This window comes from Carassius auratus, chromosome 8 (assembly GCF_003368295.1).
Source record: "Carassius auratus strain Wakin chromosome 8, ASM336829v1, whole genome shotgun sequence".
Taxonomy (NCBI): Eukaryota; Metazoa; Chordata; class Actinopteri; order Cypriniformes; family Cyprinidae; genus Carassius; species Carassius auratus.
In genome coordinates, this window is record NC_039250.1 from 22,103,842 (window position 1) to 22,392,199 (window position 288,358).

Sequence of the window (288,358 nt, forward strand, 5' to 3'; positions counted from 1 at the left end):
TCCTAATGTCTCCATCCTTCCCTCCCTCCCTCCTTATACTTTGCCGTATGTGCATATATGCATGTGTGTGTTCCCACATTTCACTGTGTGTGCCTGGACATGAATGTGTGTCTTCATGCATGTAAGATTGTTTATACGGAAGCTGTTCGTATCACAATCTCTGCTTTACAAGACTGTCTCATTTAAAGTCCCATCAAGAGAAACACCAGTCTGCCGGAGTCAACCCCATTGGAAATCCCTGGACCAGAATTAAGCATGACATGTCTGTGTCTGTGTTCACATCGCCAATCTAACAGGCTTAAAATACTCTCTTCCTTCTGCTTTCTCTGTCTTTGTACGTGCAAACGCATTCGATTAACAGCAGCGGATCGGTTTGTTCCTTATAGTCCAGGTAATCTGCTATTAAAGTCTCTAAAAATTTTAAATTATTGACTTCTTCACTCCCATGAACACTCACAGAAGCTTTTCAGGTTCTTAATAGTGGAAAAGTTAGTTGTTTGGATTTTTTTAAATGTTCTTCACAACAAGAAATAAAAGGTTCTTTTAAGAGCTGTTCATTGAAAGTTTTTTTTTGGGAACCCAATGATGGTTCTCCTACTACAACATTGCTGCAATTCTCCCTTCTGAAACCTTTGTTTTTAAGAGTGGGTTTACACTTGACATGTTTGGTTTGGTAAATCTAACTCTGGTGCAATTGCTTTGTTAGTACATCAAACAAGTATACCAGGGCCCCATGAAAAGGTGGGTGTCAGCCTACCTCCAAACAAACTTTATTGTTTTTTTTAATGACTGAAATATGAATGCAAAATGGACCAAAAATAAGTAAAACCCAAAACACTCATCGGAGTGTCTCCTTGCAGAATGTTTTCGTTTTGTTAAAATGGATGTCTTCTTCGCGCTGTTTTGAGTCCTTTTTGTAACAAATTGTTTGTGAGTTATCTGCTAAAATACCATTATATGTGCACATACACATTCATGAGTTCAGTTGCAAAATATGTCATAAAAGCTGTCGAATTAGATTGCGATTTACATTATGCTCCATTTGTTTTGTTATCATGAGGTTTGCTGTTAAAAATTACAGTGTGAATGCTAAGCATACCAGTACTTAATATAATTTCCTTCTTTGGTCCAGACCAAGAAAACCAGAAGAACCAAGAGAACCGAACTACATGTGTGAACACATCCTAAGTCAAAACAAAGAGGTGAGATTTTTCCATTCTGATTTTCAAGTGCATATTTGTCCTCTTTCTAGAATCTTCTCACATCACCAGGTGTCTCTGCCCAGGTAATTAGATCCCAGCACTTGTTAAGCTTAAAAGAAAAAAAGAGATAAGGTTCCCTTTCTCTCGCCTCTCCCATTATGGTTTCTCTCTCCCCCAGAGCTATTTGACTACAGTATCTATCATGACTTGAAAGTTGAGGAAAGTCCTGAGCTGTCTGAAGGCATCAGAGAGAGCTGCGGTGAGATTGTCTTTCCGTGCTGCTAAGATGGAGGCCAGCGCCCTTTTATCCTCTCCTGCAGAAAGGCGCTCTTTCATTCTCTCAAAGGTAACATGTCTAACAACATCAAGGTGAAGGAGATTGCAGATGCTGTGCAGGAAATTCTGCTGTGCAACTGGGATGCTGGAAGGAACAAAGCGTGAAAATATCAAACACATGGGGGACTGGTGTATAGAATTTAGATAGTCTACTTAGATACTGACATCTGTGTTTGTGGAGAAAAGCCTGGCTTGTAGTTTCACAAACCTGAATGGATGACCAGGGCCTTTCCTGATGAGAAATTAATGAGGTCTAGCAGAGTGTATTAAAATGTGTCTCTCTGCTAAATATGATTTTCCTCTTTCAAGGTCGTACAAGTAGCAGCAATTTAGATAAGCGTGAACTCATGTAATTAAGCTTCGCACTGTGTAGACACAGCTCAAACCTCACAGACAACAGAGCAGTGACATCTTTAAACAAGAACAAAAGAGCCTATAACTGTATTAAATATGCACAAAGAAATTTAGCAGAGGGAAAACAGTAGGGATTTTGGTTACAGTAAATTGAATTGAATAAAATGGAAATGTTAGGATTGACTCCTTAGGCATTAAAATACCACTGGAAAAAACACTCTTGTGCTCTTGTTAGGGGTATGAAGCCACAGCAAAATTATCCTCACAAAAACTATGATAACCTAACTGGGTAAAATAAAGAGTAAAATAAAATAAAAAACTTAGAAAGCTGTAACTTTGTCAAATAATAAACATGCAATAATATTATGTGATTGTATTTAGTAGAAAATATGCTAACTGTTTGCCTTAGCAAGACAAAGGTTTCAGTTATTTTATTACCAAAATGCTTAAAATAACATTTCCGTCATATCATGCAAAATAGACTGAGACTGAGACTACGGAGAATATGAATGCTTGATGGCTGGTACGTCGGCACGTTGGGCACACACCAGTACAATCTCAGTCACACTTGAGAACAAAGGCACAGTAAATGGGATATTAACAAATATCTTTATATACATCTGTTTTTCTCAAAACCCGGAACATTTTACCATCTCTTTTAAATCACAAAGGAGTTTCGTTACTGAAGGAAATGTAAAGAATGAACATTTTTGAGATGCTTTTCAATGCAACCAGCAAACCCCAAAAATGAAGTTTTATAGTGCTGCTGCTTGCATCAGGTTGTACAGGTGCTGAGTGATTTATGGCTCTTCTCTGTGATGTGGTTTAGTTGAAGGAGTGTCATTTATGCTATTCCTTATCTCTGTCCCGGCCTGTCAAACATACCAGCCCGTTAGCTCCGTGTCGAGAGTTTGCACGTCTCTCAGAGATGGGAAGTTGTCAGGGAGTAACGAGACAGAGGTGAAACAAAATCTACAAGCCCAATTTTCTGTTGAGTCTGTCGTTCTTGTCAAAGAGTGATGGCTAATGAAGTGTGAGATATTCACCTTTGTGCTGTATGCCTAGATGAACAAGTTTCTCTCCTGTCCTGGGGGACAAATTGAAGAATCAGAATTTAAGCAGTGAGCTTTTAACTGTGGTTCTAAACCAGGTACATTTAAAGGTAAAGGTACATATCATTTGATTGGGGTATGGGTTTCTGATGTGTTAATCGGTGCCAATCGTGTAAAGTGCTTAGCAAGAGAAACCTAATCATGTGTCGCATGTCATTTCAGCCTTTGCAGGGAAATGGTCTAGTTGTGGTGACTGACATATCCATATAATCAATGTTGTTATATTTTCCTTGATTTGCATATCCACATTTATGATTGATTCATATGCCAATATCTACGAGTTTATGTTTTTTTATTTACGTTTATCTTTTATTTTTGTTTGGTTTAAATTCAAGATGTAATATCTGTAGTATTCTTCAAGAATATATATTGGACATTTTTCATCTACTGCCTGAGTAATAATGTTTCTCAGAATTAGTCATTAATTGTACTAGGTGTTCTTTTCCAGGAACTGTTTTTTTCGTCAAATGAAAGATATGATATTTGAAAGTGCTTGTTTCGCTGTATTTGTTCAAAAGGTGTGAAAACCACTGATCTGTTTTTCACTGCAACATCTGAATGGTCATGTTGACCTAGCCTGGCATGACCTATAACCGTTAAAACAACATATGACATAATGGATGAGTGACAGAATGGATATGTCTAAATTGACCCTTTCTTATTAGACATATAAGCACCAGTTTGGGAGGATGTCACTTACTCTTTACTCTTTCCTCCACAGATAATCTTACTTGTTTTGAGCTTTTCTTTTGACTTTCTCTACTTCATCTATTAGATACAATACTTTGGAACACTTTGCACTTGTTATAAATGATTGATTTAAATTAAGTTTAAACTTGTTTCCTTCTTCTAAAATTGATCTCTGACATAATCACTATTTGTCTGCCTGGATCTCACTGCGCCAGTGACTGAAAACGTGAACTGGAGTCAATAAGAGACCTTTATATTGTGCCTTTAAAGAGGTCACATGCTGCATTCGTCCAGTCAATGGCACTGACTAATATGCAAAGAAATATCCCTGGGTTCAGTTTACCAGGGGTTTAGTATAACCCAGGGGTTCATTTCAAGTGTAAAAAGCCCTCAAAATATGTTTAACCACAGAACACCATTTTCATCTGCTATGTATCTTCATTCATGTGTGTCTGTGATTTATATTAGGTATCTGTGCTGCAAAGCAATACTTTAAAACCAAAATTACAGAGCATTCTGCATTCATAACATCTGAACCTGTAAAAAATCTTAGAGATGACTAATTTTCCTACAAAAGACACGTTTGAGTGTATAGAAAAGAGCTATGATTTTGCTCAAATATCTTGTCTGGAAAAATGCTAAAAGGACACTGTCCATTAAACCTGAATTTTTTTTTCTGGCTGTAAAACTCTGAAGAAAGTCCATAGAGGACATACAGTACCATCTTCCTTTTACATGCCATATCTATGGTAGGTTCAGGTAATGAAAACACAGCGGTCGTATAACACACCAGACGCAGGGGCTGAGACACCTGTTTGGCGCTGGAAGTCAACACAAGAGGAAGAGCAGGTAATAAGCACCTGACACAGAGAGAGGCAGCTGTCAGAAACAGTGAAGCTGTCCAGAGGCCATTATAATGAGGTGTGTTCCGAATAAAAAATAATAACGATAATACAAAAAAAAAAACACTCAAAGTGTAATTAGGGTCCAGATAACTCTAGCCTACGGCTGTCAACTGCCTGTTTTTCATCATAATACATCTGAAGGCATCAAGGCCATGGAAACAAGAAAAGAAAAAAAATTGTGTTTGAAATATTTTGTCAGATCAGTGTTGAACCAATATCAGCCGGAAGGATGAGTCCAGGTGAGACAGATGGAAATTGTGAGCAATAATAAAACGAGTGGAATATTCTTGTCGCTAGTTTCGTAAAACACCCCAGTAGTGAATTTTAGAATATTAAATTATTCATATATTTGACAAGCCATTCATAAAATTAAGAAGTTATTTTAAGTTTGTTACTTGATTCTTCATTAAGACGTTTATACAGTCATGTGATTTTAGCAAACGAGGCTTCGTTTCGTCACAATGTTTCAAACCTCTTGTTTCGAAACGTTGTGGATTGCCTATGGGCTCGTGCTTTGAGGAGGGACCTCCATAACCATACAGCATCCCCTGTGCAAGTCCACCAGTCAAGACAGGCAGCAAATTCTAGCCTCATTGTTCGTTGGATAGGCTATAGTTTAACTGTCACTCATCTGCAGTTAAACCAACTAATGTTGCAGTTTCAAAGTATAGTATATAGTTCAACACATTAAACTGAAAATGTTTACATTTATTCACATTGGCTATATAGACTAAATATTATGTACTTTTTTTAGACATACATTACATACATACAATTACATAAAACAAGAGAGTAACTTCACATTTTAAGGAAGACTTTGCTTTTTTTCAGATAGAGATGCAAAAATGAAAACTATCCTATCCTAAAGGATCATATCTAAAACTCTACATTCTACACACATACAACTCACATTCTCCACATAGTCGAAGATCAATTTTCTGCATACTTCACTAAACACTTGGAAAATGGGTTACTGAAAATTTGTGGCTTTGATTGATAAATCTGAGGCTTCATGGGATGGGCAATGGGAGAAGGGTGTCATCCATTTGAAAGTGTAGTCCCTGTAAACCAAAATATGAGACGTCACGTGACTCGTGTTTCTCACGTGATTGTTTTTAAAAACAATGAGCATATTTTGTGAATTAAATTCATATTTGTATAATCTTGAACATCTCATTGTGTGTGTAATTGATCTAAAGATGAGGGAAGAACATGAGGACCTGTGGATTTTCTGCCCTTTTCTCTTCTGAAACTCTTCCTCGTCCACCGTCCACACCGCCCCTGTCCTTCCGTCCACCCGAACAAAGCATTTGTGGAGACTAAGATTGTGTCGCACAGCGTTCTGAGAAAAAGTTTGAAACAGTTGTACACAGAGAATATCATTTCTATTCATATGAAACAGGCCTAAGGCGTTCGGTGAGGTCACTCCGCATGATTTTATGCCAACAGCGGCACCATGTGGACATTAATATAATGTCCCAAAGTGTTTGCGCTTATGTCAAGTCAGTCTCAGGACCTCAGAAATAAACCTTGTTTTAATTACGCCATTTTATATGGCATTAAATCAGACACACAATCAAAGCTCTCAGTCTTAGACAATATGATTAAAAGTATTATTGATAACTGAGTATGAACTGAACAGAAATGGGGCTATCTGAGATCTCGAAATGATGGGTTAGTTGGCAGTGTCAGCATGTATACAGTACCTTCCATGTAGGAGAATTATGACGGAAATAGAAGAACATTCTTGTGAACCAGTTGTAAATTTCGTTTAGCGTCCGCTGTTTGTCCGGAGCTTCCAGAATTGACTGCAGAAATCAATGATACATTTTATATATATTTATAATTTATATATATATATTTTTATTTAATATAATATAAAAATTCATTTAAAATTCAGAGTGAGTGACTATTTATATAAAAATATTCGAATTAACAAATAAATAACGTTTATATATATGTGTGTGTGTGTGTGTGTGTGTGTGTGTGTGTGTGTAATTTGAATAAATATACAATAATGACAAATATAATTTATTTACTTACCCATCTGATTAAGAAAGCATATGTATATGGAGGCCGCAAGTTTGCATATTTGTAGTATTCAACACTGCTAACAAAATCTGTAATTGCCAGAAAGCCAAATTACTAAACAAAACATTGCACAATGATTCTTGTAAATTGACCGCACACACTCATATGTGCATAGTGCATTATGTGTTTTGCTGCAAGTGCAAAACATACGGCTGGGTAACGCCTATGAGTCAGTCATTTTCGAAAATATTCTTGCACAGTGCATCTAGCAAATGCAAAATCTAGGTTTTATAATAGACGGCTTATAAGCAAAACTCCAGCTGAGAGCGTCTGAACTACATTTGGTCCAGATCTCAGGCTTCCTTTGTGGTCTCCATGCCAAGAGTGGCAACAGGAAGCAAGCAATCTCACAACTTCAACTGTAGTCATAGTGGTAGACCACCAACTTTGAACTGTCTGACCAACAACATAAACACATGAAGGGAAAGGAAGTAAGCATACGATAAGTGTGACCTTCACACTGTAAACAGCGGTATAGATGGTAACCTTTATTCATCGGTTTATTTTTTTAATCTGCATTTCAGTTCCACTTGACTGGATTTTTGTAGTTTAATGACACTTCTCAGCTAGACTGTGTGTATTTAGAGGCACAGGAAGATGTGTATTTAGTATTTTAGCAGGTTTTACCTGGCAGCAGGTGTGGTGGGGGTGTGTGCCAGGGTTCCTGTCGTACCGGCGCTACACTAGCTCTCTCTGTCCTGCCATTTAGTGCCAGCGGCCTACACCAGCCTGTAGCAGCTCCCTGAATGGAAACACACAAGTCAGTCTTACATATGAGAGCACAGATATGATTTCCCGTAGACATCTTGACGAGATGTGAAGGCTTCATCTGCACTTTCTATAAATTTACTGACATTTTATGAAATCACAAAAAGGAAATGTCAAGTTCACTGTGAGAATCGTTATTTCTAAACGCTCTCACGAAACTTCTGGCAGTCTCAAAGAGTATCCTGAAGAGTCTTACGGTACGTGTCGAGACGCATTCAAACAGCTGAAGGTGAAGCTGCATGGCGTGAAGTTTCTGCTTCTCCTGAACGAGCTGAAATCATCACATAGAGCATGTTAGAGTCAGTGGGTTCTCAAACCACTTTTACCAAGACGTTTGATTCTTTTGGGTTCACACTGAATGACTCAAAACCAATGAAACCATGATTCACTTTCTTGTGCCTCATTCATGATAACTGATGGTGATCAATGATGCAAAGCGTGACTTGTGTGTGCTTTCTGTAAGAGATTGTATCGCTGTCGTACCTGATTCTCCATGTGGCACACCAGGTCTTGCTGAACTCGCCACTGTGCAATCGTTTTCTCATCTGTGCTGTGGTCTCGGTTTAGATGTCTAGACAGGTTGAGAATCAAAAGGCGTTTTCTATAGTTTGAAAATGATTGATTTCTACAAGGAAGGCTCGCTGATGTTACTTGAGATAGCGAAAAACTTACCTAAGAAAATGAGTATAGCCTTCAAAGACTCTGTCACAGCCTGGCCAGCGACATTGTCCGTTTACAAAAAGAGAGCTGGATCTCTGGATATCTGACTCCACTGGGCTGACGAGGACACATGAGGAACATCAAGATTCTCATTGATGAACTTTTTTATTTATTATTATTGATAATTACCTGTGAGAATGAAAGCTGGGAGATTGTTTCCTGTGCTGGCTTGATCCAGCAACAGCTTCACTGTGACCTGTGTCTTTTCTTCTGTTCATGGTTGCTTGGTGGCTCTCATTTGCTAAACAAAACAGTGCCCACTTGTGAGTACTACACTTACAATACACTATATAAATACATGTATAATATAGATAAGTATCTCAAATTAAATTGTATGTGTGTTTATTTTTATCTTTTGGAATATATAATCATAATATTAATTTGATAGTAAATATAGTATATGTCTAAACATATAATATACTATACAAAAGTACGGTAACACAATTTAAAACCTTTATATGTATAATGCATTATAAAACATATTTATTTTAGTGCATTATTTATGCCTTTTTGAAATACATCTTATAACGCATTGTACAATCTCGTGAATAATTGTAACCACAGTTATGCCTTTAAAATTCAGTTATAATTATTTTACGACAAGTTATAATCTATTACAATGCACATAATGAATAATTATAATGCATTATACCCTTTAAAATGCATCATACATAAAGGCTTTAAGTATAGTATATAGTATATAATTAAGTATATTATGAATATAAGACTGCAGTCAGCCCATTAAAATTAATATTGCTAGTAGTGGTCAAACATTTCCATACCCCCTGCAGAATCTGCACAATATTCAAAATGAATAATAATTAATAACCATTGTGTTTGTTTGCAGATTTATTTGTGTAGTCAGCATTATTCAGTAATAAATAAAAAAATACCCTGCAATTTTAATGATCACTCTTTTTAGAAAAAAAATACAAATTGTTAACATTTAGCAGATTGTATAAATAAACATATAACCACAACAGTATTATATACAATATATCTGCATTGTTAAACAGCACATTATTCAGACAGAGTTTATGTTTTGTTTTATTTCTTCTGAAGCCTTTTGGACTGAAACACTTAGATTGAATAATAGCAGTTTTTGTGTTTTAAAATGACTTCGCTCATCACAACGTGTAAATGTATGGAATATAATGAGATCTCTGAGGAATCCAGCACTTTGACCATGTCTAGGAAAAATGTGGAGTTTGAATAATTCATTGGAACACAAACCCTGAAGCAGGAGAGCTGTAGAGCGAAGTACAGACGGCCTGATCGGACCAGCCGGAGAATTCTGAAACACCAGCTGAAGAAACTGCATCCGTTCCTCATCAGCAGCTCTCTGCACACAGAAACAAGGCCATCACCACAGTTGTACTATAGCTTTTAAACATCAGGAGTTTATTAATGTACCTGGCACAGAGGAAGAGATGAAGGAATCTTCGAAAATGCATTCACAGTATATTTTATGCAAACAACTTCCAAAGGGATGTCATTTTTAAAGGCATCGTTAGAAAGTAGCACAGAATGAAGCTCACTTACAGAACGTACTCCAGAAGAAAGATGTTCCACGTGCTGGGGTGAAGAGGATTCATTCAACAGAGGGGGAGATGCGTCACGCTCTTCTTTTAGTGGTGGCTGTCGTTCATTTTCTCTCCCACTCACTCTTTTGTCACTCTCTCTCTCAGACTGAGGCATTCCTGAAGTCAAGAGTTTGAAAAAGACTACAAATTGATGTACAGAGTTACATATTTACACATTACATTGTCATTTTACATAATGCATACTGTAGGAGAGACAATGACACATTTACCTGAATGTTAGCTTTATCTTTAAGATTAACTTAGCATTGTATTTTCCTGTTTAGGAAATATGATCACTTAAAAAAATCTAATCTCAATGCTTTTGATGAATGTCCATGCTATTTTCAATTTCGTCAGAATTTGAGGTTTCATTTTGAGGTCAACTGATCTCCTTTTTTAGATCAAAAAACATTGGATTATATTGTAAAACATATATTTTTGTTTTTTGTTTGTAATGAGAGGTGGCCTGTGTTTTACTCACCCTCAGAGCATCCTAGGTGTATGTGACTTTCTCCTTTCAGACAAATCCAATTGGAGTTATATTAAAATTTGCCCTGGCCCTTCCAAGCTTTTCAATGGGTGTAAGCGGGTGTTGGTTGTCAACAGTCCAAAATATGTAAAATAAAGTGTGCGCATCCGTAATAAAATGTCATCAGAAATCATTCTAATATGTTGAGTTATTATCAGTGCTGGAAACTGTCATGTCATTAACTATGACTTTTGCCTCGATTAACTCCTTATTTACTGCTTATTAATAGTTTATAAGGTAGTTGTTAAGTTTAGGGTATTGGGTAGGATTATGGATGTCATGCATTATATATACTTTATAAGCACTAATAAAAAGCCAATATGTTAATAATAGACATGCTTATAAGCAACTAGATATTATTGGACCCTATACTAAAGTGTTACCTAAAAATCTTTTCTAACAATATACAATACCGTTTAAAAGTTGGGGGTCAGTAAATGTTTATTCTTTTTTTTTTTTTTTTTTTTTCTTTTTGAAAGAAATGAAAACTTTTATTCAGCAAGGATGTGTTAAATTGTTAAGAAGTGATAGCAAACATTTATATTGTTAGAAAAGATTTATATTTTAAATAAATACTGTTCTTTTTTAACTTTTCATTCATCAAAGAATCCTGAAAAAATGTATTGCAGTTTCCAAAAAAATATTTGACAGCACAACTGTTGCCAACATTGATAATCCTAATAATAAATCAGCATATTAGCATGATTTCTTTAAGGATCATCTGACACTTTAAGTAATGGCTGATGGAAAAATACAATTTTGCAAGATTACATTTTTCTGTATTTTTGATCAAATAAATGCAGGCTTTTGATTTATGTTCAGTCATTTCACTTTAATGCCAAAGAAAGAAACCTATTTCCTACACACAGGAGCCTGATAAAATGCTAATTTTAAAAGCAAATTTAATTTGCTTTTTCAAAAGCATTTAGATGCATTTAGAGTTCAGTTTATGTATATACACACACAATATAAGGTAAAACATATATATTTTAAGTAGAATATTTAAGTAAGTATTTTAAATTAATGCCCTGTTAAAGAAATTATATCAAATGTAATTTGTACATTCTGGAAAACTGATCCCTTCTTACCCCCAGTAGTAGGGTAAGATGCCCCTTTTGAATAATTGTACACTTTGTGTTAAAACAACTAAATTAGCAAATATTTATATTTATTTCCTATAATGCAACAATGGCATCATCCTGCACATGCTAAACTTATATCTATACATGTTACAAGTAAATACAGATTGCTTTTCCTACCTCTTACCCTATATTTTGACATGTATTTTTTCATTTAAAAAAATAGTTCTGTTATATATATCACATATACACAGACTCTTTCACTACCTTCATAAATGTACATACATAGTTACATTTGATGGAAATGTGTGCCAACATGGCAAACATTTATGTATACTATAGAAAGGGCTATTGGCAATCTCACAGAAGACCAAGAAGGAACCGAAGGATGGAGCTGGTATAATTACATGAAATTTGGCATGCATGTAAGAAATGCACATCGAGTTCAAAGAAAAGGGCAACATGAGTGTTGCTTGAATGCAAACCCAAAACATGCGTGACATCTATCTGTCATACGAGACACAAACCTTTCCCACCTCTCAGGAAACCACAGACACACACTTTGCATTTTGCAAAAACATGCACAAAAGAAGCAACCCAGGAACAGGATAAGGGATATAAGAGCGATAGAATGCGGTCTGTGATGTTATTGAGCCTCAGTTGAGATCAGAGCATTTACAGTATAACAATAAAAGGATGTTTTCATGCACTCTGCAGTTTAAACAAACATCAAATGCAAGCAAGCGTGAAAAGTTCAGTGAAAAGCTTCTCTAAAAGCGTTTTTAATTGGGCTTTTGTCTATTAAGAATAAAAACAAGAACAATTCCAGTGTCCTCATTAATATTCCATTCGCTTTTTCTTAGACAATGTATGGAGTGTCTGTCACTCCGTATGTAGTTTTGCTTTCAGGTTCACACCACTCAGTGATGGAATATTACTCACACTAGATTATTTTCCCTCTTTTCACATACATGCAGTTTTTACATGTCTCACAAGACATTAGAATCTAAGTGAAACTACATATAGGCATCAATATTTGTCAGCTACTTTCCATTCCATTTCTACCACATGAAAGTAGAAAAACTGAACTTTGTTAGTCTTTGTAAAATCAGGATGTTATCCACAAAGATTTGAGAAAAAACAAACAAAATGACTCACAGTGACCATAAATTTAACTCTTTTATCCTCCCACTCTTATATTTCCGAAGTTTGCGTATAGGCGTACATGCAATAAAGATAAACAGTAAGTAATTTCAGTAATAACACTCTCAAGTTTTAATATGCAACATACATTGTGTTGAAATTAATAATAATTTGCTTTCAAGCAAAGTTCAAATATTATTTAGCAATGTAAAATGTGTTTGAAATAAAAATAAAAATTGATTATAGTCCTATATTTTATGTTCCCTGGAAAATGCATTTTCATTTGCACCAAATAAACATTTTCAAAAGCGGAAAAGTCCCAGCATACATCTTTTGTGCATGCCGTTAAAGTGAATTCAGAGTTGAGTATCCGTACACATTTTTGATCATTTGGAAATATCATAATTCACAGCTGTCTCATCTAAGGCCTGCATGAAATTCTTTGCCATCAAAGTTGTCATTAAATGACAGACATCGAGCACATTTCAGAAACAAATACTTGTAAGTAAATATATACCGAGATGCAGCGTTCTGTACCTTGCGCCTTTGTAGTCAGTCGTTGTCTTCCTGTGCTGTTCTGGTTAAAAATGAGAGTGAAAGGATCTTTATAGGATAAAAATGACAATCTGAAAAAAAAGAGAGATAAAATCTCACATCAAAGGAATGAATTCAGTGTTAGATTATTCAATTTATATCAAAGGTCAAAGATCACATGCAGATGACATGCAGCAATATTATTCTTCCGTGAATGACAAAGGACATACTTAAAACAAAAGACCATCAAACGCGTCAGTCTACAGAGGTTGAGCGCAAGTTTTCTTGTGGAAGATGAAAGGCATGAGCCATTTTAAAAATTCTTTATGTCATGTTAGGTTATGTTTTTTTTTCCCCTTAAATGTTTCACTGGGATAAGTAGCACAATATTAACTGGATAAAAAATGTATGTTCTTTTTACATTTTAAAGTTATTGTGAGATTTGAATTATGAGTTTTATGAGAATTATGAGATTTATAGAAACTATTATTTACAGATTATTCATAGCTTTTTTTGACATATGAAAACAAATAATAAAAATAACTTAATAGAATGTTGTGCCACTTTATAGCCTGTGACATAATTGGTATGTCTTATTAGAATAGAAATAAAAGCACAATTCAAAGTTCAATGCACAATTATAATATAGGATCTGATAGCAAAAGCATTTGTAAAGATTTTCTATATAATATAATATAATATAATATAATATAATATAATATAATATAATATAATATAATATAATATAATATAATATAATATATAAAGTTATGTAATATACAGTACCGATCAAAAGTTTGGGACCAGAACGATTTTTTATGTTTTTTTTTTTTTTTTTTTTTTTACAGGAGTTTCATGCTCATCAAGGCTGCATTTATTTGATGAAAAATACTGGGAAAAAATGAAATATTGTGAAATATTATTATGATGTAAAATAACACTTTTCTATTTTAATATACATTCAAATGTAATTTATTCCTGTGATGCAAAGTTGAAGTTTCAGCATCATTACTCCAGTCTTCAGTGTCACATGATTCTTCAGAAATCATTCTAATATGCTGATTTATTATCAGTGCTGGAAACTGTTGTGCTGCTTGATATTTTTTTGGAATCTTTGATAATTTTTTCAGAATTATTTGATGAATAAAAATATAAGAAGAAGAGCATTTATTTAAAATAGAAATCTTTTATAACAATAAACACTACAGGTTTTTTTTTTTTTTTTTTTACAGCTTTTATTCAATCTTTTTTTCAAAGAAATGCAAACTTTTATTCAGCAAGGACGTGTTAAATTGTTATCAAGTGATAGCAAGTATTTATATTGTTAGAAAAGATTTATATTTTGAATAAATGCTGTTCTTTTAAACTTTTTATTCATCAAAAAATTTTCAATTTTCCAAAATTAAAAAAATAAATAAAAATAGATTGGCAGCCCGACTTTTGCCAACGTTGAAAATCCTAGCAATAAATCAGAATATTAGTACAATTTCTTAAAGATCATGTGACTTTGAGTAATGGCTGATGGAAATTCAGCTTTGCGTCACAGAAATAAATTATATTTTAAAGGATTTTAAAATAGAAACCATTATGTTATATTGTAATAACATTTTTCAAGATTACTGACTTTTTTCTTTATTTTTGATTAAATAAATGCAGCCTTGATGAGCAGAAGAGACTTCTTTTAAAAAAAAAACATTACAAGTCTTACTGATCCCAAACTTTTGTCCGGTAGTGTGTATATATATAAATATATAGATATATGTCTACATGATCTATGGTAATTTTTTCCTACTGAGACAAAAGAAAAAAAAAGGTTTTCCAAAAATATGAGCAATAATTTTATCACACAGAACATCAGTTAAGTTGAAGGACAGTTAATAGTTTCCGCAGTGCTGTAGTGCATTTTAGACTCACCTGAAGTTGCCACCTTCCCACATAGAATGTGTCATTGCCAGTAGTCAGTATCCAGCACTTATTTATACTCAGAAAATACTCTGTGACATCACAAAGGAAATAGAAAGAAATGTTCCATAAAACAACACAGTGAGGGTATTCATAAACAACACGCTCCAACGACCAGGTGCTTATATACGGCATCAAACCGTGAATATGTCAAAAGAATCATTTTTAAAGGAAAAAAAAGAGTCCCACACATAACTTCGTCAGTGACGTTTAAGAGACATTTATGTTTCCATTTAATTTTCCAGCATCTTTTGTGCATCGTTTGAAATATACAGTAAAATGATTTACATACATATGATTTACTCGTTCGGAGGCATTTGCATAAAACGTTTCTGTGTCATTACAAAAACAATTTTATCAATAATAATACCCATCATGGTCACACTTTATTTTAGGGTCCAATTCTCACTATTAACTAACCATTAACTATGACTTTTGCCTCAATTAACCCCTTATTTGCTGCTTATTAATAGTTTATAAGGTAGTTGTTAAGTTTAGGGTATTGGGTAGGATTATGGATGTCATGCATTATATGTACTTTATAAGCACTAATAAACAGCAAATATGTTAATAATAGACATGCTAATAAGCAACTAGTTATTATTGTGAATTGGACCCTATACTAAAGTGTTACCAACATCATCATCATAGAGTTTAATGATCTTCATCGTTTTGACCGTAAATCTCTTTCCCTCCAATTTTCTCTTCTGTATTCAAAAATGTAACCAGAATATAAATAGCAATTGCTCCCTGGAAATTACATAAATTATTACATAAAAACCAATGAATCATTCTTAAAAAATTATGCAGGTAATTCTATGTACATTACATGCAAAATCCACTGTAAAAGGAAAATAAGTGAGAACCGTGAAGGCAAAAACCTGTCATATGAAGAAAAGTGTGCATTAACAGTTTCCTGTACCGCTGTGCCATTCAAATGAAAGTTACTTTTTATTGTAATTTCTCTCCTGCAATATGTGGTATAAAAAGACGCAGAGTCACAACACAGAACAAAGGTTACAACAGGCAAAAGTATACAGTAACATCAGAATAGTAATGTAGCCAGTCAACTGCATAATGACATGGTCATGTAATGATTCAGCCCAGAAATGAAAATTCTGTCATCATTTACTCACCCTCATGTTGTTCCAAACTTGTATGACTTTCTTTCTTCTGTGGAACACACACATAAAGATATAAACTAACAACTCTTCAGCCCATTCAATGAAAATCAATTTAGCAATGTTGTCTGAAACCTCTTCACACAGAAAATCAGCAAGGTTTGGAGTTAGCAAGGAGAACATTTTTTAGTTTGGGTTGCACAACCACTTTAATATCATTGATGTGTATTTGTCAACAGATTTGAGATTTTACAGTGTAATATATCACAGTATAAAATATCCTCAGTGAGAATATTGTTGCACTTTCTCAGTGAATGAAACAAGCTGAAGAAAATCCCTGGGGAAGATCAACTAAACAAAGTGCATTGACAGACTTGGCAACCGTTAAAATCTTTAAGCTGCAATAGGCAGTACTGCAGCATGTTTGACCCTTTTGTTCTTCAGCAGTAAGGCTGCTATTTTTAAAGCATGACATTTTCTTGGCTAGCATCTGTATGTTTCTGGTTATCAGGATATCTGCCTCATGTAGATATTCATCTTTTTTTTAACTAATATGAGTCAATTGTGTTTTAAGTAGTATGACTCAGTATTTCTTATTGTAGGTGTTCTCTGATTCAGCTGATTCGGATCCGTTTGTAGGAGTAGAAGACTGATTCTACATTGTAGTGCTGCCACTGAAACAACATGACCCAATATTCATATGTGAGAATTATCACACAAAGTATCAACCAGAGCCTGACCAAGAACAAACGCTGAAGCTGAAATGTGAAACTGTCTGGAATTTTGAAAACTGGGTCTCACAGTGTTTTGTTTTCCATGTGAAACTTTGATCTTAATTTCTAACAGCGGGCACACATTCACCAACAAAACTGCTGTTTTCACGGCTGCCAAAAACTCTGCTTACAACAGCTTTCACTGTAATAAACTCCAGAAAGCGACCGTTAGCGAGTGACCTTTCTAGTAGAGGACATCTTCATAGGTAAGTTTTCTACTGTTATGAGGTGGGTTTTGCTTAAGACATGTTGAGTGCAGATATTTCAATCTCTTGCTGTTTCATAGCAGGATGTGATCCTTTCAGTATTAACTTTTTGGACCTATTTAATTCTAATAAGGCACACTGCAGTAAAACTGGATCAGCGCATCGAAATCATATGACTAAACTTAGCTGGCTTCATTTGAAGCAAACAATTATGAAAACGGCTGTTGCAATCACACAGACACTCACACACACAAGAAATAAAATTTACATAAATGGGACTGTCCTCACAAGAGCAAACGACAAGTTTGTTTTGATGAGAATTCTTATTTTTGTGGTTAGCAAATGTCACACATGACATGTTCTGATTTCTGATAAGCTGCATTCTGATTTCCGCTGAAAGCCCGTCACTCGACACTCACACGATTTTACACGCCATCAAATATGCACAGATAAACACTTTCACTGGAACGAGTGACAAACACTCTTTCTAATTACGGAAAGAAACTTATCGCAAATAAATCTCTTCAGAATCAGTGAAGAAATTCCATGTTGCACTACTATATTTGATTGACTTTTATCAGTCATTAAAGACTATTCTGTTATTTGCGCTAGGCCTTGCATTGAACAGGTGAACTGCATTATGGGTGAGGGATGGATGATGATCCAAATGAAGTGAAGGTTACTTCATCAACCTTTTGAAGCACTTCTATAGACTATGAAACACATCTAATACTGTTTTAAGCCAGTTTTTGCTCCAAACTGGCCTCAGGGTGAAGAAATTGATTTGCAAAGGAAATTAAATATTTAGGATTGATCTGTGTTAAAAGACAAAAGAGGAACCCGGCGTTGTGCAATTATTTAAAAATACAATCACAGAAGTTAATTAAATCGAGAAGTAGGCCTATGTCATGTGACAATATTCCATTTCAAAATGACAACATCTCAATAAAAATGAGCATTTTTAAATTGTGGTAATTTTTTTAATAGAAATTGATTATGTATAAAGCGAATGTATTACCATTTAAAATAATATTTTTAATGTCTTATTATATTTGTTTCATTCTTTTAAAATAGCACAAAACATTAATTCAGTAACTATTTTTTATTTATTCAGACATTAACACCACAAGTATCACCATACCATATCACACTCACACACACGCACGCACACAAAATCATGCCACATTGTCATCAGTGTCTTTACTGTGATTAAGAACACAATAGATGACAAACTGACTTCTTTCTCCAATTCTGCCTAAACCTTTCTCGGAAATTATGTTCATTTATTTATTTATTTATTGTGAAAAATTGTCTGTAAGGACCGATATAAACAGAACTGAATTGAATTGAACTATACAGTAGCATCTATCGTTCTGTCCACTAGAGGGCGAATGGTGGACACTATAATTTCAGTGTCCTTATTCATTTGAAGTAAATGAGCTTTCTCCACTTGAGGCTAATGCTTAGTGATTTAAGATGTTATGAATATTACGAAAAATACATCAGATTATTTTCATAATCATAATAAAAGATGGCTATAATCACATACAAGAATATTCAACAACGTTAAGGGAATATTTAGACTTGTGCCATGAGGTAACAATGTTTAACTTTATAGCCCAATAAATCATCTTAACATCTCAGACCATGATTGCATCACATAAAAATAGCAGAAAGGGAAAGCATTAGTCTGACTGATACAATATTGAAATTGTATAGGTCTATCTACATTTTTGTGCTGATTACATTTAAATAAATTTTACAAATATTAGCAGCAACGCTTGTTTTGTAAATTCATTCCTTTCAGACTGATTGTGTGTCCTCAGCTCGGGTTTTCCTTTGTCAGGTAAAGGCCATCTGTTCCTGAGGCTTCCAGCGGTTCAGGCAGCTGTTTGGCCAGACATGAGGGCACGCAGCGGATCGCTGTGTCACGCAGAGACAAAACACCTTTTACCAGGAAGTTACAGATAGATTAAATGCTCACACACCAAGGGCCTACTGAGCGAGCTGGCTTGCAACATTCCTCTCTTCAATCAAAAATGTGCCAAAGACCCAAAAGCCATTGAGGAGAGACGGGAGTGCTGTAAACACATTCTGTTTAAACTCTGATATAGTCCTATATTATTCAACTAAAATAATTAATAAATGCATTTATTTTCCACAATGTTGCATGAATTTATTACGACAAAGCTGTCACTGTGTCTGTACAAGACAACTATGAAAACGGTTAAAGGCTGTTCTTTTAATATAAATGTAACTTATTCTGATGGCAATCTCCATCACCCACCTAATTCAAAAGGGTAAAACTTAATTCAAAATTACAAAAAGAGAGACCTACTGATATAGCTAGGTTATATAAATACCATCTAGCCTATTTGTAAAAATCATTTTAAATTAAATATTTACACTGGCCATTTAAAAGTTGTGGTTGTCTATGTGACTTCAGTGCACCACTGTGACTATGTTGGAGAGAACAGCGTCATGAGGTTGCCGAATAATCCCGAGACGTTTCCGAAAGGATCCGATCCAGAGAAAACTGAGGTAGAGCGCAGGGACAGGAGCCGCTGTTTCCAATTCACCATCGCAGAAGAACCCATTTCATTTCGTTCATTTTTCGTTACCATTCTTAACTCAGCGATGGCACCGGGATACTGACAGTCATGACGAATTCCCGAGCAAAGAATCGGGTCTGAGTGCCATGTGTGATCCATCTTTTTTGCGCCTTGCATCACAGACCGTATCAGGCTAATGCATTTTAAATATATAGGACGCTTACATGTACTGTGTACATGTCTCCACATAGAATGACTACAGTATGTGAGAGGACAACGCTGATGCCAATGGATATAAAGCGGATTTATTCACGTCGAATATAAGATGTGTATCGGTTTGGCGTGGGAGAAAATGTCTTTGGCTCCAGCCAGAAAATGAAGATGGGAAGAAGCGCCCTGTCCTGTAGCCTGTAGAGAGAGCAAGTCGTTATTTACATATCTACATCTGCGCACAAGATAATGATACTGACGCCGTGTTCTCAGGATTAAACGGTACCACAAAACACAACAGAAATAGAGTAAATGTGCTATTAATCTCTGCTTGATTCAGTCGCCGTGTGATGGGAATATACTGCTAAGGCTTGGCCTAGCTTTATGGAGAACCCGAAGACATGACATGCACACGAAAAAAGAGGAAACGATATTTTTTGTTTTTTAAAACCCGTATGTGTGTGATATTCCAGCTTCTGGCATAATATTGTTTAAACTGTCCAGCAAAAGACTTTCCAGTGAAACAGATATTTTTTCTTCTGTTTTTCAGACGTGACCATTCCCTGTATTAATTAATTAATTCATTTTTTTTTATTCTCTGTTGTTCATAAAGGATGTCGTGGTTCATCTTGGATTACAATTTGGATTAATGTGCAATTCATTGAACGCGTTGTACCGGGTCGAAAAAACGCACCTTTGCACCTTTTTGTGTGTGTTTTGTTTTTTCATATATTTGCAACAAGCTCATGTTAAGGCCTACAATCGAGACAAGATCCATTGTCTGGGGGAACATCGATAATTATAGGTAAGAGCTCTATCACATTATGAACCTACTATTTGATGTTTAACATATAATTGACTATAAAATGGGGAATAGCCTACAAATGCTATAGCATTTAAATACTAACAAATAAATAATAGTAATAAAAATACATCAGTGACTCTCCTCATGACGCATACTATGTAGCCTACTGAAGTTTAATGCAGGCCTGTTTTTATGCATTTGTTATTTGTCCCTCATGCAAACACGCGCAAAGCGCGCGCGCGGAATAAGACACACAACAGAGAGGTAGAGACGCTGTAGTTGTTTATGATATCTAATGATAACCATGCAGGTAACAATACACAGCACATCCACGAATATGGGAATCACACCCAGGAGAGTTAGATAACTAAATATCAGTATAACACTGTCTGTGACTGTAGGCTATATGCGCTCTGACAGTGTCCATACGGGTCATTTCCACTTTTGCGTATTGGCTGTGCGGGTCACGTCATTAGTTCCAGGTAATTCATTATTTTTATGTTCTTTCGTGTGTTTGAAGTAAAACCATCGACATGCACACGCTGTAAAACAGGCTTCAGTTCAATAAACGTTTCATGTAGGTATGTAAGTCTGATGCATCACCAAAGCGCATCTATAGCCCAACGTAAATGAGGATGATGGAAGTACGAAAAGAAAAAAAACGTTTTATTAAAGCTAACCACGACCGACGGGATCACGTTGTTCTTTCTGTATCATATCAAAACGATAGGTGTGGGAGAGTCGAAATGATTCAGGCTTGTCTGGTTGGCGAATTCCGCGTCGCCTCCTCCCACCGAGACCACGGTAGCGATATTCTGCTGTTGCTATCCAGCCTTTTACCTCCAACCAACTCCCTTTACATCGGACTCCTCCCAACGACATCGAAGGCCTCCTTGCTATTAATGCGAGATAAGAGCACCCTAAACCTCTGGAGGGAAATATTAAAGGCTCAGAATAATTAATTGAACATAATGATAACCCAGGGGATGACAACTGTAATGGGATACAATGTAGCTAATGTTCGTGTGTGTCTGTGTGTGTGTTCATTCCTAAGTGTGTGAAAAAATATTTATTTTACTGAATATTAGTCTGGCAAAAAAAAGTATATTTTGATTTAAAATCTTGTAAGTATAAAATATTATTAAACCGTTATGCAAAATGCCATTAGGAGGGCTTTACATAGGGTCAACATGCATCACATACTTCCTTTTTATTCGTTTTCTTCGTGTCATTGCCTCTTTTATTTACTCTTATATGATTTTGTTTCTATAGAGTGACAGGTATCTTACAATATTAATACAGGTAAGCCTAAATTTAATCAGTAAATCTTTGTGATTTGGGCCCATTTGGCAATTTATCTTAACTGTATGGTATTATAAAAAAAATATTATAAAGTAATTAGCCTGAAAATCTATACAGTAGCAACAAATATGTAACATTTACAAAAAATCTATAATCTATAATCAAATCTAACCTTTTGGCATTGCAAATAATGCTTTCATGGGCTAGAATAATAGCGATGAATGGGTGATAAGGATATGCCATATACTGAAAAAACAACATTAAAAGGACCTTTGAATTCATTAGATCACATGAAGGCTTAGTGTTCAAATATATAGCTAGCTTACATTCCATACTGAATATCTGACTGTTAAGGACCTATCAAAGAATTGTGGAGGACAGGAGGGTAAATTCTCTTTTATTGACTAAAATGAAACTTTCATCCGCCCTCTTTGGAATGCGTACATGTCTCCCACGAGTCTATCTAGAGCTGAGAAAATAGAGAGGTGAACTTTCACTCATGTAGGTGACAAGAACGACAGGAGCAGTTCTGACACATCCAAATAAGCCACATTCTTGTTCAGCCTTTTATTTCACAGAACAAAGCACGATTACATTAGCATTTACTGTGGGAACAGTCCGTATGCAAATTGTCATCTTTGGACCATAAAAATGTTAATATTCCCCCTATACCAGGTCACTTAACCGCTGATTTTGAAGTGAGAAATGTGACATTAAGCACTTGGGAAACAGTTGTTCAAGTTTCATATTGCTTGAGCCTTTCATCTTTTATTTGCATAAAGGTAAGTTTAGGTGACACACATGTAGCACGTTACGTGACTTGATATTTATCATATTTATAATTACATTGTCATCATCGGTCTGTTTCCTAAGCGTTGCTACACTTGAAAACATCTTCTGAACAATAACAATACTTCAACTACCTTTCTGAAATTGAATCACAGTTCAGGTATTAACACCCGTTACTGATGTAAAGCGGTACAATTTGTACACCATACAACAGGATGTCACGGTAAGGTTGTAACATTTTATCTTCTCTCTGACAGAAACATTCACTTCAGACTCTGTTCTGGCTGATTATTCTTCATGAGTGACACTTTCCTTCTCAGCTCACCTCAACGCATACAGTTCTGAGTTACATTCAGGCTTACAAAGACACATACACCGCACAAGGCAGAAGGACCCTGTAGCCTAGCAACAAGCAGCTGTAATTTCTGTGACACAAGTGAATTAGTGTTTCTGCTCTAAAACAATGGGTCGGTGCAGTTCTATCTCCTGTTGGACTAAGGTATTCGGTGACTTTGTCATCAGTTGGCGTCTACTTTTAGCTTTCTCTCTATCAGAGGCTGTCAGCCGGAAAGGGTTAGCACAAATGGCTCTTTAAATGCTGCCAAAAGCACCACAGCAGGTGAAGGTATACACCTGAATTCATGGATCAATGCTCATTCCAAATGAGAGAGTGGGACAACGCTAGCTGGGCTGTTCTACACCACAGCGGGGGACGTGTCTGCTTGGCAAATATACATGCCCTCGTCTAAATACTATCAACCAGGGGCTGAGACTGGCTTTTCTGTACGTGGGTGCAAGTGAGAAAGTCTTCCATTTGGTAAAAAGTGGGCTGAAATTAATCACGCTATGTATCTACATAGTTCAAGCTGTTACTATCTCTATGTACACCAAAGCTTTTTCTTGAAGCTCGGCTGTCGCCTTCAGTGCAGATTGACAACGATTTCCCATCCCCTAACTCTTTCATTGGCCCCCCACCAATCTGGCCCCCACGCCTAGACTCAACATATAAAAAGTGATGTGTTGTAGCCTAGCAACAATGAGGTAATTGCCATGAAAGACTAGTTGCTGGCATGCCATGTAGCATGTGTTGGAAACAGCTGATCTGCTCGGCACTAAGGGGGAAGCAGAAGATGTTCCTCAGCATGTTACAGCAGATGCTTACAGGAGCGCTGCTTATCCCATTCAGCAGACTATTGATTAACCTGTTTAATGATGGTGGACACAATTAAAATATCTGCTGTGGTGCAAGGTATGCTTTATATCTAGTTTTTATTTAGCTCTTTCGTAGTATTTTACATTTGGTGTAAACACTCATGATTAGAAAGAAGATGCTATTTATTGTTTAAAGAACTGACTTATGTTATATAAGTAAGAGCATAATATTTTAGATGATGTAACATGATCTATTTGAAATAATAATAATTAAGAATGGAAACATGAAAATGTGCTTTCCTTGGTTTTTAATTATCAATGATATTAGAAAAAGTAATTCATATTGAATTTTTTTTAAAGTCATATGCAATCCAATTAGAGATGTGAATAATTAATAGAATCATTATTTATACAACATAAACTGTAGCTATTTCCTAGCAGATACTCCAAGAGGTGTCTTGAGAAATCATATCGGTCTCATCTGTCATTTACATGCAAAGTTAGAATCAAGCTACAGCAGATTTTTCCGTATCTGAGACACATTCTTTATCGTTCTGACACAATGCGAAACCAAATCATTGCGCTAACGCTCTTTAGTAGCGTACAGAGATTGTGCACAATGTCGAGGCCAAGCGCCAACCACATTATCTAGGTCGAATTTGGACTTGCCACCATTTCCGCTGAATCAGATCAATTTTTTCTCTCTGTTTTTTTTTTTAATCTAAACATGCACTACACAGAAGTCTTGTGACCGTTTCACTTCTTTTCCAGTGTCTCATGCATAATACACATTTTTATGTCACTGTGCAAAGTTAAAATATGTTTAAACATTTAAAAACTTCTCCAGACTCTGCTCTACTCAACATTCTCTCAGAATGTTAATGTGAATAAAAAAATGCAGAATTTTCCATTATTTTCCATATAGATTAAAGCAGCAGTATGTTTCCACATATGGTTAATAACTCCAGGTTATCTTTGATTGTTATGCTTTTTAAAATCTACTTTGCAGTTTTTGCTTAGTTATGAATTGCCATAGCAGTACTAGGGTTACTGTTTTTATTCCGCACCAGTAGTTCTGTCTTCTTGACCTAAAGATCTTTCTCTCAGGAATTACAAAAATGCTATACTTTCTCCCAAAATCAGTAGTGTTCGTGGCATTTAAAGACTAGCATTTGTTTGTGGTAGAAAACAAGGGTAACAAATGTTTTGTTCTCTATTCATAGGTGTGGAGGCCAGAAGAGGTGGCAAGTTTGAAGGGACTCTCCAAAGAGACCTGTACAAAAATGGGGCAATGCAGATCAAGCTTCTCTCCTTTCATTTGAGACAACAACGAAAGGCAACCACGAGGACGGACAACAGCTCAGCCGGAGGAGGTGGAGGTGGAGGAGGGAGTAGAGGAAGCGGGGGTAAAGGAGGAGCTGAAGGAGGAGGTGTGCAATTTGAGCAGCAAAAGGGATGGCAAACGGAAACGCAAGCAGCGATGGGCCTGGGAACCCCTTGGCGGCCGTGGTGTCCACGACAGGTGGCGTGATGGGTGGAGCACCTTCCTCGGCCGTATCTACCTATGTGAAACTTGTCCTTCTGGGCTTGATTATCTGCATCAGCCTGGTGGGTAACTTAGTGGTATCCCTGTTAGTGTTACGGGACAGAGCCCTACACAAGGCACCCTACTACTTTCTTCTGGACCTCTGCCTCGCCGACACCATACGCTCGGCAGTCTGCTTTCCCTTTGTCCTGGTGTCTATTAAGAACGGCTCAGCCTGGACTTACAGCGTGCTCAGCTGCAAGGTGGTGGCCTTCATGGCCGTCCTTTTTTGCTTCCATGCTGCCTTCATGCTGTTCTGCATTAGCGTCACACGCTACATGGCCATCGCCCACCACCGCTTTTACTCCAAGCGAATGACCTTCTGGACCTGCATTGCGGTGGTGTGCATGGTCTGGACGCTGTCAGTCGCCATGGCCTTCCCACCTGTCTTTGACGTTGGCACCTACAAGTTCATCCGCGAGGAGGACCAGTGCATCTTTGAGCATCGCTACTTCAAGGCCAATGACACGCTAGGCTTCATGCTGATGCTGGCTGTGCTAATCCTGGCTACTCACGTGGTCTACATGAAGCTCCTGCTGTTCGAATATAAGCACCGAAAGATGAAGCCAGTCCAGATGGTTCCAGCCATCAGCCAAAACTGGACCTTTCACGGACCTGGAGCCACAGGCCAGGCAGCCGCAAACTGGATAGCAGGGTTCGGCCGTGGCCCAATGCCCCCCACTTTATTGGGCATCAGGCAGAACTTGCACAACCAGAACAGACGCCTGCTAGGCATGGAGGAGTTTAAGGCCGAGAAGCAGCTTGGTAGGATGTTCTATGTCATCACCTTGTTTTTTCTGGTGCTCTGGTCCCCGTACATTGTGGCCTGTTACTGGCGGGTCTTTGTGAAGGCGTGCACCATCCCGCACCGGTATCTTTCCACCACCGTGTGGATGAGTTTTGCCCAAGCTGGCGTGAACCCCATCATCTGCTTTTTCCTCAACAAGGACCTGAAGAAGGGCCTGCTGACCCACCTGCCTCCCTGCTGTAGAACTCCACCTCAACTGCCCCGTGAGCCTTACTGTGTCATGTGAAGATGAGTGTTCATTCATAATGTTTTTTTTTTCTCTCTCTCTCTTCTGGATGGTCTGAGAGTGGACAGCCCGGGGGGAGGGAATAAAAAGTCTTTAAAGATGGAGACACGAACGAACTTTATGAGCTGTTGTGGCCTTTGATTCAGTTTAAGATGCTTTAAAAGGGTGGATGTCACGGAATAAGAATCTCCTGTCACCTAAATGATTTTAAGGGAGAAATGGGCTCTACGCTAATGTGTGGTTTGGTAAATCAACTCTAAACAGGTTTGGAGAACCGTATATTTTGCGCTAGGGTGGTACAATTCAACCAAACTGGTGGTCTATTTTATGGTGAATATATGAAGGCTATTTCAAATGGCTTCTCATGGTCGATCTCAGCAAACATTACCATTTGGTTTGGCTCAGTATCTGTATCCCTTTACCAGGATCCTTAGGGCCTTGAATTCAAAGATTTACAAAAATATTGTTCATGCCTTGTGAACAGCTGCACTCCTGGTAGAGTAATTTATATTATTTGAACTACCGATTCAAAAATACTCTTATGTGCATGTGTATTACCTTATCTTTAAGGGGAAACAAACTTGAGATTAAGCTATTTTTAAGAATGAGTGCCAAACTTAAGCCTCAAGGAATGAATGAGGCTGACAAACAAAAAAAAAAATAGAAAGTTCCTAAAATTTACGCTAATTGGTTTGGCTGAATCCTTCCTGTGGCTCCATCAGGGAGGAATTAAGATGCTCATGAAAACAGTGTGTATACAAAAGCAACTTCCAGAAAAAATAATGCTGATTCAAAGGGATTGTAAATGAAAGGAGCTGACTGAAAATATGAATCTATGTGAAATATGGCCTGTTCAGGTTTGTAGGTGCTTTTTCTCTGAGCAACATGTAATTTATTATTTTTTTGTTCGTCTTTTTCTCTCTCTTAACTCTATTTACTCATTAATTCTTAAAATATTTTCTAGCATTGCACAAAGGAACTCATACCCTTATAATTTCCATAATGAATCTGAACATGTGACCAGTCTTACGATATCCAGACCAAGAAAAGGTGAAGTATTTTACTGTAAGTGGTTTCATTTTGTGAAGAGACAGATCGGGATTGAGTGAAAATACTGATCTGTTAATGATGTATATCGTTTAAACAACTGATCGTTTATCCTTCCGAACGATTGCACAGAAGGTGTTGTAGAGGAGAAGTTACTTAGTCTTTTGCGTCTTGAATTACTTGAATGAAAGTTTGCTAGCCTAACGGAGCTATACAAAATCGAAGCGTTTTTATTATATGTGATTTTCATACATGTATCTTGGACGTTAATGAATTCAGCCTTTACATTTTCAATCATATGTAAGTGAAAAGTAGGTTGCATTAGAGGTATTTTAGTTTGCATTTACTGTGTGTTACATACTAACACATGATATGTGGATTCCTGAAAAGAAGTTGTTGGTCAGGTAGTAACAAGGAACCCAAAGTTGAATGTTTGTGCTGGATTGAAGTCTTACAGCATAATTCGGCCTCCTGTTAAGCAAAAATCTATAAAAATATGAATGTGTTTGAGATAAGGAAAATACAAGAGCTGTTAGTGGAATGTTTAGATTTATTTTTTAAAGTATTCCATTTCATTAGGAGCTAACAAGTGAGTGAACTAAATTCCGAAAACGCATTCAGTGTCAAATGAATTTCCCTTAATATTTTGCACACAACTCAAGAAATCACTGATCAGCCACATGATTTCTCTGGCATATTTTGACTTGAATCAGAATGCTGACCAATGCAGACAGGACAGATTGTAATATTTCTGTGAATGTTCAATGAGATCTTTCTGTCGGTAGGCATGGATTGGTAGGAGTGATCAGACTTTCTTTTTCTGAAACCTGTCATTGCGTGAATACAGAAAAACAGCAGAAAAAACATCTATGATGAACAGAAAAAGAGGAATAATTATTTCTGTTTATCTGCATTTTATGCCTTACTCCATTACCAAGATTTCATGTTACCAATGCAAGAATGATCTGAAAGCTGTATGCTTCTATAGATACCAATAAATCATACTAAAACATATGCTGGGGAAAACACAACACTGTGTATTTGTGGATTATCAGAGGACACGTCTCGCTGCCCTTCACAAGCCTACAGGTTGCGGGTTAAAAAACGGCTGCATTATTGAATTTGTGAACTGCGACACGTGGGAGTGTACAATTTCGCTCAGTTCTCTGGAGAGACTTGAATTTACGAAGAAAAAAAAACGTGACTCAAGAGACACACATTGATTTTCAGTGGAATTAAAAGGAACTTCTTGGATTCTTAAGGATTTCTTTAAGACTTTTTTTCTTGTCTTTGGGTGGGACTGGGATGGGGGACGATATGTGAATGACGGTTTGGGCTATTGTTGTATTCACTTGTGAATAGGAAATAGCTTGGGTCGGTGTTAGGGTTGGGTGAAATGGATGTGATTTTGTAACGAGCAAAAATGCCTGGTAGAACATTTTTAGTTGCTTCAGGCATCTTATCTTTTGTAAAATAACTGTGAACCTCTGTGTAATTTCATGTGTATTATATGGACAACGCACTAACTTCAAATGGGGGGCAGAGTGTAGGGTGGGGTTACGACCCTTGATCGTCATCTTTTTACCACGCATGTGTGTGTGCGTGTTTATGCTGAGTATGAGTGTGTGGATGGAACTGGGTACTCACGAGAAACAAAGCAAAGGTGAAAGGTCTGAGACAAAACATCTGATAGGAACCACTCCTGTAGTTGATCCACTAAAACTTCTGTTTTCATTGATACAACACAACTGTAAAGATTACAAAGAGCTGAGCCTTAAACAAGACATAATGTTGATTCAAATCAACAGGGAATTTGGATCATAACCAGCAATCAAAAATTAATGCATCTTGTTTACCACATCTTGACACCCACATGAAAACAGACATCAGTCATTGTTTGGAAATTCCAGACTTACAATGATTGCTGGATATAAATAAAATAAAATAAAAATTAGAAATATATGCAACTAATGAATGTTGATATTCAAGTTGTTCCTTGGATTTAATCAGCAATTGACCATTTTAGTGTTAAGTTAATAATTTTTTAGTTTATCTGCAATTCTGAGGTCAATTCTGCGTTTCACCCCAAAATTGATAAAACTTAACGGTTGTGCACAAAGAACTGCATACTTTTAGGTAAACAAATTAAATAAAAGAAAAGAACACTGCATGGATATGATGAGGTCAAACCATGACATCTATTTTGAAAAGCTGTATTAGACAATAATGGGTTTAATTATTCTAAACAATGCAGCTAATTTACAGGCAAAGCCTGTTGCATAAATGATTTGTGGTAAGTTTTACTTATACCTGTGTCTTAATTTTTTGCCTTTCATATTAATTATTGATAGTGCCTGACTTGATCATAAAATCATGAGTCTGATTAATCTCTTCTAATTGCCAAATGATATTATGTGAACATGAATGAGTATGTGATTTTATCATGCTGGCTCACTGAACTGCTGAAAGAATGAAAAAATCTGTATGAAAAACAGCTTCAATATGACAAGCCACTCCACTCATACAGCTAACTATTACAAGAGCAATAGACAGCACCCATCTATCATAGGAGGAAATTCATCAGACTGAACTTTTAGTTGAGCAACTCAGGAGTTGTTTATTTGTGAATGCATGATGAAAGGGGCAAAGGAAAAACTGGAGGGGGGGGGGGGCGTGAGTCAGCTTTCAGATATCTTGATCTGTAAATCAACAGGATTTTTTTTCCAACATGACAATAAAAATTTACTTTTGTTGCATTTTTGACTCCTTATGCTATGTGACCTTTTAACAGCACAGTAAGAAATAATTCTTGATTGAGTTTTAGAGTCTTGTTTTGATAACACTTTGTGTATCCTGAATTTTGCCATTTCACAGGCACAGAACTTGGATTATGAGTTGACCTTTGACCTTAATCTGCCTGATACTTATGGCTGATGTTCTGCACAGCAGAAGTACCAGAGTGAGTCAGCTAAAATGTGTCAAAAGTGACAGTGAACTAAACAGGACGGGCATTTCCCCTTGATAGATCAACAATTTAGATTTTCATGAGAAAACAAATCTGTTCATTCAGGTCTTCACAATGTTGCTCTGATCTTTCCAATTACAGAATATTTGCATGAGCACCTAATAAAGGTTCCAGTGAAGAGCAGCATGCAGTGGGTGAACATTGGCGTGAGATTGGCCATGGTTAGATGCTCAGACCATATGTGTGAGGTCAACTGATTAATGTTTGCCAATCTACGCTTAGTAAGGTTTGATCCACAGCAAATCCAATAAAGGCAACCACTCGCCCTCTGACTCATGATAGAAGGAAAGAGGAGAATATCCGGATGTTATACTGTATAACATATAAGCAGGTTCTACAGGGGAGAAGATAACTGTAAAAAGAGGTATGGATAGATAAATGAACAGAATGATAGCAGGAAGAAAGACCACAACAGCAGAGATAGACGGGGGTGGGGGGTGGATGGGGTAAGAAAAACGCTGGCCCAGAGGAATCTCACCTCCTCATGGGAGGTTAAAGCTGAGCTGAGCTGACTGTCTGTCTGGCCCAAGCTGGGGATTCAGGCCACAGATCAAGCGAGGACAGATGACTCTATCTGTAAGGTTCTGCTGCACCCTCTCCCATATTCACAGCACACATTATTTCTGTCTTGTAGCATTGTACATATACAATATCTATATATATTGTATATTACATGAATAGAGTCAGCTGTATGTGTTACATAAGGAACAATCATACAAAATCCCACTCACAAAATCCCTCTGTAACTTTAAAATAAATTGATATACATATGATTTCCACCTATAATAATCTGCAGCTCTGACATGGTTATCTTTGTCATTTTCACAAACTAGATCTTCTGAGGTCTAGATCTTTTGAGGTGTTTTTTTTTGTTGTTTTTTTGGTGTGTATATCTCCCTTGTTGCTATTTTATCTGTATAAATTTGCTTTACATTAAACATAAGGTGTTATGAATACAATAGCACCATCTGGTGGCAAATAACCATCTATAGAGGTAAGCAAAGGGTTATTTCAGCCAAAAATGAAAATTATGTCATTAATAACTCACCCTCATGTCGTTCCAAACCCATGAGACCTCTGTTCATCTTCGGAACACAGTTTAAGATATTTTAGATTTAGTCCGAGAGCTCTCAGTCCCTCCATCGAAACTGTGTGCATGGTATACTGTCCATGTCCAGAAAGGTAAGAAAAACATAAAGTAGTCCATTGTGACATCAGAGAGTCAGTTAGAATTTGTTGAATCGAAAATACATTTTGGTCCAAAAATAACAACTTTATTCAGCATTGTCTTCTCTTCTGGGTCAGTTGTGAGTAGGGCTGTCACTTTTAGTTCGAAAATCGATTGCACAATCGATCGGACCAACCAAAAAGAGTTTCGAAAATGAAAACAGAGAATCGATTTTAACCAAATATGTACACTATTAATTTTAGAATATTTAAACAATTAAAAAATATAGATATAACAAATCTCACAAACAAGCAGAAAAAGAAAAGCTAGACGGAAAGCTAGACAGAAGCTGTACCTGAGTGTCCCTGGGACATCAGTGGAGACGGAGAATGAGTGAAAACGGAGCGTCTTCTCAACAACTGGACATATAGTGAATAAAAAACGCTCTGCTCTGGAACCCGAAAATGTGGATCTGAAAATTTTATTCTGCACGAAACTTCATGCCAATAAATAAAAAATATTGCTGACTTGTGCGTTTCCAGCGCTCTCTTTACGTTCATCCGTTGTTTGATGTTGAAAAAGGAAACGTCTTTTTTTTTTTAGACATGGAAAATCTATTTTACAATCGATTCAATAAACACTTATGTCTTAAAAATCGAAAATGATTTTTTCACAAAAGTGACCGCCCTAGTTGTGAGCGCGTTCACAACACTGAAGTGGCGCTGCTGATGTATGACGCTTCTGACATGCTATCTTTGTTATTGGGTGAACCAGAAAACACGTCAGCAGCGTCATGAACACACTCACAACAGACCCGGAAGAGAAGACAATGCTGAATAAAATATCTTAATTTGTGTTCGGGAGATGAACAGAGGTCTTAAAAGGTTTGGAACGACATGAGGGTGAGTTATTAATGACATAATTTTCATTTTTGGCTGAACTAACCCTTTAAGCAACATTCCTCGATGTGAGAATCTGTATCACCTCATATACTGTAGTTTCAAAAGTTTTATTTTATAAACTTGATAAAAGGACATAAAACGGGCATAATAACTGTGGTAAAAAGTAATTTTATTAAAAAAAGTGCTGAAAATGGATTGAATTAATTAACTGAATTAATAAATGCCACCAAGCATCACACATAAAAAATTTAAAACTATATAAAGTGTGTGTGGTATTCACACACACACACATGTAAAGTAATAAATAAACTTATATGAAAAAAAATAATAATTTCATGAAATATGATCTTCACATGTGTTTTGATGCGTGTGATGGTACACATGATTGTGTGTGAGCTGAATTAAAACAGATATTTGCGGCAGTTCTTTACTCCACACTTGCACTCCACATGGATTCGTTTGATGGGTGATCCTTTAATTCCAGCCCAACTGAATTCTGTGTCCATTTTGGAACTCTCTTCATTTATTGGCTCAACTGCAGCAAAAATTAGGAGTACTCATTAGGCATTTACTCTAAATGTACTATAAATATAAAATAATATAATATATATATATATATATATATATATATATATATATATATATATATATATATTTTTTTTTTTTTTTTTTTTTTTTTTTTATTATTATTATAAATAGTCCCACACCTAAAAATGTATGAAAAACAAACAAACAAAAGATTAAAAACAATGTCCTACCAGTCATCTTGTAGTCAAAGGTGAGCTCTTCTCCTGATTTGATCCCTCGTTTGGCAAAGAATGCAATTCTGGGAAGGCGCTCATCCAAGTTGTCAATAAAAACATTATACACCTGCAGGTTTGGATCGCACTGGAAAAACAATGGAAAGACTAATTAATTTCATGCTTTGTGAAGTTTTAAGTTATAAATGTTAATATATTAATTTTATTTATACAAATATACAATATACAGGATAAGCAATTATTTTCTATTTAATAGATTTTAATTTATTCTTGTCACGGCAAAAATACATTTTCAGCAGACATTGGTCCAGTCTTCAGTGTCACATGAGACTGCAGAAATCATTATTTGGTGCTCAAGAAACATTTCTTATTATCATCATCAATGTTAATGTTTAATACCTGATGTATGCCAAATTCCAATGTGGTTATGTTTCTTTTATATTCCTTATGAGTTCTCCTTTATGATTCTTTTATTGTTATGTTATACTCATATGAAATATTCATATTATTCATATTACTGTTTCATATACTCAAATGATACATTATTTCTTCATTACTGTTATTTTCCTAAACATTGCAAGTACAGATTACTATAATGCCAGAATGCGTTAACAATTAACTTCAAGAAAACATATACCCATGCAACATACCTTCTATAAATAAAAATTCCTTTACAAAAATCTGTTCCAAATTATTGACAGAGAGCTCAGATGATGTGTACAGCTAGTTAGTGCTCACGCTGTGGTTGACGAAGTGAGAAATGTTTCCATAATGAGCCGCGTCGATGGTGTAGACGTCATCCACATAGTCCAGATCAAACAGGTAGGTGACGCCCAGCTTATCGTACACCACTCCTCTCCTCTCTGCTTCCTCTGTCGAGATGATCTGATGCAACACACAGCTGACAGCAGGTCAGGAAACAACATTCACAGAACAGGATTCATCGAAATTAAACATTTTATAGGGATAAAATAAATACAAATTCTAAATCTGCAATGATTTACTCAACCTCATGTCATTCCAAACCTGTATGACTTACTTTCTTCTGAGTAACAGAAAAGAGGGTATTCTGTGTAAAGATATCTGTACCATTTTTTGTCTGTTTTGGACCCCATATTAAATATAATATTTTTCGGTGTTTACACAGGTTTGGAATGGCGTTTATTTGGTGAACAATCCCTTTAACTTGCTTACCTCTCCAAGATACTCCATAACAAAGCTGTTTTTGTAAATCCTCTGCAGCGTCCGCACTCCCCAACCTCTGTTATTGGCCGTTTTGAAGATGCATAGATCATACTGAATACCTTTTTGCACAACCCTGTTCACACAGTCTGGCCCACATCTGCACTTTAAGTTACACTCGTAGATCGGCAAACCGGGCATCACTTTGACCTGTCTGCTGCCATTATATGCCCTCCGATGCTTCAGCAGCCCTGGACAGCAGCCATCAACCGGCTGAGAGAAGCAATCATCACACTCACAGCCCACTATCACTGGATTCACATTCACTCCTTTCCCTAACTTATTCTCATTAATGTAGGTGAAGTTCTTAGGAGGCCCGTCCAGGTCGACCTCATTGCAGACGAATATGTGGCCTTTCTGCTTGCAGGTCTGGTTCATGAGGTATTCCCAGTTCTGAAGCTTCTTACGTTGCTTGGCCCTTTGGAGAAGGAAGGAGACAATAGGGGCACTTAAAGACTCTGAATCAAGCGGTTCGTTGGCTTGAAGCAGAGCCGTCTTCATGTCTTTTCGGAATTGGTGTAAGAGTTTTGAGCATTTAAGATTTTTAAGAGGCTCCCATGTGTTTTCTGACTCCGTGTAGCCTTTCCACTTGACCAGGAAGAACTCTCGACCCTGAACAGGCATATTTTTAAAGGTTATGGTTATACGAATCATGCAAATTTGGAAAATTACATAAGGAGAAACAGCGGGAGCCACAAATAACTAGATCACAGTTGTACATACAATGCATAATTAATATCTTACCTTGTGTTTTTTGTAGTTACACAGATACTCCACTTCAAAGTCATTAAAGTTGTTCTTTGTCACACTCAGCTGTTTGCAAACAAGTCTTTTTCTGCGGCACAAAGACTGGAGGTCCTCCCATGAAAGTTTGCAAGACACCCTGCAATCTTAAACCATACGTATGGGGCTCTATAATGTTTATTCCTTAAGAAACTACTGTAACCTTAAACACGTTAGTGTCACTCGCTGGATCTACACGAGTAATGTTATTATTAACTATTTAAAAGCTCCCTAGTATAACAGTATTTAAAACCGCACGTTTGTTCCTTGCAGTGTCTTTGGAGAGTGCATCTTAATAGCACTGTTCGCTATTGGAAGAAAACAAAATAAAGCCTAACGTACCTTTCAAATCTTGCGCCATGGTCGCCTCGAGCAGGCTGGGTGGATTCAGGGTGGATTCCCAATGCCGGAAAAACGCTTTACGGCAATCGCGTTGATGATTGGTCGAGCTGTAGCTAGGAGAAGAATACCTAACGCTATTGGTCAATCCAATTGACCGCAGCACTGTTGAGTGTCACTTTAGGTATCACTAAAAATCACTATTTGTTTTTGTATTATTTAGTATTTATTTTATTTTTATTGTATTTTGGATGAACAAAAACATTACAATTTTAATCAACAAATCGTGAAGTGTCTGCAAAAAAATTAATCGGCCAAGAAATCGCCAGGATTGTGTCATATTTAATTTTTGACTTGAGTAAATTCAGTATTGAGTCTACCCTGGTTCGTCTTTAGGTTTTATAGTTTCAAATGTTAACTCGACAGCATCCACAATTTAACCACTTGTAAATAGCGGTATGTAGCTTTTTTTTTTTTTTTTTTTTTACCTATATATCATAAATCACTGTGTACTTTTTATAAAAATGTGCTAAACAGTACATGTAAATAGTGAATTTAACATTAAACTTAAGGTACTGAATTAGAGATTACAAAGAAAAACAATTGTTATGCTTGTTATGCTGGTGAGATTTACATTTCATTACACTTCACTTTTAAATACCTTAATTTAGTTTCCTGGCCCCAGTGGAGTATAAAATCATATAAAATCGCATAATGTCACATCTATACAAACATATACATTTTTTTCTCTCATTTTCTTCTATACAACAGTAACATCACCATTGTTAACATGGTTAATTTCAGCACTGACAGTAATTGTCGGCCGGTCCACACTCATGGCGTCTTCAGATGGTGTAGTACACACTTTCTCAGTGTTCGCCACAGTTTGCATTTTGTGCTGTAAGGGGAAGGGGAAGCGGTCCAGTGGTGCGTGTTCAATTTTACAGAGGCTGTCTTCACTGTCACTATTGTATCCGAGGTTAGAATAGCATGGATCGTCTTCTTGAGAGGAGAGCTGCACAGCGATTGGCAGCTCATCTTCTGTCTGAATTGCCTTTTCATTGAGAACTCTTAGGACATCAACTTCTATTTCTTCAGCCTCGTCATGACAGGGTTCAACTTTCCGGAATGTGTGATGTGCAAAGAGGCTGATGCAGAACATCTCCACAAGTACACAATAGTGGTAAATTACTTAAAGAGATCACAGGAAAGAGAGACCAAATGAAAGAATTAAATTGGATGTTTACCAGATTCCAGATCCAAAAACTTTTGGGAAATCAATAGTTATGTTTTATGAATCTTACATTGAGATCGAAACAGATCAGAGAAGGGAGGAGTGCAGGGGATGACATTCAGGGCACCCATGGTCTCCAAAATTCCACTCTGTAGTCCACAAAGGACCAGGATGACAATGATGCAAATAAACTTGGCTCGAAGACCATATCCAGGCAATGCTTTTTTTGTGGCTTTATAAAACAGCAAGTAGCCATAGAAAGACAGAAACGTGGATATGGCAATGATGGCATTGACATACATGTTGAGATTACCTGAATTCACCTAAGAGAAACAGATTATAAAGAGTCACATAAAGTAGTTCAGAAAATAAGCCACATCTACTTTGCAAAGTGTGTGATTTTTTTTTCCCCTAAACCGGTGAAAACCCTGCCACACGGCCAATTCTTAAAATATCACTGGTCATGTCAGTCACTAATTTTTTATGTAATATAATATATTTTAAAATGTAATTTATTTAACATTTTCTTGCAGCTTTTCAGTCTTCAGTGTCACGTAATCTTTCAGAAATAATTTAATACACTGAGTTGGCCTACAAGAAATATTTCTAATTATTATCAATGTAATTTTCAATGTAAAAAAAAACAAAACGTTTTTGTTTAATTATTTTGTACATCGTACATAAAATATATCACAGTTTCCACAAAATGTTGAGCAAAAAAACAGATGTTTTACTGTATTTAAAAAAACTTTAAAAGAAAACTTAATTCCAAACTTTTGACCTGTAGTATGCTTCAAATAAAAGATAATGCTTAAGCACCTTATGAATAGAACTATTCAAGAAACATTTTGTGAATTTGAAGAAGAGAGTTATAATTTTTTGATTGAATCAAATCTTCTAACTTTCTAGGTCTATCATAAAAATATTGCACTATAGTAAGCATAGAACAATAGTATTGTACTCACAACCCCATAATCATATTGCTCATCAGTCCAGAGGACAAGAGTGAGGAAGAACAGGACTGTTCTGACCACAGAGAGCTGAAGAACAGCAGCCATCATCCAGCCCACGCTGGTCCTTATGGAATACAAAAATATAGATTTCACTGTTTTAATGAAACACACCAATTATAATAACATTACTTCAAGTTAAAAATGTATTCAGGTGTATGTGAAGTACTCGTTGATGTTGAAGAGAGGAAGACAGCAGCAGCAACAGCAAGGGAAGGGGTTTGGAGACACCTGCTCCCCTGCTAACATTTCCAGCATCCGAGTCTTTCCACCGAAGAAGTCTTTGATAAGACCCATGAACTTCAAGAGTGTAATGGAGTGATAACTGCCAAGAAATACAAAACAATCCATAAAGACAGGACTGGCCATGTACAATGTGATTACAACAGTGGAAGTCAAAAGTCACTCACAGAGATGCAATGAAATTGCACAGAAATGAGGAGCGTGGAACATATAGTGCAATGATAGACGTCATCCCGAAGACCTGTCAAAGATGGAAAATGTCACCAAAGGACAACTAAAGGAATGAAATGAATGAATTGAATGATAAGATAATGCTTTACTGGATATATTCCCAGGATCCACAGGCTGAGACATCTACGCCGCTGAGAGGGGACATGACGCAGAAAAAAGCCAATCTCCTCCATGAAGAGAGCAAGAATAAGCACAGCAAACACAGCAGGAAGGAGGAACAGCCAGAGATCATTCTTGATCACTATAAGCAGAACAAACAAAACCGAACTCTTTAAAATAAAGCTTTGGGGCATTTTAACAGCAATGCAATAGAAGAACCATTTTGGTTCCCAGAATAATTTTTCAATGAACAGTTCTTACAAGAATCATTTTTAAAAGAGTACTTCAATAATCTAAAGAACTTATTTCCACCACAATAAAACTTTTAGTACAATGGAAAGGTTCCATGGATGTTAAAAGTTCTTCATGGAGCCATCAATGCCAATATAAAACCTTTGTTGATGTACCAAAAATGGCTCAAACAGACACCATTTCCAAAACTGGTCCCAATTCATATATCTACAATGAGACAGCTGGTCATTCTAGCCACATTTTAAACTACTTTTGGGGTAATAATCCAGAATACAAGTGAAAATCAAGGTAAAAGTTTGGAAATAATGCTAGCTGACTCAAATAGCTTGTGGATATTGTTGACTGATAAGCAGTTTAATCTGTGTTGTCAGATTTCACTGCATATACAAATTGTACAACATGTAATCATCCATGTCTTACATTGCAACATACTGTCATTCCTGTCATTATCCAGGGACAATTACTTTCAGTATTGTAACAGGCTCCATAAGCAGCAGACAGCAGACATCATTCGGCTCGATACATCTGCACCTTTCATCATGGTGTGTTAAATCTCTTACCTTTAAAGAACTCAGATGACAGAGGAATCCCACCTCCCATGAATGTGCAGTTGTTTGCTTTCCCCATCGTTCAGTACAATCACACAAAACACAAGAATTTCAATTAGGAGCCCTTAGATGTCAGGATCAAAATAATTGAATACCCACGTATCTGTTCTCAGTTTAGACACAAACCCCAGTTGCATAGATAAATAGGTAATTGTGTACAAAGAGTTATGACGAATCTATACCAAGGTGGCTTCCTAAGGACCGTCTTTCTGAGCTCGCTTATTAATGATTGACTTAAACACAGGTAGGGTGACAGGTAGAGGGCCAAGTCCATCCTCCCACAGTCTGTACTATCTCAGACAACCTCTTCTTTTATGCTTAGAAAACAATACATGGGAAATGTGTAAACATTTATAATACTTTTATAATAAAAAACTATTTGAAGGATTGATAAAATATGTAGGAAACCATTATCTGCCTATAAAAAGTTATTTTGCAATTGTAACTTTTTCCAATATTTTATTGTTAGATGTTACTTGGCAGGGCAGTTCAAGGGTGAGTGGATATCCGGGGCTTAGTCCAGAGACATTTATGTATGTGTCAGAATACACAGGATACACTTAACTAAATAAATATTACATTGGCTACGTGGCATAAGGTTTTTAAAGAGACATGTATAGTATAGTTTAATTCATTATCATTTGTAGGCCTACTTACAAACTGCATAAATAATATTATAAGATTAATGGTCTAGATAGAAAACTTAAAACACAGAAAAAAAGAAATGTCAGAAAACATAAAATGCTTTTAAAGTGAGACTACAATTGCCAGCAGGTGGCAGCAAGCTCCTGTTTTAATGTCTGATTTGTTGAGTCATTTATTCAATCGATTCATTGTCTAATTTGGTGAGCCAGGTCTCATGAAAATCTGCATTTGGCATACTATTTATGTGCACTTTTATGAGATCTGGTTACTTTTGGCACGGTCTCCCTGCCGCACTAATAGCAGTAAGGCTTTCCTCTGTGTATACATAGAAGTACAATTTTAGCTGTATTATTTGTCCCCTTCAAAAATCACTCTTTAGAAATGTTATGTTTATTTTCCCCCACAATTGTTAGACAAAATGTACGCCCCTGCCCCCATGACCCCCATCCATGCTAAAACTAATAAAAGTCCTGTGGATAGATTTTGTTAGAACACGAAATAAACACACTGGAGCGTTGGTGTCCCAGATTTCCCGAATCACCCTACAGGGAGAGGGTAACTCGCTGAATTTTTGAGCTAGAGTTCTCAAACGTTTATACAAAACACATTTGTTCACTTCAAAAGGCACCAACTCATACCTCAAGAATTTAAGAATATCACAACCCTTATTAATTGATTTATGCTTAATAAAAACACTAAAGTCGAGTGTAACGAGATAAAGAATATGCAAATATAATAAAAATAAATAAATAATAATAAAATAAAATTGTGTGTGAGATTTGTGTTTATGTATGATTTTTCTCAGTCAGATTCACAATGGTGTCAACCCAGTGTTTTTAACCTAGAGTGCAGGCTTGGTGGATAAAGAAACAGGATAGGGCACATTTTACCCACATTTCCTTTGGCTTTGAGCTGCCAGAAAAGCTCCATATAGTCAGGCAACATGAAAGTTCTCAGTTCTATGCAAGGAATGCTAAAATGTGTCACAACTTACCCCACCCTGTCATCTAATGTTCTGTTAGCTGTAGGCTATTAGCATAACCATTTGAAATTAGCAGTTTAAAAATGCATCACAATTTGCCCTGAGAATCTACAATGTATTTTAAAGTAAGTTACACGATTTAATCTGCAACAGTTTAATAGTTAATATATCTATTTACAGCTTTGACAACCATTTATATAAGATTGAGGAGGATGGGTTAATAATTAAATTATCCCTGATAGGTGGAAAATGTGCTGTTACAACTCTCCCCATGTTGCAACCATACCCGGTTTCCTCCTAATAAAATGATTAAAAATCTATCAGTATTTTTTGTCTATTAAAATCTATATCTGTATAAAAATCTAAGAATATCATCTAAAATCAAAGATTATTTGCCGGTAGTGCGTTTGACTGAGGGACTTTTGTATTAAAATCAGTGGAGGACGGGTTGGAGACGTATCCGGAAGTCGAGCGACAAAAGGCAGGATGCTTTATAACTGAGCATTTCCTAATAATATTAACTTATTTAGATCTAATAAATAAGCACGTGCTAGTTATTTAAATAAAATATGACGCTGCGTCAAAGAGCTTAAATCTTGCAATTTTGGAAGTGAAACTCTTTAGGCACAATACCCTGAACACTATTTAGGCTACTGAAAAGTTTCTTCAGTAACAGGTACATCACCTTTGATCACTAACTTAAATCTCCGAGGAGCGACGTGATTTAATTGCTTTAACTTTTAATGAATGGCTTTGAATTGTCTTCCACAGAGCTGTGGCGATGGAGCAGCAGAATGTAGTGGAGGCGGCTGGAGAGAGGGAGTCAGATGCGGCAGATGTGATCGCGGAGCAGCCGTCCCTCTCTTTTCCAGAGGTGTTCCGCATGATTCAAGCAGGAGAGGAGGTTCCTGGACTCCAAAAGCTGGACATCAAACCTTGTAATGTACAGCCCACGGTTTCTCAAATGCCCAGAAAGTCTAAACCATGGGAAAAATGATTGCTTCCTAATTCTAAATTGTGGACTGATTTACAACATATTTTGCTTTTATTCAAGTCACAAATTAAGTACTTTTTTTTTTTTCAAGTAAATTATTTTAATACATAGCAAAAGCGGGATGCTGAATGGAAAATAAAGCATGCCTAACTTTTTCTGATTTTGCATCAAAAGCTGCCTGAAGATGGTGGTATTTGCAGCTCAACAGCTTTGGCCAGTTAAGACAAACCCAAAGCCTCTCATGACTGTCAAGTGGTTCATCATGGTCTCATGTGCTTGTGAAAGGGAAATACAAAAGGTTGACACACATCCTGCTTCAGAGCTTATTAGAGGAAGTGAACTTCACTCACAACTGGTCAACTAGCAGTCAAATGTACAGATCAGAAACTAGATAACGCATACCCGACTGCTGTATTTTATTTTTTTTAACTACAGAATGAATGGATCAGAATAGTTTGCTTATGTTTTAATAAAAGTTTAGTCACTGGCAAGTCAGAACTCAGTGATCCGCTTTATATAAACAGCCTTTGATAAGTACTTTATTTGTCTTTCACAAAAATAATTTTGTTTTGATGGTCAATAAAAAGCTGAAATTTAAAGGCTTAGAATATCCCTGAATAAAAAGACGTTCAAAAGTCAAAGTCCAAAATGATGGACCAAAGGCAAGTGCAGCAAAACAGCAGGAATCAGCCAGAATGTACATTTGTGGGTCCAGCAGGGTCATTTTTTTAAAAAACAGTCACCCCTGGATTGGTCAAAACTCCTCTGGTTCTCCTGCCTCATCTTCTGGAATTACAAAACCTTCCTGTTGAAAGACGGAAAACCACAGAACTCAGCGGGCTGAAGACGGTTTAGTATGAGACTTTCGACACTGCGACGTACACTTACATCTGTGGCGTACAGGATATCCACAATCCTTTGCAGCGTAGGATCACCCTCCCCCTCTTTCTCTTGGCAGATGAGCTCGATGTTTCTCAGTTTGCCAAAGTAGAAATCCCTTTCCTTTTCCATGTCAGCAATAGTGGCCTTCAGGTCATTTATCTGAACAGATGAGCATAAAAAATATAATAATAATAATAATAAGGGGTGTTGTTAATAAGGGGTGCAGTGGATAAGACACATGCCTTTTGAATCCGGGTTCGAATCCACTGTGAGACACCAATGTGTCCCTGAGCAAGACACTTAACCCCTAGTTGCTCTAGAGGCGTGCGACCTCTGACATATATAGCAATTGTAAGTCGCTTTGGATAAAAGCGTCAGCTAAATGAATAATATAATGTAATGTAATAATGATAGCAACAACAACAACTTCTACTAACTTGGTCAGTATCACCATTAGAGTGCATTTCAACCCTCACAATACTCAAAAAATGTTGTTCCAATTTCCCAATCGCTTTATGTCATATCATAAATAGTAGACACTCAGTTACTATAGAAACATTAGCTGAGCTCCCACACATTTTTTTTAGATAATTATGGGCCATTATTCGAAGCATAAATCATAAGATATGTCCATCTGTTAAATATGTTTTTATTGCAAAATTAAGATGCAAATGATATTTTCTGAAAGGTATGTTGTCATTTTTTAAACAGGATTATTAAAAAAATTAATAATGAAATTTATATATATATATATATATATATATATATATATATATATATATATACACACACACACACACACACACACACACACAATTTTCATGGCAAATGAGTTATGTACAGGACACCAAAAGGCACCCTACAGTGATACTGACCCAACTATCATTACCAGTACTAACAACTATTATTATTATTAAAAACAACTACCAACTGTGACCTATTTTATGTAAGCTGATTTAATAAAGTTTAAAATTAAAGCATCTGAAAACAGTGAAAATGATGCTTAAGTAAATGCATGTATGCTTCTCATTTACTGTTTTTTGTAAAGTCATACCATCTGAGTGAGTGCTCCCTTCTCTTCATCCCCGCTGCCTGTTCCTGTGCCTCGCGTTGCAGCTGGAGCTGTTTTTGGTGCAGATTTAGGTGCTGTGGCTGAACGCTGTGGAGCTGAACATCAAGAACATCCATCACCTTGTTAAACATACTCATCAACCTGACTCCAGGATAAGGGTCAACTCTAGCCTCAAATTGACCAATTAAATAAATTATTAAATGATTTCATTTCATATATAGAAGCTAAAAAAGAAAAAAAAAAGAAACTTAAAGGAAAAATATACTTCTATAATAATTCCACCAACAAATGCCATTGACCCAAAAGAGAACTGCATGACTGTTCTTTTAAAATGTGCAGTACTTGGAAATGTAGGAATCACCATAATGTGAGGAAAAACACCCAGAGGTGAAGCAACCTTGTTGTCAATGTGCTTGTACTATAACTCACAGTTCTTAATATCTTACCAACAGGGGCCATTGGCTTGACTGCAGGTGTGATGCCTGTGTCTGAAGCGAACAGAAATCCATGCACAGGCATTGTAAGGCTCCAGTTATTCTCACACATGTTAAAGCAGCTAAAGCATGTAGGATTGGCTCACTGGTGCGTGACTGGGTCACACCCACATTTTTTGGCCTCATAATCCATAACAGCTGCAGCTGTCATGCACCTGTTAGCATTAGGACAGCTAGCTTCCGACAATAATGCTAGTCTCTATACGATCAAGGAATACATGAACCAAAAAAATAAATAATAAGTTGATATTTATTAAAATGATAAATCATTCCTTGAATATTAGTTGGACATTTATGTATGCTATTTTAACCACTAGGATAAGCCTAAATAAATGGAACTTCCTGTTTGGTCTTTCTGCTTACCTGAGCTGGGTTTCTTTGGTTTGTTGGCTGTAGCTGCTGCTGCTGCTGCTGGACTCTGATTGGTGGGCATTTCTTGTCCCTGTCGAGCTGCCGCCGGATCATATTCCTTCCCATCATAATTTGCATCGAAGAACTTCTTAAACCATTGCACAAACTCAAAGTTATCCTGGAACTTGCCCTTCACAAGCTTGTCAACAGGAATAATCTGCACAGAGGCGTAAAATGTTACAAAGCAGTTGCACTTCACATATTGCACATTATGAATATATTTTGTGTAGCAAAATGGAACGTAGCATCATTTGCATGCAAATGATTTTAACTGGTTGACATACTTTGCTAACTCCCATCTTTTTGAAGCTGCCTTGAAGGAGTTTGAAGTTATGGATGTATTCGTGCTCAAGTTTGGCCTGGAATTTGACTTTCTTCAGTGGAATACTTGACGGGAACAGCATGTCCATGAATTGACAGTAAGCAGCACCTTAAAACACATTATTAAAGACATAGACAGTAAATAATATAAAATATTTAAAAAAATGCCATACAGGTCCCAACCCAAACAAAAACCCCTTGCATCCCTCCCCTGCACTGTACTATCTTTGTCTGTTTCCTCACTAACTGCTGACTCAAGACAGCGACAAATTCAGTATGCAAATGGCTGTCAATCTATGACACATTATTATTATTATTATTATATTTAATCTTTCTGCTCAAAATGCAATCTAGGTTTTGTCAATCTCAAACTCTTTCAGTAATGATGTGAATGATGCTCAGGTTGTGTGTGTGAAATGAAAGGACCAGACAGCTGATCACTGACCTGAGCACAGTTGCTCGATCTTGGCATGGCTCATCTGTAAAGACTCGTTTATCCATGTGAGCATGTCATGGCGGCTGAGGTTTTCACTTGTCACTGAAGTCGAGAACACGTTCACAGCCATGGCTGGGACGAAACCGACGATCTGAAGCTGATGGAGACACTTTTCCGCTGAAGCTGCAGGACAGAGAGGTTGTGGGAAAAAGAGTTAAAGCCTCATTTCCTTAAACACACATTCACACCCTTCAGCCCAGCTACATCATCATCTTTACTTCCTACTTAATGTCACTTCACTGCGGCTGCATATTTACATATAAAGGTCTAAATCGAGTACATTTCTTACGGGATAAAAATCTGATCTTTATTTTAAAAAGTTTGTCTCTTGTTAACTTTTTAGGATTCACATTTAACGCTCCGCTTTAACGTCAGTCAAAGTATTCAACTGGTCTTAATCTGTCAGAATATTTTATAGGGGTAACGTTAACATTATTCATACAAATTTTATACTCCACCATATGTTTACGTTTCAACCGTTGTATTTTTAACTGCTGAACATTTAATTCGTAACATTAGATGACAAATATCGTCCAAATGAAAAAAACTATCAATAAAGTATTGATTTTCTGTAAAGTAAAGTCTTTCTGTTGTGTGTGTCACCGATCAAATCAACGCCTTTATCTTACATTTGCCTCTGGATGGGAGTGAAGAGGGCTGCAGTTTCACCGGCGCGTCGTTCGTAAAGTGCCGCTTCTGCAGCAGGCTGCCAACGGCCTAAAGCCCGAAACCACAGCAGACGCTTACTAACTATTCACAGATGTCAAAATAAAAGTCGCCATTCGAAAATATTAATTTGTCAAAGTAAAAGTAATAATCAACAAAATAAGAATCACTATTTAATGCATAACACAAAAACTAAAGTTGAAAGACTTTGGTAGATTTAATAATATAAAAATACAATGAAAAATAAATGTTTGGTGTGTACGCTTTAGAAATCAGAAATCAGAATCAGAAAGAGCTTTATTGCCAAGTATGCTTACGCATACAAGGAATTTGTTTTAGTGACATAAGCTTCCAGTACACAGAGACAACAACACACAGACAAAAAAAAAAAAAAAAAAAGAGATTTACAAATTGGCAAATAAATAAGTGTATAACAATTGTGCTATAAATGATAATGGAATAGGATTGAGTGAGATGCAGGAATGTTCTAGGATGGAGGGTTAACAAATAAATATAAGGATATTGCACGTTTATAAGCATAAGTAGGGAACATTTAACTGTTTATGAGGTAGATTGCCTGGGGGAAGAAACTGTTCCTGTGCCTTGCTGTTCTGGTATTTGCGGCTCTGAGGTGCCAGCCAGATGGCAAAAGTTCAAAGTAAGGGTGACTTGGATGTGAGGGATCCAGAGTGATTTTCTGAGCCCTTTTCCTTTTTATTTTACTAATCTAAAATCACTCTCACACATTGTACAGGTTATTTTCCATTTTCTATTTGTTGTTTTAAGTTACCTATTCTATTACCTTATCTCATATATTAAATATTATTTTTATTGAACTAAATTTGAATGTCTTTGAGTAATTCATCTCATGCTTCTTAGCACATTACTAAACTGCAATAAAAAAAATAAAATAAAAAAAATTGAGCCAAAGCAAGCAGAAATTTGACACATTGGTCTGAAAGACCAAATGTTTAGTTTGTTAAGTTGATAAAACAATTAATTGGCAAAAAAAAACAAAAAAAACAGACAGATCAAACAAGTTTGGTGCAGTTTATTTTTCTTCACTGATGTTAGTACAAGCATGGAATATTAAAGCTAGGTAAGCAGACTATATCAAAAGATTAAAATAAAACCAGTCTTGTCAATCATCAGTCCAGGGAAATCATTCTAGAACTACATACATCATTAGCATATCATTTAGCACCAAAACACATCAGGGTTTTGAATGACCCATTCAAAAGTAAAAAAGAAAAAGAGGTATTAAGGGCAATTTCAAGAGTACAAATATATTGTATATTCTGTTCACAAAGAATTGAAAAAAAAAATAATCAAGTGTGATGCTAAAGATCACAGTCCTTTGAGGCCTGCTGGTGTTGAAAAGACCTGAGGAAGATATTCTTTATAACCATACCGCACCTCCAAAATTACACATGGACCATCATTTTACAAAAATCACATGTAACACAGCACCAACACAGTTCCTACTGGGAATTTCTAAAGCTTTGCTACAAGACATAGATATCCAGAAGGCATCAAGACATGTAATCCAGTTAAATGATATTTCACCAAAAGCACACATAACCCCTCAGGCTGGCCCATGCCTCACTAAATCTGGTTTAATCAAGCTTAGTTTGAGTTGGCATACATTGTTAAAAAACTACAAAAATTTAAAGATAAGCTTGGATTCGTTTGACCATACGTCTTCTTTTCTCCCCAGACATGACCTAGATGGCATTTCTGGAGTGACCTAAAATGGATTTGCTTCCCTATTGTTTTTATATTTTAAGGTAATGATTGAAAATAAAGCTGACCGATAGCATGCAGGTATAGTATATAATCAATTCATAGAAATCCATGCCAGAAAATGTCAGGGAAACAGATGATGTATGGTCACACGCTTTGACCTGTGACAGTCCAAACCACAAATCCCCATGATCCACATAATGCTAAAAAAATACACATGCTAAACAACTACAAATAAAACAATGTATTTATACACACATTCTGAAGCACCTAATTTCACACTGACAGTGGACCACAATTAATAACGAAATGTATCAAGACATTTCAAAGGTAAGATATAATTTAGACACTTGCACTAGACAAAGTAGCCAAAATTATGCCATTTAAAGTAGTCTGAAGTCAAGCCAGTTACAATCAGTTCACTTTTTCTTTTTTCCTCATAAAAAAAAAATAGCCTATCAGTTTGTAGGCACTTATTCAGAGTTTAAGCCCTTGATCAAATTGTATCAATTTCGACAAAAAGGCTTCAGTAACTCTCACTTGGATATTGTAGTATTTGAAATGCTCACCAAAAATAACAAACGAATGCTGCAGTGACCACAGTTTCAGCCAACAGTTTTAAAATCGGAAGTGCATACAGGTAACAAATGGGGCAAAATGAAAAACAAAATACTTGAATGTTAAGGGTTGATGATCTGTTTCTTGTAAAATGATGATAGTGTGGACTACGAGGTTTTAAAAATGCTCAAAAATAGTCTTAAAACAGCAGTGTTGCTCTGCAGATTTATTATAAATGATAAAGATAACAATAAAAATAAAAATAAAGTAAAAAAGCTTTGGAAGGCTACTGTCAACTCAAATCTAACAGCCCAAGGTTTGAGTCAAATTGAATGGCACAGACAACATTTGTGCTTCTGAATACATGGAGCACTATAAGATTGCATGTATTCCTATAAATTAAGCGCAGTTTAATTGAAACCCAAGTCATCTACGCTGTATATTAACATTCATTTCATTTAAATAGATGCTCCTTAATAGGAAAACATTTAAATGTTGATTTAGTACGGTTGTCATGATGGCCAAACATCCTGTATTATAAAACTGCACAAATGGAATGATAACATTACTATAATTGTAAAAATTCTAAAATGCAATATTTAACAACAGGATGTTTATTAAAAACACGGAAACGATTTAATGTAAAAATGTGCTCTAAAAAGATGACATAAGTTTAAAACTGCTAAACCAAACCAAATTAATATTAACTTATTATAAATTAGGCATAAAGCGGCATTCCTCCAGACAATGAACAAATCACAGAACGGCACTGAGGTAGTGGGTGGAGTATCGTGTGGCTCTCTCCAGCATAAAAATCACTTTAAAATGTACAAGTTAAAAATGACAGTACTTAAGAGAATCCAATCCAAAAGTGGCTGTGCGTTCCAAGAATAAATCATCAGGATAACATGCTTTCTGAACTTGAGAACAAATGCAACATTAAAATTTGGCAATATTCTGAGGTCAGAATCTGCAGGGAGAAAAACTAAAATAAAAAGAAAATCGAATTCATTTATCTGAGAAACTTAATTTGGACCTCCAGTGCCAGTGCTGCCTGGACCAGATGGTGGTTTACTCGCAAGCAAAGTAATCCTTCAAAGGGGCAAAGAGGTGTCGGATCACGGGAACGCTCCAGGACCGCCCAAGCAGCTTCTGCCTATGTCCTCGCCCCATATTATTCACATCGGTGTAATGCTTTGGAAACCCAAATATTCTGAAAAAAAAAAAAAAAAATACAACTGTTTAGAGCCACATGAATGCCTTTTTAACCAAACCCATTGAATTACTATATGCAAATTGCAAACCTGATATTGCTAAACTCGGAGTAAAATTTAGTTCATATAAATATATCTGACCTCTCCATTTCAGTGCACCAAAGATAGTCTTCTTTTCCATTCATGGTGACCGGCAGAGGCCCCATCTTCCCTTGTTTGATGGAGTTGGACTTGGTGGTGATAGTGCGAACTTTGCTGAACTGATGAAATCGAAATAAGATGTAATTGTTTTTGACATTATACCATATAACCTAGTTAAACCTAGAGTCCTGACAGTCATGTATATTTTCTAGGACTGCTGTAAACTAAAACTACAAATGAAAATGTGTATTTGTGCAATTCTTTTATTTCATTCACAAAATATCAACTTTTCTGTCAGAAGGTACAATAAATTTACCATTGCGGTTCGTCCGACCTCCAGGCAGTCCTGCAGTTCTACTTTATCAGTGAGTGAAGTCGCAAGTGGTCTAAAAACAAAAATTCACATTAATCTGTGCAAACATCTATTACTGAACATGCATACATGTCCATGAAGTTACACTTCATGTTTACAGATATTGTGATTGTTTGTGTGCTGCTGCATTTATACCGGTTCATTCCAGGTAAATTTCCCCAGAAGTAGCGAGCCCTGTGGGCTGGGCTTACTTTCACAGCATCAATCATCACAGGATTACACTGGAAACAGATAAATGCATGATATTTCATAACAATCTACAACCACAACAACAATGATGGGATGGGAAGGGATGGGAACACCATTGGTAAATAGCACGTATAAAGGTGTTTTGTCCACTTTTGGCAAAAGATTTTCCTATACAAAGTTGGCATCAGGTTCAACATAATGTGTAATAATAATCGACTTCTGTTCTGTGTAAGATGTGTTTCTAATGTGACCACACCTCTAACCTGATGGGAAAAATAAAGAAAAAAAGTATTTTTACCTCCAGGAAACGACAGATATCAGCCTTGTCATGGGCACTCATGGCTACTACGTTCTCAAAGAGCCAGAAAAAGGGGCGATCATCATCCTCTCTCGGCCTCATCATAGTTAACATGCGGTAATATTCAAAGAAGAGCCGACCTGTGCCTTCTGAAAGAACATGAGAACTCACAAATATCCCTTTTTGAAACAGAGTTACACAAATCCATGCTCCTATTCAACTCAATTGAAAAGGTAACAAAGTACAAGAAAATGATAAACATCTTACCAAAAAGACCTTTTCTGGCTGGATTCACCATGGCCAGGTCATTACATGGACTTCCACCAATCAGGAGGTCAAATGGACCCCACTCGGCCAGCTACAAAATGGTATGACAAAAAGGAAGCTTAAAAATGTTCTTTACACATTGACTTGCCTTGGTTCCCCGTTGAAAAAAAACAGCATTTGCTGGTTAGGTATGTTTTGAAGCATAACCGCTCCTGCTCAGGACCATCTTAGACCAGCAGTCATGCTTCAAACCATACCCAACCAAGGATATTAGTTTTTTTTTTTTAACATGGTTCTTACAGATATGAGAAAGACTGTATATAAAATAGCCATGTTTAGCCATTAAATCTAGTTAACTGTTAAAACCTTTAACTACTTGAAGAATGTCTGTGAAATAATTTACTATATCTTGTGAAAAAGCTCAATACGTACATGTTTCCTTGTGATGGTGCGCACATCTTTCACATATTCAATCTGGCCCTCATGTTTGATCATCCCAACAGCAATGGAGTCTTCACAGATCTCAGAGGCAATGTAGCGCTCCACCTTAAAGCCCAAGTCTTTTAAGACCAGATAGCCTACAAAAAAAGAAGCGTGTATGAAGGTACGAAAAAAAAAAAAAAAAAAAAAATCACTGTGGTATAATTCACTGCTATTGCACAAATTTCAAGGTACATGAACACAAAAACATACCTGTTGCAATCCCATCAAACAGAGAGAGGACTCTGATTGGACGACGCTTATGAGCTGGAATAGAAGGATACACTCGGTGTGGCTCCTAAAATAAGGACAAAAACAGTGTTCTTCATATTAAAACATCATTCTGGTTTTCCATACTTGTGTAATAAGCATCTTATAATAATTTTTGAAGCATTATGTGACACAGATAACTGGAGTAATGGCTGATGAAAATACAGCTTTGACAAAGGAATTCAAACCGAATACATTCAATATTAAAACTGAAATATATTCAAACATAAAATGGTTATTTAAAAAATGCAACAGCATTATTAATCAAAATAATATAAGTAAATAAATGCAGACTTAATAATAAAAAATCCTACTAAACCTAAACTTTTAAATGGTAGTGTATAACAAAATAAATCTCATTATGACCAGGTAGATATCTAACAAGGAGTATAAGAATGATACTCACAAATTCGAAGGCACTGTTATTGGCGAAATACTCCTGGACACGAACACTCCAGTCAGGCCTGAGCTTGAGCACGCCGTAGCACTTAGAGGGCAGGCAAATGTAACAGCTCCATGGGTCAACCTCCTTCAGCTTATCAAACGTCCCAGCTCCCACCAGCATATTCAAACAGTCTTTACAGAAACATCTAAACGGGGAGAAAGAAAGTCTGTAAAACTACCTGTTATGATGATTAACATCACATTAAGGTTTACGTTTGCATAAGTTTGAGTTCAAACCTGCAGCAGCTGGCATTTCCACAGAGAATGACCTCTTGTCCGGCGCAGCACACGGTGCAGTATGACTGATAGCCATCATCATCATACCTGTATAGTGTTTCTGTAAAGTTCTCCTACACAAATACAAAACAAGCAAATTAAAAAAAAAAAATGACACTCTGGGCACCAAATATTAAGTAGCATATTAATTTTATGATTTTGCTCTAAACAGATTAAGACAAGAATCGATTCACACCTTGCACTTAAAACAAAGGCTTCCCTCAAAAAGTGGATGGAAAATTTCAGTGTTGGCAGTTCCACAGGACAGGCAGAAATCTGAGGAAAGAGAATAATTACCTTGTAATGAATTAAAATACACGATTGAGCAATGAGAATGCCCTTAAGGCAAAAATAAATAGCTAAAAATAATCAAATAAAAGGTGTGATTTCATGTGGTGACAACTGTGAAAATATTTAATATTTAATTTTAATATTTAATAATTTAATCTGAAGTGTGACCAATGAATCGACATGCCCTTTCCTATTTTTCTTTTCTACAATATCATTTTATTTTTTAATTATTTAAATATTTCAGAGCCAAGCATAACCATATTGCCACAATTCTACCATGACCTTTTAAAAATGTCCTTAATTTTTCCAGGCTGGGATATTCAGGGAACAATTTTAACAATTCCTAATATCTTCAGGTTTTCTGATTGGCCAAGCAGAAAAAACAACCAGGAATTTCAATTGTTGATAAACCCTAGAATAATTTCATTATTAAACTCAAATTATGAATCTTGAGTGACTTACCTTCAATGTTTCTGCCTTTAACGGTGACCTCATGGACCATTTGATCTGAAAAGAGGAACACAAAACATAGGGGTTTGTTTTCTTACAAAAAAAAATAAATTAATAAATTAAAAACCTAAAACATCAATAATCAGTGTTTTATGATCTTTACGGCAAAGCTCGGGCCTTTACACAGATTAATGTATCTCACCTCTGGTGTAATCTTGAGCTGACTGCCTGTTCTTGAAGACATACTTCCTCTTGGCTGGAGGCTGATAATCAGACACTGAAGAATCAGACTCTGTTTTACTGGCAGAGCTGTCTGTGAAATAGAACAGCAGAAGGCACTATGGTGAAGAGCTTTTGCTATTTTTGACATGTCTGTGTATAGACCTAATTTTAAGATCAATGTGGAGTCCCTCTGGTACTCTCTGTTCTTATGAACTTCAAAATTGTTGTCAATATCCAACTGTTTTTTAAAATTACAGATATTTTTCAGTTTTTTTTTTTTACATACCCACAGGAGGCAAAAATCCATCAGGACCCATGGGCTGGAAGCCTCCAAATGCCCAATCCAGCATGGCCTTCACCTCTTCCCCTTTCTTCTCAGAGGGGGGGAAATTCTTCCCACAGCGCTCTGCTGCCAACTACACAAAAAAATAATGCAATATTTAAATATGAATAGAATAAGAACTGGTCATTCATTCTCAACCCTAGTTTCCAAGTATCTTTCACTGTACCTCTAGGATTTGATAGATGGCATTTTTGTAGGTAGGCAGACCTTCATAGGACTTACTACAAAAGCACTTTGCAAACGCAGCGAAGGGCTGCAGTCCCTCTGTATGAATCTAAGATCAACAAGAGAAACATGCTGCAACATGAAACAGATCCTTTGAAGAATAAGGGGGAAAGTATCTCTCAGATGAGAATCAGGGAACAGAAAGCAAGTAAAAACTCCTAACCTCTGAAAACATGCCATCTCCAAACCACTCCACGCGCCTCATAGACACAGGAAGCACCCGGCCCTTCCACACCACCACCAGTCCAGGCCACCAAGAGAAGCCTTTTACTTTTCCCCACACAAGCTCTCCAATGGCATAACCTTTTCCGTCCTGCAGAGAGACATGCAGTCAATAATAAATGCTACATTCATAGCATGGATGTCTTGGATGTCTTAGATCAGTGAGAAACAGACAAACATACACAAGTGGTCAGGTTTGAAATGAGGAAAGAGAGGTTTAGAAACTTACGTGGTATGCTTGTTCTCTCTTTCCAGATCTGGGGCTTGGTGTCGAATTTGATGCAGATGAACGAGCATTGTTCTTAACCTACATTAGTGAGAAACAAACAGTCTAAAGTGAATGCTTTGGAACCCAATTTAAATGAAGTCTCCTGCTGAATTGTTTTTGCTAGCTTTCACAGTGCGAACTACTGAGAAAGTCTTGTTGAAGCTGAAAGTGATTCACTTTAAGCTTGTGTAAATATTACCACAAAAAGATGGGGTTTTTTTTTTTTGGTCACACAAACATTTTTATCATGTATGTTAGTGTATCAGTACAGCATGCACGACAACAAACTAAATCTTTATTTATTTGTAAAGCACTTTTTACAATACATATTCCTCTAAAGCAGCATAATAAAAAAAATAAAAACACCATGGACAAGCAGATATAGAACGTTAGCAATGCAATTACAGAGGAAAAACAGACATGGACACATAGCTACAGGTGGAACATCAGACGAGAATGAAGACTCTAAAGAGCAATCTACCATCTGGAAAGGAAACCACAGGACTCATGCACACATTCATAAAGTGGCATCCATGGCTTATGAAAACTGCTCAATGTAATACAGAGAGCGTGAAAGGGACAATACTGAGGTAGACCCTCAACACCTGCGATAAGCCAGACAGACCACTGAATCTTGACCTGGGCAGGTACATACCACCTCGGGTTTGCTGTCCTTGTCTGGGTTCACCGGTTTGCTCCAGGTGCCTGTACCAGCCTGAAAGACGGTACGTTCTTGCGGTTTCTGCCGTAAGCTGCTCTCCCAACCATAAATCCCCCTAACGGAGCCCTACAGACCCATACATATGCACACAAATTACACACATACGCAGTCACTCGGGTCACATGACTCCTACACTGAAGTAATCAGTATCTGGATGCCAAATCGCAGATATGTAGAAAAGGAAAGAAAGATGTTAAATCAGGAGAGGTTAGTGTGATGATATGGTTGGTTTGTCTCTGTGTGTGCGCGCGTGTGTGCCAGTGATTTTTTCCCCCTGTGATAACTAGTTGATCTAATCAGTCATAGTTTGCATTATCATCTCAGTACAATGCCACAGTTGTTTTCCAGCTTTTATTACCTCATGCATCGTGCCACTAGTCCAGATATCATCATCGGCTCCATTTTTCCTTAAATCCATTTCTGTCGAAAAATAACATGTTTTAAAATAGTTCAATGTAATAATCAAATATGAGTGTATCGATTTTGAGGTGTATAAAAGGAAAGCACAGATAGCGAACAATTAACATTACTCTGAGCCCAGACAAACAGTGCATATACATTTGCATTGTCAATCCAATTGATCAACTTTCTTTAGCATAGGGTGGAAGCAAAGGAAGAAAGTTCAGACCAACAGACATTTGCCACCAGAAGTGATTGAGATCATGAAGCATTACTCTGCAGCTGCTCTAGAACCTCTTAAACTCTTCTTAAGCATTTCATTCACACCTCTCTGACTGGTGATCTTCTCCAGTCGCACCACACACGGCTTCACTGTGACTGAGTGTTGAACCATCTCTGGAAAACAGCACATTGTTTACATCAATCTAACCAGCCTCTGCTGGATCTGACTGGTTAGAACTTGATCTGCACTATACAGCCATGCAAAAAATGTATATAAATTACAACTTACTATGTAATGTATATGACAGCACTAAATTAATCCGTGACAATTAATTAGGAGAGTAATAAAGTATTATGAGGGGAACCCTTTAGCACCCATGTTAATAACATGCAAGCTAGAAGACGTTTCTACATCTTCATGCGCTTTATTCCAGATATTAGTCTTGCAGAGCTAGACATCTGGCAGTCGGCATCACTTTACAGCTTTTCCCTCAAAGAACCGCCCACATAGGCATTTTACATAAGCAATATATCAAATCATCAATACACCCAGAAATTATGAAAAATATTGAAGCCTCTTATGGTCTCGGCAGTGACCAATGAGCTGCTTCTCACAATGAAAAAGGGAAAGCCATCGTCAGCCTGCTCTGACATGATCTGATCCAAACATTTTCCTCAGCAATGGAACTTGAAACTGAACGTAGTTAACCTTGCAAAGCCCAATAATTAGTCAAAGTTTTTAGTTCTTCCTCACAAGTGCTCATTGTAGAAGCCCTTTCCTTGAAAGCACAATTTGGTGTTCAGATAGACTAATCTATCTAAAAAAAAACCCTGTACATCCTAAATTCCCAAATAAAAAAAATAAAAAAAAAGAATAAATAAATAAATGATTTTGAGATCTGCGAGCCTTTTTCTGATGTGTAGGTTCATTTTTTTTTCAAGGTTGACATTTTTGGAGGCTGAGGATATTTGTCATTGTCAATGCGAATCGTTTTGGTGAAAATATTTTACCAGTGATTGCTGCTGCCATTTTTAATGTAAAAAAATAATTAAAATAAAATAAAAGCAAGCAGGCCTTTAGGATAACTTACCTGCTGTGCTACCTCTGTTTTTTTTCATTTGCCCATTTCTGATAGGTGATGTCTTGACTTCAGTGTGGTCTAGAGAAGAGTCATCATTGGAATCCAGCTCTTTTGTAAAGTCTGTGTCACTATCCTCTGAACTATCATCCCAATAAGCAACATCTCCATTTTCAACAGCCTGCGAGCAAGTAAACTCATTAAATCACATGAAAATATTAAATACGATAGACAGATAGATAGAACGCACTATATACCTGTGCAAAGATCTTTTCTGCTTCAAGAGATGGACAGGGCAAAATCAAAAAACAGAGGACAAGTCTCTTGAAGATGGATTCTGGTGGAAAAGTCTTGAGCACATTACACCAGTATTGCTCCAGAGGAAGGGTTGTGTCTTCTTCATCTTCTACAAGCTGGTACTCCAAGAACTCATCTGTGAGTTTAGCAGAATCCTCAGGTTTGGAGCAGATGCCAAATTGTACAGCAAGGTCAACTATACTCTTTCCTGTGACCTTCAATCTTCCAGCTGGGCTGAGGAGCTGTGAAATGCCCCTCAGGACACTATCGCTCAGAGGTATGCTGTCAGCGATGGAGGTTGTAAGAGTTTTGTAGAAAGCTAAACACTCATCATGAAACACATTAACGGAATCTGCTAGCTCTTCTTCTCTGGCAGAGATGAAGTCTTCTACCACACCTCCCAGACTAAGCTCAGTAGCAGGAAGGCAGAATGTGGAGTTCTCCAGGATGGCTGGGTCTCGTTCCTTCAGGTAGCGTATGACCGCTTGGGGGCGCAGAAAGCTGGAGGCATACGAACGCAGGAGTCCACTTGCTTCTCGAAGGATCTGGACAAGATCGGCACGAACAGAGCCTTTGCTTTGTTGCAGGTGCTGCTCGAAGGTACGGAGTGGTCCAAGAGCATGATCCAGAAACATCAAAGTGATCCTGATTTTAGGATCCTCCAACTGCGAACAAATTTGCTTAGCTTTATCATTATTTTCATCGCAGGAAGTGAAGTATGATACCAAATCACTCCACATTTCGAGCATTCTTTGAACGAGCACACAAAACTCCTCACAACTGTGTGAGAGGGGAGCGCTGGTGTCCCTTAGTCCTTCAATGCCCGCAAACAGCACCTTGATGTTGTCGTTGCTGGTGGAACAAGTTGAGAAGTGTTCATAGATGTTGGCAATAAGTTCCTGAACCTGACTGGAGTGAGCTCGTAGGCCAGCACTGCAGGCAGAGTCAGGTATGCTGTAAAGTCCTCCGAGATCAATTACCCGTGGGCTGAGCTCCTGGATGTGTGTCACAACACTTCCTGAGGTCTGTTCTTGGTCATTAACGTAGAAAGCAACCATGTTGCCAGAAGGAAGCTCAAATTTTTGAAGGACATTGTGTAAGCATCCAGATACAGAGCTACCATCTTCCGCCTGAAAGACATCAAGGAGTCGGATACAATACCTTGCTCGCTTTTCCTCAAAAAAGCCTACTAGCACCACATGGCAGGAGGTTCTTTCTCTGCTTTCTGCATCAAGCGGCACCTGACCATATATATAGATACAGTAGGGATTCATCTTACAAGCAGAAACAATATCATTTGGATAATTTAGGCCGAGGACGTAGCTTGCAGTACGCTGGGAGACCTTGTTGATCCTTGAGGGTAAACTGGAGAGGCAATGGTTTTGAATGAAAAGAAGCATGGTTTCACTAAAGGGAATAGAGTTTTCTATCTTTTTTCTGCCAGATGAATTTAATCCTCCCATCTCACGCTTCATATGCTTCTGAGTCTGCTGGTGACGCTTCAGATCAAAAAAACCTGCATGTAGAATGATATTGGAGTCACACAAAGAGCAATAAGCACAGTTGTCTCCCATGTGACTGGCTCTGATCCACTTGAAGGTTCTTTCCCATTTAGAATCGTAAGTCAAAGGTTCTCTCCTTCCATTCAGTTCCATGTCTTTGTCAGACTCGTCTCTTACTCTGCCTGTGTAAAATGGAAAACAAGTTACATTGGTGATGTGATGGAATATTAAATTTATTTCAATGATAAATGGATTTCCCAGTACTATTGGGGCGTATTTTAACATTTTCCCTGATTGTGGGGAAAATTAATCAAATAAAACAGTAAAAATCACCATTAAAAAAAAAAAAAAAAAAAAACTGAATAAACAACAATGTCTCACCAGATTCACATGGATTTTTCCAGGATCTTGGAGATTTAACAGGTTCATCTACCTGTACAATATCCTGACCGTTACGAGCTTCAACTGGGTTGTACTCTCTCCCTTGTCTCTCATTGGCAAAGAAAAATTTCCTGAACCATTTCAGAAAGGTGAAATTGGGTCTAAACTTTCCTGTGAGAAGCTGCTTCACAGGGACTTGCTGAAAGAGGCATCAAAAATTGAGAAAAAAATTGAGTGTGAGGAGTTGACAACCTTCTCAAATTATACAAGATTCACATTTAAATATCTAGAGTGTAGTACTACAAGTCTGTAGAATAACAGAACAACAACATCCTAAGAAATATAACCAAACTTACAAATATCAACTTAAACGTTTATATTTTTATACACAAGAGGATTCATGAGGTTAAAAGAATAGATTCAGGTTAACCTCACCTGTTTTATTCCATTTTTTTGGAAAGCCGCCTGCAGAAGACTGTAGTTCTGTTTAAAATCAGTCCTCTTTTGGGACTCAAACTTTACTTTGCTCATGTCTATGGACCCTGGGAAGAGCAAGTCCATAAGCTGGCAAAAACATGCACCTTTATAAAAACAGAAAAAAAGATTGTGTAAATTCAGTTTCAAGCTGTTGGCAATGTGTAGATAGTAACAAAATATAATTTAAGCAGTACCTGAACGACATTGCTCCACTTGAGTAAAATGAGTCTGTAATGTTTCATTGATCCAGGACAAAACCTCATAGCGACTGCACTTGTCATCAGGGTTATTGGGGTCCAGACTAACATTCATAGCCATCTTATGCTTTCATAAGCAAAATAACAATGTGAAACTGCAGTTAGAAGCAATAAATCATAAACACAGGTAAATAGCAATAGTAAACCAGTTACTAGGGAACTTTGTACACATACATATATTGATGTTACTTAGTTACTCTTTTAAATTCTTAAGTTTAAGTTACTCTTAGATAGGTGTATAATGTGAAGTTAATCTTAATGTAAAAATAATGAATTATATCATGTAAAGTTACATGTGAGATAAGTTTTGAGGTTAATCTAAAAGGCATAATGTTTAATACATATTTTGTAGTCTAATCTGGTTCATTTTGGACTTCCTCAAAACTGAAAAGACTACAGCCTCTCTCTTGCGTCAGTGTGCAGAGTTCAACAACTCCTCCCCAGTTCACGAAAATCTCGCGGGGCAATTTTTGCCGCGAATACTGCACGCTTAAATCTACCTTTCACTTCAACAGGTTTAGCCGGTGACAACAACTAGATACACCCAGAATCTCAAACAACAATGAGCTCAATTAATCTAATGAAAGCAACGAAATAAACACGTATAAGAAACATACCGGTGGATGCATTTAACGTTGGATATTTAGCGGTTGATTTATTGGTGGGGTGACATAGTTGTATTAGCATGCGGTTATTTTTTTTTTTACCTCGGCTGTGACCCTTATTGTCTTTTTTGGACCTTTTCAAAACAACTGGATTCGCGATAACGAAACTGACGTGTGGTTTTAAGTAAGTCCCTAACTCAGATGTAATCAGCTAACATGCAGTACAAATCATGTTTGCTAAAAACGACAATTGAGTAAACCCTTTTCATTTATAAACCTTAAGCGTGTTCTCCTTTTTTAAAGACCGGTTGCCTTTGTTAGTATGTCTTTGTGTAGCTGTAATGGTCGATCACATACAGATAAACTATGGGAACGTGAAACATAAGAATGGTTTCTGTTTCAGTATAATCGTAACTCGTCACAAAACATGACAAATCGAAACTTGCTTTTAAAAACATGAAAAATGTCCTACCTTATTTTGTACCTTGGTCCAGAGACCTCGCTACTCCCCAGTCTACAATGTAATCCCCAATCTAGCCAGTGCCTTCCCCCAACATATGCATTGTCCTACACGGATTGGCCTGTACAATCCAAAGTAGGAGGTCCTATACTGCATTAGCTAGCTAGCTAAGATTTCTCACGTACGAAATAGCGTGTCGTTCCTCGGTGACAACGGTATTTGCACGTCAAGACAGATACAGATGTGAAATATAAGTTTAAACTGACTTACCGTGTGTCAGTTGATTAATTCGTAAACGTTAGCGATGACCCCGATGCCAAGAACGGAAATCCCGGTTTTTTTTTTATCGCACAGTTTACAAATATCCTTATCAATTAAATACATCGTATTCTGTTAAAAACACATAAATCCTATTTTGGACATTACGATTATACTACGATTATACAATTTATATGTGAAATAATTAAAATAAATAAATAAATGCAACGAAGTTTTACAAGTACTTTTCTAACGCAGACATAATGATTCACTTTATACTTAATCTTATTAAATGAACTGTTGATACAATTAACACGGGAAGTGATTTATAGATTGATCACAAACGAAAGCCACGTGACAGTAACAAACGTTGTTGAACGGTATTTAATAATTGAATGTATCATAGCATCAGTGATCCAACATACTACATTAGAATTTTTTTTTTTTTTTTTTTTTTTTTTTTTTTTGTCAAACACACATAAAGCGTACGGTTAAAGTGTTTTCCAATAACGTCACTACTGGCTCCAATATCAAACAACGAGAGGTTAAGCCTCTGAAATGGCGGGCTGTCGTGAGTTGAACCCGTGTTGATATGGCGCCAGAAAAGGCTCGGGAAAGGGGCTTGTTTTTCACCGCCTAAAATGGCGGGGCAATTGGTTCTGCAGTCTACAGTAGCGAATGTGTGATTTCGTATATTTGTATAGCGCGATTTGGTTCCATATTTGCTAAACAAAAGCAACAGGCGACCCTTTACGTTTGTAATTCTCAATTTAGTCCACTGCGACCAAACTGTTCACATTCAGCCACACATAATTAGTGTTTTCCGTTGTTTTCTGAGATACATTTACTGCTTTTTAATAATAAAAATAGATATTGGCGCCTGAAGAGAAACAGCCTAAATGTATCAGAAGTAATAAAAGCAAAACCGCTTTTAACACAAAGTCTTTAGCATGTTAATGTTTACAATATGTCAATGTAAAAAGCAAGAAGTAAGAAAAGTAGTTAAGATTTATCCAGTTTGACAGAGTTTAGTTTGGTTTGGAGAAGATCCCTTTAAAACGCAATAGTATTTTTGTTTCAAGGTTGGTAATTTGTTTAAAGGCAAAGCAGCAGGACAGGTAAGCCTCCACCCATGAAAGACAAAACATTAATTGTTTTTCACTTACTCTCTTTCACTCACTCTTTACCATTTTTTTACTTGCTCTTTCACAAATACATTTTGATGCCGTTTTTTGCAAAGTCTCTTATTCTAACAGATCTAGGAAGACGTGCTGTTGTCCATTTTTCCAACTACGGTTTGTGCCAGTGTCACAACTCTAAGCATTACAACCAATATTAACACAATAAACACAGAGTTTGGGGCGAGGCTATCTGCCTTTTCTAACAAATGGAATTTGGGAAACCTGTTTGAAAACAACTGTTTTGCAGATGGTTTTACTTACCACTTCTATATTCTTTCTAAACAGCTTTAGCGATGAAGAGAAGCTGCAGCTTTAACCTTTGTGGTAAAACAACAGATTGGATATTAGTAAATTGAAAAAGCTTATTACAAGATGAAACAGGATCTATAGGGAACATGTGTTTTAATGTTTATGTTAAATTATTAATGTTGACTGTGGAATACGGAAACATAAACTGAATTGAGTTCCTTATCAGAAGTGAAAGAGGTAGTCAGCGATCCCTATCATGCTCGCTGCTCGACAAAACAACAGTGGTCTTTATCTTCTCGCCTTCCTGTCCCCTCCAGATGTGTGCTGTTTGAAACTGAAAATAACGGTTTCACTACGACATACCTTAAACCCACACATAAATCTCTCTAATGCATATTTCACAATGTCTCTTGGCATGCCTGAGAAAACGATGATTTAACGTATGTTTGAAGCATAATTTTTCTCTTGTAATTATTATTGTAAAATTACAGACTGAGTTGCTTTAAAAATAGCAGCAAAATGAAAAGGGCTATCTACCAGGAATGCTCCAATCTCACCCTCAGCTATAAATGAACCTCAGATCTCAGACATCTCATCACAACACTGACCTCGCTATTGAGATGACAAATCCTATCTTACTCGGTGCTAGTCAAGCCTGATCTAGACCACAGCAGGGTCAGAGGGGTCAAGGTAGGCTTTGTGTTATCAAGAAGCAACACACTGTGAGTGACAGGAAAGAGTGAGTCTGGTTCTAACCTCAGGAAAGAGCAATTTTGCTTGAAAAATAGCTGCTGACTGGCGTTTCTTGATTTCAGTCACATTAGTTAAATTTCACAAGCAAAATACTAAAATAATATTTGGGGATTCCCGTTTATTGTCATTAGTGTAGTGATGAATAAAGCACAGGTACACAGAAGTCACTGTCTAACCGAGCTTTCTATTGGTCAATTCTGCAAATATGCACGACCAACTGCATAAGCATGTTAAACTCTTCACAATGAGTCATGGGAGTTTTGAGCGGTTTTAGGTTTTGAAGCTTTCAAAATATCAGCTGAGAAAAAAAGTATATGTTCTTTAGGTAATTTTGTGTTTTTGAAGGGAGAGGATGGGGTAAAATCACTGCAAGAAAGACCAAGGAATATGAATGAGAGCGGTAAGCAACAGAGAGGGGGAAAAGACAGAAAACAATACTAGAGGTCAGGTCCTGACAGATGCGATCAAACTCATCACAAGCTCCCAGGATAAGGGAACTCACAGCCACAACAGGGGGTCACAGTGCACTTGTCACAGCCAATCAGACACAACCACAGCATGAGCGCTGCCTGGGTTTGTGTCTCCTCGCTGTTAGACTTTTCTAGCCAATCATCTTGATTGATTTTGGGTTTGACTGACAGGGGTGAGGGAAGGAATTGCAAAGCATGTAATTGAGCAAGTGTTGTAAACTGCTCTGGAGAGGTGACAAAATCACTTTGTGTGTATTTTTAATTTATTAATTTAACCATAACTTTTTTTTTATCCCAACATTCATGAATATGAGGGTGATGTGTCAGAAATGATCCAACTATCACCTCAAAAATGTTTCCAGGTAGCATAAATCAAGTTGATTTCTGACACCATGAGTGTTTGTACGTGTATTTTTCAGTACTACACTAGTGCAGCTTTTAGTTAAAGCAGACATGAATATTGTTAATGTGTGACTTAGTTTGTTCATCTGGAAGGTTGTAAACTGGGGCCAAGAGGGTCATAAACACACTTTGGCTTTGAGGTCATTGTGTTATTCTTCAGTAGGGTCACCATACGGTTTAGAGCAGGGGTGTCAAACTTAGTTCCTGGTGTCTGCAGCCCTGTTGTGTTTATTTCCAACACACAGATGTAGTTTTCGAAAAGCTTGATGGACTTGATTAGCCGGATCAGGTGCGTATAGGGTTGAATTTGAACCCTGCATGGCTGTGGCCCTCTAGGAACTAAGTTTGACAAAAACATTTAAATACAGGGCTACATTTCACAAGTGTTCTATTTATTATTATTATTTACCTTATGCTGTTTCATAATTTGAAATCCAAAGAGAGACATTTATTTTTCTCTAAAACCATGTGGCAAACACATGGCCACTGTGTAGCCAGTTACTTCCTCTCACAGAACAACTCCACCTGCGTGAAAAATGTGCTTCGAAAGCACAATGTATAGAATGCCCGGTTAAAATATACATAGAGCGACCTCTATTGGACATGTATTTTCATTACAACATCTGTTTTTAAAGCCTACTTCACATGCAGGCAGCCTTTCGTCTGTTTTCTCACGAAATGTTCAGTTGACTCTGAAAAATAAAGGTTCTTTTTTGGGTTTAAGCTTTTTTTTTTTTTTTAATAACCTTTAATATTCATGCAACCTTTCCACTGCACAAAAGGTTACTCAGTGGAAAAAGCTTTTTTTATGTTCTTCATACCAAGAGTGTATGAGTGTGTAGAGTCGAAATAACCATTTATTTAAAATAAATAATAATAGATTATTAAATATTAAATAACAATATATAACGACTAAAAAACAGCCTAACCCTTATAGGCTAATAATATCAATAGTAATAATAATTATCATATTATTATTAATAATAATAATTATAATTATTATTAATATTACTAATTATAATTAGCTATATTATTAATGTATTTGTCATTAATAATAATAATAATTATTGTTGTTGTTATCACAATAAATCATTACAAATAAAACATTTCAGCAGTAACTTTGATCACTTCCTCTGCAGGATCCCTATTGTGCTCCGGCCACGATACTCTGCTGCACCCCCAGTAGTCAAACACACACACACAAACACATACACACACACCACCACCACCACCACCAAGGCACTGACCTTGAGTAGCCATGGCAACCTCTTTGCTCCACATGAAGCATCAAGTACTAAAGTAAATAGGCATGCATACACATACTTACACCTTTGTATAAGTATATTTAACAGGCTACAATATGAACTCCAAATATAGTAAGTTGTGGCACAAAGAGAATAATATATATTTATGCAAGGTAGAAAACAGTGATTTGCAATAGCGAGGTAAATATCTTGAGATAGCAGATTTGAAATGAGTCTAGCTGATCATTTCATAAGGACCGCAGGATAACATTTCTGATGTATGTATCAATAATTCTGCTGCAAAGATTTTTAAGCTGCTGTAGTCTTAAAATGAGTAAAGTGATTCTGCTATTTGAGACAAAATGAAACGTTAGTCTGTTGCCTTTCAGTCTTTTATAGTTGGTTCTAGTTGTTCACATTTCAATAGATTACTGCCATGCTGTTTATGTGATATCTGGTGTGAGGAAAATGTGTTAGCTTGTTACTCTTGCAGAAGAAAAGAGTCCTTTTTATATGCGTCATTCTAATTAACAGAAGTCGGTCTTAATTAACAAAAGTCTTTGTATGATATGATTCATAAGCGAGTTGTTGTTTGCAACTATTTTTGCCTCTAAAACCCTTATAAGCATGTTGTCAAGACGACAAGGTTGATCCTTAAATAACTGTTTAAGTTAAGTGCACAATAATGAAAGTTTCAAAAAGCCCAGAATTAAAAAAGAAAAAAACATTATATTAAAAACATTGTTTTTATTACATTTTTTTTAAATCTTACTTTTTATACTACAAAATAAATATTTTTAATATAAAATACTGTTTTGACTATAGCCAATGGTTTTTAATACTTCACAAATACTGCTTACCATGACGGTGTAATTCCAAATGTAAAAAACAAAAATGCTCTAGCAAAAAACTGAGCCTTAGCAGAGAGTTTGAGTGACAGGCAGTATGACCAATCATAACGCCAAATTCAACATTTATGTCCTGCAAAAAAACACTAAAATAAAATTACTGTCGGTGAACCTGATGTTGAAAAATTATGTGTGTTGACGTCTTTCCACAGTTAAAACAAGATACCTTCTGTTGTTCATTTTTATTTCATGGTATAAATATTAAAGAGGAAGAGATGATCGGTTCACAAGCTCCTCGAACTGAAGCCCTACAATCACGACACATGATTAAAGAACCACAAAATGGTATATTGTTTGAATTTATCTATCTATCTATCTATCTATCTATCTATCTATCTATCTATCTATCTATCTATCTATCTATCTATCTATCTATCTATCTATCTATCTATCTATCTATCTATTCTCATTGCCTGTGGGATTTGCACCTTTCTCTGTTTCTGTGCTTCTAACCCCATGTGTCACAGTTGTCACAGTTGGTTATAATGGTGTCAGGAACTGTAGATACTGAAGTCCAGAGACTCTGTCAGTCAGCCAGTCTTCACATATGGTGCCCTCTACACACCCACACACAGGCGGGTCGAAGCTGCTGTGGCTTTAAAATGCACACAGATATGTAAACATACATACAGTATTTACCCAACTGCAAACATGTTGCTTTGTCAGTTAACATCACTGTCCATCAAGAGTTCAGACCTGTCCCATTAGTGAAGACCTCCCTCCTTCTCGATCTTCTGTCTCTGCTTCTCACCCTTTCACTGCTCATTTCCTGTTACTTGGTTACCGGTTGCCTCGAACTGCTTGGGCCAATTCCGTTGCCATGGTGACCATGCCCATTCTGTCGTTTCCCAACAGCCTCTTGGCTCTCCCGTCCTGACGTTCCCCACTGCCCCCCAGCCTGCGCGCTCAGGCCCTGGCCCACCCTGCGCTGATGTCCCACGAGGCTGTCTGTGTGTGTTTGTCTGTGTGTGTTCATGTGCTAGCTCCCTCCCCCTCACTTCTTCCTCAGTTTGGACGACAAACAGACCGACCACCTCCCTGTTCAGGCAATTTAACACCTGCTGAAGAATTCATGGCTTATCTGCATAAAGACATGGGAGGGAGACAAAGACTGAGTGAGATGCATAATGGGAACAACAATTCGTAGTTATTTAGGACAATCTATCCGAATTTTGATCCGGCACTGAATAAAAGGTACAATTCTGGGAATCTTCCATGACCTGAATTGAATAAATCCCTGATTTAAAGTCAAATTATGCTACTGAGTTTGATTTTGTTGTTGATGATGTTCTAAACTGTTCAGAATAGAGCACAGGAGAGTCCTGATGGACTGCTGTAGTACACATTTTAATAAATAAAAAATGGTCAGCTTGGTCATTTTTCTGAAAGTGTTTCCATTAAAAGTAAATGTACAGAATAAACTCTTTGTATCTATCTAGTTCAGCAGCTTTTAGACAAAAACACACAGCATTGTGAGTGAAGTTCCTTGGCCAAACTTAAGGTGGCAGCAGCGAATAGATCATCAGTCAACTTCTCATCAGCATCAAGTAAGAAATATTAATGTTCATCATCAGCATTTAAACTTCATCTGATTCAGCACTGCCCGCATATTTTCTCTTAATCTCTCTGCTTTCCTTTCTCAATCTTTAATTCTTTTAGGTCCCCTTAGATTGTTAAAATGTTCATTTTTATGCGAAAGAGCCAAACCAGCCCAGGCACGGTATATGATGACTGGAGCAAGGACTTCAAGTTATTTGAAAGGCACAGTTCACCCAAAACTACAATTCTATCATGCTGTTGCAAATCTTCTATCTTCTGCAGAGGACAAAGAAAAATATTTTGAAGAATGTATCTGCTGTTATTCAAGTCAGTGGGGTCCAATACAGCATCATCTTCATACAGGTATGTTCAGAATTGAGCGGCAGGCTGAATTAATGATGACAGAAGTCTTCAAGGCTTCTCTTTAATTTATACACAAAGTCAGAGTGCATCCCACTAAACATCTCAGAACCAGTTTGAGGCTACATCTGCTTGACACTAATCACCACAGTTAGAGAGCAAGGCTTGCTGTTGTAAGGCTGAGATGAGTCATGTGACCCTTTGAGGGACCTGAAAGAGGAGAGATTGCTTCTCCCAAGCCTCCTTCCCTCCTCCAGTTCTAAATGACAGGGTTATGGAGATGATCGCTGAAGGTTCATCATTGTCCTCCTGTGAAGGGGGAAGGGGAGAGTATTAAGGGGTGTTTAATTATGAACCAGGGGCTTATTACCAATGTGAAATGATAAATCCCCTTCCTACGCAAATACACACACACCCTCCTTCTTTTCATCCCACCAGCTGATCCTGATGTAATTTGGACCATGGGGTGTTCCGGCACCAATCTAAGGGGGCAAAGGTTAAGAAAGTCAAATGATCTTATAAGGGACAGAAGATAGATTTACACATGCTGTCAATATAATAGCCAATTGACACCCCACAAATCTCATATCTTATTTTATTGCTGTTTCCATAGCTAGTTTATTTAATACATAAATCTATATTCACGCAGATGTGACTGGATATATGTGGAGAATGTTGTGGATGTACAGAGAGAAAATTTAAGTGATCAACTGAAAGGAAGATAAGGATGAGAAGAAACTGAGGTAAAGGAGGACAAAAAAGATGGAAGAGAGAGAGGAATGAAGAGAAGAGAGGGAGAGATTAAAAGAAAAAGGGTGGCTGTTTTTTTTCTCCTAAGCTAAGTTCTAAGCTAATGCGCAGCTTTAGTTACACCCACCCTGAGCCGGCAAATATAAGCAGCAGTGCACACACACACACATCCATACAAAACGGCTGCCTCCTCTGCACTGGCACCGTAATCCCTTCTCTCCATTCACTTCTGCACACACACACTCTCAATGGGAGTGAGATACACCCTTTGTTGCTGTAAAAGAGACCTGGCATGCTGAAGCCATAGGCTGGTGATGCACACTGTGCGTGTGGCCAAAACGAGGAGAGAAACATAGAAAGGGAATGACACGGGAACATAAACTCATAGAAACACATGCAAAAGGACAAAAATAAGAGTGTTCACTCCAGTGCCAGTACGTGTAATCATAGCCAGAAGGCATGATGAATGTAGAAATGTTAGGGTAAGCTCTGCTTTTAACCTCCGTGCCTGTCAGCTATTAGTCATGTGAGCTTATCTGCTAACTCCAAAAGAATGCTCAGGCCTGAAACAGACCAATCACAGGCCGGACCTGGAATATGCACATCTCTGTCCAGAGTTCAGTCAAAATGATGAAACTAAGAGAAATGCACACCTGAATAGCATATTACAGCGAGAGTTTGTACAGAGGTGTACACCAGTGTGGTTACAGTTCTGTAAGCTTAATTATGGCTTATTTTAAAAGAAATAACAAAATTTAATTTCAAGTGGGAAATAACTGCCCATATTCAATACATCTGAATGATTTAATCTAATTAGTCTGTTTGTCTCATAAAAATACAATAAAATAAAAAATGATATGTTTTACACTGACTTCAAACTTAAACTGAAACTATGCTATAATGCCTGTCAAGAAATGAGATGGACCTTAATAAGTCTACCTGTGGAACAACCATATATGTGGGTCAGTATGTGTGCCTTTTTGGTGTCCTGTAACTCATTTGGCATGATAACTTAACATAAAAATGACTATGAAAGGTTGTGTTATATTAAGAAATTTGAATATTCATTAAATAGATTTTGTGTGTGTGTAAGAGGATGCATGTTATTTTGCGTGTCCCATGCACTGCTCATTAATCATAGTAGAATATTGTCAAATAATAAAATAAAAAAAATCTAGTAATATTTTGTTAAATAAGTGAATACTCAATTTGAGTGTACAAATCATTTTGTAATAAAAAATGATAGTTTTATTTAATAAAAAAGAAGAGTTTGTCCATGTCTTGAATGGTTGAATGGTTGTCCACGCTGACCTATTAGGCAGTCCGCCCTTTTAAGAAAAGGCAATCCCCTTTAGTGACATCAGAACAGCAGATTTATTTATTTAATTAATTAATTATTTTTTGTTTGTGTGGGGATTTCAACTTTTGGGATGAAGTTAGTAAGTTGGTAACTTTTCAACTGACAAATTTTCTTCATATGAGTATGATTACTTGCTTTTTACATATCCACCCGGTAGTCATAGCATATGCCAGAAGTGATACGATACAGGATTTTCAAAATATGTACAGTACGTATAAATATACCAAATTCTCTTCAAGGACCAGACTAAATATTTAGCTAGTCACAGTTTGTGGTAAACTAATATGCTAACTGAAGTTAAATCTGTCCACCCTGTCGGCCACTTTGACTCAATTTCTTTTCTTTTTTTTTTTTTTCTTTTTTTTACAATTGTATAGATTTATGTAAAATGTCTCTACTAATCTACACTAATTATTATAATTCATATAATCCCATACTATAAAAATATACCCTGAAGTATTTTTAGCAATTAAATACCTACTTTCAAGGGCCATTGTCTTACTAAATCACTCGAACTTAGCTATCTTGTTCATAATTGACTTGATGTAGTTACTAATTAGTCAACTTTAAATTATGTATCTTTTATGGCACTTCAAGGTGTTGGAAAGATCAAGTAATTAGTGTAATATGTGCCCACACGTTGCTATATTCTAACATTGTTTATCCTTTTACACAGGTTAATGCAATACAGTTGCAAGACCAATGAAAAAAGATTTTCTCAAACACCTCTGCACATTTTTCTCTATTATCGCCACAATACTGTATTTTCTGTATCATAGCCATTTAAAACACTAAAAATAATATTTCTTCTGAGAAATAAATTATTCAAAATAATGGGATAACTCTTACTAAGATTAAAAAAGAGATTGATTTTAATACATTGTCCAAAATCAATTTCATCTAAATATAGCATTCCTGTGTGATTGTAATTGGTTTGTTAATATATTTTCTAACTAAAGGAGTCACATCTGGGACATATTTGCAGGGCTGAGCCAAACAAAGAGGATTTAGAGCTGTCAGTCAAACATTTTATTGGAACTGACTAGCCAATAGCTGCTGGGCAAAATGAACATAGTATTTAAACAAGGTGCAATACCACTTTAAGAATCTGAGAACATCAAAGGGACACATTCCTGTCAGCTCCATCTATCGAATCCCAGACCTTTCGACATGATTCCAGGGCTCAGGGAGGTTTCCGAAATGCTGAAGTGATTCCAGGCCCAGGGAACCCTTTTAGAACTCAAAACAGGTTCTAGGACTGGAAGAAGATTCTGGAGTGAGGCAATGCAGTCTGGATGGGGCAGATACAGGCGGCCTGTTCTGCTTCTTCAGCTGCTGGAGCTGAGCTGCTGTCATAGCAACAGCAGCCGACATCACCAGCAGTCCCAGCATGGTCCTCGACACAGCCCCGGAGCACTCGCACTACACAGAGAAAGAGAGGATGCTCACATACCAGCACTCACATATGCGGAAACGGACTAACACAACACAGCTAATACATCACCAAACACGAGCACACTGTCACAGAGCATTTTCGAAATTAACACACCAAATACACACACAGAACCTGACATTCAGAGGACATTTTAAACACACACACTATATATATCACAACATAGCAATAACATAGGCATAATAAAGATATGCCATAAATGATCTGTTAGCTAACTTTACAAGTATACCCACACACATATATATATATTTATCAGAAAATTATCAGCTTGGAAATTAATAGTGACTATTTTCACTACTTATCTTATTGTTATTATAAACAATATATAATCTTTTTCTCAATATAAAATTTATTCACAAGTGGGCAGAGTGCTGCTAAGCTAATTACAATATTACTTTAACAACAGCGCTCAGGTCAATTTACTTGAACACTTAAGAGTTGGAACACCAGAATCCTTCATGTAAGTTAATAAACCGAAAAACAAATCATTTTAAAATAGTTTAGTTAACACATTTTTAAATATAAAGAAAAAATAAAAATCTTTTGTAAAGAATAGTGAAATGTTTTCTGTTCTGGTAATGTTTCACTACATTCAATGTATTAAAGTGCATGATTATAAATGGTATAAATTAGTGGCTTTTGTTTACTTGTATAAATATTGTTATGGCCTACATTGGTTTTATTTTAACCTTTTGTATATTATTGTGAAACTGTTTAAAACGGGGTAACCTACTTTAGCATTCCCCAAAATCAATATACTGCTAAAAAATAATGACTTAAATCCCATTGCTATTGTTGTTTTGTAATCATTGTCATTTTACATGAGCGTAAAAAAACATCTGAAACATGCTGATGACGTATATGCGGATTATTTCATTCAGTCTAGCCTGTTTCAGTATGTAGCCTACGCAATAGGAATATTTTCACTTTGTTGATTTATAGAAATATAAAGTCATTTTCCCCTTTTGTTTGTATCGGAAATTTTCTCTTTATTGCGACACCAGATACTGCCTACCCGCTTTGTAACCACTGCATCCACGCGCTGCACTGTCTAACGTTACTTCCTGAAAAATAAAGAGACTTGAGATACAAAGGAAAACACTACTTCGTTACGGCTGCTTTTTATTTCATTGTAAGCCACTGAAGTCGTTTCTGTATCAAAACTGACAGTAGCTACGAAATCTTGAGGATTCTAAACGAGAAATGTCAATTTGGGACGGTCTGTAGCGTGGTGGCGGCAGCATTGCACGCGCAGGTCCGATTCAAACAGGTGGAAATAGTGGGACGGTCCTATCGCGTGACGGCGGCTCGTGAAGGAGGTCTGTTTTAAACCGCACAGCGTTTTTTGTTTGAACCAATGCTATTAAAATAATTCGAGTCGTTTTTTGCTGAAAAGTCTCGCGCGCGAATGACATCAACAGGATTGTGCCACATCCCGTTTTAGAACGCTGTCTCGCGCCGGTCGTTTAAAAAGTGGGCCGTTAAAATCTGTTACACGCCGAGCTCTGTCACCCCTTCCTTGAGCCAGAAAGGTTGTGTGTGTTTTTTGTTTTTTACATTTACGGCATCGACCCTCGGGGTTTTTCCCACTTGCTCTGGTCCCCGAGCCGTTTACGCAAAGGTGGGAGATACCCGCTTGGTAGGACAGCCCCCTCTCTCAGTTCCTCAGCGGATGATGTGTGCAAGTGACATTTGCCGTTGCGGTTTGGGACAGTAGGCGAGGCGTCTCTGCAAACAGGTGTGCGACTGCCCAAAACAGACACGCTTAGTACGACTTTTTTCGCCTTGTTTAGTGGAGGTGGACCTCCAGCACCGGTGTCAAAGCGATCATCCTCGTAGCGGGACAGGGAGAGGAGGGGGAGTCTACTGTCGTTATCAGGCTTTGTAGTTGCATTTGATCGTTTCGAAAAGGGGCTTGCGGCTCACAAAGAGGAAGGGATGGCAACTAAGAAACCATGCGCGGATTTAACAAAAAGAAGCCGAAGTCCCGTCGTGCTGGAGGCTGAGATGTTCAGCGAATTTCAGGACTGGTGTCTCCGGACTTATGGAGACTCGGGTAAAACAAAGACAGTGACTCGCCGAAAATACAACAAAATCATGCAGACCCTGCTACAGAACGAGGAGTCGGACGGTGTCTATGTCGACAACAGCCACATCAACGCCAAATTCAAATTCTGGGTGAAGTCCAAAGGCTTTCAGGTCGGCAGCAACATCTTGGGCGAGCACAACAAGAAAGAGTCATCGGGGAAGCCCGTCCTGTACGTCCCTGTCAAGTCTACGGTAAAGTGCTTTTTTACAGTTGACTATTTGTGAGTGAATTGTGTGTGTGTGTGTGTGTGTGTGTGTGTGTGTGTGATTGTGGGACTTTAACTCTCAATATGGTTCAGCTGATGCTGGAGCCCTTTCTCAATATGTTTCGGGACAGCTCGTTTGATTCCACCTACGTGCAGCCCACATTGCTGTGCGCAACTTTTCAATCTTACACCTCGGGTTGACCGAGCTTATTCATCCCTCACCCCAACCGGGCAGAACAGTCTTACTCTGAGAGCTGGCTGCCATAGCAACGCCGGTCCCTCTTAGCAATAACGGCGGTGTAGTAATGGTATCTGACGAATTGGTATGACGTTGTCCTGCTGACGGGATCGGGATGTCACAGAAAATTACAACGTGGGCCGTTTTTTAATCCCAGCAAATCATGATAATACTGATTGAGAGAACGTTATTTTATTCACTTTGCCTTGTGTCACTGGACGTTTGAAGGCGGGGGCGCGTGTGTGTGGTGAGCCCGTGTACCCAATTTTTGGGGATATCGGCGCGCGCACCGAGAGTTTTCCTAAGGAGCTAACGATATGGTGGACGTCAAAATACAGCTATATAGCTCTAAACGAATAGGTATGTTCTGAGAAATGAGTGTTTGGGGGACTTCAGCTGCTCTCGTGGACCACTTGAGGGTCTGCTCCTCCTGTGGGCATCTCAGGCACTGACACTCGCGCGCTCGCCGATCAGTGTGTCATTTAACCAACATTCAAGCTGAATAAAAACAGCGTGCTTAGAGCAAGTGTTAATGCTCACCTATGTCAACATTGTGCCTCGTACGTTTTTATTCTGGAGAGGGAAAGCAAGCTCTTGCATTGTTCTGTACCGGATGAGGGAGGAGCGGACGGTTGGCACCCGTTGCTCTGGTAACCTACCTGTTCTGCTCTACAATGCTCGCGTTTTTTTGCACACATCCCAGGACTATGACAGAATCCATCATTAGAAAGACAGCCAAAGCAAGGGCTCATTTAGAATCAGTTTGATGAACAAGGAATGGACAAAAATTCTGTACTCCGAGGATGAGCGATGTTTAATTTGTTCGACGCATAAAGGCGTTTGGTCACGAAGCTTATTTAAAGATCCGGTCTGGACAGTAATAGTTTTTAATAATAGTTCATTAGACAGAAATAGTTGTCACGACCTGTCATTCTTTTTATTTTTTATTTAGCATGTAAAATGACCAGATTTTATGTACTATAAAGGCTGAGATATACATGCAAGTGACTGTTTTCTTGAACACTAGGAGGTCCTCGACTACCACCGGTGCATTATGCCGTTCAGGGTGTCATGAACAGACACCATTTTGAGTATTGCCCTCAAGGGGTCCCACCAACAGACCTTTGTCTGCCATTCAGGAGGGACCAACTCCCCTGAGACTGGCACACCTCAGCCTGAGAAAAATAAGCCCTCAAATTAGAAACAATGGTGACAAGACTGTTTTTTAATGAGTATTTTAATATCTGTTCATATCTATTTCACTATTGACATAAAATCCCAGGTGTTTGACTATGGATTTAAAAACACAACAAGGATCAGTAATCATGCCAACGGGAGCCACCAAGTAAGCACTTTGTACAAAAAAAGTATCATTTAACATTTTTTTTTAAATAACCAAAGCTAAATTAACATCAATTAATCCTCGTTAACAGATAATTGCTATGCAACCATTTGACAGCTCCTAACAGGCATCTCCCAGCGTGCTTTTCATTTAAAAGACTGTTAAGAAGAAATGAGGCAGAACTCTGAACATAGTAACGTCTCCAGCCAGTTAACCCTTCACACAGATGTATGGGTTAAACTACCCAAAGGACATCCAGTGAGCCTGTGGCAATTACAGATTCTCTATCCATAAATTACTCCTGTAATGGATTGAATGTGCAAGTCAAAGATGTGAAACTGAAGTTCATGATTACACATATGTATTACTCATTTAGAAATACGGCCCTCCCTTCAGCATACATGCACATTTCTCCACCCACCGCTTCCTCTCTCTTTCTGACGACGTCTTCATACACTGGGCATTCACTATCATTATTTAACAGCTCCCTAATGCCGTATTTGTCATTCTGTCCCTCTCTAGAGACTCTGTGGGACCTAATACACCCTCCTGTCACTGCATGACACATACACATAATACACTACATCACACAAACGATCTGTCAGTCACACGGATGACCAGTTCTGTCATATGGAAGAGGTTAAATGATCTGTAGCCATAGTGTACAGTGCTGTGAAAAGGTTTTTGCCCGCTTCTGGTTTTATTTACATTTTTTGTATTTGTCACTTAAAGGATTCAGATCAGCAAAAAAATATATATAATATTACACAAAGATAATGCAAATAAATACAAATGCAGTTTTTAAATGATGATTTCATATATTAATGAAGAAAAGCTGTCCAAAACTACCTGGCCCTTAGTGAAAAATTTATTCTGTTAAATCATGGGCTCACTTGCCTTAGTTTAGGTCAGTGTTCATGATTCAACAATAAGAATATTCTCAAGACTTTTGGCAAATATTATGTGGACTGCTGAGACAAAAGTTTTTCTGACTTTTTGGAGGGTGTGTGCCTTGTTACATCTGGTGTAAAAACCAACACAGCATTTCATAAAAAACATCATACCAACCATTAAACATGGTGATGGTGTAGTGATGGCCTAGGGCTGAACGACTTGCCATAATTGATGGAACCATGAATTCTGCACTCTGTCAGAAAATCCTGAAGAATTTCTGGCCATCAGTTTGTGACCTCAAGCATAAATGCAATTGGGTTATGTAGTAGGACAATGTCCCAAATACAACAGCAAGTTCACCTCTGAATGGCTCAAGAAAAAAATAAGGTATTGGAGTGGCCAAGTCAAAGTACAGACTTAAATGGAGATGGAGATGCTGTGGCATGACCGTAAACAGTCCCCAGTCATGCTCGAAAACCCTCCAAAGTGTCGCTGAATTAAAACAATTGTGCAAAGAAGAGTGGGCCAAAATTCCTCCACAGCGATGTGAAAGACTCATTGCCAGTTATCGCAAACGCTTGTTACTGTAAAGGGTGGAACAACAAGTTATTAGATTTAGGGGGCAATTACTTTTTCCATAGGGCCAGGCAGATTTGGACAGCTTTTTTCCCTTAACCCATTAAATCCCAAATTTTTCCCAGACGTGAAAATATCCAAATGATGTGTCATTAGTAACCCTTTGAAATAATCATTAATTATTATTTTTAATTATTTTGGAAAAGTGTGTGAAAAAATGTGTTTTATGTTCGGTGGGATAATGTGTGTACTGAAATAACATATTTCTGTAGTCATAAAAATGGTTAGATATCTAGAGCTATCTTTTGTTTCATCACATTCTAGGGTTACTAGTATGCATAAAAAACTTATGCAACATTGATAGGAACATTGAGATTAAAAAAAAGTTTACTTTTTTTATATATAACATAATTTTTTTTTGTATTACAACATCATTATTGTAATTTTTTTGTAACATTTACATTTTTAATTTAGCAACATTTTGTCACTGAAACATTTTATTGTCATTTTCACTAGCAACTGCAATTACATTTATATTGTATATCTAAGTTCACTGTTATTCCACTGATCACTATTATCACAGTCAATATGTTTACTCATTCTACGACCACACTCAACAAAACTAAATATATGTGAATGCACATATTTATACTAGACACCCTAAAGATCACGTGTACCAAACATCTTTACAAGCATTTAGTTTTGGAGCTTTGATGCAGCCATCATTTCTCAAGTGTAACCAGTGGCGGCTCCAGACAATTTTGATTGGGGGGGCAATGGGGGGGTCCTGGTCTTTTCAAGGGGGGTCTCATGAAAACCAACAAAAAATACAGTGGACATGGCTAATAATTGCATATTTCTGCTACTAAACAAAAAAAACACCTTTGCAATGTAAACAAATGACAGGCTACATTTGTTATTCATATCCTTCACACTGCACTTTCATGTCAGGTATATTATGCATTTTTATTGACATTGATATTTTTATATTTATTTCCAGATAGATATTATTGAGTTTACAGGCTAAAGTGGTCTTGCTGTTGTAAACACTGTTGCTTTTGTAGAAAAAATATTTGCATCACATTTAAAATATAATTATATTTTAATTCATTTCTGAATTGTTTTTATTTTTATAATGATAATTCAGAGAATGAGAAAATCTGAATAAGCCTTACCAGTGTTGTGATAATTATTTTTACGTGTTAAAAATAAATAAGTACTGTAATATAATAAAAGTTTATTCAAATAACATAAAAAAGACCAGACCCCTCGATGTCTGTGAAACTTTTCTCCCTCAAACAGCACGCTACACACAGCAATATAAACAACGTATCTGCATGTTCTCACATCACATCGTTCTTGTAAAATAATAATAAGTAAATAAACACCAAAATCACTTCACTGAGAATGAAACACCACTTACCAGCTGCCACGGTGTTGAAAATATCCTCTAGCAATTAAAAAATGCGCGTGCAGCATGAGGAATCTTCCCGGTTGGATGAGGTCGTAGTCAGGTGAACTGTCATCATGTTGGTCATTTTATTTACGGCTAAATTATTATTAATAAATTGTACTAATATTATGATTGGGCGTGGGCAGGCATTCACAAAAGTTTATGTTATTACAAAAAAAAAATTGAGGAAATTTTGCTTTGACAAAAGGGCACTTAAGGGGCAAAGGAGCAGGTGCTCAAGTGAACCGGTTCTTTCGGACAATTCGATCAAATAAACCAGCTGAAAAAAAATGGTTCACCGGTTCTTTTGCGCTCGATGTAATGCCGTCATTGGCGATGATTGCCCTTCATTCAAGCCTTTGGTTTACCCGCGCTTATAACATTAGCACAGAATCAGTTCAGAATCAATCACCAAAATAATCAGTTCGGTTCAGATGTGCTCTGTGTCAGTCTGCTTCGCGCTGAATCACGCATGCGCAGTTATCATCAGCTCATCGGTTCTCGAATCGGACGCATCCGACAGAAACGGTTCTCGGTTCAGTGTATGAATAAATGTCGAAATAATTATTATTTATTATTGTTCTGCGTAGTTTGAAGAGAAACATTTTGGGATCTTTATCCCGAATATATATATTTTTTAATCAGGAAGAGGCTGGGGGGTCAAATGGGGGGTCAAGGCATTTTTTGGCAGGGTCTTGAGACCCCCCAAGACCCCCCCTGGCGCCGCCGGTGAGTGTAACAAATATGCAATATATATATATATATATATATATATATATATATATATATATATATATATATATATTGCTTAATCATGGTTAAAGTTATTTAGTATCTGTTGTTAAAGTATAATTAGTACACTCTCCCCTCTGGTTGTGACTAAAATGAATCCAAGCGGCTGAGGTCACTTTCTTTCATACCCACCCTGCCATGTTCTTAACCAACCAGCATGCCACAAAGTGTCCAAGATCAAGGAAGTGCAACCATTCACAAACTCGAGTGAGATGTTCACATCAGCGTTATTATCTCATCAAAGACTGGAACAGTAGGGGATCCTTCCCAACCTGCTCTACGCAAATTAGACAACAAACAAAGAAAGAACAAACAAAACAGAGAATAAAAAGAGGAACAGAGGCAACTGGGGACCCAGTTTTTTTTTTTTTTTTTGCAGTAATAAGAAGAGAAATTGTGGCATAATGTATATGTACTTCCACTTAGCACAATTCTAATCATTTGAATCATGTAAAAGTTCATAAAAAAAGCAGGTTGGGAAGAGGATATTTAAACAAAAAACTGTCATGTTTATAGAGTCAGTGTTTTTTGTTTGTTTTTTTTAACACTTTTTTAACATGTTTAATTCGTACTTCTACTTTTATTTCCTGCTTCTTTTTTTGTGTCAGAAGACAGATAGTGTACACTGTCATTTTTTAGACACTCTCTCCATCTTTTCTCTTCATCATCAGCAATAAACACAAAATTGACTTCATCCAGGGAACTCCCTGCCAGCTCCTATCTGAACATTCTCCTCTCCATCTTCCTAGTCTGTAACCCAATGAGAACAGTGTCTTCCTTTTCACCTTCCCCTGGGTGGCAGGGCTGCAGGCTGCCATGGTGTGGGTCGGAGCCCCAGTGCAGTGTGGGATGCAGAAGAGTGGCTGTGGGCCTCTCTGGTGCAGCAACACCATGGGTGTGCCAAGTTTCAGTGTGTGTGGGTGAGAGGGAGGGGGTAGAGCAGGGACACTTTATCCTGTGTGGTTTTAAAAGTGTTACAATGTCATTGTGGAAGAAAGAGAGAGAAAGAAAAGCAAAAAAGCCACTAATAGCATATAAGTCGATCAGCCCATGCTATTCTGTCAGCGCTGACTGGGCTCACAGCGCACATATCATTCATAAAGCTATTAAATATGTATTTGTTGTGTCACAGGCCCACTGTAGACTTTGTTTCATGAGAGTGGTGCTCGATTCAGCTGCAGGGCATCACAAGCTCGCTCTGCTCTCTGTCTGTCAAATTCTTTCTTTATATAGCTTTAATATTCTCTCTCTCCCTGTCTCTTGATCTATTTCTGCTCTTTCTCTTTGTTGCTGTCTTTCTAGTGAGGTGGAGTAACTTCATTTATCACCTGTTATGTCCTGTGGCTAACACTTGGAGCAAAAACATACTCACATGCAGTCAAACATGAAATGTCATGTTTAGTTGTGACCACAAGTTCACAGGTGTTTAAAATGATAGAAAAATGATTTTTCTGTTGCCAAAATCGGGTCAGTCGTTCATGGTTTTACTCACCAGTTGTTCATTGTTTTAATCACACGATATTATCTATTTATTCTAAGCGCATTTTTGTCTGCCGCTTAAAATTTTTGAGCTCATTATAGCAGGATTGATTATTATTGGCTGTCAATGTTTTTATCGTTCATCAGCTGGAAAATATCATTCTGAAAGAGATTGTTTTTTTTTGTTTTTTTTTTTCTCTGTGCATTTGTTATTATAGCTGTGGTGTGGACCCTGCTATTCTTTAATATTGAGAATGATTTTTAGAACTATATCTTCATCATTATCTTTAAAATTATCGTTCTTGGTGGGAACAGGCCTTTGTACTGGCTCTATATCTCAAAAATTTATCAATTCTATTTTTAATAGCATATTTTATACACTATCATTTGAATGTTTGGTGTCAGTAAGATTTTCTTTTTTTAAGAAATTAATATTTCAGCAAGAACACATTCATATGTTGTTCTTTTGACCTTTCAGTTTATAAAATAATCATATAATCACCTATTTTCTTTGTTGGTGAAATTATGGGCTTGTATGACGTATCACGTTGTATGACGCTGAGAGGCGTGTGAAGGGCGGGTTTTAGTGAATCGCAGCGGGGCTTCTGGCGTTACGGTGGAAACGCAGTGCTATTTTGGCCTTGGTGCTACAGGTCCGAGGCTATTAGCGCTGCCCGGCCTGTTTTAAGCCCTGGCTCGCACTGGCCCGACAGTGAAAAAGTGGCTAATTAGAGACTTAAAAAGATTCAAACTGACTGAACCCAAACATTTGAGTGGTATGCTTATTCTCACCAAGTAATTAATGTTATTAAATATGCATATATGTTTAGAAAATGACTGATCACAATAGTGAGCTTAAAACCTAATATATTATTTATTTAATGTCACTCTGTTCAAGCAATAAATGCTTTTGAAAACAACGTCATAATGTACAAAACATTACTGATTTATGTTCATTGTAATTTTGATAAAGCCTCATATGGTCACCAATAACTCATAATAGCCCATCAACCATCCAGAAACTGTCTCACTTTAGCCCTGGTTTATTATTAAGTGTTTATTAAAGCATTCGTTTAAACACATACGACAGTCTACTGCATTTGCACCAAATGTAGACAATAACACACATACTACAGCTCACTGTAAGACTTCACAAGAGTTCACACTGCTCTCCTAACACACACACTCGTGTTTTCCCTTCATCTATATCTATTGATTTTCAAAAACTGATGAAGAGTCCAGCGAGATGGAGACTTTTGAAAGATTTTTCTTATTAAGGGGGGGAAAGGAGAAGAAAGGATGCTGCAAGATTTTAAGTGAGGGAAATGATTGCTTTCTGTTGCTATGCCAACGGAAACAGAAATATCCTCATTGCTGTGTATGTGTGTGTGGCAGAGGGAAGGTTTAGTCAGTGTTCTGCAGTATGGGCCTATAGCAAGACAACCGTGAGCATATTCTGAGTCTGAGCTGGGGGAAATCTCCTGGTCAAGCGTTTGAGACTCACTCATTCAATCATATCTACTGAGGAAAGAGAGAGGTTCTACAAAAGCTGGTGTTTCAGAAAACCCCTGGCATCTTACATCATATTTGTAACTTATGTGACTTATCTGTCCAGAAGAAGAGTGAATTTTAGGAGAAGTAAAAATGGAAAGAAAAAGAGAAAATTATAAATTTAGCCCTGCCAATATGAAATGTTTGAAGTTGATGATCTTGCACCCATGGCAATACGATAACTAGGTAATAATTGATGCAAAATATGTGTTTTAAGAAAAGCAAACGGGGAATTAACATTACAGATTTGTTGTAAAAACAAGCCGTCACAACCTATAAATACGCTTTTCTCTAATAATTCTTTTCATTGGAGACAGTGAGGGGGAAAACAGCTTAAGAACTGACCCTTTGTCCAATGCAACATTGCGGTCAGCTATTTTCATCATAGTGTGAGCATGTTTGTGTGTGTTTTTTACTGTCTACCCACTTTTGCTCAGAACTCCAGGTCAGCAGAAGGCTGATCTGTGCAGAGAAACACTCTCAAGAGACGCTGTTGTCTGGCCTGCAGGGATCAGGAGACACTGTCCTCTGTCCTGAAGGAGTTGCTTCTCCTGGCGACTGATCTCAAAAATACACACACATCCACCCAAATTGCTGTTGACAACAGAACACGTATCCACACTCAAACGCGTGAAGAAGAGACGGACTTAAACAGTAGCAAACCGCTTTTCGATTCCATTATTAGCATATCAGTGAAGAAAAAAATCAGGCAAAAATCTCATTATGATAAGTGATTAATTAGCGAGCGTATCTGCAGAGAGCCTTGGAGAAAAAGGGATCTAAACAGACCTTCCCTCGGCTCCCCTCCCCTCCCCACCCCATCAAACCCAAAGACACTCTGCCTCAACAGTGGCCTTTTATCTACCAGTCATTTGCATGAATGCTAACAGTTTTGCATGATGCATTTGCAATAGCAGGTTGCGACATGAAAAGCCCACAGAGCGCACTGTGTTGTCCACACGCAACATACATGACAACCACAATGTCCGCTGACACAATGACTCTCTTTATTGCATATACTTCATTAACACTGACCAAAATGTCCCTAAATCAGTTCTTTTTCAAGTTTATCTTGCAAAAACTGAGTAACTTAAAAGTCTCATGCTAACTAAGGCAACATTTATTAGATCAAAAATACAGTAAAAACAGTGAAATATTATTACATTTTAAAATAACTGTTTTCTATTTTTAAAGTAATTGTAACTTATTCCTGTGGTGGCAAAGTTGATTTTATTAGCAGCCATTACTCCAGTGATTCGCTGATTCAGTGTTTAAGAAACATTTCTTATTATTATCAATGTTGAAAACAGTTGTGCCGTTTAATTTTTTTGTGGAAAACATGACTTTTAAGGATTATTTGAATTAAAAATTATTTATTAAACCTCAAAAGAACAGTATTAATTCAAAACAGAAATAATTTGTAACATAAATTTATTTACTGTTACTTTTGAATAATCTGATGCATAGTTTCTGAATAAAATTATTAATAAAAAACTTATTGACCCCAGTAAATGAAGTGGTATTAAGTTAAAAGTTGCTTAATGAAGTCCATCTGTTGCATTTAAACAAACCAGTGTGACCTCTTTTTCATTTTGTTTAAAAGTTTGCATTGTAAGCTACAAGCTATCATATCACAGGATAAAAATGTTACCACGTTACTGTCTACATTTATTTAGAACTGTTCTGATTGTGCTACCACACACACATCCACACACACCACTTGATTGACCCACTTCAGTCTGTCTCTTAGAAGTGAGAAGCCTCCTACTTGAAATGGATTTTTGATTCAGAAGTAGGTGATCTGATCCAGTATTCTCTTTCCCGTCTTTTGCCCTATTGTCTTTTTGAGCTTTTTGTGTTTCACAAGCAGAATCAGTCCACATGAATGAACCCCTGCATCTGAATCTATAGGAATGTTGGAGGAATGTAAAAACACAGTATGCAAAGTTATGAACATCTATGTGTATGTATCATTGTCAGTGTGTGTATGTGTGTGTGTGCTTGTTTTTGTGTGTACAGCATGTGCTTGTGTGTGTGTGATGAGAAAGGGTCGTGGATGGTGCTGCTCTGGTGTTCCTCCACTCGGCTCCTTCTCTCTGTTGCCATGGAGAGACCGTTCTCCTCTCCCATAGGAGAAGAAATTAACACCATTTTTAACTGGCTCCAGGGCCTCCCCCTACCAAAGAGAAAAAGAGAGAGAGCTCCTAGAAACACACACTCGCACACCTACACAGATAACCACACACAGACATGGTCCTGGTACACGCTGCTTCCATGAACAGATCAGGGAGCATGTGTGCAAGTGAATAAAAGCTTTCTCCATCTCTATTCTGGGAGGATGCAGCTTTGGGACAAAAGAGTGTCTCACTCCATCTCCCCCTCCTCATATTCACCCTCCCTACCCTCTATGCCACTCTCTCTCTCACTCACTCTCTCTCTCCTTTGTAATTAACTGCTGCAGTCTCTCATTAGCGTTGTGATCCTGTCCGGTTGTCTCACTGTCTGCACCCCCCTCCCCACCACGCAATTACACCATGACACCAGGGTCACATGACCCAGCAGACACCTCAGAGCATGAACAGAGCACGTTTATACCCACATGCAAACAAGTGTTTTATTTCTTGTGATTTGGGCTTATGCAGGGCTGTAACCACCGTAGCTTGAGATCTTCAGATTAACGGTCGATTGATGTGGGTTTTGGAATGACTGATTGTTTATCTTTTATTTATATTATAAGATTTACTTCGGCATTCATGTCTAGTACAGAGAGCAGACAGGAAGTATAGTGGGAGAGAGGGAGGACGGGACAACAAGACAGGACTCGAACTTGCCATGTGATGAACGTTTTATTATGGATGGATGCACTTTATTTGACTTCTTTTGGACTGTTGAAAAAAAACACCTTCCCACTGCCGTTATAAAGCTTGGAAGAGTATGAACATTTTTTTTTTAATACAACTCTAATTGGATTTGTCTGAAAGAAGCCATGTACATCTAATTTAAAGTTTTTGGTGAACTAACCCTTTACATTAGAAAAAGGGATGGAAATCGATTGGATTGTGAAGAGCAAGAATGAATGCAAGTTCTAAAATAGTGCATACATTGTAGCTTGACATTATCTAGTAGCATGCATGGCCTGCAGTTACACAACAATATTGCGTGACAACCGACCATAAAAAACTGCATATCAGACATTCAAAAAATATTTTTAGGGGAGCACGATCGAGGCCAGAGCTTTATAGTGACAGACAAATGCAGATGACAGTTAATGATCAGTTGTGTCTGGGTAATGTGGGTGCAGGGAGTCCGATGGAGCTGCGCCCGTACTAGGAGCTGAAAGCGTCCGTCACACCCTGTCAGAGAGAGAGAGGGGAGAAAAAATGAGTGGCTGAATGAGAGGGAGGGTGAGGAATGAGGAAAGAGTGAAGGGAGAGACAGAAAAGTGAAATAAGGATTTAAAGGAAGAGCATCGTGAACTTAGTGGAAGAGTGGAGGTGGAGAGAGTGGGTCCGTGGATTGAAAAGAGAAGAGTAAAGGAAAGGAGGGATTACACTTCATCTTTCCTTGACCTTCATGCACAAAGATTCACACGCAGCTCCCCTGCCCCGTAACTCTCTTCAAAATCCTTCACATCCCGCTGAGAGAATGGGTCTCAATGATTTGTAGGTTCGTACCTTCGGCTGGCCTCAGAGGGTGGGGATGGTACTTTAAAAGGTGACCTGTTATCAGATTTGCAGCAGGCTGATCTGAATCGCCTGTATTGTTGAAACAGTTCCTCTCTAACACTCATGCACACACACACACACACACATTTCTGGCTCTTCCACTGTAATACAAATATTTCCCCCATTTTCCCTCAAGCACTATATCCCTGTAATGTGTTATGGCAGCTTTAACAAACAAAGCAATTCATAAATATACTGCTGTATATTAAGTGTCTAGGTGTCTGATACCAGACAACACTCAGTTTGTTCTCAATTTAATAAAATTAGCAATGTTTGCTAAGGCTAGCAGCACTGTCTCTCGTCAAATGGGTGGTTTAGAAATAACATTGAGCATGTAAGTCACCCTACACCGTTTGTGCTGTGGTCATGAATGATAACTCAAAATTTGTGGTTTTTGCAGAAGAGGTGCAATATTACTTTTTTAAGGAATCCTCAATTTTCCATGGCAGAGGATAAAAAGGGTGAGAAACAAATCCAGTAAACTTACACTGAAGGCAATTTCCTAGCAATAGCACTAAGAGCCACTCTAAAAGACTAAAAACTCTAAGAGCACCCTAGCAACCTCCTAGCAACACACTAAAAACCACTCAGAACAGGAAAAAGCAAGTACCACTCAATTTACTACAGAAAATATAATAAAAATTATTCTGTACCCCACGAGACACTGTGATGCAAAGACAGTAGCTGCGTTACAATTAACCTTCAAATTGCACAAATTAAAATCGCAAATTGAAAATAAGCCTACTGGAAACACATCAATTTAGTAAAAACTGCCATATATCGCAAAAAAGTTTTTTTGGCATTTACAGGTCACCTGACATATATAGAAATCACATTATCATTCTTTAATGTAACCTCAAAGAAACACCTCATATGTGGCCACTCTCAAATATAAGGAGCTTTCCTTGGCATTGATGTTTTGATGAATAATCCTTTATTTACACTGCACAGGTCTAACAGCACATTATGGCTCTGACACGGCCACTCTAGTCATACCAGCTGCGTAAGAATCCCAGAAGCAGCTCTCTGCGCTGCTTTGCTAAAGATACAGGAATACGTCTCCTTTGATTAAAAATAATGGCTAGTGCGGTGACTGCAATATATATAAACTTACCACCATCCATTCCCGTGACTTATTACGAGAGGAAAGAAACAAGTTTTAGTCACATAACATCGCAAAATGGAAATGCTATTATTTTACAATAGTTTTTTATCTACATTTATAAAATATGTCAAAAGTTTAGTGGAGACACATCTTGTGTTTGTTCATTCAGATTGTTTAAGTTCATCATTGTTTTAGTTTATCTAAATTCTGATAAAGCTTATGTGTTTGGCAGGAGTGAGGAAAAGTCTGGATCTATGTGGTCACATTACAGTAATGTTCCACTGATCATTCAAGTTATTGAGTGTTTTATTTTTTTAGGAAGCATCTTAGACATATGGTTATCTAACGTGCCCTGTTTGGTTCCATAATGCTTATGTTCAGTGACGTTGCTCTAGTTTATTAGGTCTTCTGTACCTTTTTCACTGTAAATATTTGCTGGGGCTTCTATTCTCCATCGGCCCATGCTTACGTGCGTGTGTGTGTGAGTGTGACCCAGCTGCCTCCATTCTCTTGCCCCCTCCCTTCACTGCCCCTGTGTGTGTATGACTGTTCAGAGACTCTCTGTCTGTGTGTGTGTGTGACTGCCAGAGGGGGTGGGGGGTCGGGTGGCCGCTTGCCGAATCAGCCCCTCCAGTCTCCTAGCAACAGAGCTGTTTGGAGCGGGACGGGTGAGAGAAAAATGGAGAGAAAGAGAATAGGAGGGATAGAGAAGAGGAGAAGGGGATTGAAAAAAATGCCACATCTGGAAAAAGCCAAGGCTTGCGGGGTCTCGAGAAAAGAGAGAGACAGATAGAGTTTTAGAAGGGGAAATGCTGATTGCTGCTGCTGACAATTCACAGCTCTTCTTTAAAATGATGAGAGGATGATGAAACCGTGCACTTTCAGGCCCAGAAATCAGCATCTCACACATGCCAGTTCAGCTCTACAGTGGTTTAATGATTAAACACACACGCTGTTGCTCCATGTCGGGAACAAACAGTCAGCTCTACCTGCGAATCTAAACACTGCGCTTTTGTGTTTTGAGGAAGAGTGAGAAAAGTGTGTTCACCTGATTAGGGTTAATAACTGAAGCTAAAACACTCACTGTGTGAGTCATACTTTCTGCTGTCACAATTGGTTACTGTTTATTGTATTAGTAATGTTCCACCTCTTTCAAATTATTATTATTATTATTAAATATTTTTAATACTTGATTCTGATTGGTCGATTGTTGCATTCTTTAAATATATTTAAAAACTATAAACTGTTATTCACCTTAGTCACAGTCAATTGATTTCCTAAATAGGAGAAAAAAAAATTACAATTGTGTCATCATTTTCAGACACTCATATTGGACTGTATGAATTTGTTTCCTCAGAGGAACCATTTTAGTGCAAAACATCCAGATATTTCAGTGATTTTACAGTAAAACCACAGCGGACATGCTGCTCTTCTGCACTTCACACTCCAAGCCACTAGGTAGAAGAAATCATCCTTTTTACGTTGTTGCATTAAAACAGTAGACAAATTGACAAATTCTATCTTCTCGGCTGCGTTCCAGTTCACTTTTAGACACTCACTCGCAAACTCCCCTAAGCACTTAACCTCTGGGGAATCCACGCCACCATTTTGAAGTGTGTTCTACTTTTTCAAGTAGACAATGGATTACATGGATATACCCTCGACCCCTCGATTTTGACCAAGGGAGTGAGTCTGCTTCATATGCACACTTCGGGCCACTCTATAGACCACAATGCAACACGCCTATGATGTCATTGCGGATAACATTTAATTCATCCCCACCCCAAACAACTCTATAATATATAAATGATTTTGTTTTACATTTATAACAGCCCAAGCATACCTATATATATATAGAATGCCTGCACCAAACAAATTTGTAAGCGGAAAAATGTAAACAATAAACCAACTCTATAGCGGATTCTAAGGGATCAAGGACATTCCACTTCAGCCCGTTCCAAGGGTTCTGCCAGTAGTGGGCACTCATGCAATGTAACCAATGACGTACAGCCGAGTAAACGAGACAGAGGGAAGTAAGCAAGTGAAGGGCATTAAAAAAGTGAACTGGAATGCAGCCCTAGTATTGTGTTGGAGTTATTTGGGTTGGAAATGGCATGAGGGTGAGTAAATAAACTTTTTGGGAAGGAACTGTTCCCGTTCACAGTAAATTAATAGTCAGCCATTTGTTTGTCTTTTTTCTCATATAATAAAATTAGATTAAACTTTATTGTTATTGTACTGAGTACAGAGTCAATGAAATACAATATTTCATATCCATTTATTAATTTTTTTGCAAAGTAACCATGTAATAAAACATCAAAACAAAGATGATATGCAGTACAGTTATTCAGTCATTATTGCAAGATAAACCACTTTAAGGTAATATCAGATTGTATTGGGAATTATTTTCCGATCCGATTTAAATGTTATATGTTGTTTCTATTGCACACACTGCAGTTCAGTGAACTTTACACTGAACTGGCCCATATTTGGATCTATGTGGGTGCAGTATGGCGTCACCGTGTGTCGGGTTTGGCCCAAGTTAGGCCTTGAGCAGAGCTGAACTGATCGCCCTGATCCTGCTGGCCTACTTTAGTCACCCACACACTTGTGTCCCAGACTGTGATGTGCCCTCAGATTGGGGAAAGGAGCGGGGGGGGGGGATATTTGTGTCTGTGAGCGCATGTGTGAAAGCTACCGGAATGTAGCAATCGAGCTGAGATGGAGATGTTTGTAGGACAGAGAGAGTCAAACACACACAGTCCTCCCCCCACTACTATAGCCGAGGCTTTCTTCTCAAAGGTATTGCTGGAGCCTGTGTCTGGTGTCTTAGAGTGACCATTTCTAGAATATTCTCTGGTAGACAAAGAGCAGGAGGGTTTCTGCATAGGTTTGGTGACTGAGATCATGAAAACCAGGTTGGTGTATGTTTGACTGATCGTGGCATAATAAGAGTGATAATTATGATGAGAGTAGGGGACGCATGCATGAGCCGGATGGCTGGAGAGGGCCGGATTAAAGCGAGCCCGCTCTATGTGCTGGTTTCAGTTGCCATGGCAACTTTCATTACCTGGCACTTGGGAAAGGGGGAGTGAGAGAAAGAGAGAAAGAGCGATGATGGAGCGGGACAGGAGAAAAAAGGAAAGGAGAGCAGCAGGAAGAGAGAAGAAATATCTTAGGGAAAAGGTGACAGAGAAAGCAAAACAAGTGGTGAAAAGAGTTAAAAAAAAAACATAAGGCCCTCTTAGAATCAAAGTAGAAACGTGTAGTTAAAGAATGAGGGAAAGAAATTAAGTGAAGAGGAAGGAGAGTGACTGCTACTTCCCTCTTTTACACCACACCTGCTGTTGTGTGTGTAAAAAAAAAAAAAAAAAAAAAAAAACAGGCAATAGAAGCATACTTAATTTGTGCCAGGTATATAATCTGTAACACAACGAAACAAAGCAATACTGAAGTAGAGAAAAGATGTTTGTGAAAGTGTTATTTTTAAATATTAAAATAAATAACCAAAATAAAATAAAATTTCATATTAAAATAACCAAGTTTATTATTTAGAGGTGAGCTATTAGTATGTATATGTAAAAAGAAACACATTCCCCCAGAAAAGTCTACTGTAGCTCTGTGGGACTTCATAAAGATTAGCCTGGCAAGGGCAGCTGAACCAATGGTGTGATTTTTGGGCGGGACTACTTGACCAGTGAAAGAGAAAAGGGGTGTTCTGGAAACCTGTTTGAAAACAGTACTTTTGCAATTATATTTTGTTGATGCTAGTGGCACAACAATTTCACATTTCACATTTAAAATAAGTGAAATAATAATAAGAGAAAAAGGTTAGAAAGCAAGAAGGAACAGGTAACTCTGGGCCTGTGTGGGACTGGGGGAATAAGAAGGATGTCTCAGCGAGCAGAGTTCCAGCAGGTGTCACATGACCTGCTGCCCTTAACACCTGCCTGAGTGCACTGCCTGTTGCCATAGCGACAGGGTCAGCTTTATAGAAAGCAGGGTTGAAGGTGGTGATGGTGGGAGGTAGGGTTGGTTGTGTGTGTGTCTGTGGTGAAGAAAGCAGTTATTTTTTAAATGCTGCAGGAAAGTGTTCAAAAAACACCATATTTCTCTCACACACAAATCTAAACAGTGGAGATATTCTGAAAGAAACCCCTTGAGCTGTGGAGGACTTAATATTAGATTCAGATCAACGGACGTCTGAATAATACACTGCACAAAAAGACTCTCTTAGCCTTATACATAGCCACCACAACCTCGGGGCGGTACTCATAAAGCCCTGTAGCACAGGCGCTGTTTAAGTGACTGAGATCAGCATAAATGTGGAGAATGCAACTCACAAATCCAAATAATGTATGAGCTGAAAACATTTATGCCCATAAAGATGCCAGTCTGTGGACTGGTGCAGGCAGAGTTCATCTGGTTGCTGTGTCATTACTGCTGTCAGAGGCCTTTGAGCCTGTCAGATTCATTCTTACTCCTTAAGTCTCATTCTGCCAAAGCAGACTACAGCTTACTGGTCTAAAACACCGGCAGAATTGCTTTGCAGCTGGAATGGTGTAATACGGATTTTTGTGGGGCAAATTTATAGTTTAGGATTGTAGGTTTTTACACTTATTGTCATTTTACATCAGGGCTAATATTGCGAGCTGCTTCACAAGAGACAAACAATCATAAACTAAAAAGCACTTACCTCATTAAATATTCATGAGCTTTGTACAGTCGCAGAAACTTCACATGCTGTTTAGTGGCTTTGTTTGAGAGAAAAATGAAAATGTCGAACAAATGCAACGGGAGGAAAGATGAGAATATGTTATTTGAACAATCAGTGTTTCTGAACTCATGAATATGCAAATAGGAACATTAACCCAGGGTCTATAAATGTACAGTGTGAAATCTAGAAACCTGAATTGAAACCCAGTAATACCCATTTGCGGTGGTTGTGAAAAGCCTAATAAAGTATGAGTGATAGGTCATGTTCATACTGCAAGCCTTAGGGGCCATTCACACAGAATGCGTTTTTCCATTCCTCTGCACTTCTTTTCCATTGTGTGTCTATGTAAACACATTAGACTGATGTTTCACTATTGCACTTAACATCATGGTGCTTAAGTCTTAAACTTTTATAAAATGCATCTTGAATATATTTCCCCATACCACTGCCTGCTGCTTCACTCTTCAAAAGGCCACTTTTGCCTACATTTTAAGGCCCCGTTTACACTAATGCGTTTAAAAATGCGTAACTTATGCTAGATTTATACCTATCGTTTACATTACTCTGGTGTTTTCAACCCTTGAAAATGGAGATTTAAGAAAACACTGCAGACCCCGTTTTAGTTTGAAAACTCTGGGGTTATGTTTCAGTGTAAACAAAGCAAAACAGAGACTTTTGAAAACGATGGCATGGCTGCCCACATTCGCTCTGCGTATCCTTGATGACCGTACTATCATAAACAGTAACATCATGCTCATTGCTGTTCCCATTGATATGTATGAGTATATTCCCCATTCATCCACTCCAAGCAGGTAGAAAGGAATCTATCTATACGTATCTATGGTTGTACCTGCATGTTTAGTGTAGACAGACACAGTTTCTGAAATGCAGCGGAAATGCCAGTGTAGATTAATTCTAAAACAAAAACGCACTAGTGTAAACAGGGCCTAATCGAACCGTATTTTTGAAATGGTGACCTTTCTTCTCTTTTTCATAATCACATTTTCTCTCTGTCTCTCTGCAGTGTTCAGATGGAGGGGCGGCCCAGGACAGCTCTTTGAAGCGGGTTGCTGTGGTGGAGGATTTTTTTGATATCATCTATGCCATGCATGTCGAGATGGGGGCAGATCCCGGACGAGCACCAAAACATGCCGGCCAGAAAAAGACCTATAAGGCGGTGAGCAATTATTCAGTGCATAAAAAAGAGTTGAGACAAACTTAAGCGAAACGCTTTACACTTGGTATAAAAGTACAAGCAGCATAGGCTTCGTGTGCAGCAATGTGCAAAACTGCCCTCTATTTATTCTTACGACCACACAAGCAACTCAAATATAGAACAACTGAATAGCTATAATGAGTGAAGGCTGTTGCTGGGGAAACAGCAGCCTTTTTGAAACACCTGTTGAGCCATTATAGACTATACAGTAATGTCTAAACTTTAGATAAAATAACAGATTTCGTGGATTTACTCTTTGGGTTTTTTTAATGCAGTAATGCACTAATGTATGCTAGCTATGCTGGCCAGTTTTTTCTGACTCGCACCCACCCACCTATGTGAAAAACAAACTAATGCAATCTAAAATCTTTTTAAACCTGAACTTGTCTGACCCAGCAATGTAAGTCAACAGCACTACCTCTCAAACTGTCAAACTTGACAAGACCCAAGTGACAAGTATTGAATAATGGGACTTAGATAAAAAGGCCTGGCCCACCAAGCCCAGAGGAAAACTGTATTGCTGAGATTCTGGCCTTTTGTGAATCAGGACTTTTTCTGTTGCCAAAATCACAGTTTTTATCAGGAAAAATTAATATTGAGGTATTGAATCCTCTTCATACTGAAATCTTTGATAGCAGACTTGGGAAATCTGTGCACAGTCTCTGGCTTTGAGATATTTTCTGAAACTTTATCTTTTTTTTTCAGGAGAGGCAGAAGATCCTTAATTTACTGTACAGGAAAAGCTATTTATTTAATATTGCAGAGATCTAATGTTTTTTCTTGGCTATGCTAGGACTAAAAATGATCATAGCCAGATGATTTCACAATGGATTTAATTTTGGACTGATATCCAGTTGTGTTTTAAGCTGCCCAAACTGCAGGTATGAGTCAACCTGTGCATCACCTTGGCAGACCTTTTGTCTCCAGTGTACCTCTTTATTTTCCGTCATATACTTTCTTTCTCTGACTGTCTGAGAAGTCTGAGAGGTCTCGAATGCTTAAGTGTCAGACAGAGCTTTTGTAAGATATTTAGTGGAGAAAAAGCACTGACCATTTTTGGTTTACTTCAAAACAACTCCGTCCAATTTCATTTCTACTGGTGCCCATAATAACGAGTGCTTTCTCAACCACTATTCTTAGCTGTAAAGAGAATTGTGTGTGTGTGTGTGTGTGTGTGTGTGAGACTCACCTCCTCTTTATCTGAGACACTGGTGAATGAAGTAGGATGAACAAACATAAATGAGTTAACGACTGAATCTGGGGGGACCACCAAATACACTCTCACTGAACTGTCATGCAGCGCTGTGAGAGGGATTTCATATCACATGCCTTCATTCTTGTGCAGTGTAATTTCTCTGTGAGGTTTCACTGGAGTGTTTTGTGTAGCGTGTAATTATAAACAGGCTATTATATTTCTTAGCACATACATTCAGCATGTGTTATTGAGTTATTATGGTGTTTATTATTTGATAATGGGGGAAGGAGGAAGTTGATATGAGGTACAACCTAATGCAGAATTTTGAATCTGATACAATTAAATCAGAACACACAGACTAGACTTAACATATATTCTTCAAAAGTAGGTATGGGTGTAAGTGTGATTATGCTCCCCTGTGCTGTGATTCCTTGGTGTGTGAAAGCAGGTGTCGGGTTCCAGCCTCCACTAAGCTCTGTGCTAATCACCTAATTAAAGCAATTAACTGTCTGATAGCCATGTTTTTGTCATTTGGCACACATCTAACCTCTCCAAAACTGCTGGACTGTCAGACAAGTAAAGATCAGTGCACTCTAAGTTCTAATCCGATTGGCTGTGACCTTCAGAAATCAGCTGTGATTGGCTTGATTTGCTCTGGTTGAACTGGATTTCATTGGCTGTATCCAGCTGCGACTGACTCTGATTGGTGCTGTACAGAATCTTTTTACAGTTTTACATCCGTGGCCCTGTCCCAAATGCCTTATATGCAAGATTGTCCAAAATTATTACAGATTAATATTTTTTATTAATTATTTTGATTAAATAAAATATGATACAACCTAAATCAATTATACAAATTATGTTTTATATTTATTACAATAATTATTTTAGGGGTATTCTACTACTACTATTGATAATAATAAAGAGCAATTCTTTAAATTAAATTAAATATAAATTAATTAATTTATATTAATTATTTTGATTATATATTCCCATATAATCGAAATTAATAACAAATGTTATTAACTATTAATTAATAATATTTAATAAATGTATTGTAATATTTTAAAAGGAAAATTACTGGAATTACTGAAAAATTAAATAGTTTGATTCTATATTGTAATATAATCTAAAACCATAGTACAGATTATTGTTGTTGTTATTAAAATCAACAACAACAGTAATAATAATAATAATATTTAATTTTATGTAGGTAAACCTTTATGCACTTTCAGATATCCATATAAATCAGCTTCAGATAATTATTGTGACTACAGAAAATACCAAAAATAAATAATGATAATAAAAAAATCAAGATCACCCTTCCTGTTCTGACCCGCCACTGTTTCATACTGCATCTGTCTGCATGCTGTCCTCTAGTGGTGCCGTCACAGGACTGCCATGATGTTGTGTTGATATTGAGACCACTACCTCAAATGTTATGCATTACAAATTCAATAATACACTATGCATTATTACTTTTTTGTCTTTTTATGATAAAATTAAATGCATTTCTGTGGCTTTGAAGTATTCCTTTTTGTGTATTAACAGTGTTTTCATACTGGACCTCTGCTTGGGGGGAGGGGGTATTCACTGGTTTGGACACACACAAAAAAGTACTTCCATTACTAAAGATGCAAAAGATGTTTGTGTAATGTATGTGTGTTTTGGGTGTGTGCGGGGGTGGCAGGGGCTGCACAATGTCCTTGGGGCAATGTTCACCTCCTCTCCTCAGCCAGTGCCCCGGAGAGCCCTGCTGTCAGGTCTCATAGCACAAGCAGCCCACAGAGACCAGCCCTGCCAGCCTGGGAGGAGGGGGCAGTCTGGGAGCATGGCATTCTGGGAGGTGCGGTTTTCCCTATGTGGCCTTTTCCCTCTAAGGGGGGGAGGGTGGTGGTCCTGCCATTCCTACTGCTCCATCACCCTCTCTGTGTGAAGGTCGCACACAGAAAGCCTGCAGGAGAAGAAAGCAAGAGCAAAAGAGAAATAAGACAGGGAAAGAAACAGACCAGAAAAGAAAGGGAAGGGAAAAGAAAATGGAGGCGTTGTAAAAAGAGACATGAATTTGTGTATTTTGTATAGCATTTATGTTGGCCCTAGTAGGGAAATGAAAACGAGTGTGCTGCCTTGCTCCCTACACTCCGTAAAAGCTGCTGTCTTCTAAGTGTACAGCCTTCATGTTGCAGGCACACTTATTATGTATTTAAATGTATCCTCAGTAGGCAGCTCAGGACACAATAAATTATTTTGGCATTATGCTCCCTCGTTTCAGCTTTTCAGTTTGTTTAATCTCCCCCAAAATATTTGCTGACTCCTTTCCACTCTCTCTTTTTGTTGTCAGATTGCAGAGACCTACGCATTTCTTCCGCGTGAGGCGGTGACCCGTTTCTTGATGAGCTGTGGAGAATGCCAGAAAAGGATGCACATCAACCCCAGCACAGCAGAGTTCAAAGGTCAGACACCATCCTTGCAATTTCATGTTTAAATTTGCTATTTTTAATGGTTTTGAACTGTGCACACGAATGTACCGCTTAGTAAATTGCTTGTTTTTGTTCATTTTATCATTAATTAAAGTTTTGGGAGTGCATTGCCCTTTAGCGGTAATTAGGAAGACAAGATTTCCAAAATCTTCATTAAAGTCAGACTCTTTTTGATGAGCCACAGAGGCAAGACTATAATTCTGCACTTCTACTGTCCCCTTATAATTAATGCATGGATAATCCGACCCACACGCTTCCTACAGTAAACATCAGATTAACAAAAAAAGAATGAAAAATAATGCTAAAGGAAAAACACAGGCAATCCTTCAAGACATGACATAGCAGACGCTCATGTGATGACCTTCAAATATGCCTTCTGTCTGGATATTTGCGTCATTATTTAATTCAGAGACAGTAGTGCTGTTACAAGTGAAACTGCTTTATTATTGTCAGTGTTTTATGACTTATTAAATCAACAGCGCAGCAATAAGCATCTTTACTTGAACATGAATCAGAAGGGATTTGTAGAGATTGGGTGATTTTCTTACAGCTGAGATATTGTGCTCTTTATGGTGTAAGTCAGCTATCTGCACAGACATGACATCGGTCTGCCATTAGTCACAGGCTGATGTGACTAATTCACACTGCCACAGATGAGCTTGATTTCTATGAACAAATATAACTGAAATGAGCGGGGGACAAATCATTCACAAATGTGTCCGCTAATTCACATTCACTAAAAAGTTTTCGTATTTGCAAACAGCAATTCACATACTTATAATGTAATTCATGTTTACAAAATATGATTTGCAAATGTAAAACTGAGCATTTGGAGAGAATGAATGTTAAACAAACTTTGAATAGGGAATTAGATGATCATCTCCTGCCTTCAGGGGTTTTGAAGGGTTGCGTCATCCCTGCTTTCCAAAGCAGTTTATAGAATAAAAATTTGCTATTGAGCTGTTCACGCTATATAGCGGCTGGAAACCCAGTAGAGTCAGTAGATGTGTGTCCAAACAAAAGCCTGTCTGCATTTATTGTGTTTGATTTTAACAAAGACCCGAGGGGGTTTCAGCGGGGTCTTTTGGAGCTTTGTCTCAAGAGCGCCTTCTAGAGGAACAAACTGAGTCATGCACACTACTGAAAATAGGATTGAGTGAAACTATACTGACTTTCGAATTAAACAATTACTTGTGGGACAAAGGACTTGAAAGGAGTCTTATGAATTAGACACAAATCTTCATAAGTAATATGATTTTTTTTTTACCATTCAATTTAAGAGTTTTTATGTATATATAAATGAATACTTGAATACTTAAATTGATCAGAAGTGACAATGAATATGTGTAGAATATTCTTTTAAACAAAATGTATCTCGGTTTCCACAAAAATATGAAGAACCATGAATTTGAAGAAATATGAAGAAATGTTACCTTAGCAATATATCAGCATGTTAGAATGATTTCTGTAGAATCATGTGACATTTCAGACTTGAGAGAGGGCTGCTGTAAATGCAGCGTTGTATCACTGGAAAAAAAATAATTTTAAAACAGAAACAGGTATTACAAATTGTCATAATATTTACAAATATTTCTGTTTTTATACGCACTTTTTTATCAAATAAAAGAAGCCTTGGTGAGCATAAGAGATGGCTTTCAAAAGCATAAAAAATCTTATGGTCCTCATTCTTTTGAAGAGTAGTGTAATCAGTAAATCAATCAATGTGAACTTTCATTTGTTGTTTTTCCCCCACAGAAAATGACCGGCCCACCTCTCTGGTCCCAGACCTCATCGATTACAACATGCCTCTCACTGCCACCTATCTAAAACAGATGAAACTACAGTGCATGAACACCAATGAGCAGGTAGGTTCAAGCCAAGCAAGTGATTGACAGGTACAAAAGCACAGAGATGCTTTGTTTTACAATCCTTAAAGAATTGTCAGTTTGGTTTTGTAATCACAAACATTGAAGTTAAAATAATTTTGTTTTGAAGTACTGTTTCCATTCTGTGAGTTTGCTGACAGCTCCTAAACCTGACTTTTAGAGACAATATATGATGCTTAATATGCCTCAGTATCTGGGCAAAGAATTTAATGTAAAAGTCACCCAGCTCAAAGGAACTGCGACAAGGCCTCATGGTGCAATGTGTGGTTGTCACGGTAAACTCTTATAGAAATGGTTGCCTCAGCAACAGTATATGTGATGCCTGGAATAGCAATTGCTGGATGTGTCTGTGGGTCACTGTGCTATATAAATGGGGTGATGGTAAATACACAACTCCCATCCTTGTGAAAGACAGTCCCTTATAGCACTCAAATACACTGATGTACATGGATGTAATTGTAAGCTGAAAATAAAAAGCATGTATGTAGAGTATCTTTAGAATAGCTAAAGATATACCAGTGCACATCACTGGGTCAAATGAATTTACAGCTCCCTGTCAAGATTTTTCTCTTCCAGGATCACTTTAACTTTAATGTCTGCATCTCATAACACAACATAGTATAAATTATAGTGCAGTTAAAAAAGCTTGCTAAGATTGCATGCAAAGCGTGAAATGTACAGAGATGAATCTGTAGGGCATTTATTTTAGAAGTATGTACCTGTGACATGCTACTGTACATTAACCTTGTCCAGCTTCACCGAATCTGACCTCAGGTTAGAGACATCAGCCGTGCTGGAGAAACAGTTTTATTATTATTTATTATTATTATTTTAAAATTTAGGAATATTTTAATTTAATATAACATGTTCGAATAGAACAGACATTCCTATACAAGTAGGAATATACAGTATATACTAGTAGGTATCCTACAGGCCTGTGGGTAGGGGGCGCCATTGTACCAATCTCTATGAAATAAAAATAATCTGTACAATTTGTTGCTTGGAGTTGGATGATTTTCCACTGCAGAAAAAGACAAAATACATTTCTGGGAGGTTCACTGAACAACATATTTTATCTAGAATTGTTATATTTGTTGAAAACTATCAGTCCCCCATATATAAAAAAAAGACAATATTTGATGTAAATAAGTAAAATAAGTATACATAAAAATAAGATGTAAAAACTGACGGCACTGTTTTTTCTCTTCATGTCGTATGGCAATCAATCAGATAGCACAGATTGAAGATAGTTTAGAGTGTGTTATTCTATTTTATTGCATCTTTATTTTTATGTAATTCACCAATCTATAGGATGTGTTCTGGGATCAACATTCCTATCAACCAATCAGATTTCAGGGCTAAAGTTAGGATTAGGGCTGCAGTATGGGCTCAAACAACATTCTTATAAACAAATCATTTCTCTCAGATTATTAGGTTAAAGTCTTACCTTCTGACAGCACACCAACAGGCCGTCTGTTGTTCAGTGACTGGCTGATGCATATTGCACTTTCTCCATCTGGCATGCTCAGTTTTATTTGGCTGGATTTACACAATTTCTGGAGTGGGGGCACAGGATTTTATTTTATTTTATTTATTTTTTGTTAGTCCTTCATTAGACAAAGGTGCTGTGCTGATACAATGAATCCTGTTGAGGATGCAGTAATCACTGGATTTGTCGAAGTATGCCAGGTTAATTACATAAAAGTTGTGACCCTGGCCCACAAAACCAAACTTAAGTCGCTGAGGTATATTTTTGGCAATAGCCAAAAAAAAAATCACTGAATGGGTCAAAATTATCGATTTTCCTTTAATGCCAAAAATCATTAGGATATTAAGTAAAAATTATGTTCCATGAAGATATTTAGTAAATTTCCTACTGTTACTATATCAAAGCATAATTTTTGTTTAGTAATATGCATTGCTAAGAATTCATTTGGACAGCTTCAAAGCAATTTTTTAAAGAATTTCAAAATTTTTTTTTTGCACCTTCAGATTTCAGATTTTAAAATAGTTGTATCTCGGCCAAATATCCTATCCTAATAAACCATACATCAATGAAAGTTTATTTATGTATAAAACTCTGAATCTACCTTAAGACTTAAGGTTTTTTGGTCCAGGGTCACATTTGCAAAATAGATATCCACTTAGAGGACAACTGTATGTTATTGTATTATTTATTTTCTGAGCTACACTACCATTCCATTCCATGCCATACCATTTGTGGTTGGTAAGATTTATTTATGTTTTTGAAAGAAGATATGATCCCCAACGCTGCATTTATCAGATTTTTTTATTTTGTAAAATGTTATTACAATTTAAAATAACTGTTTTCTATTTTGATACTATGTTTAAAATGTTATTTATTCCTATGATGCAAAGTTGAATTTTCACCAGCCCTAACATTCTTCACTATTAACCTTCGGAAATAATTCTGTTGTGCTGCCATGACAATTGTTCTTCAAGATTCTTTGTTGAATAGAAATTTCAAAAGAACAGCATTTATTTGAGATAAAAAAAATTGTAACAATGTAAAAATATTTCTATTAGGCCTGCTTTTGATCAATTGAATGCGTCCTTGCTAAATATAAGTATTAATTGATGATTTAAAAAAGGAAATACTGATCCCAAAAGATTGAATGGTAGTTTATGCCTTTCTCTTTTGTGTCTTTATACCTGCGTCTGCATTGATCTTTTCTTGTCCCTGTCTTTTCCCCCCTCTCTTTCTCATTGCTCGTGTTACTGATGCTCCACTTGGTACCTAATGGAGTCAGCAGCGCACACATCAGCCCTCTAAACAAACCTCAGAGGAATCAAATTTCTCACAAGACTAATCTATGAATCACATGTATCCATGTTTACAGTATGTGCATGTGTGTATGTTTGCACATGCTAGTGTTTTGATTCACAGCTGCACAGGAGAGCATTAAATCACATTTACGAATGAACACCTGACATGCTCGATGAATCTGTTGTGTTAAATCAGTTCATTTGTGACCATTAGCTCCTCCGTGGGGTCCCAGGATGTTTTGTGTCAGACCTCTTTCCTGTTAGCAGTGCATTGCTGAAAACGGGAAGTGACAGTTTGGAGATGAAATCTTCTCTCTCACACACGTCTCCATCTGCACACCTGCATTTCTCACCTTCTCTAGAGCACCACTGATGATTACATTCTTCCAGCCTGCTCTACTCTTCAGGATACCATGGAAACAATAAACACGGAATCAGGGACACATCCTGTAGTGTGGAGTCCGGATTTGTTTGTTTGTGTGTGTGTGTGGGGAGAGAAAGATTCTCGGTAATGGGATGCTAAATAAATTGAGCTTGTTGGGAATTACTTTTAATTGTCAGGGCAAGCTGAAGTATGTTAATAAATACAGCTGAGAATGGAGTAATTTAATGCCCAGGTGCTTGAGGGTCTTTTGGATAAACAAGGAAATGTTCTAGTTTAGGGTGTATTAGTGCAGAGGGGGATGGTTGGATAATGAAAAGAGGGGTTTGTTTGTGCTAAAAATGAGGAAGTGGCACACATGGGTGGGGGTGGATGCTAGTCTTTAACACAGCGGCTAGAAGATTAGCATTTGTATTTTGTAAGGTTTTGATCTGAGCAGATGGGTGGCACAGGGTGTATTATGGGTTTTTCTGGACTGGTTGGGGAGGGGAGGCGATGAAGAAAATGTTGATGCTAACTTTACCAGAAGCACTAAAACCTGCTGCAAATCATGGTGAACTTTCTCTCAGCTTCATTGTCATGACAACAGCGGAGGTAGAGAGGTGTGTTCACGCCTATAGCGTAGGTGAAGGCAAGGGTCACGACGTAATTTGCTATGCCTTCAGTCTGCTAAACATGGAAAGCGCTTATTCTGACATACACACTGTGTCAGCATGAATAGATGATGGAAAGTATATTTAAAATAAATTCATGCCGAAAAAATATTTGGTCTTTGATGATAATTAGTTTGGATTAGAACACACTGATGAGAAATATTTGCACAAGCAATGCAGAAGCAATATTATTAGAAGAAAAAAACAACATCCAGGAAGGAGTTAAGCTGTAAGAGCTGAATACTTGTAAAACTGACAGTTTTTCCTTAGCTTTCAGAATTTGAACTTGAAGTAAGTAGCTTGATATAGTCAGAATACGTTGTGCTGTAACATCATGTCATAATGAAATTAGTTTCTAAAAAACAGTCAGTACTTCAATATACTTTTACTATGCAGGTTTTGCATGCTATTTTATATTAATAAATACTACAACCTGTTATGGTTTGACATTATTTGTGTTTTCTGTATATTATTGTTAAAATAAATACTTTTGACATTTTATTTAATTTGCTTTTTAGTAGTTATATATATTGATTTAAATACTTTAGTTTTAGTCATTTAGTACTTGAACTACAAATTTCAGTTCAGTTACTTTTTATTTTACATTTTTCATTTTATTTTTAAGCTTTCTTTGAATCACCAAAAATTTTTTAATAGTTGGTAGTTTTAGTTAACACCGGCAAATGAACACTGCTGTGAAAGCATAAATACACTATGTGGATTTTTACACAGTTCCGAACTCTAAAGACAAAAATGTGCATGCAGTGAACTGTTTGTACTACAAGTTGTTCTGTAATTCCCAACCATAATGTGTGATTCCTGGTGAAGCAATACATATCTTATGCTCTCCTCATGGTGTGTGTGCATCTTTTGGGTTTTGGTTCCAACAGGGTTAAAAATAGCTCCCTTCATAGTCACTAATTATTTAAGAGTCTCCTCCTTCTGTCCATTTCCACCCCCATCCCAGAATGTGGAGTTTCCTCAAGAAAGGACACACTGGGATGATAATGGACTGATGTAAAACAGAAAACTGTTTGTTAAGTGAGGTGTTGCTTAATTTACATCTTATATATAGCAGTATGGATGAACCAAACAGGAAGTGCAGGAAAGAGAATGTTTATTTTGACTCAAGTTTGAGGACTCTGGCTGTCTAGATGCTGTGGAGGAGATGTGGGAGAATCTAGTGATGTCTAGGTGATAGTGGGGTGGGTAAGCTTCATTTTGTGCACAGAATATCCTGAGCTCTCTGACTCCCCCCCCCCCCCTCTCACACACACATACAGGATGAGAGTTCGGTAAGCAGTGAGGATTTGGACATGGCTGAGCCCGCGTGGGTCTCTACTGAGCGTGCTCCAGCCGCAGAGCCCAGCAGCCCCACCGCCCCGTACACAGAGAGGATGCCTACACCGCCACAGCCCAGCATTAAAGAGGAAGAAGGTATGATATCTCTCTCTCTCTTTCTCATTCACACTGTGTTTACGTAGCTGTACATTTCATTGAAATAACAGCCACCTTTTACGGATGTTTGTCAGCATTTATCAGTGAAGACTTTGTGCTTGTGAGAGTCTGATAAGTGTCTTGTAAAGCTGATGTTGAAGAGGTGCCTGAAGGCCCATTATAGCCCTTTTCCCGGCACTCCAGCCTCTCTCGCTCTCTTCCATTATGCTCTGGACAGATGCCGGTTAAATGGATGTCTGGGGTATGCGGAGCCATGCCAACACAGCCTTATTTTTTCATGTTGGTCTGTATGTGAAATCTTCAGTGTGAAGTTCTATAAGGTATGCCGTCCACAATTGTCTGGGCTTCTGTGATAGATAGATAGATAGATAGATAGATAGATAGATAGATAGATAGATAGATAGATAGATAGATAGATAGATAGATAGATAGATAGATAGATAGATAGATAGATAGATAGATAGATAGATAGAAAGACAGAAAGACAGAAAGACAGATAGACACAGATAGATAGACAACAGTAGACAACAGTATACTCAGTATATATATATATATATATATATATATATATATATATATATATATATATATATATATATATATATATATATATATATATATATATATATATATATATGTGTGTGTGTGTGTGTGTGTGTGTGTGTGTGTGTGTATACAAACAATTAGAAAGTGCAAACATTATAGGCAAAAGTACATATTACATGACAAAGTTAAGGACATACTGTATTCTATATGTAATCTGACTCAAATCTACATATCTTCTGTATCACCTGTGTTATTGTTATTACTATGTAAGCAAAATTTTACAAATTCTAATCGATATCTATAGATAATATAAAAATTGTCATAAATAATATAATAATCTCTAAAGCAGAATTTATGGCATAATATTTGGCCAAGGCTCCCATATTTGCAGATGAGGGTAAACAACTGCAAGGCTTCAGGGTTGTTGACCCTGCCCCCATTTTGAATTGAACACACTTCCTTCTTTTCACCAGCACTCGCTCCCTCTGTCTTGTCTATAATTCAGCTGAGTGCAGGGGGCTGTGACGGTGTATGAATGGGGCAGGAGAGAAGAATATGAGGGCAGGGGGAGGGGGACGTGGAAATGTTTTTTTTAAAATGGCTGCTAGGACAGTTAAGGGTCTTATTGGGTGGTAGAAAGGGAGGAAGCAGCCTGGGTTACTTCTTTGTGGGCTAATCCCATGTAATCTTGCTCTAAGGGGGCTGCAGGGAATGGTATGGCCACACACACTGACGCGTGTCCACTTACTTCATCATAAAGAGAGAGAAAGTGACTATAGGGCTGTGCACATGCTCAGTGCACCTTACCCTTGACGGACAGCTTTAGAGGCTCCTCTGGGAATTATCCTATAGAGGGACGATAGTATTTTAGGAATGGTGGTCAGATCTGTGATCTTGTAAGCTTGTCTGGGTTAACTTGTTTGACTTATCGCTGTCTCAGAACCAAAGTAGGAATACTGTTTATGATTGCACTTATAAAATTGTTAAAGGTGCCATAGAATGCATTGATAAAATATTTCTATGATGTCCCCAGAGTGTGTATGCAAAGTTTGATCTCAAAATACCCCACAGATAATTTTTCATAGCTTCTTGAAATTGCCACATTTAGGGTATGAGCCCAAAAGCTCTTGTTTATGTGTATGCCCCCTTTAAATGAAAATGAGCTTGTGCTCCCGCCTCCCTTACAGTTTTGCCAGGTTCACGGTTTTCCCATGGAATTGGGCTACTTTAACACTGTTGCCACTGGTTGCTTTTCATGTCCACTGGAGGGTTTTGTTGCCAAAACCAGGCTACCCTGTTCCCTCCTCAGAAGAGTACAGAGCTTCAAGAGCTCATGCTTGCAGGCAGACCAGTGTTACAGTGACATGTTACTGACCTCAAATTGCTTCGAAACGCAATTTTCAACTACCACATTCCTATTCACGATCATTCTGGTAGTATGTGAAGGCAGCATTAGTGAAAAAAAGGCAGAGACAATGATAGCTTTAGCAACATTAGCCTTACAGAGAGCCAAGAAGCTCTTCTGGAAAACAAAATATGATGTGTGATGCTTACTATGTCTGGACATTTGAGCACAAAGCACTGGTATCGATCCCTTTTTCAGAAGCAATCCTTGCACAACCCCAGCGCTTAACTGACCCAATGTTATGAGGCAGTCGAATCCGGTGTAAAATGTTAGCACAAAGTATAGGATTTTTCAGGTTTTTTTCCACTACATTTTCTTCGAATATAATTTAGAATGACTGAATCAACCTGACATGAAGTTAACAGTAAAAGTCTTTTAAGATTAAATCAGTTAGCAATAGTCAGGAAGGTTTTTTTCTTTTTTTTTCCGAAAGAAATGACTACTTATTCAGCAAGGATGGATCAAATTGATCAAAAGACATAGTCGATACATAAAAAATGCTGTTTTGAACTTTCTATGCATCAAACTATTAAACTAGAGACTTCTTTGAGAAACATTAAAAAATCTTACAGAGCCCAAAGGTTTTTTTGTGTGTGTGTGTGTGAATTTATAAATTATAAATATTAATAAAACACACTTTTATAAATATTAATAAAACACACTTTTAACAGGTATACACATTTGTAAGTTTCTCTTCCTGAAATAGGGACTAAAAATACTGCCAATTTATCCGTTACTACACAGATTTTTGTCGAATCAGATAATTACTAGTTTATCCAAGTCCTTTTTTTTCTTCTATTGTTGAGGGATACTGGAATACATTGAACTCAGATATAAACTTTTCACATACTGTTCTTCTTGTACTATATAGTAGAGAAGGGTGAATATATATATATATATATATATATTATACACAGTGATTATATATACAGTGATATGTCCCTTCCAAACTTATTGTTTCAATGGGAAATATCAAGAGGTGAAAAAAAAACCTTGACAACACTGTTTATGTGGAGCAAACACATCCAGACTGTCTGGGACTGGTTTAGATATAGCTTTTACTCTTGTTGTTATCAGACACACTTTTGTGGGCTACCAGTACTGCCCCTTGATTACTCAAATCTGCTTTGTAATTTCAATGTCTGCAGTGTCTAGTGTGGCTGTTATGGGATGTGTTTATGATCCGCTGCCTGTGTTTTGCAAAATAATAAGGCTTTTACCCCATGCTGTACTTTATATAAATGTGACCATGCACTAATGGATCCCTCCCTTGACTCACAGCAGACTAGTGTGCTGTTTAGAGCCATGCAGGGCAAGAGAATGATGATTTAACCCACACCCCATCATCAGAGAGGAGCCGTCCTTTTTGTTGTTTATGTCATTAGTTCCTGACGTACTGTATTGTTCATTTAGACCAATCTCTTTGTCCACGTAGAGGGCCTCAATGTCTCATTGGATTAGCTAATGAATAGCCGAAAATATGACTAATTTAAAATGATTACATTATTGAAAGTAATTTTAAAGGACATATATAAAGGACATATATTTCTTGCTTTAAACATCTTCAATATATATATTGAAGCAATTATTTATTTATTTACCTTTTTTGTAATGGTTAAAAAAAAATTAAGTTGTTATTATTAAAACCTTATTATTGTTTCTAAAGTAAATTAACCTTTTTTTTAGGAATTTTTATTCTACTGTTCAAAAGTTTAGAGTGAATACGATTTTTTATAAATTAATACTTATATTCAGGATGCAAAGTGACAGTAAAGGCTTTATAATGTTATAATCTTCTGTTCATCAAAAAATCCTGACAAGAAAGGTACCAGTTTTCTCAAAGATATGCAGAACAAGAGTTATTTTAAATTGTAATAGTATTTCTGGTTTACCTTATTTTTGATAAATAAATGCAGCCTTGGTGAGCATAAACGACTTGTTTCATAAACATAAAAAATCGTATCAATCCCAAACCACTGAACAGCAGTGTACATATTTTTACTGGAAACAAGACAATAAAATTGCATAACATCTCAGTTTTTTTTGTGTACAGTCAATAATCCACAGGGGTTTAGCATGTCACATCTGTTCTCACACTCTACAGAGCACTGACCACCACAACAGTCAGGCACAAGAACAGTTTTTTTTCCCGCTGGCTGTATTCAGCCTGAACAATTAAACTTTCATAATTATACATCACAATGGACATATTTATACAGAGAATCCAAAAATATGTACACTTGTAAACTGCACACTTTGCAAATATCTGCAGATTCTGCACACTTATAACACATCTGTACATTTATCTAAACATCATATATTAGTGTTATATTCCATCCCTAATGTGTTATTTCTATGTGTGTCTGCACTATCATGTACATGTATGTCTGCAGTATGTCTGCACTGGAAGCCCCTGTCGTCAAGTCAGATTCCTTGGTAATAAAGCTCTTCTGATTCTGATTCTAATCCTAAAAGAGTGGACAAAAAGGGTTCTTTCTTTTTCATCTTTTGCCTCTTGACCTGTAAGCTCTGTTTTTCCGAATGCTTCCTCCTGTCCAGTCAGAAGACTCTGGCAGAACCACACACCCATCTCATCCCAGCCGTCTCTCTCTTCACCTCTGCTGCCTTCCACTGCTTTGACAGTTGACCCCAATGTCCACACAAACACCTTCACACAGCACACTCTCCTTCCTCCATGAGACACACACTGACGCACATACAGCTAGACCCCACATCCACATGTGTGACTTTATGAACACGCATTCAAACATTTCTTTCTGTGTCTGTCTCTCAGATGATTCCTCTTCAGAGAATGGCAGCACAGCGAACGGTCTGCCTGCACTGACTCCGCCTGGCGGTGCTGCCATGGCGACAGGAGGAGTTCCTGCATCTGAGGGGGTGGTTCCATACGGAGAGGTGAACGGTAATGGTGCCGCAGCGCCACTGGACTTCAGCAACACTTCATCGTCCTCTTCATCGCAGGAGGGACAGCAGCCTGTCAACCTGAGCGACAGACTCACACTCGGATCCTACACATCTGACCCCAACAGAAAATTCCCCGTCAAAACTGAGTACGGTAACAAGGTATGAGACAACATTTTTCCGTATTATTCTTAAGAATTGTAATGTTCAAATGTAAGGTAATAGTATCCATAATGGTGTTCAGATTCTGACATACTGTTTGTTGTACAGTCCCCTCAGTACAGCTCAGGAAGCTATGACTCTGTCAAGACGGAACTGAGCACGTGCGGGGAGGACATGACCCCCGGCCGCTCACAGGTCATAGATGATGATGACGACGATCACGATGACCATGATGACAGTGACAAGATAAATGACGCCGAGGGCCTGGACCCTGAACGACTTAAAGCTTTTAATGTGAGACTGATTCCCTTAACTACTTTATCGCTCATATTTCTTATAGTGGACATCAGATTTGGTATTTTCTAGCTGTTAAGCTTCAGTTACCTACATAGCTTATTTTTGGAGGTACAGTGGAGTCCAAAAGTCTGAAAAACACATTTGACAGACTGGGATTCAAAAACAGTGTAATCTTTTTAAAATGTAAAGCAAAGAAATGCAATTTACGAAAAATGAATAAGAACAATTTATTTATTTTGAGCTGTTCTTAAATCATGGTGGTCTGGATTGGGACCAAAGCTAAATCTATTCAAAACATTTATGTTAATTGAAATACAGCAGAAATAAAATAGAAATATTTGGCGAAAACTCAAACTAAAAAGTTTTAAATGTTGCCTTGGTAACTAGGTTTGGGTTCTAAAATTAATTACTGGAAATAAGTAAAAACCAAAATAAGACTGAAAAACTAGTTTAAACCTAATGAAAAAAATGTAGCACTTAAATTATATTAGTCTAATTAATATGATCGTCAGGTTTTACACAGACTGGTGGAGTTCATGCAGCTTGAGAAAACAAGTATGAAGACATACAGAAATTCTTATATTGACTTTTTAATTTCCACCTTTCTCTCAAATTGTTATGCTGGTAATATAAATTACATTGAGGGAAAAAATCATTTGAATAAAAATAGAAACAACTCGGTGCCCTGCTGAACCCTAATGATTATTTTCTTCTCAAAGTTGAAGTAAAAGTTTCTCCAGTTACATTTCTCTTCCCTCTTCATGCTTACACCTTAATGACAAACATCAGATTAAATTAAATACAATTATTTTCCTGTTATATGCTCTATTCTTTTCTATTTCATTTGTTGGACTGCTCTTATATTTCTTTGTTTTCAGATGTTTGTGCGGTTGTTTGTGGATGAGAACTTAGACCGGATGGTTCCAATCTCAAAGCAGCCCAAAGAGAAAATCCAGGCCATCATCGAGTCCTGCAGCCGCCAGTTCCCAGAGTTCCAAGAACGTGCTCGCAAGCGTATCCGAACCTACCTCAAATCCTGTCGCCGCATGAAGAAGGGTGGCTTTGAGGTAGGGGAATTAGGAATCATGGGAATTTGCTGACAAACAAACACGCACATCTGCCGTAATTAACTGTGCTATGACAATACCACAGACAATCTAAAATGTATCAAATCAAATTCAAGCTTGATTATTTTTCTGCTACATATAGCAAACTACTGACCTCTAGTGGCTGATACGGTCACAGCCAGTCAATTTTTAACCCTGGTACTTGAGGACCACAGCACTGAACATTATTATTTACCAACTCTGATTCAACTTATTAGCTCCATGACCTTATTTTGGACTTATTTTCTGCATCTCATTTGAATTAAATGTTGTAAAACAGGCATTTCGGGAAACGATTGTACTAGTAGAGACAAAGAATTACTGAAATCAAATGTTTTTTTGTATTTTTTTACTTGAATGTATATGAGTAGTTGCAACAAGAAGGATGTATGTCTATACTGTTATTTTCCCTTTTAAATGATCTTTCGTTAACTTTTTAATAAAATATCCATTTGAATGAGTTCAGTTCCAGAGAAAGGCTAAAATAATACAGATTTTTACTACAGTTTAAATTATAATATGACTTAAAAACAACATCCTACAAGATTAGAACATTGTAAGAAATTCATAAGGTGGTGACCTTTGCTTTCTGCCCTCTCCGATGGCGTCAGACACGGCCCACACCCCCTCACCTCACCTCCGCCATGGCTGAGAACATCCTTGCAGCAGCATGTGAGAGCGAAACACGGAATGCTGCGAAGAGGATGCGCCTTGACATCTATCAGGCCCATGTGAGTGCATGTGGGCACTGATCTCTAGATATTAAATCAAATTGAATGCATTCCAAGAAAATGTTGATTGGTTTTTAGATTACTTGGTGAGATATCTGTGTCTTTCTTTGCCTTATCGCTTCTCTTTGTCCTTCCATTTTGTCCATACAGGATGAGTCATTTGCAGCAGACAAGCCTAACTCCAGAGATCCGGCTGCTCTGGCTAACTCAGGCTTCACACTGGCCGCCTCGGCCTACTCCCAGGACCAACTCTACACCAATGGTGGACTTAATTACAGTTTCCGTGGATACGGGACCATTGGCAACAGCCTCCAAAACAATGGCACAACACAAACCAATGGTGGGTGAAACACATATTGTAATAACCCTATTCCAGTATTTTCTATAGATCTACTGGATAACTATTTTATATATATGTCCCTTTGTTTTTTTTTAGGTCCCACTGATCTCAGTATGAAATCTTTGGCATCCAACAGCACGTCCTCCTCCAGTTCAAACAGTCATGGTCAGGGCGGAGGGGGCGGAGGGGCATCTGCCCAGCTCAGCCCGCCCGAGGTCACGGCTGTTCGGCAACTGATTGCGGGTTACCGTGAGTCTGCGGCCTTCCTGCTCCGCTCTGCTGATGAGCTTGAGAACCTCATACTGCAGCAGAACTGAGAACTGCACACAGGCTGGTGCTGCCCGTCTCTCTTTAACACACAAAAATGCACACTATGACAGGAAAGTTACATGTAGCTATGTGCACTTAAACACATATACACCTAAAGCCCATAGGCGGAGTTTGACACCACTTAGGGGGAGCAAAATGGGGGGATCAGAAGAAGCGGTGTCTGAAACGCACATACAGGGTAAAATATTAAGAACATGGTTCACTGGCCATGAACCTGTAATTTGCTAATTTTTTAAAAACATAACACAACATTTTATTTAAATGTAAATTACTTATTATTATTATTATTATATTATTGATTTCAGTAAAAAGCAAAGCACAGGTCATTGTTTCCAATATTTATATGAAACGCTACCTCTCATAAAAACTTTAAAGTAATTACGGGGTTGTTAGATAAAAACCTTGAGGTGTAACCATGAATAACTGGTAACTTTATCTGGAACGCCAACATAAAACATGGATTTAATTTTAACCTTTTATTGCACTGTAGTAAAATGTTAAAATAAAAACCATGTATTATGTTACCATTCTAAATAAAATGACCAGCCAAACTGAACTTGTATTTGGCACTTGGTAAGTATTATTTTTTGGCTGAAACTATATAAGGTGCTTTACACAGACTTGTTAATGCACATAGAAGAATAAACTGCAGTCACTAGAATCAGTGTTTAAGGCACTTGAAGTATCTTGTTGATTCTTGTGCACAGCAAACAAAATTTATTGACACAGAACAGAAAAAGGCGAATTTTGCCCACAACAATGTAATTAATAAAAATATCATATATTTATTAATATAATTTAGTAAATGATTTAATTTATTAATGTATTTATGAAGATAACTTTATTTCTAAGCTTTACAAAATCAAAAATAAAACAGTTTCAGACACTCGAATCCCCCCGATATCCCCCAAACTGCCTATGCTCTTTCTATAAACCTACCTATCACACATTGCTCATGACAGCTTTATGTCCATGATAGTGTCTTTATCAAATTTCCTTACCTTTGAGTCCAGCGAGGTTTAATCCTTTTCGGAGGGCTGAGATGTCTTGTTAAACGTGGTTTTATGATGAGATGATCAGAACACAAAGCAAGAGGTGTCTGTACTCACAGCAGCATTGCAAGTGTCTTGCACAGAGCACAATCACACAGTGAGAGCTATCAGTCCACCACAGAGAGTTCAGACTTTTCAGACACACACACGCACACAAAAAAAACAAAAAATAGCTGTAAATTTAGGAGTGATGCCCAAAACCTACACAGAATGATGTCATCTCCTGCCTAAAGTTTACGCTATGGCACAAAATACATAGATTAGGTTCCTATATGTCAATGGCATCTTGTTTTATAGAATTTGAAAAGTTCCTCAGATGTATTAGTTGTTCTTTTACCATAGACATATCCACACAGCATTTGCTCCAGATTTAGCCATTTTAGATATAGAACAGATCTAAGAGAAAAGGGTTTTTGTAAGATCTCTCTTCTTCTGTTCAATGCTAATGAGGTTTGGGGAGAAGGTGCAATGTAGATGATAATCGTTAATCGTCGTGTGTTTTCATTCAGAAACACATTAACAGATGTCTTTTGTACATATATATATATATATATATATATATATTCCTCATTCAAATTTAAGAAATTTCATCCTAGCTTACACATGCACACTTAAAAGACTGCGAAAATAAATGGTCATTAGTGGTTGCAAAAAAAAAAGAAGATGCTGAAATTCTATTGGTTGGGAATGTTGGACATTATGCAAATGAAGCTGTGCTGAGTTGAACACTTTGAACTTAAATGCTTGATTGCCTTGGCAAACCTCCATGCACTGTAGGAAAATTACTCACAGGAACACGAGCGACATTGACCTCCCAGACAAGAGGGCCGTAGATTGACTTGTTAAAAAAAAGGAAAAAAAGAACAAGGACTGCAGTCCCCATGCTGCACTGCATCGAAAACACATTCTGTTAAGTTGTGAATGCTGCTCTTTTTTTTCTAACCTCATGACTGAGACACTTTCATCTTCACAGGGACCAATCAAAACAGAGGGACTTAACATCTTATTGGCACAAATTGCTTTATATATATAGTGAGTTTGAGAGAAAGGACCTAATTATTAGCAGAAGGGAAACAACGGTGACATCCTTTGCTTTCAGTCAGCAACACCCAAGAGCTTAAAGAGGCATTGATTGGTGGACTAAGGTAGCATCATCCGCAGGAACCGAGTGTAGAACATTGACGATGCATTGCCCCTCAAACACCAGCCTCATTCTTCCTCCTGCCTGCATTTTCTCATGTTCACAAATGCCATTGTTAAAAACTGTATTAAAAAAAAAGCAAAAGACAATCCTGAACAATTGTGACTTGATCCCTCGGAAAACGGCATAGCGTTGTTGTGTTGGGTCTCACTCTGATTCTCTAGCCTTTAGTGGAGTGGTGACAATACAGGGCCTTCAAGTCTTGTAGCCATAGCTTGAACCGTGTCCTCACTCTGCAACATGATTATGCGGAACAGAGCATTTTCCTCTGTTTAGCTGCAAACATTCTTTTTTTATTATCTGGATATATTTATTTCTGTCTTGCCATTCCAGTTGTGCTTTATTTGTTGTTTTGTGTAACTTTTTTATTTAGTAAATTAAATATATTTTTTGTTGACTTTTTCTTTAAATACTCTGGTTGTAGAACACTGAAGGGAATAGATGTTGCGAGTCTCAATATTCCAAATGTAAAACATGCATCTCAGATTGGTCTCCAAATGACTGAATACGACATCCAAATGACACAATTTCTAAAGAGAAAAAAGTTCTTCAACAGCTTAGTTACAGTTGATATATGGCTCAAAGCCTGCTTATTACCTCTTACTTGTTACTCATTGAAATAGATTCATTGATAAACAAATGAAATTATATGTGCAGGATCATTAGTTAAGTTATATTCAGATGTTACACTTTATAAATGATTAAATTGGTTAACATAGTAGCACTTTACAATCCGCGAAGGAAAAATGTTTATGGGATGGAGCCTTGAAACCGACTAAATGATCCTAAATTATGAAATGCAGCTGATCATTCTCAAGCCATAATGTTCTGTCTTTATTTGCTTTATATTGTAATAATTTGTTCCCTTACACCATGCAGGAGAATGTGAACCCGTCAAACATTGGGCTTTGAGTTGAGGAAAGAAAAATGTGTCTGGGCTTATTCTAATTATTTGGTGATTGCAAGAAAGCGAGCATTTGAATTTACTCAGACCATAAATGTGTTGGTGTACTGAGAGTTCGAAAGTTGTACCAGGTCATTGATCTTTGTTTGCTCTGATTTTTTGCTCTTTGTTTTGTACATTTTGTTTCTAAATGACATTAGAAGTGTAAGCTGTCTGGACATCTGAGGTTGGTGAACACATGACACATGAAAAGAAAAAGGAAAAGGAAAGAAATTCTACAACTTTTTTTTTTAACCGTGCAGCTAAACTCTGCAATCAAATGTGGTAACAACCATTGCCTGTGATATATTTTAATTTTGTGGTGCTTTGTAATATTATTATGATTATGGTATTTGATTTGTTTTTAATCCTGTACTTATTAGAAACTGTAGGCTGAAGCTCAGTTTCTCTTTGTATACCAATGTGAAGCTTTGTATGATTTCTTTCTGGTTTTTTGACTCAGTGGAAGTGTGTGATGTTTACATGTACAGAATTTAAGATTTGTTTTGTTGTTGCTTTAATTTCTGTTGTTGTTGGTTTTGTTTGTCCTAGTAAAGCCCTGCCTATCGTCCTGTCGTGATCCCACAATGTGCTTTTTACTTTAAATCAAATATGAATGGAGGAGAACATGGACGTGCTTAACTTAAACCACAGTAAAGGCCTTTGCACACTTTTGTGCATCAATCTCTGCATATTTATTTTCTCAAGTTGCTTTAATCCATGCAAATGGTTTTTAAAGACAATTAAGAACATTGTGTAAATTGCTTTTGTTTTTTTCCTTTGTCAAACAACTTCAGTTTCACATCCAGTGCAAAACGTTGTCTGTGTAAGGGCCTTTAGACGTGTGGTTGTCACTACTGATGGTAGATGCCGAGGACGAGAGAGAGGAGGGACTTATCATCAGCTCAAAGGGCACCACTAATTTTCTTCTCCACAAATGTGGGAGTAAAATGCCCCCTTACAGTAGTCCCCTAGTTATTTATGCTTGTTCTAGAGAAAAATCTAAAGACAAAACTCTTGATGTCATGTCATTTTTTTATATTATTGGGAATATAGACTGGGGCATTGTGTTTCGGTTGGGGCAGATTCACCCAACTCATAAACCAGCTGATCTGTGCTCTTTGACCTCAGTCAGAAGCCTCCTAGTGAGTCAGAAAGCCATTCCCCTTGCACTGTTCTTATGTACGGGACACATGCAAACCTCAGGAACCCTTTGGATCTGTGTTACTTTTTTTAACCAGGTCTCTACGTCTTGGCTGACGAGTCCTCCCTCTCTCCAATATCAACCCGATTATATTGGATTTGCTATGTATGTGTTTTGTTTTTTTATATATATATTTATTGTGATTTCAAAGTGAATCCAGTACATGTGGCTGAATATTTGAGTTCTTTAGAAAAGTGTTGATAAACATAATTATATATATAAATATATGTGAACCGCCTAAAAGATGGAGAATATGGCAGGTGAAATTCAATTCTGTTTGTTTAATGTAAAAACAAAGAAAAGAAGAAAAATGAAAAAGCACAGGTGGGTGAATTTCCTGCCTTTTACATATCACTTTGCCGAGAGACTCATTCTAAGACATTTTAAAGTTTTCAGTGTGGTGTCATCGCTGTGGTCAGAGAAAGCACCTGCAACCCGAGTTGCTCTTTCCTCCAGAGCTGTCTGAATAAAATCTGTGAACTGAAGTCACATTGCAGTCTGCCTTTCTTTCAGTACCCATGATCTCTGTTTTCTTGTCCTATGTCACCAGAATGAAGAGCAGGTGTTTTTGTAGCTTTGTTGTTTTCCCAGAGCAGTATGCAATGTAAAAATTGAAGCACTGTTAAGAGTTCCTCAGCCCACAACACACAGTGCTACCATTTGGAGAAACTCTAGACTGCTTTAATTGGAGCCTAAAACGTTTTCCTTATGAAAGCATTACTGGAAGAACTGCGGACACTCTATTAGAGTTCTTGCAGAAACTTTTAACGGTTTTGAAAACTGCCATTTTTGAAAAGAGCCTAGAAATTCTGAGAGCCTAGAATGGTTCTGGCAGCGTCTGAAAACAGTGAAACTCCATATGGTGGCTCAAGTATCTTTTTTATGCAATACTGTATACAAGAGTACAAAATCTATGTTTTACATAATAGCAAAGATAATTTCATCTCAAAGGCAAATAGGAACAGTATCCCAATTTACATAAATTCATACTACATATTAGGCCTATAAAAAGTAAAATCGACAATCTCAAATCTCAAAGCAAATATGCAGCACGTCTCAAATCTGATTGTGCTGCATAATTAAATAGCTTTCTTGGGTACAGGGCTACAGGCGCTGTCAAAAATACTGTCCAGATTGACGGCGGTTGAGGCACACCTGTGTGTGCTCCTCCCAGCTCTTTCACTGTTTAGTCATTTGCCGGTAGAAGACTTAGCTTCCACGTACCATCAGTCCGGAACCTGTTACAGGCATCGATTCACATTCAAATGAAATGTCCAATGACGGGAGCCGCTCGTGCCTCAGTTTGGGGGCGCTTTGTGAGAGACTGTTCGGGTCATCTAAGACCGAAGTTGAAAAACCAGCGAATACCACCAAACTTGCTTCGAATCCGCCCTCTTCCGAGCCCGCCGGTGAAATCTACACGGCGCTGTGGCCCTTCCAGGCTCGCGCGGACGAGGAACTGTCCTTCCAGAAAGGAGAGCAGTTCCGAATCTGCGAGCGTCAGGGTGACTGGTGGACTGCCGTTAAACTGGACAGCAACGGAAGGGTGACAAACAAGGGCTTCGTTCCTCAAAACTACCTAGCGAGAAGGAAGACGGTGAAAGAGCAACCGTAAGTAGGCTACTTTTTTTTCTATTCTTTTTTTCTTAGACCATCTACTCTGTCAGTAAAAACAATCCACAGACACTCTAGGTTGGCTTTATAAATAATCTGATAAATAAGTATATGTAAAAATTTAAATAAACATTTTTTTCAGTACTTATCTAACAACAAAATTAACACCTTTATGACTAAAAGCAATGTCAATTCAGAGTTTTTTTTTTTCAATTGTCATATTTTTCCTGCCCCAACTCCTGTCCTGTCCCAATGTGGTTTGGGTTTGAGACCTGTGTGCAACATCTGAACAACTGTGTTCTTCTTTAGTTGGTATTTTGGGACGCTGAACCGCTTTGAGACCCAGAATTTGCTGCTGGCTCCAGGGAATGGAGTTGGTGCTTTTTTGTTGCGACACAGTGAAAAAGATCACATAGGGTGTGTATTATCAGGTATGTAATCGTTGTGTCTATTGAATTTGGTCTTACATCCAGTTCTGTCCATGCTATTAGCCTATAAAAGTAACACTGCATATCCAACATCATTGTTATGATGTAGTAAATTAATCTTTGAGGCATTCGCTTTTTGTTACACTGGAAATGTGGTCAATCAGGTTATAATTAGACCTGCTGTGCTTATAGTCCAAACATGTTCTTCTTTCCAACCCTATTCCTGTAGATTACACTGATTAAAGTGTGTTTTATTTGGAAAAGTTCAAAAATGTAAATTGTTGGTGTGCCTCAAGGAACAGGGTTGGGAAACACTGGGTTAATTCATGTTAGATGCAGTTCATCAGAACATCTGTTAACAGTGCTCCTCTACTATCTCTATCCCTTTGTGCATCATTCCATCAGTGTTAATTAGTGACAGGGTAGTGAAACACATTGTGGTCCATCGGAATCAGAATGCAAGTTTCTATTTGGATCAGAGTCTGATGTTTCAGAGCCTGGAGGATCTGGTGGAGCACTATAAGACAAACATAATGAGCTGTGGTATCTGTCTCACACAGCCATGTGCACGGGTGAGTGAAAGAAAAATCATTCAAGTAAAATTTGACATTGTTTACATACATCATGTTTTTTTTTTTTCAAACAATTTGCTTTCTTCTGTTAAACACAATAGGTACATTTTTGAAGAATACGCTGGCCACTCTTGTACAAAAGTTATAATAGGATTGATGCTGTTGTAGGGGAATTTACAGTTAAACCCAAAGGACCGGTTGATTAAATGACGACCAGGAGTCAGAGATGCAATCAATTGAAGTATAGTTTACTGAATTAAATAGTTTGTAGTTTCAGCTCAGCGTACATGTTCAAATCACCAGCAATTAAATTCTATCATGGGTTACTAATTACATCAAGGCACAGGTCCGGAGGATTCTGATTGGTTGAAACAGATAAACTTAAAAATCTCCACGCATGGATGTTAAACTCGACCTCTGTGACATGGCAGACATGGCAAAAGAGCTTACTGTTACAGAGTTCAACTCCTCAACTGCAAGGTGGAAAGATATGTAGATACATTTTGATGTCTTACTATTTATTAATATATAGTAACTAATTACTTCATTCAATATTAATAACTTGATGAATAACTTTGATTATACTCCTTTCTGATTATCACTCCTTCACTGTCAAACTTTAAAATAGCTAAAAAGTATAATAAAAGTGATCCACATGATCTCCGTAGAATATTTCAAGTCTTCCAAAGTCATCAAATACGTAGTTTATCCCCTACATTCTTGAAATTCACGGCAATCCTGTCTTTTGCAAGTTCATAAGAGCAGTTCTATACAATTCATGAACAAATCCCTCTTTTCATTCTAATCAATGAATCATCTGATTCAATGATTCCTTCACACTATGATGCTTTTGTATCCATTTTGAGGCTTGCAAAGACTAACGTCTCAAAACCAAAGAGATATTCTTTATCAAATTTAAGATTCTGCCATCCCCATTAAAACAGCTCGTTCTAACACGCCCCCACATGTCTATGTCACTATGTGGAAATATTTGCATAATGCCAACCAAATGATCACACAACGAAAGAAGCCGTGGTTTCAGTAACCACAGTTAGTTTTGATGCAGCCATGTCAGGGAGATGCTGTGTGTTTTTAGGCGAAAGCAAAAGCACTTTATTTGGCCTTCTGAAAGTAGATGCATTTAGGAATTTTTAAGATTACTTACAACAGAACAGCAATGCATTTTATGAACGACCGTTTCGTAAACCTAGGAGAGAAGGCAATTTTGACTTTGCTACGACAATCTGGTGCTTCTGAATCAGTGACTGTACAAGTATGTTTTGTTATTAGTTTAAGTATTTCCTATTTACTGTTTAAATGCATAGTTTTGCTCGTCCTGTGTGTGCGGGCGTGCATGTCTGTGTGCGTGTGTGAGAGAGAGAGAGGCGGTCACGCAGTGGAATCAGCTGCCTTAACTGTCCATGGCTTGTGTACTGCAAACACTGTGTCCGTCACACGACTCTGTATCCCTTACAGGCTTGAACTGATGGTTCAACTAAAGACATTATTAATCGTCTTTAGATTTATTTTGAAAGATGAAGCTCGCGGTTATGGAAAGGGGCAGTGTTTGCCCAATCACAATGCACTGGGTCAATTTGTCAATCAGAGCAGACTGCGCTTGTCAGACGGAGGGACTTTGTAGAAAACTACACCTTTGAGAGAGGCGGAGCATAGAGGACCTACAATAATGTACAGTGTTTGAAAAATAATGTGTTTTTTGAACATTAAAGCATGTCAACATATTCTGTTACACCAAATACACAAAATAATGATCTTTTAAAAAGCCTTACATGACCCCTTTAAATAACTAGTCATGTTGAATTTACTCGCAGGCCCAATATTTCATACATACAGGGGTTGGACAAAACAATGTGAACACCCACTATTATTATTGGGGTTAATCTAATTTGTGTAGACTACAGAAAAAACTGAGATTGTTTTATTTATCAACTGGCATTGATTATAGATACATACACCTGAAGACTAATCAAAAGTTGTATGAAGCTATTCTAAGAAGGTTTGATGCTGTTTTAAGGCCTGCATGGTCAAATTATTTAATCCAACCCCTACATATTCTGCCTATATATTATATATATATAGAGAGAGATTCCTGTATATCAGCAAACTGAATTATTACCACAACTGAATGTACAATATGTATATTTAACTGAATGCATTTGTCTGTATTACTGCACACTTCCATTACAGAGTTTATCTCTTTCTTCTTATACTAACAGCCAGAACCAAAACCTCAGGATCTTTCCCACCAAACAGTAGATGAATGGGAGTTACCTAAAGAGGAATTCACTCTGGAAGAGGAGCTTGGCAAAGGATACTTTGCTGATGTTTATCGTGGAAAATGGAAAGGCATGGTCAATGTGGCCATCAAGGTCCTCAAAAACAACGGTAGGGTTGATGCATGTAAATAGGAAAGAAGGCTAAATGAAGTCTTATGGATATTTCAAATAGAATGGGTTACTTTTTCTTTGCCAACTTGTTTTCTGTTCCTGATACTGTGTGAATGTGAGAAATGCTGTGTTTCTTGTTCTGTGACTGTGAGAGCTGGAGGAATGAGATCATAGTCTACTCCCCTCATAACCTATATCCAATAGAGCACGTAGCACAATGAAAACTCTTGAAGAATACATCTGAAGCCTATTAGTGAAAAATTCCCCTGAACGAGTACATGTTTTTGTATTTTGACAGATGTATTAATACACACTCTATTGCTCCAGCACACTATTGTTGTACTGATGCTTATCTGAGGTGCTCTATCTGTTTCCTACTCTTCCTCTAGAGTCTCTCGATCACAGGGAGTTCCTGTGGGAGACTCAAATACTGAAAAAGCTGAGGCACAGACATCTCATCACACTCTTTGCCGTCTGCACAAGCTCCACCCCCTTCTACATCATCACTGAGCTTATGGAAAAAGGCAACCTGCTCAGTTTCCTCCGAGGTCACAACCTCTTTATTATCTAACATCAGCCCAGTAAATATGAATGTTTTTTTTGACATCGGCTTTAAACGTTTACTGTAATATGTCAATAAGGGTAATTATATGTGTCCTTGTGCATCATTTTGACCTGTTTCGACCACAAACACTTTTTGAGTTTTATGCACTGAATGTGAAAGTATAAAATCTAAAGGCCCAGTCACACTAAAAACAATAACTATGAAGATAACCATAATTATAACTATATTAGTGTCCACACCAACGCATGATAATGCTCTGTTTATTGTGAGTGCGAACTGCTGTTCTGTGACCTGCTCTGTTAACTTGAATAGATTCTGACTGGCTGTTAATGCTTTTTTATAATATTCATCAGCTGAACATTTTTTTTGAAAGTGCTTCCAAGTTGTTTTGTAGTTGTTATTGTTATAGCTGTAAGGTGGACCTCCCTATTCTCATATAATTGAAATTCTTGTTTTAAGTCTTTGATACCAATCAATGATACCATTGTTTCTACTCCAAACAGTTGTTGAGATATAATAATTTAAATGTCATATGTCACAAAAAACTTGTTTCTGAGATAAGGGCCTCTAAAGATGCCAAACATTTTTTTTAGAATTATGAGATTTATTCAAACATAAATTTTTTTTATTGGGAAATCGGTATAAGGTAAAAAATGTAATGCTTTTATATAATATATTAGTGCACATATTTAATGTATATTTAAAATGTTGGCTCTTCTACAAAGTTCTACAAAATCTACAATGTATTTATAATGAGCTAAGTATATAAATGATTTTCCTGAGGTAAATGTTGCTTTAGACATCTTTACAAGCTGTTTTATAGATATATTTCGGTAATTATAAAAACAGATTAACTGAGCAACTGCATGAGAGATTTTTTTTTCCTCTCTGATGTTCGTTCATGTTTAATAATGATAACAATAATAATGATATCCTTAATAAATGTACATAAAAGACTAAGTAGTCCAAAAAAACAAGTTTTGTTTTTCGTTTTGTTTGTTATTTTTAGCTTAGAATCGCGTTTCTTCATAAACAAATTACTGGGACTCACATATACACATCTAATAGCTCTCCTCAGGTTGAGTCTTGTTTTTCTAAAGTCTTAAAGCAGACAGACATGATTCCTTCAGTTTTCCCTTCACAGGTGAGGAGGGGCAGAACCTGGAACCGCAGGAACTGATAGAAATGGCAAGCCAGGTGGCTGATGGGATGGCGTACCTTGAGGAGCAGAACAGCATCCACAGAGACCTGGCAGCCCGGAATGTTCTAGTGGGACTCAACTACATCTGTAAAGTGGCCGACTTTGGCCTAGCCCGCATCGTCAAGGTGAGGATTACCTTGTGGCTAATCAAAATAGTGTGTAAAATATTCACTCTTAAAATGAGCTTAAAATAAAATATGTGGGGCATTTGCTTCACAGGACCCATTTTACTCATCTGAAGATAAAACAATTCCATATAAGTGGTGTGCTCCTGAAGCCATCAGCCATGGAAGGTTCTCCAACAAATCTGATGTTTGGTCATTTGGGGTCCTCCTGTATGAAATGTTCACATATGGTGGAGTCCCGTATCCAGGTACAGTATATACATCATTTATGTCTCTTTTTTTCTTATGCAGGTTTGAGAAAGGTTAAAGTACATCTTTTTTATGTAAATTTTTGCAGCTTTCTCAAACCAAGATGTGTACAAGGTGATCACCTCGGGGTACAGAATGCCTTCGCCCACTAAGTGCCCATCGCACATCTATGACATAATGCTGATGTGTTGGAAAGACTCGGCTCACGAAAGGCCAGATTTCAATGAACTGAAAAGGCTCCTGGAGAACTCCAGTATGGAGAGGACCTCTGAGAGCTGCAATAACACATCCGATCCAGCAGAAGGCATCAGTTAACAGGGCCATGCGAAGACAAATGAGTGGAAATGTCCCAACAATAGTTGTTTGTAGATCTAAACACCTTTCCCCTCATTTGCACCCCTTTTTACAGTATTCACGCACTTTCACTTTTTTGTGTGCTTATTTTCTAATTTCATTTGTGAATTATTCACGTTTGATGTAATCAAACATTCCGCAAATCTACTTGGATGATACTGAAGATTATTTTTTTACTACCATTTTTAGACGAGATAAGTTTCCGAATTGATCACATGGACTTACAAATACAACCAGTTTTAGGTTCATTATTAACAGGTTTTACCTTCATACTACAAAATAACTTCCCTTCAGCAGATCTGCATTCTGAATGTTAATGTATATAATATAAATTATTATTATTGTTGTTGTTGTTTTTGCATTAGAAAATTTCAATAAATAAATAATAATTTCAATAATGATCCATTTAAATCTCTCTACTGCAAACGAGCTTTAAAACTTGAGTGTACACAAGATCCGGAACAGAACGAGTTTGGCCAGTTCCTGTGGACGCAGGTTATTACACAATCTCTAAAAACTTTCCACTGCGGTTTTCAGTTGGCACAATGCAGTCGGTTCACAAGTAGATGCTAACTGATCCTCTAAAGGATTTAAAACCACAGAAATATACTAGTCATTACACCAGAAAATGTGCATTTCATTAAAAAAAGTGATTGTGTGACATTCTGGATTAGATATGACTTTGGACTATTTATACTGCACGTAGAAACACACACACACATATGTATATATGCAACACACCCTGCTGATTGTTGCCACTGCGGAGACATTCAAACTCAGTAACACAAGTGTTGCCACAAAGTGTTCATGATGTGGGTGCATGGCAGGCAGAAATAGAATCGAGAACACTCTGGACTTGCCTGGCCAGACTAATCGGAAAACTGACTGGATGTTCAGGAAGGTGACATCTGCCTGATGACTGACATCTCTGGAGAATTTTGAACACCTCTTGTGCACTGCAATCAGACACCCAATCATTCAGACTTCAGCAGCGGGGCTACAAAATTTAAAAAAAGGAGTTAAAGAGGGTTATAACCTATAGGCCTTGTATAGTCTCATGCTGTCTGGTTTCTTTTAAATAATTCATCTGCTTTTCAGTTTTATCTCAGATTTAAATGTGTGTTACAACACCCTTACAGCCCTGTCAAACAAAGCAGTCACTCCCTGTTGAAGCCCAAAACCCCTATTTCTTCAAACAAGTGGTGTGTGTTGTGCCATTTAAATTTATAAAATTTATGCATTTAGCAGACGCTTTTATCCAAAGCGACTTACAGTGCATTCAGGCTATCAATTTTTACATATCATGTGTTCCCGGGGAATCTTATTTATTTTAATTAAAATTTTAATTGAATTTATTTTACTTTGATTCATAAATCTGTATTACAAATTACTGTTATTAAGCATGTTTCTCGATACAAAATAGTTGTAAAAACATGCCCATACACAAATACCAATTGATATATTAGCAAAGTTAACTGAAATTCACCTTTATTATCTTGAGCAAGATACACAATGATGTTTCGCTAGACATTAATCACAGCAAAGAGAAAACAAAGATTTACAGTGTAGCCATATGGTTTTATGTTTAGAGATTCTCAGGACTGGGTCAGTCTGACTAGAAGTATGCCCAATCATTCAGAGGCTGTTTAAAGCACAGGCTCTCCAAATATTTGCCTGGTGATATTTATCCACATGTGAGATGTGCGTTCATTCATGAAGGTATCAACAAGGGCAATAAGCAGTCATGTCAGCAGATAAAATAATAGAAAGGACAAAAGTCATAGCATGTTATCAGTATAAATACATAGGATATTTAACAAATAAACAGAACTGTAAAAAAAAAAAAAAAAAAAAAAGTTGAAATAATAAACAGGATGACGTATGGAAATACTAATAATGCCTGTCTTACCGTTCCCAATAATTGAATACCGAAACAAACAGAACAGCTTGAAACGCTTCCAGGAACGAGTCTTTACATACAAACTTGTTGTGTGTGTGTGTGTGTGTGTGTGTTCACCTTTGTGCAGAGTAACCTTGACGCGACCAGGACGCGACGCGGGGGTGAGTAGCGCTCGTGAAGCTCGCTGTAACGGCAGACTGATGAGACCGTGTGCTGTTTTTAGCGCGTCTCTTTTTAGAAACAAAGTAATTCTTATAGACGAAAGGCAATAATGCGAACCATAGTCTGTAAAACATGCATGCAAATAAGAACATTAAGCGAAAGGCAGCATGTGTGGGGTGGCAACCACGCACACGATACCTTAAGCGATATGTTTCAGTGAAAATCTTACCTTTTAATGTAGTTTTTTAATAGCTGTGCTTCCGCAACATAGCAAGACGAGTTGTGTAAAATTTAATGAAGTCACTTAAAAAAAAATACAGTAAAACTGGGAAATTTCCTAGTTCAGTGTTCAACATATTTTTAAATACTCTATTTTAATATCAATTAATGTCTGTGCTTTGGAAATTAATCTTAATATACCTATGGATAGATTTTTATTGCATTTCTGAGTGCAAAGTGCTTTCAACAAACGTTGAAAAAGTGGTGGATTTTAAAGGATACTGAAAAAAAAAACACCTTCCCTTGTTTATACAACCTCATGTCCTACCAGATATGTAAATGTCTTAGATGAAAATCTTTAGACAAATTCAGTCTCTGTCAGTCCACAATGCAAGTATATCCCATATATCCCCAGTGGATAAATCAATGTCTTCTAAAGGGAAATTATATGTAAAATGATTATATGAGAAATATGTTTTAAATGTGTCATATTTTGAATCAGAAACTGTCATATGTGGATTTCTGAATAAGCATCAGCATGTTGTGAAGTAGAGGCCTGGTCAATGTAACATTATATTAGATTCAGTCTTCAGAAGTAAGCCTAATACAGTGGTACAAAAATGTATCTACTTTAGGAAGCACAAACTGACCTTCAAAATGGTTTAAGATAATTGTTTCAATTGTGTTTAATATAGGTCACGGTTTCTAAAACTGTTTTATTTTGGCTAATTATCTGCTTTTAAATCTATTCCACATTTCTAGGATTAACAACAAAGATGGGGAATAAGCATTAGAAGTGTGAAAAAAATCCCCTTTACTTTCTTTCACTTGCCACCAACATCTTCAAGTTCTGTAGATGAACATGCTGCAGTTAGTTGGTTTCTAAAAATGAATTCAGCCAGATGGAAAAACAACAGCATCAGTTCTTGCTGCCACATGTAGAATAGATGCGTCCAGTGACAGCAGGTTATATAAACCGTATTAGCGTGTCCTGTTTTAGCACATGTTTTAATCACACCAAAGCCTGCTTAATTCCAAACGTCTTGCACACAGGCTGTTGTTTAGCAGCTCATTCTCTGTAAAACAGCAGAGTCACTGAACAGAGACTGTTTACTGCTAATCCCTGTATGAGAAAGTACATTGATAGCCTAATAGTGATTTGCCATAATATAATCCATGCTAATGGAACTGAATATGATCATTTCAAATAACATGACAGCATGCAGGAGGAATAGAAACGATCACACCATACTTTAGGCTGCAGTTATTCATTTATGTATAGCAAATATAACATACAGTGATTGCAAAGTGCACCCAGTGATACAGTGACTTTACACTAAAATAATTTATATGGAAAGCATATTTTTGCCATTTTGTTTAATAATGTTTATTTGGTCATTACGTCCGGTAGCATGACATAAAAAGCAGCCGGTTTTTACTAAAAATAAAAATGGAGCCTCCGTCGCCTGCTTCTGCCCACGGTGACTCCTGGATGAGGGGCGAAGGGTGTGGAATTGGGTCAGGGTGGTTACGATGGGACAGGGGATCCAGGCTCCTTCCCAGAGTCACTGCTCTCACTCATTTGTCTCTTCATCACAATCTCTCGAGCAACGCAGGTCACCTGACCGTTTGTCACTGTGTAGGTGCCAGCCCTGCCAATCAATATCAAGAACACCTTGCATGAAAACCAGAACTCAAGAGCCGAGTCAAACCAAATACAAAACGGTTCTTAAACTCACTTCTGCTGGGATTCAGATCCAGTGAGTGTCCCCATTTGATTCTGCTTCCCAAAAAAGAAACTGGACCACCAGTGGCCAGAGTCCTGACGTGCCAGACCTGCCATGGAATTGGACAATGAACTTTACTACTCTGTGATAATTTAAGCTTTCTGTATCTGATCACTATATCTTTTTGCATGAATTTTATGGTACTAAGATGTTGAACTCTTCAGTTGATATACCTGGTGGGTGTGGAATGACCTCCCCACTGTACTCCGAACTGCCACAGGAACTGTTGCTGGATGTAGATCCTATGCGCCCTACAACATATAAATATGTGCATATATTAAAATGATCCCTAATGTTGCATTTTATGGATCCTAAATCCAAAAAGAATACTGAATTCACTTGGTAATTATAAAACATTTACTGACTTCGGTAGTAATCATGGGTGGCGACAAGGGAACCGCCGGATGGAATTGCTGCCATTTTCCCCGTCCTCGACGTGTCAACCGTGTGAAAGATGGAAAGATGGTAGACCTGTTACAAAGAACATTCAGCAATAATGAGGACGTAGTCTGTCTGAGGATGACAGCTGCATGAGATCACAACAACACGTCCTTTTAAAAATACTAGGGCAGCTCGGAAAACATCTCAGGTAGGCAGATGCACGAACAATCTGTGCTGTGAGGTTTTAACCATGTCTGGATCACACGCAACTTTTTCCCAATAGGTTAACAGCGTTGGTAAGATGTGAATATTAATCAGTGCATTCAGATATGAACCCTTTTGACATTTGATACAAGAATGTTCCACTGAAACTGCACATCCATCCCTTCCTATTATCCTCATTCTGCAGAGTGTGATGTGATGATACTCAACAGCTGTTCATATTTCCATACTCAGCGACCCACTTGCTTAGAACAGCCGCGACCCCATTGCAACAAGCATGCAGAATAGCTCATGTTTCATGACACATGGCTATCCAAGGTTGTCTGCTTGCAGTTGCTTTGAGAATGTAAAATCCAGAAAAACAAAAATATACGGACTTCACTATATTTCCAGGCTATAGATTATACTAAAAAAGTCATGCACACGAAATAAGTGCATCTCCTTATATATGCAAGTGAAAAACTTATATAAATGAAAGCTACCAATGTACAGCAATAATAAATAATAATTACACAGTGATATAGTGTGTTAGAGTAGCTTTAGTTTGACATCAACAACCTGAAGATGTCAATGTCAGGTTCCAGAAGGGAAGAGGGATTTACCACGTGACCTGGATAATACCCTTCTGTGCTACATATAACAGGCAAGATGTTTAAGTCACACTAGTGCTTTGAATAGCTGACATGCACTGAAAGAAAAAATAATCTGTTATAGAAGTGTAAGTGCAAAAATACTAAGATCACTGCCTTAAAGAATGACATGTCAAGATTTAGGCTTTATCAGTTGCAACCAGGTGACTTCAAACTACTTTTTTTTTTTAACAGTTGATCCATTTGCATCACCTCAAAATTACTGATATTAATTGTTTAGTTGTAAATAAAAAGTAAACAATGTTTTTACTTTCTAAACTGCCTGTCCAATAAAAACAACTACAACATAATAATAATAATAACATAATGATAAAGAACTATTTCTTAATTCCCTTACCTTTTAGTTTTGGTGAGTGCTGATGTTGGTAGTGCACCAAAAGCAAGTCTTGGTCGGGTAAACGCTAGGCGATGGGGCCCATTTGTAGTTTGGTTCTTGGGTGAGACCCTCCAAGGTCTTTCGCTCCTCTGATCCAAATTCTACTGCATGTCAGGCGCATGGACTATATATTACCTGAGTGACGATAAAGCCTGTCCCTCCCCGAGGGCGCGGCTTGGCACCGACTCAATGTTAGGGGCGTTCCTTGTCTGTGGCACACGGTGAGGGTGTGGTTTGTTCCCTTGCACGGGATTGACAGGTCAAAAGTGTTTCGCTGAAGTTAGGACAGGGTGTCCAGCTGTCAAAAAGAGCAGATAACTGCCAATAAATAACTTTAATGGATACTCCACCCCAAAATGAACATTTTGTAATTTATCACTTACTCCCATGTCATTCCAAAGCCGTGAAAGCTTTGTTCATATCCGGAACACAAATGCTGTTTCTCTGTGTATTTATGCTTTGATTTGAAAGAAAAAACATCTCTTTGTGGCACAACTGAATATCTTCGTTCCGAAGACAAACAAAGCTTTTATGGGTTTGGAATGACATGGGGGTAAGTGATTAATGACAAAATGTTCATTTTGGGGTGGAGTATTCCTTTAAACTGATTTATCAATCCAACAAAATCACATGCCTTGGAAGTTTGTTTTCTAAAGAAAAAATGCGTCATGGCAAATCACCAGTTCTGAAAACAAACAGACAAAAATAATAATAACATCTTCACATCCCAATATGTTTAATTTGTCACAACTCTGTTAATTAGGGTGACCATATCTAATCTTTTCCCCAGACATGTCCTATTTTTGGACCTAATACAAATTTATCTGACTGGGATTTCCTAATATCCCAAAATGTCTGGGATTCAGCAGTTTTCTTAGTCCCGCTCCCACTGAATTTCTGACAACTGCCGCCTGTTCCCACAGTGTGTTTTGCTCCCATCATTTTCATGTCCATTCCTGAAACAGTCTAATTTTGTTGGCTATATAATGTTGGCACATCAGAGATCTGCTTTCAGTAAATGTCTTTTCAATGAGTGTTTGTGCTGTTCACTTTCACACGAACGCAGTGTAAAGGGAGCACATCTTACAAGATTAGACATTGGTCAATGAGCTCAGGATCTGTTGAGCAGCAAAAAGGGCTTCTCCAGCATGGTCTTGTCATCGGACTCCGGCAGCTCTTCTTGGATGCAGGGTTTTTCCACAGAATTGGGCTAATTTTAAACTGTTGCCATGGGTTGATTTTACAAAGTGGGTTAAAGAAATATTGGTTTGAAATACTGCAAAACCTAATTTAATACATTAACTGTTCCCTGCTGGTGGAATGACCTGTCCAACTCAATCCAAGCAGCGGAGTCCTTCATCATTTTCTAGAAACAACTGAAAACACATCTATTACTCTTTAAATCTAGAACTCTTTTCTAATGCTAATTCAATTTTTTTTTTTTTAATCTCTCACTCTTTGGGTCATTCTTCAATAGGGATGACAGATGAGAGGAAGCACTTATGAGATGCTTATTTGTTTTTGTTTTCTAATAAAATCTATGTTATGCATTTAAAATGTGCTATATCCATTAAAATGAAAGCTTAAGAACGGTTTGATTTTTAAATAATTTCAATCAAACAGCGGTGACACAGCATTTATGTCTATGTAATTTAGAAATAACACCACAGACTTTATATTGTAAGTTACCATGCTCTGCGATGTTACCAGAAAAGACAGTAACACCATAGACAAATCAGTCTAAATCCAGACTTTTTTTAAATGGAGGCTGCCATCATGATGATGTCAAGATCAGGGGACATTTTGGAAATACTAAGAAGTATGTATTTATCGAAATTTTGATTAAAATATGTTAGATCTGCAAGTTATCAACATAACACCACAGACACCAATAAAGTGTGACACATGAAATTGTCAGACATTTAGCTAACTTTAAGAAAATTAATAAGAAAAAATGTACTCCTCAGATCAACCAGCACCTGCAGTGACCTTTACACACAGGAAGGAGTCCAAATAAAATCCCCCCTTTTCTTTACAGGGGTGAAATGTAACACCACAGACATGACTTTGTGGGACACAACTTTTTTTCTTAAAATATAACTATATATATATATATATATATATATATATATATATATATATATATATATTTTTTTTTAAACAATTGAATAAAATTGTAAATGTTAAATACAATCTATATTCACAATCGAACCACTTTATTTCTGTTAAAAATTTTATATTGTTGCAATTACATCCCATGATACCTCTCTAATGTATGGCGGGAACATTCATATTTTGTTACAAATGCAGTCTCTAAAACTCAATTAAATATGTATTTTTTTTAAAAAAAAGAAAAGAACTATTAACCGTGTGCAGATATTGTATCCTACATAATACAAAAATTTTATGATTTCTTGGTATTTAAAGTTAATTTCAACTGTTGTAAAGTTTGTTCACCACACATGAAGAATGACCCCTTCATTCTATTTCTATTCTAACTACTTGCTTAATTTAAAAAGAAAAAGAGCCTTTAATACTTTTTACTTATTTTCTTTTTATTTATTAAAAATAAGCATTTTCTATTATTTTTCTGTTCTGTTGACTTGTTTTATTTTTATTCTAAAAACAAAACAAGCAAACAAACAAACAACAACAAAAAACTTGCTATGTATACTGTGTAGGGAAAAGCCTGCCTTCACTGTCCTGTTGGAAAACTATGTATCAATACGATTTTAATACAGACAGCTCAAAAGAACACGGAGGTTTGTCGCCACCTGCTGTCTGATAGAATTGTTGACCATTAATTTTAAGTCACAACCATGAAGTAAAGTTGCATGAAATGTAGGTGTGTGCTTGGACAGATCAAACCACAATATTCTCGTTATTTCTTTGTCTTTAATAAACCCTGAACGGTGTAGTATGTTACAGCCACAAAGCATCAAACATGTAAACAGTAGTAAGGTCAGTATGGTAACATTCTCTTCCAGATCATTGCATGGACAGTGAATAAATAATGAACTCACACTAAAACAGGCCAGAAGAAACAGGTTGTATTTATAGCTCGAATCTCAAAACATTTCTGCTTGAACATATTGTAGTATTTTTTTGTTATTAAACTGGGGAAAACTCAAAACAGATAAAGACAATAAAATAAATGTATTGTACATTTAATGTATTGTATGTATAATTTAGTACACACCTGGTGCTTCAGTCTCGTCACAAGAAAAGCTTTAGCACCTTTTCCCCTGAGTAACAAGCAGGGTGATAATAACCAGTGCAATATTCATTGTAGGAAGCATGTAACAATAATAAACAGTGACAATGAAGCAGGCTCAAGAAGCCTGATATTTTTTAGGAAATTCTAAGTGTGAGATGTGCAAACATTTTACCTCTTCATGCTGATCATAACAGACCATTTACTACTCAAGTTTCAAAGAAGCCCATAGTTTGACTAGATAAAATATGACAATAAATGTAAAGGTAATTAGATGCACAGAAAAAAACTGAACAGTCCCAAAAAGCGTTATCCAGTTTTAATATTCTAATTTAAGAGGATTTGTTTGGCTATAATGCATAATGAAAGGGTGAGACTTGTTAAATAATCATTATCTCTTTGCATGTTGGCATCTTGGTTTCTTAAAGCATCGTTTTCTTTCTGTACATTCATTTGTAGGTAACTTAGCAGTGGAGAGACTGGAGTGTATTTGGCTGCAGCGTTACAGAAGGATAGCAGAGATCAGTTCTTGGTCATGAGGTTGTGCTTCCTGCTCAGAAAGGAGCGTTGTTGCTGGTTGGCGAATGGTCGCTCTCTCCATTTGATCGCCCCATTACTTTGTACTTTGAGAGGAACATACACTATTGTCATTATCAGCAACAGAAATGAACAGTTGTGCAAGAAAAATATGTTCAGCAAGAACGAAAATAGAAACTAATCAATGGAGGGAAAAAAATTAAAAGCTCTAACCTTCATATTCTCCACCTTGTCCTCAAAGGATTTAAAGCTTGGCGAGTTCCTGAGGAGATATTTAAAAATTATTAATAACTAAAAAACTAGGTTGAGTTTTATTTTATTTTTTTGCATGCAACCTACAGTAAGATGCAAAAGGAAAAAGCTGATGCAAACAGACATCTATAAGACTTAAAAAGGAAAAAAAGAAAGATTTTCTACCAGTTTAGGTGAAGCAGTGCTGACAGAGCTCTACCAGCCACAAGAAGTGAAAAAGCATTCGCTTTCCATGAACAAATATAGAGCTGCATCTGAAATATGCGTCTATCTACTATTAAAGTCTTAAGGTCACAAAATGCTGACCATCCCTTTGGTTTTACCTGATACTTTTTTTGTACCTGTTGTACTTCTTTATTGCTTCTTGTGCAAATATAAAGCTATGAGCTATTTTCTACAAAAAGTATATACAAACTTGTTGCAAATGGTAGTTTTATAATAATATTACGTTACTATTAACAAGTATTAGAATTTTCCTCAGCATGGAAGTTGACTAAAAGAGATTTGAACATAAGGTGAAAGACAGCGTTCAGATATTAATATGCAGATGGGAAGGGCTGGTACTTTACCTCATAGCTGGCATACTTAAAGAGTGACGCATGGAAAAGTTGCTACTGTAGAGAGCAGGTTGGAGACAGAGTGAGCAGGGAGAGTTAGTCGAGCAGACAGCATTAGCCGAGCACAAAGCAGAGAGAGAGAGAGAGAGAGAGAAAATGGCAGAGCACAATGAAAAAACTCATTAAAGCATCAGAACCAACTTTAGACAGGTCACTGTATCGAACATCTAGCAATTTAAGTTAATATGAAAATCTCTGATATCAATGACAGCATTAAAGGTAGATTCAGATACATTAGTCATTTCACAGGTACCATAGAATGCTCTAGAAATCTTCACAGGAGACGGCTGCCATCAGTGCAGGCTCTCGTATAGCTCTTACCCAGAGTTAGAGTACGGCAGAGCCCTGAGCAGCCCGAACGCAGCAGTGTGGAGGAAAACACAGCAATAAACAGAAGAAGCACTTCAAACCGCTATCAGAACATAGTTTTGATGATATATCCAGAAAGGAGAAACAAGCTGTGCAAATACAGGTTATAAAACAGGATGTTAGTTAGCGCTACACTACTGTTTAAATGTTTGGGGTCAGCAAGATTTTTCTGTTCATTTCAAAGAAATCTAACACTTATTGACCAAGGATGCATGGAGCACTAAAGTCTTCAACACTGATAATAAAAACGTTTCCTGAGCGAAAATCTGCATGTTAGAATAATTTCTGAAGACGAGCAATGGCTGCTGAAAATTCAGCTTTGTCGTTCCATTTAAAACAGGAAACTGAAATATTCTTACTGACCCCATTTTTATAACAGTAGTGTATGTATCAGCTTAGATAGTCAGAGGAGCAAAAAAGTGTATGCACAGCAAGCAATGTCTCATTTTGATAAGCTCTGTTCCTTGACATGGTGTTCAAAACAAACTGATTCGCTGCTAAACAGCACAGCCGTCTGGAGATTTCCCACCATACAAGTACCTCATTAATACAGCTACTGACAGTCAGAGACTGTTGGCTATTAGTCCAAGTCTGAAGACAGATGCCTTGCTTTTTCACGTTTGAATTAGTACGACCAGCCTATTTCAGTTTAATATTAAATCAAAACTCACTACATTTTCTTTTGTAATGGTCTTATTGAGCATGATTCAGCAGTGCATATTATTTTAAATAAATGATTGTCATGTTACGGCTGAATGGTATATTTTTTAAGCTTTTATTCATGTATTCTTTATGTTTTATCATTGAAAATATAAGGGCCATTTTATCCTACCAAGACCAGACTAAAAAGAGGATCTGCACCCTATTTTTTATACATATATATTTCTTAGAATACAACTTTGAAACAGGAAGTCATAAGATCTTCAAACAATCAGAACATAGGAAAACAAGCATCATACAAGGAATATGAGAAATCACAGAGTAATGGAAAATACGTTTATGAGATAAGAAGAAAAAAAAACGTGAGTAAAGGTATGCAGAGGAGGAATGTATAGTTCACCTCATCTCTCCAAATCGGTTTCTGATGGCAGAGCCCACTGAGGAGAACGCAGCTGATGTCATGTGACCTGCCTGAGACAGAGTCTCCTGAGTCCTCTTATAGCTAAAGAGTAGAGAGACAGAAGAATTTCTCTTTTAGCAGTTGTCAGTTATATTTTGAACATACCAGTTGACATTGAACTACTGTAGCTGACAGCTCAGATAGAGAGGCAACTAAGAACCAAGACAGCAACAGAAAATAAATTTTTAGAAGTGAATGCATCAAGAACTTATCAATATTTTTAGATGAATAAAATGGCCATGCAGCTAAAGATTTAAACTAAACTTAAAATTTAAAATTTTCAGCTAACTTCTAAAAGTTATAGAGTTACATTATAGTCTGTAATTTGTTCACTGTATGAAATACTGTTCTGGGGTCTGAAAAACGTGAAAAAAAGTATCTTATGCTCACCAAGGATGCATTTATTTGATCAAAGAGTAAAAACAGTCATTTGAAATTTACAGTCATAATAAATAAAAATATTACATTTATTAAAAATATAAACCTTCTGTAACAGAAATGTCTTCACATCCACTTTTGATCAATTTAATGCATCCTTGGTGACTTAAAATATTAATTTGTTTTGAGATGACATAAGGCTAAATAAATGAAAGAATCTGGATTTTCAGGTGAATTAATCATATAAGCTAACTAAAAGCTAACAGGACTAACTATCTAGACACCTGTGTGTCCATCTTTTTGCAGCAGATGCTGCTGTCTGAATCTCTTTGTACAGAATCTGCACCTGGATTGAACACACATTATCATCCTGACACACACGTCAAACACAAGTGTGCAGACCCATATACATACAAGTGCACACTATTCACAAAAAAACAATCGGATGCACAAGCATGTAGATAAGCACCTGTCCATTTAAAAATTATTTTCACACAGTTTTTTTCAGTCTCTCAGGTGTAATGTAATCTCTGAAGCAAACAAGTACACAGCCACAGAGAATCCCTCACACAGTCCTCTAATGACCTTAGGTACGGCTAAGCCAATTTGCTTTGGAAAAATCCCATCATGTGTTTTCAGATTCAGCTTTCTCAGCACACGCCCCAAGCACAAACACTACACCCTTCCCAAACAGCACATCCCGCCCTTTCTATATAGTCTGAGGTCTGAGATGAGACAATATCACAGAAATGCATGAAAGAGAAATGTCTGATAAGGCGGTTAGTGTAGCACCTATGGATCTGGGTTGGTAACACACACACACACACACACACGTTTGACATTATTTAGATCACTGTGCCAATAAAGCTGATGCCCCTAAAATAATCCTCAATAAAATCATTCTTTATTAAATTTAAAGGAAATAATCAAGAGGCTTTGTATCAGTGTATGTGTCCTTACAAGTCTTCTGATCTACGATCTGATCTGTTTGACACCAGAGGGGTCTAATGGGTCACATCATGACGCTTAGGAAAGTTTGTGTTAGTGTCACTGAGAAGCTTGTTGTTTTGTTTCTTCAACCATAGTGACGTCAGTGCTCTTACAAGATTAAAGTCTCTCAATCTGAGCAGAAAGGTTTGCAACCTATTTCAGGGATGAAGTGCTGAGTTCTGTTTTATAGGCCTGGACAAAAATAACAACACTGAAGCATCACATTAATGTATTCATTTTTCATGTGTATATTAATTATAAATTTAGCTTAATATATTGGGTAACATTTTATTTAACAGTGTCCTTTGTTACATATGTTACATGCACTTAGTATAATAACAACAACAGTAAATTATGCATAATTACACGCAACTAACCCTAAACCAAACCTTAATACTAATCCTATATTAAGTACATGTTGTTAATTAATATTACTTGGTATTTAATTGCACAATTACATTGTTACAAGGACACCTTCAAATAAAATGAAATACATATTCATATTTATATGGCAGTTTGAAATATTGAACAAAACCTACATAAAACCAAAATCCACATGACAGTCACCTAACACAGGCACATTTTGAACATTAAATCTAAAATGAAACCAACAAAAATCAAACTCACGCATCAGAACGTCCAATTTCTTCAAGTGTGGCCGAAGCTGTAAGGTATCTACAAACACAAATTTCCACATTATTAACATATAGTGAACATACAAAAGTTCTGTTTCAATTTTGTGAACTGTGCATGCTGCAACAAACTTATGGATGTCAAAACATTTTGACATCAGACCTTAAATTGTAAAAAAAAAAAAAAAAAAAGGTAATAATAATAATTTGAATGGCTTAGAAAGGAATGGTGCTGGACCAGAACACAAACCTAAACATTAAAGATGACAACACTCGCGTTTAGACATACTGATCTGAATGCACATGACTTCAAACACAACCACCCAGGAATGTCGAAAAACTCCTAAAACAGGTTTGGGGATGACTTTTCTTTTAAGTACTATGGCTTAGCTGTATAAAACCCTGCCTAGCACTAATATGTGAGCTATTTCTGTATATGCATCAACTGCACATTACTGATTCAAGATTCAAGATTCAAGATTTTTATTCGTCACATACAAAATTATATATAGCATATATAACCAGCAGTGAAATGTGAGTCAGGTCCGCTCCATGGACAGTGCAATTATTAAAGAAAACAACACAGATGAAAATATACATAAATATAGCTATGTAAGAATGAAATAAAAGTAAATAATACAAATATAAGAATAAAATATAAAAAATGTGTATTGTAGAATTAAATATAGAACGCAAAATAATGTGCATGAATGTAAACTGTAGTCTTAAATATTAAGATGTACAGGGATGTGCAATGTGCATATATGCATTTTACTGTAGTCTTAAATATTAAGATACACAGGAATGTACAAGAAGCAAATGTGCAAAACAGGGTGACACTGTCAGTGTGTCTAAGTGAGGTAGTGAATAAAGTAAAAAGATAAAGTGAACATTAAGTGGAGGCAAGAGGATGTTAAGAAGATGGTTTAGAGTTTAAGAGCCTGATGGCCTGGGGTAAGAAACTCCTCCTGAGTCTCTCGGTTTTTGCCATCAGGCTACGGTAGCGCTTACCAGATGGCAGCAAAGTGAAAATATGATTACTGGGGTGGGTGGAGTCTTTGATGATTTTTGCAGCTCTACTTCTGCAGCGTTTGAGGTAGATCAAGCGTACTGAGCACTAATCTCAAAATATTCTGTTAAAGAGAATCAAAAACCTTCCTCAAAGTTACAAGCAAAGATGACAAAATAAACTTGAAGTTTGTTATTTTTATTTTCTTAAAATTCTTATTTCCTCAGATTTATGTTCTTAGCTTATTCTATTTTTCTTAAACTTCACAGAGCATCAAAAGCCAATATAAATCAACACTAATAAAACATATACCTTGATACGTAAACTGTTTATAGAGCATCACAGTCCCGCCCACAGCCCGAGAGGGCTCTGGTGCCGGAAGTAAATTTCCCATTCATTCATTTCCCATTCATTTCTCCCATTGACTTTCCTCCAGTGAATTTTATTTTATATAGTGAATGTAGTGAATTTACAATCATGTAAATAGTGTTTTATATAGGTATTGTGTATTGATTTTTATATTTATCATCGTGTATTTTATATATTGTGTGCGTGTGTGAAAGTGGTTAACAATAACGTCAGCAACATGGTGCAGTGCTTTGTACCTGACTGCAATCACCGCTCAGTCGTCAACACATGTCGTTGCCGTTACACAAATGTTCAGTAAATGCACAAAAAGGTATGCCGAGGCTAAATTTTGTTTTGACAGTGGCATTATAAAATGCTTGATATGACTCATACCATATGGAGGCTACAGTAGCCTAGCTAAGTTACCAACCTCCCTGCAAAACTCTCATGGCAGCCAAGGAGATCATGATTGCACTGATAAGTCTACCGTGCAAAAACGCAACACAGGTTTTTATTTTATTTTATTTTTTTATCAATGATCTTCAGTCATCACGGAAAGTCGCGGGGTTTAACCAGACGGTTACACGAGCTCCACCTACTGTCTATGGCTCCACCAATCAGATGCAACACTGTGGGATTGTTCAGGATTGTGGGTAATGAAGTACTTAGCCAAGACATCGCGAATAAAAGGCATTTATATCAAAACAAGGTTAGTGCCCCATGATCCTTTTACCTTTATATGAGCATATACTATCGCTTAGTACAGCCATTGCTGGTTTTAAGTCTACTATGTATGGTTACGTTTTTATGGCTTATACCCCAAATGTCAAAGCAGAAATTGCATTGAAATTTTACTTCCAGCACCAGCTGTGGGCGGGACTGTGATGCTCTATTACTGTACATCTTTTCGTTATTAAGGATGAGATATATGCTTTCATAATATATTGGTAATTAGAACACAATCTTTTATTTTATTTTCACTGACTGACTGATTGTCTGAGAGCTGGCAGACTCCCATTTTTAGAAAGGGAACACAGTAACTCAGAGTCAGGTGTGGGATCATGGGAAGGGTCACAAAGAATACAAATCAAAAAGAAACAAGAAGGTAGCACGTCCACACCTAGCAAACAGAATCACAAGACCAAGCAACAACACCCAAAGAATAGAAAACTCACAAATTAGATGAGGAAACTCTACGATTCAAGTCTCCAAGAGTTTGTGAGGTTCTCATATAACTAGAAGCAGAAACAGTTTAGCTCAGACGTAAGTGAAGGAACACCAAAGATTAGATACAAAAAAAAAAGAATAGGGATATAAATTAGGTATATATAATATATTTATATTGATATCCCATCATCGGGCAATTTAAGAGATTCAAACAGCACATGTATATAAACACAGCATGAGATTAGAAAAGACAGATGAAGGTTTAGGTGACGTTCAGTCAGAGTGAACAGGTTTAACAAACAGGAAGTACTCACGCATTGGAACACTGGACTTCATGCCAGCCTTTGGTGAGGTTCTGTTTGATTTCGGAGAGGGGACCGATGCCAAGTCTGCGCTTGAGCTCAGCGGCATGCCTCTCCTTCACCACGATAACCTGTCTCAGTGTCTGAATCTCATCCTCCACCTAACACAGAAAAGTACAAGATAAAACTAAACAAATGATTAGAATTTACAATCAATTTTTAATTAGAGCTTCCAGGGCTCAACAACTGGCTTTACCATAAAATACAAATATTTTAGCACTGAAGCACCAAAATGTGTATTTTTATATGTCAGAAAGAATATTTTTAATAGTTTTCTGAAATACAAAACATAAATATATTTAATATAAATAGTAATTTTTCATATTTTGCAGAACATCAAAAGCTGTTATTTTCTATTCACAAAAGCACTGAATGTATATTGTATTGTTTTATATTTGTGAAATAACTACCTAATAAAAACTGCACTTCAAATACAGTACATTATACAGCACCAAGAAAACCAGCTTTTACATCTGAGCTGAATTCTAGCAAAACACTTCAGTTAAAATGGTTAAAAGGTGAGATGAAAGTAAGTATTTTACCACAGCATTATCATCAAAATTGTTAAACAATTCAACCAGTTGAACATGTAAACTTCCACTTGAACAAGTTCAAACTTGTGGCTTTGACAAGTGTGTTTTTAGGATAGTTTGGACAGTCACTCAGATTATCAGCATAAAAATACTTGAAAAAAAGTTATATAGCCTTTTTATTCTCCTCCTTTATTTCATAGAATTTCTCTCGTTGATAAGAAATACCCTTGTCTGTGCTAAAAATGTAAAGGTATAGTTCAGGGAGGAAAAGAAAACCTGCGGTACCTTGGTGAGCTCCACCTGTATCTCTTCTGCCTCCTCCTCTGTCAGGCCTGGCGGTAGCGTCCCTGCACTGGCTTCACCTGTAGATGACTTTGAAGAGCCTATAGACAAATAAAAAAATGAAGGATTCAGGCCAGAAGAGCTGATATACTGATACTGTGGGTCTTCACATCAGTGCCACATGTTCAGGGGTGCACATTCAGACAGTGAATAGGCTACAATTTTTTTTTTTCCTTTTCAACATTGCTGTGAGACATATACACTGATTATATTATGGAATGCATTTCTTGTGTGCTTATTTCTGAACATCAGGTTTTGCGAAGCCAGTTTAGCAGACTGTCCATCAAGCAGGAGCCCAAGTACATCCCAAAGTATGCATGTAAGCTTGTTGTTCACAGACGTGCAAGCCTCGGGAACTGCTTGGGCATGGATTTAGTGAGGCAAGTCACCAGGACCGACAATGGAAATGAGTTCATTTGTGTCTTGGTTGACTGTTACACTAAATAGCCGATGCTATTCTGAATAAATCTGAAGCAGTTGTTGGTTTAGTTTGGGGCACCAAAGATTATTCTTTCTGACCAAGGCACAGAGTCTGTTAACAAGGTTTGTAGTTTACTGAAAGAAGAAAGAAACAGAAAAATCAGTATCCATAAAAATGGATGAAAATGAATGAAACAAGTGTGCATAGGATTTTGATTTGTACACAATATTTATGGTCCATTGTTTATTTATTATAATGTATGCTTTGCACACAACACACAAGGATTTTTTTAAATACGGTATATTTGAACCATGTGACTTTGCGTACATCCAGTTGTTCTTCTTGCGCTAGTTCTGATCGTACGTATGGTAACTAGGCAACTACACAATAATTGTAGTATGGTTGCGTAAAGGGAATCAGCCATTCCGAAGGGAACCTGGCACGTAATGTGCCGACAGTTTTAGCACACCCAACTAAAGCCACTACGATTAAACCCACAAAACATATTATTAAAAGGAGTTTCTCAATATTATTTACGGTTTTCCTATAGCCCACTCCCTTAACAACTCTTTAAATATGATTTTTATATTAGCGCCACCCACTTGACACGCATCTTTACTGCACCTGCTCAAAGCACAGAAAGAAACCTCGGCTACAGACGACACTTACCGTGCTCAGAGGAGTCCATTTCGTATCGAATACGATCTTCGATTATGTTTACCTACGTGTAAACAAATGTCACTGCTGTATTTTGGGATGACGGAAAAAGAAAGTTCACCCTCCTCGAACAGGCTCCACATTTAACCAGTGACGAGCTTGAGCTTACGGAGCGCCGGATATGACGTCACCACGCCCTACGTTTACGTCTATGCGCTGTGAATAACATTCGAACTGCGTTATTATGGTTATTATATTAATTGTTTAAAACATATACCATCATTTTTATTTTTATTTTAGAAGTACCAGTAACCAAATCATTTTGCGAAGGAATTAAGCAAAGGTCTAAACGTAAAAATTAAAAATATATGGTTTTTTACAATTTTAAAAACTGGCTAAATATTCAAGAAGACTACACTCAACCACATCAAATGTTCATAAACATTTATTTTACATCAGCAAATAAATGTTTTTCTTTTAATCATACAATAACCATGCTACAACATAAAGGTCTAGTATTATTCTTTTTAATAATTCAGTGTATGTACAAGAGACCTTCACTATAGAACTATGAATAGCATAGTTTCAGAGTCAAATTCATGTAACATACCATTTGAAACAAGGACAGTTCATTATAAACATGACAAAATAAGATAAATAAAATGAAAAAAGCATAAAATTACCATTTCACTATAATTACAATAAACAATTTCTCTTCTTTCTGAAGACATAATATGCAACAATTTCCTGACCATTTTTCTGAAGTGTATTTAATTTTTTCTCCTTTAAGAAAGGTTCATTCAACATAAATCCAACATTTTAATGACAAACCATACTCTTTATATGAGTGTAGTTCTGATACAGACAATGCACAGGAAAAAAGACCACAGAGGCTAACATCCATTAAAAAACATCTACAGCATTGGAACGATAGAATGAGCAAGACAGCAAGAGAGAGGAGAAAGAAAGCAGATAGTGACTGAAGATACTATTGTACTCCATAATGAAATGTAAACAGTTAAATGAAACATTGGCCTTTGGAGAGTAACTAGAAAAAGTGAATGAACATGGCTGGTGACATTTGTATTCGGCTCCAGTTAGAGCTAATGAGGAAAATAAGAACAGACAGATGACAAATAAAATTCAGACCTGCCCACGTAAACAAGCAGTGAGTAAAAAGCATGGGTTCTTATGGCATTGATGGTCATTTTAGAGTTTGTAATTGCAGATTCAGAAAATCAGGTTTGGTATAAGAAGGTTTTTAAAGCACTTTCAGTTATACTTGAAGAGGGAACTGACTGTGTGCATCGAGGCGACTTAAGCTGTTGGTGACATCACCACACACACACACACACACACACACACACATACACCATCTTTTTCACAATTTCACTGAAAACAAAGCGTAAACAATCAAGAGCAACACCATGACGTTTAAGGATCATATAACTTAACTAGGCTATATGACACAAATTAGTTGAATTCTTTAGTGAATATTTTAAGGGATAATGCCACATCTCTGTGGCAGCTCAGAGGAGAATCTATCAAATAAATGCTAGACTTACAGCATTAAGCCTTAGCTGCTCAAATGATCTTAAGGAAAGACTTAAAGGAAAGGAAAGAGCAAATGCAAAGAAAAAAAAAGCCTCACACAAAGTACTGCCTGTGAAAAGGACTATTAATATTTAATGCATTATTTTCATGACTATTAAGAATATATCTCTCTATACTTATTACTGCAAAAGTACAATCCCATGACCACTACTGTAATTAAAATGTTTTGTTACTTAAATGCTAGTTAATTCAATTAGCAAATTAAATGTAAACTTTGTAAAATCCAGACAAAATAATTTTCATTATGTCCTTTCAGGTTTTGAGAGGTTGGACTTTAAACGTGTATCCAGATGCTTGTAGTGTTAAAATAACTTTGCCACTTCAATAAATAAATCTGATGACCAAACATCATAAATGGCTACCACTCAGGAATGAAGGTCTTCAAAATACAAGCATATCTCACAATAGACCGTATATCTTGGCATAGGGAGTCTCAAGTGACCACAAGAGGCCATTACCACAGACACACACACACACACACACACAAAAAGATTTATCTTAACTATACGCGGCACAACTAAAATATAAAAATGACCAAAATATACATATATTGTACATACACTTGATGTGTGTAGATTGTATATCTATATAAAAAAAATGTCTCATCGGTTATAGTTTCCACCTTACGTACACACTCACTGTGATATGAAACTATGGGAGTTTATACCAGATTGTGTTCACAATTCCCTTTTAATGAGAGAAAAGAGACACAAGTGGGCCAAAGTGAGCTTAACACTAAGACCAAAGCTGAGAGCCCAAACATGTTATCACACATCAACGAACAACCTACACACTACACTGAGATGACTGTTAAATCCATTCAGTATATAGAGAAGAGTCCTTAGTTTGGCTCAGCTTGTTGCAAATGGGTCAGAATAAGACAAAAAAAAAAAAACAACAACACCCAGATGTAAATGAGCCCAATACTAAGAAGAAATGAAATATTATCAATTGCATCATTTGTATCTCTCTCCCTAAGAAAAAAAGCTGTATTGGAACAAAAAGTAACATTATGTATGGAAAATCCAATTAATGTTAAATGCTGTTGTGAAAAAAAAAAAAAAAAAAAAAAAAACAGAAACTAGTGACACAAAGCGATTCAAGATTCAAACTCTGCGGTAAACCAGGAAGATTGGCGATGTATGCGAACTCAATATTTGAGATTTTTAAAAAGGAAATATATTCCTGCTGTTTCTCAGCGCAGTCACACTAGTCTTCGAGTCAACTTTAAACTACACTCAAGTACTTATAAATGGGAACAAACATTTCAGGTCAATAAATATAGCGAAAACTGCGAAAAATTCATTAAATGAAGTCGAGGAACAGTGCATGCCACAGGACGACGAGTAAATTTGGCTGGAGGAGCAAGGGAACGAGTGGAAGGCAAGATCGGAGATCAAATGCAACATACAGATCAGGGTAAACGACAGGATCTTTATTAAGCTTGGTTTTTACCCTACGGTACGGTGAGGCGGATGAGAGCCACTCTTGTGTGGGTGATGGAAGTGGTGCGTGAATCAGGGACAGGATACGTTACAGAATTTAGCTCCTCTCTGGCTTTCCTCCTCTCAAAAACAGGCTTTTTTTTTGGGATGTAGTTGAAGGATTCTTTCCATTTATTTTTTTTCCCTCTGAGAGATGGCGCAGAGTGGTGAGAGACAATCCACAGGGTGAAGATGAGGAAGCCGGGGCATTTAATTTAAGCCGGTGTCAGTGTGGTAAGTAGTATGGTAACCGTCAGACGTTAGCTGGGTGGTTTCTGTGGCAGAGGAGGGCTGCAGCACGATGGGCTCACCTCCACCTGCCGCTGCAGAAAGATTTCATCAGGACATATTGGTTTAAACAAAGAATCTGGAGGATCATAGGAGTAGCTGTTTGAAGGTGGCATGTTATGTGTATATAGCACACGTCTAACCTCTCTCATCGGACTGCAGTTGGGCCTCTAAGTCTTCAGGGGAAACATATAATTCCTGTTCCTGTCCCTCAGGTGGCCGTGGTTTACATCTCCCACAGCAGCAGTTACAACAACAGCACAGGCAACAGCAGAAGTAGCAGCCTGTCGCCAGGCCACAGAAAATAAACAGAGCCTGTAGGGGGAGATAGAGAGCAACAACAAATTAGAGTGAAATGAATGTCAAATGGTTTTTTTGAACGCCAATCAGTATATTATAATGATTTCTCAAGGATCGTGTGACACTGAAGACTGGAGAAATGACTGCTGAAAATTCGGATTTGCCAGTACAAACAAAGAGCAAATTATTTTAAACCTTACACAATCAGCCGGAAGCTAGAGTCTTACCTTGGCCCACCAGCTGGATAGGACAAAGTAAGTGTTGACGTTCTCTTCTCCAAACTGTTCAGCCACATAAAGTCCCAGAGAGCCATACTTATCATAGATGTTTCTCTTCGTCGGGTCATTAAGGATGGCATGGGCGTTGTTTATCTCTTTAAACTTATCAACTGCCTCAGGGTTGTCAGGATTCTTGTCAGGGTGATATTTCAATGCCAATTTCCTTTAAAAGATAAAAACACTGTAACACTGAAACAAAAATATTAAAATACCGGTCAATATCACAAAAAAAGATTTTGTTTTGTATTACTTTGTTTCTAATTAGTCAAGCAATGTTTACAAAACTGGAATATATATCAGTAGACTAAAACGGTGCATGGCAAACGGTCCCTCAATGCACTTAGTTTTATTGAGCTGCAGGCTTCCACATCGCTGTGTGCTGCATTTAACCTATAAACATCTGATGAAAAACTGATGCCAGGAAAAGTGAAATGAAGCAGAGCAGAACACAGTACAGTACAGGGATGCTGAGAAAACAACTGATCTTCTCAAACTCACCTGTATGACTTCTTGATGTCATCGACAGTGGCCAGTTTGTCGACACCCAGCACGTGATAGAGTGATTCTCCAGAAGTGGAGAGACTGCGCTGCCTCTGCTGTTCAGCCATGGCAAATCAGGTCCTCAACAATCTGAACACACAACATGCTGCATGCTAATATTACAGAGCTCTTATAAAATACAAAGCATGAATTCTGAAGCATTTAATTTGAACCACAGGGAACATCATTATGCAAGATTTCCAAATGAGGACACTGGATTAATGGAAACTGACCTTATCACCATCACTTTAAATCCAAAATAATGATGAATCCTCATTATTTGCTTAAGGTCATCGATTGGTCTTTTCTTGCACTCGTCATGAGTTTTACTTAAGTTCTTTAATTGTATTTATTATTTTGGATAAAGTTGGAATATTGTGAAACTGAAGCAAGGTTTCATTCCATAACCAAATTTCACAGATTTATGATTGGAGCAGAAATCTTTTCCAACCCCTAAGTACTTTGCTGTTCTGAATAAATTGAACCAACAAAATATCATTCAGACGTCTGCTCTCATCAAAGTCCATCAACTGTTTATGAACCCTTGGAGTGGCTAAATATGTACGGATTATAAATTTGCCTCTAAAACACCCAAGAGGACACTGAAAATGCATTATCAGATGAACATCAGACATGCAGAGAAAACATGTCTGATATTCCCCAGATCATAGTTTGAGGTTTAAACACTTAAACCACTCAAGATAATTAGTAGCTTAAATGGATTTCAAATCAATATTCAACTTGGAGATTAAACAGATCAGCTGGATCTTTAAAAGATGGCATAAATAGCTCAAACAATAATAAATATGCTGCTTCTGTCATAGAATGATGTTCAGGCTATTGACACAAGAACAGTATCACAAAGATGTTTTTTGTTTTGTTTTTTAATAACAACCTGCCTAACTGCACACTAATACAGTGACGTTGAACAAACTCTCATTACTACTTTAATGATGACATAACTAGCACTCTCTAGTGATCAGAAGCATTACTGATGATTCATCAGCTGACTCACACTTTTCCAGCTAATTATTTTGTGTTGATCCCCAGAAAGAGAAATCGATACCACAGGATAACACAGGTTTCAGTTTCCATATTGTCATGTGTAGACCGTAGATCTGAGCCTTATTATGGCGTGTAGGCTACCGAAGGACATAAAACACAAAGACTGACACAGTTTCATATTAGTAGAACAATAAAGCAAAGTGGTAATCAGTCCCTCCGTGTGCTTGCTTGTCTCACCTTGTCTGGAGAGGCTTGGGTTTGTGTCAAATCAATCTTGTAAATCACAATAAGCTTTACTCAGCTGACTGTAGTACCTCCGATAGTTTACTCAGCACTGCTAGACACTAATAATTCAGACAAGCATTCAGGGTTCCTGAGGAACAGTGGGAGACTCCTCAAAATAATATATCTAGGCAATTGTGCATGTCAGATTAGTTAGAAAAATCAAATAACTGCTTTGTTGCATTATTTATAATAGACCCCTAAACACCAAATTCTGTTGTGAACTCTGTGTTCTATAGGTAATGTGTCTTATACGCTGTTCACTGCAAGTAGTGTTTAATATAGATAATAATTATAAGGATCCCTATAGGATAAAAAGATGATAAAAAAATCCTCAGTATTGTAAATGTTGTGTGTTATGGTGCCACATTATCCAGAAGCATCGTGAGGACTCAGTAGCTGAAGAAATTAGCCTTTTTTTAAACAGACCCACCCATGATCCTGAACATGGTGTCCAGGTTGACAGCTCACACGATTTAGTGACAAAGCCAATAAGCAGGGATTCTTTAAAAGAACCGACTCAGTCGATGTATGACTTAACCTTTTGAGTTCTTTTATTAACTTCAAAACATATTGCGAGACCAGCTAGTGTAATTCTGGTATATCTGCCTGCTCAAATAGAAACTTGTATTTAAGTAATATTTTATCAAATAAAAATATTTATAATACCATTGCAGATGTTATTATATATGGAAAATCATTCCACTGCATTTAGTCTAGCTCTAAAATATGTGTGGTTCAGTGTAATTAAATGTGTAAACGTCTTCTTTCTGATTTAAACTGTTGTATTGAAATCTTAAATAATTTTATTACTTGGCAACAGAGGAACCAGAATCGAATCGTTAAATTCCGCACGATTCTCATCCCCACCGTTTCCAGATCGACACGCAACTGCGCTCTTCGGTTCTGCATGAACAAGAACGCTCGTTTTTATAACAACAAATGTAGCATTGTGTGTCCGCATCAATGTATCTCTATTCAAATACAATGTTTACACGAGACACAATACACATATGATTGATTTACTCATATTATAAAGGAGGGGCGATTTGCTGAATCTGAGCAACAAACGGCAGACCGTATTTTTTGTAAAAAAAAAAAAAAACATTTTTTAAAAATGATTGCGATCTTCTGTGTTGAAAGATGACTGCATTAGATTACTTGACCAAACGTAAAGGGTTTACAGTTAATCTCTGACACGCATCACCAGTAAAGGCCCCGGTGATTTGCGCTCAAGCATCCATATTCTCTGGCCTGTTAGCTTCCCGTTCTTCCCGTTACACCACATAAGACCAATTCACCCAAGCCCACTAATAAATCACGAAAGCAGGCAAAACTTGTTTTTTTTTTTCTTAAGGTGTAACGTGGGTTTAACGCATGCACTGCTTACCGTTTTGTCGTCCCCGGCGTCGTAATTAAATTCGGTGCGTTAAAGAAACCGATGTTAAATTTATGGCTGCATCCCCGGGAAGTGTAGCGCACCAGATGCAGCAAATCTCGCTCGGCTCCGCCCACCCATGACATCACCACAACGACGTGCGCATCACCCCCTGTAGAACTAGTCCCGCTTCACTGGATGACAGGGGTCTTACACTGTCATCGAGAGGACATGGCTCAGAAAACAAAACAGTAACCCTTATATTCCCCAATGTCATGTGTTTTTAAAGAACGGTAAAGAATCAATTTTGGTACTGTTTGTAATGACCCTTAATGTTTCACTGATTTGTGATTTGTGATCATGCAGCTCTGATTTGTCCTCTGTCTCCACCTTCTGGTGAGTGAAAGGACTTTCATCGAATCATTTGTAGGCCACACAAGAAACACTTCAGACGGAGACAGTTTAATTATTCCAATCATATTAGTAGAATGACAAAAAACAGTCCTAGTGTTTCAAATATTTCAGATTAAATTATTTAAAATTTTAGATAAATATTTGTTATATAAAACATAAAACGTGTTTCACTGCATACATTTCAACCAGCCCTGCCAAATATTTTAATACACATTTAATTTAATAAATATATACTCTCTAAAATGTCATATAAAACACAAGTGTTGAGGAGTTTCAATCCATTTGTTACAAATGACAAATAAGGAAACCCCAATATGTCTCTGTTTTGTTTTTGTATTTGTCTTCAGCATGATGTTGAGATAATCTGAGGCTGATCAACTCGTTTTGCTTCACCCAGCGCTATGAATACGGTGACACCAATAACGTTCACCGCAGCCAGGACTGAGAACACATTCACCCAGGAACCGGTCACCTCAATCATGTAGCCAGACATGTACACCAACAACAAACCTGTGAAGTACAGTAAAAAGAGAATAAGAGATGGGGAGAGAAGAATTAACTGTACAACTGAGGTAGGATATTAGATAAAAGTAATTGCACAGGGCTTGAATGTGAATTTATAACATTTTGCAGATTAGTTTAAATTATGAGAAAAAAGTTACAATTTTGACACACTCAAAGTGATTAGATCTGTCTAAATTGAGACAAAACTTTGAAATAATGGCATAACAAGTCATAATTATGAGATGCGCAATCTAAATAATGATAAAAATGATTGTTATATGAAGTCCAAATTGACAATTATGACATAATTTTTAATTATAACAAAAAATTATGAAATAAAAAGGCAATTAGTGTCATATACTTCTTTTATCATAATTTATATAATTACGTTTGTCATAGTTTTAACTTATATAATTACATTGTCAACAGTTTCAGATTAAAGATTACGTCAGTATTAGATTATTATTTACATTTTTCGAACTGTCAAATAGAATTTAGATTGTGTATACTGACCTATTAAAAAGTATATGAGGACATTACATTGACTGTATACATGTAATTGGTCATATAACAGAAAAAGGATTATAACCCACCAGTAAAAGCAGAACATGTGTTCATAACCCCTGTAAGAAAGAGAGCAGCATATTTAGAACAATGCTTAATACATATTGTGATAATAAAATTAAAATAAATAATCCTGGACTTTTTTAATAATTTTTTCGCAAGCAGAGGTGGACTCACCAAACAGGGCTCCTGCACATGATGGTGCCTGGTCATGCACATTCACAGACACCCCGCTGCACATGGAAATACACACACAGGTTACTCTTGTTTTACTACCTCTTCACTATACAATCAGCTGCTGATTGCCAAAATCTTCTACACATTTATATTTGCGCATGAAAGATCTAATAGACTAATCAATGCTGTATTTTAGATCATGTTTTGGATATGGCAGTTCATTCAAACCTGTTATTAAATGTGGACAGTCCAACAGCCACAGACACACATGCCACGGCATGGATAAAGTTGTCTGTCTTACAGAGAAGGAAGATGAACACACTGGCTACTCCCATTGCAAAGAACTACACAAGCATGTTTCGAACAGACACACACAAACACAACATATTACATAATGCAATTCATGAATTGTTAATGAAATTTTACTCTATATCAGGACACGTTAAAGCTCATAGCTGATGTTATGTTACCTGCATCAGTTTCCTTACAGTCGCAGTCCCGCAGCCTGACATAAAGACATACAGTGTGGAATAAGCAGACTGTATGAAAACGTACAAATGAGATGCAGAAATTCATACAGATTAGACACCAATTCACTTTGCTATGAGATTGTGTTGGTTTTGTTCACCTTGCCTAACGAGATGATCAGAGATCGAGCCTCCAAACAGTGAAGTGGGCAGCGCTACAAACCAAGGGATCACATTAAACACCCAATCCTGTCGTCAAAGAAAATAGAGAATTCTTTAATAAGTGACAGCATCAAACGACCAGTGGTAGCAACATCAAAACCTCATGCGCTTCCTCTAGCCTGGGTGCACAAAAACTTAAACACCATCTTATGATTAAACATTTCATTTAGTAATATAGTTAGATATTTTCACTACTGCATATTAACATTATTGGTAAGTACACTGGGAGTGTAAACACTAATGAAAAGAGAAAGAACCAAAAAAATTTACTAATGTGTGATGGCTGACATACCTTGGCATAAGGAAACATGTCTTTGAAGAATGTTGGTAGCCATGACATGAGTGTGTAATATGTGCTACTAAAGCAGAGATGAGCAATGATCATAGCCCTAAAACACAAACACATGCAGTGAGCAACCTTCTGCATTAATCCTTGCACATCTTTTAAAAAGATCGAAGTTTTTATTTACATATTATATGAGAATGAGTTTCCTAAAAACAAAACATTCATGACAAAATATTTTGGAATAATAATAATAATAATAATAACTAAGTGAAAGTAGAGAGTAAAATGAGGGATATGTTGATGTTTTGAACCTCACCAGACACTAGGCTCTCTAAGGAGATTCAGCCAATTGACTTTAGAGGATTCAGATGTAGAACTACTGCTGATCCACAGTGAGTCGAGAGAGAGACTTGGACCTGTAACAAACAATCAAACAAATTATGTACGGACACATTTAAAACAAACACAATTTCTAAAGATATTACAGGTCCTCGGTATAGAAATCTCTTTTTCTTTAGTGCTGCATAGGCAAGTCCCATTTTTAAAAACAGGGTGTTGTAAAATAACACTGGCAAAAAAGATCCAATTATTCTATCCACACAGTTTCTATGGCAAACACAAATACTGAATCCAACACTGATTTACCCTGATTCACTGCGACTTCTCTAAGAGTCTTCATTAATACAAATTCTGACCTTCAGAGCAATAAAATAGCACTCAATCAAGAACGAGAGCAAAATCTCGAGAACAATACTAAAGCTTGTAAAGAACTACAATTTAAGTACCTTGCAGAAGATATTTCCATACACAAAACGTCCAGCAAACACCAAGGAGACCAGCTCCATAAAACACACTCCCCCATCCAAACCAGTCCAGCATCAGGGAACCTACACCTCCAACCAGCATCATCCTAAAAGAGACCAACATCTCAATGACAAAATCATGAATAGTGTGGAATAGGGGTGGGAGGAAATATCGAATCTTATAGAATACTTTTATGTTAGAAATTGATGTAAACACAGGCAAAATAAATCTGACATAAAATATATATGAAAATGTAGCCATGTGCAGTAATATTGAAAGCTGAGGATGCAACGAATCGTGACATTAAGTGAATCGAATTGTGAAATCAGTGAAGATTCACACCCCTAGAGTAATGGTAATGGTATGTAATTCCAGAGGCGCTTGCATACAAGATTAGTTTTATTTTACACTTCAAATAAATAAAACTATGACTTCAAATAGAATGACTGGGAAAACTAGAATTATAACTTACCCTAGGTAGCACCCACAGGCCAGAGTGCTCATCAGTAAACCTCTCTCTCCCTCCGTCACACGCTGAGCACAGATACTGACAAGAGAAGGGTAGTGAACCCCTAAAAACACAAACTCACAATCATGTTCTACTGAGAATTGCTTTTTACCTTTATGGGCCATTGGAAGCCCATTTCTGCCATATAAGAAAATACTATGAGACAAAAAAGTAAACACTAAGGCACATAAGATACTATAATTATAAGATTAAAAGTCTAAATTGTGACATACTAAGCCATAATTATGAGATAAAAAGTCAAAATTATCAGATTAATGTCATAATTATCAAACATTAAGTCTAAATTATGACATGCAAAGTCAGAATTATGTGACGAGAAGTATTAAATTTTATTTTATAGGGGTGACTCAGAAATAAAAATTAAGCCAGAATTATGACAAAGTAATATTTTTGACCAAATATTATAAATACCTACGAAGTCATAAGTGGGATAAAAAGTTGGTTTTTATATCAAAATTAATTACAAAATTATTACATTATACGTATTTATTTTGTCGTCATTTTGACTATTTAATCTCATAATTATGAATTTCTGTCATAATTTTGACTTTGTGAAATAATGTTAACTTTTATGTCATATACTGTATGTCATTTCGACTGTTTTTCATAATTTAAATTTATTATATCAAAATGATCAAGTACCAAAGGTGAACATGTTGGCTTACAATAGTGGCAGAAGAAATACAAGTAAATGTAAAAATATGTGATGTCTAAAATGAACAACTAAAATAAGTCAGGCTGATCTGATTCTGATTAAGTACAGCCAATGCCCCAGCAACCGATTTTACAGACTTGCTGGTGGAGGTTTCAAGTTCAAACATGTTGATAGATAACTGAGACTATTTCTGTACATTTCTGAGTTAATCAGATTTTCTCTCTAAATTCCCCTCATTCCTCTTACAGTTTTCTCCCCAGCTGTCTCTCACAGTGGTCTCACCTTGCATCACACCCAATAGAAACCTGGTTGCAGTCATGGTAACAAGAGGTCGGAGTCCAATATTGGCCAGAAGGGGAGTGATAGCCGTCATCACGGCCCAGGAGGAGGTGGACAGCAGCAGTACTCTCTCTCCTCCTATCCTGTAAAAACAATGCTCATCATCATCAGCTACTTTCCATAATTGATCTACAACCTTTACCCTTCACTAAAACACTCACCTATCACTTGCATGTCCACCAAGTACCTGAGTAAAACAATAACCCCAGAAAAAAGCACCCAGCACTATGCCAGTCTCTGACTTGCTCCATCCAAATTCTTTTGCCATGGTGACAGCACAGATTGGCATGGCCATCCGTGACCAGTAGAGAAGACATGTGACTAACAGAAGCATCAGGGTCCAGGTCCGGGCCAGTGACCTGCAGCAGGTGGGACATTATATAATTACAACAGTGTATTGATCTGGTGGCCAAGGGCACAGCACATTTTAGGTGCTTCACTCTGCAAACAATAAGTTACAAGTTAGGCAGATATAAAATTGATTGCATAGGATACTTACACAAAATTATCAGTAACCTTTCAAAAGACCACTAGTTCTTTTGTTCCACTAGTATTACGGTACTGCCATGGTACATTTTTATTTACTGATTGATTGATTGGATTCATCCAGCAAATACTTTGCCAGGGGACTGCAGAGACAAAGTAGACATTGCAATGATTTCCAGGAAGTTAAACTGTTTGTTGAATGCTCATATTCATCATGTATCATGGTATCTGAGCACGGTGTTTTCAAACAGCCATCCTGGAACCTCAGAATTTGATTACAGTCACCAAACAGTAAATACACTGTCAGTAACAGAGGTAAAAGTAACATATTACCAGTGCAATGGTGTATGTGTATACATACAAATTTTTATACATAAACATAGATGTGTAGTGTGCATAGAAATCGTGTACTTTATCTGTTCAGTCCTTGATAGTCCTAACTCTCTCTTACACACACACACACACATATATATATAATAATATAAATTGTAAAACTCGTGTATTAAATGAATTCAATGCACACAGACTGAAGTAGTTTAAGTCTTTGGTTCTTTTAATTGTGGTGATTTGGCTCACACTTATCAAAAACCCACCAATTAACTATCTCTACAAATTAAAATATGGTAACACACCAATCAGCTAAACAACTCAAAACACCTGCAAAGGTTTCCTGAGCCTTCAAAATAGTCTCTCAGTTTGGTTCACTAGGCTACACAATCATGGGGAAGACTGCTGATCTGACAGTTGTCCAGAAGACAATCATTGACACCCTTCACAATGAGGGTAAGCCACAAACATTCATTGCCAAAGAATCTGGCAGTTCACAGAGTGCTGTATCCAAGCATGTTAACAGAAAGTTGAGTGGAAGGAAAAAGTGTGGAAGAAAAATATGCACAACCAACCGAGATTGTAAAGCAAAATTAATTCAAGAATTTCAGTTAACTACAGTTGGCGTATTCCTCTTGTTAAGCCACTCCTGAACCACAGACAATGTCATAGGCATTTTACCTGGGCTAAGGAGAAGAAGAACTGGACTGTTGCCAAGTGGTTCAAAGTCTTCTTTTCAGATGAGAGCAAGTTTTGTATTTTGGTTGGATACCAAGGTCCTAGAGTCTGGAGGAAGGGTGGAGAAGCTCATAGTCCAAGGTGCTTGAAGTCCAGTGTTAAGTTTCCACAGTCTGTGATGATTTGGGGTGCATATTGGGGTGTTTTTTGAAAACCAAAGTCACTGCACCCATTTACCAAGACATTTTGGAGCATTTCATGCTTCCTTCTGCTGACCAGCTTTTTGAAGATGCTGATTTAATTTTCCAGCAGGATTTGGAACCTGCCCACACTGCCAAAAACTAAAACTACCATGGTGACGTGTGCTTGACTGGCCAGCAAACTTGCCAGACCTGAACCCCATAGAGAATCTATGAGGTATTGTCAAGAGGAAAATGAGAAACAAGAGACCAAACAATGAAGATGAGCTGAAGGCCACTGTCAAAGAAAACTGTGCTTCCATACCACCTCAGCAGTGCCACAAACTGATCACCGAACTGAGGCAGTAAATAAAGCAAAATGAGCCCCTACCAAGAATTGAGCACATGTACAGTAAATGAACATACCTTCCAGAAGGCCAACAATTTTTTTTTTTTGTATTTTATTGGTCTTATGGAGTATTCCCATTTGTTGAGATTACTGAAATTATGTTGAGTGAATTACTGAAATAAATGAACTTTTCCACGACATTCAAATTTATTGAGATGTACCTATATACAAACACACACACACACACACACACAAAGTTAGGAAACCATCAGGGACCGCATAGACAAAGTCGATTTCCATGGAACTGTTGCCAGGAAGCGAAACTAAAGAGAGGTATTTGGAGGAAAGCGATGTGTATGTCACCGTCCACTGTGATAAGTCCCGCTGATGATACGAGAGTGATTAACGCGCTTCAGAGAGTTGAGTTCACAACAGAAACTATTGTTGGTGCAGTTGACGCACAGATACACTATGACATTTAGCATTGTTTCTAATCCCCTTAAATGAACAGGTTATTTGTATCATACCTTGGCCATACTGTTGTCTTTTGGTTAACTTGCGTTATCTTTAGTCCGGACGTGTCACACACATTGCAGACAGGTGTTTTCACATAGTCCACAGATGTTTGGAAGCGGTCCGATTCTTGTTCAGCAGCCATTAAATCCAAACGAGTAAAAACCGGACACTGAGGGCCGGTTCTGTTCCGAACAGGAAAGTTTACTACTGCATTTATAGCGCTCGCAAAAACAAAAAGAAGGCGGAAACGATCGCCGCCACACCTACATTAAATGTTTGAAGAGCAACTCATCCTGGTTTGCATTCATTTTTAAGTACTGACGGTGATCATTATCTAGGAACGTAGAAACTCTTGTGCGTTTAATTATGCAAAATTGTACCGTTTTAAATTCAGAACCTGATTCAGAAAAACTCCAGTAAACAAAATCTACTGTGAAATCAACTTTATCCCAAACAGGCAGTACAAAATGTGAACAAAAACGAAAGACAAAAATCATAAACATAAAGCTTTAAGTCTGTAATGATGATATTTGTTGTTTTGCAATTAAAATAGCTTATTTAATGATGGTCTAGAACTCAACACTTAACTCACATATTATCAGCATCTGCAGCTTCTCATAAATAAAAAATGAAGTTGTCAGATCCACGAAAAAGATAGTTATATTATATCAGTCTTTTTCTTTCCATCCAGGAGCTAATATTTCCCATAAAAGCAGCCTAATATAAGCATGAGGACATACTACTGTATGTGAAACCAGTGAAGAGGTTGACATAAAATATAAATAAAATAAAAGTTACAAAACCCATGTGACAAACTGAAAATGAGTAAAAACAGTACCATAGGAATATTACATGTTCTTCAGAAAATAGGCTACCAGCATAGTAAATGGTAGATTACAATAAAAATTTAGGTTTTTAGTTTTGTTTTAAATAAAATCATATACTGTTGCTTAAGTTCCTTTTTATAGAAGCATCAAGAAAAAAACAACATTAGATATAGATTTATATTTGCTATGCAGTCACTGACTGTTCATAAATAAGACAATCAATTCAAATGTGTCCATGTGGATTACAGTCTCTACTTGGGGTCCTCAATGGTGCCCTTGCTGAGGTCTGTCATTCTGGAGTATTTCACTTTTTTCTGGTCCAGTTCGTTCTGAGCCCACAGTAAAAGCTTCAGCAGCTTTGCTAATTTTGGAGTAGATTCTCTGTTCTCAAAGTCTAGAACAGCCTGGTTCACCTCGCTCCACACCTACAGAGGGAGACAGAAACCAGCAATAAGGAGGGATTAATGAGACCAGAATTGACACCAGGTACAGTAATCCACCATACTTACTTTATATAAACAGGAGAACCAACTGTCATGGAAACAAAGATCACTGACCCATTATGATTTTTATGTTCTACACAAATAATCACACATACTTTCTGCCTCTGCACCATGTTGAGCAGATCTCCAAACGGTGATTCTTCAGGGTTGTCGAAGGCAAGCAGTGCCAGTGTTCGCTCCATCTCAGTAAGGCATTCTCTGCTCTCCTCTCCCTGTTCGGCAAGCTGTGACTGCGCAAACTCCAGCGCTGCCTCGGTCTCCCGCAGACGGATAAGCTCAATCAGATGCTGCTGCTACAAGAAAGTTTCACAGGAAGGGTCAGGTCACGTTTCACTATTAGATTTGTTTTCTTTTCAGCACTTTTGGATTTTTGTCATCTGGGATGGGTTTGAGGCCTTAATTACTACATTTGCATGTGTACTGTAGAACAAAAATGCCAATGGATTCTGTTATGGTTTACATCTAGGGATTCAATGATACCTTTTTTTCAGAACTGATCCGATACCGATCCAATCCGATACCAGCACAGGGTTTTTTTTTTTAAATCAATGTAGAATTTCTGTACTTCTCTGTGTTGACCTGATCATCACTATTTTGAGTTAAGCACAATCTACTAAATTTACACAAATTCATTTTAATGAAAAATAACAAATTAAAAAATATATAATCATTATATATGACAAAAAAAACTATTATGAACTAGGTTAGTGGATAATTCAGCAGCAAAAGATACTCTAGATTCTTGAAAAATCACAGGTGGACAGAATGATGAGCTTGAAACAACACAGTCATAGTGTTCAGGCTGCGCAGTCCTCCGAGTCCACATAGAGAAATTAGTACAACACACAAGCTGCTCGGCTCGTGTTCATCTTCAGTTCTCTCTTCACAGCAGTTCAGTCAGTGTACTGTTTGAGTAAAATAATTACTCTGGGATATTGTTTTATTTTGACTCAGAGGGAGTGTTTGCCACGTTAAAAAAGTAAATAATTAAGTAACTAATGGATTAATGCTTACTGGAGACATGAACCGGTTTAAACGATTCAGTCACATTTGGTGAACTGGTTCAACCAGTTCAATAAGAAGAACCGGTTAAATCAAATGATTTGTTCGTGAATCGGACATCACTAGTACAAAGGGGTAAGTAGCGTATTAGATCTGTGCGTTAGTTAAATGAGCCTTTTCTTTGAACAGTTTTAAACCTCAGTTATTGTGTGCTCTTGAAGAGAGTTTAATGGCTGTTTGATTGCTGTATGGAGGATGAAAAACAGCCGCAGCAGAAAGAAGAGTTTATGTGAACATGAATTTAAAGACTTCAATATTAATCTGTACCTTACATGGAACAGCTTCAGAACACTTGAAATCTCCATGAAAACATTCTGGTGCTTTATAATGGTTTTGTGCCTTTCGTGGGGCTTGTCTGACTGATACCGATCAGCAGAAAATACCAGTATCAGAGCCGATACTGATCACGAGTATCGGATAGATGCACCCCCAAGTTTACAATGGCTCTCCAAAATGCCCTGTAAGGCCTGGTTTACACATGGTATTTTATTCATATTATGCTACATTGTGCCAAAACACACAGATCGGGATTCAAACTGCAGTAACCTTATGGAGGTTTCACACATCATGAATTTAACCTCCCAGTTTTCACTCTCAGACAGTTTTGTGAAAATAGCAGATTAATCCCTAAAATCTGTGACAAACTGATGCTTATTAACAAGTGACATTTTTTGCATTTGCATTGTTTTGACAAGTTCTCTGTAAATTCCACCTTCTTGCATGCCACAAGTTGATCAATTATTTGTAAAAAGTCTAAACATTATTGGTCAAACTACTTTTCAGTAATTACCTTCAGCAAGTGTGAGAAAACAAAGCCAAAACCCAGACATTTTAGGCAATTTAGAAATCCAGGCCAGGAAATGTTCAGTAAAAATAAGAAAAATGGTCATCCTATGTTACCATTCATTCTTTTTCCTATGCATGTAAGCAGTGTAATGGATTTGTATTCATTTTGTGTGCCACATTCAGGCCTTTTGCAAAAGTTATGCGTGACAAAACATATATGGACTGTAAACGAAATCCAAGCGGGGAAACACATTTAAAACACATCTTAATACCAGGTGTGATCAGGACTTTAGATATCTCCCTCCCAGCATGTCTATATGAGGTCAGAAGTTTACCTGAAGGTGAAAGTAAAGGTATCGATTGGTGTCGAGGAGATCAGGGTGGAGGCTGTTAATGAGAGCAATGGCTTCCTGGATCTGACCTTTCAAAACCATTTCCCTGATCCTTATCCTCTCATCCAGAGAGTCTAGATCCACATTCGGCTCAATCCCAGATTCCATACGAAACTTCTCTGCAGCCTCTTTAAATCCCTCTGTGGAATACAATCATGATCAGAGGGGAAGTTTCATTCCTTTTCATTTACACAGATCTGTGCATATGACATTAATTAAGCACTATACTGTAAGATAATACTGACATACGTTACCTGTTACTAGATAGTTCATGATGAGCCTGTTCATATCTGCCCTCTGAATGTGCACATTATTCAATTTATCCATCCATTCCTCCTTTGTAATATCCTCAGTCTTTTCTGAATAACTCATCATGGATGTACTGTGGTAAACACGACACGTAAAGACATGTAAAAACAAAACAAAAAAACATTTTGCACACATCCAATATAAAAATACATGTGCACTCACTTTTAAATGCTATTATCAGAGAAGCAGATAGATTCTTGCGATCCATATTATCAAAAAAGACGCATATTTTCGCTTTTATGTAGTCTAAGGTTCTGATGTAGGCGTTTGAGGGTAAATGAATGAACTGCACCATGCACGTTCATATTTTCGCGGAGTTTCTGCTCATAGACATCACATAGACTTTCAGCCAACGACTCGATGGCCAGTAAACGGAGCACGCGACGAACAAAATTGGAACGGAGACCGTGATGCACTTGACGGGTTTAAAATTTAAAATGATGAAACCCTCGCTGTTAAGGTATGCGATTTCGCGTGAATTAGTTTTGCTTTTATCGAGGCATGAAAACAAACAATCCCCGAGTGAACCTCAGCAGCGCACGAGACTTGCAGACGGGCTTGTTCAGCTATTTTCTAACAATAACATTTGCAAATTACCGCGCATAAAAACAAAGTAACAGTTATGTCAATTTTAACTTGTTTATTCGTGTTGTTTTTCCCCTCGCATAAAAGGAAGAATAATGATAAAATACTCACTGTTTACGGTTATAAATAACGGTGGGCCTCTTCTTCTTCTTCTTCTTCTTTTGATTTTAATGGCGGGTTGCAAACCAACTTCCAAGGTGCATACCGCCACCTACTGTGATGGAGTGTGAAAAGAATGAATAACCCTTTTACTGTCTATGGAATAACCCTCCTATATCCTATTATATAGCCCACTATTCTTAATAAATCTCATGACTGCTTGCATTTGTTTCCTTGAATTTGGACCATCATTTAACATGCTAGTTATATTAAATTCTTGGCATCCTACTTCTTGTAACTCTTCCTTAAGAATCCTCCTTTGTAATTCATATGTCTTGCATTTCTGCATAACATGCTCTACAGTTTCCTGTACTGAACAGACATCACATAGACCTGTGTCATGTTTCCCTATAATGTGTAAAGTTTGATTTAGATTTGAATGCCCGGTTCGTAAATGTGTGAAAATAACTTGTTCTTTTCTACTTAAGTTGTGAATTATTTTGCTTTTCTTTATGGTTTTTTGAACCTTATAATAGTGTCGTCCTGTATGACATGAGTCCCACTCTGTCTGCCATTTCCTATTGCATGCTTCTGAAATTAAATGTTTTCCTTCTGATCTACTGAGTGCAATCTTTATGTTTGGTTCTTTCATTTTAATTGATTCTTTGGCAATCTTGTCTGCTTCCTCGTTACCTTGAATTCCCACGTGTGCTGGTACCCACATAAATGTTATTATTATTCTTATCTGTCGTAAACCATATAACTTTATCATGATTTCAGTTAAAATGTCAGTTCTATTTGTTTCCAGTGATTGTAAACTTAAAAGGACTGCCATTGAATCAGAACATATTATAACTTTATCCGGTCTAACTTCATACACCCACTCTAGTGCCATTAAAATAGCTATCATCTCTGCTGTATATACTGATGCACCATCTGATATCCTTCCAGCCTTCCTCACCTCAAACTCTGGAACATAGAATGCAGCCCCTGTCCTTCCAGTCTCTGTACTCTTTGACCCATCTGTATAAATTTGAAGAAACGTGTAGTATGATTTTTTTATATACTCATACACATATGTATTTAACCTAACTGCTTCATTCATTTCCCTTCTGTTTTCATGTAATTTTATGTCTATTTCCGGTTGATCTATTATCCAGGGTGGAATTGGGGATACTACCACTATTGGAGCAAATGATATTGACTCTAGCCCAGCTTCATTAACCCACTCCTTTATTTTCCATGCAAATCCTTTACCAGTTGTATTTAAAATTTCCCAGCAATCATTCAGAACTTCCCTTACAGGATGACTATCTTTTTGTCCTTGTAGGTTTACCCAGTATGCCATTGCTAGTTTCTGTCTTCTTATACTTAATGCCATTTCTGAAGTCTCTATTTGTAATGCTGCAATAGGTGTGGTTTTAACTGCTCCTAAAATTAGTCTTAATGCTTTTGCTTGCATGACATCTAATTTCTTTAGCAACGTTGATGATGCCGACTCGTAAACAATACATCCATAGTCTAGGGTTGATCGCATAAGCCCAACATAAATGCCCTTTAATGACTGTTTATCAGCACCCCAATCTTGTCCTGCTACTGCTCTCATTACATTTAAAATTTTTCCACATTTCTTTAATATAAAATCTACATGGTCCTTCCATGATAATTTGTCATCAAACCATACTCCTAGATACTTAAATTTTGACACTTTCTCTAAAGAAGACCCATATAATTTAAGTAGTTTATTCTCTTTAATTTTCTTCCTTGTAAATATCTGGTAACATGTTTTGGATATTGAGAATTTAAATCCCCATTCTAATGACCATTTTTCAACTACTTCTATAGCTTTTTGAATTTTATTAATATTAAAAGATATATTTCTTCCTCTTTTCCACATTATACCATCATCTGCATATAATCCAGTGCTAATTCCTGGAGCCACTTTTCCAAATATGTCATTAATCATTATATTAAATAATATAGGACTAATCACACTTCCCTGAGGTGTTCCGTTTTCCACACTTAGAATTTGAGATACTTCACCACCCACTTTAACTTGAATTGTTCTGTCAAATAAAAAACTTAAAACCCAATTATACATTCTTCCTTCTATTCCTATGCTCTTAATTTTAATAAGTAATCCCTCCTTCCACAACATATCGTATGCTTTTTCCATATCAAAGTAAACTGCCACTAGTCCCTCTTTAACTGCTATAGCTTTTTTAACATCCGTTTCCAGTTTTACTAATGCATCTAATGTTGATCGTCCTTTCCTAAAACCATACTGATTAGATGCCAAGGCTCCCTTACTCTCAAGTACATAATTAAGCCTGTTCACAATTATTTTTTCCATCAGCTTACATAAATTTGATGTAAGCGCTATTGGCCTGTAATTCCCTGCTATTGATGCATCTTTCCCTGGTTTAGCTACTGGAATTATTACTGCATGTTTCCATGACCTAGGCAGTCTTCCTTCTGTCCATATTTTATTAAACAAGTCCAATACTGCTTTAAGAGTTTTATCATTTGCGTATTTAATCATAATATAACAAATTCCATCTTGTCCAGGTGCTGTTCGTTTTATCCTCTGTAATACTCTTTTAAGTTCCCATATTTCAAAGTCAGCATCTAATGCCCCTTTTCCATCACGTCTCTTAGTATAAATACCAGGATGTTGATTTAAAATTCCCTTTCTATTCATTCTGTATTTCTGATCTAGATTTTCTGTACTGTGTGCTTTCTGAAAGGTTTTAACTAATAATTCTGCCTTGTCTTTTTCTGTAATAGCTGTCCTTCCATCTCCTGAGATAACTGGTATGTTCCTGGTTTTATATACTCCAATCATCTTCTTTAACATGCTCCATACCTCTCCTAATTCAGTTTCCTTCCCTATTGATGCACAATAATCTCTCCAATATTTCTTTTTTGCCTGCTTAATTGTCCTTCTAGTCTTTGCTCTCTCCCTCTGATATTCTATTACTGCTTCTGATGTGAGAGTTCTTTTCAGCCTTTTAAATGCTTTATTTCTGGATTTAATTGAGTTTCTGCATTCATCGTTCCACCATGGAACAGCTTTCTTCCTCCCATTTCCTTCAACTTTTGGTATACTTTCTTCTGCTGCTTTGACTAAACTCAAAGTTAATTTCTCTGCACACTTATCAATATCATCTTCTGTACTATAATTATTTAATTCTAATTCACATATTTCATTATACTTCTCCCAATCAGCTTTTTCAAATTTCCACCTATATTGTTTTACCATCATACTTCTTTGCATTTCAACTCCTACCTTACAAACTATTGGAAAGTGGTCACTCCCAACTGAAGACTGTTCTAACACCTCCCATTGACATTTTGCTGCTATTGACGCTGAGACTATTGTTAGATCTACACATGATTTTATATGCCTCCTAATGTCAAACCTTGTTCCACTACCATCATTTAAGCATACCAATAAATTGTCTTCCATGTATTCTTCCACCACTGTGCCATTTTTATCTGAGTTTGGACTTCCCCATATTACACTATGTGCATTAAAGTCACCACACCATATCCCTATACCTTCTTCTTTACTCCAAATGTTACTTAATTCCATCAATGATATTTGATTACAAGGATTGTAGTAATTTATTATTGTTATTTTTCCTAATGTTGTCCATACTTCCACCTTAATACATTCATATTGTGTATCTACCCTTATTTCCCTATAAGCCACCCCACTCTTTATAAACGTTGCACACCCTCCACCTATTGCTCTTGACCTATCTTTTCTAATGGATATATACCCTGGAATGACGAAGTCTAATTGCGATTTAAGCCAAGTCTCCTGAATACATATCAAATCAGGAAGGTCTATCATTTCATGCACAACTTTCTTGAATTCTTGACCATTGGCAATCAAACTCCTTGCATTCCATTGTATTATCCTAAATGTCATATTATTTGTTTTAACCTTTGTCTGTCAGGTGTTTCCTGAGAGCTTACATTATTCTCAGATTGCCCGAGTAGCGTCTGAATTTTCTCAACCGTCACCTCTGTTATACCCAGCTGACGAGCGGCTGCAGATATAATGATTTTCAGTTTCTCTGTTCGTTTGTTTGTTTGTGCTGTACAATTAATAACTTCTGCAATAAATGCAATGAAGCTTACTTTGCTGACCATAAGCATACTCGCATCTATATTGTTTTTATATTTCTCTGTTCCCTTGTTTGGTGCTTCATATGCATCAGACCTTTCATGACCAATTCTAGTTCCTTGCTCATTTTGAACCTTCTTTACTGCTTGTGCATATGAAACATTATGCTCTGACTTGTACCTCATTGCTTCCACTGCTTGTTTTTGTGCCACACATCCTAAATATGCTGCACTATGTGGGCCTCCACAGTTGCAACACTTAGGTTCAACTAAATCCCCACATTCTCCATAACCATGTTCTCCTCCACATTTACAACATCGTTTCTTTGCCTTGCATACTTCAGCTACATGACCTAACCTTTGGCAATTGAAACATCTTAATGCAGGTTTTATAAAAGGTCGAACTGGGTAGCACACATATCCCATTTTAACATTTTCTGGGAGCAGTCCCCCATTCACTGTTATCATAACTGTTGTACTTGGCTCTCTTTTCCCATTTCTGCTTGCTGCCAATCTTTTCACTTCTATTACTTTTTCACTCATTAACTGGTTTCTTAATGTCTCATCTGATAAGGAAATTGGAACTCCAGAGATCACTCCTTTAATTCCACTCTCCCCACCAGGCACATGACATTTAACTCCTAGACCCCCTAACTCCTTCATTTTACTTAGCATATCTTGTTGTTTTTTGTTAAGACAAAATACCATCACCCGATTGTTGGTTAAGTATCTGGCTGATTTTATTTCACCAACTGCTTTTTTGAGTATTTTCGTTAATCGCATAGGATTACTTATTTCACCCATCGTCTCAAACATTAAGATCACTTTGTACTCATCCTCCTTTCTCATCGTTTTACTCCTACCTTCTCCTCCTCTGCCGAACTCCTCAGAGTCTGAGCCTCTGTCTTTGCGTTTCTGAGACAACTGCTCAACCTGCATCCATTCATCAGACTTCATGTTATTTGTATCATCCTCTTCATCTAAACTACCCCCTTCACTCTCTTCATTCACACCACAGCCGTCGCTTAACCCGCCACGCTGTCCTTCCTTCTCTCGGCATGCTGATCTGCGAGACGCTGAACACGCCATTTCTCCGTCAACTCCTCCAACGGTGGGCCTCACCGAAGATAACGCGATAACAATGGAGAACTCTTAACGAGACTTGAGGGGAAGTAAGTGATTGGTCAGAATAATGACGTCACGGTTGCTGTGGCAAAGCTGCTAAGGTTGCCAGATCGTTCAGATTTTTTTTATTTAATTTACGGAACATTAATATCTGGAACAAGTGTTTAGTTAGTTAGTTAGTTATTTAGTTAGCTATTTCATTCGATTTAATTTGCTTGGAAATTATTTAAGATGAACTAATATAAATTGCAGATTGCGTTCAAAGCCTATTCGAAAACTATCAGCTTTTTTACTGTAAGTGTTTTCCTTACAGTCGGTTTGAAATGAAAATTCACCTTATCTATTTTATAAATGTATTATAGATCTTATTATGACTAGTTAACCAGTGCATCTTTCTTTCTTTCTTCAAATTGACCTACTGACTAATCAAAATGTAATAACTCGACCTTAGCAATAATGACTAAATATCTTTCAAGTATATTGACTGTAAATTCTCCAGCAATTTCAGTGTTTTGTTCATGAAGAGATATAACAATAACCTTTAAAGGTTTACCTTGTTATTCTAAAACCTTCCCAAAACAAGCTCGAATTTGCCTAATCCTCTTATCTAACAATGCTGTTATTCCAAAACGGGCATCAAAATATGGGTGAAGAATATAATTGATTGTGTCTCAGATTTAGGGATTAAATGAGACTATCACCTTTATTATGTGGACCAGATGAGAAATCTCCCTGGTGGAGGGGGAGAAGGAGGGGGACATTTTTGTTGCTACATGTCTTGATAATACAGTACAGTACAATACATCTATTGTTTTCTTTCACTCATCATAAGATTAAAACGACAACAGCCAGTAAATTTTGCTGATGATGACCACAGGAGCCAATGAATTTTCTTTTTCCTTTTTTTTTTTTTTTGTCATCTGAGGTTGAACCACACCATATGTTATTTCTCAGACAAAACAGGTGATGCAATAAAACTTTTGTCTGTGACATATTTGTATTGTGTGATTTTATTTCATATTTATTTATTTTGTTAATAAAATCACTTGAATCAAAGACTGACATTCAGCAGGCTATAGTGATTTTGAGTGTATGAATATTTATTTTTTAAACCATCAACTTAAAGGGGCTGTAGTGTTTCTTTGTGCCCCATTAAGGTTATAAAGATTAAAATATTTGGGTGATTGCATAAATGGTTAAATTAATATTTCTCTTTAAGACTGGTCATAACTTTTCAAGTCTTTTACAAAACAAAAAATTATATTTGTCTAATTTGGATCTAAAAAATTACAAACACATTAACCCTTGACTTACAGACTAGTTCAAAGCAGTCTGACCATAGTTCCTATGCAACTGGACCCAGATTTTATATTTTTCGTTATCTCCATAGTGTACAAGTTTCCATTGTTCTTTTTTATGGTTTCCGTTTTTTTAACACCCTGCTTTAAAACAACCATAGAAAATTATTTTGTGGAACACATGGTTTTCTTGCTTTAAAAACTATTCTCTATTTTTGCATTTTTCAAAATACATCCACAAATACATTTTAATGTTGAGCTGCTTAAGCTCTTCTATAGATTAGATGCATTTTCTGATTTGGCATGTTTTAAATTCATACATGAAATGAATAAACAGGCCGACATAAAAAAAAAAAAAAAAAACTCAGGCTACTTTTCCTTCCTTTTGAAAATGTCATTTTTATTTTGATTACAATCTCACAATAGCTAAAACATAAGCTACAAAAAATGGGAAGAGGCTTCAGATTTCACATTCTTCCGAAAAAGGAATCCCTTTTCACAGTTTATTTACAGTGTTCATGTTACACTATTTACATAGGCTAAATACTCAATCTGACAAGATATGTGGTGTCATAATGATATTCCGTGTAATGTTCTGCTCAACTATCCTCCGCATCTCCTTCAAGGCCCGGGCTTGCATCAGGATGTGGTTTTTGGCCAGGAGCAGCGTCGCTATCTTGGAGAGTTTTTTCACGTTTTCATTCGGTGTGTACGGTATGACCGCTCGCAGGTCATCCAGCGCGTCGTTAAGATCGTGCATGCGTCTCCGTTCACGCGCATTGTTAAGCAGCCGCAGCGCTCTGGGCTTCTTGACTGTTCCGCTGCTGGGCACCGAGTCTCCGTGAAATCCATTTTCCAACCACTGAAAACTTTTTCTGTCCATCTTCGATGCTGTCTCTTCGATTATGCGATGGCCCGATGTTAATTCAGGGTAGGGGTGCGTGGGAACTCCTTCACCGAGGCTCTGACCGTAGGGCGAGCTGCTCATGGAGATGTGGAAGCGCAGTTCACAGTCTTTGTCACCAACCGGCAGTGGATTCATTCTCCTGATGTTCATTCTGTCAGCAAATATGACTGTAGGATTTTTCCGCGTCCCTTGTCGTTAGAGTTTGCTGCAGCCTATTTGACCTGTCGAAACTTTTGAAGGATTAACAGTCTGTCCAATCAAATCTGCGTCCCGTCACACAAACAACAAACAGGTGCTGTTTTGATCTATTAGGACGCGCATTGTTTTACAGTCATAATAACAATGATATTAAAAATATGTTTACTTGATGTAAGATGGCATTTTGCTTTTATAAACATTTAGCCCACGTGTTCATAATTTTCAATCTGAATATTTTGGGGAGTACATTTTAAATGTCAGTAAAGAATTGTAGATTACATGAAAGCAAATAATTAAAGCTATAGGCCATTTAATTATTTCACTTACTTAATATTTTTTATTGTCATTTCTATCATTTGTATGCTAAATGGTTAAAAATCTGCTCCAGAGAATTTGATATTTGATTTATAATTTTTATTGGTGATATTCTGTCATATAAACTGACTTTGTGAGCAATGTAAAAGACTGGCTTTGCTTTTGCCAAGTTACTAATGGGTGTTAATAACATGTGTATGCATGCAAGAGAGTGGAGACATTTTCTCGCTCAAAAAGTCGGAAGGAAACTGGGCACACAAACACTATTTCTGAATGACAGTAGGCCTCTGGTAATAGTAAATGCAAAAAAAAAAAAAATTAAACATTTTTGTACAGTAACACATGATTTATTTTAGGAAAACAGTTGGTCCGCATTGTATAAACAGATTTTATGTCAGTCAAAAATGATATAAATGACAATATTCCTCCCACCCCAAGAAATGCAATATTTTGTGATAAGGAGAAACACATCTGTTCAATATGAGAGCTGATGGCCTAATTTGTTTATTCTAATTATTCAAATGCAAACATGATTCTATTAGCCATAAACATGTAAAATAATGATAGACTAAAAATCTATGAAATATTTTGAGAAAACAACAACAACAACAACAAAATTGTGCATCATTGGCAGTGCTGAATAAGCCTGGTCTCATGAAAATGTGTATAAATATTAGGCCAGATACAAACAGAAATACACAGATATGGACTTTGGTGTACATATGATACTCACATGTTTTACATGCATATAATACAGCATATATGATATGCCATTTGTTACACAGCTTTTCGCGAACATATGATATGCATCTATTGTGTATCATATGCATACCAAAGTCAATTTCTGCATTTAAATAGAAAAAAATCATGCTATTGATAGACATGTTCATTAAATTGGTTTTGCTGGAGAAACAAATGACAATTTTCTGATTCATACCAAAAAACATTGGTTATAATGTTTTCTGTGTGCTTTGATCATCTTTGGAACACAAATTAAGATTTTTATTAAATTCAAGAGCTTTCTGACCCTGCATAGATAGCAACGCAACTGACAAAGCAGAAATGGGTGCATATTCAAACATAGTAAGAACATTGTTAAAATAATCCATGTGACATCAGTGGTTCAACCTTAAATTTATGAAGCAACAAGAAAACTTTTTTGTGTACAAAGAAAACAAAAATACGGACTTTATTCAACAATTTCTTCTCTTCCATGTCAGTCTTCAATGCAAATTTACGTCTCAGATTCATCAAAAATATCTACATTTGTGTTCCGAAGATAAACTAAAGTCTTACGGGATTGGAACGACATGAGGGTGAGTAATAAATTACTTGATTTTCATTCTTGGGTGAACTATCTATTTAATTTCTGAGGTAAAATTGTCTGAAAATTGTTTCTACACATTTTTTTCTTCAGTGATTGCAAAAGATTGCAATAAAATATTGATTAGCACATGGCCTTTAGCCATAGCTTGGTCTTCACTTTAGTAAATGACACATGACCAGAAATATATCACAAGACCTCATCATTATGGGGTCCCATTTTATCTGTCAAACATAAAACAATAGAAGAGGAGGGACTGATGACACAATAAAGGAGAGGCAGGGAACTCCCAGTGACTTCACTCAGTCAGGCATCAGTCACTGGGTGATCTCTGCATCTCCTTTATTGTGTAAAAATTAAAATTACAGCACACCCTCTCATCACTATATTGCTGATGAATTTTCCCTTGAAGGTGCCCGCCAATTTCTATGAATTCTGTTTTTGTGTTAAATTAGATAGCCTAAGTTGAATTAGATTGGATTGATTGAATAAAGATCATAGGTAAATAATATTGTAATGTAATAATAATATAATTTTTTTCCATATTAAAATTTCATTATATTTAATTATCCCAGTTTTATATATGGGTGTATGTATATACAGGTGCATCTCAATAAATTAGAATGTAGTGGAAAATTAATTTATTTCAGTAATTCAACTCAAAATCACTTGTGATGATCTGGGGTGCAATGTCATCTGCTGGTGTTGGTCCATTGTGTTTTTTGAAAACCAAAGTCACTGCACCCATTTTCCAAGACATTTTGGAGCACTTCATGCTTCCTTCTGCTGACCAGCTTTTTGAAGATGCTGATTTCATTTTCCAGCAGGATTTGGCACCTGCCCACACTGCCAAAAGCACCAAAAGGTGGTTAAATGACCATGGTGACCTGTGCTTGACTGGCCAGCAAACTGGCCAGACCTGAACCCCATTGAGAATCTATGAGGTATTGTCAAGAGGAAAATGAGAAACAAGAGACCAAACAATGAAGATGAGCTGAAGGCCACTGTCAAAGAAAACTGTGCTTCCATACCACCTCAGCAGTGCCACAAACTGATCACTTCCATGACACGCTGAACACTTAAACTACTTCAGTCTGTGTGCATTAAATTTATTTAATACACAAGTTTAACGACTTTAGTTGAATTACTGAAATAAATGAACTTTTCCATGACATTCTAATTTATTGAGATTATGCACCTGTGTGTGTGTGTACAGTATATAAACTTGTACAAAATGTACCAACAATATTACTATATCAGAATATCAGTCAGATTTGGAACACATCCCTCCTGTTATGAATCTTAGCTACCCATGTGACCTACTCTGTGAAACTGCAGAGGCCAGTTAAGACACTCACACTTTATCACTTATCAGCAGATTCACCCACTGGACAGCTGGTTGTGGGGAGATGGGGGTCCCTGAGTCAGAAGTGGGGTGAAAGTAAAACCTGTTGCTGGGCGACCGAATAATAGTTGCTATGGTGAGCATGAGTTGAGCAGCTGGTCCAATCAGCTGAGACATGTAGGGCAGAGTGGATCTCATACTGAAGAGAGTGATGTAGAAACACGTGGGAGGAAGAGAGGAAGAGAGAAGGAGGGTGGGAGAAAGAGAGAGGGGCAGTGGAAGTAAATGATGGGTGCAGAAAAAGAGAACTGTAAGAGAGGAATTATCAAACAGGATGAAATAAGGATTATTTCAAGTAATAAGGAAGATACTGACAGTGAAGGGGGAAAAGCTGGATAAAATAAAAATAAATATATTTAGTCCAGAATATAAATTTTTGCCTATTATTTCCTAATAATTCCACTTTTTGCCTAATTATCCCATTACTAAAATATTGTGTTTGCTCTGTTCTCACAACATCTATTTTTCATAATGTTATATATGCAATCATTCTAATTATGAAATGTGTCCAAAACATCAAACAAAGTTGTTTGATATTTTTTTATGTTGCCTTTTAGGCTTTGAATTTTGTTTCATTATTGCTTTATATAGACTAAATATTTTTTTGTCAGCAAAATTGGCTTGTTGCAATGCAGTACAGTAGCCTAACAATATATTTTTTAAATGAGCAAATTTAAATGTCTTTTAATAATCCCTTAAAGAATACGGGGCTTCTTTGACCTCTACAGCAGGGTTAGATAGCCTATACATGACAGTAGTAGCAGGTGCAGGCAGTTAGCCTACTTAAACTCAAAGGGCTTCCTCAGCTCTTATTCATCTACATTATCTTGACCCCTCATCAATGACAAAGCTCGAAATCGTGCACCTGCATCACCAAAAATCTCCCTCTTGCACAGACTTTCATTAGTGGTGTCATCTTGTGATGGAGAGGGCCGTGTCGCGCGGCGGAGTGGACGGGCCGCTGAAGGGCAGGCACGCACGATGAATGGTCCGGCCGGTATTGTAATGTAAAGACAAAACTCCTCCCTTGCACAATGGAGAAGGAAGTAGTTTTCCCGGTTAAGCATATATTCTGGGATTTTACACATTTAAAGTCTAACTGAGGGCGATTAGAAATTAGGAGAATTCAATATGGTGGATGGATTATAGACTACTGCAGCAAGCTGTCAGGTCCATGAAATCGCACATGGGTTATGGGCTTCTACAAGCTTCCTAAATATTCTAATCCCTTCACTACCTATCCTCCCACTGGCTCTCATTAGATGGGCCTATTTGTTTACAAATCACATTTTTTAGGATAATTCATGGAAACTCGTGCAAACAAAGAATCTGGGGTAGTGGGCATCAAATGTAGTCTATTTGGAATGCAACTAGGGTAGTTGGCAACTTGGGCCTACACATTTTCAAATTAAAGTCTGAACCCTTAATGAATATGCATGTATAGCTTTTACTTTTAAAAAGTGATTTCAAACGTTTAACTATGAAAGTAGTTAAGATTACAAGGTGCAAAGTTGTAAAACGCTCACAAATCTCTTTCAGCAACAGCACCTACAAGCGTATTTTACTACTTATTTTTTATTTCTTTGAAAAGGATTTTAATATTTAGCTGACCTATTTCAGATTTATTTTTAGCTATTAGGCCTATAGATTAAATATACCCTTCTACATCCACCCAAAGCTCAGAATCTACAGGAAGTGCAGGTTTGAGACGGTGGGGACCGAATAGAATAGTTGCTTTCCTCTCTAAAGTCTAGAAATAAATGAGCCAAAAGTAGGCTACATGTGAAGCAAGTGATAAACCATGAACTGACCATGGCAGACATTGTTTAGAGTGCTCGGGGACATTTCTAACAGCAGCTGTAGTTTGCTGGAGTTTTGGGAAGTTACTACAGTAACTCAACTGAACGTAAAGGGCGCTAATGGCTCTCAGTCCTCCGAATGTCAGTCTCACTGGTTTTCAAGGGCACCGCACTGATGGGGATTTGGCTAACGGGATGGGAGGGGGCATTCGGTGCGGCTCATGACGTCACCGTGTCCCGACGTAATCCTCTCGCGCTGGAGTCCTATCAGCAGAGGAGGGCGAGCGTGCGGGGACGCGAGGAAGCAATAATCTCTCCAGAAGGGATCAGCGCAACCAAGACGCAAACGAGGCCATGTAACACTACAGCAGAAGACGATAATGATTAAAAACGGGATACAGTCGGTGTGTTTAGGCGGTAAACGACAGGCGTGACCCCATTGCTCGATGCGGGATGCAGGAGGGATACGGCGGCAGCTCTAAAGATGCTCGACGGAGAAAATGGAGCATCGTGTTTACGGGGGACTTTAATGGTGTTTCAGTCATTTTGCTTGTTTTTGCGGTGATATTATATTATTAAGGTTGGTCGACAGCTTTTTGTAAAATAGTTGATCGTGCATTTTGAGATTTTAAAAGTGTTTTGTTTACACTTGATGTAGTCTGAAGGATGCACTACTGCAGAGGTCAGCAAAATGAGTGAGAATCATAACAATGCGCGCCCTTCAGACGGATACCTTCTTCATTGCTTTCATTCTGTCGCCTGCAATGCAATTCATTGATCTATACGACACCGGTTAATTAATTATATGCTATATTTGGGCAATGACATTCTTTTTGAATTCCTAACCGTACTGCCACTGAGGCACACAAATCCCAGATCCTCAAAATAAGGAGGACAATAGCTGTGGCTGCTTGAATTTAGGCTGCAGAATCATATACAGAGCAGCTTTTGAAGGGAGTTAATATAGGCCACTGGTTGGCCTGCTCTGCGCAAATATATGCGTTGGTATTTGACTGTCTTTCACTCGAAATTGAAATAGGAAACAATGTAGAAACACTATTGTGATTCTAACTTTGACGTTTTGTCGTCGGCGTAGTGTCAAAACGCATTACGACATCCCGCTTTGCAGTTCTCTTTGAAGAGCAGCCTTCTCTGGCGTGCGCGCGTCATGGAGGGAGGTGACATGGGCCCGCTACTCTGCGTGTTCACGGCGGACCTTGATTTAATATCTATACAATTAAGGCACGCGGTGAATGCCAAGAGAGGGGCCTTACAACGGCGAACCTGTGTCGTTTAGCAAATGTGCAGCAGAGATGCGAAGATCCGGAGTGAAGGCTAGTAAAGCCAAAGAGCAGAACAGGAACTGAGGCCGCTTGGTTTGTAGGCGCATGATAGGAATATTAATTTCGGGAGCTGACAGGAATGTGAAATTCCTGTTCTAATTTAATATATATACTTATTATTATTCTTAATATAACTAAGTCTATTTCTACTGGTATATGAGGTCATTTTCATATAATAATACGATTTAAGAGAAGATGTAAGACTATTAGATGCTTAAATCCCATAATTTAATCATGCAATGCACTGTAAACAACAAAGAATACGATAGAGATTTGGTAATATAGACACTACACTGCTTGAAGAATGTAAAATGTCAGATATAAAAAAGAAATCTAGTTCCCCTTTGCAAAACTGAAGACTCAGAAAAACCAAAGACAGAAGGTCAATAGTATATCCTGAAAAGAATGGCTAATCAAACATTACCTGCATTATCATGTTTGGTCCTGTATTACTAATTGTGTAAAAACAATGGCAACTGTATTTGATTTCTAATGTGTATTGAGTGTACTTAAATACAGCATTAAACTGAAAAGTATGGATTTGTTTAGAAAAAAAAAAGATTGCCAAAAATGCCAAGTCGGGAGGACATTAATGTATACAATACAAAACATAGGACTTACGGTTTTAAAATATCAAAACTGTTCAATCTTTAATCCGCATATAGCATCCACTGCCAAGACCTGTCACTTCCTTCCACACTTTCTTTGTTTACCTGTCAATAAACCCTTATTTCATGCAAATCTGTTGCCTGCCTATAAATTTTGCTTCAAGTTTTTATTTCTGGCCAGATCTCTACTTGTGTTATCTAGATGAGATGAACAAGATGCCAGCCAATCAATACAGATGGCCCTGTACTCGGTTATTCAACTCTCATACAAAAGTGATAGCATTATATTTTGAGTAGTTTTGAGTAGTCATAGATTCAACACCTATTTTAATATTTTTCTATAACCTCTAGGAAATCATACTGTTATTTATATGCGAGACACATGCCAAAGACCTCTGCATTTGACCACAGTGTGCTGATCTAGCTCTCATTGGCTGTTTATTTTAATGACTGTCCAGCCTAGCAGTCTAAGCCAGTGGCAGGTGTGCACATACAGTGGTTAATAAAGCAAGCTACCATCTTCAAACTATTTAAGCATTACTGGATAAGGCTTATATAAGGCTTATAGCACAATGCTTGTAGATAAACACTCTTCAACTCAACAATGAATGTTTAAGGTGGAGTGAATAAAATATTCTTTGCAACCTCTCTAATAATGACCAATATCACAACTTTAGAAATTGGATTACAGATGAACTATTTAACCCTTTAAAAATTTTAGAAAAAGGAACATTTATGAAGCACTGATACGTAAACAGAGATGAGGAAATTACAGTATTTCCACATTTGTTATAATTAGCTCTGTTTCAAAGCTTATTTTAAAGCTTTTAGAAGTGACAGAGACAAATATGTATCCTGTATTTTTTTAAACCCCACCACCCCCCACAAATAACAAATATATGTCCATCACGTCTTAAAATTAAGCATGTTTATCCCATGTGTTCATCAAAGATGATGTCTCAAAATTAAAACAGTCCAGGTGGGTGTGAATAGGTTAAAAAGTGATACAGAACTCATCTAGGTGCCAAAAAACTATTAGTAGAGCAACAACACAGACCATTTTCCCAACAAAGCAAGGCAGTAAAAAGAACACCTTCAAACACCAATTACACCATATAGTATTATTTTAATAATGAGCATGATCAAATCTAAGAACGTGATAGATAGTGACCTTCCAATACAATGCATATTCATTTCAGGGGTGACTTAAATGTTTGTCTTGTAACTCTTTTTTAATATTTTTAGTATTTCATATATTTTCATGAATCTTTAGTTATATGACTATAGAAATCTGAAACCCTCACACGGTTCAATTCCGCTCTCCCACACACAAACACACGAAACAGCAAGCAGGTCCTAAAAAAAAAAAATCACGCACAGAAACCATATACTCTTTTTTTGTTTGTTTGTTTTTCTTTCCTTTAAGAGTAAATCAGTAACATTAATTTTCAGGTTACACATTTGAGGCGTTCTTCGTTACTGTTTTAATTATATGATCCTACGTTAAAGCTTAGCAATATACTGAGGACATGGGGAGGGGAAAAAGCGATAAAATAAAATCTGTTAAGAAAGGACAAAGAACACAACAAAAAAAGAAGTGATGCATCTAAAGTGATTTCAAATTAAAAGCAATGAATTGCTACATCTCTCAGATTGGCTTAAAGAAACAGCGACCTCTGCTGGGCGGGGTTGGAACAGTAAGTAGTTACATCTCCGCTCTTTAAACATTGTGTATGGGAACAGAGTCTGAGCACTGGGCTCTGAACCGCAATGAAAACATTAGTTTTACTTTTTTTTTTTTTTTTTAGTACAGCCAGTGACAATGTTGACTTCCCTTGGTTAAGGATGCATGGGATGTCGTCTCCCTGATAACGCTGTTTCATTTGAGGTATAGAACAGCCATTATTAAACGGTTTCCGTAGCTTTAAAATGTTAAGGCTCCAAGCAGGAAAAACAGAAAAAAAAGAAAAAGAAAAACCTGTGACATAAGTGGCTCGTCACTGAACAAAAAAAAAAGTCAAGTGTTACATAATTCAAAAATATAGATTTTTTTTTATAACATCATCTCATGTCAAGACATGTCATTGTCCCTTCTACGCAGTTGCATGATTCTCCACAAATCTTGATCTACAGAACGTAAAACTGGCCCGTTACAGTTACTGATGCTTGAGATGCCACTCCCCCCACAACCAGAGTGGCGTCTGAACACACCCCCACCCCCGTCCCATATCACATGACTGACAAACACTCCACCACCTTCCCTGATACACACACACACACACACACACACACACACACACACATACATAACAGAAGTCACTACCCACTCATTTAACCAACTCTGAAGGGCATATTGGGGAGTAGTGGGGCTGAAGAAACAAAAATATAGGAGGAAATAAAAGACTTGTGCACATATTGGTTGATCAAAGGGGGAGGGAGGTGTATGAAAACAATACCAAAGAATAAAAAAAAAGAGAAAGAAATCAAAATGATGATGGGACGTTGAGGTGCTAATCGACTTCAGCCCCGACAGGAGGCGCAGAGGTTCGAGTCTGACGTTGGCTGAAGTCACCAGAATTAAATAGAAAAAACATAATGATTGTTTATTTTTTTTAAATTTCATCTTGTGTCCTCTTTAAATTTTATTTTCAAATGGTCAGTCCTAAAACAACTGCTCATCATATGTAGGGGGCAGCCTTCTATTGTTTATTTCGGTTCTGGCGTTCCTGCGAGAGAGAAACAGAGAAAGAGAAATGGAGGGAAGGTTACTTTGATGTACAGAAAAATCTAAAACTTTTCATTAAAAAAAATAAAAATATTCCAACAATATTTTGTACTACTTTTAAATTCTCACACACAAGCCGGGGTTACCATAACTTTTCACCCTTGAATTTCCTTGACTTAAAACAGTTATTCATAATTTGGAATTTTAAAGGGGTCACATGATGCGATTTCATTTTCCTTTTTTGCAAAGACTAACGTCTCAAAACCAAAGAGATATTGTTTATCAAAGTTAAGACTCTGACATGACCCCAAAAACGGCTCGTTCTAACACACCCCAACATGTCTATGTCACTATGTGGAAATATTTGCATAATGCCAAATGATCACACAACGAAAGAAGCCGTGGTTTCAGTAACCACAGTTAGTGTTGATGCAGCCATGTCAGGGAGATGCTGTGTGTTTAGGTGAAAGCAAAAGCCCTTTTTATTTGGACTTCTGAAAGTAGATTACTTACAACAGAAAAGCGACACATTTTATGGACGACCGTTTCGTGAACCTAGAAGAGGAGGTCATTCTGCTACGACAATCTGGTGCTTCTGAATCAGCTACTGGAAGTATGTTTTGTTATTAGTTTAAGTATTTCCTATTTACTGTTCAAATGCGGAGTTTTGCACATCGCGAGAGAGAGAGAGACGGTGACATGGTGGAATCAGCTGTCTTAATGGTCCATGGCTTGTGTACTTCAAACACATATGAGTTTCATCACTGTGTCCATCACGCGACTCCGTATCACTTACAGGCTTGAACTGATGGTAAAACTAAGGACATAATTAACTGTCTTTACATTTATTTTGAAAGATTATGGAAAGGGGCTTTACAATTCCTACGAGTGTTTACGGTGTTCGGCCAATTACAATGCACTGGGTCAGTTGGCCAATCAGAGCAGCCTGCGCTTGTCAGACGGAGGGACTTTGTAGAAAACTACACGTTTGAGAGAGGCGGAGCATAGGGGACCTACAATAATGTACTGTCTTTGAAAAATTATGTATTTTTTGAACATTAAAGCATGTCAACATATTCTGTTACACCAAACACTTTAAAAAAAGCATCATATGATTCCTTTAAACACATTTACACTCATTAGGAGTTTATTTAGATTTATTTAATCAGTTGTTTCATGTCACGTCAGCTTCTAAAGCAATTTTCATGCCAAGAACAGGGTAGTACATGATCCTTCAAAGTTTAAAGTGGAGTGTTTAACAAGAAAATATTTCATTATATCTACTTCAAAATTTAATCTATTTTTTGAAAACGGTTCCACTATAATTTTTTCACTGTATCATTAAATCACTAATTCATTAATAAACCATTAATTATTTGAATACAGGAAGAGAAAATCTATAAGATTTTGGGTGCATTGCTAAATCTAAGAGATTTTACTAAACACAGTCCTCAGGGAATTTTCTAAGTAAAACTGTTGTATGTGATTAAACAGTACAGTTTAACAGAATATATAATTAAAGTCAAATAAGTGTTCCAGGAGCAGCTACCTTCGATAAAAAATGTAACAAGTTAAATATTTTAGATTTGAGCATAAACAAAACATTCCAAACCTAATCTGGTTTTAAATTTTCTAAATTCTCTGACATATCCAATACAACAATGTTAGCTCTGACAAAACATAAAAAAAGAAGAGCTTACTTGATCCAGTCGGGATCGATTCTGGAGAGGAGCAGGCTCTAGGTTCTGTCAGTGGAGATGAAAGAAAGAGATTAAAATCAATAATCCTTGGACTCAAATCAAAAACATCAGCACGGTCTTAAATTTTTGTTGCATAAAAATGCCAATAACTAAATTTAACATAAGACTGCCAAATGTATTCATAACCATAAAACCATATATAAAATGAGCAAAGTAGAACCAGTTTAAGACATGTACTTTTGCTTATTGTCACCAGATATCTAAAACAATACAAGTGTATTATCAGCTTGATACTTGGAACACCACAGTACTAAAAACCACTAATGGATAAAATACAATAAGTTAAATATTAAATGTAATAAAAAAAAAAAATAACTATAATAAGAGCATCACCATTCCAAAAAAACAGGTAGACACTGATGCACTGTAGCTGCTTATGGTCATTCACCTCTAAACAGAAATATTTACCTTCAGTATATGCATCTCTAAACCTCAACATATCTAATATTTTCACTATATCCAAATCATTAGCTTAACAATGCAGTTATTGTTAAACAAACAAACAAACATACAATAAAAGGTTTGGAAAAAGCACATTACCTTTCTTACCACCTCCTCCTCCTCTTGCCGTTTCTCGTAGTGTGAGAAGTCATCGAAGATGGAGGTGGTGTGTTTGTAGGTGGCGATGATCTTCAGCACCTGCTTGGCCTTCTCCAGAGGCACCTCCTGCGTGTCACGGGAGTTGGTCACGGGCTTGTTGTCATTGTTCTCCAGGCGGATGTGCCTGAGCTGGCTGTTGGGTACGTCTTTAACAAACAGCCAGTCCACATCGAATTTGCCCTTCCACTTGTCCTGCGCCCAAACGCCGGCGCTGGTGCCGTAGTCTACAGGCGAGCGCATCTCCGCTACGCCGCAGAAGTGTCCGCTGCCGTTGACACTGAACAGCAGATAGACAGGACCCTTGCCGTTGATGCCACGAAAGGCTGTATCCAGCCGCTTGTTGCCATGTTCCGTGCTGCACCAGATGGAGTACTTGATGGAGCGGTGGATGTCGTCCTCCGAATAGCTCTTAATGATGAAAACCCGGCCATTTTTCAGGTTCCAATCAAATTCCTTGGGATTGTAGCTGTGTGCTGCACACAGCTTTTCAAGGACCGGGTGGGATTCCACAGCACAGGACCCTGGAGGTCCTCCGCCACCACCGTTGCCGACCCCTCCACCACTCGATGAGCTGCTGCTATCCATGCTGCCACCCCCACCGTAACCAGGGTTGCGGTTACGTGGGGCAACCCACCGGGTTTGAGGGGGAGGAGCAGGGTTGTGGTTCTGGTAAGGCAGTGGAGGGGGCGGACCCTGCATCGCCATCTGATGGGCAAGTGATTGGGCAGACGGGATAGGGGGCTGAGGTGGGGGCGGGAGCCCATGATGGTGAGGCGGTAGGTGACCCTGGGAGTGGAGCGGAGGCTGCTGCTGGTGGTGGGGCAATGGCGAGGCCACTTTAGTCACAGGCCCCTTATTATCCCAGGTGCCAATGTCCATGTTGTGTTTGATGGGTGGTGGGGGAAGGGTGCCTCCAGCCATGGGCATCCCCGGCTTGGTCTTCAACTTCAGCTGCTGAGGCTTGGCCGGTTTGCTTGCGATGGCTGCCCAGGATGTGGGTTTGGGAGGCGGTAGCCCTAGTGGAGTCCCGCCGTTACCCGTGGCCACAGCAGCCGCCACCGGCCCTCCACCGATCACAGAGCCCACCGTCTTTACGCCAGAACCACCTCCAGTCACGTCACCGCCGATCTTCAAACCCACCATGCCTTGCTCTAAGCTGTTCATACCAGGCGCCTTATTCAGGGTGTCACTTGGGAAGCCCGTTTGCCCGTCGGGTACCAGGGTGCCACCTAAAGAACTGGGCGGGTAACTGTAACTGCCCCCGTATGCAGAGCTCTGAGTCTGCTGGCCCTGGGAGCCGCTCGTACCCCAGGCGGAAAACGCTGGGTTTTCAGGGAAAAAGTTGAAGCGGTGTGGATAGATACTACTACCCAGACCCCCTGGCTGTCCGAACACAGTGTCATGCATGAAGTGATGGTCTCCATTGCTGAGGGGGGCGTACGGAGTGAGGTAAGGGATCGGCGGGTCTCCACCGGTGGACCAGGGGGCCTCGCTGAGGGGGTATGGGAACCCAATCGAGGGGGCATAGTAGCTAGACAGGTATGGGTCGGTCATTGATTGATAACTGTTATTCTGAGGGATAATCAGAAATAGAGTTGTTAGAATGCAAACCAAATATACTTATTTAAAAAAGATCAGATAAAAACAGATCAGACCTGATTCTTAGCAGACATTCCATATTCAACTGGAAATTATTTTAAACATAACAACTGATAGACATTGATGTAGTATTTGTACAACCAGTTCCCTTTAGTAATGTATTGTGGTAATGTACTGGAAATAAAATAAATTACCAAAAAAAAAAAAAAATCCCAGAGTAAAACATAGTTGGTTAATAATATTTTCCCCTCCAGCAATTACAAAAGCAGAAATGTTACTTCTGAGTTTTAAAAAATGTACAGACAAATTTCCCAGAGTAAAACCCAGTTAGTCTTATTTTGCCAAGTAATTACTTTAATTCAAAATACTGTGTTTTTCCATGCACAAGCCAACAAGGATAATGCACTTAAAAAAAAAATCATATTCAGTATTTTGTTCTCTTCAAAACATCAAAAACATGCTTATGCTGAGAAGCAAAACTGTAAAAACATTAGAATACATGTCGATTTAAAAGTTTTTAAATCTATTTCACACCAAGAAAAAAAACACATTTCTCACCGGATTGGACTGGCCAGTGAGGTATGGTTCAAAGTCATTGTCGTGGACTGTTTCCTTCTGATGAAGAGAGCCATTTTGCACTGAAATAAAAGACGATGTTAATCGTCAGGTTTACTTCTCAAATCACTACATCTGAAAACAAAATCAAAGTACATGCTAAATCCAACAGTCTTCTGTGCCCCTCAGAAGATATCACTTAACCAATGCTACGCCATTCACATTTTAGATCTTGAACAACTGATAATCGACTACAGTAATGTGAACTTCACCACAGTGATCTCAGTGAGTCATTCACCACATGTTCTGTCTGACTACCACGATACTACAGACAGTCATAATGAAGAGAACCATCTAAAAATGACCCAAGCCAAAGGACAAAAATTCCAACTACAGTAGTTAACGCTACAGAATTATCAAGCATAATCCATTTAATACGCTCAAAAGCCAAGCTCCCATTGCCAATTGATGTGTCAGAGTGGTGTTAATCCAACAGGAGCAGTTCTGGCCTCCAAGAGGAGGTATAGCCTATGGCTCCATCAGGTGATTGATTGAGCTCTCAAACAACATTATTTGAGTGAGATGTGAGCAACACAGAACCAGGCCATGACAGAAAATTAATGCCCGAATTTGACTTGACTTAGCCACAGCCAAGAGCATTAATAATGGAAAAAGCTGAACCTAATTTACATGAATGAGCCTATCCTGGACGTTTCATTTCTAGATCTGTACAGACATACATATTGTTCAGCAAACTCACCTTTAGCGTCTTGCCCTTTGGATGTCTTCCCATTCAGTAGGTGATTAGAGATGGATAAAAACAACAAGACAAAACATTAACACCTTTGAATTATAGTTTTAAACACGAGCTCTTCGTGTTTAACATGTAAATACTACACAACGTTCCATGCTCTTAATCCACATCGACTCCATTAGAGCATCAGCAATAAATCAATGCACTATCATGAGTCGCTCGCCATTCGTTATTAAAGAGAAACGGGGGCTTATGTTGATATTTATTTAGTCAATCAAGGAATTACACGTCCACCCGGAGAGCTAAAGATTTCGTCGGCCACACATATCAGCCCAGGTCCAGAGAAAACTGGTTATAACTCTCAGAAGCAGACGAGAGAGATTGTGTACTAAATTAAGTTTTATCCTGATGCTCCACTGGAGTAAAACGCATTTTGTGATGTGTCGAACTGAACTGCCTGTTTTGACCAAACAATAGCGATGTAGTTTTCAATGAAACGAGTGGGGAAAATGCTAACTCGTTAGCCATCGCGCATGTATTAAGCAAACAGAGGTAGAAGCCCGAAATGTCTCCGCACAAGCGGCGGAGGCTGCACGCGCATTCCCTGCTCCTCCTAAAGGCCTTAGCAACGCCGTGCCACTCCAACCCAACGTACCTGTGGGTCAATACTGGTGGTAGACATTATTCATCAAGAGGGCTTCTTGAGATTCAGCAAGAGTCTTGCAAAGAAAAAAGAAGCAGCAGCAGCGAGGGTGCTCGGCGTAACCCGAAGCCTGTGGGTTCCTCTCGGCTCCGTGCAGGCTAAACTGCGCTTTTTTTCAGCAACTTCCACGACTTGATTCCGGCGATCCGGTCCACGCGAGCGCACTAAAAGTCCAGCCTGAGGATGTTTCCAAGAGTATCAGAGGCTCTGCGGGTTGGGGGTGTAATCCAATGGTGTCACACGCCGAGTGTAAATTTATTTAAAAGTGTAAATATATATATATTTTTTCCTCCTCCCAGCCCGCAGTTATTGTGCACCTCTGTTCACTTCCGCCCAATGGCCGCTCCATCCGGGATCTGCGCGGAGGGACTGACGCCACATGGACCGGGTGGCCATGCGGAGGTGATCAACCTGAGAAGATTGGGAAAAAAAGTTCTTACTCGATAAATGTCTTCTTTCTCTTAGTAAATTAACTATTTCATACGTGTTCTTCATTCTTACAATTGCCTTAAGAAATTTAAAGTGTAGTATATTAAGTTACTAAATGAGGGCTGTACATATTTTGTTTTTGTTTTACCTATAGTTACACATCTTAATAGTTTACATTATCTTAATAGTATGAATATGTCTGTAATAAGTTAAGAAAATAATAATAATATAGATTATGCTTTTATGTAATGACTCCACTACTTCATCTTAGAAATATTATTCCTCCTTCATTCTTTCATGATTCACCACCTCAGCTAGTATGACATATGTTTTTCAGGACATATCACATCAGTTTTTTAGTCTATATTGAATGGGTTTGTGTTTAATTTAGACAAAAATAAATAACTATCACATACCATCCCATATAGATAGGCTATAATGAAGTTTCAGCTGGTCCTTTCCTCTGGTTTCTTTGCATATATTCACAAATATGTGCAAACTTTTCTAAATAACTAAATAACTGCCCACTCATTTCACATCAGATATTATTGACTTGAAGCTTGATTACTTGTCTTTTTCTTCAAGCTTTATTAAATCATTTGACTGGGATGATGAAAAATGTTCTTCTTTTTTTGAAAGCTTTTAATTTAGTTTTATTACAGACCCAAGCTGTGCCACCAAATTTATCATTTACATTTTCACTGTTAAAAGAATGTCATTAACAAGCTCTGAGCACTCTTGTGACAGCTAAACCTCATGGTGATAAAAGGCATTCAGGGTAGTTAATTGATATTTAGATCTAGCTATTGATCTTAGTCAGAGATGGGTGGGATGGGGGGCTTTCTGTTATAAGTTTACAGTAGGAAACTATAGGAGACTGGAACCCTGCAGGGAGCAGCAGCTCTGTTTCAGCATTACACCCACTTCACAGATAATGAAAAAGCTTTAATGATGAGATGCTTTTGCTGAATTTCATAAAGTTTAAATATATGTTTTCCCATGTTGGATTTGGATGCTTATGGATTTGGAGTCTTATGTTGTCCTAGGATGATAAAATATTGTATTGCATTGCACAAAGTAATGGCATACATAATAATCCGGTTTATTTATCAAGATTGTTGGTATCCTAATGCTTTAATGGTTATTATGTGGTATATAGGCTGCAAACCGTTTCCTCAACACTTATTTCAACTTGCGTTTTCTCATTCTATCCACTAGGTGTCAGTGTAATGCGAGTCAATTGAGCAACTCCTCGACTACATTCAAAACTCGTAGACAGAAAATAATAACGAAATAAAGTGCCTTTTTTTCTGTAAACTGTGCTGTTTTACAAACAAATATTTATCAAGATATACACTACATGTATAATTTAACAAAATAAAAGATATGACTCACTACAGTCAGCATTCAACAGTGTTCAGTAAATGCTGCATTATTTACATTTACAAAATGAGGTTTAATGTTCAGAAAGTGTTAACTTACAATGTTTCTGTTTTGCTTGTAAGACACAGACCAGCACATGCAGGTATTGTAATTGCTCTCTCCTCTCACAAACACGGCTCGTGTTACAGATAGTAAAAGAGACAGATGTTGATCATTAAACATTTAACAGCATTTTGCTGTATAATGACACAAGTGCATGTAAAGCAATTAATTCTTCTTCACTTAATTTCCACAATTAAACAGATGAACTGAAAGAGATCTTTACAATATGTTTAAAATGTACAAAATGTAGGCATGTATTCATAAAAGCATGTGAGGTCCATTGCTGTATCCTTTAGCTTTGGATTAATAGTTGCCAAACATGTCTTGTGACTTGTTTTTTGTTCACTTGTGGAGTTCAAAGTGTCATTAGGCAAAATAAAAATAATAAAACACACATACATTTGAATTTCATGTTCATATTCACATCACTCTTGTTGTCTTAATTTGCATGTTTTGTTATGTTTATACATCATTTGGAATCCATCCACTCCGGTCCATTCTGAGAATGGTTAATGTCCTTTTCTTTCATCTCTTTCCCTTCTCAATGTTCCTTCTCTCTCTTAAAAGGTTGATGAGATCTGGACACTGTCACTTATACAAATCTGAAAAGTAACACAATGCAGATACAAAATCAGATTCACATGAAGTAATATCAGTTGTTTAGGAAGATTATTAAGAACCAGCAAAATATACACATAATTACTAAAGGCACTTTCAAAAGATGGAATATAAAAATTATTTTACAAACATGTGTCTTCCTCTTCATTGAAGATGTTGACAACATAGCAGGCAAATACAAATCCCAGGGCCTATATGCAAACAAACAAAGCATCAGGTTCAGTAAAGTCACATATAAGTTTTTTTTTTTTTTAATGAATTTCTATCTTGGTGCATATGGATGAATGACAGAACATTTTAAGCTGAAGAGTTCATATGTGACCCTGGACCACAAAACCATTCTTAATTCACTGGGGTATATTTTTAGCAATGGCCAAAAAAACATTGTATATTTAGGATATTAAGTAAAGATCATATTCCATGAAGATATTTAGTAAATTTCCTACCTTAAATATATAAAAACGTAATTTTTGATTAGTAATGTGCATCGCTAAGAATTCATTTGAATAACTTTCAAAGGTGGTTTTCCCAGTATTTAGATTATTTTGCACCCTCAGATTGCAGATATTCAAATAGTTGTATCTCGATACATTCAAAATATAGATATTCAAATATTGTCCGATCCTAATAAACCATGCATCAACGGAAGGCATATTTATTCAGCTTTCAGATGATGTATAAATCAAAATTTGGAAAAATTGACACATAAGAATGGTTTTGTGGTCCATGGTCACATATTAAAACTGAAGTTTGTAGGCATAACTTTGCAACTATTCATTTAGATTACAAAAAGTTGGTATGCCTGACACAGCAGCACTGTTGTGAGAAATGTTCATGAAACCTGTTTGAAAACAGTCATTCATTTCGGCACACTTCAGCTTTAACAGATAATGACTTCAGTTTTAGGGTCTTACAGAAATGAACAGTTGCAGGGCGCTGTGCATAACTTCGATGTATTGAAATTCTAACACACAGCCCAGCTCAGAGACCAGAGCAGGACTTTCCATATGCTGCCATCTAGTGGTTGGGAGGTTTCCATTCTCACAGCCTGGACCATTGTCTTTCCACCATGAACGGTAAGATGAAAGTCCCAATGACAGGTAATTGCTGTCCTGCAAGACCACAGCATTCTGAATTTGTAAACATTCATGGCTTTGTAAACATGATCTGTAGTACTGTCCATTTAAAATGTTGTTTAATCCTGTTCATCTGTGGTTTGCAAGATTATAACAAAGTTATGATATCATTTCATACCAATAACAGGAATGTATGTGAACTTGGTCTAGCACTAGACTGACATAATGAGTAATGGGGCTCTTTACCTTTGAAAGCCCTCCAAGGTCAAGATAAAGGCAACAGATAAAGATATTCCAAGTCACCCAAAACACGCTCCAGACTATATACTAAAGGAAAATTAAAGAACATAATAGACATCAGAGTTTGTAAAAATTCAGTCGGAACCACATCTAACTTCATTAAACAAAAATCCATATCTGCTAACAACCAAATTACTGTATTAGATTATATGCTACCATGAAAAAGTTTTGGATGGATGATGTATCTCCTAAGCTCACCAGTGCTGCATTTATTTGATCTAAAATACAATATTACACAAATACTGTATACAAATATACACAAACAGTTGTGAAATTTTATGACAATTGAAAATATCTGAATTTTGCTTTCTATGTATTTTAAAATGTAATTTATTTCTGTGATGGCAAAGCAGAATTTTCTTCAGTGTCACATGATCCTTCAGAAATCATGCTGATTTTATGCTCAGGAAAAATTGATTATTATCATTTTTTAAAACAGTTGTGCTGATTTATATTTTTCTTAAAACTGTGATATATTTTTCTCAGATAAAGAAATCAAAACACATAATAATATTAATCAATGGAAATGTATTATTGAATTTAATACATTTGATCATTTAGGTATTTTTGTAATCTTTTTATATTTAGTATCAGTATTTTATAAATAATAAGTATAAATCATTTATTTTTATGAATAATAAATTATGTTACATTGTTGTTTTAATAAAACGAGTTTTATTAAATGCAATATTATTTAGCATACCTATGAATTTCTAAAGTTACAAAAAATGTCATTAGTTAAATACAGTACACACCAAAACTATATAGCGAGGCTTATACTGGACTGTCCCAAACAAGCCCAATATCACCACAATGACGTGCAGGAAGTTGACAAGGATGGGTGCCCACTGGTAACCTAGAAAGTCGAACACCTGTCTCTCCACAGCAGTGATCTAGAAAAAAAAGACAGAAAGTATGATATGATCAAGATCTCTTTACATTGATAGAGCAGTAAAACCACCAGCTACTTTGCATCTACACAAACAAAAACACCTCACGCTGCCCCAAACACAATAATGATGGAGACCCCATCTCTCTTTCCAAGAGACACACAATCAAAACCCCCACTTCTGTTTTTTCCACATGCTGGCTTTTTACTCAGGGTTGCCAGGGTAACAGAGCCAATGGGGTACAAAGCATGTGACAGAGAAATAGAGAGTGAGAGGTGGAGAAAGAGAAAAGGAGGGCGGAGAGAGAAAGGGTGAGCGAGAGGAGATGAGGGCTCTCTTTGGAGGTCAGAGGCTCAGGGAGAGGAGATGTATGATTCAGAGAGAAGGTGCTGGGTGTGGGGGATGCTGCTCCTCTCATAAAGCTTCACTGCTGCAGTCATAAACCCTCTCTCTCCACTAAGCACCCATCCCCCATATCTGTATGCCACAATGCTGCTGTGTACCAGCTGTCCCCAGAGGTTCCACCTCAAATCAACCATTCGTAGCATGTCTTCACCACAGTCCCTCTCTGCTGTGTTCCAGCATGAGGTGCATTGACTTTAACCAGCCAAACATAAAACAATGAGATGAATCGCAGACACAGATGAGCTATCCGCTTTTGGTAACAGACATCTGCATTACAAACTCAGATTATACAATATATATCCATCCTGGTATATCTAATTCATAAACATGAACAGTCTTCAACTCATCTGAAATATTTATTTTAAGGATATATGAAACCACCATTAACACAGCAACAGTGCTGAACCTGTTGATAGTCGACATGACAGATTAATGTCAAGCCAAGATTTATTGGTGCCAAATGTTACACAATATTGGACATGGTATGGCAGACATGCAGCAGACCTCTCTTTTTCTAAACATTGGCAGTGTGAAATGGTAAATTGAATTTGTTAAACCAGTTAAACCATACAGCTATATTTTCTTTTTGAGCCATCCTGAGATCAAATGTACACAACTGTAAAGACTAATAACTGCACGCTTCTGTTCTGCACTGTCTTACTGAATATTCATCATTTATTTAGTAGGGGACTGTATTTAAAAAAAATGGCAAGACTGAGTTAATCCACTGAGATTATAGCCCAAATGTGATCTCATATTAGATTGCTAATATAAAATGCTGATTTAAAAATATATGACTGAATAAGCATCTCCAATTTCTATTTTTTTCATGCACATTTATACAGTCAATAGAAAGGAAAGAAAGAAAAGATAAGGTTAGACCAAAGTTAAAAGCCATACAAAGGTTAAGCAGAATAACAGCAGGGATATAGGTCACTGTCTCTGTTGGTGTTCAGCACAGAAACAAGAGGGTTTCCTCCTGTTGAGAACACAAGTGCAGCTACTGAACTGAGATGATAAAATCCAATATCACTTTGTGAGAGGAGAAAAGGATCTCACACCACTGGAAGACCATGTGCAACCTATATAACATTTCTCCATATTACAATGCACAGTTGACATTTCTTATGTAGGAAATCTGCAATATAAATAAGTAGCCTAGATTATGTTCTATGAGCAAGTTATAAATAAATGGATGATGGATATTTAATAAAAATCCTTTGAGATAAATTTTGGTGCAATAGCAGAAAAACAAGTGAGAACTGATACATATGACAGAGAAACATAAATACAGAATAGAAATATATAAATATAAAAATGAGAGAAAATAACAACAAATGTTTACATAAGCAAAGCTATAAATACAATATGTGCAAAAACAAAAAGTAGTTATAAACATAATGTACTATACACTAATGTATTATTTGCACTCACTGCAGTTCTCATTGTACTCTATTACAAAAATGTGGTCTAGTTTTGTGAGTGCTCCTTCACGACAATTCCTTTTAATAATAGTCCAATAACTGTCCAAAAGTCTACGTACAATTATAGTCTGTTTGCACAAATTATAAATTGAAAAACTAGGGTTTTTGGGTTAAAAACCTTCCTTCTTTCAAACAATGGACTACATAAAAGACTGCGGACTTTAAGACTTGTTGTTCAGATGTTCAGAAACTCGTTTCGAAGTTAATATCACAACGCAAAATGTCATAAAAATTGACAGATTAATAAATGCGATACAAAACTGCAGCGAGTAGACGCTTGTTTTTACTACAATTCTATAACGCACTTACCAGCTGAAGAGCGCAGAAGAACATCAACATACACCTCCCCGAGCAGCAGCCCATCTTCACGATCCGGTATTAACGTAAAACTCAAAATGGTAAATAAAAGAGATTCATTTTGAGGTAGTCTGTTTTTAGCGGTATTTTTCAGTAAACTATGCTATTCTTACAATTTGTGATCATAGGTGTAAATACATAGCAGATAGGGTTAAAAACAATATAAAGCGGTAGGCGGGGGTAAATAAAATGGGGTGGGTCCTTAAATCAGCCGCCGCCTCTCGGTGCGCTGTGGAGAGGGAGCGGCAGGTGGAAGAGCTGCCAAATGATTAGATTTACTGTTCACAGAAATCAAGATCTGACTACCATTAACGCTACTTGGTGGTTAAGGCTGGATTTGTCACACACCTGGACTCATTTAGTGTTTTTGCCCCAGTGACCCAGTTTCTGTCTTCCGTGTTTAGTTTGATTAGTTCCCAGGTGTGTCAATTCTATTCCTCATGTGTTCCATGTCCCTGTTAATTTAGTTATTCCATCCACCTGTGTTTCCCCATTATCCTTTGTACTTAAGCCTTGTCCTTTCAGTTCTGTTTTGTCGGGTCTTCACTTGCTACTTACGTGTGTCTACCTCTGTGCTCCATGTTGGATATCCCCTGTGTTGGATATATTAAAAGCCTTATTCTGTTTATCCTCGACTCCGTATTCCTTCAGGCAGCGTAAATCCGTGACAGAAGACCCGACCTCAAAAGAGAAAGTAGAAAACTGCGTCTTTCCCTCCGTTTTGCTTTCGTTTTTTCTCAGTCTTTTTGTTTTGTAGTGTTTCTATGGATCCCCTCTATCGTCCCGAATTCCTCATCCTTCTGCTGAAGCAGGAAGGACGTTCTCTCGAGGACCATACCAGACAGTTTATTCTATTAGCTAATGCCACCAGCTACCCGGACAACGCGCTCTGCACCTTCTACAACACCAGCCTGAACTCCAAATGCAGAGCGTTGTCGTCCGAAGATGGTCCTCGAGAGGATTTCGCCGCATTCGTGGAGTGGACTCTGGCGAGAAATGGGTCACCTCTCACCGTCTGCCCCATAGAGGACCTCGCCAGCCCCACTCCCGACCCAGAGACCAGCCAGCCACCATCACGCCGCACGGAGCCAGAGCCCACCGCAGCCGCAGAGTCCGAGCCATCCACTGACAGGGAGCCGGATCTCGAGAGCGCGACTGACCAGGTGTGTGAGCCGGCAACACTGTGCATCGTGGGAGTCCTCGTGGAGATCGAGGGCGTGGAGGAAAGCCCTGCCCACACTCCTGCGACTGAGGGTGAGCTATATGCAGTCTCTGAAAGTCATATGGAGCAAGTTCTGGATCTGATGGACTGGTCTACGGAGGTAATCCCTAATATTCCTGTTTCCCCGCTGGTTCCGTCCAGCCCTGATTCCCCTGTATACCCTCTCAGTCTCCCACTCCTACCTCCTCCAGTCATTTCCTCTGCTCCATTTCCGCTGGTTCCGCCCAGCCCTGAGTTTTCTGTTTCTCCGCTGGTTCCGCCCAGCCCTGAGTTTTCTGTTTCTCCGCTGGTTCCGCCCAGCCCTGAGTTTCCTATTTCTCCGCTGGTTCCGCCCAGCCCTGAGTTTCCTGTTTCTCCGCTGGTTCCGCCCAGCTCTGAATCTGTGTCTCCGCTGGTTCCGCCCAGCTCTGAATCTTCTGTGTCTCCGCTGGTTCCGCCCAGCTCTGAATCTTCTGTGTCTCTGCTGATTCCGCCCAGCTCTGAATCTTCTGTGTCTCCGCTGGTTCCGCCCAGCCCTGAATCTTCTGTGTCTCCGCTGGTTCCGCCCAGCCCTGAATCTTCTGTGTCTCCGCTGGTTCCGCCCAGCCCTGAATCTTCTGTCTCTCCGCTGGTTCCGCCCAGCCCTGAATCTTCTGTCTCTCCGCTGGTTCCGCCCAGCCCTGAATCTTCTGTGTGTCCGCTGGTTCCGCCCAGCTCTGAATCTTCTGTATCCCCTGTGTTCCCTCCCGGCCTCCCTCTCCCACCTCCTCCAGGACCTGCTGGTCCCTCTGCTCCACTTTCGCTGGTTCCGTCCTGATCCTCCTGTCCTTCCTCCCATCCTTCTCCTCTCTCCTCCTCCTAGACCAGCCAGTTCCTCGTCATCCCTGCTGGTGCCAGTCAGTCCCGCAGCTCACCCTCAGTCCGCGCCATCGGGGCGCGGTGGTTCGCCGCTGGACTGCCAGTCTCCAGCTCCGCCTTGGCGTGTTAAGGCCCTGTCTCCGCCTCCAGCCTCCGAGCCCTGGACTCCTCCTCGGTCCTTCGACCCAGCGGCTCCGCCTTGGCTCTTAGCTCCCTCGTCTCCACCGTGGCCTGTCATCCCACCTGCTCCACCGGGCTCCCTCGTCCCTCCGGCTCCACCTTGGTCAGTCGTCGACCATCCGCCGCCTCGGGACTCCACTCCTCTGGTTCCACCTCGTCACTCCATCCCTCCGGCTCTGTCAGGCTCCTCCTTCCCTCCGGTTCCACCTCCATCCTCGGTCGCTCCGGCTCCACATCGGTCTGCCAGGACCCTGCCTCCGCCTTGGTCGCCTGAGCCTTCTGCTCCACCTAGGCCCTCCGGAACCTCGACGTCCCCCTGGCTCTGCGGCTGTGCTGCTCCATCTTGGGCTCCTCACCCACCGGTGCAGTCTCCGCCTGTCGGCCCCCTGGTGTCGTCGACCCTTCCTTCACCATGGCTCCTCCCGCCGTCGACTCCACCTTGGATCTCCGTCCTGGCTGGTCTCTGGTGGACCATCTGGCTCCTCCTGCTCCTGTCTCCTCCCTGGCTCCTCCCTCCGTCGTCTCCTCCCTGGCTCCTCCTTCTGTGGTCCCTGTCTGCTGGCCCCCTCCTGGGAGTCCGTCCTCCACCGGAACCTCCTCCCAAGTTCCCACCCACGCCTCCCTCTGTTGTTTCTACGGTGCGAGGACGCACCTACCGGGAGGGGGGAGTACTGTCACACACCTGGACTCATTTAGTGTTTTTGCCCCAGTGACCCAGTTTCTGTCTTCCGTGTTTAGTTTGATTAGTTCCCAGGTGTGTCAATTCTATTCCTCATGTGTTCCATGTCCCTGTTAATTTAGTTATTCCATCCACCTGTGTTTCCCCATTATCCTTTGTACTTAAGCCTTGTCCTTTCAGTTCTGTTTTGTCGGGTCTTCACTTGCTACTTACGTGTGTCTACCTCTGTGCTCCATGTTGGATATCCCCTGTGTTGGATATATTAAAAGCCTTATTCTGTTTATCCTCGACTCCGTATTCCTTCAGGCAGCGTAAATCCGTGACAGGATTAAAGCAGGGGTTTAACTGATATTAAAAATTCAGCATTATTTTATTTAGCCTATACACAATATTTTCAGAGGGAAGTTTAAGGTGAATGATTTTGTAAAAACCCAAGCTTATAGCATGCCTTTAATTACAAATGGGGGTAAAACTCAGGAAGTTTAGAGTTACTAGTTATTTATAACATAACGTCGGAGTTGCTCATTTTCATTGGGAATTGTAAGGCTGTCAAGCAAAGTAAGATTTGTGTGTGCATGACGTGTGCAGTGCCTTAAATTGTGACCTGTTCCTCATATAATTGTTAAGTTAAAAAAAACGTATAATGAACAAGTCTCATTCTTGATGCGCTTTCCCCCCCTAACTACTAGTCCCAATCCACTTTCATTGAATGGAAGAGAGCTGGGACATTCTACTTCTGGATGTATTCCACATAACAAAATAAAGTCACATTGGTTAGAAACAACACTGATGAAATAACTTTTGTATCCTACTCCCTTGAGTTTACTTACCTGAGCAAACACTGAAAACGCAACATAAACACAAACGACATACATCATATACAGGTGCTGGTCATATAATTAGAATATCATCAAAAAGTTGATTTATTTCACTAGTTCCATTCAAAAAGTGAAACTTGTATATTATATTAATTCATGAAACACAGACTGATATATTTCAAATATTGAACTGTGACAACTACGAAAAATCCCAAATTCATTATCTCAGAAAATTTGAATATTGTGAAAAGGTTCAATATTGAAGACACTTGGTGCCACACTCTAATCAGATAATTAACTCAAAACACTTGCAAAGGCCTTTAAATGGTCTCTCAGTCAAGTTCTGTACAATCATGGGGAAGACTGCTGACTTGACAGTTGTCCAAAAGACGACCACAAACACCTTGCACAAGGAGGGCAAGGCACAAAAGGTCATTGCAAAAGAGGCTGGCTGTTCACAGAGCTCTGTGTCTAAGCACATTAATAGAGGGGTGAAGAGAAGGAAAAGATGTGGTAGAAAAAAGTGTACGAGCAATAGGGATAACTGCACCCTGGAGAGGATTGTAAAACAAAACCCATTTAAAAATGTGAGGGAGATTCACAAAGAGTGGACTGCAGCTGCCGTCAGTGCTTCAAGAACCACTACCCCACAGACTTATGCAAGAAATGGGTTTCAGCTATCGCATTCATTTTGTCAAGCCATTGTTGAACAACAGACAGCGTCAGAAGTCTCTTGCTTCAAAAAGGACTGGACTGCTGCTGAGTGGTCAAAAGTTATGTTCTCTGATGAAAATAAATTTAGCATTTCCTTTGGAAATAAGGGTCCCAGAGTCTGGAGGAAGAGAGGAGAGGCACACAATCTATGTTGCTTGAGGTCCAGTGTAAAGTTTCCACAGTCAGTGATGGTTTGGGCTGCCATGTCATCTGCTGGTGTTGGTCCACTGTGTTTTCTGAGGTCCAAGGTCAACGCAGCCGTATACCAAGGAAGTTTTAGAGCACTTCATGCTTCCTGCTGCTGACCAACTTTATGGAGATGCAGATTTCATTTTCCAACACGACGTGGCACCTGCACACAGTGCCAAAGCTACCAGTGGCTGGTTTAAGGACCATGGTATACCTGTTCTTAATTGGCCAGCAAACTCGCCTGACCTTAACCCCATAGAAAATCTATGGGGTATTGTGAAGAGGACTATACGATATGCCAGACCCAAGAATGCAGAAGAGCTGAAGGCCACTATCAGAGCAACCTGAGCTCTCATAACACCTGAGCAGTGCCACAGACTGACTCTAATTCAAAACACCTGCAAAGTGATCGAAAAGGAGCACCAACTATGTATTGAGTGCTTTTCATGCGCATACTTTTCATGTTCATACTTTTCAGTTGGGCAAGATTTCTAAGGGTTCTAATCCTAAGGGTTTCCTTAGGATTTGTGTGTATATGTTTTTGTGTTTGATCTTTTTTTTAAGCAATTGTGTCTGCCTTGAGGTTGCATTTTTCATCATTTGGTCCCCCTATTTGACTAGCCCCTGCAGTGCCCAGCCATGTTCAGCACATATCACCCACCTGAACACAGCTGCCTGCTGCAGTGAGTATACGCTTGCTGGCACGGTCCATGGTCCCACAGATGGGTGATTAACAGCAGGGTGTAGAGGTTTAGGTCTGTGAGTCTCAGTAAATGTGCTGATAAACACATTTTCTATCTTTAGAGAAAGCTGTAGGTGATTGATGTGTTGGTATATACAACATGTTTGTGAATCTTTGCTCTCCTTTTGAGCCCGTGTTTGTATGGGCTACAGATTCTTGTTATGTGAAGTTTGTAGCAAAACAAACTTGGGATAGTACATCCAAAAATGAAAATTATGTCATTAATGACTCGCCCTCATGTCGTTAGAAACCCTTAAGACCTCCGTTCATCTTCAGAACACAGTTTAAGATATTTTAGATTTAGTCTGAGAGCTTTCTGACCCTTCATTGAAAATGTATGTATGGTATACTGTCCATGTCCAGAAAGGTAAGAAAAACATAATCAAAGTAGTCCATGTGACATCAGAGGGTCAGAAGACAATGCTGAATGAAGTCATAATTTTTTTTATTTTTCGATGCTTCAACAAATTCTAACTGACCCTCTGATGTCACATGGACTATAGTATATTTTGATGATATTTTTATTATATTTTTATCACCCAAAATTGCTTAAATCACCTTTCTTTCCCATTCTGACATTCAGTTTGGAGTTCAGGAGATTGTCTTGACCAGGATCATACCCCTAAATGCATTGAATCAATTTCCATGTGATTGGTTGATTAGATAATTGCATTGATGAGAAATTGAACAGGTGTAATAATAATCCTTTCGGTGAGTGTATATATTAACACCATAGAGAAAACTAAAATAAATAGCTTATATGAAGCACTTTTAAATTATGGTAATATGGTGATCATTAGATATCATTATACACTGATGGCAAAAAGTTTTGAGTAATTCAGGTTTTTAAAGTGTTTTCTAATGCTCATTATTTAATAAAGAATACAGTATAAACAGTATTATTATATAAAAAAACTGTTTTCCATTTGAATACATTTTAATATGTAATTTATTCCTGTGATGGCACAGCTGGATAGTCAGCCATCACTGGTCTTCAGGGTCACATGATCCTTTAAAATCATTATTAATCATGAATTTGGTGCTCAAAAATATTTATTTTTATTAGCAATTCTGAAAACAGTTTTGCGTTTTTGTGGAAGCTGTAATATGAATATTGCTGGTTTTTTACAAATATTTTTATTTTATTTTGATTAGATAAATGCCCTGTATCCAAGAGAGACTTCATTTAATTGTTTAATTGAGACTTGGTGAGACCTTCAAAAACATTAAAAATCTTAATCATTCCAAACCTTTGGCCAACATCCTATATATATATATATATATATATATATATATATATATATATATATATATATATATATATATAATCAAAGTACTAGCAGTACTTTCTGTACTGTTCACCCACTGGCTGTCGTTCTAAAACTGTCCGCGCAGTGGCGCAAAACGCGAGCTCCAGATGCCAATGGAGTGGGTACCGGTGTCATATGGTACTGTCGCCGATGTTCGAGACAGGATTGAGGCTTGAGGAGGCTCAGAGGCTCAACGGAGGCAGTCGTGTCTCGTGACGTGGTCTTGATATCACAACGAGCCTAGACTTGGAATAACCCAGCTGTGAGTTTGCACCTTTCGCCTTGTGAGCGACGCGGCATGCAAAGGAACAATGGGGATAGTCAGAGGTTGCGCTGAGGACGCCAGATACCATACCGCACACATGTCCTCCCTAACATATGAAACTAGGCTCAACGCAGGTTATTGATTATGCTTACGGGTTCTGAACAGAAGCCAGACGTTTCAGCAGCAGCAGAGAGAGTGCAGCGAGGTGGACGCTGCACGGCGACGCGCCCCCTGAATCCCTAAACTGAGTGAGTATCTTCAGCAGCATCTGTATACGCGTCTCATTGGCATGTACTTCTGTCTACGTGCTGACCACACAACGGAATCCTGTATTAAACGCATTGCAGAATGTATAGCATGATCGTTTGCTGCTGGATGTTGGAGCGTTACGCGTCCGGTAATATAAGATTAATGACTCGCATCATATAAATCAGACGACACGTGTGCATCAGCTTCAGTGTAGCCGCATTACCCTTTGTGATTCGACGCTTAATTAAACGATTTATAAGCAGGTTGTGGCACACTCTCTCACTCAACGGAAACCAGCACTCCTCGATATCACATTTGATACCGTGAATTATGGAATCAATTAAGAGAACAGTGACACTGCCTCTCGTTTATTTGTTTCCCCTCAATTAAAAGGGATTTCGATTGAAACCTTGCCGTCTGCTGTGGGAGCTGGCCTCGAGGACGCGCCTGCACTGCGCGTGCAATTCCAGTTTAATCTTGCGAGATTATTTCCAGAGTGCAGCGGGGATTGGCGGGACAATACCCACGGGAGCAACGAATTACTCGTGTTAAATAAGAGGTCGACCGCTGCGGGCCATAACATATCATGCATTCGCGCTACACATCAAATATGTGAGCCGGGAAAACAATTGTGTTTAAACTGGCATACTTGACAAATACATTAGCCTATCATTTCATTTACGTTATAAAATTCATACCGGCCAGGCCGGGTCAAAATCTATTCTGCTAACCTGTTGTATGTCTCATAATATCTGATTCAACCGCCGCAGTAAAAGCAGATTGAGCTCCTGTCTGAAAAAAAAGGCGCAGTACTTCAATGATGATGTATAATTTGGACACGAGACGAGTCAATAAACGCACTGAACAGGTTAGGGCGGCACACGTAGAGATTTATTGTCGTTCTTGCTAGATAAAATGTAAAAGTCTAAACAGAGCACTAATGACTTTGAATCATTTCATATAGCCTGTATTTCTTTCGTGAATGTTCTAAGTGAATGAACTGTTAGTTTAGCTACCCTTATATACCATCCACTGATTCATTTTGTTAAAGGTGACCTTACACACAGACAGTTTCACCCAATCTCATTTTAATCTTGAGTATCTATAAAGCAATATTGCATCCTTCATATCTCCCAAAAGTCTTTAGTTTGATCATATTTATAAAGGAAAGATACAGGTTGCCGATTCTCGCCGAAAAAAGCCGGCGCTTCTGGAGGTGCACCGTGGGCAGAGCTAGAGGGTTGCGAGCACTTGACATTTGATCCAGTTTCACTTACTGTCTGCAGTTCCGAATCATGACCGGGATCTTATATAGCTGGGACCGCTGCAACTATCATTTATCAAACGATGTGTAAATCCAGCCTCGAACTCGAACAAACACACTTGCGAAACTCTGTTGCTGCCCCGAAAAAAACGAACTGAATCCACTGTTTATGTAATGCTGTTTTCTTTGGGAAGCTGAACAAGGTTATCTTTCCCTTACAAACAAAAACAAACTTCTTTGGAGACATTCTTCCCGGGCGAGTCGACATGTGTTCATGTGCGTGCTCTTCTGGGAGAAATGCCCATATAAGGAATTCCACTCTTCATTACGCAATGAAGAGACACGGTTGAAAAAAACTTTCCGAAACTTGTAAGAAGCCCAGAATTGTGTGTTTGCCACAAAAATACTCTGTTATATGTTCAAATCTTGAAACTTTGGCCATGCTTAAAATGAGAATCCAACTGTTTAATAGTTTAAATAACTCTGAATTAGGGATGTCAAATTTCGATTATTTCCATGATCGATCGTCGTTTAAATTAACGATCAATTAATCGATTAATCGTTAACCATAATACTGCAAAATGCATCTATTGCAGGCACGCAGTCAGCGGTATGACAGGATGTGCAAAAGCCACACACACACACAAAACGCTTTCTCACTTGAATTAAAGAGGTTTTAGTCTGAATAAAATGCTAGTAACAGGATTATAAAATGAATAGATGCGATTATGATCATTTGATAAAATGAAGAGAGCGCGCCATTCTTTTGAGGTCATTTTACTTTGTTGACAGTTTCCAATCCCGCACGGAGAACACTGAACGCACCTCTTGAAATGGTTTTGTGGTGCTCGTTGTTGTATTTTAAAGCACAATTGCAATGTTTTCAACTGACATTATTGTATAAAATTATCCGAAATGTGGAGCGCGTGTGACTGCGCTGCACATTAAGTGAACTACATCGGCGCTGCTGCACCAAAACACAGTTGCTCACATTAATTTGATCCTGCCGGATTCTGTCCTAGAAAATGTCAGATTTTTAAAAATCCGGCATACAGCGCATTAGATCGTGACAGTGCATGCGTGCAGACGAGGATGAGCGAGCGCGGCTCTGGCTAGATTTATTTGGAGGTTATTGCTCATGTCTCATTCGGCACAAATCGAAATGTTTCCATATTCGCAATGTATTTGAATGTTAAACTATTATTTATAATGTAAACTAGGCTTGTACTTAACACGCATTCGCATATAGACGGAAAAGATGATCCTCTTCATATGAGCAAAAACGTCCTTGGCATAACAGCAGAGTGGACCGGTATACTACGGTCTATTTAAACTGACCAGTGTAACCTTTTAATGTTTAGTTGACATTTTATTTTGATAATGAACAGACTGCGATGTAAGTTTGAATCGCTAGAATATACGTGTGCAGCAGGCTCCGGGGCGATCGAAACAGCTGAGACATTAAAAATATATATATATTTTCCGCAAAAGTGTTTACTTTCATTTGTGCACACTCACAATAAAAACAGAAGATTTGTGCTCTTGTAAAATAAAGCAAACAAACAGAATGCGTTGTCATCCTTTTTTTTTTTTTTTTTTTTTTTTTGTGAACTTATGGAGCGCCCACACTTCTGTTTTAAATCCGTTAATCTTAATTAGCCTATTTAAGTCAGATATATTTCGCATAGCCTATTAAAAAAAAAAAAAAAAAAAACATGAAAACAAATTGTTATTTTTATGTTGGGCCTATTACTTAGTAGGCTATAAATTTTCCTTAAAGCATCCCATTTTGTCCCAGGGCTTAGAACCTGTGCCATAGTCAGGTCCATGCAGAAACTTGTGAACGATGCTCGGCGTCACCGGTTACAGCAGTGAATGCTCCAGGAATGTGTCGGTCACAGCGCCTATTAATCGCTGTTTTGAATCCAGCAATTATTTATTTAGAAATGATACGATCTGATTATGACAAGTGTGGTATAAAAGCTTTGTTTATTAGAGGAATAATAGGTTAACTGGAAAATGTTAGATCGCGACCATGCTTTTGGACCCCATAGTCTTCATTTACGCGGCTTTGTTCTGGTTTGCCGGTTGGTCACGAATTTCCACAAATTCAGTATATTTAGGCATCGTTTCTTTTCCTAAATCTTCATAGTCTAACCCTCTAATTTCCCAGGTTTATTTTATTATCTTTCGCTTTTAATAACTGTTTTCGCATCTCTTACTGTGGTAAACATGGGAAGGGAAATTAAAGATTTCATGAATTAAGAATTCGTTCGATTTATTAATTTGTTCCCTTATTTCACTTAAATCATGGGTTATTTAGGGAACACAATTAATGAAACATGGACAATTGCCACATTAATAATTCGTAGGAATTAATTAACAAGTTGTAGGAATGAATAGACTACCTGTCCTGTCACTGTGTCCCGCAGCCCTGCAAAGCGCACGATATAAAACAGTTATCTGATGAAATGATTAGTAACTACATTTCTATTGCATTTAATGTTGAAGAACTTTTATGTTGTTTCTATTTTAATGTACTTTGAAGTTTAAATCACATTAAAAGCTTAATTTGTACATTGTGAATGAATGATGATGCTTTTATATATCGTCACCGTCACTCACAGCCGCTCGCACGTGTTGAGTGCGCATGAGCCGCACGCAGCCCAACATTGAATCGGTTAACCGACCATCGATAGCCTTAATCGATTGCATCTCTTATCGACAATTAATCGATCATCGATTAATCGTTGACATCCCTACTCTGAATGCATGAAACAGCATTAGACCACCGCTTTAACTTGATTTCTTAAAGCTGATTTATACTTCTGTGGCGAAACTATGCCGTAGCTACATTGTAGATTGTCTGTAGTACTTGCAGGCTATGACGTAGCCTCACGTGCACCTCTTCAAAAATGTCTGCACGTCAAATCTACACTGACCCTAAGGGCTGGAGTTGGTCTGCTAGTACCCCTCCCTCTATATGTATTTGAGTTTTGTGTGTGTGTTTTGCACTTTACATTTTAACCTTCTTATTTAAAGTAAAACAAAGCAAAGAACAAGTGTCTTAACATTTATTATAAAATGTATGATGACATCACTTTGTTGTTCGTGACAAATAGTTGTTCTGTCATGGTATGTTACAAGTCCTTGTGGAGATTGAAAAAATGCCATCTTGTGCTCTTCCATTGTCGTCTCTTTTTTTGTCATTTTAAATAAATTATCTGTTCTTTGATATTTATTTGCTGCCGTCACTACTGACGCTTCTCCGACAAGCTGCTTCTTTGGCTTTTGCCATGGTCTGCGGGTTACACAAGCAACATGCCCATGGACACTGCAGACTAGTGGTTTGCATGTGTTCTGCACATCGTTGCGGACAACGACGGAGAAGTATAAATGAAAACCAACGCACAGCCTACAGTGTAGAGGCTACGGTGTAGAGGCTACGGCGTATGTCCGATGCAGAAGTATAAATCAGCCTTTAGTGCGTGACAGCATTCCTGACTGACTATAATACTAGCCAATAGCATTCGAGTGCGGCTTGTGAAAAAGAGCATATCATTGTTCAAATTTACTGAATGAACACGCCTCCTATACTGAACAATTTGCCGTTTTGAATCAGATCATCTCAGTTCTGAACTTTTTTCGTAAATGTGTTAATGTGAGTCATTATCATTCAGAAAGGCATATAATGATTCAGAACTCTTTCTGGGGTATCTAAGTAAATTTTTAGACACAAATTTTAATAAAGCATAGCCTAATAAGATTCCTTTCGGTCACAAATGTGATTTTTCCGTAACTAAATGTTTCATTGATTTACTCATAACAGGCCCTGCTCCAGAATCAAATCACAGAGGGTGCTTTAATATATAAGATGTATACAGGTGCTGGTCATATAGTTAGAATATCATCAAAAAGTTTATTTATTTCACTAATTCCATTCAAAAAGTGAAACTTGTATATTATATTCATCCATTAAACACAGACTGATATATTTCAAATGTTTATTTCTTTTAATTTTGATGATTATAACTGACAACTAAGGAAAATCCCAAATTCAGTTTCTCAGAAAATTTGAATATTTCTTAAGACCAATACAAAGAAAGTATTTTTATAAATCTTGGCCAACTGAAAAGTATGCAACATAAAAAGAATGAGCATGTACAGCACTCAATACTTCGTTGGGGCTCCTTTTGTCTGAATTACTGCAGCAATGCAGCGTGGCATGGAGTAGATCAGTCTGTGGCACTGCTCAGGTGTTATGAGAGCCAAGGATGCTCTGATAGTGGCCTTCAGCTCTTCTGCATTCTTGGGTCTGGCATATCGCATCTTCTTCTTCACAATACCCCATAGATTTTCTATTGGGTTAAGGTCAGGTGCGTTTGCTGGCCAATTAAGAACAGGGATACCATGGTCCTTAAACCAGGGACTGGTAGCTTTGGCACTGTGTGCAGGTGCCAAGTCCTGTTGGAAAATGAAATCTGCATCTCCATAAAATTGGTCAGCAGCAGGAAGCATGAAGCCTGAAACCCACTTCTTGCATAAGTCTGTGGGGTAGTGGTTCTTGAAGCACTGACTCCAGCTGCAGTCCACTCTTTGTGCTCTTTGAATCTCCCCCACATTTTTGAATGGGTTTTGTTTTACAATCCTCTCCAGGATGCAGTTATCCCTATTGCTTGTACACTTTTTTTCTACTACATCTTTTCCTTCTCTTCACCCCTCTATTAATGTGCTTAGACACAGAGCTCTGTGAACAGCCTCTTTTGCAATGACTTTTGTGTCTTGCCCTCCTTGTGCAAGGTGTTTGTGGTCGTCTTTTGGACAACTGTCAAGTCAGCAGTCTTCCCCATGATTGTACAGAACTTGACTGAGAGACCATTTAAAGGCCTTTGCAAGTGTTTTGAGTTAATTATCTGATTAGAATGTGGCACCAAGTGTCTTCAATATTTTCACAATATTCAAATTTTCTGAGATACTGAATTTGGGATTTTCCTTAGTTGTCAGTTATAATCATCAAAATTAATAGAAATAAACATTTGAAATATATCAGTCTTTGTGTAATGAATGGATATAATATACAAGTTTCACTTTTTGAATGGAACTAGTGAAATAAATCAACTTTTTGATGATATTCTAATTATATGACCAGCACCTGTATATATATATTAGTGGTGTCTGTTCATAATTACTAAAACGCTGTCAGTCATCTTCAGTTTATAGCATTCTCACGAAGATAGTCTGTTGCGTCTACAATTCATGATAATGAGATGATTCGTGCTGAACACAATAACTCAACAAAAACTCTAAGGATCTGAGCATTGAGTGGATTCTAACTTAAATGCGTCTGATTCAAGAAATCAACAGATATGTCTGTGATTGGCTACATTGCTCAACACAGCAAAAACAATTTGAAATGGAGATCGGTATCCAGAGTGCAGACCATAATGCACTGTATAGTTTGTCAAATCTGCAATAAAATGCCATTATTACCGCTTTAACTGAGGGTTCTACTGATTTCGTTTGAGGGTGCTATAGCAGAAATCCCTGTAGAACTAGGCCTGACTCATAACACAAACCCCTGGTTGACACCTGCTGGCTACAAATCTGAATGAACCTTTTTATGAACGGATTTAGAAAAATCCAATGATTTAGTGTTGGTGATTTAATTTATTCACTGGAATGAATTAAATCACCATTTCTTGTGTAGAGGGAAGGCTTGTCAATGTACCTGTCGTACAAGAGAGATGAAGGTTCAGAGTGTGTCAAGTGTGTGAGTTTGTGAGAGTGGCTGCAGAGAATCAGACCATCAGGGCCAAACTGCTCAGTAATATGAGCTTCCTGTTGATTGGTGGAGACTGGAACAGATATGAAGTCCCAACTATGAGCATTTGGAGTTTGGAGTCCGGAGGGGTAAAGAATCTCTGTTATAACAGGTTGTAATACATAAATTCATCTTTAAAATTGACAACTGTCAAATGTTATCTTTTAGAAAAGCATTATGTTCAGTTCTTCGGTTCTGGAAACCTCTTACATGAATCACACACCTTGTTTTGTCACATCTGAAATGTGGTTCTGCTGTACTCAATTTCCTGAACCTCTTGTTTATCCTGGGGTGGCCTACAAAGTGAACAGAGCCTTCAGATTTTGAGAGAAGCATCAGAGATTTGCTGTAGGTCTGTGACGGTGTGATAAGGCCCTGCAGGCAGACATCCATTAAACGTGAGGCTCTGCCTGATGATACTGTGAACTGTAGAGGAGTTCCTTCTCTCAGCCTTATCGTGGAGCAGATGATTGGTCATAGCTTCTCACAGGAGGAAACATACAGCCTATATCTGACCTTGAACATATGTGTGTGTGCATATCCATGTCTGTGTCTGCAGGGCTTTTAGACCTGCAATATCTTCCAGAAGAGCATTTGAAACCAAATCCTAATAATTTTCCCCAATTAAATCACCTATAGTTACAGATTGTGAGGGTGAATGTTTGCTGACTTGTCTTGAGAGTTATGTCCTGTGGAAGAGACCCTTTCTGATCAAACCAGTATGATTCAGCTACTAACAAAACTACATTTCAACAGTCTCTTAGCGAGAGGTCAAGAGGTCCTTGTCTCCTCCAAACAAAGGTTGTGAGGCCAGGAATCTCTGGTGACCTTAAAATGTGCTATATTTTGAGTCATTGTGTTTAGTTTCTCTTACAGTTCAGAGGCTTTTGCACATTTTTTCTAATTAATTGAACAGGTTTTTAAAATCATATAAGAAAAAAAAAATCAAAATCACAAATACTATTAGTAGGCTATATAAATAATAACATTATAAAAACAATGCTTAAGAAACAAATAATATAATTTGGTGAACCATTACATTTAACGAATGGATGAAGAGGTTTTGTTTTTATTTTTATTTTTTTAAACCTAGTTAAATATGATGTTGGTTTTAAAAGATTAGTTCACTGTTAAAAAACAAAACAATTTCCTGATAATTTTCTCACCATTATGTCATCCAAGATGTTCTTGTCTTTCTTTTTTAAGTCAAAAACAAAAGAAGGTTTCGGAACTAACCGTGTGTGACTTTTCCAGCGTGATTACATAATGCATGAAGACACACATTCGCATGGTTGTAAATTAATGCTAGAAAAGTATATAAATGTGCTTATTTTTTAGAAAATGAAATTGTTTTGCTAGATAAGACCCTTATTCCTCAGCTGGGACCGTGTAGAGCCCTTTGAACCCGCATTACAAATGCAGTTTGGACCTTCAACCCGTTGGCCAAAATTGAAGTCCACTATATGGAGAAAAATCCTGGAATGTTTTCCTTAAAAATCTTAATTTCTTTTCGACTGAAGGAAGAAAGATGTATGTTGCTAATGTGTTGCTAATATATTATGAGTTTTTTTTTGTGTTTTTTTTTTCAAATGCTATATGGTTAAAAGGGTGTACTGGGTGGTTCTTAGGGAACCTTTAGATGGTTACTAGGAGGTTGCTTACTGCTCCAGGTCGAAACAGCTGACCCTTAAGTTTGATCATTATATATGACTCCCTCAATTGGATATTTTTCTTCATTTTTATTCTTACTAACCAAAAGTAATTGTTATTTCTCTTCCTCTTGGTAGGAGACAAAACAAAATACAGTGACCCCTAGAGCCACAGTGCAGAACAGATATCAAAACATGTAACAGACAAATACAAGACAGGCAGTCCAGTGGACAGTGAAGCTGTAAATATGGACACACACTGCAGCTGTTCTCTGAAGCATTAGCTGTTAGTGCTGTAGGATGAAATAGTAGCGGTACAGCTGTAACTAATAGTATCAACAGTCAATTATTCTTACTTCTTTAACAAGTTATAATCTTAGAACAAAGCAGTAATGTAAAGTTAGCGCTGAGGAGTTTGGCTTTTAGGATGTGTTTGTTTTAAACTCAAGAAAAGATGACAGAGTGTTTGATGACACCCTGTTTTACTGCTTGTTTGCGAATAAATCATTTACAGTACATCCCTCACGCTTACATGCTTCTCAGAGGAGACTTCAGGGCTGTTCACACATACAGAGATTTACACCAACAAAGCAGCAGGAAGTCATTCATTTTCAAAGAGAGTTGTTGATTTCTGATGACCCGAACGTCAGTGACAGATGTTGAGTGGAGTGCGATGCGGTCACAACTACCATTGAAAGAGCTGATAGTAATTTGCCCACTACAGTTATGAATACAGCATATGAACGGCTATTAGAATTTTTTTTTTTTTGTTAAATTATATTAATTTGTTGTTATAATTTTTGCAGTGTAGCCTATACGTCTCATCTTATACCCATTCCCCATTCCTGCTGATGTAGAATGGACAGAAAGAGAAGGAAAAGAGTGAAAAGGGGAAAAACAAGAGGGGGAGGAGGCGAGAGAGTCATGTCTCGGGGGTTTGGGGGGACGTGCCAGTTTCTCTCTGACTGAAATCTAGGGCTTCAGAGTAATTAAAACATGCCATTCCCCAATCTCTCTCTGTTACTCTTTCTTTTACCCTGTTCCTGAGCTCCTTACAAACTGACATGCTCTTTATTTCTCTGGGGAAGTAATTGACTGGAAAAAAGAAGCAGGTATCTGACATGGAGATGGAGACCTGCCATAGTTTTTTTTTTCTTAAGAAACAAGATTCATTTCACACACATGCAACCCATAAAATAAATGAAATACAGAGAACCTTAAAGAAAAAAATATTAATCATGTGCTTTTGACCTGAAGTGACTGGAGTCTGGACATGCTGAGGCTTCGTGGAGGACTCGAGAGACCTGTAAGCTTTTGTTGTTTGATATTGCATTTCTGCAATTGCATTCAACAACCGCTAGGGAGCAGTAGTTTAATCATTGGATTTGTAGAAGTGTATTAAAGGTACAGTTTACCGAAAATAATTTTGTCATCATTTACTCACTCTCGTGCCGTTCCGAAACTTTATATGTTTCATTTCAATAAATAAGATAATTAGAAGAATCAAACAGGTGTAGGGAAATAATTACTATGAAAGTTTGATTACCACCATTCCTAAAAAAGAACAACATGAGGGTGAGTAAGTTATGACAACATTTTCATTTTTAGGTGAACTATCCCTTTAAGTAGCCTATGTTGGATGTGTTTGGCTGGTTAGCATAGCCTATATATCATATATATCCTCAATAAGGATATTTCCTCAACATAAATACTGTTAATAATTCATTACATTATAGATGTTTTATATTCACCAATATTAAAGTTTTTTTTAAAATTATTATTCATTGATGAGTATATTTAAAATTTACTAGTAGGCCTAATTTCTGAGTGAAAAATGTTTTTACAACCAGTTTTTTTTAGATATCAAATAGTTTTTGATGTTTTATTTTTATTCATTTAGACAAGATAATACAATTGCTGTCTGTTACGTTCAGAAGTTCAGACTTTAATCAATAAACCCTGCTCATCATTTCCTCTCCTGCATTCTGTGGCTTCACGGCGTCTTCTGTCAACCTCTCAGTCAGATAGAAGACTTTTAGTGAGCTGGTTTTGGTCTCAGCCAAAACTCTGCAAGCTGGTTTTGGATACCAGACAAAACTGATATCTTCTGATGGGATCTTGTACAAAGTCTGGATCTAATTTCCAGGCGTTGAGACACAATCCAACATCGTACCTGCAATAATTGTCTGCTATATCATGAAAATGATTATGTAGGCCTACTATAATTAATAAATATTTATGATTTGAAAGTTACACAGGTCAGTATCAGCCAGAATTTTAATATTGCTGCATCTCTAATTATATATATAATCTGTATTCATTATAACTTTTTAAAAACATGTTACACATTTTTACTGGCTAAATTCAATTATACTTTAGTCATGAAGTTGTTTGTATGTAATAATTTCTTGTACTAATAGACCTTGTACTAAATAGACTTCTGTTAGTAGCATTCAAGTCTAGAGGGGTTGTTTCAGTGTTTCATTTAAAAAATGTGTGGTGGACTGAAAGTCTCCAATTAAGAGTGAACAGGATGTTTTCGTTTTGCTTGGTCACATTATTTAAATCTGAAATGGTAATCATTTTAAGGGGATTGTCTTGGGTATCCTAAAAAATAGCGCAGCATTAGCTGATTTGACCAATTAAATAGGATTTTGTCTTGCTCTAATGAGTTGGTTTTCAGAAAGGCAAATTAATCAGTCTGAGAATAAAGACAGGGACTCAGTATCAGAGACAGGCTCTGCTTCTTCCCAAACAGTATCTGTGTAATTACACAGGAAACAATCTCTTTACTGTTTAATTAGTCCAGCGAAGACAAGATGTAGATTTAGCCACAAACTCCTCACACTTGCCAAGTTCGACTTGGTCCAGAAAGTGTGATGGAAGATTAACTGTACTATTTTTGAGAGATAGTTGTATTTGAACTTTGACAGATCACATATGTGTGTGCATATATATGTTTCTGTGCTGACTAAAAGAGCCTGAGTCTCATAAACAACATTAGCTCTGGTCCACATTGCAGCTTATTCTGGCCAAGAACCGCCCACTTAAGACAGGAGCAAACCAACATGTATTGATTAAACCGCAGTAATAGTGCCGTTTTAGTTGCAGACTAGAAAACATTATTATTATTTTTTATAATTTATGGCTGTTATTAATGGAAAGACTCAATGTAGTTAGCCATAAATCACACTGAAATTCAGCTCATGTTCTGTAGGTGAAGAATATGGCAATATGTCAGAAATTTTAGCATCTATAATACCTTTGATTGGGTTTATGTAACAGTCTAGTTTAGTCACATATTCACATGTGCTAAACAGCACCTGCTGACAGTGACTGGGACTATTTTATTCACCCAGCTCACGCTTGCCTTGGTCTCTGAATGAAAAACATCATTATAGGGAATAACTTCACAAATCAGTAGGAGTAACATGTGATTCGGCCATTCAGTGGGGTGAAACAGTCACATCAAGCTCCATCTGGCCTCAGACTAATGATGTGCTCATGACAGAACAATCCCTGATGGAGTGCTGGTTTCAGCATTCAAAAAAATGGGACGCCCCTTCTTTCCCCTAAGCACACAGGACAACATACAAGTTTGCAATATGAAGGATTGTTTTGCTTTTGTGTAAATAGTTGACATTTAGCAAATTCTTTATATCTGAATCATGAAAAAACTCTTCAATAATTATTTTTTTTTTTTGTCCTAGCTACAAACATGGTGTGACAGGATATTTTGATGAGTGTTTGGTGTGTATTTTTGCTGCATCAAGCTGGCAAGCCCCGCCCACTGTGACATCTCATTGGTCCAAATTCTTCCTGCTCATACAGAGATCTTTATGCGCCAGTCCACATTTATTGCGGCGTTGGTTGGTACTGTAGAAGTATTTTTTTTCATTCATTTTTACCATAGGGTTTTAAAAAAGTCTTTGTAATAGCATTATAAGCCATGAACCAGGGTAAATTACAACAATACAAACTTTTATTTAAACTTTTATTTAAAAAAAAAAACTGGACACAAAAGTATAAGACACTACAGGTTTAGTGAAGGAAAGAACTACCAATCCCATGAAGCATTGCGCATAACAGTTAGTAAAAAAAAATGAAAATTTGTGAAATATAAAACTATTCATTTAAATGTAATTTTATCTATAGAAACAGTAGCTACATTTTAAGTTTATTACAAAATATGCAAAAAATATATAAATATTAAAGTATTCTGAGGACGTAGGGATTTTGTCAGTTTGCTGGCTGCAACTCTCTGATTGATTGGTGGAATCGTTTTGCACAGAATCTTGGGTAATGTAATTTTTCCTCCACATTTTCCTTTTTTCTAAAAAAGTGCAAATAATGCAAACAGATGGCTTCAACAAAAGCATATGCCAACAATTAACAACCTCAGAGCTCACAACAGGTCTGTTAGAGGTTTATACATTATCGTTAATAAAATAATTATCCTATGGAGAAAATTAAGCTCACTGTCACACTTTACTGCACATCAGTTATGTCCTGATTGATTGTGATTGTCTCACAATGCAAAGCAGTTTCATGTTCAATGCAGACAGACAGTGAAAACTGTTTGCATCAGACCTAGTTAGGATAGTGCTCTGTGGCTGAAGGGCATTATGGAGATGATGATTTTTGTAACTCTGCAGTTCATCAGGTACTTTCAAAGGTGATTTGGAAACTAGTAACCAAGAAAGCTCAATTCATAAGCCGTTAGGCTGCCACCAGCAAATTCTGTCATACCACTGCAACCTGAATAAGCAGCTCATGAGCAAAATTTAGATTCACCTCCTATTAAAATCACAGTTGGATTTATTACGGTATTTAGCGTTTCAATATCCATGTCTGTTTATTTTGAGTAATTCAAATTGTGTTAAAAACAGGCAATCTAGAGAAAGAGAGAAGCTTTCAGTTGTTTTCATTTAATTTTTCTGTAGGCATTAAAGATATGAGAAGAATGTCATTGCCAATAATGAGATTTGAAATATGCCTTGGGCACTTGGGGACAAATTTTGAGTAAAACATCTCTTATTCTATGATTGAATATTAGCAATGGATATGTTCCTTGAAAAACTCTATTACCTCAGAATACCTATTATTAGTTGTTTTAAATGCCAAACCTTGACCCTTTGAACCAACCAACTAATCAGTTAAAGCACAGTCACATTTGCCATGTTTCAGCAAAATTGCTGACAAAATAAGATCCATTATTGTCAGTAGTGCAATGATGTATGGAGCACAGCTCTTAAATGAGTCACATTCAAACCAAGCAGATTTCTGCTGGTCAACAGCCCAGTGTAGCAAACCTGCCAAATCTGCATTGGGAAATCTTTGTCCTCACAAGAAATTGCAGACTATGTGGATTCTTACATGAAATCAGGAAAGGCACCATATTTAACTGAAAACGGATGTTAACAAGGCTGTGAGGGATAGGCTTTCAGACTTTCTTGCACTGTGTCTTAGATCATGTAAAAATAATTGTCAATACTGTTTTATGGAGGTTTTTTTCTGAAAGCTTTTTTGGACAGATGATTCATCAGCTAAACAATTGGCAACAGTATAATCCACTGAACACACTGTGAGTGTACTTTTATCCCTCATTGCCTTGTTTTCATCCTGTCAAAAATTCAATATGGCACTACACTGACTAAAGTCTGTTGAAAAGACTGAATTAATTTGCAGACCGGTAAATGTGATCACACCTTTAGTCGGTTAAAATGTGCGTGAGAATTCAAAAGGAACCACATGAAGGACTCAAGCTGTTCAGAAACCAAGATGCAAACACCTCAAACTGTGTCCCTGCTCACCCACTGAGGAGATCCCATTTAAACAGATCATTAAAACCATGATGCACCACAAGAGTTGGGATGGAAAGATGGAGAAAGTGAAGGTGAGAGACAGCGATAGCTTCATTAACACTAAATACACAAAAATGTTGGGAGATATGGTGTTAGCCTATACCAACAACACTACATCAGGTTACTCTAAGCATATGTGCACATTAATGAAGGTTTTTTTATCCCCCAGTGTTTATTTATTTAAAGCAATTAAATAAATAAGCACAAACAATCATGACTAGTTTGTTCTGGTCAGAGTGACTAAATTAGGATTTATTTGGCTCCAGTTGGGATCCTATTATAATATTCCAAAATATCTGGAATGTCTGGATACATGCCTTAGCCTAGCACAGCAGTTTTCCTTATTGAGCTGGCAGCATTTGACAAACACAGTCTCTGTTTTCTGTGTATAAACAGGGAGTCAGTGCATGATGGATCCATTCATTAATCTTCAGGCATGTTCTTTCATTGATGCATACTCAAGAGACCCGTATACAGTTTAAAAGGGGTCACCGGGAATTCAAGTGCAACTCCGGGCAAGTATGCATGCGCACTATTCTTCTGACAACCATTGTAGTAAAAAGACCGTGTTTCAGACTGACAAAGAGCAAGACACAATAGAAGAGATTTTTCCCCTAGCATTGTCCTGGTATTTCAACACTTGCTGTTGTTTGCTTGTGAAGTATTTTTAGCTCTTATCATGACTCACTTCCCTTTGATAGTTCTAAACCAAGAGCCCAAACAATTAAAACAGGGCTAATTCCTTATCTGACAAAATCCACATACTTCATCTCATGCATGATGCCTGCAAGGTGTAAGACAGAAAAAGCCATCGAATTCCTTGTACCGCCACTAGCTGTACAAGTCTTCACGTTGAAAAATAAAGGCTGGATTGTGTGTGCAAACAAAAGGTGACTGAACAATTCAGTACTTGGATGACCATGTGGTCTGTTGAAAGAGCTATATAAATGCAGTCCATTTACCATTTACTTGTTCTCCTTTCAAATGCATTGGCCCATTCAGAAGATTTCTGATGTAATGGAGAACATTGGACAATCGGAGAAGTGTACGCAATAATGTAATCAAGTAGACTGTACTACATTTGCTTCACATGGGTTCAATTCAATGCAGCTGTTCCAGCTATTCCTGCACAGTCATCAGCGATGTCCCTTATAGAAACAAGAAGAGCATATGTATGTGTTTGTATGTATAAAAAAATTCTAAATGATTTATTATAATCTATTCAGTATTAAAGGTACATAATGTGTGTGTGTGCATATCTATCTATCTATCTATCTATCTATCTATCTATCTATCTATCTATCTATCTATATATATATATATACATATATATATATATATATATATATATATATGTTTGTATATGTAATGCGTAAAACATTTATAGAATTTCAGATTGTAATGCATAATACTTTATTGCAATGTAGCAAATATGTGTTCATGTTAATTTCTCTGCTAATTCAAGCTTGGCACATTAAGATGCACAGTAGGAGGTTGGACATTGTTGCCATTAGTTTCTACATGCTCATCATGGATTGCCAGGGGCCTCCAAAGCCTCAAGCTGTGTGTCCTGACTCTGTCAGATGAAGTTTAACAATCAGGCACAAGCTGACCACATTGGCCCCTGGCGCATTTAGCAGTAGCTGAACACTTTGACCCCTGGGCCCCACAACACTTTCAGTGTGAGCTTACTATAAGGGGACCCTGCTAATATTTTAGTCATCTAATGTTAGTCTACTAAATCAAGTGTTCTTAAAAACAATGTCATTTAACAGTTGGCCATGAGTGTACTGTCATATACACTAGAAAGCAAAATATAGTGTTTTTTCCTAGCAGTGCAACTGTTAAGAAAGGGGCTTTAAAGTGAAATGTGAAAGCTCAGCCTTTCAGCAACTGCATTTACTGTCATTTTGTTCGCAGCGACAGACAGGTGAGGTACCTGATGCTCATGAATCTTTGCATGAAAAGTGAAAAATGCCCCCCAGTCAGAAACAAATGATTCCACACAAACGCTGAGTGACAGTCAGTGGGCAGAAAATGACACACAGTGGGAGAGAAGAGAGAGAGACCTGCAGGAGACACACATAAGGAGAAAGACAAACTAAAAGTACAAGAGCGGGACAGAGAGAGAACAAGAGAAAGTGTTGGGGAGACTCTCTCTTTCTCTGTCATTCATTCACACTTTAGAGAATGGCTGCAAGGAGGAATGGAAGTATGATTCGCTTTTGTTATCCATCTGATGGGTGAAAAGGCTCGTTTAACAAAGCAAAGGAACTAATTCTAGCACCTTCACTTTTCTCTTTCAGATCTTGTGGACGGTGTTTGAGAGTGTGCGTGCATATGTGTGTGCGTGTGTGAGGGCGAGCGTGAAAGTGTGTGTGTTGGCACTTCCACATGGCCTCCATGCAGGACGGGGTGAACTTCTCTGCTCATCCCTACGGCAAAGTACTGCTGCTGGGGGCCATCGCCGCCGCCTCAGCCTTCGTTGTCACCATCCTCATCGTCGTGCTATGTGTGGGCTGCCAGAGGTGAGTTGCAAACACAAGCACATTTGCTCATTTATACTGCTTGCCCTCTTTGGTTGGTTGGAGTTTCTTTGATGGTTAATTTATTTAGATTCATATTCTTCTTGTTTAAACCCCAAACCTAAAATGCATAACTCATCCTGCTTTTGTGTTGGAGACATAAAAACCTTAATCATGCAGCTCATTGATGAGAGGCTTACGATTTTTCCTGGTGTACAAAAAATACGAAACAGGTCAAATTGGCGAAAGACTTCCATAGACTTACCCTGAAGGATTAACCCCAATATTAATAGAAATCATCTAAAAATGCTTTAGTATTCACCGCCCCCCCTCCAACAACAACACCACAGAAATCAACAACATACCAACACTCCGGTAAACTCATAAATATAATATTGATAATTTTGCTGTTTCATACACTACCGTTCAGAAGTTTATGGTCTGTTTTTTTGTTTTGTTTTTTGAATATTTCTGAAAGAAGTCTCTTATGTTCACTGTAAAGTACAGTAAATTATATTGTTAAGTATTATTACATTTTTAAATTTTTATGTATTTTAAAATGTAATTCATCATCTATATGCCAAAGATGAATTTTGACAAATCATTACTCCAGTCTTCAGTAATGATCTTTCAGAAACCATTCTAATAAGCTGATCTGGAGCTTAAGGATCAGTTCTTATTATCAATACAAAAAACATTTTTTTATTTATATTTTTTTGTGGACACTGTGTTTTTCAGGATTCTTTGATGAATAGAAATTCAAAAGAACATAATTGATTTGAAAAACAAATGTAGTTTGTCTTTAATAAAAACTAATCTTACTGACCATAAACTTTTAAACAGTAGTGTACATATACAAATAACACTCAAATTGAGGATAATACCTAGGATAAAATATGACATATATTTTATCAATATTTTAAATAGAACAAATGCATAGGAACACCCTGAAAAACTCCCATAACACTCTGTGAGTTTTGCACAGGCAAACACCACTGAGGTCTTCTTGGAATTCTGTATACAGTTGACAATATTTTTGTATTTTCATTCTGTGCTAAAGCAATTTTTCTCCCAGCCCATTGCATTCAATAAATTATAAAATTTGTAGATCTTAACTTCTGAGACAGGCTTTACTTTAGTACAGTATTTCTCAATGAAAAAAAAATGTTCATCTATTAGCAGAGATTTTGATTAGCATGTTCACACTGAGCTAGTATTCCCATACTTGTAACAGTGTGCTTTGCACTGTAAATCTTCATATTGTTAACATTGCATTAATATGAAGCTACATATCCCACTGCTGCCGTGTGTGTGTTCCAGGATGAAAGCCAGAGATCACCTGTCTTCACCCGTCACTGTCACTAAGGCCTTTAATAGAGCTTATTCAAAAATGTCATTGAAGTTCACCCACGCCACTTTCATGCTTACTGCGTAATGGTGGGGACGTCATTTTGACATGGCAGTGATGTTTAAACAGGAAGTGGCTGTTTTTCTTTTCTTTTCCATCTCTGTCTCTTTTGTTCCACTGATGATAGCACAGAGCACACTGTGTGAATGCTAATGTCTCATTTTTTCAAAGCACATGATGCATCTGGTAGTGGGAGGACAAAGAAAAGGTATTAGAGGAAGGAGAGATGGAGGTGAAGAAAGACAAGAACAAGGGTTGAAGGAAATACAGTAAAAGAAAGACATTGCAGGGAAAAAATTTATGGAACAATTAGAGAAGATGTTGGAGGTATTGTCAGTTTTCCTACTAGATATTAATACTAATAAAGGTATTAAAGGTCAAACTTACTGGAAAAATTATTTATAGCTTGCAAAAGAATACTAAACACTACAGTCAAAGGTAAACTCAATAGTTAACTAATAAATTAATAAAGCTGATACAGTTCACAAAACCAGTTGGAATGATTAGTTGACGAATCAGTTCTCAGAAGGTGCGTTTCCATTACAGATTGCAAACTTGTGCGAGATTATGTAACGTATTTTCCGGACTATACGTCGCACTTTTTTTCATAGTTTGGCTGGTTCTGCGACTTACAGTCAGGTGCGACTTATTTATCAGTTAATTTGACATGAACCGAGAGAAATGAACCAAGAGAAATGAACCAATAGAAAACATTACTGTCTACAGCCGCGAGAGGGCGCTCTATGCGGCTCAGTGCTCCTGTGGTCTACACTGAAAACACAGAGCGCTCTCTCGCGGCTGTAGATGGTAATGTTTTCTCTTGGTTCTAAATAAGCGACTTATAGTCCAGTGCGACTTATATATGTTTTTTCCCTCATCATGACGTATTTTTGGACTGATGCGACTTCACTCAGGTGCGAATTATAGTCCGAAAAATAAGGTAAATGTTGCTAAAAAACTTGTGAAATGATGGCGTTTCCATTAGCCGATGTTATGCAAATAAAAGTTTTTTTTTTCCTTGTGATAAGTCATAGTAACGTATATTGGGAGGTTTACATTTATTGCAGCCACTAGCCACGATCTTTAATAGAAAGGAGTCATAGGTGTCTATCTTTAGCAAAGCAGTGTGGAAAGCTGCTTCTTAAATGTGCCTCGGCCAGGCTGGTATAAAAACCAGAATTGACCATGGCCACAGTCAGCTCCGCCGTAATGCACTGCAGACCTATGCTGCGTAAATAAGGGCTTATCCAAGCGTTAATGGCAGGGATAGCCCCTAAATTTGAGAGTGGCCACGTATGAGGTGTTTATAATACATTAAAGCTCTTGTCTCAGACTCAATTACTGGAGCGCCACAGCTCTCCACAGTTTAGCTCCAACCCTAATCAAACACACCTGATCCAACTAATCAAGGTCTTCAGTATCACTAGAAACTTCCAAGTAGCTGTGATTTTGGGCTGGTTGGAGCTAAACTCTGCAGAGCTGTAGCGCTCCAGGAATTTGAGTTTGAGACCACTGCATTAAAGAATGACCATGTGATTTTGACGTATGCCAGATGACCTGTAAATGCAGAGAAAAAACAATTAATAAAGAAATATTCAACTTCCTTAAAAACCCACTTTATGCGAGCATGAAACATTTTTTTATGATATATGAGAGTTTTTGCAAAATTGACATTTCCATTAGCCATATTTTCAATACACACTTTCAATTTGTGGAATTTGTAGGGTAACGAAAGCACATCTAGAAACTATTTTTTTGCAATTCTTCTTGACAGTGTCAATCTAACAGGAAGCGGGTGGGGTAGAGAGAGATGGGATTGGTTAAGGTCGATTCAAACTTGGGACACCTGAAGCACAACTGTAAACAGACCACTGATGGGGAAGATTATAAATTGTGCTTTGTCATGCAAAGCAATGAAATATAGTGTGTTAGTAGTACTAAGGGCCACTTTTATGATGCTTTTGGATCATTTCTGAAGCTTGAAATCTCCCATTTATTGTAACTACATAGTAAATCAGAATTTTTATTTGGTTGAACTGTTCCTTTCAAGGCTAAATTCATGCTTATATGGTCAATCTTCCTCACGGACCTTCCACATCATTTATCAAATTAATTAGATCTGAAATATACAGCATAGAATATTTACTAATTGGTTTAAGAAGCCAATCGTGTATACTATATATTTATTTATTTATTTAAATTCAGAAGGCTAGATGTTCTTGTGTGATATTATACTAATGTTTTTTATTCGGTTATGTCTTAAAAAACTAATATCAGTGATTCATGAGAATCTCAGAAACAGCTTTAGTACTTTACAAAATCTACTTTGTATCAATTTCACTCTGCTAGATGGCAGATTTCAGATAACTACACTGTTCCTGTAATCTTATCAAAGAAATGCAAGCAATCAGAAGGGAACGACTGACATGTTTTTTTCAAGAATAAACAGATGTCTGGTCAAATTTGGCCGAACATTCCAGGCAGTGGGTCTGGATTAGTGCCCTGTGTATGTGTGAGAGAGGCAAGTTTAGATTCTTAAAACACTAAGAGACATGACTGTGCACTTGTCTTCTCGTGAAGAAAATAATCCTCAGCATCCATTTATCTATTTTAGTGGTGTTTGAATTGTATTATGTTGATTATTTGATTGATTTTCTTTGTGGCAACACTGTTGCGCCGCAGTTACTAAGGCCTGTTAATCATCCAGTGAAAGCCGTCTGTTGTTTCAAATGCCAATCTGGACTCATTTCGAGGACAGTGCATCTTGAAAGCACTTGCACGGTTACTTCTGATCAAATGACTTCACTGAAACAGTTTATAAAAAATCAGCTGCCTTGAATCCTTCGAGTAGCCTAATTGAATTGAAATGTGCATTTTCTTTCTGCACAAGATAAACAGTTGGAGCTACTAGAGTAAATTGAATCAGGGGCTCAAATGAGTCAGCGCATTCAGTCTTCATAAATCACTGAATAAACGGAGCATTTGAAGTTTGAACCTAATGTTTTAAAATGTTTGATTTGGAACAGCCTGGTTTAAATCTCGCTGATTGTGTCTTGCAGGAAGGGGAAGACGCACAATGGCCCTGGAGAGGAGAGGAAGCACAGGCTCATGGACATGGTGAGCATTTTTAAGTCTCTTCTCTTCTGCTGCATTTTTTTCCATTTTCTCATTGGGTGTCATTCACTAATAATTGCACACAGCACAGCCATTTCTCAGACATATCTTCAGCCAATAAGTTACAAATTATCTGTTAGTATGTACACACACTATATATAACCTATTTCTGTTTAGTTTGGGTTTAGTTCTGTCAGTTGGTGTTTGCCTCTCAAAAATGCCTTTCATTCTCAACAAGACTCTCAACTTGTTTTGATTTATTTAAATCCACATTTTCAGCAGTCATTACTGCAGTCTTCAGTGTCACATGATCATTTAACATGCTGATTTGGTGCTCTGGAAAATTTCTAAATATGTTCAAAACAGACGTTTCACATATGTTCGATTTTTCAGGATTCTTTGAATAGGATGGAAAGTACAACATTTGTTTTAAATAGAACTCTTCTGTAACATTCTAAATTTCTTTACTGTGTCACTTTTGAGCAATTTAGCATGTCCTTGGTGACTAAAAGTATTCATTTCTTAAAAAAACAAAATCCTACTGAACCCAAACTTTTGTATTTATATAAGCAGAGAAAAAGGATAACCTAAAGTAATCTTCATAGAGAAACCTTATTGATAAATCACAATTTCTGCATGAAAACATTCACACATAGGTTTTTATGCACAATTACGTGTGTACTCATTGCTAGTGAGTGAAACCCATTCTTATTCTTCTAAATCTTTTTCTCTGTATTTTCTAAGGAACCCAGGTGTGGGCTCAGTTCCATGTCAGTTCAAGCAGTTCATGGTTTTGTTTCAGGATTTAAATTCTTCCCTAACACTAGTTTTCAAGTAACAAATTGAAGGCTCCTCCTGAATTTAATTAATCTTCTTAATCGGCTCATTGGAAATAGATCTGACCTAAACTTTGAATATATCTCTTAAGCTTTGAATCTAAAACAAAAGGATTTGGCCGATTTCACTATTTTAGCATCCCTTGACACTTTATCGTAGATGTTTTACCATGATTTACCTTGGATATCAAGCAGTGAGAGTGAGAATAGAAATAACATACGACAATAAGAAGTAATTATTTCAGACATTAATCCATTAATATTGCCATGTACTCGCTTGACCCAACAATATGCCCAATGTAGGCTGGATAGGAAAATTGAAATTTTAGTTGTATTGTTTATGCTGCTTTATTTGAATAGATTTTAAGACGTTTATCTGTGCATCTGTTTTCAGAGTATACTGCGACAGTCCAAGCTGACCTCCATCAGTAAGTCAGACACCAAGCTTCATGAGATGAACAGACTCAACTGCAATGGCAAGAGTATGTACTGTACAATCACATCTCTTAAAGCTTAGTCTCTAGTTCCTCACATATACCTGCAGTTTGGATGGAAGGTCTGAGCATGGTACCAGCTATGTTCCATAGGGGCTATTAGTAGATATCTATCTATATCTACAGTGATTGGCATGTGTCTTCTGCCCTTTGCCTCTGCAGTTTCGAGCAATTATTTTGTCTCTTTGAAAAAAACCCAATGTTTTTGCCTCTCAGATTTTAGTTTATATCATGTTGCTCTCCGTAGAATCTTCTAAGAAGAACCGGCCGGCCAGCATGGATCTACTCATACTTCCTAGCCGTCGCTCAAACTCCGACCTGCGTTCTCAGGGCCGCCAGCTGCCTCAGATCCCCCCTGGTGAAGATGGGGAACACACGTATGCCGAGGTGGGCCGCCGCTCTTCTCCCACACGCGGTTCTGAGGATACCCGCTATGGTGTTGGAGGTCGAGCTGGAGAGACGGACACACCCGCCCCACCGGCGGTCCCTGCTAATACCCCTGCTCCACCAGATCCTGATGGGGACTGCTTGGATAGTGGGATTCCAGAGCCAGAGACCCTCCCCCAAGTGGTAAACACGCCCCCTCAACCGCAGGAAACAGTGGAGTACGCCTGCATTAGAAAGGTCCGGAAAGTGGACAAAGCAGCACAGAAGAGGGACAATGGGACAGACACTGAGGAGGGGCTCGGACAACAACGACACAGCAGTGGGGACATTCGACATGCCCCGCCCACTCACCCAGCCCAACCTCCAACACATCCACACAGTCAGAAGATACCTCGGAAAAACATGGAGGCCTTCAATCTTCCATCTTTCCCTAAGGTATCTATCTATCTATCTATCTATCTATGCTTTTCCACTGCTTTTCCCCTGCAGCTTAGTATTGCTTTAGAGTGGGTGGAATTATTCACGTCGTTATGGTTGCGCAACCTCTACTGCCGCGACTCCTGAAAAACTTTTTCATTTCGCGTCGCACCAGCAAGCTCTCACTGAACCCGCTCCTCTCCTATTAATGAGAGGCAAGTCTGTACTTCCTCAACAGACAATGAAATTTGAAAATGTCAGTTTTTTGGTTGTTAAATAAAGTTGCGCTTATTCAAAATAGTTGCGTTCGATCCTTTGCTGGCTGTTCTTGATTTAAATCTAGCGGTTCTGTTGTGTTTGTGTCACAAGTTCAGTGACGCAGGTAGTGACGATTCTCTCCAGGCCAATCCGTGATCAGCAGAGTTTACATGTCACGTTTTGGTAATGGTACGGTTCGATTGAAACCTCTACCGAGGTGGTACTGAAAAAAGTTCCAGGTACCAGGTACTGTACCCAGTGGAATCGATCTATCTATCATCTGTAAGACCTATAAAGCTTTCAAAACTTTTTTCAAAACCTTCAAACAAGATTGACATTCAAAGATTATCATTTATAAACATTTTTGTTAAAAATGACAATCTTATAGTCAGCACCTATAGCATCCTGGGCAGTGCACTGATATATAATGCCATGGCACTTCGAGCTACCCAAGTTCAATTCCCGGCTCATGGAGCTTTACAATTTGGATGTAAATTTGTATCCTCTTTGGTGCCTCAATTCAAATTTAATTCAAATTCTGTAATTCCTAAACAGTTATTTAAAGTGTATTTTCAATTCAATTCTGAATGGCGCACTTCTTTCCATACATTCAGCGTTTGTGTAATTCAGTATTTCATAGCAACAGCAGGGATTTAGCTGAGGCTACAAATGTAAAAAGCACTACTGTGGTGCTTGAGAACATTGTGGCTGATGGAAACTATTTGTCCTTTCATGACTACTAAAAGCCTCCGACTCACTGTAATTTGCAATTGTGCTTTTATATTGTGTCTTAAAATGAAACATATTATAAATAGAAGCATGCTGGAAATGGCTTCCCCTATTTTTGTGTGCTTCAGCACTAGTGTGGACTTGCAACTAAAGCGGATCTGCAATTAAGTACATTGCAAGTGTACTTCATTATTTTCTCAGTGAGAACACTGTCCAAATCAATGATACTTGCGAGCGTTTAGTGGTCCGTCCACAGCATTCAGGGTGTTGCACACTCACGGGCGCTTTACTATGAGGATGATGCAACCAACGGAAACACGGAGTAAAACCTCTCAAAAACCCAGGCAAACAGCGAGACCCAGAAAATGGGCCAGTCCTAATGGAAGACACAGTGAATTGCTATGGTGAACGAAAGAAGCTACAACAATATGCTAATCCCTGCCTTAAAAATGGCACTGTGACACACCCCACTGCCCACCTTCCGTTTCTCCTGCATAACAATGAGAAGAAAATGCACAGCAAGCATCAGCCTGTTCCCTTACACCCGAGTAGAGGAAACACATTGAGCTCAATATCACCAGATGCAGAAGATGGTTAGACATGAGGGCAGGCATTAAGAAGGTGGACAGTAGCCTGATTGTGCTACATAGTCTTATTTTCAGGGAGATGAATTTTTAACTGACTGTTAAAAAGCATTCTGTAAGTCTGTAATATTTTATCAAACTATCATCTAACTTTCTATTAATCCATAATCAAAGGTGAATTTTTTCAATATAATAAAAGTAAATTATTGAATCGGTTGATTTACAAAACCAGTCTGAATTCTTTCTTTACAAATCGAACTCATCCAGTTCTTCGATGTGACATTTATGAGTGACCAATACTTCAATTTACTTCAAGAAGACTGAATATTGTTGACTGAAAATTTGATGGTATTTTCATGCTGCTTTTGCACTTTTGAAGCTTCCATTTCGAACGCTCCTTTAGTCTTACTGATTTTAAACAACATGAGGGTGAGTAAATGATGACAGAATTAATTTTATGGGTAAACCATTCGCTGGAGTGCCCTGGGAGTGCATTGTTGATGCTGTTCTACACAGCTCTATTCTCCAGTGTATATTGTTTAAGATGGACCCTTAAAAGGTAATTTAATATTTATTCTAGTCAATTGTCTTTTAATATATCAGGAGGCAGTGTTTATGGGAAATGGAGAACAGTACATATGGAAACCTCCGGAAGAGGATGAGATCATCTTCCAGCACAAGCAGATGGGTATTCTGAGCTCTCATGCAGGAGAGAATATGGCAGCATCTGCAGCAGGGGTGAGTGTGCATTTCGTTTTCCACAGTCCTGAGACACATCCTCTATTTCTCATTCTATGCAGTCAAAATGTCTTCTACATTCTTAAAACATAATCTGTGAATGATCCCAGAGTTCTTCCTTGCCTATAAACACTAGTTAACCAGAAGCAGCTGTAAACCCACAAATGTGTATTCTTAATAGGCCGGATTGTTTTTGTTGCATATCAGACAGCGGGAACTGGAAAAGCAAACTTTTGGAGTATCAGATATATACACAGATTTTCCACTCATGAATATGTTTACTATGGTTTATCTCTCTATTATCATGTAGATCACAGAGATGTATTCGAAAGTCTGCAAACCGGGCAAAAAGAAGCGAGGCATGCCTGGCTCGCCCACTGCCACGAGGGACATCAGCGGCTTTAGGACCTTAGCTCGGGGTGACCGCGGTGATCGTGATGGGGGTTTCAGTGTGGTAGTCAAACCCCAAACTTGGGCCCCGCAGGAGGGCAAAGGCACAAGAGCGCCACCTGGCTGTATGGAAGACCACTGCTACGAAGCCATCAGCACTGAGGAAACAGAACTGGCTTACGATACCATGGAGGGTGGGGGAGGCTGGAGGCGTGACAGGCCTCCACCCAATGCCAGTGCCACCTTGCGGCCCAAACGGAAGCGACCCCAGCAACCTTTGCAACAACCACCGCCACCTCCTCCACCCCCCCAGCAGACCCCTAAACTGCAGCATCCCCCAGCCAAAACAATGCTGATTCCCGGGGAGAGCCTGTACGAGAGCATCCCTGACCTGAAGCAGAGCTCGGCCAACTCCAGCACAACCACCATCTTTACTTTTAATGACGGTATGGAGATGTATGTCACTGGCCTGTAGAGGGTGCTCTGGGGAAGGGAACTTTCCTCTCTTGGGTCTTGAATCTTGAATGGGGACACGTAAGCGTGTCTTAACCCAATGGGATACGCACATTGTGCCACTGCTATATATTTTAGTTGTGCATTTATTCAGTTTTGTAAGTCTAGTTAAAGGTCAGTATTCTCGCAGCACAAAACGATAGAATGCTTATGTGAAAATCCAACCTAGTCATATGGCTCCATAGCGAAGAAGAAAAATAATCACCAGCCACGACATATCACAAGAGACACAACATATCACACCCGACAGTAGCATTCCTATAGAGGAAATTCTTGTTTTTTTGTCATTACATGCTGTACTTAAAGGGATAATCCCCCCTAAAATGAACATTTTGTCATTAATCACTTCCCCCACATGCCGTTCCAAACCCGTAAAAGCTCAGTTCGTCTTCGGAAAAAAATTGAAGATATTTTGGATGAAAACCTGAAGGCTTGAGACTGTTCCATAAACTGCCAAGTAAATAACAGTGTCAATAGGTCCATAAAAGGTATAAAAAGTTGTTGTCAGAATACTCCATCTGCCATCAGATGAGCAATCTGGGTAATATGAAGTGACGGGAACACTTTTTGTAAGCGAAGAAAACAAAAATAATGACTTTATTCAATAATTCCTTTGTCAATGGTCTCTTCTGTGTCACTCCATATCACTGTGCTGTGTGTGCTCTTCTGTGTCCTCTGCGCCAAAAAGATGTGCTGTTTTGTTTAAAATCAAAGCTAAATAAATCAAATAATTATTTTTCTTTTTTCCTCACTTACAAAAAGTGTTCCCATTTCATATAACCAAGATTGCACGTCTGATGGCAGATGGAGTATTCTGACGACTACTTTTTATACCTTTTATAGACCTTGACACTGTTATTTACTAGGCAGTCTAAGGGATAGGTTTTCATCCAAAATATCTTAAATACTGAATAATCATAATGCTTTAATGGGTTTGGAACAACATGGGGATAAGTGATAAATTACAAAATTGTCATTTTGGGGAGGCGTAACCCTTTAAGGACAAAGTGACCATTGGAATTGCAGGTCAAACTTGTGCCTAGAAAATCCCAAAGTAGAATAAAATAGAGCACAAGTCTATTACAAATGTTACTTGTTAAGAAGCACAGTTTAATTGTGTTCCCGTGGCCCTCTGAAAAGAAGAAAAATTATAATTTGGTAGATGCCCTCAGCAAAGTACAAGTTTAAAAAAAATTTATATACAGAAAGTGAACATTAATAGAAAGCCAATCAAAATATAATATATTGACAAAAGCCTTTATTTAATCTGTTCATAGAAGAGTTGATCCTATTTTAAAATGGCTAAACGCTATCTATTGCCCAAAAGCTTTAGGAAACACATGGTCCTATTTTTGTAAAGTCAAAGCCTCTATTTAAGTAAAAAAAATTAATCATAATTTTAGAGCTAAAATAAAGATTCTAATTTGATTGGTCAAACAGATCCTATACGCCAAGGAAGTATTTTCTTATTAAGCACAAATATCTCATGCGTAGCATGTTGTCTATCTGAGACAGTGCCCTTCTGAAATTGAAGAGTGCTAGATTTTTAAAAATCTGTTAAAATATTTGATGGTAAATTGCAATTGTCAATAAATCAAGATCATGGAGAGAATTAGCAAAAGCTCAGGGACAGTGAACAACAATATGAAATAATTGCACACAAAACATTATGACATTTCTCACAAGAGACCCCAAATGTCTTTTAATGTTATTTTCTTGTTTTGGTCATACATCATTTAAAACTGTCACATACGTCACCACAGCACTTCAATGCGGTAGAGTAAGTGTTTTTCTTTGTCAATACTGTTTATGCACTTTGCCTGATTAAAAAAGATGCATGCTTTCAAGAAAAAATACCCTTGTAAAGGGATAAAAAAAAGAAAAGAAAGAAAAGTAAAACTAGCACTGTCCTGTGGTGTCAGAGAATGGTTTATTTCTTGCTGTTGTCGGTGGATTGTTTGATTTATATGCCTTTTTCTTCATATGAGAAAAAGCACAAAGTGAATCGCATCAGGACTGAGGGAGACCAATGAGGACTCGAGGAGGACTCTCTTAAAAAATACTGGACAGTTAGGAATAAAACCCAATTGGTCAGAATAAATGTATTATAGACAACCCCTTTCCCCCATCATTTCAGAAGCAGTCAGGATGTCTATGTATGTCCAGATCAGATTGAATGGAATCACATGCATTAGAGTGTTGCAAAATCTCCTGTATTTTACGTGAAAATAACGGGAGATTTAAAAAAAAAAAAGGAGAAAAAGGGGGGGGGGGGTCCAATGACTAAGCAATTTAAAATTGTGTATGTCGCCCTGTAAATCTATGGGAGGGGGGTTTGGGATTTTATGGCCAGATATTGACAAGTTTCGCCAGTGGACAATGTCAAAATATTCATGATATGTGGACTAAAGCCGCTGTCTCTTGGTGTCTTTGATTCTGATGCTAATGTGATCTGGATTAAATTATCCCAAATGGCTGGAACACAAAAAAAGGGGCTCAGGCCAACTAAATATAATCAAACTGCTTGTCTAAGCCCTCGTTGCTATCAAATGTTGGTGCAATGTTGTAAATATGTTACAAGAAGAATTACAACAGAAAATGGGGGGAGGGAATGTGCTCTTGGTGTTCCTGACAGTATTTGTTTCTTTCTGGTTGTCCTTTTGGAATGATTTTTCTCTGGTGAAAAATGATCTCAGCAGTATCTCTGTGAGTTTTGATTATGTGCTTTGGGATTTTTTTGTTGTCCACATCATTTTAGCTATACTGTGTATCTCAAAGACCAGTTGAGTTTAGTGTGGCAGCTAATGTCGTGCGTTTGCTTCTCAAACAACAGGGTGGTGTGTATTAAAGCTGTGTAATTAAGTACTAATGTGCAAAAGATTGTAATGTTTTTATATCAAAATGACTATTCATAAAATGTCGGGTCAAGTTTATACTTTTTTAAATAAAGTAGCACTTCAAAAAACACAAAGCATATAACATTTACATGGTGTTTTCTCGCTCACAATTAGCCATTTATTAATTCTCTAACCACTAAGTGCTCAGACAATCCGATCTCACAGAACAGTTAAAAATGTTAACAAGGTGGCAATTATATCTGAATCTGTATAATGTGGTCTGTACAATAATGTACACTTTTGAAAAAAGCATGAGGGTTTGCCCCAACCCAAACTCTAAATCTAATTATCGATGACATGTAAGCAGATTGCATGAAAACTTAAGAATGAGATTGTAGAATTCATATTAATTGTATTCTAAAATACTTATGAATTGTCTTGAGATTGTGGTGGACACTTACAGGAACCTTTTTTTGGTAAACACGTGTAGTGCTAATATACTGTAGTTCTATAATGACAACTACCAAAATTACCGTAACGTATTGGCTACTGCCGATAAATCCACAACATACTGCTGCTGCATATATAACATATATATAGTTATATAGTGTTCCTGTAGCTCAATTGGTAGAGCACTGTGCTGTCAAGCGCAAGGTTGGGGGTTCAATTCCCTGAGATCACATGATATGTAAAAATTGATGGCCTGAATGCACTGTAAGTCTCTTTGGATAAAAGGTCTGCTAAATGCATAAATTTAATTTAAAATTTTAATTTATATAAATTTAGCCCCCATATACAGCATACATGAATTACCCAATAGCAGGTGGAGCTGGGGAAGTTGGAGGGTATCTGAAGCGTGCTACTATTGCTACAGCAAGCATTAGCAATGTATTTCAATGTTGGGCAGCAAGTAAGAATAACCAATCAGCTGACCTTTTGATAAAGTCATTATGAATAAGACATATCGGACTGTGCCATGTAGAGTTTCTTGACAGAACTTTAGATTTATATGATCGTTGTACCTCCACACTGGTTGTCAAAAGTAACAACACAAAAACCATACACAAGATTTCAGTAATGGATGTTTCTCTAAGGCTTTTTCATGAGTGTAGTAGCCACATCTGAACATATCTGTAGCATTAAAATTCAGAACGGGTGGAATATGTTATATTTATTTGCAAGTTCCACAGTTAAGTGAGGGCTTAAGCATGAAATCTGATCTAATCACTCATACCAAGATGCCTTTAAATTCTAATTTTAATCAGATTTCAGGTGTTTTGAATTAAAAAAATTATATTTTTATTATTATTATTATTACCTGTAAGAACTTGCAGATCTGTTTTCAGTAAATATTTCTGTCTCTGGAGACAAATCAATGGCAAAAGAGGAACTAAATATTTCTTAGTTCAGTATTAATAAGGTTATTTAAAAAGAACCATGATTTTTACAGCAACAAAGATGTTCACAGACGTGAGATCTCGCATTGGCAAGTCTTGCTCCTCCGACTTAAAAGGAAACAGATGTGCGCCTGTGTTAGATTTGCATTTTGTGATGTCTGTAGGCATCAACGCAAAAGGTTCAGCAAATATTCCAGAGGACATTTCTCATTCCAAATCTGGATGTGATTAGGCTCTGATTAAACCGGGTTTGATTAGTTTATACACTCAGGTAGATGAGGGATTGCATTGGAGTTCTTTGTTTACCCTAATTAGCCATTGAAGCTGCAGTCACATCAGCCTTTCACTGTGGTACATGTTGTTCCTATGACAACTGCATCAGTGTCATGGTATGGTATTTAAGAATTCCCTTTCATTGAGGCAAAATCTCATTGCATTTCACAGTAAGAATACATTAGAAACAGATGGAGGAGGTCATGGGATTTTTTCTTTTATTTCATTGAAATCCTCTACCAGAACACATGAACTTGTGTTTGTAAAAGTGTAACCTGCTTTCCTACCTCTCTTACTCTGTCCCTGTGTGTGTTTATGTGTGAAGGTGTCACAAGCATGCATCTGACTTGCTCTGGGAAAAAAAAAATAGGTCATACTTAAAACAAAAAGGGTGCAGTCAACATAGCAACCGTCTGCTGTTTTTTTATTGGCTGACTTGTTTCCATAGTAACAGGTTAACCTTGAGGCTGCAGTCGCAGACCAGTTTGTTGTCTAGGCGAATCCAGAATGTATGGAGAGCTCTGCTAAGTCAAGATGTCACCCATGTTTCAGAGCTCCAGCAACACTGGAGAAAGTGTCTGCATGTTGTAGCAACCTAGAGAGAGTGCAACCCAGTCTCACTAGTCTGCAATGTCAGCCTTGTACAGTCCCTGAAAAAAAGTATTCACACTATGAAATTGTTGTTATTTTTGTGTTTTAATTTATAGTTGAATCACTGATGTTATGTGGACTAATTTATCGACGCATCGATTCACTAACTGGAAGCCTTTATTCACCCCTCAAAGCCGTATGAGGCACATTCTATTATAGATGGATGCACTTTATTTGGCTTCTTTTAAACCATTGACAAAAATCACCCATTCACTGCCATTATAAAGCTTGGAAGGGAAACAACAGTTTTCAATTGGATTTGTCTTAAATAATGAAGTCATATACACCTAGGATGGCTTGAGGGTGAATAAACAATGAGCTAATTTTCATTTTTGGGTGAACTAACCCTTTAGGGGCAAAAACCTGACTTGTTTTTAATAATTTAATATCATGTCCACAAATTATTTCCCGATAAAAAGACATCATATTTGTAAGAAAATGATCGTACACGAGTCAAACATACAGGATACAGCTATCTACCAACAACATTTGGACACAAACTGCAAATTACCACAACAGATAAATAACTAGGCATACGTTAGTGGGAAGGTCCAAATTTCATCTCCACACAGAGGTCAAAATGATCATACATATTCAAGAATTAACATGCCTGGCAACACTGAGAAAGCGATTGTTAGAAAAGAAGCTTGTTTATAGAAGCTATAGGTAATAAAATATAATAATGGAAAAAATGTTAATTGATTGTCTTTTTTATCCTATTAGTTGTAATGGTTTCTTACCCTGCATAGACTGCAACGCAACTGAAGTCCCAGAAGGACATCGATACATTATTCCACGTAACATCAGTGCTTCAACCATGAATTAAAACACAAAAATAAAAACAATTTATTCTCTTACATGTCAGTCTCCGTCACACATTCAGGAGAGAACCACGACGCACCACAAAACAAAATAACTGAAATAGTGTAGCGGAGTGACACTGAACTGTTATGCAGTCAACAGACCTGGAACTACTTCATAGTTGTGGGTTTACTGGGAAATATATGAATATATTTTGTCCTAAATGCAGATGGGTCAGATTCTGTCCCTTCCATCAAGCTAATTAAGTCACACCTGTAAAATGTTAAATTAAGAGATTGATGTTGTCTGGTTAAATTCAGCCAAACATTCGAGGTTAATTCTTTGACAGCTGCCCTTTGATTCCAGTTTGGTAAAACAATTTGATCTTTAAAAGGACTTGTGTATGCCAAGTTTCCTCCATTTTCTTGAAACAGATGTCACATCTATCTTTTCTAACCTTCTATGACTTTTTCCGTGTAACACTTTTTACTTGGTCATTCATTATTCCATTGCAATAGAAATGTTTTCAGTACCTCTTAGTGAAGAACCCTTCACCTTCACCCAAAGGTAGCTAGTATATGTGCAATTGTTTCCTCTCAGGGTTTCTCAACAAAAACACCTCAAGTTTACTCTAGTCACTATTCTGTTGAGCTACTAAGGTCATGGCTAGGTCAAGGTCTTCTTCTAATGTTTTATTAAGATTGTAGAAACATTTTAGCTCAATTGTCTCTAAACTCCTGAGTGAACAATACATTTTCCCCAAATGCTTTTGAGTTCCATAGTTGGTTTTGAAATGTCCTTACTGAACCTGCAAGATCACGATGAGACAGGAGTGATGTACTGCCCCCTGGTGTTAGTGCTGCAGCAGTACGTGTCGGGGGAAAAACTCTTCCAACCTGCTCTCTTGGAGATAGCTGCCTCAAGAATGATCAAACAGAAATTTCTCATAAAATTGTAGAACCGATGTTGAATTGAGGGACATAAACATAATTTAAGCTGAATGTGTAAAACCGATAAACAGCCATATGGGTCCAGTCTTTTGTATATTTATACAAATGTAAAAACGAATATTTAGAAAATATATAAATATGTCTAGTTTGAACGTTTTGAACTATTGTGACAGTGTTTAAGGAACAAACAATACTCCAGAATAAAATATCAAATGTAAATTAAATTATTAACTGCTAAAACAATTGTTAGATCTTTTTTAGATCCTATCATGAACATACGGTCATAAAATGAAGTGCGACAAATACTGCACCTCATGAGTGTGCTAGCAAATCTATTTTTGTTCCTGGCTGGTTTTATGAAATTACGGTAAGTGTTGATCCTCGCTATCCACAGCTGCCTGAATTGCTTGAGCAGCGGGTCAAACCTCCGGTGAGCAGCTATGCGGTTCTTGCTGCTCTTTGTCACTCCATGATGAAATCCCATCTGTCCCAAAGTAACGGTCACCAAAGTCTCCTTTAATGATAGCAAAAACACATCCACAAGATTTCAGGACATAGTGTAGGGTTTGTTTCTTTCTTATATTTATATACACTACCATTTAAAGATTTGGGGTCAGTAAGATGTTTTGGTATTTGACAATAAGTTCCTTTTAGTTAACATTAGTTTATGCATTTGCTAACATTAGCCAACAATGAGCAATATATTTGATTACAATATTTTTTATTAATCTTGGTTAACATTAGTTAACAAAATACAACTTTTAATTGTTAGTTTATATTAGCTCATGAAATATATTAGTCCATTAAATATGAAAAGATATAACTTTTAATAATGTATTACTAAATACTGAAATTAAAGGGATAGTTCACTCAAAATTGAAAATGCTGTCATTAATAACTCACCCTCATGTCGTTCCATGTTCCTCATGTTCCTGTAAGACATTCGTTCATCTTCAGAACACAAATTAAGATATTTCTGATGAAATCCGAGAGCTTTCTGACCCTCCGTAGACCGCAAGGGGCCTACCACGATTAAGGTTCAGAAATGTGCCAAGAACATCAACAAAATAGTCCATGTGAAATTTCATGGTTCAACAATTTTATGAAGCTACGAAAATACTTTGTGCGCAAAAACTAAAATAACTTTATTTAAAAAAAATCTTCTCCTTCGTGTCTCCAAAGCACCATTTTGGAAAATACAACGAAGTATGTACGTATTTGCATTGCTGTCTACGGATATCTTAATTTGTGTTACGAAGATTAATGAAGGTCTTAGGGATTTGGAATGATATGAGTGTGAATAATTAATGACAATTTTTTTTTTTTGAACAAAAATAGTGTGGAACATTATTACAATTTGAAATGGTTTCAATTTAATATTTTAAAATGTAAGTTATCTCAGTTATAATAAAGCTGAATTTTCTTCAATGTAATGTGATCCTTCAAAAATGAATCTAACCTGCTGTAATAAACATTTCTTTTTATTATCATTTGAAAAACAGTTCAAAAGGACAGGATTTATTTGAAAATGAACAATCAATTGTTAATGTATTTATTTCCATTTTTACATCCTTGCTGAATAAAAGTATTTAATTTTTATTTAAAAAATAAAAAAAACTTACTGGCCACAAATTTTCGAATATATATCAGGTAAACTGACCTATGCCTGGAATGACATGAAGGAGGTCGTCTAGACTCTTGTCCACAGCAGTGGTGATGATTTTGACACGAGGGAAGGCGTAAGCCACTGAGTGAACACCCAGCTCTGCCATCAGCAGAGACACCAACAAAACCTTGTCTTCCTGGACATCATGGTCCTGTATATACACACACACACTCACATTCAACATTTTCACATGGAACTGCGGCACCTTTTTACTTTATTGCTAGAGAAGGGAGTCAAATACACTTTGTTCAAAACTGTGTGGACTGTACAGCCAATCGGGGTTTGTACTGTTCATCAGTACATTGTGGAATGAATGAGGTCGATAGCCACATACCAGCAACACCCTCACTGCCATCATGGCCGCCGCTCCTGTGGAAACAGTGCTGTCCATCAGAATCACATGGTCCTCACTGATGTCTCTGGGCAGTCGCAGGTAGTGCAGCTAAATGGAGGGGGGGGTCTTAGTTACCACGGAAACTAAGTGAGAAAGCGGTAACCACAGCCACCAAAAAGAACGAAACTGAGGAGTCAGGAGATCTCCGTTACCACGGAGACAGGGACCATCAGGCAAAACGGACATATATACGGTTTTTGAAGAGCTGAGAAATTAACAGATTTTTTTTTATCTAGAAAGTTGTTAGAATAAGACAAACTGGGATTTATTAGTAAGATCGTTCTTGCAGTAGTTAAGACATGCAAGAAGGCTTCATTGCATCTTCAATCTGTTTCTGATATTGTGTGCATTGATTAGAGGCCCGTGTTACCTCTGGCTCTCCTGAATCTAGATTAGTCTGGATCAGAATCTTGCCGATACGGACGTCTTTGCACACGGCTCTCAGAGCAGGTTCCATGGTCTCCCCGGCCCGGAGAACAGACACACCTGTGATCTAGGTGACAGAAGGACAGGTGCTGCTTCACAACCAATATGATTTCAATCAAATATTTGTGGAAATTAATGTTTAAATACTGAAAATGAACGGGCACACAAATGTACCCCTTTCCCACTAAATCTGCGACCCTCATACTCTTGGCCTTGTGGTGTCCGGATGAAACAGGCCTGTGAAAGGATGGATATTTATGTAATGATACATACAGTAAAGCTGAGAAGACAACGTTTCACTCTGTATTCCTTAAAAGGTATGACAAAAGGTCATCACAATATTTATATTAAGGCAGTCATATTAACATTTAATACTTCACCATGAACCATTTATTTGTAATAATTATTTTAAAAGTACTTTCAAAGTAACAGGCAAATTTAGTATGACTAATTATAACTAATGAAGAATAAGGCGATTAAATGTAACAACTGACTTGTATGCTGATTAATTAGCGGACATTTACTGTAATTAATTAAATAAAATGTTGTAATCATATACATGTAAGTGTTATTCATTGCAATTAGTCTGATTAATGAAAAATGTGTAGTTGCATACTGTAGTGTGTGTGATTGTTGCTATTTGTTTGATTAATCAACAGGCATAATTCAATTCACATTTTTATTGACATTTGATTATTAGAAATTAATTTTATTAATTAATTGTCATTTAATGTAATTAATTCAAACTATATTTTATTAATACATGTGTGACTTTTTTGCTACTCATTTGATTAATTAACTGGCATATATACTTTACCCCAATTTAAAAAAATTTTTTTATTAGCAATTAATTTGATTAGTAAACGACAGCTTACGTAATTAATTTCATAAACATTTTATTTAAGCCTTAGTTATAGTTTAAATCTCAAATTCAGGTTTGATCGCACAATAATATCAATCTTTGGCGAAAAATACATTGGCACACATACACACACACAAAAAAAACACCCACACACCTTGGAGGGCAAGAAAGACAGCGCATATTCAATAAGCAACCGCATCAGTCTCTTTGAGTAGAAGATGAACTCATCACGGCTGGTGTCTCTGTTCCTAAAAACAAACAGAAAAATTGAGGAGGAGTACATAAAAGACGCAGAGAATAGGGTAAAGCAGGCCAGTGAGTCATTAGCCTGATTCACACATGTGAGGAATTCTGAACGACAGCCGGAACAGATGAATGGATTCCAAAACACACTTCAACAATGAGCGTTAACATTTAAAAGTAGGACTCTTGATGTGTTTCAGAGAACTGATTCATGTGATGCTCACCTGATGATGGTGTGCAGACCGCGGACCTGTGGTGTGCTTTCCAATACACTGAGAGTCTGAGGAAGCGGCTGGGACTGATGGGCCATGGCCAGGAGTGCCCTGTGTGTGTGTGTGTGTGTGCATATGAAAGAGCAGAGACATAAAGCAAATCTGCACCATCAAAGAGAAAAAAATTATTCAAATACAAATGAAAGCCATTTGTACACCAGTCCATGACATTTCTAACACTAATACTAAAGAATCTATAAATATATATATATATATATATATATAAAAATATATATATATATATATATATATATATATATATATATATATATATATATATATATATATATATATATATAACTGGTTGAGGGCTAGATGTCAAGTGTTTTACTCCAGAGAATCTCTCTATATCTCTATATTTTTTTACAGACCGCAAATTTATGTTTATATATGTGGGTGTGTGTGAGAAAGAGGAAAACTTCTGTACCTGACACTAATCTCACGCTGGCGAGAGAATGCATGCAATAGAACAGAGATGAAAGAGCAGTGAAAAACTATGAAAGAGAAAGAATGAGGCTGAAAGTGTGAGAGAAGTCATCCGTCTCGTCTAAGAACCACTAAGACAATCGTTTCCCTCATTTTTCCTAGATTCACCGGCAGAGGGCGCCGTTTCTGTTTGTTTTGTGTGGAAATGTGAAGAAAGCTGAAGAAGATATAAATTGTATTTGACTGGATTACTTGTTTTGTAATATTTTACCTATTGTGTATTCTACCATTAAGTGCCATTAAGTGCTAAATGAGATTTGGTAGGCAATGAATGTTTAGCTCCTTTATGAAACAAACAGTTTTGCGATTATACTATACAGTGATTTTTATGTTGAAATTGTGTATAACACATAACAGTGACTGTAAAATGTTTATTTTAGGTATGGGAGTGGCATATTTTGAGTTCTGAGATTTGGAAAAGAGTTACTGGGCTATTTTTGATTGGTCAATGAGCTAGTTTGTTTTTGTGACCTGGCAACCCTGACACCACATGTCACTTAGATTTTTAAGATAATATTGGGAGAAAAAAATAAAACATCTCAGGTTTACATGATGACCTAAGCTGTTAAAAATAGTTTTAATTTTAATTTTTATTTTTGTCTAGGGCAGTCTACTAATGTGAGCACAAAAATAAGCGAATAGCTTCTCCTGGTCTGAAAGAATGGATAAGATCAGTTCACAGGACACTATCATAATGTCCTTTTTCACTCACCTCTTCTAGCTGGCTGTGAACATGCTGAACGATCAGGTCAATAGCCACCATGTTACCTCCACCTGTGTGTGAAGGAGAGAAATAATTAACGGAAACATCTGCAAACTGCAATTATGAACTGCACCAATGCATGTGTGTTGAACTCACCACGTGGCACTACGATGTCTGCAAGTCTCATGGTGGGTTCGATGTATTGCTCGAAGGCTGGTTTTACAAATTTGTTATATTGTTTAATGACCCCCTCAATGTCCCGCCCTCTCTCTGTGATGTCCCTCCTCAGCCGCCGTACCAGCCGGATATCTGAATCTGTATCTACAAAAATCTTCATGTCCATCAGCTGCAAAAAAAGAAGAAGAAATATTATGCTTTCAGTTGTAGGATATAGTGACAGAGGTATTTTTAAACTCAAATCAATATAAAAAATTAAGTAATCAATATTAGTAATTACTTTAGTAATCAATATGCACTAAATAGAAAAACTGTACATTTTAAATGCACCCATTTGTCAACTTCTTGGAACAAATTAGCATATACATCCTATTCTATACGATATGGGCTAAAAATCACAAAAGACAAATTTTGATTTAATGTGATGTTATTAAGATGGATTTGTGATAATGGTCCTTGAACATCTCCTTTACTTCATCACCAAAATATCTTTATCGCTTTCTTTGCTTTGAATTTTTATCTGTGTATTTACTAAACATTCAGAAATCGAAACATTTTATCATACCTGCAAGAGCTCATTGTCTGCAAAGGACAAGATGCCTTCAAAGATAATGACGCTGGCACCATAAACATTTTTCTGAAAGAGCAAAGACCATCAAACCAACTGAAATCTTTTCCAAGCCATCTTCACTATGATAAATGATGACTGTATCTGTGGTATACATTTTTATTATACTTCTGGAAAATCTGTGAATCATCTGTCTCACCCAGTCTTTCTGGCGTCCATGTGTAGTGAAGTCATAGACTGGGATTTTTACACTTTTCCCCTGTTTGAGTTTCTGCAGCGTGGTCACAAGCAGCTCAAAGTCGAAAGCTCCAGGATGGTCAAAGTTATAGTCGTTACGGGCAGCCAGAGCTTGTTCCTCTGGAGACAGAACCTGCAGATGGGTAACATAAAGGTTGCATGTTTGATCACTGGTGGGGCGACACAGACACTGCAAAGATCACAATCCTGCCCTACCACCATATGTGCTTTAACAGCAATGCAAGGGATCACATAAACCATAGCATCTGGGGCTGTTTTAGTATATTAGGATTAGCAAAAACATGTTCAGAGCTACATACAATTGTGTGGTTACGTGTTGGTACAAACATCAACAGAGATGAAGATAGAAGGAGAAGGATTGCAAAGATTTTCACAAAAACTTGACTTAACAGGCTAACTTGACATGGTGGAACAATCCCTCATTCAGATCTCACACTCGATACAAACACTCACAAACATCTCACCTTATAGAATGAGTCCATAGATAGCAAAACCACCCAAGGAACATCCAAAGCTTCAATGATTTTATTGGCTACAGAAGTTTTTCCCGAGGCACTGCCACCGCACAGACCTGTATTAACATGCTTACTTCATTCAAACATTCAGGTTTAGTATTTAAACTCAAATCTACAATAAACCCTAAACTGAGCCAGTAGTGAAAGTCTTATTGGAATGGTATTTTTCTGTTCAGCACGAATTCAGTATGTTTCCAGCAACTCGTACCAATAACAAAGGCCTCTTTAAACTGTGCTCCATGTTCGTTGTACCAGGGCGGTCTGCCGGCTGTGTAGATGGTACGTGTGCCGGTGCGGAGCAGTGGAGGTTCGGTTTTACCCAGAGTGCTGCTTTTCCTGCGAGAGGTGCTGACCGCAGGGAGGAGTCTGTCCAGAGAGTCTTCACCACTTCCACTGGAACAAAAAAGAAAACTGTTTTAATCCTAGTTTAGTTTTTACTAATCTTGGTTCATCTTAATTTCAATAATTGTTTAATACATAATTCAAATCAAATGTTGTACCTGTTAATATTATTTAATGGACCTGAGCTAAATGTATGCAAATGCAGTTAGTTACTATTAACTTATGGTACCTTATTATAAAATGTTACCAAGACACGTGTAGGTTGATTTTCCCAAAAAGTTAGAACACTGTTCTCTGTCTGACCCACACAACATAGCAACAGCAGCTCCACCAATGAGATGCATTTGGGGTGGGGCAATCTGTATGTCCAACCAATCAAATACAGGTGGAGTGTTTGGGAAACCTTACTGACTACAGTTATTTTTGCTTTTCTTTTTGGTGCCACTAATGCTACGTAATAACACACTCAACTTTTTTTCATAACGTTTCATGCAAAACAAATATATTACATTTATGCATTTAGCAGATGTTTTTATCCAAAGCGATTTACAGTGCATTCAGGCTATACATTTTTTACCAGTATGTATTTTCCCTGGGAATTGAACCCATGTCCTTTTGCGCTGCTAACACAATGCTCTTCCACTGAGCCACAGCAACAAAGCATGTACCACAGAATTAAATAAGTTGCTTTTATCAAAATCCAAAGTGCAAAGTGTCCTTTTTGTTTAGTTTATTATAATTATGAACATATATTTTATAACTTGTTTGATGTTTATAGGATATAAATGCCAAACGCAATTGTAAATGCCTTACAAAATTAACTAGCAGTGAGCAGCAGGTGTAATTGATATGCTTAACAAAAAGTAAAACTAAAATGATTCAAAATCTTTTGGTGACACTTTATTTGAAGCCTTTATGTCTAATGCATTATCAAGTGTCATTAAAGGGTATAATGGATTATAATTATTCATAATATGCGTTGTTATATATTATATCTTGTCGAGAATAATTATAACCAAATTTAAAATGCATAGTGTAACAGCAAATTTATTAGTGTTATAATGTATTAACTGTGGTTACAATTATTCATGACATTGTAGAATGCATTATGAGGTGCATTACAAGTAAGGCATATTAAAATTCATTAAAACGACATTTATAATACATAAAGGCTTTAAGTAAACTGTTACCAATCTTTGTTATTTACTGAAATAAGGCTGAAATAAAATGGAATTTTAAAAAAATTAGAAATGTTGCCTTCACAAATTAAATGAAATACGTTTTAAGTACTAAAATTAATACAACTAAAAATGAACGAAAGCTAAATATAAAAACAAAAAACAATATAAATGAAAAAGCACATTAATGAAAAAAGCAAATTACTAAAACTTAAAAAATTAATACAAATGTAGAAACACTATAATAATGCATACAGCAAATATTACTAAAATAGCAATGGTGGGTGTGTGTGTGTGTGTATGTTTAAAGTATTTTCTTGTACATGATCAATTGACTCAACCTAAAACTGAAACGAACAACCTTTCAAACATTAAAATCCAACTGAAATAATTTAAAAGGTTTAAAACAGCAGCCAAGAGATCTTTTCCCCTGCATCACATCAGTGTCACACATAACCTGTTTCTCACTCTTTGTATCAACGTGAGTGAGTGACTAAATCAGGCCAGCAGTCACAGCTCAGTCAAAACAGCTCAACACAGAGCAAGGGAGAAGAGGTGCTGCTAATACTATGATAACAGCCAAAAGACATATGTCAAAAGGCATATGTCACTCTGTTCAGATTATACTCAAACGGGTGGATAAAACGGCATTTAATTTACCTTTTAAATACTAAAAACAGTGCATTTAATAACTTACCCTCCATCTGTACGGAGTGCCCAGCAGCCTGATATTCTGGCCCCTGTGTATCCGGGCAGCGTGCTCATATCAGCTAAAATAGTCTGACGGCTGTCTTCCATATGAGCAATAAAGGTCACATTCTCGATGAAGCTCAAACAGCTAAACACAGATAAACCAGCTAATAATCACAGCTGAAGCACAAAGCGTGGGTCACAGAGAGGGCAGACATCATCGCACTCCGAATGCACTGGGAAAAACGCACGCCTCCCCAAGAAAGCACAGATCTGTAGATAAACACTGGGATCTGCCTTTGTTTTATCAGAGTAATCCTTGAGGTTTGATCGTTACCGACCACTCTAATGTATTTGAGAAACCTTTTAATAAATAGAAAAACGACTTTTCTTTGTGTCTGGAAACTCGCTCGCAGTGTGTGGGCTTGATTGAATAAGAGGATCAGATCTCCAGGTGACATGGATGGAAAGTATTAATAGAACCAAGAGACGAGGAGAAGGAAAGCTTAACTACTCAGAGTTCTCAGATTTCATTTAAGTGTCAGTTTTGTATCAGATGTTTCTTTTAAAATTCCTCAGTTGAAAATACTTAATAATTAAACAAAAAAATAGCACCAAAACCCAATGTATAGCAATAATTTTATTTGAAATCATATTTCACTACAGTACCTTTCTTCCTGAAAGATTGAGATTGCATACATATTTTACTTAGAACAAAAAATTAATAAATAATGCTTTTTGTGGCTTTTTTATATGCTATAGGGTTCCCAAACTTGGGATCACAAAACCCTGGGCTTCGTGAGGGTGCTACATGGGTCTTATGAGTTGATGAAAAGCTAATAATTAATTATAATTTAAAATGTATTTTAAAATAAAAACAATCAAAATAAGAGGTTTACTAAAAAAATATAAAACAATGCATTTTAATTAGATTCCATGTGAGCATGAATTAACATGTGCTGTTAAAGTATTACAATGCAAATTTGTTGTTAAATGACTTAAATAGAGAACTTAAAATCTCACAGTGTAGGCCTACTTCAAGAAAATATTTTAAATCAAAGGTTGTAGTGTGTTATACTAAATGTTGACTTCACTGTTTTCCAAGTGTTCTTAATCTGAGCTGGCCTCCCCACCTGAATTCTAAAACTATAATAATGTAGACTATAGATTTTACAAAAAGAAAGTATGTGTTAAATTAAAATATAGGTCATACCACCTGGTATTAAATAATTATTATAAAGCACAATATTTTAAATGCACGAGTTAATTAAATCACATCTCAAAGGTCGACTCTCGGTTGGGGTTCACTTAGGATGTGATCTCTCCACGGTGCACTAATGGGAACACATGTCGTGTCAGGAGGGAGACCTCAGTCTATAGTTCATTATAATAATAACGCGTCATTAGCGCGCAGCAGCCGCCTGCTGAAACTGGGGCAGGAGGGAAAGAAGGGGGTTAACTAACGCAATGCAGATTTATGTTCTTATTATGATTAATTATCTTTCATCATCATAACGATGAAACATTGTATCCATAGTATGAATAACCGTACCATACCGTGGCAAAAAATAATTAATTGGCTCGGTGTGGGTCTACGGATAGCAAGGTCAGGGAGAAGTGCACCTGCGTAAAACGCATTGACACTTTCCCTATAATTTATATCTATATGTTTGTAGAGTAAAGGGTGGATCGCAGACAGCTGTATTGTGATACCTGTTCGACCGGCTTGAGTTTTTCCTCCTGCACTCCATCTCACACAAAACTCTCCACTGCGATCCGACTAGCTATGAAGCGGGACTCAACAGTAAGCTGTTAATACGTCGAGAAAAGCATTGTGGGAAATGTAGTTTGGGCACGCTCTGTGTGCCATTCTTATAATTCAGTGCCTTAAAGACCCTATCGACTGTATCTTTTTAAATTTTCTCTGAAAAAAAAATGGCTTGAATGTGTGTTTTAATTTACTCGTTGAAAATAATTAATGTTTTATATTGTTAGTCTCAAACTGTACCTGTATGTCATGACATCACTTATAGGCAAACCTGGAAGGCTACTTCACAACAGGTCCACTCTTGTAGATGTAAAAGTTTAGTAATTCATGTGGTCAGCATCAGCCTAGGTCAGTTCTCCAAAATTGTTGTAGTCCAAGTTTCACAAGTTTAGAAGTTTTGTTTTGTAAATAATATTTAAGTATAGGCTAAGCGCATAAACTGTTTAAACTAGCCTAATTTATGATGAAACATAAATTTTTTTTGTTTGTTTGTTTTTTTTAGTTTCAAAGCTCAAAAGGCTTTGTAGGAATGACTTAAATAAAACTAATAATTTCACAGAAAGAAATCTCTTTAAAAATTCTCTCTAAAAAATGTGTGCAAGTTGTGCAGGCTTACTTTATTTTAAATGAAAAGTTCACAAACTAGCTTGTTATCTCTGAACTAATTCCCATATCACAAACATACTCATACACACAAAAAGAATAAAATAAAATGAAAAAAAAATAAAATGTTGCTTCATAACAATCACAAACAACTTATCATATATAATATGTTCAGAAATAATCATTTAAATGTAAATTGTCAAATGTCAAATACACAAATATGCATGATTAATTTATAACAGTTTAATATATAACTTTTATGATCAGTTAGAACAGTCTTTTAACTGTAGGTCTGAAGACCATGACAAAATGCAAATGTTTCTTTCGGTAAAGGGTGTCATGTAAAAATGTGACAGTGCGTTCTGGAATGTACAATGCAGATTTAAGATGAACAGCACTGCCCTAAGGTAAAAGCAAACTGTGTAATCCGAACTTTGACTTAAAAACAAAAAAATGCCTATTTTTAAAATGGCAAATGAGTTTGCTTTTCACAAAGTAGATAATGCTTAAACTAGTTTAGCCTCTTTCAGTAGAAAACAGTTGCCTGTAAAGTAACTTAAATGCCAATGCACTTCACACGGTATTAAGAATGTTTCTGCCTAACCTTGACAGGAAATTTATAATCAAATCTAATATATCATAAGCTGAGTCATGGTGTCACAACACTAGAACTCAGAATCCTGTCATTACTTGAAATCAAAGTCTACACAAAATAACACATTTACGCCGTTTTGCGTGTCCAAAAACACTTTCAGGTTGTCACACTGTACCATCTTGATGTTTTGATGTGGGTTTTTTTAACAGCCTTTTGGGCAGGTCCACACTTGAGTCTTTTTTAGGCAACAATGCAGCTCGTCATTGTTTTACATCTGTCATCTGCAGTTCTCAGAGACTTCCAGAGCTTTGTAATTTACACAACATAAACACAGCCTTTTGTGACCAAAGATACTTATCATTTCACTGTAAATGCTGCCGTCATTGTCACATGGGGAACTCGTTTTTTTTATCTTTTCGTTCCTAGAACAGAATCATCTGAAGATAAAAAGAAACTTTTAAGTTTTCAGAAGAAAAAATACAACCCACTAAAACAGGCTGTCCAGTTGGGTTCACAGTACAAATGCAGGTTTAAATGATTTAGGTTTAACTCTAACATCAAATGATTCCAGGAACACCTGCAGGAACCGGATACATTTTGCTTACGTAGTACCACTATCTTGACGGGCACGTTTGAGGGCACGTCTGGCAAGGTCACATTCCAGCAGAAAATAGTTAGCAAGCCTGTTTCTGTGGGCAAAGTTCATAATATAGCAAGTTCTGTCAGTAATACCAGACATCATAGTAGAAGGTCTTGCAGACTTTAAAGTGGATCTGACTTTTTACTAAATCCGTGGAGCGTTGGTACAGCCAGCTGGGTCCTCCTTTATCAGTTATGAAGATTCGAGATTCCTCTGCATTTTATGTTTCCATTACAAAGTAGATTTGGGGTAGATAAATCGTGAGTGCACATGAAAGCTCCTTTTGTAGGTCTCATCTGGTATGAGTTTTCTTTAAGCTTAGTGAGAATGTGAAGGTTGAGCTGTATAACTGAAACCTGTCCCTGTGTCCCAGTCCATGACAGCTCCAGTCAAATGTCTCTGGCCTCAGTCTGACCAGACCCACTGATGTCTCTTCAGAGTGCAGTCAGTCTGGTAGAACTGCCCCACGCACGGTTGAAGTTATGACAGGTTTCCAGAGAGCCCTGGAAAAACAGAGGGAAAGCGAGAGATGAGGGGAAGAGAAAAAGCATGAATGAGTGAATGAATGTAAAATGTCTCAGAATAGTTCTCCAGTGGTAACCTACACACATATTTAAGTGTTACAGTATATGCTGGACATCGAACACATATATTTAAGTGCTACAGTATATGCTGGACATTGAAATTGAGGAGACAGTTTTTGGGTAGTTTTATGGATTTGGGTTTTTAACCACTATGGGACTATAAACAAGCAAATTTATATTTGTCACTAGTACTGACTGTTCATAAAATTCACAAATGTTAATTCGTTCATTAATTTCTTGATTTTTGTTCATACTTCTTCAGGTTTATTCATCCGACATAACTCTAATAGTGAGTAGAAAAAGATGTAAATGCTTCCTAAATATTATTTAATTTAATCACTTTTTTGACTTATATTGTTGGAAAGGGTGTCCTTGCAAGAAGATCAACGTATTTGGGCATCTCTGCCATCACAAAATGTAAACCCCCCTGCACTAAAGCATAAAATAAAGCTGCTAGGGAGAGATGAATAGGCACAGATTCACCAATCCGCCACAACTTTCATTTTCCATTATGCTCACATTATTGCTTTTAGGTCATGCCACCTGCTGCAGAATATTTCTTCCTCATTTTTCTCTTTATTCACACACACACACACACACCTCTGCTCAGCAGCTGTAAGTTGCGCCCTTCCTCTTGTACTTGTAGTTGCAGAACCTGCTGGAGAAGCTCTTGTCTCAGAGTCTCCTGAACCAAAACCCATCCGCTCTAACTTCTCACCATTCAATCTCAGGAGAGCACGACCTGTCAAAGACAAAGCGACAGAGAGAAAGACAGTTTCACTAAACATGAGCTCTTTGGAAACACAAGCTCTGTAGCCTCTGCATTATGTATGCACAGTTTTGCTTGCAGCTATAAACAAGTTACAGCATAGCAAATCCCCCTAAGGTTATTATCTCCGTGTTCCCAGTGATCTTTGCATGTGTGACTATGGTAACATGCTGTGTGGAACCGCTGCCTGAGGGCACAGGCCGCCCCGGGTTCATTTCCCACTTTATTTCCAACTGAGCCTCTCTTGCTGTGACTCTAAACACTTCAGTCCACAGCCATGCAGAAAAAACACTGCACCTGTTTTTGAAATCTCTATATTCCTTTTCTCTCAATTTACTTTTCTATGGATCTCACCCAGTGTGTCTGTGATCTTAATGCTTTGTGTCCACTGAATGAAAAGAGAGGATTTGTGGAGGACGGGAAGCCACACTGATCCCTAGAGAGCAAGAGCGCACTCAAGGAGTGAGTGGGAGAAGCAGTGGTCTGTGTGCCAGTGTGTGAGTGGGACCCTGTGATATGCTCACACATGAGTCGCATATTCACACTATAATGCTTCAAACCCAAGAAAAACATGGTAAAATAGTAATTCAGGATATCAGTATGGCCAGTGAGTCCTAGCTTCAAAAAAATTACAACTGGCTGCAGATTTCCCCATTGATTGCCAAAAAAAGTACTCAATTATTATATAAACTTTATTTTTTTGGCAAAAAAAAAAATACACTACCATTCAAATGTTTGTGATCAGTAAAATGTAATTTTTCTGAAATTATAATATTGTAAAATATTACTACAAATGTCTTCAGTGATCCATTAGAAATCATTCTAATTCGCTGATTTGGTGCTCAATAAATTTTTAGTATTATATATTGATTATTATAATTTCATTAATTATTATTATCAAAGTTGTGCTGCTTAATATTTTTGTGGAAACCATTTGGAAAAATTTCCAGAATTATTTAATGGATAGAAAGTTAAAAAGAACAGAATTTTTATTTTTTGTCACAGTGCAAGACTTTACTGCCACTTTTGATTAAATGAATGCACCTTGCTGAATGAATGTATTATTACTATTTTTTATATAAATATACTGACCCTAAACTTTTGAACTGTGCTGTATATCACTAATGTTATTCTATAAAATTATATATTCATTGGCACTTAAAGGCTTGAAATTGATACATTTGTAACTTGTCTTTCACAGCTCAGGCAAATAGCTAATGAAGGCTTTGGGACTGTACATGTTCATGCATCATGAAGGAAAATGATACATGTCTCAGATAAATGGCTTTAAAAGTGTCTATGAGTGTAGATAGCAGATGTCCAATTTCATACTTTTGAGGATTCAGTGCAAGTACTAAAAACTACATTTTCTAGAAAATGAAAGCATGAAAGACTAAGCACTATAAAAACAGGGATTGAGAATGAAATAGAACCAGTTCTTTGACAAGAGATATATTTTTGGAAAACTGGATGAGCACAGGTTGGCTGACCTTCAGCTAAAAGGTTAATGCTTCTGTCATACCAGATGAGATATAGTAGATGAGCTGGAGTCAAGGGATTGGTCTATAACTGCTGAGTATGCAATAATTTTTAAAAGGTGATTTTATGCAGGGTCACTGTGAGATTTCAGAATGCGATTTTCTTATGAATAATGGCTAACATGTTTAAATCACATAGGTATATATATATAATAATAAACAATAATAGGTGTTGTTGTTGTTATTTTATGCTGGATAACACACCTGTAATGGCATGGTGGGAGAAGGCTTCAACGTAGGTCAAGTAGTTGTGTGGACAGTGTTTCTTCAGCCATCTGCAAACATCCTGCTGAGACCACAAAACCACTGGCCTGGAGAGACACGGCAAGGTTGGGCTGGTGTGGTAAACAGAGCACGATTCACCTGAACGTAACTGAAATACAAAGAAATGGGGAAGAGAGAGACAGGGAAACTAATTTAAATATGCATTTCACAGAGAAGCGGTATTGAAACACAAATCTCAAAATGTGACTGAATAGCATCCGTCCTTCTGGAGTCCGACCACGCATGAATGCCCAACTTTTTATAGCACTACTAATCTGAAATCAATCTCTTGCGCAATAAAAGAAGTATATTAACAGATAAACAGCTCTCCTTTCTGCCAAGTCCTCTGGGAAATATAATTTTTGTTTAAATAACTGTGTTCCATGTCATGCACCGGCAGTGATTGAGATGGATGTTTTCATCTTCCACAGCCATCTGATTGGCTGCCTAACGGACACGGCCATGATTCTGCACATCGAGCTGTATAAATGAAGGCTATTCTAGAATGATTAGCATTCGTTACAATGGCTGAGCTAGTGACATGAGCCACAATAACACCCGCTTGACCTTCATCACACACTTCCATATGCTCACAAACTAATTATACAAAATCATCCCGCAAAGATAATTCCAGAAAATCATCCCCATTTAGATCTACTGAATGTTTATGAGAGCTAATGAAACTGAGTTTAATGCATCTGTGATATACAATGTTATGATGTTTGTTTACTGTGACACCAAAGAAGCATTACGAATATTTACACTACAGTTCAGAAGTTTGGGGTGAGTCAAATTTGATTTGAAAGGAAATAATTTTGTTTGGGTGCACCCAATTGATCAGAAGTGACAGTAAAGACATTTGTGAATTACAGAAGGTTTTTATTTCAAATAAATGCTTTATATTCTTTAAAGAATCCTAAAAAAAAAAAAAAAAAAAAGCTAAGCGGCACAACTAACAACTTTTTTCAAAAACATTAAACATAAAAAAACTCCAAAATGGAGGGTGGTGGGCCCATGGATAAATGAAAAACAATGCAATGTGCAACTAATAAGTATAATGTGCCTTTGTCCATTGATGTACAATCAAACTTCACTTTATTACATTCAATAATAAATGCATTTTATAATATTTCTATATTATATTTGACTATTTTCTAATGTGGTAGGTTGCCATAAATTCTGGCGACTTGTTTCACAAATACTTTCATTCCCTGTGTTTTGCATATTTTCTTCCTTTTCCTTAGTGTTCCATTTCATTAACAGTCATTTATCCTCAGAAAATCACAGCCCTCTATTTTCTCACTTCTCCCTCTATTTGTTTTGTTTTTCTAAGCCATTTGCCGCCATCTGTACCCCATCCCTCAAGTTCATCTTCAATTTTCTTTCTCCTTCACAGTTTTTGCCCCATCTCTACTGCTCTCTCTCTCTTTCTCCCTCAGGCAACTTTCTACTTTATGCCCTTGCTGTGTTTGCCCTTGAGTGCAGTGGGGATTTTTTTCTTCTGCAACTGCTGGAAATTGCACACATACATTCTTGCATGTGAACATACATGTATACATGCATGCATGCACACATAAAGGCAGAGTAAGTGACTGTTCCACTCATCTGGTCCTGGGCAGGATGCACATCTCTCCAACAACTGTCTTTGTAGGGCATTAGAACACTGCAGTCTCTCTATGGCTGTAGAACCCCTCTTAAAATTATAGTTAGGCCAAAAATGAATAATGTAATGTGCTCACCCTTCAGAAATCCAAGATTTAGATGAGTATGTTTCTTTACCAGAGCAGATTACAGTCCTTGCTCCCCAACTGATCCTCTGCAGTGAATGGGTGCCGTCAGAATGAGGGTTTAAATGCTTAATGACGAATCTGTTTATTAAACACACAGCTGTGTGCTTCACAAGAAATTAATTGATGGACTGGAGTCATGTCAACTACTTGTGGATTATTGTGATGTTTTCATCAGCTGTTTGGGCTCTTATTCTGACGGCACCCATTTACTACATAGTATCCACTGGGAAGTATGTGATGTAATGATAAAGAAACAAACTCATCTACATCTTGCATGGCCTGAGGGTCAGTAAATCTTCAGCAGATTAAATTTTTGGGGAAACTATTCCTTTAAGCACTCGTAGATGAGATTTTCAGGCATGTCAGTGAGTGCATTTACATCTTTTTAAGTACCTTGTTTGTGGCTTACAATAGATCTGACTAAGCAGCTTTCAAACTTCCCCTATTTTAATGCCTATTATTCGAGATACTCTCTTGAAATGCTCTCTGACATACAATGGAGACAAGCTGATGCAATCCTTCTTACTAGGCAATGCTATAGAGAGAGTCTATACTTTACAGAATATGTTAGCGAGAAAGGAATTCACACCACTTAAATGTAAAACATGAATTATTTACAGTATGAGTTCCATTCACACAGACCCTAGAGGATCAGTGTGAGCACAATAATGAGAAGATACACACCCTAACCATCAAAAATGGCCCCCAGTACACAAATGCATTCATAACAGTCACATTTTTGACTACAATTAGTCAACAGGCACTTGAGTTCCTTATTTCTTCTTTGATCATTCTGCGATGTCATGTCTGTGGAAAGTGGTGCTTCTTGGCAAAGTTTATAGATAATCACAACAGCGCTGATGACATGGAAAAAAGATTTGTGATAAAAGTGACGTTTTCTATTTTCTTTTCTTCTTTGTTCGCTCATTTTTTTCAGGGAAGAGCACACTGTGTGGTGAGATGTCAGTGAGTCTTTCATGTACTGAGATACACAAACCTGCATTGTTGAGAAGAAAACTAACAAGTGTAGCAGGGCTGAACAAAGGATTTGTGTATGAAGCCATTAGGGGAAGGGATAAAACAGAGCTGTTTATCTCTCCTGTCACTGTTGGAAGAGGCTAACAAGGTTCACCATTCATTAATGATGGTTTAAATTAAGGCCAAAAAAGTGCAGAGGTTAGTTAGGATCTCATCAGCTCCTGTTTGGTTTTTTCATGAGGAATAAATTAACATGGATGTCTGATCACGCCAAGCTTTTGATAATGAATTCACTTTTTGGAAAATCAAAGGCAAACAGTCTGAACCTTCACACTCGGTTCAGCAAAATGCAACAAATTTAAACCCAAGTTCAGAAGATTCACCTTAAGTCTGGTGTTCCTCTTCTAATTACTCTGGCCGAAAGCAAGATTTGTGAATGTTATAGAAACTGGTGTCTGAGACTTGAAATAAATCTGACGAGACAATAAAATTAGATGAAACATTTTTATCCATTCTAAAATAATAATACATAATAATATATGGATGATGTACTTTTGATCTTTGATTATATGTATCAGGTTTTCCACAAAAATATTAAGCAGCACAACCGTTTTCAATTTTGATAGTAATAAGAACTGTTACTTGAGCACCAAATCAGCATATTGAAACGCTGTTTGAGGAGTGACCCCAAAGTATATTTTAAAAACGCACTGACCCCAAAGTATTTATTTATTATAATATATAAAAAATATATTATACTATGTGCAAAACTTTTCAGAGAATGGCAGCACCTCTCTAATGTGTTTTATGTGTACATTTTAATTTAGCTAAATTGTTTAAACGCTCATATTTAATCCACTAAACAACATTTCCAAATGAACAGCACCTCTGCTAATTTCACTGGGGAGATGAAAAAAAAAAACGAATTTAGCACTAGAAAAAGAGAAATGGAAAAGAAAATGGAAATGACAACAGAACAGTGGATTTGCCTCAAGTAATTACTTTTGAATACTATTAATTAAAGGCAGAACAGATAATATTATCTATCTCACTTTAACAAAATCGGGTTTGAGTCTAATTAGTATGTTCAAACCTGTCGTGAAATCTAAGAGGAGTCTAATTGCGTGGGCGAGACTGACTCTGACCCACAAAGCTCTGCAGACCTGACTAGAGGCCCTTGCTTCGTTAATATGCTAATGCAGAAGATCAAATGAAGTTAAAAACACACATTACTTCCCATATCTTTGCTTGCAGTGCTCAAATCAGCAGTGCCCATATGACCTGAGGCCCACAAGGCTTTTTAAAGCCATTTTGTAGAGAGTGGTCTCTATCTTCTCTACCCGCTGGCCTAACAGCATCTTATTCATTCTCTACAAATGACACACTTTTAGATGGATGGAAAGATGGAGAGAGAAACGAAGCATTTTGTTGCCAGACCCCCCTCCTCCACCTTTTTTAATGCACAGGTTTTCATACAAGTGCATTTCTGAAAGGCGAGAAATTTTCCAGTATTAATAATGCAGGACAGCGATACATACATTATATAAGCACACAAAGTCTCAAATGATGAGGTAGGGAATAACTGAAAGCTGTCATGGCATTAGCTCTACTGGATAATAACTATAGTTACCTACTTTGTGGGTTTCCACATCGGTCACATAAATTTGCACTGCAAATAGTGAAGTTACTAAATTATCTACTTATCCTTTCATATGATATAAGAATATGGTGATCAACTAGCTACATTTCTGAGTCTTTCTCAGTGTGCTCTTGAGGTCAGTTTCAACAACATCTGAAAGTGCACTAGCAAGAGCTTGAAAAAGATTGGGTTTTTATATTCAAGTCATGTTAATGAGATCATACAAAATGATGATCATTTATGTATACAGGGCATTCATAAAAACCACTTGGCTTTGTACTCATCTTTATTATTTAATCTGAAGAAGAGGAATGCTATTCTTTCTCATGCTCAATGAGACTTTTAAACCACCAGCTCTGATAATAAGACAAAATGCGTGTTTCCACAGTTATTAAAGTCATACATTTAGAAAATATAAAAGTTTTTGGTATTTTCATTCTTAAAAAATGTAATGTACACTTATAACACTAAGCTATACAATCAAATTGCATATACATTAGGAAAGCTGATTTTTGGGGGGAATTAAAAAAACTATATATTTCTTACTCTACTGTTCACCAGTATAGAAGCTGCCCCAACTATCATGTGAAAAGGGTTCATGTATGAGTAAGATGTTTGATTAAAGATTTCCTTCTTGGTCTCACCTGCAGTCCTTCGGTTCCAGGCTGTTGGAGAAGTTTGACCGTTCGGCCACCAGCTGTTTTGCGGCTCTGCCCTTCATGCCAGGTGAGGTTTCCACCTGCACAACGACTCAGCTGGTACTTAAAGTCCTCTGGAAGAGCCCTGTACTCCACCGCAGGACGACAGAAAGTGAAGCTGGAGGCCGCTGCGACAGAAAAAGAGAAATTCGACATTTATTCATTCACTTAAACACAAATTCCATCATTCTTTCTTACATTCTCACTTCCCTCTTCAGAAAGACTCAGAGATGTGCAGCAGCACTGTTCTTTTTCAGTCAGCAACCTGTCATTAGAATAACTAGTGTCTTGTAGGTGATTTAGTGTTTATGTCCAGCAACAATGCTGTGGTTACCGGTCAATTTGAGGACTGTGTTTGTCATTAGGGTTTTGGTGGTTAGGAGAAGAGTTTTAGGTTTAGGCTTCAGTAAAAGCAAATAAGAAATGTTTGAATGACCCACATCTGCTGTGGCTGACTGGGTGGCTTGGATTCTTCCCAGAATAATACCTAAAGACGCTAGTCAGCAAAGTTAATAGGAAAATTATGCATTAGCATGTCAGAGGGTGATAAAAAACCAGAGCATTGGTAGCCCGTGGGGTAATCTAATGAAAAAGCATATGAGGCTCCAGATTTCCAGGAAGGAAAACTTTAAGTGCTGTTAAATACCGAACGCCTCAAAAACATTAGTTCTTGCTGAGCTCGACAAAACTAGCATTTGCAATTCATGAAACAGTTAACAGAAAATATAATTAATAAAGACGCCTGCTAAGATCTTCCTGGTACAAAATATGCTTTAAAGGAATAGTTGACTTTGGTTCTTTTGTGGATCACAAAAGAAGACATATTGAAAAATGCTTCAGTGTTGTTTTTGGCAGGGTTATTTATTAAACTAGAAATAAATAAAACCATAAAAATTATTATGTTTTATTAATTTATTAAATGTTTCATTTCAGGTTGTTGCCAAGTTGATGCAGTAAATAAAAATCATACAAAAATATCACTACACATTTTGGACCCCACAGACTTTCATTATTATATACACAAAACAGCTTAAAAAAATCTTCAAAATATCTTTGTTTGTGTACCATAAAAGGACGAGTCATGCAGGTGAGTAAATGACAGAATTTTCATTTTTAGGTGAACTGTCCCTTTAATAAACAAAAAGACAGTGTACATACATTTAACTGTGAGAGTAAAACTGTGAAAAAAATGTGCATATTTCTAAAAGCCGTACAGCAGACCAGCACAGCACAGTTTCGCTTGACTGGTGACTGTAAATGAGTCAGTGGGCAGCATAAGAAGATTTTCTTCCAGACGCTGCGAGAGGCTAGTGCATTAACAAACAAAGACAGAGACGTGTGCATGTGTGCTCATTAAAACCTCAGACTTCTAATCACCACCTTAGTCTTAGCACAAATGAGTACAATCAGTCATCTCTGTGCATGACAGCTTGTGTGATGGTAATATATCTCCATATGTGTGTGTGTGCATAAGCACGAGTTGATGAGAGGGAGAGACTATAAGTTTGTGTGTGTGTTGGAAGGTGGAGGCCTGGATGAGATAAAAGGGATGTCTTTTGCTCTCGTCCCCTGCAGCCTCACAGGCGGCTACAAAGGCCGTCCTCATCAAGAGTGCATGGGGGATGCCTGCTTGTGTGAATGCATTTGGGATGGAGTCACAGATGAACACAGTCTTTCATCAGAGTGCCTCTGAAGCAGACATTAGAGAGATGTCGCACAACTGTGGCTGGAGGGTGAAAACACGCCAAGGCCTGTTAGTCCTGGACAGATGTTGCCCTTATTTCTATTTATGTGTGCACAAAAAGATGTGCTTCCAAATCTAGAAACAGTATATCCTCCTGAAACCTTATTCTTGATCCACTAAAGGGAAAATGGAAAAGTCTATAGAAAGCCAAATGTTTTATTCTGTAAAACACAGACTAAATTGCTCAATTTAGAAAAATGTTCATGTTGCTCTATTCCATAAAATTTAACTAAACGGTGACCAGATATTTACCATCTCCAGACTTGACAAACAAAACCAACAGCAATTTTTTTGTGTCATTTTCATTCACTGTATGAAAAAGCAGCCTCAATATCTCCATTTGTTGTCTACAGAAGAAATAAAATGGTATGAGATCAGAAATACATGAGTGCGAACATATGATGACACAACTTTAATTTTTAGGTTAAACTATTCCTTTAAACTATTATATATGAATATCATGAATATGAGGTTACAGACAGGCTTCATGGCCAAGCACATGTGACCCATTTCATTGCATGTGTCAATCAAAAAAAAAAAAAACAAGATTCTAAATCCATATTTTATCTAGAGCTCCATCATCCATGACAGCTCTTCATTCTGAAAAACATAATTAAATCCAAGCCAAGGTGTCTTTCTCACCTGCTGTACCCACTGGACTGAACTAACGATGTGGTCTCTTGTGAGAAACCAAGCAAGTGTGCCAGAGATCTCCGAACAGCATGAGGGGTTTGAACTTCGGGAAGGGAGAGAAACACAACATCTGTGTGGAGTAATGAGCTACTACTGACTAAAAGAGACAGAAATGTGGAGCTGGAGCTCCCTCAGATCTGTTTGGCCTCATTATCTATGCTGATGAATGCGAAAATGAATATGCAAGCCTTCATTAAAGTGGTGTAGTGACACAAACTGCTCAGCAGGTAACTGGTTCACTAGAAAACTACAGAGACTGAGGACAGTTTCATTGTGTTCTGTGATTTCATACAGTTCTAGGTTTGAATGTGTAAGGAAAAGGAGATTGTTTTTTTAGGTTTTCAAGGACATGTTGAGATGTGGAATGGTGTGCAGGGTTTTGTCAATGAGAATCCATTATTACATTATTACTCAAACTTCACAACATATCAATAAACCAGTTATTTTGGCATTTTATACTCATAATGGAGAGCCAAATAAATAAATAGATAATAATAATAATAAATCATTATTGCTTGCTTATTAGAATTAGAGTTTTCGTTAAGAAAATGTAGCTTCATTAAAAGCAAATAACTCAATTCAAAATTCATTTGAACTGATTCAAAATACAAGGCTGTGACCCTGAACACACTGAAACCCAAAAATTAATAAGCCATCAAACACACATTAATTAGCAGACTGATAACGATTAATTCTTTTAAACCAACTATGTCACTGGGTACAGGCTATTTTATCCTGAGCAGATATAACTGGAAAACAAAATCTAATGTGCTCAACAATACGCGTAACTGAGTTCACAACATTTATATTAAATTCAAATTATATGATACATTCAAAATTATATAATCAGGAAACTGAAAAGAGAATGTTATTCTGGGGAAGCAGATACACCGAATCATCTCTAGCTTGCAACGTACTAACTACTACGATCATCCTTATGAATAAAAATTAAATCACATAATTACCGTCTACTGCCATGTCATCAGTCCAGACTCTGCATCAAGAAACAATACTCCTGTCAGATTTAAAGTTGGGAACTGAGGTGTCCCATTTTCTGCCCTGGGCGCCTTCAAAGGTGTTTCTTTAGCAGGTACATCCAGTGTGTAGTGATAGACTCACGCGCTTCACAGTGTAAAATATGAAAGTACACAGATCGCGCGCTGCTCATTCTTACACTGACGACTCCCCACGCACACTGTTCACTTCTACCAGCTCTGTTATGAAGCTTTTCATATTTTGTAAAGAAGAAACGCCTCTTTATTACATATTTCATGTAATATATTTTAAATGTACGATCTCTTAAATAAGATAAATGAAACATACATCTAAGTAGGTATGTTATATAGCCTATCATAAATAAATGTGATGGCACGCAACATAGCCTATATAAAATGGGCTTTGCTAAACTGACTCTTAAACCTACATATTTTCAAAAAGTAATTAAAATATGCAATTCACCTGGAACCCCCTAGCATCTTGTATTAGGTTATTTATAATCATCATATCTGTCACCAAAGGGGTGTTTCGTGAGAAACAGTCGCATGATTCTCTCTCACGTCCCTGTGGGAGAACTCAAAGCCTGTAATTATGTCAACGGCAACATGCGCATTGGGGGATGTATGTGACCCATCAAATATTTCATCAAAATTCGGAAAATAATTTAAAATCATTATGTTGTTGGCTTTATTGACGTATTGTTTAGAATTATGCACGAATGCCTCTATATCATACACTAATGTTTATACAACTATTTTAAATCTAAGATAGTTTCTTCTTGCAATACAAAACACCAGAGGGAGGCATTTCACCTCAGTTCTCTCAACAAATTATCATCAACAAGACCCTCGCCTAAACTCCATTCAGCTGTTCTCTACGGGTTCTGAGCAGAAGTTTGTACATTTGCTGCTAGTTTGCAAAACAGTCCTCCTGTGAGTATCAGACCTACGTCGGAATATAAATTAATAAAGTAAACAGTAGCTACCCACATAATAACAATCTGCATCCTCTGAGATTATTTAAGTGTTGTTCAGTCAGTGGATATTTTTCAATCAAGTGAGATTAGTCGGGAGCGGATTAGAATTGAAAAGTTTAAAAATATAATAAATGGGACGGGGGCTTTTTATTGTGCGTCTTCGTTACACTGTAACTTACTTGTTTAGCGTCGTCATCCATGTAAATTACCTACCCTCGCGGTTTATCGTCAACATCCGGGTCAGAAGAAAAAAAATTAAAACAAATCGTCAATTTCGAGAAACTTCCCCTAGTGCTGTACATGCAGTCCTCAAACCATTCAGGCACTTTTAGACTTAAGTGTGTTGTTGGAAGCCCATATACACAGACACTACTTTAAAACACTGTACAGTTAAAATGACAAAAATCCAATTATTCAATAATTCGTATGTGGGTGAACCCGAATTTACCATCAGTAGACTATAGGCTACCTTATACTTTGACACAGATAATTTGCTTTAAAAATCTTCTTAAATAACAAATGTTAGTCATGTGGAATAAACACAATAGAGATAACTTACTAGGGAAACTTGAAATGTTATGTTTGTTTGATTGCACATTATAGTAGTCTACTTGTTGGGCCATGGGGTTTCATCTAAAAAGGCTTCAAGTGATGGTCCTGAACAGCACTTTAAACCATCTTACCCTTCTGTCATTTCTGTCATCACTGTTAATATGATAATAGTGACAGTATATCATCCAATATTGAGGATTAAATGATGAATAAATGGCAGACTATAAATTTGTCCCTTCTATGACTTTTAAGTAGTGAAGTCATGTATAAAAGTGAAGTAGCATTGCTGAAGGAATCTGAGGGCAAATTAGCCCTATCTACTAAAGTATTCTCTCTGTTTTGCTTCTCTGTTGTGCTGAGATATTTTCTTTTCATCTTTCTGAATTGCTGTATTTGAGAATTTTGTTGTGGAGTAGCCTACAGGCTTATGATTTAAATTTCAGTATCATATCTGTAAAACTTTGATATAATATCTGTAAACTTTAAACTATTGATGAGATGTTGAGATGACAGTGAATCCAAGAAAGTTTTACTCCAAGCTCTGTACTGAGTTCTATACATTTGTCTTGCAGTTTTGGTGAAAAGAGAAAAAACTGATGGTCAATCTTGGTTCTGGACAGAGAACAAACATTCTCAGTCTTGTGTCCGTAAGTTTCAGTGTGGTGGGAAGGTGCCAGGCATCAGCCACACTTCACACCAAACATAACAGTCTTGAGAGGACAAACACACAGTTGACTTGACTGATTTCACCACAAGGAGTTGAATGTGGATGGTTGGTGCTAATTTTTTGAAGACAAAGACAACGGAAAAAAATGCAAAAGTATCAAAGATAAATAATACATCTTTATTCATGTCAAAGGCTTTACTAAAACTTTTGCTCATGGTTTCTGTCCCCTTAAAATGAACATTTGACCCCGCACACACCCCATTGCCTATTTACCATGTTTTGCGCTCTTTAAATCATTCACTAGTTTTGGCTTCTACAAGGTGCAAATTGTGATTGAAATGAAAAAGGGCTCCACCCTGCTTGAGGTGTAACACATCATTACACCTGATGAACACGGGTTCTGCCCACTACTGAATACAGAACAGCATTATGAGAGTTGGAGGCCTGAACAGCTGGTTCATTGTGATGTCATGTCCTGTGGACTTCCTGGGTGGAGGTGGTTGTGAAGAATGTTGTATGTGTGCCCGGAGTGGTAGTGGAAAGCCAGTGCCGACAACATACTGTGCATGTTTTGTCAAACAGTTGGTGAATAATGTGAGGGTGGTGTCACGCAGACAAACATACTTAACATTCGGGAGTCATTTCTTTAGAAAGCCATTTGAAGCAAGCCAGACCTATGGTATGTGGTCTTTTAAAAAGACCTCACATACAAAGTTGGACAATGAGCAGTCAGACACATAATAAACCAAGACAGGGTGATCAGGACACCAACGTGAAGCAGAGGTTTGAATCATCCTCAAGGTCTTTGCTTTGTTGATGACATCGACATGAAATATTGATTTGGGAGAGAAAATTTCTTAATTGAAAAAAAAAAAAGTGAGTGAGGAATCGTATGAAGATGTTTTTAACTGGTTTCTTTCCCTAAAAAAAAAAAAATATATATATATATATATATATATATATATATGAACAGCACACTAATAACCGTCTATATGTAACTTTTCCCAGACCTAGATTTTGAATATGACAAAAAAATTAAACGATTTTATCAGTCTTTTAAATAAGACTTAATTTAAACTAATATTAATCTCCCTATCCAGTCCCATGCAAAACATACTGGAAACAAGAAACCCAACCCTGTTTCTATTAAAGGGTTAGTTCACCCAAATATTAAAATTATGTCATTAATGACTCACCCTCATGTCGTCCAAACCCATAAGACCTCCGTTTATCTTCGGAAGACAGTTTAAGATATTTTAGATTTAGTCCAAGAGCTCTCAGTCCCTCCATTGAAACTGTATGTACTGTATACTGTCCATTTCCAGAAAGGTAATAAAAACATCTTCAAAGTAGTCCATGTGTCATCAGAGGGTCAGTTAGAATTTTTGAAGCATCAAAAATACATTTTGGTCCAAAAATAGCAAAAACTATGACTTTATTCAGCATTGTCTTCTCTTTGTCAGTGCTGTTGTGAGTGCATTCACAAGAACCTAGGAGCTGATGATACTGCGCATGTGTGAATCAGTGTGAAGCAGACTGACACACAGCGCATCTGAACCAAACTGTTCTTTTGGTGAATGATTCTGAACTGATTGGGTCTCATTCATGAAACATTCATAAATATACGAGTAAATATCTGAGTGATTTGCGCGTAAAGAGAACTTCCCGAAAACTCTTCTCTTGATTCACAAAAACTTTGTAAACGTCAGATGTGATAGTGAAATGTGTGTGTGTGTTAATGAATTCCAATCAGTCGTAAATGGGACGCGCGTTCAGTCAGTGTACTGTTCAAGAAGATCCAGTTAAATCGAATGATTCTTTCGCGAACCGGACATCACTACACTGCAGTGAACTCTCTCACAACAGACCCGGAAGAGAAGAAAATGCTGCTTGGACCAAAATGTATTTTTGATGCTTCAAAAAATTCTAACTGACCCTCTGATGTCACATGGACTACTTTGAAGATATTTTTCTTACCTTTCTGGACATGGACAGTATACCATACATACTTTTTTTAATGGAGGGACAGAAGGCTCTCAGACTAAATCTAAAATATCTTAAACTGAGTCTTACTGTTTTGGAACGACATGAGGATGAGTCATTAATGACATAATTTTCATTTTTGGGTGAACTATCCCTTTAATGCCAAAAAATACTGCTAATAATAATTAATGCAATGCAGCAGCAATAAGTACATTTTTGTTTTAGAAAGTTTAGAGGATCAAACACCATGAAATATAATGTCACAAAATGTACAGAAATGAAGTTGCATTGGATCATATTAGTTAAGTAAACTGACCAACATCATCATCATCAAATAATTTTTGAGTATGGATGTAAATAAATAAATAATGTACATAAAGAAGAAATTAAAGTAAATATCATGTCCAAACTTCATTTTTAATCAATTTATAATTAAAAAAATAAAGAAATAAATTATTACAGATTGATGTCAAAATTGTCCAAAATTAAAGAAACATGTTTACCCAGTTTTTTTTTTTTCATACCAAAAAAGTCATACCAACCATTATTTACAGATTTCTTTATTTCAGACCTGCATGACTACATCAGCGGAGCTTTTGCAAATATGGAAAAGTTAAAATGTGAGTCTGTTTATACAGATTCCTGACCCTCCACATTAGAGCAGCACAGCCCTTGGAAACAGAGTAAACATTGTTGGCTAATTAACCACTGCAACTAAACAAAGGCATGGTGTGTTTTGCCCTTGTGGTCTTTTAGAGGGGAGGTTTGAGGTAGTGTGTGTGTTTGCTGGTGGTGTGTTATGGGCGACTTTTTGGGGCTGTGCACAATTAAGGTCTATGAGTAGTAAAGAGTGTTTGGAATTCTCACTTTATCCACAGACCTATAGTTCAAAGTTTGCAGCACCACCACAGACCTCGATCACTACCATAGTGACAACCATGGATACAAGTACTGTGGGCGGATGTCATAGCAATAAAGAGAAAGGAGCGGTTACTTCAATGATTGTTCGTTTGTTCAGCTTTGCAATTAATCCTATATGGGACAAGCATGGTCAACAGGAAAGATTCTCTTTCACATTGTATATTTTTCATTAGAGCTATTTTGCTATTGCCAGGTAATCGTTAGTATTTACAGTCCAGCTCTCAGTGTTTATCGGAGTTAAACTGTATTTGTTCCATATGGCTGTGTCTGTGTTTGTGTGTGTGAGCATGTGACTGCAGCCTGCAGCTAGTGAGTCCATATGCTTTTTTAGATTATCTGCATAGCCATATGCTCCTGTATCATTTAGTGTTCAGAAAATGGCCAATAATCAGACACTTTACATCTGACCAAGGGTTTTAAAGACACATTCCCATAACTAGATATAATATAAACGCTATCAAATGTGACATCATGACACCAGACATACACCTGTACATTTCAGAAGGCAAGATCTCATTTTTAAACTGATATCAGTCGATGATAATTACTATTAATTGACCCTGATTTGTTTTGTAATTATTTCATACATACTCAAAATTATAACTATTATTTATCCATCTTGAAGTATTTCCTACAAATCTCTGAGCATCACTGTTGTACTGTGTGGATCAGGTCTCAAAAATAGCACCTTTGTGTAAATTGTGTTAGGTGGCATAGTAGGTGGATCTATGTAAATGAGGTCTGGTGTTTTATGAGGTGACCAGAAGTCTCAGTCCCAGCAGTCTGCAGGAATCTCAGCATCACCACCACAACTGGAGCAGATAGTGTCCTTTTTAGACACTGAGATTTTTTTTTAGTATTGACTAAGACCAACATGGACAGATGTGAAACTAGCTAGCATCACACTTTTATTTACGTAACACAAGGCATATGTCAATTTTTAGGTCTATGCTCAATTTTTGGTGAAGTTTTTTAGCTACTGTTTTGGTGGAAAAGAGGGACTTTCCTCTAGTTTCTTCGTTTTTCCCTAGCATTGATAATATACAAACATCATGTTATTGGAGATAAATTTGCAAGGTTTTCTCCTTTTTTGGAGTTCTTTTCTGACTGTGGCAGCATTTCAACCTGCGCCAAACCGATACAGCCTCTATTCTGGACCCCATCCACAGTACAACTCAGCAAAACCAACAGCCAGGCATAAGTGAGTATCCACGAGTGAAATATTCTTTCTCTAAACTGATGGCACAGGTGGTGAATTAGCGGTTTGATTTTATGAAATAATTTCAGACACATATGGGAGGCAATAAAAAGGAATCTTCCATTCCAACATCATGTGAGATGCTGTTTAAGATCATAGTTAAGAAAATATGATACAGGACCACCTGTCCAACTTTTCCTATAGACACTAAAAGCTTTTCATTTTCAAATACATTTTCCAGTTTGGTATTACTGTTGGGTGCAATATGTTTAGTTTACATTGAGGCGCTATCAAAAATCTCCTCAAACTTAGTGAATTCATAAAGAATAAAAATGTTTACAATGAGATATTTACATTAACATTAGTAAATGCATTAGGTATCACCAACAACAATGATAATTTATATAGAATTAATTAATTTTGCTTAATGTGATTATATATTCTGTAATTGTTAGTGGAACTATAAAACAATGTTAGTGTGTGTATTTTTTATGTTAAAATAAATGTAAGAAAATGTAAACCAAGAAAAATGAATGTTGAAATTCTGTTTATTGTTAGTTTGTATTAACTACTGGTTGGCTAATGTTAATATATAAAGGTGCATTTACTGTATTTAGGTAAGATAGCATATTGAGTACAGCAAAGCAAATAGCAGATTCTTTCAGTGTTGAGAAAGAGGGAATATTTGGTTTTCTTGCTATTGACAACTTCAATTATTGAGTGTTATATAATTGTATCTCTTCAGGAACCACTGTGCAGATGTTGTGGAGAAGACTGTCTCGTTCACTATTCAGGATGGAGCGACTCCCTTCATGAAGCCAGAGTACAATAAGTGTGCTTGGGGTCAGAAATGCCCAACTATAAAGTAAGCTATTAGTAACTGTTTAACTGTCATTCATTTTTATATAAATATATATTTCTATAAAAAAGCATTTGTTACATTTAGCTAATTTTGACACCCGGTCTGTTCTTACAGGTATCGCATGTACTACAAACCCATGTATAAAGTTGCATATAAGACTATGACACAGCTGGAGTGGAAATGCTGTCCTGGATATGCAGGTGTTGGTTGTACTGCGATATATGGAATGAAAGCAAGGCCCCTATTCAAAGGACCACTGCCTGCACAGAAGGGCCCTATGTCTCGTTTTAAAGGGCCCATGCCAATGCAGAAGGGTCCTATGCCAACTTTTAACAGGCCAATGCCAATGCAGAAGGGTCCTGTGCCTCCTTTTAAAGGGCCCATGCCTGCACAGAAGAGTCCTATGCCTTCTTTTAAAGGGCCCATGCCTGCACAGAAGGGTCCTATGCCTTCTTTTAAAGGGCCCATGCCTGCACAGAAGGGTCCTATGCCTTCTTTTAAAGGGCCCATGCCTGCACAGAAGGGTCCCATGCCTCCTTTTGAAGGGCATATGCCTGCACAGAAGGGTCCCTGGCCTATGCAGAAGGGTCCGATGCCTTCATTTAAAGGTCCTAATCCCTCTCAAGAGGGTCTAGTGCCTTCATTTAAAGGGCAATTTCCCCATCCCAGCTTCAACGGAAACCCCTGGAATCAACCTCAAACACCACCCAATGGCATGAATGAATACTCCAGCCCTAATACTGGTCCCTCTTCCCGATATACCTCAGCTGAACCTTCTCCAGACCACCAGGAACCTGAAATAGATTATCCTGAACCGATGCCAGAGCCTCAAGATCTTGGCCATGATTTAATCCCAGAAGAGAATGAGCCAATCACAGACTACCAGAATCCACAGCCAGATCACTATAGTTCTATACCAGAACATAGTGAGACAGAGCCTGTTCCTAATGCACAGGCGCCCTCTGGTGGAAGTGAAACAAACCAAGGTAAATGAGCTATAATTTACAGTTACACACTCTTGTATATATATATATATATATATATATATATATATATATATATATATATATATATATATATATATATATAAATTATTTTATTTTGTACAAATAAATGATCTAATATATATATATATATATATATATATATATATATATATATATATATATATATATATATTAGATCATTTATTTGTACAAAATAAAGCTGCAAGTGTGTTCAGACTAACTAAATAAATATAATGCATTACAGATCATGATGACAACAGTATTGAAGATGAGCGGTTGGATAGGATAGAAGAGGATGTGCAGAGACTCTCTCTTGGTCTAGAGACTCTCCGTGGTACTGTGACAGGCCTGGAGGACAGCTTGCGTGCTTCCCTCCGTGAAGATGCCAACCGAATGTTGACTGCTCTTATTTCTGCAGGACCCAGTCCTATCGCTGCTCCTTCCCTGTCCAGGGACACCTCTGTGGGTTTCGGAGATTTGCCTGGAGGTGCACCAGATATTGAGGGTTCAGATGTGGTGGGTCAGTTCCCAAACTTGGTCGATTTGGCTGAAAAGGTTTCAGAGCTACAAGCAGAGCTTGTGTCAAAGGCATCTGAGATTGAAGAGTTGAGAGGAGCAGTCGTGGGTCACAACAACACCCTTCAAAGACTGTCAAATGGGTCAGTGAACCTCACACAAACTCACTTTCAAAAGGCCCTGGAGGCAATGGTAGAGTCCAAAATGAGTGAATCTCGGGTGACCGTCTTAGATGGCTTTGAAAAGCGTGTGGAGAGTGCTGAGGAGCGATGCGAGAGTCGTATGGCAGAAGTGCGCCTTCAGTGTAAAGAGGAACGTTTGGATGGACAAGAGCAAATTGAGCAAGTCCTAGACATAAGGGCCATAGGATTACAGGCAGAACTCCAAAAACTGCAGGCTCAGCTTCAAGACCTGGAGCCTGAAGAGGGTTGCTGCATTGCCATATCAGGTCTAACTGAAAGGCTTATTCATGTGGAGCAGTCAGTGGGTGGCTTGAATGAGTCCCAAATTCATTTACGTGCCGAACTTGGTGGACACAAGGACCATATAGAGGGCATGTTGGAAGGCCGATTGGCCTATGTGGAATCCAAGATGAACATTGCATTAAATCAAGAGGAACCAAACAAAAGAGGGCCTAGCAAACTGGAGGTACAATTGGAGGGGAAGCTTAAGGCTCTTGAAAGTCGTCTTTTGGCTGCAGTGGAGGAGCTAGGTAATGTCACAACACCAACTTTACTAGAGGGTCAGGCTGTGCCCACACAGGAGACAGAAGTAGAATCGCTCAGAAGAAGAGTTGAGGATGATTTGGACCGCTTACAGAAACAACTCAAATCCATAGAGGTCATGTGCACTTCATCTTGTGTTCCACAGCCTGTTCTTACAGGATATGTCGCTCCTTTGGGAACTGAGGATGAGGGAAGTGAGGAAAACCACACGGAAATGAATGGGAAACTTGATTTACAAGTAGAGAGATTGAACAACCTCAATGCCACTCTACATAACCTTCTTGTCCAGTTGGCAGAGAAACAAGTGGAGGCAGGTCTTCAGGGTGAGGTGACCCTGCTGAAAGTTAGCGTGAACTCCGTTAACAGGTCTCTGTGTGGCTTGCAAGAGTCTCTCGGCTCTGTGATCAGAGAGGTCGGCCAAACCAACCTCACCTGGCAAGAAAGAGAAGAAAGGCTTGCGCAGCAGGTGAAGGGTGTGGTTCAGCTGGTGGGGCGACAGGCATCTATGTTGGGTACTGGGGAGCGAAAGTTGACCCGTCTGAAAGGGGAACTCCAGGATCTGAGGCGCAGAGTGGCCGGAGAGCTCCAGGGTTGCCGTTCCACTGCTATGGGTGTCCAGAAAGAGGTGACTGAAGTCGGGGGTCGTGTTGCTCGCGTGGAGGGTCAGTGTGGAGGCCTGGCACACCTGGCTGACGACCTGGAAAGAATCCGAGGAGAGCTGGAGAGACACTCTGATGGGTATCTGTCTCATGTAAATAGCACCCTTGTTAACCATTCTCACCAGCTGTCTGAGCTCAGAGATAGCATCCAAAACTGCACTGGACCATCTGGATCTACTAGAGTAGCTGGGGACAATTTAACTGCAACACAAGAAATGGCAGAACAACACACAACAGAACCGGCTCATCCCAGAGGAGACCAGTTTGCAGTCCCCACACTGTACAGAGGTAACTAATAATTCAAGTGCACTTTATAATGTGCATACAGTTTTTCCTCACAGATACTATTATATAGTATCTTCCTCAGGAGACTCTTTTCTTTCCAACATCTATGGTTTGATCAGTATTGAAAATCAGTCTTCCCAGTCTGTGGTGCTGCTGTTTTGTATGTTTTTTTTATTTTTTTTAAATCATTAGTCTTTTATTATTATTATTTTTTGTCTTTTATTCATTTTTACTAAGCAATTTTATGGTTAAGTGTATTAAATGTCTTACTTTGATATTGTGAATATTTTTTTTATTGTAGGGTTTTTGAATTAGAGAGGCATATAGGTAAATTTCAATTTTGGGAACACAACCTTTTGAACTCTTTTTTTGTGTTTATACCTTAATATATATGGTTTTGTAAAAGCTGGTTCTTAATAAAATGTTAAAATCTCACTTAATTTTTTGTATATTAATGTGTATTATTGATCTCCAACAGCAAATATGCAACAGGCTAATAATTACACTCTTTAGTTTCATAACATGAACAAGTATATTTGAAAATGTTGTCATTTTAATCTAGATTTTTAGATGTTAACAAGAAATGACAAAAATATACAAAATTATCAACTGTAAACATACAGAATGTGAAAACTTTAGGAGTTCCTGATGTATTCAGTGAACCACATTTTCGACCATAACATCTGGGAAGGAAAGAGAGAACATGTAAAACAATTAGTTGAGCTGTTGTATCATTAAAGCCTGGCCAAAATGGAAGAAAAACTGCACAGAAAGAAGAAATTATGCTGTTTTTTGACGTGTAATTTTGTGTATTTGTGAAACCAACATCCAAGTTCTAATATGTTTTCTTTCTTTAAGGGATTCTAAGCTTTGGAAAGGACACTTAAAACCACAGCAAATGACTTTATAGTGATTATTGAGGAATGTTGGTGCTGATACTTACTAGCAGTCACAGTCGCCTCCTCCTGTTTCAGATGTTTTATGCGTTTGATTATGCCAAAAGCATCATATCCAAGCACTGCTGCTGTCAGCAAACCAAAGATCTTAAACAAAGAGCAAACATGAAAAAGTGTGAAAGAAACAATGGTGGAAGCACAAGGGTCATAAAATGCTAAACAGAAAATAAGAAAATCAATCGTTCCTATACATAATCACATCTTATAATCACTGAAGAGTATGTTAGAATCTAATTTAGTAAAATTTGTTAAGAGAGTTTGACAGCAACACTATTAGATATTAATTTCAGGGCAGAGTAACCGATAACTTTTATTACTTAATCTTTTAAGATTATCCTTTCAGCCACAAACGCAGTCTTTGCCAGTTTACTCACCGAACCAGCAACTCCCCCGGAAATTTCCCATCCCCAGCGAAGACAGATAAGAGAAGTAACAAAAAGGAGGACTGATCCTGTGATTGCTCTGAATAAGTCCTACAATATGAAGGAGAACATATGCCTTTGTTTCAATGTATTTTCCAGTAAAAAAAAAAAAAAGAGGTTGAGAGTAAAAAGGTATTGAGTAAGCTGCACTTATAACATAGTGGGCAAGTAATTGGTCTAAATAAAGAAAGAAAGACAATCCAATATCGAGTACACAATTTTTTTTTACCAGCCATTGGAAATACATCAGTGATAAGTACAGGTGGGTAAGTAGGTCCATGGCATAAATGATGAATATGAGAATGGCCCAGACCAGCTCTGTAATGCAGCCCCACAAGTAACATTCAAAGGATACTGCTTTACAGATAGTCATAATGGTGCACAGAGCCTATTAAAACAAACAGTAAAATAATTTTTAAAAAGGTACTGTATACATATATGCATTTCTCTGATCCATGACACACACACACACACACACATTTGCTCAAGATAAACAGCTTGTAATATGTATCAAATAAAATTATTATGCTTAATACTACTTTAAACCAATCAGATTAGTACATTATTGATTTGAAATCAGCATGAATCTTGAATAACTCTGGGCAGACTTACAATTTCAAGAGCTAAAATCATCCCCTTGGGTGACCAGATGAATTTTGTGTTTTGTTCAGTGGCTGAACGTGGCTGGTTATCTTCTTTTGTGTCTACCATCTTGATCCTGTAGCTTGATTAAAAATAATAAAGAAGCAGGTACACTAACATACAATGTGCATAATGCTCAAAAAAAAAAAAAAAGACCTAGGACCTAGATGTATGCTAATGGAAGACCAATGGTTAATTTGAAGAGTCAAAATAATAAAATTTCACCATATAAAAATGAGGTTGTTACAATCTTTACATGTTACTGTTTAATAATGAACGCTCTCTCTCACTATGAACTAATGCAATATCAAATAGCATTTTACATGTTATTTTACAGAGCAGTCAAAAAGAGACAAGAAGTTATGCAGACAGGAAGCGCTGTATTTTAAAACCAAAGAGGATACATATTTAATCTTTAAACACAAAGAACACGTAAACAGGTAGTTGCCACACTTTACAACTTAACAACAAACTTCACAAGCCTTTATAAATTGTTAAGCATAAAACTATACTATACATAAAACTAACTAAATATACACTTAACCAATAAATATAAAATATAGCCTACTATAGTATTTATAGTGGGTTATAAATTATTTAAAATCTTAATCGTAATCTGTGATATGTTTGATGCATTAAATACCTGAAAAGAAGCTGTTGAATAAATCACTTGGATGGGATGCTTTCACAGTGCGTTTGTAGAGACGAAATGAACCACATACATCTATTGCACAACATAAAGCAACACCCACCCATAAGAGTTACAGTGAATGACGCAAGACTCCACATTCTCATCATCTCTGCTGCTGTGTTGCTTGTTGCCAAGTCCACGGTTTTCCAGCAGATGTGGTCTTATTTCACTCTGTAGATACGGGGTGGGGGGGTTTGAATATTTGTACATAACTCAAGTTGCCCCTTGTACCTCAGTGTAATGAATATGCTAACACCCCCCCCCCACACACACACACACAAAAAAGTATTCATCTACAATGCAGATTTTCTAATTTGCTAAGACACGGTTAATGAAACTGATCCACTTGATCTTCATCATCTCACATCATCTTGCACAAAAGACTTTTTCATTTGTTTCACACATTTTTTCAAACCCTATTTCACTACAGATCTCATTGAACTTTGGATTCATTGTGTTGAACAAAAGGAAAACATTTATTCAAAGCTGATATAAAGTACTTGCATAATTATGAATTTGTAGTGCACCTGTGTGAAACTCATTTGCACAATTCTTCAATCAGCAATCAGTCCTCATCTCTCTGTAAAAGATTCCTCCTCTGTCCTGCTATTTGCAAGTAAGGATCAAAGAGACCAAAGGCATGGAAGGAGTGTAAGCGAGCATGGCAGAGGGCCAGAGAGGGGAGTCTGGATACTTGGTGGAGTAGCTGCATTACTGTAAAAGGAGAAAATACAGCTCAAGTTTCAAATGAAATTCAAAGGGTCCAACCCATTCTGAGTTAGAGCACTGTGGCATCTATTGCCAGACTTTTTTTTTTTTTCAATAACAACAGGTAAATCACAATGTTACCATATTCCATTGTGTATTTTAACTTCACCATATTGCCCTATTGGCAGAAAAAGCTTTGTCTCCAGTAATGCAGATGTTTCATCAGTCCTGTTTTTGTGTTTGTCATAATATCAATTTTGATATGCTTTGTTTGAAATTTTATATTGTAATGCAATGTTATACAGTTACATGCAACTGGAATAATTTGCTTTATGAATTTGCATTTTTAGAGAATAATGTACTTGAAGCTCAAGGGGCACATCACACATTTGTGCTGCCATATCCAATGATGTACTTTGACACATACAAACTATCAGTTCAATACAGAATGTCTCACCACATTTCTTGATGCACTGAATTAAAGACTGGTTTCACATAAAGAGAGAGGGCTGTTGATTGATTTGCCATATGAGGAGGTATTTCCATTGGTGCATTGCAACACTACAAGGGAAAACATCCAATATGAAGTTCTGAGTATTTTAACTCTTCATTTTGTTTTTTATATATTACCACCCAGAAGTTTCCTTTTTACCATATTCAACACTTCTGAGTTTGAACAGTATAATTTAATGATAGCTGTGTTTTGTATTTTGTTGTCCATTGTGTTATAATTGGTTGAAAGAATAAATTAATTTGACCACAAGCTGTGGTGTTTGATGGAAGTATTTAATTATGTTGCAATTTTTTTGTTTTGTGTTGGAAAATTTTGCAAACAAAATGAGTAATTTTGGCCATTGAGCTTCAGTTCCAGCCAGTGTGCTGAATGTTTTGAAATGTAATGTCTGAATGGACAAGTGTGTTTAATCAATTAAGAAAAAAATTAAGGATCATTATTGCAATATCGAGAGCAATAATTATAAATTTCATCGATTTTAGTCATATTTTGGTTTCACTTTTTAATAGGTTATTTACATTATTCAATTTTGTGTAAATGCATACATGAGTAGCATTAAACATTTTGGTGGTGAAATAAATTGATTTGCAACAGTCTATATTAGTTATTTGGTTTGTAGTTAGGCCTAATGGTTAAGGTACTTATTAAATATTGAAGTATTTGACATAAGTAAACAACATAAATAAATAAACAATAATGCATATCAAAAGCAGCCCAGTTCTTTATGAAAACTTTTTGTAAGCACACACACACGCTCATATCGTTGTGTGTGTGTGCTTACACTTAAACAAGTTTTCATTAGGAATTGGGGTGCTTTTCATACACAGACCTGGCAACCCTATTAGTAAGAGAAACTTGCCAAGTGCTACTTCCTGAGACCGGATGCTCTACCATTATTCTTGCAAAAACCACAAAAATTGTAAATATGGAAAATATATCATGAGTAAGCCTGTTGATCATTAAAGCTTTAACATGAAATTTGAATTTGTGACACGGTAGATCAACAACAAAAACACATTTTATTTTAATTATACAATCAACTAAAATATAATTATTGAATCACAGAAGCAACAAAAAACTTTTTTTCAACAGGATCACTTATTTTTTTTATTGAATTTCCTTTGTGGATTCCATAGAACAATACAACAGAATTTCTGGATAGTTTTGGTGATTGAGTTTTCAGCATGGTCATAACCATTTTCATCAATATCTTCATAAACGCTAAGATAATATCATACACATTAAATACAGCACAACCCAAAGGCATCGAGAGTTTCACAAGACATATCAAACACCACTAACAACGGAGAAGTTGAGTAGCATATTCATTTAGAAGAGGGGAAGAGTGGGCCAGAGCAGAGAATGGAAGAGAAAGAGAGAGAGAACGAGGGAGGGAGAGACACGCTAATACATTAAGCAGGCCGACGGCCTTCTACCCAAAAGCGAAACCTGGTTTTCCTCAAAGTCGCAGGCAAATTAAATAGTCTGAAAAATATCAAATAGATAGCTATAAGTCTGGGTAAGCTTGCATTATGAGCATCTGATCATGCAATAATATAAAGGATCTCATCATAACAACATCTGCTGCATCAGCCCTAAATAAAATGATGGGTAAAAACTAATCTGGTGCATTTACTAGATTAATAAAATGTTTACTCAGCATCCTTGCATCGGAAAGTGATAGACTTTAATATATACTGTTTGAATACTATACAAAACAATAACTTTAAAGACTTTATTGCATCTGTTAACCTGCCATGAACATGGTTCAACTGATACATTTCGTAGCTAATTTAAACAACCCCCTTGATTCCGGCCGAGAGGTCGAGCTATCATATACACCAGATATTTCTGATCATCTGCATTTCGATTGATTGATCGAGCAGAAAAATAATCTAAACTGGCATTCCGGTGATGTTTTGATGCAATTCATGGACATTTCACACTATAGCAGTTCATCTATCTCTTAAAGAATAAGCATATATATTTTTATATGTACATCTGAAAATATACCTCAATATCGCAGGCTTAAATCCTGTGATACTGCATATGCTTTTGAGAGAGGGAAACAAGAAAATATTGATGAAATTGAAACTGGCACGTATATCTACATAACTGATATCTCAACACACAGGATTAATTCTCTCTATTCGGCGGTTCTTACACAACACAAACAAAACCCCAGTCTATATATATATATATATATATATATATATATATATATATATATATATATATATATATATATATATATATATATATAGATCTATTTTTAGCATCCTCTAACTTAAATGGCACTACATCAACACAGCACTCAGATGCATTGTGTCATGAAAAACGACGCTAATTCTGTACTGTGAATGCATGTGCTTTTCATAAGACAAATATTTGAAAAAGAGAGTACTAAACAGAGTCAACATTTTCAGTCAGGAAATGAGAAATGCTTTAATATACCCTTGACCGTTTTTTCTTGCTGGTTGAAATAATGTGGTCCCTCCATGAGTTTAGGAATGATTCTGCCCACGGTAGCCCTGGACGCTCCCCACCGCCTCAGTCTCAGTCACATCAGTGCTCCATCCCACCCATGAAGAAATGAAAACCAACAAAATACCGAAACAAAAGAGGTCAACATAGAAATGGAACAAATTGTACCGAAGCACGACCCACCAGAGGTAAACATTTTCAAGGAACAAATTCTGTGGGGCTTTGTGAATTTTTTTCACATAATTATTATTAGATTTATTTAGGGTCTCTAAATTGAACTAGACTACAGTTAAATAATAAATAATCCCATACACATCTTAAGTAAATATTTATATTTATATATTTGTTTATAATGATATCTATACAGCACAGACAAATACATTCTCTCAAGTTTAGCATTACTATTGTCAACATCATCAATTCAAAATTCATATAGGGTTCATATACTTTTTCATATATTTTGGTACAGTATTCAAGTGTTATGAAATTTGATCAAACTTTTTTAGTTGTATACATCACAATAATAAACAGCACATTAAAATTTCCTCCGCTCTATCCCCCTCCCATCTATATGTGATTTTGGAATAGACCCCTTCCCTTCCCTCCCTCCCTCCCGCCCCTCTTATCTTTCACAGACGTAAGCACAGATGCACAAACAGGGAGAAGTGTGGGGTTGTGGGTAGGGTTCAGGCACCACACTGCTAGAGTCACACGATCAACGTCTTTCTGTGGAGAGACGGTGAGACACACTATTTGAGATTATGCAGCCGTTCAAATTCTGGTCAATAACTGATCGATTCCATTCTATTTTTTCAAAATAAACATGAATTGAAGTCATAAGGATTTAAGTTGTAAAGATTCACTTTAAGTGACAAGGTTTAAAGATGAACTTTAAGTGAGCTAAAAGGGATGCCAAAAACAATTTAAAAGCAAAAAAAGCCAGTCGGGCATGATTGATTACATGTCAGCCAATAATAAACCTTCAATATCAAAGCATCACATCAGCACTCACCAGCCATCTCCTGCTTCCTCAGATACTTCTTCGCTCACATCTGGTTGGAAAAGGAGGTGGGTGCCCCCTGCTGTTCATATCCACCCTGACCGTAGTCTCCACCTTGATTGTAGCCTTGCTGGCTGTAATCGGGCTGGTAGCCTCCCTGGGAGCCGGCGTATGGGTCCTGCTGCCCATAACCTCCCTGCCCATAGGAATCAGGGGCAGGCTGCTTCTCCTGGGGGGGCTGTTGGCGCATAAATGGTGCGATGATCCCGGTCTCCTTGAATACAAACCACAGGTTACCCGTCCACAAGATCAGATTGAGGAAGCCAAAGACCTGGAGAGAAAAGTAAATAAAAACAAGGTTTATAATTCAGTTTCAAAGTTTGCTCTAATCACAAAAGAGACAGTGGAAGACCTGCATAAAAATGGATTTTTATCAGTAAGGGGATTTTCTGTATGGCCAAGCAGAAGTATTAAGACTCACCACAGAAGTATTAAGACCAGACATGACAGGGTCGTTAACTTCACGGCAGTGGTTGCCTTCCTGTTCACAAGCGGGGACCAGGTCTAGAACCTTCTCTGGGTCTGTAGCTGTCTTGACATCAGACAAGCCCTTGGCCCATGCTGCCGAGCTCACCAGCCACATGAAGGTGAATACACACGTCACACCAAAATCCTGCAATCAAATTATTCATATAGAATTATACGTGAATATACAGTCGGTAACACTTTAGAATACTGTTGCATCATTAATTAATAACTACACAAGAACACATGAGTAACCAATATAAGCACTCTAGTAGCTACAAGTATCTAACAAGAAACTCTGATTAATGAAGTAGTGAGTAATAGTGCTTAGTCGAATGTGGTCGTTCATTATTAGCTAATCAGTTATTTTTTTACTAATTTAGTAGTTGTCATGCTTTTCACTTTAGAATACTGATGCAAAGTAATTAGTAGTTCCTTTAAAAGGATTTGGTCATCCTTGCGTCATTACTAGTGGGTTAGCATGATCTTTACTTTAGAATTAATCATACATTATGCATAATTCACATTAATTGTGAACCTGTACACAGTACTTCTTAGTAGTTCTCCAGGATATATGAAAAAATAGCAGCTATTGATTAGCTAATAGTGAACTACCAGTTTCAACTGAGCGCTATTATTTGCTAAATCATTAGTCAGAGCTTCTTGTTAGTTAATAGTAGTTACTAGAATGTTAATAGCGCATTAGACTTTGTTCTTGTGAAGTTATTCATTAAAGATGGAAAAGTATTCTAAAGTGTTGCCATATTGTCTAGTGTTGAATGAGACACTGAGCTGCTACATCAATAATTCACCCAGAATTCTACATTCTATCTTTGTTTACACACCCTCGTGTCATTACAAAGTCAATGCTAAAAAAAAAAAAAATTCATATCAAGGTCATCAACATTTCATGGAGATTTTTAGAATAGAATAGAATGTTGAAGAATTTGCTAGGTCTAATTCTAGTATAAAAGCAATCAGTTTGAACTATTCGCAAATATGCTGATTCTTATTTGTATGCCGAAAATGCTAAACATTCTTGTCTCATCACATTCGGTTAGGAATTACACAAATAATGTAAATGATACCATATTTCCAATTCAAAACAATTGTCAAATACTAAATGTTTCACTACTTCTATTTTACCTTGCTCTCTCTCGGTGTTATAACTGACGCTTGGTGCTGGAATTCACACTGTGCTACTATGACAATTTTGACACTGACACCTGCTGTCAGACCACTGAGACGGACCACACAAAAAAATATTTTTTAAACCTTTTCTGAAATACAAGAGCACTGCCTAATGGATTGCAGCACATCAGTACAAGAACAGAAAGTATTTGGGGGGACAATTTGGCCATTTCTAATTATACTTGTCCCCTTCAATGTCTCTGGTGGTGCAAGATGAGTAAATAAGAGCAGATTAAAATTTTTTGGGTAAACCAATGCTTTAGTGCTTATGTATTAAAGAAGAGAACTTACAATAAGTGGTCCTTTATTGTTCTCACGGTATTTCTCAAAGGCAAAGACATAGATGCTGAGAGCTGCCATTGAATACAGGAATGCAAAAACGCCTATGGTGACGAAGAACTCTGCTGAGGATGAGTAATCCCCAACCAGGAAGAAACGCTCCTTTTGGGAATTCTTGCAGACAGGGGCATCAAAATACACTTGATGGAGCCTGAAGGAGATACAGGGGAACCGGGTTACTGACAGAACCATAATACTTTCAAAGTTGGGCATCTCAGCACATTTACAATTTAGCCTAATTTAGAGTTACTACACCAAATCTCAATGGGCAGGAGAAACAGTTCACCTTGGATTATGAATCATGAAGAAAAGGATTTTTTTTTTTACATATTTAGTGTACTTAGGATTACAAACAACTCTACTTAAATGCTTAACAATATGTGCTCAGAAGCACCAGAATTTAATAAAAATTTCAAAATGGGGTTCAGAGAAAAATATTGTATATTAAAAAAGGATAGATAGACCATCTTAAACCAGCTCAAACCAGCTACCATGCTTCAAAACATACCTAACCAGTATATGCCTTTTTTTTTCAACAGGGAAATAACTAAACAATTAAATTTTACCAATTAGAATTTAATCAAGATCTTTTGTAACAGGAATAATATATAATATGATGCTATAAAACATTATATTTTAAATAAAAGTAATAAAAAACTTTACTAATTTTCCCACAAAGTATAAAAGGGTCTTATATACTGCATGTAGTTATATTTTAGGAAGTGGAACCCTCGTATCAGGGGATCTTGATCATTTGGATCAATTGATGCATAGTAAAACGCATCAAAAAAGGCAAAGAAGCAAATGATCAGGGGATCATCATTTGATAATTTGAAAGCCCTGCCAAATAAAACACCAGAGGGACTGACTTTGTACTGCATTAAAAGCTGTTCCTGAAAAATTGCATACTGATAAACAAGTAAAACGTTGATATGATCACACAGGTCTAAAAAGACAGAGGTACCTGAAGGGATACTCAAAATCCACAGTTATTTTCAGGTCACTGTCTGATCTGTTTCTGCACTCCACGCTCATCCTGAAGGAGCCGGAGTAACTCCCACAGGTGGAGAATGCAAAGATGGCAAACACCTGGAAAAGAGGTTTATATTTATGCATTTGGCAGATGGTTTTATTCAAATGCATTCAAGGTAATACATTTGATCATTTTATGCATTTATGAAACAAGCCCATGACCTTGCCATAGCTAGCACCTTCTCTTTGCTTAACAAGTGTTTCACATGTATCACGTTTAGTGACTAGAAGGTTGTTTGACTATGAAGGTCAAGGTTTGGGACTGAAAAAAAGAAACAGAATGTTCTCTTTACATTTTCATCTGAAGACTCACATTCACACATCAGGGAGGAAATTTGTGAAGACTGGTGCAAATGTGATAATGCCATATTTTACACATAAAAATGGTTTACTGTAGGAGGTGTGTATGAATGCAATTAAAATAGAGACTAAATAAACCAAATGAAAGCATCTTTCACCATGTGACAGCAGCATCCTGACATTATTTTTTATTTTTCCTTTCAGGATTTAGAGTCATAGAGATTACTTATGGACTTTGCCTGGTGGAGGGACTGAATGGAGAATGAAGCTATTAAATTTCACTGAGATACTCTGCCATCTGTCATATAGCTGAGCTGGGCACTGTTATGAGCCCAGGAATCATCACAGGAAACTAAAAAAATAGGCAAACATCAAGCCACAGTAGACCATGCTAAACAAAGGCAGACCAAACAAGTCAAATGAGGTCAAGAGACAAAGGCATCTAAACAAAGACTGATAACCAACTGAGTAACTTAACCATACATAACACATATGAATGCAATTATTGTACAAACAAAGCAAAAAGCCTTAACAACTCCTGATAGAAAAAACAAATCACATAGCCCAGTATACACCAGACCAGACAAGGTCCAAGAGAGACAATTAATTCATTAGTCAGGCAGGCTACACACTACACAAGACAGTCCAAACTAATCAAATCTGATCAAATCAAACAAAATCAGATCAGCTCACATTACCAAGGTCAGAAAAGAAAGCAACCCAATTGAATTAAACTGAGTTTCGTGGTTCAGTGAATCAATTAAACTGAGCAACTGTATCAACAGTAAGCTTATACACAAATGCTGATTTGGAGAATTGTAATACGTCCAAACAGTTCTGTATTACTTAAATAAAGAGATAAATGATCTTGAATTATTAGAATGATGGTTGTTCTAGTGCAAGAGAGAGTACAGGCAGGATATACAAATATAGTCTTGTTCAGCATTTTACTACAAAGTCTGTTATTTGGTGCCATTTTCACTTCGTACAAAGTAAAGAAGCACCGTGTGACCAATAGAGGGCACTTATACTCTGCAACTGTGCGTGTTCTCCCACGTGCGTGATCGATAACGGTGCGTGCGTTCACGGTGTGTTTACGGTGCGTTTACCCCGGTGCACATTTTTTACGTTTATTCATATTATACCAGATATCTCTGCTGTGGTCATTCATAAACAAAGCATCTTTCTAACTGTAATTTTGTATAGGCTATACGTTAATTATACTGGCCATGTACTTACCTTGCCTGAATGAACGCAGTAGCCTACACAACAGTTAGAAAATTATACTGCGCTTTTAAATAAACTGATATAATATAAAATGTTCAAATGTCAAATTACACAGAACAGGAACAGCATCGACGATTGTGGTAAAACCTCCTACATTTTTCTACTAGGTTCCTTCAGTACTGAAATGAAAACTTAGCAATTTAACACAAAATAATTCAATAAGATGTAATAAAATAAGTCATTCAGTGTTCTGTATTTGTATGATTAAAAATGAACTATTATGTAATGTTTTAGGCCCACAAATGTTATGTATTACTGCTGCCAGTTTATTTACAAGTAATTTCAAACACACACAAATCTGTTTTTATGTTACAGTTATATTAAACTGAATCTCCTCTGGTATGTGTACTGTATGTCTAAAGTTTTAAGCTGGTAAAATGGGAACCAGTTACAGCTTTTAAGAAGCCAACTCCAAATCCAAGCTAAAGTCCCGTTAAGGGTATTCTTCAATCTTTGGCCAGGCTGAGGAAATTACTGACTATATAGAAACCCAAAATGTTTGCAACAGACTGCGTACTGTGGAGCAAGTGTAAAGTCTACTGGTGTTGAATGCTTCCATATGTTTGATTTTCAAGTTTAAGGTTTACATAATGTCTTAGATATAATGAGGCATCTATTATATGAAAAGTGTGATTTCACCATGTTTGGATATAGCTTATGTCGCTTCTCAACTATAATACATGATTGACACATGTGCTTTGCAGTTCTTCAAGTAAATACATTTATGTCTGAAATTCATTTATGTACTAAAATTATTAACATACCATCTTATATAGCCTATACACACACACACACACACACACACACACACACACACACATATATATATATATATATATATATATATATATATATATATATATATATATATATATATATATATATACATTATAACTTACCCATTGTAAGACTTTGATAAAGCCCAGTGGGACTTTCAGCACCCGGAACTGTCCACCGGCAACCAACTGTCAAAAAAACAACATGTGAAAAACGTTAGACAAACAGACAGACAGACAGACGGACAGATAGATAGATGAAAGTGTTATGGATGATGTGTCTTCACCACGATGACTCATAGCACAAACAGGCCCCTTCGCTCATATAAAGAGCCAATTTATTTTGAAGCGATTGTGAAACCTACGCATAGCATCTGCTACTGTAAAGCCACTGTCGAAAAAACCCCCCCCACAAACCTATCAAAGCAGTAACAGGAGGAGACAAAAAACATAATTTATAGTCCAAACATTCTTAATATCTCTGACGCTGAAAGCAAAGGAAGTGAAGGTGAGTCTCGGGACCTTGAACCATGGCCAGACCGCCTGCGCGCGCGTCACCGCCATCTCCGAGCCCCCGAGCTTCCGAGCAGCAACCGACAGAGATTTCTGAAACCATTTTGCACGCCAATATCATAAAAAAAAACCTTCTCTCTAACAATCTGGAAAATGCAAGGCCCTTAATTGAGGACACATATCTTAAATGTGCCGCTTAAATGTGACAGTTTTTTCTCCTTCATGCATGACGGCATTATTGATATTTGGAAATATTTGCTAAATCAGCCCTTTGGTATGTGATACTGATTTTACTCGGACATAGTGACGTAGGAAGGTGCGGTTTTACACGACACCATTGTTTGCCCGTGAGGATGGTCCTCCTTGCTAATACATAAATAAATCAATCGATCAGTAGTACATCGATTTAGATCTCATCTTTACGCGATTTAATTATTCATTGCAATATATAAAATTGGGTTACACACGAATGAAGTTTGCAAAAATTTGCATCAGACAATGTTCTGTAATATAAGCAATCAATAAATAATATTATATGATTGTGTGTCATATTCAGTAGACACCGATTCCTCGATCACTGCCTATATTGCCTGATATTAATAAATAGCCTAAATAAAAACAATGAGACAGAAAGGCCTGGGCTTATAGCTGAAAGTCACACAGTCACAGACAGTATTGGGATGGAAGTCAGCTGCCATTTTAAAGCGTATCTACGACCGCATCTGTATGTGATAAAGGGCCTCATCCATTCGCTTTGGTTTGATGTTACGCTTATGAACTAAACGTAAATGTAATTTAAAATCATACCAATAAACGTGCATTTTATAAATGCATAATAAATGCATGTATTGCAGCCTTCTACAAATACTTCAATATGTCTAACAAATCGAGCGCTTCATCCGATTTGTGTAAAATAGGCTACTATACAGAAACCATAACGCCAAGCATGTGTTTAAAACGAAAATATAGGATGGCACGAAAGAAAGCTCCTTGAAATACTGTATCAGTGGACAGAAGGACTGCATCAGCAGGACGCCTCTGCTTATAAGAATTTTCCACCATCATTTCTAAGCGCTTTTTTTTAAATCGTATACAATGACTGTCCAACTGAAAGACAAACGAAAAAACATATATAATCACGTCAATAATATGCTAAAATCATTTCGAACCCAAATGCCCTACCTGATTTACAACATCCATGTTAGTCGCCTGCTCGTAGATAGGAGAAACAGCTATAATCGGGGGGAGGCGAGTGATGGAAGCGGAACAGCCCACGGAGGGGGAGGGAAAATGGACAGAACGGCTGCTTCAGTTGCGTCACTCACGCGCTTCGAGAACTAGAAGGCGTTTTTGGTGCGCAAAGAGCCGAGCGGGATGAACCGACCGACCCTGATCGCTGTAGAGCAATGAGATCATTAAACTGTTACAATTCACCTGCTTCTTCTAGCTGTATCTTCAGTGATTCTCTCAAATATGATATTTCCCCTTCTAATGAGTTGTTTCGATGGCAGGCTGCTCGCGCTGCAGATGCCGTAAATTATGAATGTGATTGACCACTGACCACCAGATCCGGCGGCCACTAACGTAAATGCGGAGATTGAATTAGATCGTTTCATTTTGCAGTGGTTCGGTGGAACGTCAAGATGCCATTTGGGAAATACCAACAATGCATGAGAGTCTTCAACAACAACATGAAAAACATCACAGTTATGAATAACTAGCTCTATATGAGAATGATGTAGGGGTGTGAGAATATTCTGGAGCTACAGTTGCTAACTCAGGATTTCACTGGGCTAAAGAAGATTGCATGCTGGAGGCCTGTATCGAACTTCATATTTTCATCTTAAATCTTGTTAAAATTTCGTAATGAACTCATACTATATTTATTAAGATCTTTCACAGACTATAAGGAAGGTGTGAATAGAATGTTCTCCTTGTGGGAAGTAACCATACAGAGTTGGACTGACGATGATGACTCACACACTATTTTTAGAGATGGAAAAAATAAAAACTCGTTTAATAAAGAAATGCTAAAACATGAAAATAGTTCTAAAAATCTCAGCTAAAAATTCTTGAAAGAAAAAAGAGCACTTGCAGTCTAGGCTTAATTATATCCATAATGTATTTTATATATTTAATTTGATATTTTAGCTATATTTAATACTCATATTAATTTTTTTTTTAATTCTGATATACAGTATGCAATTTTGTAATATAACAACATGTCATATTATAATTGTATAATATCTAGAGCTTTTGGTGCTTTTTTTGTGATAAATATTCTCTCTTAGAAATATAAGCACAAAAGGCAGACTCATGATAAACTATATTCTTTCCTCACTCTACTTCTTCCTTATGAAGCCCAGGGGCCTGCAGCTGTTCTTCTCATTGCTAATAAAACACTATAATTAGAGGTTCTCTCTTCATGTTATGAAAGTATCTCAGTGACAAAACTCATGTGCTTCAATATCCATAACTTCACTATTGGAAAAGAGGCTGAGAAATGTTCTAAATTCCCTTGATAGAGAACACTAAATATTAATCATATATCTTTCCTCTGGCCAAACAATTTGGGCACATATCTAATAAACACATATAAAGCAACCCTGGTGGAACTTGAACACACAATCCCCAGCTCCAGAAGTTGATGCCTCATTAGGCCTCCGATCCTTGACATGATTTGCTGCATTTTGTATTACAAATTGGCTTTGCAAAAAGCTTTCTCACAAAATGGCTAAGTTGGCTCAGTTTTCACAAATTAAAATGGCCATAATTCTCCATGATATTATAAAAATGACAGATTGCAATGAGTGGAAACATTTCATCTTTATATTTGTTTACAAACATAATTCAGAATGTAATAAACCTTAAGTTAATATAATATTCCATGTGAAGCGGTTCTATTAATATTGTTCTGTATATTTACACTAATGAAGTAAAATTGTTAGGGAAGGGAGCAAATGCTGGGGATTACATAGAGATGTGGTATGACAGACAAGTTCACATCTGCATTCTGTGGTCATTTATTTTTTAGAAAATGTTCAGTAATTTAAATTTTTACTGCATGAGAATAGGGCACAGTGTCCTTCTGAATAGATCACTGTGTCTGCGGCTGTTTTTCTGGGTATTATCAGTGAAAGGAATCTGACAAGACTAAAATACTGTAGGCATATCAACAACATTGCAAAATCACCACATGTATAAAACTGGAATAAAAAAATAAAAAAATTAAGTAAACATTATAACAAAATACAAAATTAAACGTGTTTTTTATTTTATTGACAAAATAAGTGTCCTTGAAATAACAGCCAGGATGTTCAACCCAACACAAGTAATTTGTTTTTTCTTAACAGTGCGCTTTTTGTTCCAATTACATGTTTTATTTTAAACCATATTCAAAGACGTTTAAACAATACTGGAGACCATCATGGAAAACAAAAAACAAAATAACAGAAATATAAACAAAATGCGAGACAAACCTGTAAAATTATTGTGTTAATATTTCAATTATTTATTAAAATTTCATTCAGTTTAAGTATTTTTTGAAAATTATTTCAATAATTTAAATTGTTAGGGAAGGGAGCAAATGCTGGGGATTACATAGAGATGTGGTATGACAGACAAGTTCACATCTGCAATCTGTGTTCATTTATTTTTTAGAAAATGTTCAGTAATTTCTATTTTTACTGCATGAGACCCATGAATAGGGCACAGTGTCCTTCTGAATAGATCACTGTGTCTGCGGCTGTTTTTCTGGGTATTATCAGTGAAAGGAATCTGACAAGACTAAAGTACCGTAGGCATATCAACAACATTGCAAAATCACCACATGTATAAAACTAGAATATAAAAATAAAACAATTAAGTAATGATAATAACAAAATACAAAATTAAACAACTTAAAAAAAAAAAACATGTTTTTTATTTTATTGTCAAAAAAATGTCCTTGAAATAACAGCCAGGATGTTCAACCCAACACAAGTAATTTGTTTCTCTTTAACAGTGTGCGTTTTGTTCCAATATCATGATCTATTTTAAACCATATTCAAAGATGATTAAACAATACTGGAGCCCATCATGGAAAACAAAAAACAAATTAACAGAAATATACACAAAATGCGAGACAAACCTGTAAAATTATTAAGTGTTAATATTTCAATTATTTATTAAAATTTAATTTAGTTTAAGTATTTTTTGAAAATTATTTCAATAATTTAAAATACTGTATATTTTAGGTACAGATAATCCCTCTGTAAATGATGCTTAAAAATAAACAACAGAGTGATGGATTAAAAACATTAACATATATAAAATGTTCAACAACATAAGCTGTTTATAAAATGAGTCCTTTCAGAAATCTGAATTTAAAGAATGTAAAACTGCCATGTTGACAGGGTAAACTGGAGCTGGTCACTTTCACAGATTGAGTAAGAACCGGTCACAGTGTTTCAGAACTAAACCACCATTCTCAGCAGAGTCTTTCTGTGACTCAGAGCAGCATGAACGATGTGATTGGTCAGTCAGGATTCTGTTGCCCCACCCACTGACATCCAGATCAGCTCTTTATCTGTTATTCAGAAAGATGTAACACAAGTCATCTCATCAGCCAGTTCCTCTTCCTCGTGGCTCCTGATGGGCTCCTCATCACTGTATATAGGTCCCATGTCTGTGTGGTTTAGGAAGCCTTGACTCTCCCCTGAGCCCCCACGACTCAGGAGATCACTTGCAGCACTTTCCATCTCATCTATGGTCATGTGACAGGCGTCTGCAATCTCCCGCTTGGCAAAGGCTACAAATTTGGGGTCCTTGGCATACAATCCCAAACCCTCAGAGATCAAGACCTGAGGATGGCAAATAGAGAAAGATCTGGAGTGACTTATGGCACTATACATGTCAAACTCAATAGACATACAACATAAATATAGTCATTTTTCTGTAATGTTCCCTCGATGTTGCCTTAATGTTGTTTTAGTTGTAACACGTTATAATGTTACTGTAATATTGATGTAGTCAAGCTGTAATGTGTCCATAATTTTATTATCACAATGTTGCTTTAGTGTTTCTCTACTCCTACCGCTTCTACCAGACTGTCAGCACTGCCTCTCTTCTCGCTGTAGTGAGGACTGAGTTGGGTGGGGACTCTGAGGGTGGTGTAGGCTCTATACGTCTGCCCCCCTCCACCCGTAGAGGGTCCCGAGTACCATCCTGAACTGGAATGCCGAACTGACGCAGGAACTCCCATGGCACTGGACTTTTTGTCCCAGATGCCTACATTTCCAGCCCCTCCTGCTCCCTCCTCATCTACTAGGATAAGGGGAGCATAAAGCAGACGACTCTGTCGAGGGCCGGTGTTTGCCCAGGATGCTGTTGAACCTGTGGACGATCTAGCGCTGCCGTGACGAGAATCGTAGCTGCTGTATCCCTAAGAGGGTGAGAAAGAAACAGACTGAGTCATAATGTTATGACTTGTTAATATTCAATGGAGTCACTTCAGTTATAAAAAGCAGTTGACAATCAGGAACTGTGAACTGTGTGAAGATAAGGTGTTTCTTCAACTACAGGCAAGTTGCAAGTTTAGGCATCTTGTAAAATAAAATCCTATTCAAGCTATTTTAATGGGTCTGCTAAGACTAATTTCACAATTAACATTTTTTTTTTGCATCCTAAATACATAAAAAATATATATATTTTCGCACAAACATATTTCACACATGGTTACATATTATCACAACAATTTAGCCACTAATAAACCTTTTCAAAAATGTATTTATTGAGCAGTGCTAGCAAAGCACATTCTTGAGACTGAAATGCAAGCCCTAATATGTAATATATAAAAATAATTTTTACACAATGTATATTAAGCTATATACACATTTATTTAGCAATTTGTTTCACAGTAGTTAAAATAATTCTTATTTAATTAATATACTGTATCAATTGAAAGACTAGGTCTGGGAAAAGAGTAAAATATTAAACCAAATGCATTAGAAATGTAGATTTATTGCAATAATTTTTTTTATAGTCTATGCCACCTCATTCAGTGAATAAACATATAAACAATATAATAAATAAAAAAGTAAATATGTGCATTATGAAAATGATGTAATTGTAACATTGGAGAAGATGTCAGAACAAAAAGAACACATTGGTAAAACTTTATTTTAAAGGGGGGGTGAAATGCTATTTCATGCATACTCAGTTTTTTACACTGTTAAAGAGTTGGATTCCCATGCTAAACATGGACAAAGTTTCGAAAATTAAGTTGTACGTTTGAAGGAGTATTTTTGTTCCCAAAATACTCCTTCCGGTTTGTCACAAGTTTCGGAAAGTTTTTTTCGAGTATGGCTCTGTGTGACGTTAGATGGAGCGGAATTTCCTTATATGGGTCCTAAGGCTCTTCTGCCGGAAGAGCGCGCGCTCCCGTATAGTGAGGCTGAGCAGACATTTCACTGATCAGAGCGAGAGCGTCGCGAAAAGTCACAAAAGAAGTGTGTTTTTGGTTGCCAGGGCAAGGCAACCCTGCACAGATTACCAAAAAAAAAAAAACAGCATTAAGGGACCAGTGGATGGAGTTTATTTTTACAGAGCATCAACGGAGTTGTGCAAGTGTTTTTGTTTGTTCCCTGCATTTCGAAGATGCTTGTTCACAAGGCCCAGTTTGTCGACGGATTTGCTTATCGTTAATTTTCTCAAGGGTGATGCAATCCCAACGAAAAAGGGTCATGATCTTGTGTTGGAACCGCAGGCGGTGAGTAAAACTGCTTCAAATATCTCTGACTCCTTGTTAGTGCGTCCCCTCCCATGCCGAGACCCGGGTTCGAGCCCCGCTCGGAGCGAGTCGTTGCTGCTGCTGCTTTCGCTCAGTTTCAGCCTCTGGATCTGATTCTGGATCATAAATAAACGGCTGAATCTGACTGTAAGCCATGGTTTGTTTTGGATGATGGGTTTTCCCTCATGGTAATGTCACAGCTTCCACATGCTCTCAACGCAAAAGCCTATTCGCGATCGTGATTCTTTAGCCCCGCCCACACGTCACGCCTCTAGCCGGTCGTGTTTTTCCGGGAAAAATCGGGTACAGACTATCTTTCTCTTATGAATATAATAAAACTAAAGACCTTTTGGATTTATGAAGGATGCAGTACTACTCTATATGTACTCAAGATTAACAGGATATTGAGTGAAAATGAGCATTTCACCCCCCCCTTTAAGGTGTCCTTATTACACATAATACATGTACTTAATATTATAATTACAATTAATAACACATAATTACATGCAAGTAACCCAAACCCTAATCCTAACCCTAACCCTAACCATATAGGAAGTACATGTAGTTAATTAATATTACTCA

General features: G+C 37.4%; 21 protein-coding genes and 1 long non-coding RNA gene across 45 annotated transcripts; 6 read left to right on the plus strand and 16 right to left on the minus strand.

The window, feature by feature from the left end:
* Positions 1-5,295: 5,295 nt before the first annotated feature.
* On the minus strand, positions 5,296-16,162 carry foxp3b (forkhead box P3b). Its single transcript, XM_026270293.1, has 14 exons — positions 16,145-16,162; positions 14,961-15,040; positions 13,050-13,138; positions 9,721-9,878; positions 9,412-9,520; positions 8,308-8,419; positions 8,131-8,235; positions 7,942-8,029; positions 7,655-7,729; positions 7,318-7,432; positions 6,643-6,719; positions 6,306-6,407; positions 5,820-5,941; positions 5,296-5,660 (listed from the first exon to the last, which is right to left on the minus strand). The coding sequence occupies exons 2-14, from the start codon at positions 14,993-14,995 to the stop codon at positions 5,570-5,572; spliced, it is 1,278 nt and encodes a 425-aa protein (XP_026126078.1). The 5' UTR covers positions 14,996-15,040; positions 16,145-16,162; the 3' UTR covers positions 5,296-5,569.
* A 9,040-nt stretch (positions 16,163-25,202) lies between these two features.
* On the plus strand, positions 25,203-27,186 carry LOC113107646 (probable G-protein coupled receptor 173). The gene has a single exon (XM_026270294.1). The coding sequence runs from the start codon at positions 25,374-25,376 to the stop codon at positions 26,535-26,537; it is 1,164 nt and encodes a 387-aa protein (XP_026126079.1). The 5' UTR covers positions 25,203-25,373; the 3' UTR covers positions 26,538-27,186.
* A 5,645-nt stretch (positions 27,187-32,831) lies between these two features.
* On the minus strand, positions 32,832-35,880 carry LOC113107647 (histone-lysine N-methyltransferase SUV39H1-A). The gene is made up of 6 exons (XM_026270295.1): positions 35,808-35,880; positions 35,427-35,572; positions 34,635-35,294; positions 34,179-34,325; positions 33,438-33,567; positions 32,832-33,214 (listed from the first exon to the last, which is right to left on the minus strand). Exons 1-6 carry the CDS (start codon positions 35,824-35,826, stop codon positions 33,081-33,083), a joined length of 1,236 nt encoding a protein of 411 aa, XP_026126080.1. The 5' UTR covers positions 35,827-35,880; the 3' UTR covers positions 32,832-33,080.
* A 206-nt stretch (positions 35,881-36,086) lies between these two features.
* On the minus strand, positions 36,087-39,687 carry LOC113106781 (organic solute transporter subunit alpha-like). The gene is made up of 7 exons (XM_026268808.1): positions 39,434-39,687; positions 38,612-38,763; positions 38,459-38,532; positions 38,218-38,373; positions 38,004-38,115; positions 37,109-37,361; positions 36,087-36,995 (listed from the first exon to the last, which is right to left on the minus strand). The coding sequence occupies exons 1-7, from the start codon at positions 39,498-39,500 to the stop codon at positions 36,565-36,567; spliced, it is 1,245 nt and encodes a 414-aa protein (XP_026124593.1). The 5' UTR covers positions 39,501-39,687; the 3' UTR covers positions 36,087-36,564.
* Positions 39,688-41,555: 1,868 nt separating this feature from the next.
* LOC113107649 (uncharacterized) lies at positions 41,556-42,593 on the plus strand. The gene is made up of 2 exons (XR_003292691.1): positions 41,556-41,784; positions 41,880-42,593. It is a non-coding gene; the product is annotated as an uncharacterized LOC113107649 (long non-coding RNA).
* A 239-nt stretch (positions 42,594-42,832) lies between these two features.
* Positions 42,833-46,506, minus strand: LOC113107648 (microtubule-associated protein RP/EB family member 1-like). 2 transcript variants are annotated; one of them, XM_026270296.1, is made up of 8 exons: positions 46,408-46,506; positions 45,728-45,901; positions 45,246-45,391; positions 44,914-45,118; positions 44,503-44,544; positions 44,039-44,151; positions 42,991-43,143; positions 42,833-42,907 (listed from the first exon to the last, which is right to left on the minus strand). In XM_026270296.1, the coding sequence occupies exons 2-8, from the start codon at positions 45,846-45,848 to the stop codon at positions 42,857-42,859; spliced, it is 831 nt and encodes a 276-aa protein (XP_026126081.1). In that variant the 5' UTR covers positions 45,849-45,901; positions 46,408-46,506; the 3' UTR covers positions 42,833-42,856. The 2 variants fall into 2 exon arrangements, with proteins under 2 accessions (XP_026126081.1, XP_026126083.1); XM_026270298.1 differs by lacking the exon at positions 44,503-44,544.
* A 974-nt stretch (positions 46,507-47,480) lies between these two features.
* LOC113107650 (DNA (cytosine-5)-methyltransferase 3A-like) lies at positions 47,481-61,546 on the minus strand. Of its 5 annotated transcripts, none has more exons than XM_026270300.1 (26): positions 61,389-61,546; positions 59,991-60,120; positions 59,755-59,900; positions 59,320-59,518; positions 57,397-59,120; positions 57,152-57,320; positions 56,166-56,234; positions 55,798-55,859; positions 55,374-55,505; positions 54,680-54,757; positions 54,392-54,541; positions 54,170-54,277; positions 53,947-54,076; positions 53,641-53,751; positions 53,451-53,495; positions 52,894-52,973; positions 52,659-52,771; positions 52,384-52,567; positions 51,921-52,005; positions 51,660-51,805; positions 51,228-51,318; positions 50,961-51,109; positions 50,609-50,694; positions 50,417-50,486; positions 50,101-50,219; positions 47,481-49,958 (listed from the first exon to the last, which is right to left on the minus strand). In XM_026270300.1, exons 2-26 carry the CDS (start codon positions 60,112-60,114, stop codon positions 49,817-49,819), a joined length of 4,512 nt encoding a protein of 1,503 aa, XP_026126085.1. In that variant the 5' UTR covers positions 60,115-60,120; positions 61,389-61,546; the 3' UTR covers positions 47,481-49,816. The 5 variants fall into 5 exon arrangements, with proteins under 5 accessions (XP_026126085.1, XP_026126084.1, XP_026126086.1 ...); XM_026270299.1 differs by lacking the exon at positions 61,389-61,546 and adding an exon at positions 61,131-61,271; XM_026270301.1 differs by lacking the exons at positions 56,166-56,234; positions 61,389-61,546 and adding an exon at positions 61,131-61,271.
* An 11,898-nt stretch (positions 61,547-73,444) lies between these two features.
* Positions 73,445-116,992, plus strand: nol4la (nucleolar protein 4-like a). Of its 2 annotated transcripts, none has more exons than XM_026270304.1 (11): positions 73,445-74,325; positions 93,236-93,388; positions 96,964-97,075; positions 98,858-98,967; positions 104,094-104,247; positions 109,014-109,303; positions 109,412-109,597; positions 110,479-110,667; positions 111,318-111,437; positions 111,588-111,777; positions 111,874-116,992. In XM_026270304.1, exons 1-11 carry the CDS (start codon positions 73,984-73,986, stop codon positions 112,092-112,094), a joined length of 2,067 nt encoding a protein of 688 aa, XP_026126089.1. In that variant the 5' UTR covers positions 73,445-73,983; the 3' UTR covers positions 112,095-116,992. The 2 variants fall into 2 exon arrangements, with proteins under 2 accessions (XP_026126089.1, XP_026126090.1); XM_026270305.1 differs by lacking the exon at positions 73,445-74,325 and adding an exon at positions 89,491-89,614.
* Positions 116,993-117,647: 655 nt separating this feature from the next.
* On the plus strand, positions 117,648-124,389 carry LOC113107653 (protein-tyrosine kinase 6-like). The gene is made up of 8 exons (XM_026270306.1): positions 117,648-118,118; positions 118,431-118,552; positions 118,955-119,121; positions 121,359-121,527; positions 121,919-122,077; positions 123,239-123,420; positions 123,515-123,668; positions 123,758-124,389. The coding sequence occupies exons 1-8, from the start codon at positions 117,778-117,780 to the stop codon at positions 123,982-123,984; spliced, it is 1,521 nt and encodes a 506-aa protein (XP_026126091.1). The 5' UTR covers positions 117,648-117,777; the 3' UTR covers positions 123,985-124,389.
* A 3,167-nt stretch (positions 124,390-127,556) lies between these two features.
* Positions 127,557-129,835, minus strand: ppdpfa (pancreatic progenitor cell differentiation and proliferation factor a). Its single transcript, XM_026270307.1, has 5 exons — positions 129,682-129,835; positions 128,457-128,562; positions 128,265-128,342; positions 128,044-128,140; positions 127,557-127,956 (listed from the first exon to the last, which is right to left on the minus strand). Exons 2-5 carry the CDS (start codon positions 128,509-128,511, stop codon positions 127,833-127,835), a joined length of 354 nt encoding a protein of 117 aa, XP_026126092.1. The 5' UTR covers positions 128,512-128,562; positions 129,682-129,835; the 3' UTR covers positions 127,557-127,832.
* Positions 129,836-132,595: 2,760 nt separating this feature from the next.
* tpd52l2a (tpd52 like 2a) lies at positions 132,596-142,852 on the minus strand. Of its 12 annotated transcripts, XM_026270308.1 has the most exons (10): positions 142,681-142,852; positions 141,534-141,631; positions 140,668-140,816; positions 140,362-140,421; positions 137,825-137,872; positions 135,770-135,871; positions 134,662-134,685; positions 134,293-134,337; positions 133,685-133,733; positions 132,596-133,557 (listed from the first exon to the last, which is right to left on the minus strand). In XM_026270308.1, the coding sequence occupies exons 1-10, from the start codon at positions 142,697-142,699 to the stop codon at positions 133,489-133,491; spliced, it is 663 nt and encodes a 220-aa protein (XP_026126093.1). In that variant the 5' UTR covers positions 142,700-142,852; the 3' UTR covers positions 132,596-133,488. The 12 variants fall into 12 exon arrangements, 7 of the variants coding, with proteins under 7 accessions (XP_026126093.1, XP_026126097.1, XP_026126095.1 ...); XR_003292696.1 differs by lacking the exon at positions 134,293-134,337 and having other exon boundaries at positions 134,594-134,685; XM_026270312.1 differs by lacking the exon at positions 140,362-140,421.
* Positions 142,853-143,097: 245 nt separating this feature from the next.
* Positions 143,098-149,992, minus strand: LOC113107659 (dnaJ homolog subfamily C member 5-like). The gene is made up of 5 exons (XM_026270323.1): positions 149,850-149,992; positions 147,131-147,262; positions 146,582-146,795; positions 146,198-146,369; positions 143,098-146,089 (listed from the first exon to the last, which is right to left on the minus strand). Exons 2-5 carry the CDS (start codon positions 147,238-147,240, stop codon positions 145,977-145,979), a joined length of 609 nt encoding a protein of 202 aa, XP_026126108.1. The 5' UTR covers positions 147,241-147,262; positions 149,850-149,992; the 3' UTR covers positions 143,098-145,976.
* A 288-nt stretch (positions 149,993-150,280) lies between these two features.
* Positions 150,281-157,657, minus strand: slc17a9a (solute carrier family 17 member 9a). The gene is made up of 13 exons (XM_026270316.1): positions 157,345-157,657; positions 154,960-155,157; positions 154,742-154,881; positions 153,748-153,847; positions 153,257-153,381; positions 152,788-152,887; positions 152,478-152,574; positions 152,125-152,212; positions 151,967-152,001; positions 151,725-151,840; positions 151,497-151,552; positions 151,349-151,378; positions 150,281-150,761 (listed from the first exon to the last, which is right to left on the minus strand). The coding sequence occupies exons 1-13, from the start codon at positions 157,473-157,475 to the stop codon at positions 150,595-150,597; spliced, it is 1,383 nt and encodes a 460-aa protein (XP_026126101.1). The 5' UTR covers positions 157,476-157,657; the 3' UTR covers positions 150,281-150,594.
* A 104-nt stretch (positions 157,658-157,761) lies between these two features.
* Positions 157,762-167,209, minus strand: LOC113107658 (glucose-induced degradation protein 8-A homolog). 5 transcript variants are annotated; one of them, XM_026270318.1, is made up of 7 exons: positions 166,894-167,141; positions 162,858-162,919; positions 161,909-162,011; positions 161,158-161,285; positions 160,847-161,043; positions 158,759-158,956; positions 157,762-158,585 (listed from the first exon to the last, which is right to left on the minus strand). In XM_026270318.1, the coding sequence occupies exons 4-7, from the start codon at positions 161,276-161,278 to the stop codon at positions 158,412-158,414; spliced, it is 690 nt and encodes a 229-aa protein (XP_026126103.1). In that variant the 5' UTR covers positions 161,279-161,285; positions 161,909-162,011; positions 162,858-162,919; positions 166,894-167,141; the 3' UTR covers positions 157,762-158,411. The 5 variants fall into 5 exon arrangements, with proteins under 5 accessions (XP_026126103.1, XP_026126105.1, XP_026126104.1 ...); XM_026270320.1 differs by lacking the exons at positions 162,858-162,919; positions 166,894-167,141 and adding an exon at positions 167,148-167,209 and having other exon boundaries at positions 161,909-161,935; XM_026270319.1 differs by lacking the exon at positions 162,858-162,919.
* Positions 167,210-167,316: 107 nt separating this feature from the next.
* Positions 167,317-169,739, minus strand: LOC113107660 (oligodendrocyte transcription factor 2). Its single transcript, XM_026270324.1, has one exon. It carries the CDS (start codon positions 169,508-169,510, stop codon positions 169,001-169,003), a length of 510 nt encoding a protein of 169 aa, XP_026126109.1. The 5' UTR covers positions 169,511-169,739; the 3' UTR covers positions 167,317-169,000.
* Positions 169,740-177,458: 7,719 nt separating this feature from the next.
* Positions 177,459-185,410, minus strand: LOC113107661 (YTH domain-containing family protein 1-like). The gene is made up of 6 exons (XM_026270325.1): positions 185,001-185,410; positions 184,352-184,376; positions 183,595-183,674; positions 181,378-183,009; positions 180,778-180,822; positions 177,459-179,078 (listed from the first exon to the last, which is right to left on the minus strand). Exons 1-6 carry the CDS (start codon positions 185,025-185,027, stop codon positions 179,052-179,054), a joined length of 1,836 nt encoding a protein of 611 aa, XP_026126110.1. The 5' UTR covers positions 185,028-185,410; the 3' UTR covers positions 177,459-179,051.
* Positions 185,411-186,817: 1,407 nt separating this feature from the next.
* Positions 186,818-192,255, minus strand: nkain5 (sodium/potassium transporting ATPase interacting 5). 2 transcript variants are annotated; one of them, XM_026270327.1, is made up of 6 exons: positions 192,045-192,255; positions 189,712-189,849; positions 188,903-188,983; positions 188,495-188,692; positions 187,707-187,771; positions 186,818-187,564 (listed from the first exon to the last, which is right to left on the minus strand). In XM_026270327.1, exons 1-6 carry the CDS (start codon positions 192,096-192,098, stop codon positions 187,555-187,557), a joined length of 546 nt encoding a protein of 181 aa, XP_026126112.1. In that variant the 5' UTR covers positions 192,099-192,255; the 3' UTR covers positions 186,818-187,554. The 2 variants fall into 2 exon arrangements, with proteins under 2 accessions (XP_026126112.1, XP_026126111.1); XM_026270326.1 differs by having other exon boundaries at positions 187,711-187,771; positions 192,045-192,254.
* A 6,653-nt stretch (positions 192,256-198,908) lies between these two features.
* LOC113107663 (uncharacterized) lies at positions 198,909-226,765 on the plus strand. The gene is made up of 7 exons (XM_026270328.1): positions 198,909-199,296; positions 216,202-216,423; positions 220,888-220,945; positions 222,173-222,206; positions 222,520-223,094; positions 225,251-225,385; positions 225,696-226,765. The coding sequence occupies exons 2-7, from the start codon at positions 216,290-216,292 to the stop codon at positions 226,248-226,250; spliced, it is 1,491 nt and encodes a 496-aa protein (XP_026126113.1). The 5' UTR covers positions 198,909-199,296; positions 216,202-216,289; the 3' UTR covers positions 226,251-226,765.
* A 3,898-nt stretch (positions 226,766-230,663) lies between these two features.
* On the minus strand, positions 230,664-242,223 carry uckl1a (uridine-cytidine kinase 1-like 1a). The gene is made up of 16 exons (XM_026270329.1): positions 241,985-242,223; positions 239,976-240,160; positions 239,717-239,823; positions 239,194-239,364; positions 238,992-239,063; positions 238,406-238,595; positions 238,259-238,320; positions 237,488-237,504; positions 237,013-237,111; positions 236,700-236,793; positions 235,858-235,920; positions 235,628-235,750; positions 235,198-235,305; positions 234,858-235,014; positions 232,305-233,711; positions 230,664-231,445 (listed from the first exon to the last, which is right to left on the minus strand). The coding sequence occupies exons 1-15, from the start codon at positions 242,083-242,085 to the stop codon at positions 233,617-233,619; spliced, it is 1,644 nt and encodes a 547-aa protein (XP_026126114.1). The 5' UTR covers positions 242,086-242,223; the 3' UTR covers positions 230,664-231,445; positions 232,305-233,616.
* Positions 242,224-244,426: 2,203 nt separating this feature from the next.
* On the minus strand, positions 244,427-257,459 carry LOC113107666 (sterile alpha motif domain-containing protein 10). The gene is given in 6 exon segments (XM_074559923.1): positions 244,427-246,086; positions 246,768-246,861; positions 246,863-246,909; positions 248,679-248,847; positions 253,790-253,971; positions 257,246-257,459. Coding segments are annotated over 6 exon segments (528 nt in total). The 5' UTR covers positions 257,259-257,459; the 3' UTR covers positions 244,427-246,063.
* A 5,152-nt stretch (positions 257,460-262,611) lies between these two features.
* On the plus strand, positions 262,612-268,067 carry emilin3a (elastin microfibril interfacer 3a). The gene is made up of 4 exons (XM_026270331.1): positions 262,612-263,576; positions 264,319-264,438; positions 264,550-265,421; positions 265,687-268,067. Exons 1-4 carry the CDS (start codon positions 263,428-263,430, stop codon positions 267,636-267,638), a joined length of 3,093 nt encoding a protein of 1,030 aa, XP_026126116.1. The 5' UTR covers positions 262,612-263,427; the 3' UTR covers positions 267,639-268,067.
* Positions 268,068-273,807: 5,740 nt separating this feature from the next.
* On the minus strand, positions 273,808-282,296 carry sypa (synaptophysin a). Of its 2 annotated transcripts, none has more exons than XM_026270334.1 (7): positions 282,190-282,296; positions 280,618-280,683; positions 278,064-278,188; positions 277,052-277,250; positions 275,526-275,717; positions 275,057-275,375; positions 273,808-274,793 (listed from the first exon to the last, which is right to left on the minus strand). In XM_026270334.1, exons 1-6 carry the CDS (start codon positions 282,205-282,207, stop codon positions 275,091-275,093), a joined length of 885 nt encoding a protein of 294 aa, XP_026126119.1. In that variant the 5' UTR covers positions 282,208-282,296; the 3' UTR covers positions 273,808-274,793; positions 275,057-275,090. The 2 variants fall into 2 exon arrangements, with proteins under 2 accessions (XP_026126119.1, XP_026126118.1); XM_026270333.1 differs by having other exon boundaries at positions 273,809-274,770; positions 282,190-282,295.
* Between the last annotated feature and the right edge of the window lie 6,062 nt (positions 282,297-288,358).

What these genes read in the sequence shown, in the direction of transcription:
- sypa (XM_026270334.1), bottom strand. An exon ending in TTATCAAAGTCTTACAATGG is followed by an intron (nt 278,189 to 280,617) that starts GTAAGTTATAAT and finishes CCTCTTTTCCAG; the next exon opens with GTGTTTGCCATCTTTGCATT. An exon ending in GATTTTGAGTATCCCTTCAG is followed by an intron (nt 277,251 to 278,063) that starts GTACCTCTGTCT and finishes TATCTCCTTCAG; the next exon opens with GCTCCATCAAGTGTATTTTG.
- LOC113107653 (XM_026270306.1), top strand. Translation starts at nt 117,778, where the DNA reads ATGTCCAATGACGGGAGCCGCTCGTGCCTCAGTTTGGGGGCGCTTTGT. An exon ending in CATAGGGTGTGTATTATCAG is followed by an intron (nt 118,553 to 118,954) that starts GTATGTAATCGT and finishes TCATTCCATCAG; the next exon opens with TGTTAATTAGTGACAGGGTA. An exon ending in TGGTGGAGTCCCGTATCCAG is followed by an intron (nt 123,669 to 123,757) that starts GTACAGTATATA and finishes AAATTTTTGCAG; the next exon opens with CTTTCTCAAACCAAGATGTG.
- LOC113107646 (XM_026270294.1), top strand. Translation starts at nt 25,374, where the DNA reads ATGGCAAACGGAAACGCAAGCAGCGATGGGCCTGGGAACCCCTTGGCG.
- LOC113107660 (XM_026270324.1), bottom strand. Translation starts at nt 169,510, where the DNA reads ATGAACATCAGGAGAATGAATCCACTGCCGGTTGGTGACAAAGACTGT.
- LOC113107663 (XM_026270328.1), top strand. Translation starts at nt 216,290, where the DNA reads ATGGCCTCCATGCAGGACGGGGTGAACTTCTCTGCTCATCCCTACGGC. An exon ending in CTATGTGTGGGCTGCCAGAG is followed by an intron (nt 216,424 to 220,887) that starts GTGAGTTGCAAA and finishes TGTGTCTTGCAG; the next exon opens with GAAGGGGAAGACGCACAATG. An exon ending in ATCTTCCATCTTTCCCTAAG is followed by an intron (nt 223,095 to 225,250) that starts GTATCTATCTAT and finishes TTAATATATCAG; the next exon opens with GAGGCAGTGTTTATGGGAAA.
- slc17a9a (XM_026270316.1), bottom strand. Translation starts at nt 157,475, where the DNA reads ATGGCTGCTGAACAAGAATCGGACCGCTTCCAAACATCTGTGGACTAT. An exon ending in GCCTGTGGGTGCTACCTAGG is followed by an intron (nt 153,382 to 153,747) that starts GTAAGTTATAAT and finishes GGTCTCTTTTAG; the next exon opens with GATGATGCTGGTTGGAGGTG. An exon ending in ATGTGCAGGAGCCCTGTTTG is followed by an intron (nt 151,379 to 151,496) that starts GTGAGTCCACCT and finishes TCTTTCTTACAG; the next exon opens with GGGTTATGAACACATGTTCT.
- nkain5 (XM_026270327.1), bottom strand. Translation starts at nt 192,098, where the DNA reads ATGGGCTGCTGCTCGGGGAGGTGTATGTTGATGTTCTTCTGCGCTCTT. An exon ending in TCTTCTGCGCTCTTCAGCTG is followed by an intron (nt 189,850 to 192,044) that starts GTAAGTGCGTTA and finishes TTTTTTTTCTAG; the next exon opens with ATCACTGCTGTGGAGAGACA. An exon ending in ACCTTGGAGGGCTTTCAAAG is followed by an intron (nt 188,693 to 188,902) that starts GTAAAGAGCCCC and finishes GTGGTCTTGCAG; the next exon opens with GACAGCAATTACCTGTCATT.
- LOC113106781 (XM_026268808.1), bottom strand. Translation starts at nt 39,500, where the DNA reads ATGGGGAAAGCAAACAACTGCACATTCATGGGAGGTGGGATTCCTCTG. An exon ending in TGCAATTTCATTGCATCTCT is followed by an intron (nt 38,374 to 38,458) that starts GTGAGTGACTTT and finishes ATTTCTTGGCAG; the next exon opens with TTATCACTCCATTACACTCT. An exon ending in TGATCTGTTTCGATCTCAAT is followed by an intron (nt 36,996 to 37,108) that starts GTAAGATTCATA and finishes GATCTCTTTAAG; the next exon opens with TAATTTACCACTATTGTGTA.
- LOC113107650 (XM_026270300.1), bottom strand. Translation starts at nt 60,114, where the DNA reads ATGGCTATGAATGTTAGTCTGGACCCCAATAACCCTGATGACAAGTGC. An exon ending in AGAGAGAACAAGCATACCAC is followed by an intron (nt 54,542 to 54,679) that starts GTAAGTTTCTAA and finishes GTCTCTCTGCAG; the next exon opens with GACGGAAAAGGTTATGCCAT. An exon ending in TAAAGGCAGAAACATTGAAG is followed by an intron (nt 52,974 to 53,450) that starts GTAAGTCACTCA and finishes CTCTTTCCTCAG; the next exon opens with ATTTCTGCCTGTCCTGTGGA.
- LOC113107658 (XM_026270317.1), bottom strand. Translation starts at nt 167,119, where the DNA reads ATGGCGTGTTCAGCGTCTCGCAGATCAGCATGCCGAGAGAAGGAAGGA. An exon ending in GTTCGGCAGAGGAGGAGAAG is followed by an intron (nt 162,920 to 166,893) that starts GTAGGAGTAAAA and finishes AAATTTATACAG; the next exon opens with ATGGGTCAAAGAGTACAGAG.
- LOC113107661 (XM_026270325.1), bottom strand. Translation starts at nt 185,027, where the DNA reads ATGTCTACCACCAGTATTGACCCACAG. An exon ending in CAAAGGGCAAGACGCTAAAG is followed by an intron (nt 183,675 to 184,351) that starts GTGAGTTTGCTG and finishes CTTTTATTTCAG; the next exon opens with TGCAAAATGGCTCTCTTCAT. An exon ending in TCACTGGCCAGTCCAATCCG is followed by an intron (nt 183,010 to 183,594) that starts GTGAGAAATGTG and finishes ATTATCCCTCAG; the next exon opens with AATAACAGTTATCAATCAAT.
- nol4la (XM_026270304.1), top strand. Translation starts at nt 73,984, where the DNA reads ATGGCAACTAAGAAACCATGCGCGGATTTAACAAAAAGAAGCCGAAGT. An exon ending in CAGCATTAAAGAGGAAGAAG is followed by an intron (nt 104,248 to 109,013) that starts GTATGATATCTC and finishes TCTGTCTCTCAG; the next exon opens with ATGATTCCTCTTCAGAGAAT. An exon ending in TGGCACAACACAAACCAATG is followed by an intron (nt 111,778 to 111,873) that starts GTGGGTGAAACA and finishes GTTTTTTTTTAG; the next exon opens with GTCCCACTGATCTCAGTATG.
- ppdpfa (XM_026270307.1), bottom strand. Translation starts at nt 128,511, where the DNA reads ATGGCAGCAATTCCATCCGGCGGTTCCCTTGTCGCCACCCATGATTAC. An exon ending in CACCCATGATTACTACCGAA is followed by an intron (nt 128,343 to 128,456) that starts GTCAGTAAATGT and finishes TATATGTTGTAG; the next exon opens with GGCGCATAGGATCTACATCC. An exon ending in GGATCTGAATCCCAGCAGAA is followed by an intron (nt 127,957 to 128,043) that starts GTGAGTTTAAGA and finishes ATTGATTGGCAG; the next exon opens with GGCTGGCACCTACACAGTGA.
- foxp3b (XM_026270293.1), bottom strand. Translation starts at nt 14,995, where the DNA reads ATGACACATTCTATGTGGGAAGGTGGCAACTTCAG. An exon ending in AATGCGTCTCGACACGTACC is followed by an intron (nt 7,433 to 7,654) that starts GTAAGACTCTTC and finishes GTTTCCATTCAG; the next exon opens with GGAGCTGCTACAGGCTGGTG. An exon ending in ATGCTTTCTTAATCAGATGG is followed by an intron (nt 6,408 to 6,642) that starts GTAAGTAAATAA and finishes TGATTTCTGCAG; the next exon opens with TCAATTCTGGAAGCTCCGGA.
- LOC113107648 (XM_026270296.1), bottom strand. Translation starts at nt 45,848, where the DNA reads ATGGCTGTGAACGTGTTCTCGACTTCAGTGACAAGTGAAAACCTCAGC. An exon ending in ACCAAAGAAACCCAGCTCAG is followed by an intron (nt 44,545 to 44,913) that starts GTAAGCAGAAAG and finishes TGTTCGCTTCAG; the next exon opens with ACACAGGCATCACACCTGCA. An exon ending in AGGGAGCACTCACTCAGATG is followed by an intron (nt 43,144 to 44,038) that starts GTATGACTTTAC and finishes TCATCTGTTCAG; the next exon opens with ATAAATGACCTGAAGGCCAC.
- LOC113107659 (XM_026270323.1), bottom strand. Translation starts at nt 147,240, where the DNA reads ATGGCTGAACAGCAGAGGCAGCGCAGTCTCTCCACTTCTGGAGAATCA. An exon ending in GACATCAAGAAGTCATACAG is followed by an intron (nt 146,796 to 147,130) that starts GTGAGTTTGAGA and finishes TATCTTTTAAAG; the next exon opens with GAAATTGGCATTGAAATATC. An exon ending in TATCCAGCTGGTGGGCCAAG is followed by an intron (nt 146,370 to 146,581) that starts GTAAGACTCTAG and finishes CTCCCCCTACAG; the next exon opens with GCTCTGTTTATTTTCTGTGG.
- emilin3a (XM_026270331.1), top strand. Translation starts at nt 263,428, where the DNA reads ATGTTATTGGAGATAAATTTGCAAGGTTTTCTCCTTTTTTGGAGTTCT. An exon ending in AAACCAACAGCCAGGCATAA is followed by an intron (nt 263,577 to 264,318) that starts GTGAGTATCCAC and finishes GTATCTCTTCAG; the next exon opens with GAACCACTGTGCAGATGTTG. An exon ending in TGGAAGTGAAACAAACCAAG is followed by an intron (nt 265,422 to 265,686) that starts GTAAATGAGCTA and finishes AATGCATTACAG; the next exon opens with ATCATGATGACAACAGTATT.
- tpd52l2a (XM_026270308.1), bottom strand. An exon ending in GAAGTCCAGTGTTCCAATGC is followed by an intron (nt 140,422 to 140,667) that starts GTGAGTACTTCC and finishes TTCTGCTTCTAG; the next exon opens with TTATATGAGAACCTCACAAA. An exon ending in TTAAGTATGCCAGCTATGAG is followed by an intron (nt 133,734 to 134,292) that starts GTAAAGTACCAG and finishes ATATCTCCTCAG; the next exon opens with GAACTCGCCAAGCTTTAAAT.
- LOC113107647 (XM_026270295.1), bottom strand. An exon ending in TTATGGAGTATCTTGGAGAG is followed by an intron (nt 34,326 to 34,634) that starts GTAAGCAAGTTA and finishes GTGTTGCATCAG; the next exon opens with ATCATCTCGACAGAGGAAGC. An exon ending in CTTTGACTACAAGATGACTG is followed by an intron (nt 33,215 to 33,437) that starts GTAGGACATTGT and finishes TTTTTGCTGCAG; the next exon opens with TTGAGCCAATAAATGAAGAG.
- uckl1a (XM_026270329.1), bottom strand. Translation starts at nt 242,085, where the DNA reads ATGGAAGACAGCCGTCAGACTATTTTAGCTGATATGAGCACGCTGCCC. An exon ending in GCACTCCGTACAGATGGAGG is followed by an intron (nt 240,161 to 241,984) that starts GTAAGTTATTAA and finishes TTTTTGTTCCAG; the next exon opens with TGGAAGTGGTGAAGACTCTC. An exon ending in CAGACAATGAGCTCTTGCAG is followed by an intron (nt 238,596 to 238,991) that starts GTATGATAAAAT and finishes CTTTTTTTGCAG; the next exon opens with CTGATGGACATGAAGATTTT.